Source organism: Strongylocentrotus purpuratus, unplaced genomic scaffold, assembly GCF_000002235.5.
Source record: "Strongylocentrotus purpuratus isolate Spur 01 unplaced genomic scaffold, Spur_5.0 spur5_scaffold_15, whole genome shotgun sequence".
NCBI lineage: Eukaryota > Metazoa > Echinodermata > Echinoidea > Camarodonta > Strongylocentrotidae > Strongylocentrotus > Strongylocentrotus purpuratus.
The window spans coordinates 4712973-5001330 of record NW_022145600.1 but is presented as its reverse complement, the minus strand read 5'-3'; the positions used below and the strand labels follow the sequence as shown (position 1 = coordinate 5001330).

The following is a 288358-nucleotide window of genomic DNA, read 5'->3' as shown; positions in this document are numbered from 1 at the left end:
TATCATCCTCCAGCGAAGGATCATGAAGAAAACAGAAGAAGTGCTGTCCGAAGCACAAGCTGGATTCCGACCAGGACGTTCCACTATGGATCAACTGTTCACCCTCAGACAGATAACGGAAAAGCGCCTTGAAAGAAATCAAAGTCTCCTATGCTGCTTCATCGATTACGAAAAGGCATTTGACTCAGTCTGGCAGGAAGGGCTGTGGAAAGCAATGAACTTCTTTGGATATTCATCAAAATACATACACCTACTTCAAGCACTCTACCAACAATCAAGCAGTGCAGTCAGAGTGAATGGTGAACTGACCGACTGGTTTAAAACCACAGTTGGGGTACGCCAAGGATGTGCCCTGTCCCCACAACTTTTTTAACATCTTACTCGAAGCTGTTATGCTTTACGCTATACATGACACCAAGATCGGCGTAAGAGTACAGGGACAGCTAATCAACAACCTAAGATTTGCGGATGACATAGTCCTTATAGCTGACAATGACAGAGACCTCCAAACAATAGTTGACCTAGTACATCAGAGCAGCTCAAACTTTGGACTGAAAATAAACATTACCAAAACAGAAGTACAAGCCATAAGCAAACAGCCTCAACTATTAAATATAAACGTTGGAGGAGAACAGCTAAAACAAGTAGATAAGTTCACGTACCTGGGAGGAACAATAAGCCAGACAGGATCCTGCTCGGAAGAGGTAAAGCACCGCATTGGAAAGGCAATAGGAGCATTCCAAGCACTCAAGAAAATCTGGGCATCACAAGATATACGCTGCTCAACAAAGGTAGAACTGTACAAAGTCCTGGTGTTGTCTATTCTGTTATATGGTGCAGAAACATGGACATTACAGAAGGTAGATGAAAATAGACTTCACACTTTTGAGATGGCATGCCTCAGGAGAATCATGGGTGTGACCAGATTTGACAGGCTAAGGAACACACACATACGAACACAACTGAATATGGAAGAAACTATCATCGACAGGGTTGCCACAAAAAGACTGAGATCCTTTGGACATATCAACCGAATGAATTCAAAAAGATACCCCCACATCCTTCTCAATGGAAATATACATGGCAAACGCCCAAGGGGAAGACCAGCTAAGAGATGGACAGACTGCATCAAGGCGGACTGCAAAAACAGACAAGTTGACTCCCTGACTAAAGCTACAAGGTTAACAGAAGACAGGAAGGTGTGGCAAGCCATAGTGAAACAGAAGCCATCATACATCCCAGTGATGGTGTGGACGGCTTAAGTCAAAAGTAAGTCAAGTAAGTCAAATATCAGAACTGCGTTTTCATGGTCGCAGCTACCATGGAATGGCCTATTAAAGGCGCTATTTGAAATATTTGAAATTTACCGGGAGCACCGGTAAATTTTTGATTATTCAATTTCTCGAAAGCAAAATTGTTTTAGGAGCTAAATTTTCTAGTGCTTATAATACATCCACAGTGGCATCCAAATCGTAAAAAAATTAAAGAATTACTATACATCCAATTTTCAAAATTTCCCAAAACTTTGCATTACCTTTAAAGTCAATGCAAGAATGGTCAAAGGATTAAAATAGGTACATTTAAAAGAGCCGACTCGAGGGGGGAGGAGAGAAGGTAATGTAACTAGGCCCTAAAATAATCTTACATACTTTACGTTGTATTTTTTTCAAGATTATTATTTTGTTCCACTGTAAGACTGCTATGGAACGCAGGAGCACAATAATTGGTCGTATATAACCTACGTAACTCCTTCAAAGGTAAATTGAATTTCTTAAGTTTTTCCAACATGAACAGTTTTCTATTTCATCTTTTGACTAAATCATTAACATGTAAATTCAATTTAAATCAGATTGTATAATGAATCCAAGAATTTTGACAGTTTGTACATTGCAGTAGAGTCATTAATGGAAAGAACTTCAAGAGAGGAGCAGGATTTTTCATAAAAGTAACCTGCAGAGTAAAACACTTCGAAGGATTGAGTGAAATATTGTTTGATTGTGACCGGTATTGCACATAGTTAAGTGTGGGTTGTAATTGTAAAATGTCTGTTGATTTACGACATTGTACTAAAGATAAGATAAATCATCGACATATTTTATGTAATGTATAGGAATATTTTCACATAAATCATTAACCATATTAAAAAAAGGAATTGGGCCAAGATATGTCCTTTGGGGAACACCGGCAAGACTAACATTAATATCAGACAGAGTTCCATTTTTAATGTGCTTTGTTTACAGCATTCTAAAACACTTATGAACAAATTTATTAAACACAATTTTATGTGCATATTAACATTTTTTCCATTAGAATATTGTGATCTAAGCGATCAAAAGCTTTTAAAAAAATCTTTACAAACAATAGTTGATATAGACCTGTTAGCCGGGTCAATATACGTTAAAAATACCCCGACCCCACACAAATTGCAACAAAAGTTTTTTCAACGGTTTCTAGTAGTAATCGACCTTAGGAAAAACAAATTGAAAGTATACCGAAATCGAAGATTCCGAAAGTTGTAATTTTTAAGATGGCGTCCAAATTGGCCGCCGATACCTTAACATGGCCATAAATCACTTATTGTCCATCCTATAGACATACTTTTGGTGTCTATCCCATGGTTTGGGGGTCAGAGAATCTAGTAAGATCGAGGTATGGTCGAGGAAACCCCAAAATCCAAGATGGCGTCCAAGATGGCCACTGTTACCTTAAAATAGCCATAACCCATTAAAGTGACTTATTATGTTTCCTAGAGACATGACTTTGGTGTCTATCCCATGGTTTCGGGGCGGAGAATACATTAAAATGAGTTAAAATGTTCATTGGTGGCCAGCAATAGGAAACCCCTAAAGTTCAAGAGGCCTCAAAAGGGCCATTATAATCATCATCGTCAGCGTTTAAAGTCTACTTGTCCCACTTTGGGGGGTAGGACATTTTATTTATTTAATGGCTGCTTTCCAAGCTTTCTTGTTTGTAGGATCCATATACTGATACCAGATATTTTGGCATCTTCCTCTAAGTTTTTCCTCCAAGTTTTCCCGGGTCTCCCGCGAAGTCTTCTTTCGATGAACGGAAAGTTTATAGCCCTATGGAGCCAGTGTGTTGCCTCCCTTCTTGCCACATATCCAAAACATCTAAGTCTATTTATCCTCATAACCTGTGCTTCGCTCTTCCTTTTCTTGTGAAGTGATGCCCTGCGCATCCACCTCACCAACGTCATCTCAACCTTCTCCATGATGCGCTGTACACTGGACGATTTCATTGCCCATGTTTCGCTCCCGTACGTCATGCATTTTCCCACACAAGCAGCTTACACATTCCCTTTCACTCTTAAAGGGGTCGCCCTTGAGGTGAGGAAAGGAGAGAGAGCTCATGAATTTTTTTTCCAAGCGCTTCTCCAAGCTGCTGCCTCTCCTCCTCTGACAGCCAACAAGTTTCCCAGGTAGCAGAAATTCTCCACCTTATCATACGTCGTTACATGGAGATCCAAACCTGTCACATTGTCACTGGTACATTTCTGCGAGATTGTACCTAAGCATCTCTTACTTACTGTTTGCAGGCTACCTCATATTCCACTGTATCTGCGATGGACCCAGCTCCTGCATTTGGTGCATCTGATTGAGTTTGCTCCAACACCTGTATAGCAAACTCCGCAGGGATATTCTCCTGTTTTTTCTGTCTCACCTGCATCAGCAGAAGCCACCATGACCTTGGCCTTTCCAGCATCCACTTTCAGAACCTTTCCTTCTAGGGCTGCTTGTCATGGAGAGATTCTAGCCATAAGTTCTTGCCATCAGCACTAGATCATCTGCATAGAACAGTTCCCATGGAAAGCCTTCCCAAATGTCCTTTGAGATAACATCCATTACAGTGATGAAGACGATAATACTGAGCACTGAGCCTTGGTGAACTCCTACGTTGACATCAAAGCTTTTGCTGTCACCACACAACGTGTGTCTTTGATTCTGCAAATAGTGCCATGACTGCTCGTACGAATCACTCGTCAACACCCGCCATCATCAACGCCCATCTGACAACCTCCATTGGTAATCGGTCAAAGGCCATCTGTAGGTCGACAAATGCAAAGTACAGCTGCTGCTTCTTTGCAAGAAACTTTTCTTGCATCTTACTTACGGAGGATATAGCATCGATAGTTCCCTTTAGTTCCCAAACTGCACCACATCAACTGCGACCTACTCTCTTTTCCAGAACTCTCTCATAGATCTTCATAGCATGCTTGGGAAGCTTGATGGCTCGAAAGGACCTATCTATCAACCACTCAACACCATGCTTCACCGATGCTAATATGAGTTCCGTGACCACTCTTGATGGACCAGTTGTCTTTCTCTTGCTGGAGAGTACACCGGCGTGAGCAACCTCATCTTGTGAGATGGGACATATTGGCCCCTCTGTTGCGTCACACTCGGTGATCCTATCCCATTAGTTTTCAACATTCATGAGGCGTTCCATGTAACTCTTCCACGCTTCTTTCACGGAAGTAGCCTCAATGACAATGTTTTCAGCCTCATCTCTCACACATATTGGGCCCAATGCGTCCACAGGAGCTTGTGCTATCTGCTTTACTATCTTGCTTCTTTTGATTCCCTTCTGTTTTTACCTCAAGAAACTCAATTCTCTTAGCCTCCTGGGCTTCCCAAACCATTTGCCACGAGTTTCTCTTTGCTATCTTGTATGCTTTGTGGTCTCCCCCCTGATTGATTCCAGATTTTAAACTTTACATTCTTCTCCTCAACAGCCTTTGTGACATCCTCATTCCACCACCAGGTTTCTTTGTATCTGCTTTTTTCTCGTGTCCACCCGCATACCTCTGCTGCTGCCTCAAGCCAAACCTTTTTTTTGCCAGCCAAGAAGAGAGCCGTGAGGTACCCCACAGGTAATATGTGTAATTGATGACTGGAAGTTATTTACAGAGCTGTATTGAGTTCTGTCTGACAGGTAGCTACTAAACCACTCAGGGGCCTTCCCTCTGACACCCTAGTGAGACAGTTTATAAGAAGAATTGTATGGTCAATAGTATCGAACGCCTTTGGGAAGTCTAGAAATAAACCGATTGTGTGACAAGAGTCATCAATAGCACAAACAATGTTATCAATGAGTACATAGCATGACTTGTAGAGTGTTTTTTCTAAATCCAAATTGAAGGTCACTAGGTAAACTGTGTTGTGTAGGGAAATTTATAGTTCGTGAATAGACAAGTTTTTCTAATATTTTGAAAAAAGAGGTAAGTAAAGAAATTGGCCTATAATTTCCCTGTTTACGTGAGACACCTCTTTTAAATTCAGGTATTACTTTGGCTCTTTTCATTGAAAAGGGTACGTCACCACATATAAGAGAGAGGTTAAATATATGGGTTAGTGGGATGACTATTTCGGAAATAACATGTTTAAGTAGTATATTTGATATGCCATCATATCTTGGACCTTTGCATGACTGGATTCAATCATAGACCGAAAGTCATCATGTACTTCTTTTTTCTGAAGCTTCCAGATCTGCAGCCTTGGCTTGAACTTCCTTCGTTTCTTCTTACCAGCCTTTATGTGGAGGTCTGCAGCTACTAGGTGATGCTGAGAGACACATTCCTCCCAATCAGTGGCTCTTACCAGGATGTTATAGATTTGGGTTTTGCTTCCCTCAGAGTCATATGTGATAAGGTGACTGTTTGGTTTGCTATCATCATTTCCATGGCTTCAGCAAATTCTAGAATTGTCTCCCCCTCTGTGTTCCTTCTGCCAAATCCCATCCCTCCATGCGCACCCTAGTAACCATCTGTTAACTTGCCAACATGACCATTAAGGTCACCTCCTAGGATGATTGATTCCTTATCAGGGATGTTTGCAACAATATGCATCTGATCCCAGAAGACATTATTCTCCTCCTGTGTCCTGGCTGGACGGTGCCCGTATTGTTCTGTCTTACCATAAAAGGAAATTTGTTTTATGCCGGATGCCCTTCCTGTCGCTACCATAAGTGGCATCTTCCCAGCAACTCTTCCACGCGTAGCCGTTGGTCACCGAGGCGCAGCTCATATGCCCCCTGCAACACGGAGCCAGTGGCTGACGTGTCCTAGATGCATGACCAACTGGGGCCATGCCTTGACAGGTGTTATTTTTCATCCTGCAGGGTGTCTAGGCACCCTCCCACATAGAGACTCGGCGAGGGGGCGGATTAGCCGGCAACTCGACCATGAAGCTGGCAGTACAGGCCTTACATGGTCACCTGTAGCAACAAAACAGTTGGCCTGACAAAAATGGACAATAATTATCCTATACCTGGTAGAGAGGGCGCTTTATATTGAAAACACTACCAGCCCCCAGTGGTTTTGTGGCCCTTCGGACGCCATATTGGATGTCATGTGGTTTCCTGAACCACTGCTTAACGTTCTAACTTATCCTAATAGATTCTATGACCCCGAAAACCAAAGCATAGACACCCCAATTATGTCTCTCGGATAGAATGATACTAAGTGATTTATGGTCATTTTTAGGTATCGGCGGCCACCTTGGACGCCATCTTGAGAATAACAGCTTTTTGAACCTCCGATTCGGTATACTTTCAGTATGTTATTCCTGAGGTCGAATACTTCTAGAAACCGTTGAATAACCTTTTGTTGCAATTTTGGGGGTCAAACCATATATCGACCCGACTATGTTGTTTTCTGCATGTCTATAAAGATGATGTAAAGCCAACAAGATAATGTGTAGTAGATGACACTGGTCTGTCACCGAATTGATGAGTTATTAAATATCTTTCAATAACCATTGAGCCATAAAAGATTCAGCCAACTTAGGAAAATGTGAAGTCAACGCTATAGGACGCAGATTAGTAATACCAGGTGGGTGCGATTTTGGAATAGCAGTTACTTGAGTGGATCTCCACTGTGAAGGTACAACTCCTTGTCTGAAAGATATATTAAGGATCCTAGTAACAGGTACACTCATTTCATGTGCATGTTCTTCAATAATGTCTCTATGCTTTATGTAACTGTAATTTACGTAATTCACAATATACTTCCCACAACTAATTTCTGGACTCTCACACTGAGAAGGTAAAAAGGCTGGTAATGATTTCCTGAAAAAGATCAGAAGCATTAGACACAAAAAGTCATTAATTGCATTTACTGCTTGTATAGGATACCAAGTACTTTGAACATCAATACCAGAATTTATTATCGGAATATGGTCCTGGTTACCATTTGTAAGTATCTTTATATGTATAAACCAGGCTGAAGGATTATTTAAATTTGGGTTTTTAATACGAGTATTATGATTTTTTTTTTTGCAATAGAATCAATAATTAATATAAAAGTATTGATTTCTTTATTCTTGTATGTATTTATAATTTGTTAACTGAATTCTATTAGTCTCCGGACTTTTTATTCAGTATGTATTTACTTACAATAAACCAGAATTGAATTGATTAAGTTATGATAAAACATCAATAATTCTCGGTTTCGTTTTTTCTGGGACGCACTGGATGGTAACTATCACATTAACCTTTTCACTATTAATAAAACTATCACTTATTTAAAAAATCTATATACACATTGCTTTTTGTAAATCCGTGTATATTTATGAAACAAATAACTATCAATGCAATTAACTTTATTCTAATGGTAGGATAAGAAAAAAATTCTACCAGCAAATAATTTATTTCAATTTAAAAGAATTAGAAAGGTATTAGAAAAAAACAATTTATATATTTTTTTCAGGTGAAAAACCGAAGAGATTAGTCTTCAGGAGCGAATCTGATATGTAAAAACTATTCGTTTCTATATGGTTTGAAAACACATTTTTGGCGCAGACTTTATATCCACTTGTATTAAACAGTATTTGCACCACATTAACGCTCCGGCATTCTGCTTGGTCTTTTGAGGAATTACTTGAGGATTAACAAGACCGGAATGTCAGTCTTTTGGACATTCTGACAATTTTTTTCTGAGGATTTAAGAGCAAGGTCTCGGTGGGCTGGCAATATAATTTCAGCTAGATCACAAACAGGATTTTTTGTAGTTATCTTTCTTTGATTATGTTAAATTATTTGACTTTACCATGACAAGATTTTACCAAGCAGTCAGAAGGGGGAGGTGTCAAAGAATAGTTGATAGTGTGTGTGTGTGGGGGGGGGGGGGGGGGTAAAGAGGTACATATCAGTTACAAACAGCACTCCTCGTCCTTTGAATTGTCTGTATAACTTTATTCATGTTGATGCACTATCTTGTCTTGGTCATTGGCAAGATATTATGACAAGCGGCTGGAAAGGGTGGGGGGTGGTGGGGGGGGGGGGGGACTACCAATGCCCACATTTCCTGAAACATCACATAGTACAATTGCTTTCAGCACTCCTAATCCTTTGAACTATCTGCGCTACTAAATATCCAATCACTATCGTTAATATATAGTTAATATACCGAAATACTGACCAAAATCACTCGAGGGAAAAAATATCTACATACAAGTACCCTTTTCGGCTCACAATTTAAATTTCACACACAACATAACCCAATGAAACTGATATCGACTAGTAGGTATTTTGATCATTTAATCAATACACTAATACACATACAGTTTTGTATTTATGCATACAAGTAAGACATAATAATGGGCAAAAATGTAATTTTTGTGAAAAAATCCAATCAATAAATTTGGGTTGCTTTAATTTTGTTTACTGAAGATTTAAGCCTCTCCTTGCCTATGATATTGTCCTCAGGCGCATACGCAGGGGGGGGGGGGGGGTTGGGGGTTGAACCCCCCTTTAACAAATTTAATGTGTAAGTTTTGGATGAAACCCCCCCCCCCCCCACGAAAAAAAAATTTGTGGTAATTGGTGACCCAAAAGAGCAGACCTAACCCCCCCCCCCCCCCCCCAATATCGATCGGCCAATTTTTCAAATTTTGGGACAAAAAATAAAAAATGTGCTCTTACCCCCCCCCCCCCCCCCCCCTTATTCAGCGGCCGGCTGAGTCGTTGCGATTTTTTTTTGAGACCAAAAAAAAAAAAAATGTCCTCTTATCCCTCCCCTCCCCCCCCCCCCCCCCCCACCCCCGATAATTTTAATTTAGGGCTGGCTGAGTTGTTGCGAAAATTTCGGCCCGATTGAAAAATGTTAAAACCCCCATCTTGAAAAAATCATGCGTACGCCACTGATTGTCCTTGTACATGGGCGAATTCCTGGAAAGATACCGTCAAAGGCGCCTCTCCGATTTCGATATGTGGAAATACATGTATAACGGTTTTGGATCAAATTCAATATTTCGAAAAATTCGCACAAAAATCAAGCTTTTTACTAAAAATGTAAATTAATCTCAATTCTGTTGAAATTGGAACCAAAATGTGATAATTTAATTTTCCCTTGAGATATTATTAACAAAATATTATATTTCATCAGAAGGGCAGCGTTTTTGGACGCGCCCTCCGACTTAGGGGTGTTCGCTACAAAAAAAAAATTCTTCTAAATCCTCTGAAATATTGTGTATTTTGATACAATCTTTCAAATAAACAAGATGTGCTGAATTTGTGTGGTAGTGGCAACCAATTAAAAAACTAAGCAAACATGGTATTTTACTTTGGCCCTCCGCTTTATACTGGCCCGACGGTGACTTGAAGACTACGTGACCTCACAAGCAACCCAGGATTAACAAAAAAGAAATGTAAATGTTTACTATAAAAAGTTCAAATCAACCTCTTGACCACAAATGCTACCCTGGGTGAAGAGCAAGTAAAATCCACGTTTCTGTTATTTTCAGTTTATTTTGGGATTAGAAATTTTGGGCTTTTTCAATCAACGTGCTTCTCGCTATTATTTCCCTTTTGATTTTGTCAGTTCTTTAGCTTCACAAGTCATATGTCTCCTCACTCCACCATTACACTACCCCCTCCCCCCCCCCCCCCCAAAAAAAAGGGGGGGGAGGGAGACAAATCCTTGAAAATCAAATAGAAGTAGCCCAACAAAGCAACTCAGGGTGAACGGTGCATAAAAACCCATCCATTTTACAATTGTCTGTAACGTGATACACATACAATGTTATGTATACTGAACTACCCTTGTGCATACATTTTTTTTCTAAGTTTAGTATTATTGGTTGACTGAGGGTCGCCATTGCGGCATATAGCTATATACAATTTATATATATATATATATATATATATATATATATATATATTGCGATTGATTTACAAGCGACTGGTGGCTTCTTTCATCGCGTCGGTTTTTGAAAATTTAGGAATATTAAACATAAACATATTCAACACGTCTTTCAACCACGATCGAGCATATTAATCAGCCATTTTGAATATTGATTGGTTGGATGATTGATTGTATTCGTCAAGTATTAGTACATTTGCATCAAGGAATATACAAGAGATAGGTCGAGATCGAGAGAGATGGGGGGGGGGGGGGAGAAGAAAAAGGAAAGAAGTATACATAGACAGGATAACACACGAAACTGATTATCAACTTATTGTCCGAAATGTGGTGATTTAACACGTTTTTGGAGAGTGAGCTATACGTGCCCATCCCGGCCCATTCCACGTTTCTGGGTTGACCTGTTCGCACTCACCTATAATCTGGCTACCGATCACATACGGTATTTGTCCGTCGGGCCATGTCCCCCAGCTTTCACATTCCTCTTGGTCCTACTCCCGTTGCTATGGTGACCATCCTCTTCCATGAACTTCTTCTGCTCATCAGTAAGGCGGATATCTCCCAGGATGACGTCACCTGGATTCAGATTGTCCATTGGTTTGCTATGCTGTTCTGACTCAGGTTCCGCATCGTGAGGGCGCGCCAACACCGTATCATCAACGTCTTTCTTGAATGGTGGCAGAGACTGGAAGAGCAATCAAAATATCAATTTGAATTTGAAATTATCGACATCAAATACGATAAAAAATAATCGTGAAAATATTACATCAAGTTGGTGTAGCTACGGGGGAACGGCGTGACAGACAAGGGAAGAAGGGAGAGAAAAGTAATAATATTTATAATTACATGTTACTGACAAAAGGTCTTTTTTACAAGTGTTTCAAAGCGCTGTACAATAATGAAAACAATAATGGATATTTTCAGAAAATACATGAACAATCAAATACACAGCTGAATACAAAATTACGAAAATATTCTCAAGATAACAAAGATTCTTACAATGTTTACAACTTAGGATTGAAGTTACGAAGAGATTAAAGGTGGCTTTTTTTCAACATGGGTTTAAAAGATTCAACTTCGGAGATATTGCCTGACGAGTATCTAAGGGAAGGTTGTTCCAGGAAGAGTGATTGTAAATTTAAAGTTTTAGGTTTTCTAGAGAGAAGATTTTGGAGGTATGTGAATGTGCTAAACCATATCTGATTTCAACAAGCAGTAGAGAACACGAAAGCAACTCTATTCGAAAAATTAACCTACGGTAATTTCAATAGATTTGGACATCATCTATTCAACTATCCGATCATGACAATCCGAACATATTTTCTATCGGACACACAATAAGGTATTGAAGTAATGAAGTATATATGTAAGATGCTTAGATACATCGTAGATGTATTAAGCGTTATGTAAAAGCGGAATATTCATATTATTATTACTCTTAAGTTGATTCTTTTCGACCACATCATACGTCCGACGACTCGATTCTCTCCAAGATCTTTCATTTTTTACTTCTTTCTATTACTCTGGTTGTTTAATACCATGTAAACAGTGTTTTAACTTGCCTTCCAGGAACTATAGATCTTTCAAACAACAACAGGTACGAACATATATGATTTTCATGCTTATGCAGGCTAACTAACTTGATCGTCCATTTTTATAAGCTTTCCCCTGTGTAGACTTTTGTGGGTGCTCGTTTTTTCTATTGTTAATTACTAAAGTACTCAGCTCCGCGAGATTAGACCATTTAACTGTCTGTTTCTAAGATCTCCGATTATTCTTGCCTTTATCCTTACTAGAATATCATTATATCTTATATACTCGCAGTCTCATCATGGTTGTAACAAGGGATGCATCATCGTCTACCATATTTTCATTAAACTTTGTTTTTGTCTGTATACTTTGCTTTTAATTATTATACTTCTACCTGATTATGAATGCCACTGTGTCAAAATTATTTTGAGGAAATTCTACACGCTATATGCTTTTTTAAAGGCTAAGTCCACTCCAAAAATAACTTACATTCAATAGAAGCAGAAAAACCAGACAGAGCAATCAAAAAAAGTTTGAGCAAAATCGGATAACTAATAAGAAAGTTATGAGTTTTTGAAAAAGTATGTAAAACTATGGAACAATGAAAAGCACAAGACAAATTCGCTACTCACTCATGAGTCTGCGACGTCATGTCCTCACTATCCACTTATTATTTTCTTTATATTGATATTATAATTTTTTTATTTTCCCCCTAAGAGTCTTATTTCTTCACACCAGCATCCAAGTTAGATTGATAGTAATATGATCGTGTTTGGATCCACTTATATAAAGTAATTTGTGTACAGTTAAATCATGAACAATTGAATTTTGATAAACTATTTATATACAAATCAATCATTATGAATATACAATATTCAATATTCAGAAAATAGAAGCAATTCTTCAAAGTTCATAAAAGATATTGTGAAATGTCATGCACGCAATATGATTCAAAACATATAACCTGGGCAAAGGCATGGGGAAATCAAGTTTTGGGGGATAACAAGGAAAATTAATGGGATTAAACTATATAAAGCAATTGATAAATAGTGAGGACATGACGTCACAAACTGATAACCAAATTGGCAATTTGTGTAGTGATTTTCATCGTTTCAGAGTTTTACATACTATTTCAAAAATCCATAACTTTCTTATTAGTTATCCGATTTTGCTCAAACCTTTTTTTTTCTTCGTTTGTCTGATTTTCTGCTTCTTTTAAAATTAACTTATTTTTGGAGTGGACTTGTACTTTAAAGATAATCTGAAAATGTGAGCAAAAATGGACCATTATTAATGATACAAATTGGGAAAAACTGATCTGATCGATTCCTTAACTTTCTCTACTATATCATTACAATTTAATTACATTTTAGATGAATGTTAATCGTCACAAAGCAATAAATTGGCTCTACATACCATTCCAGACATTTAAGTGTTGACATATTTTCAATAGCCCTGTTTATGTCTTTTTCATGGAAAAACGGTTGGGAGAATTTACTGTTAATCACTGTTAGAGGGTGCTGCACAGTGACACCTTCTAGGAAAACCATAGATATCTTCGTTTCAGAATTTTTTCAGGATTGTTTGCATGTCAGAGGGTTAATACAGTAGAAGGAATGTAGTAAGTAACATTTTATACAAAAATTAAGCAATTTTTTCATCAACCTTCAACAATGTTACCGAGTCACTTTTTAATAGAGTAACGGAACGAAATAAAACTAAGCTACAAAGTCTCGAATATGGCATTTACATACTCAGGCGCCCGACGAGGCTATAAAATCACATGATCTTATTAGCCAATCAGGGAGACCCTCACGAAGACAACCATGCAATAAGCCAGTTCACGGTTGCAGTCTGAGCATGAGCAGATAAAGGTCATTGCAGAACAAATTTTGAAATACATGGAGACGAAATACTGGATACGTGCTCATGAAAGTTATGTAACATTATTCATTCATGCACATTCAGTGCACTCCATTGTACACAGGTGGAAGTATTCTTTGAAAAGGGGGAACAAAGGCTATTTATAAAGCACCTCCATCGCTGTAAGAGTGATTATTACAAAATGTACAAAGTGGGACCTCTTCATGTTTTGAAGATCTGTGGATATTCGGGGTCATAGCAGTAAGGTGCTAACCGTGAACTGGTCTATTATAAAATAGGATATATAAAATGACCATTAGGTCACCCGACCTCGAGACCAGTTCAATCTACCAATCAAGAGAGAAGTTATACATTCAATTAAATATAACCAATGACCAAGAAGTTACTACTTCTTGCAATGACAAAGCACAATAGATATAGTGTTTGGACAAGGTATAGAAGAAAATTGGAGGAGCCCCGCGAGAACGTCAGATCCACGGGAAAACAGTCTATTGTCTAACGTTTTTATCGGAAATAAACACCCGTAAACCTAATGCAGGAATTCAAGTCCAACGTGTTTATCGGAAATGAACACCTGTAAATCTAATGCAGGAATTCAAGTCCAGGGGTTGTTTACCCATTCCTGGCATACTATCGGGAACATAATTAATGCTGTTCAACTTTTAGATGTATACAAATTCAAACTAACAACTGTACACATGATCAACCTAACCCAACTCCTCTATTGCTATAGCGCCCCCTTTAGGTCAATGTGTTGCCCAAATCAGCGTTCCACTACAATTTTCCCCTACTAAAATGATCTTGCACCTAGAGATCGTACAAAACAAAATTAAGATTAAATATTAGATTACCCACTGGTAATCATTTAATCAAGCAATACATATCTTTGTTGCTTTAAATCGTAATTTTGTCAATTACCTATCAAAACAGCATGTTTAGGCTGCATTGAACAATACTTTATAAGAATGTACTTTAAAAGAATAACAGTTAACATTATCTTTGTAATGTCAATTACTCATTACCCTTGCATAATTACATTATATAACAACAACAACATATCTAGTCTTTCTTACAACCAATTGACCAGGAAGACTTGCAAAATCTTGCCCACCTTAACAACATAACTCAGCCAACAGAATATAATGTCAGGATGACGTCATGCCCTTTCTCTTCTTTGGAGCTGGATATCCCTAGACCTCCAAATCAAAAGCAGGCATAAACATCATCCCTCGATTTTAACTTCTCCTAAACACGGAAGGGTGTAACCACTAAAAGGACAACACAATGACATCCCAAAGTCAACTGGTAATTGTAATAATTAATAACACAAAACAATCAATGGCATATGGTACACAATGCTATAGAAAACAACCTGTGAAGCACATTACAAACAACCTACATGTATATATCCCTTAATTCCACCCTTTCCTCAAATCTTCATGAGAACAAGTTCAACCGAACAGTCACCCCATTCAACACCTTCATCATGAAAACCAAACATTTCACTGGAAGCAACAATACACATGCCTAATATTGTATACATAAAATTGACACCTTTTCTCATAAACCTGTGTATGCATCATAATAATCTCAAAATCCCCAGTCTCAGCAACAACCAGCGGTGTCTAATTATTACATCTGATTAATTTTCAATTACATTATATAACCCAGACAAATCTATTTTGTCATAAATTATGTATTATTCAAATGTCTACGAAATGTAGACTTCAACTGTTTAATTTTATCTTTTTGTTTATATACAGTAACCAACTTGGCACAGGATGGCTTCTCAAAAAGACGTTAAATAAACTGGTAACAATAATTTTGTACATCTCAAATATATGAAAATGAATTATTTCAGGAAAAAAAATCATACAGGACAACTAATGGAACTGGATTTCCCAAGACCTCCACAGCGTACTCCGTATGATGTCACCATCTATCTTACAATATAATTAAAGCGTTTAAAACAAACCTATAAAAACACTAAACATTTGCATTCATGTAATGCATGAGTATCGTGACGAGGCATCAGCTTTACTTCCCTCCCCCGAGAGCTTCCCGATACTTCGGTACTTCGGGTGCCAGGCCAACTGACAAATCAGCCCCGGAGAATTCAGCCAGACATTGAGTAGCCCCTGTACGGGGAACCTCCTACTGGTAATACGTATCAGATCGCCCAAGTAGAAAGGATTTGCAAAATATTTCCGCGAGGGGCACTCGACTAAACAATTTTTCGTTAGTATACAGTACCAAAACGTTCTGGATATCGCGCATTCCTCATCGCGGACGTATTAGTAACAGGTAAGAGGTGTCTCGGGTCAGTTCTCTCTCCGTGGTGATCCTAATCACAGTCAACGAGAAGCACGTGCAATGTGTTCCAAGAAGGGACTCCAATTACCCGTTGCCCCTATTCGTACTGGACTATACTCCGCTGGAGCCACACAAAAAAACAAAACATGCCTTCAATGAGCGCCACGATAATCTGTTGCTAACTCCACCGGTGAGAAACAGTTCAGCAACAGCAACTCAAAATGCTTCTGTGTTCCGGGCAAATAATATCGAGTTCGAGTGGTGGGTTGGCACGACGAACCAGCGGTGATCGCTAGCAAGCCAACGGGAAACTTCCCCGTAAACGAAAGAAAGTTGACCCCATCCCATCCGTACTACCAAATGCAATGGGCCCATAATGGGTCGGTGACTACGAGTTCAGAAACAAAACGAAAACGAAAGAAGCCTCGGATATACATGTGAATTCCACTTTATTATTTTTAAACTCAGCTGAAGCTGACTGGGAACGTTTCAGATATCCATCCATTTACAATGACTAAACTTGAAATGTTCGTGTAAAGAACCTACATGTAGACCCACTTTTCGAAAAGACGGACCAATTAGGTTCAATTTTTCTAAACAGTTCTTTGCAAAGAACATATCAATATTAAACATTAAATGCTTAGGCTAAGTGAAGTCTAGCATCATAATTGCTCCAGTTACATTTCTCTTCAACTTGTATGCAATAATGTCTTTTGATTACGAACATTTTGAGCCGCTAAACTATTAATAATAATAATAATAATAAATTACATTTATAAAGCGCTTAATACAATGTTTCTAAGCGCTTAACAAAACAAGGTATAATGTTTAATAAACATCCAGCAATAATAGTACATAATTCTAATAATAACATTACAGATAATTAAAAACTTACTTAAACAAAACTGCCCTATAAATTACTATTGAACAAAAAAACTTGCCTTAAAAGACTACAGATGGGGATTGACGAAGAATAATTAGTGAACTGTTCCCTAATTTAGGGGCTGCAATAGCAAAAGTACGATCTCCGTAACGGGTATTGGTTCCATATGGAAAACTTTGGGGCGAATTCGTTCATAAAATGGATTGCTCACCGGCTCGGTCAACTCTGCACAGAGCTTCGCACCAAGTCCCGCAGTGTGCACTGGCGCGTAACACAGATCACTGGGTGCGTCCATTATGACAAAATAGGGAGAATGGGTCTTGTTCATAACATGAACATAAAACAAGGACGATTTCATTTGCATGTTTATGTCTTTTAATGAAACTCTAAGACAACACAAAAACAATAACAGGACTTTAAAACTGTTGAAGATTGAATTCATATCGATAATTCAATATCAAGGAGTTCACTAATTATATATCTAACCCCACAATCAAATGGAACATTCCTCTCTCAGGGTCTGAGGTTTACGACGAACAATTTTACAAAATCCTTTGTGTTTCTTCATGGTCACTGGCAAATTACACAGCAAATCCATGATGTATCACCATTTAATTATCATTACTACAGCATACATGTCTTCTTCTTTCTATATTTAAGGTTAAAACTCACATATTGAAAGAAATAACTACACAAAATGGACAAGTTCGAAGAACATTCCGAGAGGAGACGTGCTGTTTCAAATCACATGCAACGCAAAAGTTCGCACGCTAATGTGTACGTCTATGGAACTCATGTAGTGTGGCATTATGTCATGCTCTTGCGCAAAAAGGAGCATACATGAGAGACAGCAAATCATTGGATGCAAAAGTGCAACCTTTTCCTCTTACCTGGGGTACTCCGTCAGGGGGGCAAGCGACCGAAACAAACAAAAAAGGCGATGCTAATTTTCACTTCTGGCGAGCGAGCGAGCAAAAAAAAATCTTTAAGTAACGTTTGGTATATAAACTGGTATTGTTTCAAGTTGGGGGTGGGAACATTCACTTGTTAGCGACGTTAATTTATTTTTTTTGCAAACGAGTGTAGCGAGCAAGAAAAAAACCACTTCTTTTTGAAGAATTGCCACTTAAACTTGGTTCAATAATTGTCCCATGCAGGGCGCGGGAACAATATCGTGTTTAGGGTGATTTTATACCCATTTTAGCTAGCGAGCGAAAATACATCTTTCTCTCAATGAATTGCTATATAAAATTTGTTTCATTGTTGCAGGTAGGGGTGGGCACAATCGTGTTTAAGGCAATGTCAATCCCATTTTTGGCGGGCAGGCAACCCCCTACATTTCTCTTTTTAATGATATTGTAGCAGGTTAGTGGTGGGCACATAATTCCACGAGCAAGCGAGCGTAGTGAGCGAAAAAAAAATCACTTCTCTTTTATAGGGAAAATATGGTACATAAAACTTGGGTTCATTGTTCCATGTCAGGGACGTGATTATTAAAAGCGGTGTTATTTCTATTTTGGCGAGCGAGCCAAAAAAAATCACTTCTCTTTTATAGGGAAAATATGGTATATAAACTTGGGTTCATTGTTCCATGTCAGGGACGTGATTATTAAAAGCGGTGTTATTTCTATTTTGGCGAGCGAGCGTAGCGAGCGAGCAAAAAAAATCACTTCTCTTTTATAGGGAAAATATGGTATATAAACTTGGGTTCATTGTTCCATGTCAGGGACGTGATTATTAAAATTGGTGTTATTTCTATTTTGGCGAGCGAGCGTAGCGAGCGAGCAAAATTTTTGTAATGATAATTGGTTCATAAATTTCAGATTTTTTTGTTGCAGGGCAGGGCTTACACAATCATGTCTAAGGTGATGTTAATTCCGTTTTGGCGAGCACGAGCACACCAAAACTTCTTTGAATAACATTTGGTACATAATTTTAAACTGGTTGTTGGAGGTTGGGGCGGGCACGTTAGCGGTGTCAATTCCATTTTGGCGAGCGAGCATAGCGAGCAAGCAAAAAAAAAAAAATTCTCTTTTAATAAAAATTAATAAATAAACTTGTTTTTATTGGTGCAGGTCAGGATGGACGCAATCGCGTTTAACGCGATTCAATTCCTTTTTGGCGAGAGAGCGAAAAAAACTCTTCCATTTTTAATGATATTGTTGCAGGTCAAGGGTGGGCACAATTGTTTCCAAAGCAATGTCTATTCATTTTATTCGCGAGCGAGTGTAGCGAGCGAGAAAAATGAATTGGTCTCTTTTAGTAACATTTGGTACATATATTGTGTGTTATTGTTGCCATGGTTGCAGGTCGGGGCCCGTCGGGGCAGGCACAATTGTATTCTAGGCAATACTAATCCTTTTCTTTTTTCAGGGGGACGAGCAAGTGAAAACATTTAACACAAAATAGGCTAGCACGCAGTTCGCGCCAGCGAAGAGTTTCGAATTTGTTATATCACTTATATTTTCCTATTTTCATTTGTTTTAATTTTTTAGGGCCGAACCGGTCATGAGGGTCTTTTGCATTTTCAAAAGTAGAATTGAAGGATTTGGTAAAGGCCTACACTACATTTTCAGGAAAAAAACTGTACGTTTTCAAAATATCTGGGGTCAACTGCCCCCCCCCCCCCGGTGCGTACGGCCATGGTCTTTTTTTTTTTAATTTCCCCATTTTTATTCCTTTCCTTTTCTTTTCCCTTTTTCTTCCTTTTCTCTTCTTCTTCCTTTTTTCTTTCCTTTTTTTTCTTCCCTTTTCCTTTTTTCTTTTTCTTTCCTTTCCTTTCTTTTCTTTTCTTTCACCTTTTTCTTTTTTCCCCCTGGAGCCCGTCAGGGGGGCACTCTGCCCCCCCTGCCCCCCCCCATAGGTACGCCAGTGCTCTTATCCAATCAAAATGAATGATACATTACTGGAATCTTTGAAACCTCTGCTTCAATTTGATATGCGAGATGGTGCAATTCGCCGATCAAATCAGTTATCCAGCCAAGATAAGTATGGAGAGTTGACGGATTTTGGGCGAAAATCCGTTGACCTCCATAGAGAAAGTGTCGTGAAAGGTTTTTTTTAAACATTTTAAAGCAAAAAGTGCAACCTTTCCCCACGAATGAAATTATTTCAAATTTATATCATCTTAAAGAGAAAACATTGAACTTTAAAATTCAGGCCGAGACGGTATTAAAAGTGGGTTCAGTTAGGCTGTTGCTGTGATTTAGCGTAGGTAATGCATGAAATGGTAAGGAATTTCACGTGTTGTAGCTCACGGTGCGATGCGTGCGGAGCAGATGAACGAAAGTTTTTCATATGAGGATCAGGTGCGTTTTGGAAATTAGCACGTGTAGTTGACCGTAATGAACGTGTTCGAACAATAGGTTTGAGAAGGTCGTTTAATTAAGATGGAGCATAACCATATTCAATTTTGAATACTAACAAAAAAATCTTAAATTGAATGCGAGTTAAAATAAGTAGCCAATGAAAAAATCTAAGAATAGGAGTTGTGTGTTCATATTTTCTGGTTTTGGTAATGAGACGGGCTGCCATGTTCTGAATACGTTGGAGAAGTAGTTTATTTTGTGAATGCACATTATTTGTAATAAGATGACTAGTTAGGTTTTCATTTATATATATAACGCACTGTGAAATTTCACTGTTTGATTTAAAATGTCATTGTCTGTGTTTAGTACTCTTTTTCCCATTTATTGATGATAAATGGGTTATTCCCTTTCGAGAAGCATTCCTTTTTTCCAAGCTAAGAAAATACTGTGTACTCTTATGTCCTTCCTTCATCCATTTCACTCTAGCCCTTACGCCTTCACCTTTAGATTCAGAAATAAAAAATCTTTCTCATTCTATTTTTAATGATATATAGTTCTTTTTTGTTTCAATATCATTCTTATTTACATCAATCTGTTTTTCGAGTCTCAAATTTTTCCAATAATATTTTTTTCTGTTCTTCTGCTGAACCATTTTCTTTCTACAAAAATTCTTTATAAGCTCATGTATATTTATTTTCAACAATTCCCACAATTCAGAGGGAGAATGGCTTTTTTTTCTTGAACCATGTTTTATAATATTACTAACACTATTTAGATATTTCTCATCACTCAAAGTACTGGTATTCATTTTTCCAATAGCCTGGACCAGTCTAATTTTCTTTTATTCTAATTTTGAGGGATAATGCGTTATGGTCGGCATGTATTGCCGGTCTCAGGTTTATTACAAAACATAAACATTAAATCACTGAAGACATGACATTCATTTTTTCTTAGATTTTTTGTTCGTACTGCGCTTTTTCCCTTTTCTGACTGTAAACGCTTCCTGATCTTAGAAGATGTCTGACAAGTTCAGGTGACTCTGCTGATATATCACAGTAACTGCGAGTCATTGATGCGAGTCATGCTAGGGTAGGGGTTGGAGTCACTCATCGTTGCCGTGCAATCCGAGTGCTATCTCTCTAATAGATAGTGCCGCGAGAGCGACACGTCGCTTATGGCACTCTTACAGGTGGAGCGGTGCATGATGCCCTTTGATACCGTGCTCGGGTCGTTAGGGAGTTGAATGGTTTGAAAAAGTCTACCTTTGAGTGAGCCGAAGGAGACAAAATTTGGGAGGGGTTGGGCTGGTCTTTCAATATACATTATTATATTCAATATATGTCCCCTGTAAGGCACTCTGTGAGTCTACCGTCAACTCTTAGATGGGCTGAGGTATTATCTTTCCAGACACCTTAAGCTTCCTAGCTAGCTCGAAATTCGTTCATGAGCTTAATTAAGTAGGGTTTGTCCTTAATCAAAACTCTGTTTAAGCTTTCATTGTTAGCTGGGAGGAATGGGTTTAAGTGAAACACATTGACGCAAGACTTGCGAATATTGAGACCGTTAGTAATGAGGTTTAGCCTACTAGTACCGTCCGAAAGATACAGCCTCCAGGGGCCTCCAATTTTCTGAATACCTCGGACTTTCGTAGAGGAGATTGAATTTACTACAGCTTTATATATTTCATTACTCATTACAAAGCTATCTTTAGAAAGAGGTACTTCTCGATCTTTAATGAATACAGGCTTTCCTCCGGCTCCGGCGTGTTTATAAACTTCACGGTGATGTTCCCGCATGTCCGATCTGGCGGCGCTAGCGTATGACCCTTGTGCAACGTCCTTGCTGTCGCAATTTTAACTATCTGCTTTGAAGTTCAGTAGCCAGTAATGTAGTCTAGTGAGGAAATTTCGTTCACAAAATGATTCACAGCGTTCCAGGGTTGTAAAACTGGGAATCTCTATTCGTTTGGGGAATCGTTCATGGTCCAATAATTGAGGTTTTGAGGGATATTTTTCTCCGTTTTAAGGAATCGTGAATAACAAATAACCGAGAAAGGGCACCCTCTCTTATTTTATTGAAATATGATGATAACAACAAAAAACCTATGATTAGATCACACCATAGAGCTATATGCTATCATACTGGACCTTTGACCAAATTATTTGTTAAAATCTAATTGGATCGTCTTCCTATGGTTATACAATCACGATGTTTGAAGCACACACCTTAAGATGTTCTTGATAAAAGGCTAATACATGCACCTCTATTTTAAAACATACCTCTATGACTTTTGGCAATTGGTCCTACCTACCCCTGAATTCTAATCCGGTCATCTGTAAATGTTGATACAAACTATAATCATGTTTGAATCCTATACATCTAGTTCTTGAGAAACCGCGATATCAAAGCTAATACCTGTAATTTCCTGTGATAGTACAATATCTACTGTTATTATGTCAATGCTCTTTGTATCGCTTTGTACGTTTTGTAGTAGTAGTAGTAGTAGAAGAAGTAGTAGTAGTAGAAGTAGTAGTAGTATAAGTAGAAGAAGAAGTAATAGTAGTAGTAGTAGTAGTAGTAGTAGTAGTAGTAGTATAAGTAGTAGTAGGCAGTGGCGGATCCAGGGGGCCCGGGCCCCTTCTCCTGGCCAAAAAACAGGTAAAACACGTTAAATATTTTGTTTTAAAAAAAAGGAGACGGGTCCCCTCCCCTGGCAAAAAAAGAAGTAATAATCACTTTTTTCCTCCCTCCTCGAATTGTGCTCACTCCCTCCCCCACCACAATGTTTTACTTTAATAACGTGTATATTACATCTTCGGTGATTTATATCTCTTACCAACCTCCTTCCATCTTCCTACCTTTCGTTTTCTTCTCTTTATCGTTACTTCTTTCTTCTCTCCGTATCCTCCCTCTACCTGTTTTCCCAGTTTAAAAGAGAATATTTTTGTGTGTGTATCACAGCGTTACAGTGAAATTGAAGTTCACTCTGCTGTAGACAAAACAAACTCAGCCTGATATTTCGTAAGTTTTAATTTCAATGCATCTGTAAATCAGATCTGTGCTCCCTTATGTATTTTGGGGGATTTATAGACGTTGCAAGGTGCATGCTTAGATATATATTTATTACTTCATACCAGGTCATGGATTCATGTATAACTTGTACCTTGTACTTTTAAATGATTAACGTTAACGATGTAACTGTTAACGAACAGCAATATGTCGATTGTCAATATTACTTACCAGAAGAATTTAATTTTACACTTACGGATATTTGTACAAATTTTGGTTTATTCTACTCTAATGCAAGAAGTTTGGTTAAAATTTACGAAAAAATTTGTTCATTGTTGTCTTATATTACATTTCCATTTTCTGTAATTAGAATTACTGAAACCTAGTTGACTGATTACTCTTCGAACTTATTGTAATTCATAATTATTCATCTGTCCACATAACGGACAAACTAAAGAGGAGGTGGAGTCGCCTTTTATATTTTACAAACATTATCATATAAAGTTAGGCGAGATGTTCACCTTTTGAATAATAGTGCAGAATTACTTTGTGTCGAAATCGAAAAGAAGAAAAAATTATTATATGTGTAATTTACCGACCTCCAAACAATAATAATATAGACCTATTCCTGTCTGACATTGATACTTTATTACATAACCTTAATGATGAAAATGAAGTTATATGTTTAATGGGTGACTACAATATTGACCTAATAAAGGACAATAATAACACCAACCGATTACGTACACTCATAATAATAATAATAATCTTCTAAAGTCTACTCCAAATAATATTAAACCGAAAATTGAAATTATTTTTGCCCAATTGATCGTGAGCCCGGCAGCCACTGAGCAACGCCAGATCGACGTTGCACTTTTCCCAACAATTGATAAACCTTTTTTTTTTCTTTAACATTTTTAAAAATTTATAATATGTTTTCGACTGATACTTTGTAATTATTTGTTCTGTTCATTTATAATATTAGGTATATTTTGTACATTGTATAAACTGGCCCCATGGAAGACTAGAATCAACAATATAGTTGCAGCTGAAAAAGGGCAACCAACCGTAGTTTGTCCTTTTCCACTGTATGGTTACTTTGTATGTATTTTATCTCATTTTATTATACGGAGATAAAAAACAACATCATACCCGCTCATCATCCTAATAGACAATTTATTTATTTATATAAATATCGGATTCCTTAGGTCAGGTTTATATACTCTCTGATATTTAAGATCATCTACTACTGTTCCTAATACTTTAAAAATGGATGGATGGATGGACATATGGTATTTATTGATTCATTTCCATGTATCGCAGTTACAAGTAACTGAATTGTGCATGAATAAAACATTGATGGTGAAGACACTTATACATTTCAAGTGATATCACAGTAAAAAAAGTAACTGAATTGCACATGAGTAAATTGCTGGAAAAAAGCAAGTATACATTTCAAGATGTCACACTACATAAAAGAAGTTAACCACAAACTGACTCCCACACGGTGCTGAGTGCTCAGGGGTCATGGGCCACTAGTTGGCTTCACCGGGCAGGTAGTTCCATTATGTGAATGGGTAAATTAACTATTAAAAAATAAGGGGACACATTACATTGTACAATAGGGACACAAATTGTTTTTATTGTGCAGAACATACTCTTTTATTGACTTACTTATTGCATGAAATTATAAAACCAAAATGCATTTTGTATTCTAACAATTGGAGTACAAAGAATATTAACAGGTGAATGAAATGCATAAACACCACAAACACCTGGGGAGGAAGCATTCATAAATTTTGAAAAAAATATTTGATAAACGACTCCGATCGATGAAACTATAAAACCAAAATGTAATTTGCGTTCTGGTAATTGTAGTTCAAAGAATGATAGCAGGTGAATGAAATGCTTCAACAACAAAAACACATGGGAAGGAAGCATCCATAAAGTTGAATAATTTAGTTGATAAACGACTCCGCATGTGGACGTTTGGTTGAGCAGAAAGCAGTGGATTCTTAACAACACGAACTCATTTAACAGAATGGTCGGAACGTAAATTAAATTTGGCGCGGTTGGAAAATGCATCTTTCTACCCTGCGACTTTAATGGTACGATTCAGTAAATTAAAACAGTAAAATGGCTCTTATTTCAAAATTGCTCATTAAATAAAACCCCAAACTTTAGTGATATCAGACAAAATATGTTATTTCTTACTAATAATGAAAAAAAGATGTATAAACTTTGTGAAAGTGTAGCATTTTACGATAAAAGACACCGATTTAGCGAAGATGACGTCATTAGTGCGCTTGCATCAAGAATTCAAGGTCAAAAGGTCCATTCAGACGCTGATAAGTTATTGGTCAAGCCTTTTTGTTTCCTTTATTCTGACAAAATTATACAATTAATCAAAACAAGTTTAATACCAGAAGAAAGCTAACAATTAGTATCTTCATTAACCGCTTGCCCCAAAGTCGCTTGACCACATTGAAACGAGTGAGAGCTTGCGAGAGCGGCCAAAGTGTGATTGAAACTCGCTATTTGCTCTTCCCCAACGCAAAAAGAGACGACATTGTGCTGGATAAATGTATTTTTCCGACAAAAGTACATAAAATTTGCATATGGTCTTTTTATATTATACTTTATAAAATGTTACCCGAGTGACTTCTGGGCGCCCCAATGCTGGAAAGAAACGCACATTTTGGAAAACTTCACTTTTTCATGGAAAAATGCTTATTTGTTCTATGCACGCAGATTGAGCGGATGATACAACGCTTCCATGTGTTGTCGTAGGGTTAGTTGACTGGGAGTGGTTATCTGGGGGTGGATGTTCAGTGGGTAGGTGCCCGGATACGCTACAGCATATATTTTTTGCCGATGATAAGAATGTGTTATATTCACATTCTGATTTAAATTTGCTGATCGCAACCATGAACATTGGACTACCAAAGTTATCACAATGGTTCAAATGCAACATATTATCATTGAACTTACAGAAGACCAATTTGATTTACTTTAGAAACTCAAGAAATCATAACATTCATAATTTTGAGCTGCTTGTTGAAAATGTTCCAAAAGAAAATAAGTCATCAACTAAATTCTTTGGTGTATATACAAAAGAAAAAATGTAACTGTAATGATCATGTTAACTATATATCTGCCACTATTTCTCGGAATATTTGTATACTATTCGAGCTAAAATACTTTTTGCCAACACATGTGCTCAGTATGCTATATAATACACTGGTTTTATCCTATATTTCTTAGTGCAATATCATATTGGCTACTCATAAGTGCAATAGTTATCCTATATTAAAGGTACAATACAAAGTTTTGGTATGGGGTCATGAATTTGGTTCAAATGAACATATTGTGCACAGAGTTGGTATTCAGGGAAATTTCAGATATGAAAGGTGTTAGTGTTGGGGGTGTAAATATTAATAATTTAGTTATGCTGATGACACTGTATTTTGCGCAGAAAATGAAGCAGATTTACAACATGTATTGGATATTGTAAAAGTCAAAAGTGAAGAGTTTGGTCTAAGCATGAATGTCAAAAAACCTAAGTCACTGATTTTTAGTAGAACAGAGAATAAGCCTAGAATATGTTTGAAACTCAATGGACATATCATTGAGCAAGTCAGTAGTTACATCTACTTAGGACAAAATATCACGGATGATGCCAGATGCGAAGCAGACATAAAAAGAAGAATAGAAATTGCTCGAAATACATTTCTGGCAATGAAAGGATTATTCACAAATAGAAAGGTGAACTTTGTGCTTAGGTTGAGACTAGTAAATGGTTATGTATATTCTGTCCTATTGTATGGAGCAGAAACATGGATAATAAACAAGGCCATGGAAAATAGAATAACATCTTTTGAAATGTGGATCTACAGAAGAATGATGAAAATATCCTGGAAACGAATAAAAACACACATAGAGATATTGCACATGGCAGGGCGTAAAAAAATTGCACTAGTATAGGAGAGAAAAATAAAATACTTTGATCATGTTAAAAGGCACCGAAGCCTCTTAAAGGATGTATTGGAAGGAAGAGTGGGAGGAACTAGACCTAGAGGGAGACCCAGAATCAACTTGGAAGAGAATGTCAAGAATTGGAGTGGACTAAGACTGCAAGAGTGCACCAAAATGGCAGAATATAGAGTGAAATGGAGAGATGTTGCAATCAACCTCCAAACCGGGAGAAGATACTTAGATAGATAGAACATATTGGGAGTTGAGCGATCCAACAATATTCAGTGATCGTTGTCGCGGTTGAAATCGAGTTTAAAGTTATAAATTGTAAATAATAAACTCTTTATGTTGTAAAGCTCCCTGTCAAGGTCAAGATATGAATTAAGCTATAAAACAATATTTCTTGACTAAAATCGACCGATTAGCTATTCCCGTTTGGAAATTATATATCACAAGTACATATTCTGAGATTGTCATGGTCGCAGCTACCATTGTACGGCTGTATGCGCTATTTGAAATTTATAAAAATTAGTGCATATAAAACATCCACAGGGGCAACCAAATATATCAAAATTGTAAAGAATCACTATCCACCCAATTTTCAAAATTTTCAAAGAATCTGTATTACCGTTAATGTTACAGAAAAAACAATTCGAGTTTGTAACAATGCAGGTTATCGCTACCACACTGACCCTTTATTTGCCACATTAAAAACTCTAAAAATAAGTGATATACATACACTACATTCAGACATCTCTGTTCATGTTTCTGCTTAACTCCGGCATTCTTCCCCCATCACTAGTCATATTATTGCAACATAATGCAAAATTTTCATTCCTACCCAACCAGGCATTCCAATGACTATCTTTTTGCTTCCATTTATTGCAACGTTGATTATAACCTTCTATGACCTGGTATGAATAAACGGAGTGGTCTACTTTGGATACTGACTAAACACTGTTTTGTATACAAACATTTCAAGGCTCCGACTCGCAGGACCAGGGCCCCGTCTTACAAAGAGTTACGATTGGTCCAAATCAATCGTAAGTCCTCCAATCAATCGCAAGTTTGCAGTCTTTTATCTTTTTTGTACATTGTTGCGATTGATATCAAACGCAAAAAAATTGAGATTGATATCAACTCTTTGTAAGACGGGACCCATGTTTACAGTCTTTATAGACCAGCTCGCTGATCTCAAATTCTTATTCAAATTGTCCAGAAACCTCGCGAGTCTTCTCATTCTATAATACATCCCAAATTGGCCACCAAATATTCATGTACACCTTGTGCATCTTCTTTTTTATCTTCATATATCAAATTGAAATCCTACTACCACATACATCTGTGAATCTTAATGTGCACCCCTCTTTCTTTTCTTTCCCCCCCCCCCCCCTCTCTCTCTCTCTCTCTCTCTCTTTCTCTCTATTTCCCCTTTTACCAATATTTGTTCATCCTTATTTGGATTATTATGTATCCATTGTGGATAGTCATGCTATCAAGCTTTGTTTACTCTGTCAACCCTCCTGTTTGATGTTTTCGATTAGTTACAAACAGCCTTATTTCATTCTACACAATCATACTCTTTCGTCATGTATAAAATGTAAAGAAAAGAAGAAATAAAAGGAGAAAAGGTGAAGGAAAAGAAAAAGAAGTGTAGAAGAAGAACAAGAAGAAGAAAAAGTACAGGTAAAGTACTGGCGTACGGTGGCATTATGGCTACCTTGCGCCTGCCTTGGTATATGTCAAGTTGTGTACGGCCGCCACAGGAACAGCCTTAGGCGACCGTGCGTCATCACTTCAAAGGCCGTACGGCAGCCGCAGGTTTTCTGTCTCCACAAATTCAAAATACGCCGTGCGGCTATCCTAACATGACCGCTATCGTATGTGAACGTGGGAATGCTGCGTCGGCCCCATAATTGCTATTGGCCGTAGATATTTTAGACCCCACGGCTGCCGCGGCAAATGTGACCTAAGCATAATCGGATTCGTGAAATCAAAATATTTGATTCTCACTCACAGATATATGTTTTGGAGTCGAGACTAGTAACAAAATAATTAACACTTTTTCTAATATGTATGGTAAACAATTTTTTTTCTCGAAATAAGGCAAAGAAAATAACTCAAGATTTATACAGTTCATGTTGGAATTATTTATGGAGAAAAAGTGGAAAGGGTTACTGCTGCAAGACAGGGACAAAGTCTGAAACTTACGTTGAAATTACAAACAATAATATATGTGTAATATTGTTATCAATGTTATTGTCGCTGTTTTCTGTACGCTATATTTCATAATATACCACTTATTACTGTTTTTGTTATATTGATGTAAACGTCCTTCACAAACTTTTTTGGTTTTAATTCGGATTTGAAACAATAAACTTTTAAAAAATAAATAATAGAGTAGTTGCAGTAGTAGTAGTAGAAGTAGTAGTAGTAGCAGGGATAGGAGTAGTAGCATGAGTATTATAAAGCCCAGGGCGAATCGAGCAGTAGTAGTAGTAGTAGTAGCAGCAATAGTAGTACTATTAATATTTATACTATTAATAGTAGTAGTATGTGTAGTATGTGTAGTACTACTATTATTTTAAAAAATTGTTGTCGTAATACATTCATTCATTAATTTTCTAATTCACAGTATCAAAACATTACAGACAAAAATAGTGAGATTGCACATAAATAATAAAAACATTGAATAGCTACACACCAAGATATTTAACTGTTTTAAATTTGTGTGATGGATATTTTCATTTAAAAGGTTGCATCTATAAAGTTACAAATTGGCATACCAATGGTTTTGTCAACAGTAAGGCTAAACTTATAACGACCTAGCCAATTTTACGCTGATCAAAATCAATATTTTGTTATTATTACCGACACTTATGTGTACAAAATAGATCAGCGTTATCGGCATTTTAAAAAGACACTATTTTCATTATTACACTCGTTTTAACTAGATCATAATTAGGCCTAGAGTAAATGATAAAAAAGAGCCCTTACTGATTTTCCCTCGTCATCGACGAAATCATGGCCGTGGTCATTGTTGAGGGGAAGACGTTCGTCATCGACTGTCTTTGTGAATACGGCGACAGCTAAACAGAGCAACAGTACAAAGCTCAGGTAAACCCCTTTCATCGCCTTTTTATTGTTCCAGCGTTTCGGCAAAGCGACAGAATTCTCCAAACCAACGGAGTAACAGAAGAACAAGTCCTTGCATTAAAGCGAAGAGTAGAATTAATGATTTTGCCTGAATGAAGCAAGGAAACGAAGTGCCTCGAGACAGAAATATACCACTGCAATTTTACCACAAAAACCTATTCGCCCGTAAATAATAATTAAAGGCTGTTCCAAAGAGTGGCTTTTTATTATTATTTTTTTACTGCGACTCTAATGCAAAACCATACAACCACAAACAGAATAATGAAAACCCAAATTCCGCCTCCCCCGTACGAAGTTCTAGGAAAAATAACAATGGCAAATGTTGACTTGGTGGATTTTGAAAATCTGTCGAACGTGACATTGGACTCTTACAACCTTCACAGAATGCGTACCATGAAGTGTATACTTTTTAATAATTACAAAATACAAATTACAAAATCTTAGTATTTTGCCCCATTTTAACGATCGCTATTTCTGGATAGTCGCGATTCAATTTATTAGTGAGTACTATCGATATGAAAATTTTCTGCTAAATTTAAACACGTAGCTAAAGTATATATCAAATCTAAAAAGATTTGAGGGCCTCACAAGGTGACCAGCTTTGCTTACTTTTTGGCTCCAGGTCTGTCTAGGATATTTGTTATTGTTTGTGTATGTTTGTTTATATTTTCCTTTAAGTTTGCAACGGTAGTGGTATAGTGGTTCATCCATTTGACCCTCGATCCAAGAGTTTACGGTCCTTTGGCCAAACACCAACACACATTTGCCACTCTCCACCCAGGTGTTAATGGGTACCTGTCAAATGTATGTGTAATGCATTGCAGGGCCCTCAGGAAGAACAGCAGGGTGCTGATGACGCTTTCCTTCGTAAACAACATTATTATTATTTCTTATAATTATATACACGCATTCCATTTCAGAAATGAATAAACTGGCAGTGGAAATAATACAAAAGAAGAATGGATATAAAATGGCAAAATAATTCCATCTCGTGTTTACGAATGCTTTCAATGTTTGTTAAAGGTGTACATTTCGGTAATGTTCATTGAGCTGTAAAAACAAATGTGCCAAAAAAAAGACTATTTCTATAGCAAGATTTGACTGCAATAACAAACCTAGCAAGACAAGCAGAACCTCTGTAATTATGACGTTTAAACATATTTCAGGGGCTAATAAATGGGTAATAAGTTCTGCTCCTTTCTCATCTGACCTTGGAACAGACCCACCTTTTAAAAGTACAGACTCTATTTTTAGAAGTTTGATATAGTATAAAATTGAACGTTTCGTCCTATTTCACAGATAAGGAGAGAAAAAAGGAAGGAGAAGAGAAAAAAGAAGAAGAGAAAAGAAAGGAGAAGAGAAAAGAAAAGAGAAGAGAAAAGAAAGTAGATAAAAGAGAGAGAGAGAGAGAGAGAGAAAAAAAAAAAAGAAAAGAAAGAAAAGAGAAGAAGCCGGGTGAGAAAGAGAGAAATGGGTACTGTTTTCACACCGGCCCAAATTTGCTTAATCCCGGACTTTAAGGTAGGGTTAAAGGGGGGTCTTAGCCCCATCTATAGTCCGGGGTTAAGCTAATCCATTTTGTTTTCACACTGGCAAAATTTTGCTTAACCCCGGACTATAGCTGGGGTTAAAGGGAGGGGGGGGGGTCTTAGCCCCACCTATAGTCCGGGGTTAAGCTTATTCCACTTTCTGTTCAGACACGTATTTACCAAAGTGGGCTAGCCCCACCTATTTAGTACGGGATTAGCTGGCCCTGCAAAAAATTATGAGCAGTTCTTTAGGGGGGGGGGGTAGTTAGTAGTTACTTTTTGTGTTCTGTTTACATGTATGTGTAAATGTAATGTAACCACCTTCAAACAAATACCTGACATATTTTCACTATTTTACTATTTTTTTAGCTGTTGTCGTATAGCAGGCTCATGAAGATAAGGCTGAAAGGGAAACAGATTAACACAACTATCATCCAGTGCTACGCTCCAACTAATGACAGTGACAATGATGCTAAAGACGAGTTTTTATGACCAATTACAAGCTGAGTTGAACAACACACCAGGGCATGACATGAAGATAGTGATGGGAGACATGAATGCAAAAGTTGGGAACGACGACACAGGCTACGACAGGGCAATGGGAAGACAGGGATGTGGAGTCATGAATGAGAATGGAGAAAAACTTCTTGAATTCTGCTCTACCTATGACCTTGTTATAGGCGGGACTCTCTTCCCACATAAAGACATCCACAAGCTCACATGGAACTCTCCAAACGGACGAGATAAGAACCAAATTGACCACCTGATGATTAACGGCACATGGAGACACTCACTTTTGATGTCAGAGTGATGCGGGGAGCAGATGTCAATAGCGACCACCATCTTGTAATGGCAGTAGTCAAAGTAAAACTCAGGAAAACTGGTACTAGGAAGGCAGGACAACAACGACTCGATGTTGACAAGCTGCGAGATCCTAGAATGAAGAGCTCTTTCGTATTGCAGCTTAAGAATAGATTCCAGATATTAGCGGAACTAGAAACTGACAATCAACCAAATATGGATGCTGCCACAGATGACGTCAACACCAACTGGGAACAGGTTAAGACAGCCTACTTGAAAACTAGTGAATCGTATAGGAGTCAAAAAGAAGGAAAAGAAAGAGTGGATAACTGATGATAGTTGGCAAGCCATAGATAAACGAAGGGGAGCGAAGAAACAAGCCATGAAAGCAAAAGCAGTCAGACTGAAAGAAAGGTATAAGCTTCAGTACCGAGAGGCAAACAAGGCCGTAAAGACGAAGACAAGAGCAGACAAACGTGCCTTTGTTGAAGACCTTGCAAATCAGGCAGAGGAAGCAGCCATTAAAGGAGAACAAGGAAAGGTATATAAAATTACTAAAATAATCAGTGGCAAGTATAGAGGAACCACAGCGTGTCTGCACTATCTCGAGATTGCCAAATATCCAGCTATTTGAATTATCCCGATCGCAAACTATCCAGCTTATTTGCGTCTTCATTAGACCGAAGTAGCAAATTAGCTGGATAGTTGGTCGGGATAATATCCCAAGATATCTCGGTCTAGTTTGCGGTTTTCCGTGTTTACTCGAGGTCAGTGGTTGCGAGGTCAGCGCTGAGCGGTATAGATCGCATGTGCGAATCGGAAATCGTTGTGCATGATGGGATCGGGATAATTGACTCCGTACTTCGGTCTAATGAAGACGGTCGCAAACTATCCCGCTAGTTCGGAAATAGAAGGATATTTTGCAAACTAGACCGAGATATCTTGGGATATTATCCCGACCAACTATCCAGCTAATTTGCCACTTCGGTCTAATGAAGACGCAAATAGCTGGATAGTTTCGATCGGGATAGTTCAAAATAGCTGGATATTTGGCAATCTCGAGATAGTGCAGACACGCCTCTCTCTAAAAAAAATCCGAACAATAGAATCAACCGAAGTGCAATCAACTGTTAAAGGGCCTATCTCACTGAGCAGCGAATGCTTGCGAACGTTGCGAATTTGGATTCGCCAACTTTTCTGACGAATGTTGGCGAAAATCAGCGACATTAAGTGACGTTTAGCGACAATTAGCAACATTTTAGCGAATGTCTCCGAGAGTGTTTGCGAAAGGCAGTTGGCGACTATTAGCGACTGTAAACAAATGTTAGCGACAACTTTTGCGAAGATTAGCAACCGTTTTGCCAATCCTTTGCCACTATTTGTGAAAGTTGGAGACCTTTTGCTAACTACTGGTACTCAATGGGTAGATTTTATAAAGGAACCATATGGTAACGTGGTCGCTAGCTTTTGCGAAACACAGAGAACTGACGAAAACAAAGAGCAAAACCGTTTAACAACCGTTTGCAAAGGCTTACGACTGTTTTGCAAACGCTAACGACTGTTTTGCAAACGCCTGCAACTGTTTGCGGAAAAATAAATTCGCAAAGAAATTTTGAACATGTTCAAAATTTCTTTGCGACAAGAAAAACTGTTTACAACAAAGAAAACTGTTTGCGATCTTTCTTGCAACCTTTTACAACATTTTACAAACTCTGGCGAAACCCCAAATTCGCTACGTTCGCAAGCATTCGCCGCTCAGTGAGATAGGCCCTTTAACGAATTTATCATGAGTACTGGCATTCCAATTTGTTAAATTCATCTTCGAGTTCAATTTTTCAGGGCCGAAAATCTCTGCTTGAATGATTCATTTAGCCCAGGGCCCTGGGAACGATTTTTTTCACCGGGGGTGCTGAGATATATATACACGTATACACAGGGGCGGATCTAGATTTTTGCCAAGGGGGAAGTTTGAGGCGATTTTTGTTGCTAGTTTGAACCCCTGTAAGCAGTGGCAGATCCAGGGGGGGGGGGCAGTGGGCCCGGGTCCCCCCTGGGAAAAAACACGTGATTTTTTAGCTTTTTTGGGGGGTGCAAATTTTCAAATTTTCGAGGGCCAAAAAAAAAAAAATGTGCTAACTACCCCCCCCCCCCCCCCCCCCCCCCCTACTGAGCGACTTTTCGGCCGGCGCGATTTTAAAATTTTCGGGAGCAAAAAAAAAAAAAGTGTCATATGTGGCTGTCGGCTGTGTGGCAATTTCGTACACGAAGCATAATGATATACATTAAATATATCAGACGAAATTGTTTGCAGGGGGTGCTGCAGCACCCCCAGCACCCCCGCTTCCCAGGGCCATGAATTAGCCCACCGCACAAAACACCTGACTACGATCCTATTTTAGAACGATATGCAAAATCATTTGACCAGATCATTCAAAGATGTAAATCTGATTGGAATAGTATTATACAAATTTGGGGAGACTGTGAGCTTCTTTGGAGGAGGAAAACTTAAATGGCCCGGAATCGTGATGACGTCATTTCAGTGCGCAATTTAACGCCGATTTGGCTTTTACTCTGACGAAAAAGCCGAAAGGCACTAATTTCTTTATTGTTAGTATTCATATCAAGAGTCATAATCTTAATCAGGAAGATGATATTTGTTTAATTTACCATATGACAATTCGAAAAGAGCATCGCGGAAAGTAACACCATCCCTGGTTATTCTACACGAGTTCTGGCGACAAATGCACCGCGATGAACTTCTTATATACACTAGGCGAATTCCTGCGGATCCAGAAAAAGAAGACGGGCCCCCTCCCCTGGCAAAACAAAAAACAAAAACAAAGTATTTTGTATTTGTGGCTCAAAGGGGGGGAGGGGGGTGCTGAGACCAAAACAAATTTCCATACCCCCCCCCCCCCACCTCCGTCAAATAAAAAAAATTATAAAAAAAAGTGCTCACTAACCCAGCAATCATTAAAAATCATCGTCAATTTTCATTGTCATCGTCAACCTAACTATTGTTGTATCAGAAAAAGACAAAAGGGGTTTTACAAAATTGCCCAATTGGGCTTCGAACCCTGCAGATTTGCGTACAAACGCAGCGCTCTTTCCGATCACGCCATACCGTACATTATTTTGTTAATATAGCTACGATGCTGACTAGTCTTGACGAAATAAACCCCTATATTTATGAGGTCAAGGGAAATGACCATGTTCGCATGTGCAGGTACAGATAATAGGTAAGAAAATTAGCCCCCCGGCCCCGGGTTTATAGGGCTAGTTTTGTCGGTAATCAGTGGCCTCTCTACACACCGCCCCCCCCCCCCCCCCCCCCCCCCCCCCCACTGGAAAAGGTCTAGCGACGCCCGGGGAGATCGCGGTTGTGGACATTATTGAACATTTAATGGGTCAGATTCTTGACTACGGCATCACCGGAGCAGTGTCAGTGTGTTAAAAAAATACTTATCCAAGTTAGAGATTGCAATAACAGACAATAATTACACGCCTTTTGACTTCATACTGACGTATCGGATTAACCTAGGGCATTGATGATACAAATGGGGATGTTTTAAATAGAAATACATCACATTGTCCTTCCGCTAATTTATATTTGGAAACTTGTGTTCTGCATGCAAAGGGAGGGGGAGATAAGACACGGGAAGGAGAATGAAGAGAGAGCAAGATGAGGTAGAAACGTGTATGTATGTGACTGGTGGAAACAGTGAAAGGGGATATAATTTGAGAATGAGAGACAAATGGAGATACTTAAAAAAACAAACGTTGGATTATATGAAAGAAAGATAAATAGTGTAAAGAGAGAGATTGTAAATGAAAGAGAGAGATATCAACCCATATAATGAATATAAAACATTGACAATGTTTTATATAAATGCACAAAAAAAATTGATCTTCATGTTTGAATACATATATATAATCAGCTTCCTGATTCATTAAAAAAAATATATTTTTTTTTTTTTTATTTATTTATTTTTTTTTTTGGGGGGGGTGTATCAAAACACGCTATCCATCCTTACCCTACTCGGAATTTATCAAACATATTTGATAAGTCCCAAATTTGTTATCCTCCATAAATCAACAAGACATCATTATCCAGATTCATGGAATGCACTCCCAATAAAATCATGTAAAACCCCAAATTCATTTAAATTCAATACGTATAAAGCATTTATATCAGAGTACATTGTTTTATCTTTTCCCAGTGCTGAATTAATATTGATATAATATTGGATGGCTTTGAGTGTGAGCTATGACAGTATTGGACGAGTCGAAGACGAGGCTAATATTCTGGTATAACACGAAAACAAAGCCATAAAGTATCATTATTATTATCTATATTAGTCTGACTAGCAAAAGAACAAAATTTGACTTACCTCGGTAAATAGATTTTTTTTCTTTTTCGTGTGATATCGATAGTTGAAGTTCCCGGATGACTGAGCAATACGAAAACAATATTGGTCACTAATCCAGGTATACTGCGCTAAACATATTGAATACACTGATTTATTGCACCACTTCGAAGACTATAATAATCAATGTTATTTTCAGATTCCTATAAAACATCCATCACTATATCTTATAACTCCCGTATACATATTTACATCAGCCTATTTTCATTTTCATTTTCACCATCATCATTATCATCATCAACATCATCACCATCATCAACATCATCACAATCACCAGTTGTTTTACATTTTTTAAAGTAGCCACACGAAGAATCAAAAGTGTTTTGAATTGATGCAAAACTCATATCATTGCGAAGGGGAAGCCTTCCAGATCAAATACAACAACTCTTCTCTTCAAAATATGTTTGGGGCCCGCAGTAATCAACTCTCAAAAATGTTAGTTTTGAGATCCAGATTTTCTGCCTTCAGCGGTCCTTTGTAGAGCGTCAATATTTGTGACGTCACATACGGGACACGGCTGGCTAGCTGCATACTGCTACACGACACTGAGCTGTTCGTCCAGTGTGTGACGTCACTATTTAGAGCTCGCTTCGCTTGTGTGTTTGACTTACGTTCAGGGGCGTTCGGGGGTCTAAGGAGGGTCTTGAAAAATTGCATTTTACGCCTTTCCATGATTTCTATATGATTTCTCAGCAAATTGTTCGTGTTTTTCAAGAGAAAATCTTTCCATCCATATGTAATTTGTTCTAATTATGAGTTGTTAGTGAATTTTCTTTGTGTAGCTCCTTTAAATCATCATCCCTCTTCCCTTTCCCCCAGGCTATCACGCTATCAAGAAATCGCTTATTGTAATACCCTTCTTATTATTTTGCAAATTTCTTAATGAATAATTCTTGGTATTGTGTTATCAGTCAAATTTTGTTTTAATGTCATCATTTCTTAATACAATATATTGTATACACATTCAAGAAACATGTTATATTTTGTATAGTAAGTGTTTTATTGCTGAAATGTAATTTGATTTGGATGTTGCAGAAGAAAATCAATTCAATTCAATTCAATAGTAATATAGAGGCGGTTGATGAGAGAGAGAGAGAGAGAAGAGACACAGGGAGAGACAGAGAGAGACAGATAGACAGAGAGGGAAAGAGGGGAGAGACAGAGACAGAGACAGACATACATACAAACAGAGAGAGCGTGGTATGAGGAATACAGATGGCGGAGAGGAATCGGAGGAAAGGATACATCAAAAGAAACTGAACGGTTGAGTAGCAGGAATATCAAAGGAAAATCAGATAGTGTGCACAGAGTGGGGAAAGAGCATAACAAGATGACATGGGGAGAGAGAGACAGAGAGAGACAGAGACAGAGAGAGACAGAGAGAGAGACAGAGAGACAGAGAGAGAGAGAGAGACACACACACACACACACAGACAGAGAGAGGGGAGAGATAGATAGAGAGAGAGAGGGAGGGAGAGGGAGAGACAGAGAGACAGAGAGAGAGACAGACAGACAGACAGACAGAGACGGAAGGGGAGAGACAGAGAGAGAGAGAGAGAGAGAGAGAAATGTAAGAAAGTAAATAGATCCATCTTTCGCATTATACACCTTTCCTCAAACAACGATCCGATTGACATAAGCAAGGATAAGGCGGACCAATTTGGATGTTTCAGTTACAAATTTGCATGTCAATGAAAGGAAAGTTTAAACAAGGATTCGTTGTGTGACTTTGGTTATATAATCGAAAATAAAACATATATAGTCAGTTTTTATATCCACAGACCATCAGTCCCACATGTAGAGAGGTGAAGTGAATGGTTAAAGCTTTAAACAAAAATCAAACTTTAACTTTGGAAAGTGCGTAGTCAGACGTCTTGATCTTTTTAAGGACCCTCTCAAGGGATTGCTAGCAAAAAGAAAGAGGATATTTGTTGTAAGTATAAAACTTGTATGACTTAAATGCTATTTAATTCGTTTACAGTATTTGCTTCTCTCTTCTAATGCGTTAGTTTTATTGTTTCCGAGCAAGTTCAATGTGTATATTCGTTTGGTGTCAAATCCTCTTTAAATTCTGGTTCATGCTTCAGTGTTTCATTGTTTAACGTGATCCGATGTATAGCAATGTTTTCACGGGACCTTGTTTTAATCCGCAAGATTAGCTAAAATTATTTTAAACAGCCTGATAACTTCTTGTCTCATGATATGTAATATCTCTGTGCTCACTTGTCTATTGCATCATTTCACATGCATAAGGTGCGTAAGTGAATGAGGTATTTGTCTCATAAATTGCACATCCAAATTTAGAGATTTACAAGCCTCGAAGAATTAATAAATGCATGAAAGAAAACATGTTGATAACTAATGATGATATTGACAGTAGAATTTTATGAAAGAAAGAGCATAAGAAGCCAACTTTGTCCATTATGAATGACAAGGCTTACCATAAACAAGGGATAAGACAGAAGCCAAGATTGTGTCATCATGACAAAGTGAATATTGTAATTGATGCTTGTAAAATAGACTCTTTCTTGGGTCTGATTTGAAATTGTCACAGTTTCTATTCAAAACACAAATTCAATGCGAAGAGCTTATTGCTTTCGGACCATGCTCTTGACGCATATTTATTGCTTCAGCTCAAACTTGGTACAAGGGGATTTTGACAGTACTTTTAGAAAAGGCTGCTGCTCAGTCATTTTTAGCGGCAGAGTTATGAATAAGATATCATCAGATAGAATATCAGTTACTCTTTAAAATGAAATATAATTCATGGGTTAGCACCAGGTTGCGTCTTTTCTTAAAACCTAACCTAGCCAACCTACTGCTGCATTTTGATTGGCTCAAAGAAACCTATAAGGCATGTGCTAGTAAGGATATATTGACTGCTTTGAGAGGCATAGTGGTTTCTATAGGGTCAAGGGAAACTCACAACCTGCTATGACCCCAAGGCGCTTGCGCCGCGGGGTCATAGCAGGTTGTGAGTTTCCCCGAGACCCTATAGAAACAACTATGCCTCGAATATTAAAAGCAGTCAATATATATTTTATATACCGAAAAAAAGGAAAATGTTGACTCACCCATTTAGGTTTCCATCTCTTTGAAGTCATGAATATTAACACCAACAATAACTTGTGTACAGTATGAAATCCAACAAGCTGTGCTCCAGTAGAACAGGGAATACCAAACACGTTTACACGAACAGTAATTGAGAAAGTGACGCTGAAGTCCGAATCTGATCGTTAGCATTGATTTCTTGCTGTAATAATCGCCGTTCTTCTGCCTGCAACCCGCATAGAATTTTTGAAGGATCTTGTCCAGGTCTGCATTCGGAAGTCTGTTTACATCTCCGAGGTCCGTGTTGACATTTCGCAAGAACTCTTCAAATATTTTAATGCCGTATTTTACTGCATACTTCGTATTTTTGCTATCAGCAGAATCGATTAAGTCTTGCAGCTGAATGTCATCCATAAGTTGAAATCTTGGCATAGCTGTGTCCTCCATTTTGCCTCTTTATTGACAAAAAATTGGAAAAAAAAACCCAGTATTTTGCGATCGAGACTAGTACACAAAATGGCGATCGGTCGTCTGCGCGCGCTGCGTGGATTGGTAGATTCGTCGCCTGAATGCAGCGACCAAAATTGAATTGCACTCAAACACCGTTAACGGTATCGCGCATCGGTCATCGCACAAAAGAAACTTATACGGTAACACGTAAACCAAAATGGGGATCGCAGCAAAATGACGTCACGTTTCACAGCCATGGAAAAAGTGCTATGAAAAATGGATATAAACCGGTAGAGCCGGGGAAAATGGATATGAATTTCAATTAGCGGGCATGGTTAAGAACATGACTGCATTTTCAACCAATCAGAAGACAGGATTAGTAAAGAATCTTAAAATGAGGTATATAATCATAAATATTCATGATACACACGCACACAGAATCTGATGAGATTTCATACCAAAATTTCGAGTGCAAAGCTATGTTTACTTAAAATACAAGACATCGCGAGAAAATCGGGAGGCTTACCATAAACGAATGACGGCCCAGGTCGAAACTTGTCCATAATCATTGCGACATACTGGTTAAATTAGTCCAGAATCTGGCCGATTTTATTTTGATCTCTACAACACCGTACTAACGCAAATAGTCATTATATTCAAATATTAATATGCAGCGCTAGTATGGCTAGGTTAGGTTTAAAAAGGTCCCGGTCCTACTTAATTTGAAAGTGAAGTTCGAATTGAACGAGGCTACCATTCGTGAGTATATGCAGTGGGACGAGTCTTATAATCTCCTCCTTACTTATCGCTTTCCTCTTTCCATTTCTTTTGTGTTAATCTCCTTTCTCCCGCTCCTATTTTTGCAGTTCGATGAGGGGAAGGGGGAATACCAAACAACCCCACTGTGTAATAACGATTATCTCTATTCTAATTTCATTAATAATGTAGATGATGATGGTGATGATTGATCACGTTAATCATCATTCACGACGTCGATGACGTTGGAGACAATAAAACTGAATGTTTCATGATGTTTTTTTAAAACATACCGTTGATCAAGTTCTTGGTGTGGACTGGTTGTTGATGACGGTGATGATGATGATGATGATGATGATGATGATGAAGTAGTGGAGGAGAAGGAAGATGAATATTATGATAATGGTGATTGATGAAAATGTTAAGTAAATAAATTAAAAACAGTGTAGAGGTGTTGTGGTCTAGTGGATAAGTCACCCGACCGCAGATCACAAGGTACGGGGTTCAAGTCCCGCCGCGGCACTAATGTCCTGTGGCAAGACGTTAAACTACATTGATTTTTATACTCTCCACCCAGGTGTAAATGGGTACCTGTTATGCTTGAGCGCTAGTTACTTGGGCAGCTCGGCTATGACCAGGGTAATATGTGTAAAGCGCCATGAGCGTCAGAGCCTGGCGGATACCGGCGCCATTATAATTATCCATAATATTTTTAGCATTATAACAACATATAAGATGATAAAATGATAATGATGAATATGATGCTCAAGGTACCCCAGTTTATCTGGGTGACCGATTTCGGTGCTTACAACACTAATTAATTCATTTCGTACAGGTTCTGCAAATGCACAGTGGTAAGTGCAGATTAGTATCTTGCTATACAGGATAGCAGAGCCATGTCGTGGCTCAAACCGATGACATTCGCATCTTCAGTGTAAATCACTCTACTAAATAGCAACACCACTAAATGTTAAAATGTATTTATATTGCAGGGGGTTAACTGGGTCATAACATTTATTTAAGCTAGCTTCGAAATATGTTGCATAAATTCTATAGCTGGCTGCACGACAAAAATCGTGTCACTTTGATCAAATCTATTTAAAAATCTAATCAGTCAAATAAGCTGAGCAGTTTATGATTCTCCTAATCTTGAACTTAGTGGGCAAGATTTCATCCGTTCTTGAAGACTTTTTCAACCCAAGCGATTCTTTCACACAGTTTGAACTGCAGGTTCATGTTTACCCCCAACCATTGTTTTGTGCACCATAAATCATGACAAGTTCAATCGGATTAAATCTACTTAACATATTTTGTAAGAAGTTAAACGAAGAATACCAAGCCTCCCTAATAGAAGTGTCAATAATAAATGTAGGATGGGTTGGGGAGATGAACGAGGAATTTGTGATAAATCATTTCTAAAAACCACACAAATCGTAAATTCTAGCTTTTCAGCCCTCAAATTGTGCGATTAGCGCCCCCCACAGGCTTCATAAGTGGACGACGGATTGCGTTTTAAAGTAAATAAGTTGTTAAAATCTGGCTTTTATCCCAGCCGTATAAAAACAATCGGCTGCCATGAGATCTTAAATCATTGAGTAAATCACACAGTGGTATACACACACATACACATGCACACACACCCACACGCACCAACCCAGTCAAGATCAAGGTCAAACATGCGAAGAGAAGAAAACATCGGCAAGTAGCTTGAACCATTTCCTCTCTCTATCTCTATCTAATGCAATGAGAAACAGAATTATGTTCAAATATATACACGTATTGTTCAAATCCATAATATATCTTTAAACATTAAATAATAAATCGATCACAAAAAGTCATTAAAGTTCAAGTTCAAGTTTCAAGTTCATTTATTCAAAACCACACAAAACATGATATAATCTTTTACATGAAAAAGAGACTGGTAATAGTACATCATTAAGTGAATGGTTTTAGGACCCCTGTAGAAGCTAAGCTTGTGAGCGGGGCCCTATAGTCAACAAAATACATATATTAACGATATGGCAAGGTGAATAAAAAGAATGTAATGTTTATACAAGGGATGGAAACAAACTAAGCTACAGAATAAAGAAAACAAAAAAAATGTTCACACACACGCGCGCACGCGCACACACACACACACACACACACACACACACACAGTCCTTAGTGGTCTATAAGCATTTGAGATGAGAAATTATTAAGATACAAAGTAGAATTATGTCAGTCTTCCAAGTAGGTACGCTTTAGATAACCTTCTAAACCTAGAAAGAGTTGTACTATTTTTTATATCATCAGGCAAACTGTTCCATTCTTTGATGCAAGAGATATGGAAGGAGGTCAGAGTGATGTTTGTTCTTGCAAAAGGCTGATGAATAAGACCCCTTTGACGTGTATTATAATTATGAATTTGTGAGTTTTTACGGAATAAATCTTTTAACGTACATTCATGAGGCATAAACTGAAGTTTATACATAAACAATACGCAATTGATTGACACAAGTCCACTTAGTGGTAACATTCTTAATCGAAGGAACAATGGAGAACTTGGATGTCTATAATTAGAATTAATAAGTTGCAGTGAGAGGTAAACAGGTCAGAAAATAAGAGGAGAAAGAATACTGAACAACTCTAAAGCAACATATGATAGAAAAAAAAATGTTTGGGGAACTTATTTGATAGTTTACAGTCCAATATCTTCGGCATCCGAATATTTCTCCAGAGCTACAACAAGAAAAATTGTGACTTTTTTTTATCAGAAAGATTTTTTTTTTAAAGCACACGATAAAATGGGGTTTTCAAATACATGAACAGAGTAAGAATTATATACAGTGTAATTATAAGAAATGGCACCGCTACAAAGTTAAGTATCAGTAGAACGTAGTTATCTAACTTGAACAAGACTTAAATCACCTTTGTGAAACACATCTAAGGGCCTGACTTAAATATAAACCTCTTTAAACTTCTGGGCAAGTAACAACAAAAGTAGAGTCCCATAATCTGACCCGAATTCCCGTTTTTAAGTGCAGTGCTAATTATGCACCTCTTCAAGAAAAATAAAAGGAGTAATTCACTTTCTTCACGATCTACAAACAGTCGTAATCCCATGCGTCAAGTCTATCAAAATTCCCTATTTAAATGCATTGTTTGTTCCATCTTATTTCGTGTGAGGGAGAGATCAAATAAAGACGAAAAATAAACAGAAAAGAAAAACAGGTAAGAAAGAAAACTCAGAACTCTCGATCTTCCTGGTTTTGATAGTTGTGGGATGAAAACGATTTTCTTAAAGAGAAGTTCTGCGTTACATTTCAAAAGAATTATGTCACCCAGTTTCGCAATGTTTTCAATCATGGAGTTATCACAAAGTCAATTCCTATAACTGCTCAACGTTTAAGCCACTGTCTATTTAAATTGTGAAATACGGTTGAAAATGATATTCAGATACATGACACGAAACGTGATTTTATAAGGGGTGTCAATAGCATGGAATTCTTTAAAATGTTGATTTTGTTTTATCTTACCGCAGCACGTTTTTGTTAATGAAATGAACACAAAGTTCCTGCTTTTCCATTATAAACATTTATAATTTCTTAAATTTTCAGGATGTTTTCTACATTCTTAGAGCAATTGATAAAGAAATCAATAATTCTCAATGGCATGTCAAAATCTAGGGGTAATTCCAACGTATTGGCTTCTTTTTTGTTACATAGCTCATGAATAGACATCAAAACTATTAATTTTTTTGGCATTTTGGTTTGATCCAAGCTCAAATATGGCTATAATTTCAATGCAGTGGTCACAAATTTTAGATGTGATTGATAATGTATGGTATGAATTAATCTGGACTGCTCCTAAATGTTAGAAAGGTTTTTGTTAGAAAGGTTTTATTGAACACATTCCATCGTCGCAGTCTTACAACTGAATTGCCATTGGAATACAATTAAAAAGTACATGTATTTACAAGTTAAAAGTACAATAGTCTAAGGACTATGACATAATATATATTAAGAATATCATATTAAAACTCTATATCAAAATTGAATGAGTATGGAAAGAAAGAAGGGATGAATGATGAATGAGAAATGACACCTGCATGGGTAGTAGTTGAAGTAATTGATACTAAAATAAATGAATTTTAAAGACGTCAATGAAAAATACATTCATGTGACTCGATCGAATTGAAAAAGAGAGAAATATATAAACCAATAGATAAAATACCTTGCACCAAATAGCAAATACCAAGTAATGATCACAATTATATAATTCTCTGTATGAGTGAATATAAAAATGAAGCCAAAATATAAAATAGAATAAAGGGACAACCGTTATGTGATTTTAAGTAAGAGGATAGGTAAGTGCCCCACCCTCCAACAACAACAACAACAACAAAACACACACGGTATAAAAAGGACTTCACGATTAAAGGCTTTCGGCAGCCCCCCCCCCCCCCATAATGTCAAATCGAATAGGTTGCATTGCTCTCTGCGTAACATTCCATTGCGAATATAATCTACAATATATCACCAACCTCAGCTGCTTCAATGTTCGTAAAGGTAACTAGGCTCTCTCCGTCAGTATTTGGTTACGATTCTCATCGCAAACAGCTCTCTAAATAGCCCTTTTCAATTTCAGAAAGTGTTACTTTTTTCCTACTCCGCTTGTTTTTGTCTGCCACACACGGAGTGCCAAGACCTTAACTCTTTCATTCATAGTTGTTAGAAGATTAACATAAATTATTGAATCGAGGGATAAATCTACCGCTGTCAAATATGTGAAATGTCGCTTTTAAACAAGCAAGGGGAAAGATGACGAAGGAAAGAAGAATAAAGGAAATGTGTAGTACTGGAAATTCTAAGCACACTTTGATCCTATAGTATAGTTGCTATGTGTAAAGTTAATATTGGTGAAGGACTAAAAGATACTTTGGAGATCCGAAAATTAGCTTCAATGTCACTTCGTATTTGGAATAAATAATGTTTAAAGCCTGATACCATAGCGAATGACGTCAATTAGTAGCAATATTTTGATGCCGTCATTTTTATGAATTAAGCGCTCAACACCGCAATGGAATTTGCGCCTACGGATATAACAAAAATTGCATGTATATTCTTATTGGTATTGGAAGCGGTTAATACATATCAATTTTTAAATACTTTGATGTTGTGAAACTTTTGTGAGTTTGTCTGCAGGCATCATGTGACCTTTGACACCTCGACTTGAACTTGACAGGTCAACCAACTACCTGTAGAGAGAGAGAGAGAGGGGGGGAGAGAGAGAGACAGAGAGAGACAGAGAGAGAGACAGAGAGAGAGAGAGAGAGACAGAGAGAGAGAGAGAGGGGGAGAGAGACAGACAGAGATACAGAGAGAGACACACAGAAAGAGACACAGGGAGAGAGAGAGAGAGAGAGAGAGAGAGAGAGAGAGAGAGCGAGAGAGCGAGGGCAGGGAGAAAGCCAACTCGTCCAGTCGAGGATTCGATGTGCGGTAATTTATGGCTTGTTTGCAAGTTGATTGTTGTCCAACTAGCCGGTAGGTATCTCGCAAATGGAAAGAGATGAAAGACTGATCTCTGTCACGGGTTCATCCAATCAGAAACTGAATCAGTGTGTAGTGTAAATGTTTTTATACGAAATAAGTTGCGATGAGGAATTTGCCCACTGGATAGACCACTCTCTTGTAACTTTTCATTTTGTCTGCATGCAAGGCGTTGATTTGTAAGGGGAGGCAAAGCGGTTTAAATGATTATTTACCGCTGCCTGAGAGATGAGCAAAATATGTGTGGATGCCAAGATCATACCTTAATTTCACGCTGTGATAACGTTTTCAATATTAAATTCGATTCATTTATATATGTCATCATTCCATTAAAATCAAAAGTCACACAGATGAAATGCAAAAACAGACGAATGTAGAAATATTTAGAAATTCACAAATTTAATAGAAAGTTACAAAAATGACAGGGGCAAAGAAGAGAGAGAAACAATCAATATGCAACGGAATATGAATAGAAATTGAATTAAATCGTGCTCCAAAGTTGATCTATACAATTTTACCCCAGGGTGTCGCTGGATTGATTGTGCTTTATACTGCAAGATACGAAATCCTCTTATCTAGGTATAAAACGTACCCTCACAGACCCTTTTAATGGTGAAATATAAGACCCTAGATATCAAATTATCGAGGAGTCAACCAATTATAAGATACTGAATATTGCATTAGAGCCGCTTTAATGATAATTATTCTAGACTTTTATTGATGTTTTTGACTGAGAGGATTGTCCATTTCGATGTCATCTTCCTATTTGTCTGTCTGTGTCGCACTGGGCGACGCCAAAATGTCTGTAAATTGTCATAACACTTTTTTTGTCGGGAACAAACGAAATTTATTCCAAAATTATCCTCTTGAAATACCTTTCAAGCGGCCCATCAAGCACGCACTCTGAAAGGATGACAAACTTTTCGAAAGCTTTGCACTCTGATTTATTGCTGCGCTGTGATTGGTCAAAAGGTTTAGAATAAAACAATGACACCGCCTCCTTTTCTTGGCTAGTCTTTGATATTCTACCTTTATCGCAGACGAGTTCCGGTACTTATTACCAATAACATTTTCCCCATCACTTGAGTGCGAGAGAGAGAGAGAGAGAGAGGGGGGAGGGGGAGACATATAAGGTGAGAGAACGAGAGAGAAAACGAGGAGGGAGAGAGAGCACCCTCGATTTTTTGTGTGTGTGCAAAGTATACGGATAGCTCACGAGCTCTTAATTAAAACATGGACCTTACCACAGGTCCATGATTAAAATATCAGAAAAAGTCTGCGCTAATTCCGATGTAAGACTAGATGGGCGCAACAAAATTCATCACAAACCTCTCATGGTATTTGGTGTAATCATACACTCTTAAAATTGTTGCAGAAGTTTTTCCTTTCGCCTGTTGGGAACATTCACTTCTAGATTTTTGGAACTGGTTGAAGTGACCATTACGCTGGAGCTATACGCGGAACATTCGGAAACAGGTGCGTACCGGTACTATAGTATTCCCTATGGTTTTCTTGTACATATGAATTTCAGTTTTCTCCGATTTTTATTTACTTTTGAACTACATGTATTTCAGTAATTACAATTATCTTTGTAAATGTACCCAGCATTTTGGTAAACATATCTTTTTTTAAAAGGTTAACACTTTGGTAAGATTTATTCTTCTCGAAGATGAAATTCAAATTGACCGGATGACATATATGTATTTATTGATTGCAGGTTGTTTATTCAGTCGTGTACTGCCTGAATAATTGTGTTTTCCGTCATTAGTAGGACTAAAAATAGGCTTGCGCATTTTTTTCTTCGATTGGATAAAATTACATGTGGGAATTGTGGGGGATTGCAGCTATCAATCTTTGATTTGATTTCTGGTTTGTGTTAAAAGTACTAGCAGATTGAATAGAACGTCACGGTCACACATCAATGCCTACGAAGAAGAAATCATTTAGATATGATTTTTTTTCCTTCTCATTCTGATGTATCTTTTAGAAAAGTTCACTTTGTAGTGCATTACAAACGCACTAAGGGGTACGATCGAGACTAACAAAAGAGATATGACACCAAATTATATTAAAACCCGTAAGTGTATTGTGGGAAGATAGGATAGGGCTAAAACTAGTCGATAGAGATGAAAGAAAACACTTTAAAAGAAACGATAATAAACGGTAAAACATTGGCTTCGGTTGCACAGTACTTGGAATGAACGTTAACAATTTCTTTAAGACTACACGCATATCATGTTTCATCATGTTCATGGTTACGCTCTAACCCTCCAATGTCTAATCCATATAAATTATGCAATACAAATGTAAATTCATTTCTTTCATTTTATACTTAGCCTATGTACTGTGTTGGAAAACTGTATCAATATTAAATTACTGGGCTTGCATATGCATGTTTGAGAAATTTATATGGTATATAAAATAAAATAAATTCAACATGTTCAATCTTTTCTTTCTCTCCAGATTGATGATACCATATCATATCTGAGATCCAGTTCACCGATTACAATATCGGCTGCAGTTATTATCATGGCCGTGGCAACAAACACACATGTCCTGATCGTCGCCTTCGTTATGATGTATGTAGCATCAGCGAATACGTTGACGATGTCGGACGATACCGTCGTCAACGTCACCTTCGGCGACTTCCCGTCGCTGTACGCATTCGAGAACGCAGACAACACGGTCAACGTTACAGTCATTGCGTACAAAGGGGACAGCATGGCGACTTTGCAGTTTGATTCGACGAATCCGAGGATATTTCAAATCGTCAACCAGAGTTCGACCTACATCGAGTTATCCCCCAGCGCATATTACCCGCAGAGCTTTTCGTTTGATGTTCGAGGAATCGCGTTGGGAATTGAAGACCTCTTGGTCGTGATGACTAAGGATGGGGCGAGTGCGGTCGTGCATTCGGTGACGATGAAGGTAAACTTGCAACCGAAAGCGATCATGGTCGTGGTTAAGTACGTGATGTTATTCTGTGTCGTCGTCGGTTTCGTCAACATGGGAGGGACAATCGACCTGAAGTTAATCTGGCAAAAGTTGCGTCGGCCCTGGGGCGTCCTCATTGGTATTTTGTGTCAGTTCATGATCATGCCGGCGCTCGCCTTCGGGCTCGCGAAGCTCCTGAAGCTCGACGCGCCCTCTGCGATCGGCCTCGTCCTCGACGGATCTTGCCCCGGTGGTCACCTTAGCAACCTACTCAGCGTCATGCTCGACGTCGATTACGTGTTAAGCCTGACGATGACTTCGTGTTCGAACATCCTAGCGATGGGGATGATGCCGCTTAACCTCTTCATCTACACGCCGCCGTTCACAGAAGGCAACGCGCAGTTGGAAACGCCTTTCATAGAGATCGGCATCCAGCTTGTTCTACTCTTCATCCCACTTTCAATCGGTATGTTCTTCAAATACAAATCACCTCGGATAAACCGCATCTGCGAGAAGCTTCTCAAACCCCTCTCGGGCGTTCTTCTCGTCCTTTTACTCGCCACAAGTCTGCCGTTCCAGCTCTTCATCTTCGCTGCTCCACGTGAGACCTACATTGCTGCTTTCCTCCTCCCACTATGCGGCGGATTATTGGGCTTGTCAATCGCCAAGATGGCTTGTCTCCCTATGAGATCAATGGCCACGATCGCCTTGGAAACCGGCGTACAGAACGCAGTTCTCGCCACCACCATTATCACCTTCTTCTACCCACATCCTGAATCCGAGATCGCATCTCGCGCTCCGTACCTCATCCTCCTCATGACCATCTTCGAAGGCATTCTGCTCGTGGTCGTCTACACATTTGTCAAGACATTCATCTGGAAACCTCGCGAAGATGAGGAAGCATTCGTCGACGACAAAGGAGACGATCCCGATGTCGAAGTGAAGAAGAATGGAACAACGGTGACGGCCATGGTTAATAATGGTTACCTTAAGGAGGTCAATGAAAATGACGTTGATGGCGATGTGAAGAAATCGGAAATTCAGGGTCAGGGATGTCAGACTGACTTTGATGAAATGTGCTTTACAAATCTCGATTTTATAAATATATAGATTACACGAGGAAAGATGATTCAAGAGAGGAAATATGCAAATCATCTTGAATTTAAACTTTAAGTGCGTGGCCACAGAATATTATGCATTTCCTATACATAATATCAAAGTGATACATGTATAAAATCATTTAGTGATTGTATATGACGGATAATTGATGGAATAGGCCTATTGTATATACTACGTGTGTACTATGTTATGATAATGCCATTACTAATCTGAGTCTGTATACCAGACGAAAATTACATCATTAAAATTTTAATTTTCGATTGTGACGTTTTGAATCGAAGGAGGTAAAATGTCCTTCAAATATGCGTCTGCTGAGAACATTAGCACGATAATGGCATTAACATTGTATCAAAATGATATAAGTTAATGCCATTCAGGGTCTCAGCAACGTTTTTTCTCTCAACGTCACAAATAAGATACTTTTATTGAAGACATTCCACAGGTTTCAAAGACAAAAATTTGAAAATTGTGTTAAGAGTATCGAGGAAGTAAAGAGAATATAAACAATTTCAGTTCAAACATGTATCCTTTTTTTAATTTATTTTTATTGTATCAAACTTGCAGTGGTTCTTGCTTTATAAGTGCTATTATTGTTTTCATGATTCTATATTGTGTGTAGGTAAAGTTTTCAGGATTACATCAACTAATTCCTAAAGAGGAATCAGAGACCTGAAAAGGGCCGGTGAGCTCCGCTACTAAAGAGCACTTTGTTCTCGACGTTTCGAGCAATCATGTCTCTGACCGTCTTTTGTTTCTCTTTTAACTGTTGTACGTCTTAGGTTGAATGACTGATTCTGAGATAAACATACCACACACGTAACAATACAAAATCAAATCGGAAATCTCATCGCAGTAAAAGTTCCTTGACAGACATGTTGAAGTTAACCGATAAGGGAGAATAAAATATTTGGATTTTTCTAGTCGAATCTAAGATTATGTTATCTTACAGACAGTAACCTGTTCAAAATGATCAATAATTGTTCATGAGCTAGGACTGTTGATGATGTACGAATTAAATGTGTCATGTTTACTTTAAACCCACTACAGTCTGTTGAAGAAATAGCAATTGCAAGCTGACAACCTCAGACCCTAACTCTGATGTTTTGTATGTGACTATTAAAACAATCAACATTATGTTGGTCGAAAAGTCTAAACATTTCAGACTAATGTCAATGACTTATAGACATAAATTTTTACTTTGTGCGATGTTCCATCGTTTTTGCCAGGAGATTTTTAATTATTTTTTTTTACATTTCCGTTGTTTTTCTGGTTACATGAGATCACATGGCATCTATGTATAGGCCGAGTTTACACTTAAAATACAATCAAGGGGCAGTTAGTTTGTTTGTTTTTTCTTTATTATTCAAATTGTTTTCGTGTTTTCCCCCCTCAAAATTTCAATTTTCATAAGGGCTATAAACATGATATATAACTCCACATATCATTTTTATTTCGAAATTTAAGTGTTTAGTAAATTATCGTCTAGTGAGAGATATGAAATTGGCTAATTATATTAGACTTTAGTCACTGATTTTGAATTGTTATGTTACATTGCACAAGAAAAGTTTGAATTCCTGTGCTTTCCATGAAAAGCTGGTTAAACCCATGACGTTAAGAAGTAAAGTGCACGTGACTTGAACATCTCTCTGAACTTCAAGACATTCCATTAATTCGTCTTTTCTATACACGACCAAAATGTATCTTTTTGTTCGTCTGTGCTTGAATTGAAATCAGAAACACACCTCGATCGTTGTAACGGGACACGTCGTGAATTGATTAAAAATGTATACTCTTTCAAGCAGTGAACCCAATGGAGGATTTTAAAAAAAGTGGTTTAAAGGTAGGCACACTCGGTCGATGCTGCCTTAAAAAAAATCTGGCATATCTTAAAGTACTATATCCCATTTTCAGGTCAAAAAATGAAAAGGTTAGATTCCAATGTCATTTGAAAGACAATACTTATTTAGAACTTCCCTCAAAGCGAGAGGGTTTGAAAATGGCTTTTTATAAGAAAATAACGACCATAAGTTGTCGAATCGACATAAGTGATTGCAATCACCTAAGTAATAGTCTGATTTTCAGACCCTTGTACCGAATGGTCGTACGTTGTGTGCTGCACAAAGATACAATCAGTTCAATTTTGGCCATTACAAGTAGTGTTATTGATGTATCATTTTATGTATATTACCAAAGAAGAAAAAGATGTCAGTCAGTCACTAAATAGCGCCTCACAGGGAAATCTAGAAAGTAAACGGGTTTCCTTGCATAATTTGAAAACTAGGACACTGCTATATAACGTTTGGATTTCACGGATAGGACATACATGACATATTCAAAGTTCCTGCAAAGTTCTACAGAATTTGATGTTGGCCGCAAAAGGGACATAGTATCTTTAAGTACACTCACAAAATTAACTGCCCCCTTTTTTTGTTCATGTGCCCCTTTCAAATTTTAGACCCCAAAAGGCACCTGAAATGTGAAAACTTGTTGTTGTCTTGCTCGTCATATATTTTTTGAAGTAAACATTTACCAAAAATGCGATAACTATAATTTTGCTTGCTTGCTTTACAGAGATTTTTCAAAAATACCCCCCCCCCCCCCATTACAATCCCCCAATCCACCCTTGGTATCACGTTTGATTGTGTTGGAAATAAATGGGCGTCAATGGATGTGTGGTGTTATGTGACTGTCTGACAACACTTGATACAACTTTGGTCTTGGACCGTAAGCCTACACCCCATGCGATCAAAGAGCACCAAAGCATCGAGACATATTTCAGGATTTGCCTCTGATTTGACGAGAAATCGCTAGCGTATGTGAAGGAAGAGCGAGAGGGTATATGTAATTTGCCCCTTCTGACAGGTTTCAAACTAATCCAACACTCGCCAAAGACTTACCTTTTCTTGCTCCTTCCTAACGCAAACCAGGGCCTTCCTGAAGTGGTTTCCTTTCTGAATAATATATGGATCACGGAAACAGCATAGATGTTTTTCCCCTCCCGAGTCGTAGGTCTTGATAAGCCAATGTAAGAAATGGATTTTAAAAGGTAACATGGATGAAAGCTAAAGGGGTGGTGTTGACAATGTGTGTTCTTGTAGACTTTTAATAGGACAGTTTCGTAATGTATTCAACGAGCAACGAGCTATTACATTCACCTGTTACATATCATTGTATTGCAATAGTCAGAATGCAAATTTAATACATTATTATTGCTAGGTATAGGCACTTCACAAAGACTTCGGCCCGAATTCACAAAGGAGGTTTGTCGACAAACCTAGGTTTATGTGCGTCATATGACGCGTTTCAAAGCGTTTCAAATTTGTAAATTCGGGCCTGTATGTATTACATTTGATTACATTACGAAAATGGCCTATTCGTGAAGTTTTACGATTTTAATTAAAATCACCAAAATTTGTAGCTCTGTCTAGCAAAAGTTGCATGCTAATCTGAATCTTTCTACTGTTGTCTTGAGCCTTGAGCACGTGTCTATTTCTCACTAATTACCGGTGCTCCTGCGCCACTTTAATGGGGGAAAGAAAGAATGGGAACATAGTGAGATAAGTACTCGAATATCACGGGGTAAAATTATATTTTTGTTCGTGTTCCCCCCCCCCCCTCGCAGAAAATCTCTGAACCTTATGATATGCTTTTATTTTGTTTCGAGACTTTATACATATCATAATGTAAACTGGGCAACTTCCATTACTTGAATGATGTAGTAAACAAAACAATTTCCATTCTTGCCTTATTTTGTACATGTTTGTTTATATGTTTGTAAATAAAGTGTTCTACTGTTGCAGCCGCACATCTGACCGTGTATACATTCTCTTTCTTGATTTTGTTAACATTGTTTAGATTTGTCTAAACCAGTGGATTCCATTATCAATAATGGAAAATTATTGTCGATGTTCGTTCCCCTCTTTGTCACCTTTCCTTCAAAAAGATAGTTTGAAGTAAACATATTAATTCAACGTAGTTCGGGTGCCTTATGTAAAACCAAATCTTCATTACATTTCTTGTTTTCAGTTATTCTTATCTGAAGGATTTTTAATCATTGGTACAGTGTAATTAATTTATCATGAAGATAGTGACGATGATGAAGGGAATAACAATAATGATGATGATGATGACGGTGATAATGATGATGAAGATGATGGTGAAGATGATGATGATGGTGAAGATGATGATGATAATGATGATGATGATGATGATGATGATGAAAAAGATGATGATGATGATGAGAATAATGATGATGATGAAGAAGATGATGGTGATGAGGATAATGATGATGATAATGATGATGATAATGATGATGAGAACAATGATGATGAAGAAGATGATGATGATAATGATGATGAAGAAGATGACGATGATGATAATGATAATGATAATGATGATGATGATGATGATGATGAAGATGATGATGATGATGATGATGATGAGAACAATGATGATGAAGAAGATGATGATGATAATGATGATGAAGAAGATGATGATGATAAAGATGAAGATGATGATGATGATGATGATGAAGATGAAGATGATGATGATGATGATGATGAAGATGAAGATGATGATGATGATGATAAGGATGAGGAGAAGGAGGAGGAGGAATATAGTGATAGTGATGCGTCATCATGGATCACTGGTCTGAAGTCGAATCCCTGTACCAACGTAATTTCGAGGCATCATTCTACAGTTACTACTCTTCACCCAGGTCTAGTGAACAGATTGGGTCACTGAACCTTTCATAAACTAACAGAGCACTATTGATGATGAATAATCAATGATCCGTCCACTCAGGGAATTGCTTTGTCAATACCATCATCATCATCATCATCATCATCATCATCATCCTCTTCATCTTCTGAAGGTCAACCATATTATCTTTCTTTGTTCCCAATAACAATAGTTATGAGAGTCCATCGTCCCACTCACCGTCCAAGATGACCCACTGCTTCACCCCACTGCTTGTGATAGCGCCCTTCCTGATTGCCCTTTTCAGTGCCCCTGCCCCCACCTCAGCCGTCGACCCCTCCCCGGCATCACCAGATCAACTCGCCCTCATCAACACCACTTTTGGAACGGACGCCATCTATATCTTTGAAGGTTAGTAGATTCGTGAACTATAAATATGATAATTTGCTATAGCGCCAGTTTACTACAATAATTAGGCCTTGAAAAAAAGATATTGTATTTCCCTTTAGTTGCCAAAACATGAGTCGGTCGGAAACCTTTTCATTTTTTTCTTTTTTTAACTCCCTCTTAATTTGGACTGATATTTCTCAGTTTTGAACATTTTTTTTTCTAAAAAACGGTAAAAAAAAAAAAAAACTTTTAAAAAGCCAACCATCGATTTCAAAATGTTTGGGTCGGTCGCAAAGGGCAATACAACTTTTTTTGTTTGTTTAGGCCTTATTTTAAAATAAACTAACCCCGACAGGTCCTCAGTCACACTGTGATCTATAAGCTATTAACTCGTACTGGTAACTCCTTGGTTTTACCTTTTGATTCATGCCTTGCCAACAATTCGTCGTCAATATTATGACACGACGAATCCGTACATTGATATACTGTATATGACCAATTTGATTGGTTCGTACAACCGCCGACGAATTTTCAAAACAGAAAATTATAGTTCGTGATAAGTAAACTGAAAGCGTTCGTCCGATGTCATGGTATAGACTTGACACTGATTAATAGATCAGGGGGTGTTTCACAAAGATTCCAAGTCAAACTTAACTCTAAGTTGGACTTAAAAGTTGTGAAGAGCCATTTGTAGCCTTAAAATAAAATATATTCAAAAGCAAAAATTCGAGTATTTTGGACTTTTCATAAATTCCACAGCAAGAACATGAAATCTCCTTTATAATAGAAAATATGAATGATTTAAATCAACATTTTATGCCTTTTAAAAGAACTTGTACAAATTGTTTTCAAAGATGCTGACGGCTTTCCATAAATGTTAAGTCCAACCTAGAGATAAGTTCAACTTAGGATCTTTGTGAAACACCCCCCAACATAATAGCCTACTGTGAGCCGGAAAGGTGTTGACTTTATGATCAATGAGTTTGGTTAATGTCCTTCTGTTTTTCAACACAGATTCTGTTGGAATTCAATGTATGTTTCCTTACCCTTCACATTAAGAATTTCAGTTTAAGTCTGGAAAAAGATTAGGTTATACTAACTTATGGTCTATGGTTTTTCTACTTTATAGCTTATAAGTCTATCGAGCAAATATATTTGGTTCCTGTTTTGCATCCACAAAATCGGTGCTTTGTGATTTCAATTCCATTATATATTTCAGCGACTAAGGTGAGAATGATAATAACGTAGGCCTATATGATAGTATATTCTTTAGCTTTGCAATATTTTAAAGACACATTTTGATCAACGTGAAAGGGGAAAAAATCTCTATAACAATATGTTTAATTGCTGTTTGTAAGTGTCGGCTTGCATGGTGATGTAGATATACAGTAGGCTTGCGGGTGCACCACGGATAGTCAACCCGTTCGAAACGTCGAGCCATTCCCGCCACTCATCCTCTCCAAGCGCTATAGTTCTCCTTAGAACTATAAGCTAAGAAAGATAACCAACAGTCTTTTTCAAGACTATACCAACAGTCCTTTTCAGGACTAACAAACCCTCAAGAAAGATTACCGAGAGTCCTTTTCAGGACTGCTCAATCCTCCCTCTCTCTCACATGGTGCACCCGCAAGCCTACTGTATAAATATGTTTAATGATATCATTTTTAACAGTGAACAAATGGGCTTCTTAATTTGATTATAAATAATTTCTTCTGTTTGATATTTTCCAAATCGAAGATGAAGAAATCGAAGTCAACTTCACCGTTTTATACTACTACGGTGCGGAGACGGTAACCATCACCTTCGAGAGCGAAAGCGACTTTTACTACGAAATCGTCAACGCTTCCGACGTCGAGTTCGTCCTTACGTCGTCAGACGAGTACCCGAAGACGATGAAATTCAACCTTCGTGGAAGGCACATCTCGATCTCGGAGATGTCGATACTGATGACCGTCGACGAGTACGTCTTCAACATCGGAACTGTGACTGTCAAGGTAATTTTTAACGTCGAAATTGAGAGAGGTTTACTTCTTCGCCTTTTTATTTTTCGTTTTTTTTTTTTTGTCTCTCTTCTAATTTTCTCTTCTATTTCCTTTTCTCTTTCTCCTCCCTCCTCCAACTCCCAACCTTCTCCTTCTACTCCCCAACGCTTATTCTTCATTTTCCTTTTCTTCTCCTTCTTCTTCTTCCGCTCCTCTCCTTCTTTTTTCTCTTCTTTACTCTTCTTTCTCTTCTTATTTTACCTTCTTCTTCTTCTTTTTCTTTTATACTATCATCTTTATCAGCATTACTATTATCATGGTCATTTTTTTTCACTATTTTTCATAATTATATCGTTACTACTACTACTACTACTACTATACTACTACTATACTACTACTACTACTACTACTACTACTACTATACTACTACTACTACTACTACTACTACTACTACTACTACTACTATACTACTACTACTACTACTACTACTACAACAACTACTACTACTACTACTACTACCACCACTACTACTACTACTACTACTACTACTACTACTACTACTACTACTACTACTAATGCTGCTGCTACTACTACTACTACTACTACTACTATTACTGCTACTACTACCACTACTAGTACTACTAGTACTGCTACTATTACTACTTCTATTATCATCACCAACAACATTTATTATCATCATAGTAGGCCCACTTCTGTCATTACTGTCGCTTGGGGAGGACAGGGGGCAAGTGCCCCTCAACAATAATAGATAATTTTTCAGAAATTGTTTGACAGCACGTTAAACAATTCTGTCGAGCATATACTACTCCCTCCCTCTCTCTCTCTCTCTCTCTCTCTCTCTCTCTCTCTCTCTCTCTCTCTCTCTCTCTCTCTCCCCTCTGTCTGTCTGTCTGTCTGTCTGTCCGTCTCAATCATTAATATAATTTCCACTAGCCGTTCGGTATAATACATCGTAGTCGTCAAGTTCATGAACTGCTAATGACTTTTCTGCAATTTAAGTGGAAAGATAAAAATCTGAAAACGTCAAAAGTATAAACGACAAACATTCCTGAGAATGAAAGATGTCCAGGTACGCGGAGAGGATCATATCACAACGTCGGAACAATATCAAACTGCCATTTATTCTTCCACCATCTTCTGTTAATTGTGAGCTTACTGTCATCTTTAAACGTCTGCTCATTTCTGTCGCTTACCCCCCCCCCCCCTAATATGTAATTGTCTATCAGTCTATTTTGTTTGTTATAGCGCTTAGAGACTTCGATGGTAAGCGCTTTATAAGTAACGTTTTTATTATCATTATTATTAATGAAAGAGAAGCTGGCTATGATATCAGATCGAGGATCTCCTCTTCACTGTATCGACCAATTCTATACCCAGCATATACAAACATTTAAGCACATGACAGCATTCTTGGCCTAGCAAAGTTTGGGGAAATTGAAGGACAGTTTAAAGGGATTGGGTAACTTCGTCTCAGATTCTGAAACAAAATCCTGGATTTAGCTCATGCTGCAATGATAATTATAAACCTTTAGGTCAGCCAGGAACCCCATGACTTTACAAGCCGATCGCTTGTCTGATTATCAAGATATTTATGATTGGAAATCGAAATCAAATTTTGCGTTTTCCTATAACGGTTTTCATAGCATTACAGTCTATTGGAGACAACGAGTATGGTAAAACCGGTCACTCAAAGGTTTTTACTTTTTTGAGGCACTTCATGATAATTTTGAAGCGCGATTTTTTGTTTAGGGCTTCAATATTACACCATATCACAGACGCTGATGACACGTAGCTCATGCATCTCATATGCCTTTAATGGTATGAGAACAAGAGGATGTCCAAGATTAAGGTTTATTGATAGCTTTGTATTAGCAATAGGCGCTAAGAAGAAGGAGAAGAAGAAGAAGAAGAAGAAGGATGAGAAAAAAAAGAAGAAGAAGAAGAAGAAGAAGAAGAAGAAGAAGAAGAAGAAGAAGAAAAAGAAGAAGAAAGAAAGGTTCGAGGCATCCATCCCAAGTTTTGCTTTTTTCTGATCTTTCGGGGCCGATGCTTATCATTATTTAAAATGATATCCATACCGCTGCATCGGCACAACCCTGTCACGGTTAATTCAGATTGATGTGCGACTTATCTCTGAGGAACCAAAAGATATCGTATTTGTCCCCTCCTGGTCAGACTCTATGACATAATTGGTGACCTGTTGCATGTCTAATCTTGTATAACCTGCTTCGAGACATGAGGAGTCTATAACAAACAGTGGCATAGCTTTAGGCAGGGGCGTACGTGGTGGGGACTCAGGGGCGTAGACAACGGGGGGGATGAGGGGGATGCATCCCCCCCACCTCACAAGGTGGGGGGGATGGCATGTACAATCATCCCCCCCAGGTTTTGGGGAATGATATTTGCTTACTTAATAAGTCATAATGATGATAATAATAGTAATAATAATAATGATAACAATTATAATATTAATAATAATAATAATTATGATGATGATAATAATATTCCTATTCATTATTGTAATTGCGTTTATTGTTATTAGCCGCATTCACAAGGTGAAAGCCAATTCAGACGGTAAAACGGTACAAGTGACCTCGTAAATTCACTTGTGAAAAGGGCGAAGCGCTCATACTTTGTAGATCTTATTGAAGACTGTCGGAATGATTCCAGAAAGCTCTTCTCAGTAGCAAACCGACTTCTGAATCGTCGACAGTCATCACCACTTCCAGCCCACACGGACAGCCAGCAAATGGCCTCTACATTCACCCACTTCTTCCAGACGAAAGTCAAGACCATCTGCGACAGTTTATCACCTGACGAAACACCACACCATCCCCTTACTTCCTCTTCCTTTGAAGTAATACAACCTACTACCCCTAAGGAGATTATGTCACTCTTACGTAAACTACCCCCCAAATCATGTCAGTTAGACCCTGTTCCCACTAAATTATTAATGGACTGTTCCTCCACATTCGCTCCCATCCTTTCTTACTTGATTAACTTGAGTTTAGAGCTGGCACATGTTCCTTCCTCATTGAAAATAGCTCATGTTACTCCGTTGTTGAAGAAACCTTCTCTGGACCGAAATTCCCTCCAAAATTATCGACCAGTTTCAAACCTACCTTTTTTGTTCAAAATTCTTGAAAGGGTTGTGTTTTCTCGTCTTTCGGATTATTTTCTGGACAATGATTTGTTCGACCCTTTCCAGTCAGGTTACAGAACCCATCATAGTGTGGAAACACTGCTTGTGAATGTTTCCAACTATATCCTGCAAGGGATGGATAGGGGTAACTCAACTGCTCTCCTGCTGCTAGACTTGTCCTCCGCCTTCGACACCGTTAATCACACTATCCTTTTGAACACACTTAGTTCACTTGATGTCAAGGGTGAGGCATACAAATGGTTCGAGTCTTATCTGTCATACCACTCTCAGATCGTTTGTATTAATGGTTGCAAATCAGTTGCTTTGCCTCTCTCTTGTGGAGTACCACAGGGTTCTGTGGGCGGGCCTACTCTCTTCTCAATTTATTTAATTGGATTGCGACAAGTTTTGTTACAACATGGCATAGATTATCATATTTATGCAGACGATATTCAACTTATGATTTCCTTCAATTCAGATCAAACCGCTGCAGAACGAGCCGTTCATCGCCTTGAATCTTGCATGGCTGATGCTCATGATTGGATGCTCGCACGTTCCTTGAAATTAAATTTTGACAAATGCAAATTCCTTATTTTTGGTTCCAAAGTACAGCTTAGTAAAGTTAATATCAATTGCATTTCATTTTCTGGCCACATACTTCACTTGTCACAAACGTGTCGCAATCTCGGTGTTATGTTTGACTCACATATGACAATGTCTGACCAAGTTTCTAATATTTGCAGATCAGTAAGGTACCAATTGCGTAATATCGGTTTTATTCGTAAATATTTGTCCAAGTCTGCCACCGAAAAATTAGTACATGCTCTGATTTCCTCCCGTCTTGATTTTGGCAATGCCCTCCTAATCAATCTACCCCAGAATCTACTGTTCAAACTCCAGAAGCTTCAAAACGCTGCAGCTCGTATTGTTTCTCTGACCACCAAGCGTACCCACATTTCCCCAGTTTTGCAGTCGCTACACTGGCTCCCAGTAAAAGATCGCATTGTTTTCAAAATTTTGTTGCTAACCTTCCATTGCGTTCACGGCTCTGCTCCTCAATACCTTATCTCTCTAATCCAAAACTACACTCCTGCAAGACCTCTACGCTCATCCACTTCCAATTTTCTCGTGACCCCCAAAATTACCAAAACGTGGGGGGAAAGATCATTTGCATACTCTAGTCCTAAATTATGGAATGGCCTTCTTGAAGACATCAAAAAATGTTTATCTTCTGATTCTTTCAAAACTCATCTCAAAAAATTCCTTTTCAAGTCTTGATCGTTTTTCCTGTTCACACGCGCCTTGAGCACTCCACAGAGTGGATTTGGCGCGATATAAGTTACATTATTATTATTATTATTATTAAAAAAAAGAAAATCTTACAAGTATTTTGTGGTTATCTTGTGGCTTGGAAACCACAATATAACCACAAGATTAAACAGGCGCGGATCTACGGGGGGGGGGGGGGGGGGTTTAGGGGGTTTAAACCCCCCCCCCCCCCCCTTGGGCGGCCCAAAAAACAAATCAAAAAAAAGGGGAAAAAAAGAAGAAAAAAAAGAAAAAAAGAAAGAAAAAAGAACGCACGCTGGAGAGAAACCCTTTCAAGTGCAAATATTGTGAGAAGATATTCAACTCATCTGGTAACTTAACCAAACACATGATAACTCTGGATATAACTGTGTATTTAACTGTTACTTGATTTAAAAAGACGTTATCATGCACTGCTTTTTATGGTCTCCATTGTGTTAATAGATGCCAGGAAAACATCACTTACGGGGTTCCAATAAACACCAAAAAAAAAAATCGGCTCGCCGCTTCGCGGCTCGTGGACGATGCTCCGCATCGTCATTATTGGTCAACCCCCCCTTAGCAAAAAGCTAGATCCGCCCCTGAGTCATCCCCCCCAGGTGTACGAACCTGTCTACGCCACTGGGTGGGGTACCAGGGGCTAGTGCCCCCTAATAGAATTCGGAACTTAGATAAATGGAAGGGAGAGAAATAGAGGGAGAGAGAGAGAGAGAGGGAGAGAGAGAGAGAAAGAGAGAGAGGGGAGAGGGAGAGAGAAGGAGAGAGAGAGAGATACAGAGAGAGAGAGGGGGAGAGAGAGAGAAAGAACGGTGCATCCCCTTCAATACACTCCACTCATTCATCGATCTTGTTTTCTTGCATTTCATCGAAAGTCTGCTGCCCCCATCCTTGATATCAGTGCCCATTAATGGCCGAATCCACGCTACCCCACTGATAACAAAACGAGGATTCCAGCAATACAGCATCTTTATTTGTTCGTCGCAACAAATTCAGTCTAAATTGAGCATTCTTGATAAAATGGAGATTTGTCAAGGAAAAGTAAAAACTGACTTGTCATTTTGAAAGGTATGACATGTCACAACCGTGAGCGTTTCAAACCGAACCCACGTTTATATTATTCTTGTAAATTCACTGTCAGGATGAACAGTTAACTACCTGAACATGAAAGTAAGTTAGTTTTCAAATGTATACCTTTAGTACATCCATATTCATGGGCTGTAGCAGAAAAAATGATGTCCAGTTTTACAGGGCCATCGCGAAACCATTTCGCATAGGGTGGTGCGATATTTATTGAATTTCCAGCAACAAAAGGAGATAGAAAGGGTCCTAAACATTCACGTTTTGTGACAGTTGAAAAAAAATGTCCAATAATAAAAATAGAGGCCCTATTAGATATTCACGCTTTCTGACAAAGGCTGATTTCTTCCAATTTGACGTCATGAATTTCCAATATTATAGAGATGAAGGGCTGACGAGATGCACTTACTACATCTTGTTCTCTTGCAGGTCTTAATAAAAGGTATGCAATCCTCAGAGGTTTTCTGACCCCCCCCCCCCGCCCCCCCCCCCCCCCTACGACGGAAAAGGGGAAAAAGAAAGAAAAGGAGCAAAAGGGTTTCAAACCATTTAGGTGCCTTTCAGGTATTTTCTTTTTTAAACAGTGCACACTAATTCTTTTGTGAATGGAGTGTTTGTATGTCACATTGGTTTGAACCCCCCCACCCCCCGAATCTTCCACTAAGCTGCCTGACAAGTAAATGAACTCACATGAACTTTATTTTCATTGTCGCAGACGAGTTTGATCCCTAACCCCATCTACACCATCGTCAACTACCTCATGCTAGCCGTCATCATCGTCAGTTTCGTCACCATGGGGACCACCATCGACCTCAAACTCATCTGGGAGCGACTTCGTCGACCATGGGCGGTGCTGATCGGGATGCTCTGTCAGTTCTTCATCATGCCCGCGCTCGCCTTCGGGCTCGCAAAGGCGCTCAGTCTAGACAATGCCTCGGCCATCGGCTTGGTACTCGATGGGTCGTGCCCTGGTGAGTATTTCAGTGTTTATTTTCTTCCACGTCCCCTTTGCACGCGAGATGTCATTAACCTGATGTAGCTAGGACTACCTACAAGTTTGAAGGGATCTTGAAGGGATTTTGTGTTGAAGATGTTCATGTACATGTAGGCCTACATGTAGTGCTTGGTTTTTTAATAAAATTGTTTCTCCCTTCTTTTACTCATTTTTTAAATATTGTTTTATCTTTTCCCCCTTTTCGATGGAGTACATGCCCCCCCCCCCCCAACCGACGCTTTGGCACCGCATGCTATATGTTGGCATCCCCCCCTTTTTTTTTCTTTCCCCCATTTTGTAGTTCCTTTTGAAGTTACGGATTAGTTAATTTAATTACTCATTATGTGGTGGTGGTGGTGGTGGTTATTTTACCTGACTGCTAAGAAAGCATAAATGCTTGTAAGTAAGCAACCAGACGGCCGACGGCTTTAGGTCCTCTCCGAGGGACCTGGTAATGAGGATTAATGCCTTACCAAAGGGCACTAGCGCATCGACTTGGTTTCGAACCCGGGTCACCGGATCACGAGACCACTGCTCTACCGACTGAGCTATCGCGCCTCCCTACTTATTCATAAGTAGCATTCGAGGTGTTCACACTTGTACAAGCATTGCTTTTTAGTGGACCCCTCTGTTTCCAACAAGTATTTCTTACATTTGTTTTAAATGCTTATAATTGATTTGTAATGTTTTGTTGAAATTGAAATTGAAAATTGAATGAATCTCTGTCGGTGAAATACCACACTTGACGACAAACATATTTTAATGGGCTCTATATATAAACGGACATTGTGGTTTATAAGATTTACAGTTTTCACTCTCTAAGATGAGTCATTTATACCCCACTCACACCGACGGCAGGTCGACAAGAGACCGAACAAAAACATACATTACCACGAATTACCGAGGATTGGTCGGTTTGGGAGTGTGACCGGTTCAAAGTTTTGGGTTTCTTATAATTACCCGGTGCAGAGGTGTTGTTTCCATTCTACTTCCTCATTCTATACAAGGATTGATGTATATAAAAAGAAACAATTCTTGTAATGACTTTCACATACTTAGATTTATTGATATTACAATCTTTTCTCGTTCTTGATGACAAAAGAATTGAAACAAAGATTAGTATACAGGAGACATTATGTATATCGCTAGCGTAGCCTATATAAATGGGTTTGCCTCAGCACTTCGTATTATTTGAATGCTCGGCTATAAACCCCAATTTTATTTATTTGTTCATGATTTCTTTCAGCAGGATGGTTTCATTCAGTTCCACTGGTAGCCAGTGGACCTACTTTTTCAAGAAAGCCCTGCATATTACAATAACAGTACAAAAACTTAAATACAGTCATACAAACATTATTCATGTAAAATATCAACATAAACACATATCTTTTGAAAATAGCACTATGTGAATCATACAATATCTATTATCAATTATTTTTAAATAAACAAAGTATGTCACTAACAAAAACCACGCCTTAAACAAAAACAAAACAAAATAAATAAATAGAAATACTGAAAATAATTACAGAAGGAATAAAGTAGAGTAAACTTATTGCGCTTGTGAAAGTTAACGATATAATTTTACAAACACATTAATTGGTGTTTTTTTTAAACGCAAGTGGTTAAGGTACATAGATAAATGCGGCAAAAGGTTACAGAGTCACAGTAAATGCATGAAAAGACGGCATTGCTCTTTGAACAAATGTAATGATGTTCATGAACAGAAAGTGGGAGTTTGTTATACAACGGCGGACCAGTATAGGCAAAGCTACGTTTCCTATATCCAGTAAGTGCCTGTGAGACAAACAATATTCGTTCATTCAAACAGCTTTTTACTTATTACTATAGTATATAAACGAAAATGATACCACTGGTCACCAACTTTTCCTTTACAAAGTAAAAACAACAAGCATCATTTACAACAATAACTAATACTTTACTAGTGGGTTGTTCGTAAACTTCAGAAGAGACTTGTGTTTAATAACAAGACCTGTGTGCAGTCGGAGAGAGAGAACAATTTATATACACCCGTTTTGAAAGGGTATTAAAGATAAACTTGAGTTCTGGTAAAACAAAGAAAATGATTTCTCACAGAATCAAATGAAACTTACACTGAATGTTCAAGATGTTCAAAATAAAGGCCTGAGCAATAATATCGCGATTCTTCATAGACTTGTTGTAAAGTCTGAAAGCCAAGGAAGGTTAAAAAAAAAAAATCATCGGCGTCGCTCCGCTGTTGAAGATAACGACCTTAATTTTGAAAACAATTAATGTCATACACATGTATTATCAAAAGATGATTTGCCCACTTTTCACATGTTAAGTGTATTTCATCACAAGTATTTAAATGATGGCGAGGGGGCAATTTGCCCCTTCTGGCGAATTTCCGACTCCCTCACCACCCCCACCCCCTCCCCCATTTTTGGTCAAAGTACAACCACTTTTTATGTTCATGTAGTTAGCAAGTTTGGAAATTACCATATTTAAGTCAAGAATGGAAACACACAAAATACAGCCCATTCTTAAAAGGGCTACTTTAAGAAGAACAAAATAGGCGAGCACACCCCCCCCCCCCCCCCAACACAAATCCAATTTCCTCAACAATCAGTTTCCTAGCTGAAAGTAAACGGGGGTAAGGAAAAAGGTTTGCCGATTTCATCTTCAGAATACATGTTGTTAAATAATACTTCACAGCCGTTGAGTACAGACTGAGACATTTTGGAGAAGATGAATTCAGAGGATTCGGGTATGAAACATTAGCAGGATGCCTCTTCAATTTCTATTTGGTGAAATGTCCGCATTCGAACCTGATGCTGTCTCCCCATCAAGCATCCTCATTTGGCTATCTCTGGTCTCCATGCCAGCAAAGATGGGCCGAAGACTACGGACAGATCCACAAAGCTCCATGAGCGCTTTCCTGAAGTTCGGATTCCTCGCGGCATAGATCACCGGGTTGACGCAGGAGTTGACGAAGGCGAGGACGACAAAGGACCGGTAGAAAGGGCTATATAGATTGCTGGCCTCGACGAGCCCGACGTTGATTGCGAAGTAGAATACCTGATCGGGTGTCCATGAGATGATGAAGACGATGATGACCTCCAGGAGCATTCGTGTGATCTTCCGCCGGGCTTGGAGGATAAAATTATTGGTTTCGCTACTGGCGTTGGTGTGCGAGCTTCGGCGAAGAGCCCTGACAGTGAACACGTGGGCGACCAGCATGGTGACGACGGGGAAGAGGAACTCGAATAAGAAGACGATGATCCCCGTGAGTTTGCCGTGCCAAACCGATGTATAACCGAACACGCAGGAGCCGTCTTCGAAATAGACGACGAATATGATCACAAAGTTGAGTAGAAAGGACACGAGCCAGATACCAGCGACGATCACCAACGTCCTCTCCGGTGAGAAGATGCGTTTGAACTGGAACGGTCGAACGACCGCTACAAGCCTCTCAATCGAGATGGTGGTCAGCGTAAAGATGGACGCTGAGATGGTGACCCACATGAAGAACGAGGAGTGGATGATTCGACAGTAGAGCTGCGCGGATGTGGTATCTGGCAGCGTCTCCACCTGCCTGTGCGGTATGATGAACACCGAGGTCAGAAAATCGGCCAGAGCTAGCCCAGCGATCAGGGTATCGGTCGAGCAACGCGACCGCCTGACCCGGAAGAGAACCACCATCACTAGGAAGTTTCCGACGATGCCAGCCAGGGCCAGAAGCAGTTGGAGGACCTCCCACCATTCCCAGGCCAACGGAGCCCAAGTCCAGGATAAAGTGGCATTCGTCTCATTAGCGGTCCCCGTTTCATTCTGGGTCACGTAGAACATTGTGCCAAGAGCATGAACGTACTTACACTATCTGTAGTTCTTTAATCACTTTCACCAAAACATTATATTCTAAAAGATAGAAGTGGCATTCCTCTCCTCCATCCAGTATTCACTCCGCTCTCCGGGTAACACAAAATGTTCTCTAAACGTTTTAAGGCCCTCGAATAACCGACACTAATGAACGTTCTATAAGCGTTTCAACGTCCTCGAGACGTTTCACGAACTTCTTGAAATAGTTGTGTGTTTGATGCGTCTTGCTTTCAAATCACAATGGGAAGCGCTCTTTGGATGTAGATGAGTATAGACGGGATAAAGGTGTCATCGAATGTTGCAAATACTGACGCGCTAAGAACTAATAACTCTTGAGGCCCCTTGATCAAGTTACACCACTCATGCCTAGCTGGAGTCGAAAGTAGTTATTAAATCAGTTTTGTTAATTATGCCTGCATAGTTTATTGTCACTTAATGAAGTACTTAAGGAGTCGCATAGTTATAAATCACCTCCCTGGTTAAATGTAAAGGACTAAAGTATTGGCATTGTACTGAGATTTTAAAAAAATTGTGTTAAGTACTTGACGGTACCAGTTACATTTTAGATTTTCATTTAGAATTGGAGTTACGGTGTATGTTAGTTTAGTAGTTTAAACACGTTTCATATTTTGTCTAGTTCATATCGTGATATTTGATTTTTACTTGTATTTGAAGCAAAATTATGAACAAAATGACAACTGTAGGCCCATGTATGATATTTTTGTTTGTCGGTTGTTGTTTTAGCAAGACCTAGTTCAGCACAGGCCTTGCAAATCTCACCCGAAGAAAAGATTCTCGTTGGAAAACAGAAAAGAAGAAAAAATTGATAATTTCAAAATCCGCAGCAGATCTTCAAATCCAATACTTATAGTCTAAAAGATTACGATGCCCTCAATCCTACACATAAACATTTTGTATAATTACGTTTGACTCCTTGGTTTTACCAATTCCTTAGTAAATGCCTACTTCCATTATTTCCCATGCTCCAACGCTTTCATAATTTATCTGAAGCAATAACTTTCTTCACTCAGTTTCTTATTATTACTAATTGTGTGTCTCTTAATAACGGAATGGTGATGTAATATCACGCATAACACCATTTGTTGTCGTTATGAAATACAATAGAAGTTGGGTGAAGTTTCGTTGTATACTTATAGAGGAAGGAAATTAGTACTTTCTAATAGCTTTCAACCATGTGTATCCTGATATTAAAGGGCAAGTCCGGCCGATTTGAAAGGTGAATTGAATGAATAAAGAAAAATTAAACACACAAAAGCATTGAAACTTCCATCATAATCGAATGAAAAATAAGAAAGTAATTTCATGAAACAGTGAAATGTATCGAATGCATGGGCGTATAATTATGCACATTAGTGCGTTGATGATGTCATCCCCTCACTTTGCTCTATCCGTTTTGTGCATAGATTTACAGAAATATCACTTTTTCGCTTTGGGACTGTAAACTGGCTTGGATCCTCATGGAATATGTGCAAAACATTTAAAGGGAAACAAAATCATGCAGGTGTGTTAAAAAAAAAATTGAAATAGTATTAACACAATGAATGGGAAATACGGGGATGATATAGCATCATTTTGTTGCATACTGCCTATGTGACCTCGTCTTATAAAGTGTTGCGAAGTTGATCCGAATTAATCGCAAGTCCTCCAAACAATGGCAAGTTTGCATTCTCCTATCTCGAATGTACATAATAGTTGCGATTGGTAAGAAACATGATTATCCCTTACATTTGCTGCGACGATTGAAATTAGTACCTTTAATATTTGAACACTTCAAGTTCTTGAACAATATGCCGGACCTTCACGAGCACGTGACTTCAATATTAAAGCAACACACTTCGACGTGTAAACTAAATTCATAACATGAGTGTCAGCAGAGGCGTAGATACAAGGGGCATGCGGGGGGGGGGCAAGTGCCCCCTCCCCATTGATTGGTGAAAAAGATTAAAAAGAAGGGAATAGCGAGAAAGGGAAAGGGAGAAGGGTACGAGACAAGAAGACACTTGGACTACCTCCTGCACCCCTAACCATAGCCATGTAAATTCGCATTTAATGTTTCCATGTAAGACCGGTACGCCCCCCCCCCCAAAAAAAAAGGGCGTCGTTTGTTATCTTTCGTCGTATTTATGTGAAACGGAGGAAATCATCTCATGTCGCTATATATAGGTCAAGCTGGAGAGCACTTTAAGTGGAACGATCCTTTGCAAAGTAGAGGAGGATATACCCACTTCAACTCAACATTGACTATTGAATTTCATTTCCTCGAACATTTACTTTTTTTTAGTGTAGTACTGTATTTATAACAGCAATGACCTCTTTCGATCATTATTCAGTGGCCTAATACGTCACCCATTGTCATGTGCGAACACGACATGATACGTCACATTACCAGAAAATGATTTCTATATAAGCAATACAATGGGTAAATCGTCACTGAGATGGGTTTTTGTTTAATTCATTTATTTATTTATTTATTGAAACATATTGATACAGGATAAAAACGTGATCAGCAAAGCTGTTTTTCATCATGGTAAAACAATGTAAAACAAAAATTGCAATAGTATATTGAAAATACAATCAAAAATAGATTCACTAAAAAAAATTACCCGTAATATAATTTCGATGATAAATTATTATTTTTCCAGTCTCTACGATTGTGTTCCCGATATGGGCATTTCGAGTAAAATGGCGATCTAGCTTTAAGCCGGGGTAAGGGGTATAGTTATTTTGTAATTTCCATGTTTACCTTAAAGGGATCGTTTAACAATGTTAAATCTGAGATGCACGGCCCTACGTGCTATCAGTGTATGTGATATGATGTTATATTAAAGCCCTAAAAAAGGGTTTCAAAATGATCATAAGAAGTGCCTCAAAAAAGTAAAACACTCTGAGTGACCGGATTTACCATACTCGTTTTCTCCATTAGACTGTAGGGTTATGAAAACCGTTTGGCAAACGCAAAATTTGATTTCGATTTTCAATCATAAATATCTTGATAATCAGACAGGTGATCGGCTTGTAAAAGTCATGTGGTTCCTGACTGACCTAAATGTCTATAATGATCATTGCAGCACGAGCTAAATCAAGGATTTTGTTTAAGGATCTAAGACAAAGTTACCGGATGCCTTTAATCCAAATCCATCTCTCCGATCCTCATTCTCCAGGTGGGTACCTAAGCAACTCCCTCAGCGTCATCCTCGATGCCGACTACGTGCTCAGCCTGACGATGACGTTCTGTTCCAACATCCTTGCGATGGGGATGATGCCGCTAAACCTCTTCATCTATACGACGAGGTTGACCGACGACAACGAGTCGCTGAGCACGCCGTTCGGCGAGATCGCCATCCAGCTCGTCCTCCTCATCATACCCATCGGGATCGGGATGCTCATTCGGTTAGTGGACGATGATGACAATAATATGATTTTGATGATGTTGATGGTGGTGGGGACGGTACACAAGAGACGACGAAATTACTCATTTCTGTCAACAAAAATAGAAATAGAAAGGAGAAAATGTCGTATTTTGGCCATGAATTTTCCCACGTACATGGTGTTACTTGCCGTTACCTGTCTTTTATTCTTAATTGAATGTATTCACCTCTTTCATAAAGACATGCGAAGTCAAAAAATACAATGAAACATTTCTTACAAATATGGATAACACCATAAAAAAGAAAATACATTAAAGGAATTTACGAAGTGATTAGATCATCAAAAAGTTACATAAACTAATAGGTGAATGACCATACACAAAATGCAAAAACTAAAAACACAAAAAGGAGAAAAGGAAATAATACAATGGAAATTACACACATAAAATGGTGCGGTTCAACTGAAACAAAACATAATACGTTAGTTAACCGATTTTATTTAAGATGTGTATGATAATGGCAAATAATCAAAATTTCAAGTGGATCGTGTTTACATACATGTATTCGAGATAGCCCGAATGAGAGGTTTGATGATAAAAATACTAATACTTCACATACAATGTATATTCCTTTAGAAAGCTGTCTGATGCTTCAAAGCAGAAATAGTTGAGGGAACAGGATTATTTGCATTTAGATGTTGCAATTGTAGGACCTTCGTAAGACAGTTTAAAGGCCTCGTAATCCCAAGTAAATTATTTAAAACTATCGGATGACGAACCACACGTTCTTTCTGACCATCTCAATCCCCCTTTCACAGGTACAAGTGGCCTAAACTCCAGGATAAAGCCATGAAGTTACTCAAACCTATATCAACCATAGTCCTGGCCATCACGCTCGCCACAAGTCTGCCGTTCCAGCTCTACATCTTCGACGCTCCCTGGAACGTCTATCTGGCGGCGTTCCTGCTACCGTTGTGCGGTGCTCTGTGCGGCAGCCTAATCGCCAAGATCACCTGCATCAAACCGAATGCGGCTATCGTCACAATCTCCTTGGAAACAGGTAGAGTGTCAAGATGTAACTTTTGAAATGGAAAGAAAATGGAAAATGTGAAGGAAAAGCATTGAAGGAAACAACGGAAAAGAAGAGGGGAAAGAAAAGAGTGACGAAACAGGAGCGTTTGTGTCTTTAAAGAGCGACAGGGTGGTTGCTATACTCAAGAGGTTTGCCGATCCGAATTAGATAAGCATTCCTTATCCAGAAGGTTTCAAATGCAGAACTCAATGGCCCGAATTCAGATAGGAATTTTGTGGACAAACCTCCTTTGTGAAATATCATTCAGACCGAGGTCTGAACCCAAATCTGAAACGCGCCATAATTATGACGCACATAAACCTAGGTTTGATGACAAACCTCTTTTGTGAAATGTAATTCACACCAAGGTCTGAACCCAAGTCTGAAACGCGTCATATGACGCACATAAACCTAGGTTTGTCTACAACAAACCTCCTTTGTGAATTCAGGCCGAATGGTTCTTTTTTAATAAGGTCTGTCTGTTATTCTGAAAAACGTGTTTACTAATTACTTTCCGGTAAATGACTTCGATTCTACGTTTCCTTGGAGTAATATAGGTTACAGAATACATGTATATGGAAAATTCGAATCAGGTGGTATATAATGCTCGAAATTCTGAAGATTCATACTTATGGAATTTAGGGAATACTCGCATGATCTGAAGAAAATAAATAAGATTCGTGAATGCGATGCGTCACTCCAAATTTTCATAATCCTAAAGATTAATTTCTCAATTCCTTATGGGGCAAAAAACTATGGGGAACAAACCTTAGGTACATGATCATGCATGTTGCAACAAACGTGTGCTCTCCGGGTCTCCCTATAGCTATAATGAAAACTACCTTCCCATTATAAAATGGAATCAGTGTTTTCTGTCCGCCAAGCTACTATTAATTTGGTTGTGGTTATTCTACCTGACTGCTAAGAAAGCATACATGCTTGTAAGTAAGCAGCCAGACGGCCGACGGCTTTAGGTCCTCTCCGAGGGACCTGGTAATGAGGATTAATGCCTTTGGAATCGGAGGGGTGTCATTTTTTTCCCTATCATTTTCCAATAGGCCTATTCGTTGGGTTTCACTTTCTTTTTTCGCTCGATTCTCCAAATTGAACAATTTCACTTGCATTCATCTTTCATTATTACTCTTTTCTCAGGTGTCCAGAATGCCTTGATGGCGAACAGCATCATCGCTCTCTTCTACCCTCACCCGGAGGCGGAGCTCGCCGCTCGCGTGCCGTTCCTCATCTTCCTCATGACCCTCTTCGAAGGCATCCTTATCGCCGCCATCTACCTCCCTTACAAGCGCTTCTGCAAGAAGCCCGAAGACGGCGCGGACGATGAGGAGAAGAAGATCAAAGACGAGAAGATGAAGGAGGTGTATACTCCGGAAGAGATGAAGGAGATGAAGGAGAGGAAGGGCGACGGCGGCACGGCCGAGGGAGCGTACGCGAACCCGGCCTTCGAGAAGAATTGACACTGCGCTTCCTGTATTTGGTATAAATCTGCGCGCATTATTTCCTTCATTTCCTTTGATATTAATGGATGCGGCGATCTCCCATTTGATTTCCATAATTTCCTCTCGTCAGACATAAATCATTAAAAGGACTTGGAAACATTGTTCGGACGAGAGAAAATGGTGCTAAGGTAGTGACTTCAATGCTAGATGTACAATTAAAGACACTCTGAAAGTTTGAGTGAAAACGGACCATTATTTATGACATAAATTGGGAAAAACTTGTCTGATCGATTCCTTAATTCTTCCAACTGTTTTATTACAATTTAATTACATTTTGGGTGAATGTAAATCGTCACAAAGCGATGAATTGGCTCTATTTACCATTCCAGACATTAAAGTGTTGACAGTTTTTAAAAGCACGTCTTATGTTTTTTTTTAATGGAAAAACGGTTGGAAAAATTCCAAAATAGTTGGGAGAATTTACTGTTAATCACTGTTAGAGAGTGTTGCAAAGTGACATCTTCACAGAAAACCATAGATATCTTTGTGGTCTGAGAATTTTTTTCACGATTTTTTGCATGTTAGAGGGTTAGTACAGTAGACGGAATATATAAGTAACATTTCATACACAAATTATGCAAGTTTTTCATCAACTTTCAACAGTGTTACCGAGTCACTTTAAAAACAAGATCGCAACGGCTTTCAAGAAATCGACTCGATGTCCATTTCAATACCCTAATGTTTTGCTTTTAGATATCATGTTCGGAGTAGGTAATAGGGGAAATTTCACTAGCTGTACACTTTACAATTCGTATTCTTAAATTTCAATAAGTGACGCACAAGGCTATTGAAATTGAGTTCCATTTTTATCTAAATCTATCGATGTAGTGATCTTCCATTTGACTACCACTATTTCCTTTTGAAAATTATTATGCTTTCAGCCCGCCCCGTCCCCCACTCAGTGTTATTAATATTCAAAATTATCTTGTCCCATATGCTACGCAACTTAATACCTTATAAATCTAGGTAGGTAGAGAGGGAGAGAGAGAGGGAGGAGGCAGTGGAGAGCATTTGGTGAGGATGGGAGAAGTAAGAAATAAGTTTGAAGATATTTATATCCATGAATGCTTGAGATTCTTGTTATGTGTATATTTAGTTTGAGGTGTATAGAATGAAAGAAGAATAAAGAGAAAGTAGTTTGTGGTATTTCGATCTAAGTGTATTTAGCAGGTAAGACTTCGACAAACCCTTGCAAATCAATGTATATGTTGATTCTTTTATAAGGTCTCTGCAATCATGTGTTATACCGTGTGAGTCAAAAAAAAGTTTACACCTAGAAAATTGCTAATTATTAAAAATATCATCTATGAACAGGTAATCATTATACATCTTATGAAAGAGTGTTTTATCCCAAATCATTTGGTATCATTTTTGTGTGGTATGTGTTCACGCTTGGATGAACATGAGGCATTGTTTGCTAGAGTGCAAAAATTGACTTACGCCAAAGTGATGCCAACGTGTATATTGGGATTAGCGGAGTGAGAGAATGAATTGAATGTATCAAATGAAATGCATTGGATATGCTTTTTGCAGAAGCAAATTCACACACACACACACACGCACAAATGTACGTTGATATCTGATATTCGATATTTGATATGTGTGGCATGATTAATTTTGTTAAGGATGTTATTTGGATCTGCAAAGACCGAATTAATTCCCAAATCCCAATTGTTTTATTCAAACATCACATAAGCAACTTTGGCGCAAATCAATTTTTGCACTCTCGCAGACAATGCCTCGTGTTCATCCAAGCGTGAACACATACCACACAAAAATGATACCAAATGATTTGGTATAAAACACTATTTCATAAGATGTATAATCATTTACTGTTCATAGATGATTTCTAAAATAATCAGCAATTTTCTAGGTGTAAACTTTTTTTTAACTCACACTGTATAGTATGAATTTTATTCATGATTTTATTTTTATCATAACGCAAAAAATTATCTCAGCTGAAAATAATGACATTGATCATAAAAAGAAGAACTAAGAACAGATTCATGTAATGGTAGCAAAATTTAATGGTCAAATCATTTATCAACAGAGCCTTCAAAAATAAGTAAGTATGATGTACTAAATGTCTTCTTCATTTGGATCACACCATGTCATTGTCGAAAACTTTACAAGTGCCAAAGATTGTTAAAAACAAGCTATTCTACACAAAGCCAGGCATTTTTCTTCTTTATGAATAATTTCATAACATAATATTAAGGCTTACAATGAATATTAAATTTGAAAAAGTTGCATCATCTTTGGCTAATAATCAATATTTGTTAAGCAAGAATGGTACATGTATGTATCTTTTAATCAACCTACCACCTAGTGAGTTAATTAATTGAAGCATCAGAACCTATGAAATCTCAATGCATTGTTTAAAATCAAAGTTACATGTATCTATGCAATCTAATTTATGACTGGAAATTGAAATAAAATATTTTGATCATTGACATGAGTTATCACATGTGCTTTTATTCTTACTCTTATTAAATTCTGTCTTTCAATTTTTACAATCACTAAATGACAAAGATGAAATTGTAGGTACACAATTCCAAAATGGAATTCAAATCGTTTTTAAAAAGAAAAAAACAGTTTATGATAGTTTGTTTTATAATAATTGAAAAGTCACATACACAAAAAGCCCCAAACTTAAATAAACATTATATTCATTTCCCTAAGAACATTTTCAAACACTAAATCTAACTAAGAAGTATATATTTTTGTGTAATCATAAAAGATGAAAAGAAAACCCCAAAGGAATTTAAGCTACTTTGTTGTGCATGACAAAACCAATGGTGCATATTCTAGTACATTGTCATAAAAGACAAGCATTTTTTCAATAATTCCAGCAATGCTAATATAATTGAAATATTGAGCCATTTGAAAACAGAAATAGTAATCATTTTGTCCATGGACTTTCTCAAACTCACCCTATCTCAGGCTCACATACATGTACATTTGAATTTCCAACCTTCATTCAAAAACTGAACATAATTGTGCGTTTATGTCCTCACCATGGCCCTTCATAAAATTAGAAAATGAGCATTTGAGAAGAAGAGAAAAACATATCAAAATCTACTGCAAGGTGACTCATTACTATAGTTTGAAATTATTCAAATCCAATCTAATCCAAAAAAATATTTGATATAGTGTCTTGTCTTGCAGTTTCAAAGCACTACACATACATGTATTGCTCGACATGTCTGGGCCATTGTACATAACATCAAAATACCAGATAAATAGTGATGAACCATGTTTTCTGGCAGAAGGCAGAATAAAAGGAATATTAAAAGTATCATGAGCTGGACATCACAGACAGCTCTCTTCAGAATGATAGGAGAAGCTTGTTAGACAACTGGTTCCTTCATGGAGCTTAAAGATAAAGTTGAGTTCAGGTCACGCGATTGCATTGTGAAAGAAACATTGTGGACTCGATCAGAAAAGGTTGATAATCTAGCATATAAGTATTGGTGTATACTGCATGGTTCTGGAATCATCAAAATAATAAATTTGGCCCAGTCTTGGTAAAGTTACAAGCACTGTACACATAAATATGTATATGGGACTACACGAAAATGTGGCATAAAAATCTGTCCTGATTTTTGTGCTGTTACATGTCATATTCAGAATATTAAGGCATTTGAAGAGCCAGGCTTTTTAGGGAAGATGTTTTATCTGATGCTCTTCAACACTTGCATAAAAGCAATGATAATGCTCACAAATTATTATTAACCTCTTCCCAGAACTCAACCTTCTCTTTAAACAGGAACTATGAGTCCTCTGCAACAACAGTCTTTGACTCCACATAATCTACAGCTTTCTGCTTCACCGAGTTGATGGTGGACTCGTCTCCGTATTTCTTCTCAAAGTCAAGGAAGCGTTTGAAGAAGAATTTCACTTTCTTGGCTGACAGCTTCAGATTTATGACCCTCTCAAAGAGATGTCTGAAAAAAAAGAAAAAAAATCTTCATTCAGGTCAACAACAACAAAGTAAATATATTTAAGTTTACTTTAAAAGGTTACCTACATGTAGGGAAGTAAATTATCACAAAGAAATGATCTCTACAGAACTACTTACTTTAAAACAAAGAACCTAGTAGGATACACCCATTAGATGCAGCTTATAAGTATCAGCTTGCATGGTGATGTAGATATACAGTAGGCTTTAACACGGTTGCACCATGTGAGAGAGAGGGAGGAGGATTGGGGAGTCCTAAAAAGGACTGTCGTAATCTTTCTTTCTAGAGTGTGTGAGTAGTCCTGAAAAGGACTGTTGGAAGTCTTGAAAAAGACTGTTGGTAATCTTTCTTGAGCTTATAGTTCTAAGGAGAACTCCTGTTGGAGAGGATGGGTAGTAGGAGTGGCTCAACATTTCGAACAGGTTGACTCCTCTCTCTCTCTCACATGGTGCAAACATAAGCCTACTGTATATCATACACCCATTGTGTGAAAAATGCCAAGACCAAACTTTTCAGACCTTGCAATAGCCAATTATGGAAAATTTCAAGATATTTTGAATAGGACCACACTTTTCATGTAGATAATTTGCATATGTACTTTTACGCTGAAGTGACCACACATCTGTCATCTACCTACAAAGGCAACTGATCATCCCTTCCCAAATCATTGGGTATTTACACAAGGGGGGCGTTTCACAAAACTTGTCATCAGTGACAAATGACAGCTTTTTTTATAAGCTACTGAAATCCTTGCTTCTGATTGGTTATCAGCAGATTTGTCACTGATTTTTGTCATTTGCCATTGAAAAAAGGCTTTGTGAAACGGCCCCTGGTTGTCCTGTAATATCTTATCTCTATTCAAATTCTTCAGGCCAACTCCGCTCCAAGGTCAGAACATTGATAACAGATTTACTCAGCTGCAAATTTCATGTTATGTTAATTACAAACAAATTGTTGATTATGTAATATTTTATTGTACTTTAAGTCTTCAATTGATTCATTTGATTGTGGTTTGTTTTTTAATGTACCGGTATTGTTTGTTTGTATGATTCCTTGTTCAAATTTATTTGTGAAATATGGAAATAAATTCAAATTCAAATCAAATTCTGGGGGAGGGTAGAAACGTCGTCGTCCCCCCCCCCCCCCCCTCCCCCCCACCCCCCCCCCCCCAAAAAAAAAGGAAGAAGAAATACATCATATAATATTGTGCATTCTTGTTTATACCTGGATGTTCCTGTGTCGCCCTGTTTGATGGTCAGATCCAGATAGATGGACCAGATGTCGGTTCTTTTGGGGTAGTTACTGAGGATGTTTTCAAACATGGTCTTGCCCCTCTCAGACTCGGCATGGCGGTACTCCAGCTGGGCAAACTTCACGATCACACTAACGTCTGTTCAAACAAATATTATATTTCAATCTAAACTGTTATTTCCCCATCAAATAAAAAATAAACATACTTCTGCTTGTTTTCTTCATTACTGTAAAATAATATTGAAATGGTCACCCACAGCCATATTTCTACTGGGCAAACATAAACCTCCACTGTCTATTTGCCTTGTATGATACTCATGTACATCATTAGGATTGATTAAGCCTACACCTAAAGGTAGGAAGGTGCTAAGTTATGAACGCATTTATATATTATCATAACCCAACTTAAAAAGAAGGTTGAGTTCTGGAAAGAGGTGAAAACTAATTTGTTAGCGTCATCATGTAACGCCTAGCTGGAATGCTCCCCAGGGAGTGGAGATTGTGCACACATTGTGTGCGCGCAAGCACTGAATCCAATGACCGGGGTAATAGTATATTTGTAAAGCGCTTAGAGACATTTGTATTAAGTGCTATATAAAAATTAAACATTATTATTATTATTATTATTGTTATTATGCAAGTGTGGAAGAACATCGGATAAAAAATGTTCCCTGAAAAGCATGGCTCTTCGATTGCCTTAATATTCCAAATATCGCATGTAAGAGCATAAAAATCGGGACAGATTTTTATGCCACATGTTCGTGTAGTCCCATGTTCATATTTCTGTGTACAGTGCTTGTACACACCAAGACTTATAATGCTAGATGATCAACCTTTTCTGATCGATTCCACTCCTTTTCTTTCACAATGCAATCACATGACCAGAACTCAACTTTATCTTTAACTCAAACCGTTTGTCTAGTGTCATTCATTTAAGACTTGTGAACAAATCAGCCGACAGTGTGTCATATGGCTTGTTCAATATTGTTCTTGCATCCCTCTTTTGAATTTTTTGCAGCTTAGTTGTATGGGAAAGAAATCTGTTCGACCATATAACAGAGCAGTAATCTAATCGTGGCAACACTAGACTGTTATAAAATAACTTTAAGGATTGTTTAGGCAAAAGACCCTTTGCTCTCTTTATCATGCCAATGATAGTTATTGGCTTGCACCCAGTAGATTATTATCATGTGTTGTATCTTGTTATTGAAAACATGATCAAACACATCATCATAATCTACAGGGTGCGACCAAAAATTTCTTAACAACAATTGAAACCTCTTCAAGGACGTTTAACAATAAAAGCTGTTCTTTATTCAAAGAGTATTGTAGAGGCGATGAACAAATGAGAATAATAATTGAACGTCGTTAACATACATGCCAACATTTGAAAATCAGAAATCTGTACAAATTATGCTATTTTCAAAAAAAAGAGGAACAATCCTAACTCTCCTATTCAATACTACAGACAAATTTGTACAGGAAGAGGAACACCTGCATTAAAATGATAATTATCTTCTCCCAAAAAGAGGAATGTTCCTCTTTAATCTGAACAGTTGGCATGTATGCGTTAAGCGTGAGACCGTTCACGTCTATCTCTCTCTAAAAATAATCTGAACAATAGACATGTTAGCTTTCAATTATCTGCCCTTTCAGAGACCTCCGTGTCAAATTCATAACCAAACTAAAATGCCGTAAAGTTTGCCGGCCATAAAAAGCTATTGTGCATATTCTATGACAAAAACATTAAATGTGTACCCCAACTAAACTTCAGGAATTCAATAGCATAGAATGGGGTTTGCTTGCTATTTATGACGACGGCTATTCATAAAGGATCTCTATTCATTTTGTCACGCGTTATGGATAGCGGTCCTTTTTATGGATAACGATCTTAACCCCATTTATCTACCATGTGATTGGCATGTAACACTACATGGAATAGCACCTCGTTGCTGTAAACAACTTATTGGCTTGCAACCAGTGGATTATGATCATGAGTTCGATCTTGTTATTGAAAAAAAGTCTGACAACAGCAGGGTCTACTGGGTGCAATCAAAAGATTTCTTAACAACAATTGAAATTTTTCCAGGATGCCTAACAATAAAAGCTGTTATTTATTTAAAGAGCATTATAGAGAGTAGACGATGAAAAAATAAGAATAATGATATAACGTCATCATTAAGCGTGGGACCATTCATCTCTATCTCTCCCTGCCAAATAATCCAATCTAAAGAATCCATCGAGGGGAATGAACTATTAAACTAACTTAGCACGAGCCTTGAAAAAGATAATGACTACTGCATGTCAGAGTAGTATTAAAGAGCAGCAATGGCGAACGATTGTGGCTAAACTTCAGAAATAGTGGATCGCTTTTTCCTAAAAAATTACCATCAGATATCAAGCTACATAGAACTATGATCGACAAACATGATAATTACTACTGCCTATGAAATTGTAAATGAAAATGACAGGAGGAAAAAACTAGTGATAACAAGCACTATGTGCAAAACAAATGGGATTTCCTGACAACAATAAGGAGAAAAAGAAGAATATTTATAAGAAAGAATGTGAACGGAAACAAAGCATTGTATAGTGCTCATGTCTAGCACATTGCAACTCTTGGCGCTCCATTATTATAATCCTTGCTTTATCATGGCTGTTATTACAGCGCTCAAGCATTTGAAGAAATTAATTCCTGCCATGTACGCATTATCATCACCACCACCACCTCCTCCCCCTCCCTCTCCCCCTCCCCCTCCCCCTCCCCCTCAGCACAAAAAAATGTAACATTGTCATCAAAATTATGACCATGATCACCATCAGCATCATAAAAATCTTCTCAATAATCATTGTCTCCATTCAAACATAAATCCATCATCGTCAAAACTTACGGTCTTTCTGAATAAGGCTCTTGAAGCTCCTCTGCATGAGGCGTCTTGCTGGGTCGTGCTTTCCATGTTTCATCAGGAATGTGCCAAAACCAATCCACACGTCTGGGTCAAACTTGAACCTCTTGACCATTGTCTCATAGAGCTGCTCTGCTTGCTGAGGGTCAAAACGTATATATTTACAAATACTCAATCAGAGAAAGACAATGTATTCTGAAGGTCAAACTTGAACCTCTTGACCATTGTCTAATAGAGCTGCTCAGCTTGCTGAGGGTCAAAACATATATATACAAATACTCAATCAGAGAAAGACAATATATTCTGAAGGTCAAACTTGAACCTCTTGACCATTGTCTCATAGAGCTGCTTAGATTGCTGAGGGTCAAAACATATATATACAAATACTCAATCAGAGAAGGACAATGTATTCTGAAGGTCAAACTTAAACCTCTTGACCATTGTCTAATAGAGCTGCTCAGCTTGCTGAGGGTCAAAACATATATATATATATATACAAATAATCAGAGAAAGACAATGTATTCTGAAGGTCAAACTTGAACCTCTTGACCATTGTCTAATAGAGCTGCTCAGCTTGCTGAGGGTCAAAACATATATATATATATACAAATAATCAATCAGAGAAAGACAATGTATTCTGAAGGTCAAACTTAAACCTCTTGACCATTGTCTCATAGAGCTGCTCAGCTTGCTGAGGGTCAAAACATATATATATATATACAAATACTCAATCAGAGAAAGACAATGTATTTTGAAGGTTAAACTTAAACCTCTTGACCGTTGTCTCATAGAGCTGCTCTGCTTGCTGTGGGTCAAACATATATATATACAAATACTCAATCAGAGAAAGACAATGTATTCTGAAGGTCAAACTTGAACCTCTTGACCATCGTCTCATAGAGCTGCTTAGCTGGTTGAGGGTCAAAACATATATATACAAATACTCAATCAGAGAAAGACAATGTATTTTGAAGGTTAAACTTAAACCTCTTGACCATTGTCTCATAGAGCTGCTCTGCTTGCTGTGGGTCAAACACACATATATACAACTACTCAATCAGAGAAAGACAATGTATTCTGAAGGTCAAACTTGAACCTCTTGACCATTGTCTCATAGAGCTGCTTAGATTGCTGAGGGTCAAAACATATATATACAAATACTCAATCAGAGAAAGACAATGTATTCTGAAGGTCAAACTTGAACCTCTTGACCATTGTCTAATAGAGCTGCTCAGCTTGCTGAGGGTCAAAACATATATATATATATACAAATAATCAATCAGAGAAAGACAATGTATTCTGAAGGTCAAACTTAAACCTCTTGACCATTGTCTCATAGAGCTGCTCAGCTTGCTGAGGGTCAAAACATATATATATATATATACAAATACTCAATCAGAGAAAGACAATGTATTTTGAAGGTTAAACTTAAACCTCTTGACCGTTGTCTCATAGAGCTGCTCTGCTTGCTGTGGGTCAAACACATATATATACAACTACTCAATCAGAGAAAGACAATGTATTCTGAAGGTCAAACTTGAACCTCTTGACCATTGTCTCCAGGAGCTGCCCTGCTTGCTGAGGGTCAAAACATACATGTATATATACAAATACTCAATCAGAGAAAGACAATGTATTCTGAAGGTCAAGCTTGAACCTCTTGACCACTGTCTAATTGAGCTGCTCAGCTTGCTGAGGGTCAAAACGTATATATACAATACTCAATCAGAGAAAGACAATGTATTCTAAAGGTCTAACTTAAACCTCTTGACCGTTGTCTCATAGAGCTGCTCTGCTTGTTGAGGGTCGAAACATATATATATACAAATACTCAATCAGAGAAAGACAATGTATTCTGAAGGTCAAACTTAAACCTCTTGACCATTGTCTCATAGAGCTGGTCAGCTTGCTGAGGGTCAAAACATATATATACAAATACTCAGAGAAAGACAATGTATTCTGAAGTACAAAACAGCCACACTTGATTTTAATATTTTCCAAGGGTGATTAGACATTTTCTCAGTGAAATGTGCTCTGGGCTTTATCGTCATGGTTAGGGTTATGTAGGGAAAGGAGTAGGGTTATGTTTACAGTTAGAGATAGGTCAGGGTAAGGTAGATGGTGCTTAGTCCATGGTTTAAGTTGGGACTTAATAATAATCTTTTAATCTTTTAAAGTCCACTATAAATTTTATTAAGTTAAACCGAAAATTGAACATCTTTTTGCCCGTGAAATGATCATGAAATGAATTGATCGTGAGCTCGGCAGCCACTGAGCAGCGCTAGATGAACGTTGCTCTATCCCTTATTGTTGAACGCCAAACAAGGTAGCAGCAACTCCCGTCTTTTGGTATGATGTGGCCGGGGTTCGAACCCTTGACCTCCCAGTTGTGAGGCGGACGCTCTACTGACTGAGCCAACACACCGCTGAGAGTTTGCAAATGTGTGTAGCAAATGTGATCAAAGTATGTGATAGGCAACCTTTCTATGCCTTCTACTTTTCAAGCAATTAATGAATAAAATAGCGCTGTAACACTAACCTCAATCTTGGAGGTCCTTGTGTAAATACTGACTAGCTGTTGGAAGACTTTGATTGGCTCACACTGCTGTAGCGCCCTCTTGAAGACGGCAACAACTTCCTCTTCTGTTCCATAAAGATTCTCCAAGTTGAGATACGCCACCCACACATTCAGTTTTTCCTGCTCCTCTCTGGATCAATGAGATCAATGAGAATTTTAGAAGATGGGTTCAAGAATGTATTAAGCAATCCGATTGGTCAATTGACATCACATGGGCGTGTATTAGTTCTTCCCATCGTGCAAAACATCTCATATCAAAAATTGATAACACACGCTCTATACCTGCCGATATCGCTTGCACGTAATTCAGCCAAATTTAATTTTTGCATAATTTTCAATATCTAGACTATATTGTAAGAAAGTATTGTCGACCCATCTTATAAAATAAATAATGCACTGTTTCGCTCGTGTGTTAGCGCAGTTCCAGTGCACTCAGTTTAGTCCATGCGATATCCATAACGCACTTGTCCTGTGGGCGCGTGCATTATCACCTATGTGCACTGACTAAACTTCATGCACTGGCCTTGCGCTAACACACTCGCAACAGTGCATTATTGGTATACTGACAGTTAAGTTTGCTAAATTGCAGTTTTTCACATAAAAGGCGTATATAGAGATATCTATCATTTTTTTTATTGCAACCAAGAGTTAAGGTTGGATTTCAAATACAAAGTAAAAATACAAAGAGATACATAACAATGGTAGAAATAATTTAAACCAAGTCAAATAAACTGTAGAGCCTGATAATTAAATATATGAATAACAGTGTGCTACAATCAAATGATTACACATTATCAAATAAATTAATGTAAGCTCATAAGTACAATATTGCATAATGAAATATGATTTTGTTTAACATCATAAGTAATTAGAGTAGGTACGGCATACTCTAGTGTGGTCATTATTTCAGTAACAGGCATGTAACTGAACTTTCAAAAAATGGGCATGTTTCAAAATTCAGTGCAGTATATTTTCTTAAGTCTCTTTTTTTATAAGATTCAAATTCACCAAATAACTGTTGACTTATCCATTCTAAAATAATTTAAAACTGGAGTACTCTCAGCCTAACAAAATGTATACTAATTGAAAAATGTTATTCAGGATACACCATGTGTATAACACCAAGACAAATAATCGGGAGACTGGGATGTTTTGAATCAGCAGAATATAAACTGTGAAATATGAATACCAAAGACCTGCTGGATATGATTTGAAATTGATAGGACATGGGTCATCTTGGGCTTAGTATTATTTAAGGGGGTGTAGCATGGCAAATACTGGTTAATGCCATCTACGACTCCTTTTGGACAACTGCGCATAAACTAAAGGACTTGACTAACGGTCAGCGCGCTCTAGCCTTGGCGAAACAGACTGAAGTTCTCCTCACGCTTCGGTTTTGCGTATGTTGCACACACATGAATACTGCGGTTGCGTCGTCCGTAATTGTATTATACCCTATTGGGCTTGAGTCAGGCGATGGGAAAGACACGTAGTCTCTTCATGATACACCCCCCTTTAAAGCAGATTACAACCGCTCAAATCATCAATGTTTACATTAGGTACGAAAAAGGAAACATTGAACTGATTTTCTAGTGCTCCATAAGTGGATTGCTTTGAACCAACTACTAGATTTCCTAATCAGCTAATGTACATATAAGCCTATCAACAAGTTCAACAATAACAAGTAACTATTCAATCTTGCTATTTGATCAGAAATGAGCTTTTCCCATTCTTACCTGAAATTGATGGTTTTGAGAGCACGTTCTGCAATGGCCCGGGCCTTCTCAATGTCCACTGAATGGAGGTAGAAGGCCATGTAACGGATCCAAGCGAGGGAGCTGTTTGGGGAGCTGGCAACCAGACGATCAAAGTCCTCGGGTGTCTCTGGGGTCCTCTCGGCATCCATGAGGGCTCGCTCAGTCTAGATGGAGTGCAGAGCATTATACACGTACAGTCAAACCTGCTTTAGTGACCACCTGACTACAAAGGCCACATTTGTTGTTTCCCTTGAAAATGGTTTCTCATTGAATCATGTACTAAAGGAACCTGTCTACAAAGACCACCTGCCTACAAAGGCCACATTTGTTGTTTCCCTTGAAAATGGTTTCTCATTGAATCATGTACTAATCGAACCTGTCTTCAAAGAACACCTGTCTACAAAGGCCACTTTCTGTGTTTCCCTTGGGTGGACGCTATAGACAGGTTTGACTGTACAATTAAAGATGATGTATCACTTCTCAATCAATGATTCAGTACAGAAGTGTCTGTTTAATGTCGAAGACCCCTCCTCTATTCTATAAGATATTTTTTCTTCATTTCTTCCTTAATTACAGAGCCCCTCAGATACAAGTAGAATTTAAAGCAACTGACTAATTATCTACAAGCACATACCTTTACTCTACTCTGTCAATTATAAACAGTCAAATATGTTCGATATTGTACCTACATGTACTTGGTCTAACAATCACCAGAAATTGCTATCACCAGGATTCCATATGTAGACCAAATAAAATCTATATTGGTAAAGGACACTGCCTTGTACTTTGTATAGGACAGAAGTTTTGTGTACATATTCAGATTGTCTTAACAGTTTACTTACCTTATACAAAATATCTTCTTGGGCCTTTTCCTCCTCTTTTAAATCCTTCTTGCTCGTCTTGACTGGTGGCTACAACATAAAACGAAAAACTATTATGGCCTTTTCTTTTTTACAAAGCTTGTTTACATGATGCAATGCATAGAATGAGTCGATACCTACATGTATACTGTACTAAATAACACAACAATTTGTGCGTTTTTTGTGATACGTGGTATTATACAGATATCGACTGGTAGTGTGTGTAATATAACATTTTCTGGACTGCCGAAGGAAATTATGTTTTCCCAAGGTGTTATATTCTCAGGACATCACATGACAAGCTTTGAACCAATCACGGCTTTGTATCTGTCTGTACGAGCTATCTCATATAAGCACATTACATATCATACTTTTCATGCGTCAACTCGATTTGATCATAAAAATTCATAGAAAAACAACAAATATGAAGTTCTCTTTGGATCTATTTTTTGTACGAGGAGAAACTTACATGTACATTGTACATGTAGACAAGCTTAAAAACTGACTGACAATATGCTAAGGCACACTGTAACATATGATGGACCATAACACAGTAAAACAAAACAAAATGTTTTGCAATTTGAAACTTTCCCTTATTGTGAGGGACAATGATTTTCAATTCATTTCAATTCAATTCATATTGGTTTTATTGTAAAAAAAAGAACAAGGCAAATGTCCAGAGACTAATATTGTCACATTTCCAGTAAAATACAAGATAATATGAAATTAAATAAGGTTATAACATGTACATTAACATATGGTAGTTCAATAATAACTAAAAAGGATAAGGCGACTTGGTGCATCAAAGAAACAATGTTAAACAGTAATTATTACATGTATATTCATTTGGATAGAGTTTCAAAAAGATTCAGTGTTGTGTCAGTTTCGATTCAGTTATTTTGCCGCATTTAACTTCAAAAATCTTAATCGCTTATAATGCAATTCACAAATATTTCTAAAGTTTCTGTTTCAACTAAAGGTAATTTATACATCTTCTTCTAAGGGCACGTTTTGGGACAATAAAGAAAATTGATAAACTCCGGAATTGCCATCCCTAATTTCTACCTCGTTATCTTCTTCTTCCTCCTCATCTTCCTCGTCATCATCATCATCACTTTCATCCGCCGTCCCTGCTTTTCTTGATGTGGCTGGTTTGGTAGTGGTATCACCCCAGCTGAATCCAGAAGATATCTGGAGTCTTGGAGTGTCGCTGCTCGACTTCTTAGCTACCGTTATAATCTATTGGGCAGAACGGAAATGAGAGACAAATAAAGAAAGCTTCAATCTTCGTCTACAATACAGTAAAATCTGTATATAAAGACCACCCCAGAGAGACAAAAGAGTGGTCTACAGGTTCCTGCAAAGCAGACTTCAATGGAAAATAAACTGCTCAGGAGAAACAGTGCTGGCTGTCTATCCATATGGCTGCTAAATTAAGTTTGGTAAACTACATTTTTTTTGACAATGTACTGTAAAAGTAAAGTTCTGTCGGGCTTTAAAAAAAAGTTCTTTATTACTTAATAAAGCTGTTAATCTAGTTGGTTATTGCAGGTGGCCAGTAAAACAAGGAAATCAAAAGTGTCTGCTTGAGAGAGAAGAAACAAAACAATTCCTTTCTCCTATGAAAAATGATTTATTCTACATGTCACCTTATCCTATTTTTTCAGTTGATTTGGTATTAACAAATTAACAAAAGGATCTACCGGTACTGGGGATGAGCCAAAATATGAAAAGTTATATAAAGGTAACACTGTAGGTCTCTCACCATTGGAAATGAAAGAGATTATAATAAAAATGGAAATTAAATGGTAAAAGATCAATGCAGAGTAAAAATTTTGATTGCATGAATGTACCTGTAATTCTCATCATCTTCCATAACACTCGACAACTATCACTCCTATTTCTAAGAGTATTTGTAGCTATTGCTGCTATTACTACAAAGTAGATGTACATGTATAAGCATACACATACATTAATTACAATCAACTGCTGCCACTCCTATATCTACATGTGATAGTATTTGAAACTATCGATTTCTCCGCAACCAGCAATCTCTCAGTACCTTTAATAAATATTTCTAAATTCATCTCTTTTGTTAATAACATAATAGTAAAACACATTTGAACAAGTACATGGAAATGGCGCTTTATAAATACATTAATATACTTATCGTTTTTATTGCTACTACTACTGATTGTAAATTTACTACAATATTTACATGTACTACCATTCCAATCATCTTAAAGTGACTCGGTAACATTGCCTCAGATTCTGAAACAAAATCCTGGATTTAGCTCATGCTGCAATCATAATTATAAACCTTTAGGTCAGTCAGGAATCCCATGGCTTTTACAAGCCGATCGCTTGTCTGATTATCAAGATATTTTATGATTGGAAATCAAAAAATTTCTTTTTCCTAACAATTTTGTTTCACACTACAGTCTAATGGGGAAAATGAGTATGGTAAAACCGGTCACTCACAGATTTTAATTTTTTTGAGGCACTTCTTGATGGTGGTGGTTATGGTGGTGGTTATTTTTTTACCTGACTGCTAAGAAAGCATTAATGCTTGTAAGTACTAGGTAAGCAACCAGACGTTGACGGCTTTAGGTCCTCTCCGAGGGACCTGGTAATGAGGATTAATGCATAACGGATAACGAGACCACTGCTCTACCGACTGAGCTATCGCGCCTCCTTTTGATCATTTTGAAGCACAATTTTTTTAGGGCTTCAATATTACACCATATCACAGACAACGATAACACGCATCTCAGATTTATAGTTGTATAATGATGCATTTAAATATGACATCATCACTAACCTCAGCTTCTGTGTCACTGAGAGGATCTGCTTCTCCTAGTCCGCTATCATTCCCATCTTCTGTGGACTTTTTACCTTTCTTTGTGCCATCTCTTTTCCTCTTCACTGTACACAAAAAAGAGAGAGAAAATCTTTTTTAAACAATAGAGACTAAAAGAATATGAAATATGTGAAAAACAGAATCGCAGTGGGATGTGAAGTCAAGGCGCAAAATGTTTATTCTTTCTTTTTTTGTTTACAATACACACGTCTCAACTCTGTCAGTGACACTGAGTTTATCAAAATGTACAAGAACTAAGCTTGTCAAGAGTATTCCACTCTTATACCAAACATCAACCCCACCCAACCCCACCTAACTGTGCATGTATCACACCCTGGTAGAACAGGGGTGCAAGTTTGTACCTCCTGCTTGTCTCTGGTCCTCTGGTACAGGGTCTTCCAGTCCGGTGTCCTTGCTGGAGGATGAGAGTTCTATCTTCCCAGACTTCTTGTCAATGCTTGGTGGGGAAGAAAAACAAGAACATATTCCATAACCATGTTGACTAATCACTTCAGTTTGGTATCTCAAATAAAAAGACATCAAATACATGAGATATCTGTAATAAATCCATTTGAATTGTTGAAACTATACACACATGTGGGTGAAGAACTGTTAAATTGATGATTAGAATAAAAAATATTTCAATTGTTTTAAATTAAAACCAAGTCTACTATTAAAGTGGAATCCATTTAAGGATGAACAAAACTTGGAATTAAATCTAAGTCATTGAACCAAATATGGAGGACAATAGCTCCTCTACAACATAACTCAATATTCCAAGGTTGCTTGAATCAACTTGTACTATTTCCTTCCAAATATCACATCCACAGGAACTGAAATCATATCCAGGCACTGGTATGGTCATACATACACAATTTGGGGAAGGCAACTAATTCATTTCAAAGTATACACTGCATATGATAAACAATTGAATAGAGGTACCAGGGGGGTGTTTCACAAAACTTGTCATCAGTGGCAAATGACATTTTTTATTATAAGTTACTGAAATCCTTGCTTCTGATTGATTATCAGCAGATTTGTCATTGATTTTTGTCATTTGTCATTGAAAAAAGGCTTTGTGAAACGGGTCCCAGGAGTCATCAGCCACGTCCCCATACCCCATTCCCGACCATTGCCCCTTGCCTATATTCTTGTGGTTCCATACCTAAGCACTTTGGTAGAGAGTAGCTTGCCGACAGTAAATACTGCAGATGGATCCTTCACATAGAAAGCAGAGAGCTTCTTCAGCAGGATGCGCCCATGGAGATTTGATGAAAGACTACAGACAAATAAAATCAAATGATTTGAAATAGATCATTGAAAAAGACGTGACATGCAGCTCAGGGCTGATATCGTCTGTTTAACAAATATTTCAGATATTACATTATAATAAAAACATAAAAACACAAAAGCAATATAACAATGGTAACATCACACAGTGATACTATGTATAATTTAGAAATCTACCAAATCTGTGGTAAGTACATGAAGTTATCAAAATAGTTTAGGCAAAGTGTTCAAGGATAAATTATCTAAACATGCGTAAACAAGAAGCTCCAAATAGATCCCTCCCATATAAAATCTCAATGCATACCTGCCAACCTATCACAGCGAAAATTAGGAATCTCTCAAGGCAAAATTAGAAATACGGACTATTTTGTATACATTTCACACAGAATATCACAGAAAAAGAGAGGAACCTAGGGTTCAAAACAATAGCTTGAAGGCCAAAAATTAGGAATCATTTATTCCTGCAAAATAGGAATGGTTGGCAGCTGATAGAACAATTTTGGTGCTCCATGATCTATGAAGGAGCGCGTCTGCTAGTGATGCAACTATCTCTCCTCTACTAGCTATGGTGATTCTTGCCGAGCGCCATTAATGTCAAGGAAAAGAGAAGTTTGATAGTCACCTGACAAAGACTCCCTTCTCCGAGCAGTGCCTGACATAGCCTCTGACGACTTGACCTTTCTTGAGGTCATCTAGGGTTCGTATCTCTAGGTCGTATCCTGAGGGCGGGGTAGCTTTCTTGACCTGGGAAGGTCGCATGGAGACGGAAGCACCATGCTTACCCGTGCTGGCTTCACTTATACAGCATCTATCATGCAAATTTGAGGACGTAAATTGATAATTAAATGGTTATAACTTTAATGATTACTAATACTCATGATAAAAACAATTTTATTAATAATTTAAGAGTTATAACAATAATGTTAAAGGTGATTTTATTATCACAAATGTATATCAAACAAGCAACAACAAAAAAGATCAAATTCGGGATGAGTGAAATCTAGAAGCAAAGCAAGAATGTATTTCTCACATAGCACCTTTAGTGGTAATCTCTCTACACATGCCCTACACTGGACAATATGAAACAGTTTTGGCCTTCATCTTTAGCATCATACCTGTGATATTTATGGTGCTCAAATCTTTCCAGTGGGTTTTCTTGGTAGATATCGTCGATGTCCGTCGCAAACATGCTGCCTTGAAGACCATAGGGGAGCTGAACTTGAGCCTTGTTTTCCAGGATTTTGGTCACTTTACAGTTGACCACAGACCCTACTTCGAAGGTGGTTGCGATGCATCCTAAAATAACACACCGAGAAAAAAAAATAAGAGGATTGTCATTTCAAGCTACAACAATACTTTGATCATATATATCTTTTACCATCACACAAATTTATATACAGTTCCCAGCTGCGCAGTTGTTTTAAAGAATCTACCCGGAAATGACCAGATACTGTAAATGTCAATGGGAGGTTAAGGAAATGATGTATTCATCTTGAAAACTAAAAGAAAACTGATTGCCATTTTCAAAACATCTTTACATAAGTGGGAGAATACCCTTGCTATTTCTACCAAAAAGATAAATAGACTTTCATTTACTCTTAAAAGGCAATGGCATTTTGATAACAAGAAAGTTGATGACTCAATTTTCTTAATGATTAGAGCTTACTATGGAAACATAAAAATAAGATTTAAGCTGCTTTTTGGCTTTATCCAATAACTCTGGTTTGAACATCACTAAAGCATCCATGAATGTTTGTGAGATTAACATATGTACATTAAAAAAAAAACATCTCCAATAATTGCATGTTTAAAAAAATACAATAATACTACCAAGAAATATATTCATTGAAAAACTTATAGCACACACATTTTAACTAGTGAAAAACAGAATTCCCAAAATGAAGTCAAGAGATGCGGGCAGCCACTGCATGATGGTCCGAACATCAATAGCCACTTTGAGGCGCTATTGTATTTTCAAGACAAGACAAACAAGAAGCAAAATATCCTTTAGGCACTTTAGGTGCCAAAACAAGGGTGGGTCAGTCAGAAATCTTTCTTTTTTTACTCCCCCTTCGGGATTGTATTTCTCAGTTTTGAATGCTTTAATATATTTTTTTTCTAAAAATAGTATTTCAAAAAACTTTTTTAACAAGCTGACTGTAGATTTTCAAGATTTTTGGGTCGGTCGCAAACGGCAATACAACATTTTTTTTCTTAGGCCTTATTATGAATAGTGCATTAATGTAATTGAAATACATGTTATAATGTACATGCAGATCTTTGATAAAGAAGTAACTGAATTTTGACTTACCGCTCATAGACAGCTCGAGCATGTTGTGCTCGTTATCCTGTCTCACGACCTTTGCCCTATGAACCTGACCCGGTTTGAAGTACGACTCTGGGTTCTCCAGTGTAGAGGCATGCTTGGAGAGATTTAGGCGATGAATTTTGCCTTCCAGAGATCGACTGAGGTGAACCCATAGAATCTCCTTGTGGAACTGAAAAATTACAATTTAACATTGCAAAATAAGATAACAACAATGACTAATGGATATATTATGGGCTATTCGGATCATTGTACATGTACCGATAGATTTCACTCAAATTGATTTATAATCAAATTTCATAATGTTTATATCTTAATCATTGTCATACAAAAACATCTGCTAGTCAATGAACATCTATAATTGACAAACTAGGATATCACTTAAATTTACTTGTTATCTTTGACCTGTATATTTATCATTTCCCAGTAGAAGCTATAAAAATGTTTCTTCAGATCATGAAATAATGGGAGTAAATAGTTTTTTATTTTCATATAAAATTACCTATATGGTATTCAACAAACTAGTTCCAATATCTAATAAACTCATCTCGATATCATGTCCTCTAACCTACTTTTAATGTCTCTGGCATTGCCTTCAATGGGAAAGGAAACTATAATACTTGATTTGACCTTGAAATCCTCCTGTTTCTTGTTAATTTCACATTCCTCCTTGTTTACAAATTTGTGCCAAGAAAAATTACTCTGAAGTTGATTTCTTGTAGATTTCATAAAGATTGCAATTTCCAAAATTCCAAGCTTGTATGTTACACCCCTATGAGTGTACATTACACACCAAGAATTTCCTGTGTAATTTACAACCTGTAAATACATTCAGGCTGTATAGTTGAGTGACCTACTTCTCTCTTAAACCAGTTTAAACCAGTTCAAAGATGATGTAATAAATATCCATGAACATTTTCATCTCAATGCAAATGCAGTTATTTATTTTGGCTAATTTTCTGAAGAGATAAGTTGATTGTTTAATGAGGTTTAAGTTTGAATTACTGATCTTTTGCTTTATGTTATAAAATTCTGGAAAATATTTTGCATCTGATGTCCAAAACTCTGATTTTGTTATTCAATCAATCTTAAAACCTCAATAAAGACAAATATGAACAAAATTTAAAAAAATCCCTGTAGGTTAGCAGATTCACAAACCTGTACAAGAATGTCATAACAGTCTGAAAATCTAAAAATGTTATTGATCATGTTAAGATGTTAATACCCAATACCAGACTTTTAACATGATGACTTTCAGAATAATAATCAATCACACTTACTCTGTTGATGATGCAAGTGACTGTTTGTCCTATTTGGAAAGCATTCATTTCATTCTCACTGCTTTGGTCTTCTGAAGGTACACTGTCTGCTTCCATCACACTAGTAACAAAGCATAATACATGAGGGTATTGTATTTTATGACCAACAGATAGTGCATACCTGCCAACATTTGAAAATGAGAATTTAGAATTTTTAGCACGTTATGTCTTCGAAAATAAGAAATCTGTACGCTTAACAGGCGTTTGCACATGCAGCGGCAGTGTAACTGGCAATACGCGGTAAATCTGTGCAAAAAAGCGAATACAAATTCGCTGCTCAATCATGCAGGCCTTCAACGCACGCAATACATGAACTCTCACATCGCGGCATATGATAAAACAAGCTTAATTGGCTTAAGCAACAAACAAAAATTTGCAAATCCGGGATATCCCGCATTTTGGGGTCCTAAAAATCCAGAAAAACAGGGTATTCCGAATTATTCGGGAGGGTTGGCAGGTATGATAGTGTCTCAATTAGCTATTCCTATTACCATTAGTTTACCTGGTATTTCTGGCCTTTATTCAACTGATCAATTTAACTTAATTTAATCCTGCTTTTTTCCTTTTTCTTCTGCCTCCCCATATTTGACATTTTCCCATTGACAATGCTTGGCATCAAATTCTCACAGACACAATTCATAGTGGAGTACTTCTGTATCAATTGTGGTAGGAAAGAAGTCACTTCTCTGTAATATCAAATGTTGAGATACATGTAGCAATAGGTAGAGAGAGGGGGTAGAGGGATTGTGTGAGAGAGAGAGAGAGAGAGAGAGAGAGAGATACTCTGAAGGAAATACAGATAAGAAAGAGAAAGAGAGAAAGAGAAAGAAAGAGAGAGAGCATACCTTTTTCTGGTGCTCAGTTCTAAAAGAGACAGAGCACCATGGCCATGTGAGACGGCCAGATGCTGTCCTCTCTTGCCCCGGCGACAACCTATGACCTTTGCTTTGACCTTCTGACCTATGGTGAAGAACTCCAGAGGGTATGAACCCTATGGACGAGAAAAACAAAAAGATTGGTTGGATAAATGGTAAAAACGTTATATACTGGTTCTCAATTACACGATGGATAAGTTCACCATACATTGATGATTATTCTATCCATTGCCTACGGGAACTTGAGAATCGAGTACTGGTAGTCAATATGTTAAAGCCCCACTGCACTAGTTTAGCCAGGGGGATTAGACCTACATGTACCTGCATGATCACTGACAGGTGGTTATCTCATCAAATAAACTCTCAATTAACATAAGAAAAAAGGGAATCATGGGGGATCAATGGTCACTGATGAGGCATTGTTTGCTATATAGAAGGCGCAAGTAGCTATAAGTAGTGCAGTGGGGCTTTAAGAGATATCATAATTCCATTGGTGATTGCAATTTTAAACAAATCTCTGGCTAAATCTCGGTGCATCATTAGAAACCACTTGATTATCCAATATTACGAAGGAAAAAACATGTATCATTACAAAGATTAAGCTGTCATTTAAAAAAGGGTGTGACTTGTGTATGGTATAATTTAATGATATCACATACAAAGGACAAGAAAGAATGATCAACTTGTTCATTTTCGGTACTCACCGGTTTCATTGTATCCGATACTTCGGTTGCATGTATCCTGCCATAGCCTTGACCACCCTCAATCTCTATGTTCACTTGAGATTCCTTCACTGACTTCACACTGAAGCAAAACAAACAGGTATGAGTTAAAAATCACATGTTGTCCCCCTGAAAAACCTTCTTTCCATTCACTTACAAATTTCAAAAACAGGTACTGTCTTTTCTTTTACTTTTTTCAGTTTTGCATCTTTGCATCTACAGTCTTCATACACTGTAGGTAAAATACTAATAATGATATTCCATTTTCCTAAATGGAAGCACATATCTCATGATATGTACATAAAACGTATGCATTTCAAATGTGACAGGAAATTATTATCCTGGCTTTAAATCTGGCAGCTGTTATCAGCACAAAGTGCATTTCACTGTGATAATACCCCAGTCACTGGATTTGATTGAAGGTAAAGACCGGTAGTGGTAAAATTGCGGTGCAAGGGTTTTGGGTGCAAAATATCCATTCAATATTGTTTAAATATCGCCTTCAGAGGTTTAGATGGCAATATTTCAACCTAAATTCGCAAAAAAGCTGAAATATTTTCCCAAATGTTCAATGTTGAAGTGCATTAGCGATATCTATCCAGGTCAGATCGATATGATAATTTAACAAATATATCAATTAGAAGGCGGTTTCATCACGTATTAGTCATGATTGGTAATGAGAGCTTCTATTTCATTTTTTGAGAGGGGGTATTTCCAAAACTGGTCTATACCTTTAAGATTGATTAATGTGAGCTAACTGTAGATTGACCATGCACAGGGCAGGTATTTGAACCATAAACTTTTTGAATGAAACACAAGTGAATGAACCACTATATCTTGGTGCTTCCAGCTCACATGTACACTGTATTCACAAGTCCTCTTTTAATTTACTTTTTAAAAGACAGCATCCCTGAATTACATGTCCTGACAACGATACAAATAAATTTCGTCTTTAAATGAGTACTTACACGGCATCTACAATCTGACCGACTAACTTCTGAGAGGTATCATGGACAGCGGCCGACTTGCGTTCTTTCTCCTTCTTCTTGGAGGGCTTATCTTCCTTCACCAGAGCTGCTAAGAATCTGCCGTCGACAAAACTGCACGTGAACGAAACAGAGTGACAGTAACATACCAAAATTATAATATACGATGGTGATGACAATGATGATGATGATGATGATGACGATGACGACGACTACGATGATGATGATGATGATGATGGTTTCTTGTCTCAGACATTCAACGTTCTTGGTCAGTGTTTCAAAATCTGATTTTTTTCCATTAGTCTTTGTTGGCATTAGTATTATTCTTGAGATAATGTCATAGCTGGGAACCGGAAAGCATTGAATGTATTGCTAAACAATGTGTGTATATATAAATCTGCTGTGCAGATGGCCTCATCTGTTGACCACTTCAAGAAATTACTCAAGTCACTATATATACGTGACTGATCTCTGAGAATATGTTATAACCAGGACAGGGATTGTACAGTATATTTGCTGGTATACTGTGATATCATTTGCTTACATTATGAAACTTACCTAGAGTCACCTATTGTTACTGTATCCCCAATTTTTATAGCATCCTTCTGCACTGAGAAGTTGTTCAGGTGCTACATGTAGAAGAAAACAATAGCAATCATCATTGATGAATAGAAAGATATAACAGTAAATACAATCATTCAAGTCAAATGGAAATTAGCCAATACATATTTAAACACGTGTAAACCACTACAAAAATCACCGGTGATACTCCTATGAAATCATTTACAAATAAATCTCATCCCGGAATCAATATCATTAATTTTATCAATGCAAAAACAAAGTCAATTGAATCAATAAAATTAGATGGAAAATAACCAGGCACATCTGAATACAAAATTGTAACAGCCAAAACTGTAACACCTATCAAATCATTTCAAAACACATACCATACAAAATATAATCACACAGCCCCAAAAGGGTAGGTAGATGTAAGTAAATCATGTCTAACTGACTCACCTGTTTTGCAGACAGGTAGACAAGTTTTCCCTGGCCTGTTTGGGCTAATATGAATTCACTTTTGACCATCAGAACCTTTCCTTTGTCTTCTGCCAAAGATGCAACCGCTTTCTTGCCCTTTGAAACAAAAACAACAACATTACAAGCAAGGAATCAGTAGAATGTCTTTCCATATGGTTTGATTAAGTCTACCAATTAGTTCAATGTTGTATATTAGGTGGACAATGGAGCACTTTCAGAATGGCTTCATAAATTTTGTTTATGTGAAGCAATGAATCAGATAATAATCAAATCTTTCCGATTCTGTGCTTGATTTGAAAGTATATCATTACCAGCATACAGAAATGTATACATTTATTTCCCCTCTTACATGTAGTTCCTATGTATCTGTAAATATATTGCTGCCTTGTATTTCTGTTTATACACCCTCCCCTCTATTTGTCTGCCTGTTTATATTTTATATATTTTTATTTTTTTTATTTTTTATTTTCACTTTATCGAATCTTGTAAATATGTGATTCTCATGATTTTTGATGATTTTTGATGAAATAAAGTCTTTGTTTGAATTTTTGAATTTTTTAAAATAAATTTTAAATAATTGTTGCACACCTTTCATTTCATTTAATCGTTCCTCCCCTGAAATCTGACAAGAATCTTAAACAAACATGTAAGTTACTTTGGCAAAACAAGGTGAACTAATGGCACACAATGGCTCGTTTTTGGTCTACAATTAATTGCCACTTAACAGTATCGACCTACACATGTAAAATCGTCCAACATCTAACCATGCCTGATAAATTATCTGAAAATAAAACAATATGTAAACAGCTTTACATGTATCTTTACATGAGTAAATTGCACCTTTTCTGGCTCGTACAGGTCAAATATACAACAAAACAAAAAAGTCAGCATTCAGCCTTTGTTACCTTTTTGCCTTTAGATTTAGATTTCTTGCATCCCTCTATGGTGTCTGGCTTCAGCGACAGAGTGACAGCTTTGCTTGATAGATCAATATTCATCACACAAGCTTCAATACTATCCCCAACTTTGGGGGATTTCCCTACAGATCAAAGATGAAGGAATATAAAATATAACGTCTGTACCTGTACTAGACATTAACATATTTACAGTGTATACTAACAATTAAGACTGAAAGAGAATGACATATTGAAATCCCTAACTTTCCCTTATTCTGAAAGGTTACTTTAATATTGAGATAACTGTTTGGAGCCAGTTTAACTCTGTATATAATGATATGAGTTAGCTCCCTTCTGGCTCAAAAGAGACAAATTAAAGTTAATATCTTTGCAAGCCTGTGGGGTTGGACTGGCATTTCTCTCAGTGACAATTGGTCAAGACTTTATTTCATTAAAAATATAAGGTTATGATTAGTGTTATTTTTAGTGTTAGAGATTTGGGTAAGGATAAAGGTTAGGTATAGTGTTGGGTCCAGGATTGTAGTCAGGAATGCAGTGAGTGTAGGAAATTGACTGCAAAGCAATGTCATCAGAGCACTCCTTGTCACTAGCAGAAAGAGACTTAATCTTCAAAGTCTTCACAGGTTATTTGTTTTATTAGTGAACTGTATGTAGAAGGTCGTATTCATGGAAAGAAGAAGAGGGGAAGACCTCGTAAAGGCTTTCTAAATGATTTAATCACAGAATGTGGAGCAACAGGGTATGAAACGCTGAAATGGATGGCTCAAGACTGAGGAACGTGGAGAGACACTTGATATAAAATTTTGATTGGGTCACTGAACCTGTCGTAAACTGACAGATCACTATTGATGATGTAGAGGAACAATTAATTTACAGATTTATTCAAGGTTTATCATTACCATGTACATGATCCTGTGGAATGACTGCATCAACGGCGTGAGGGAGGGAACAGATGATTCCCTTTCCTGGAGTACTCCTGACTGTGGCATGGACCAGAGAGCCAACCTTGTGGGAGATCACATGCTTGAACTCTACAAAGAGGGAGAAAAGGAAAGAACTTTTAAAGGCGGGACTGCACTACTCGTAGCTACTTGCGCCCTCTATATAGTAAACAATGCCTAAGCGGTACCCATCGGTCCCCCATGATCCCCTTTTTCTTATGTTAATTGAGAGCTGGTTTGATGAGATAACCTCCTGTCAGTGACCTTGCATGGAGGTCTAATCCCTCCTGGCCAAACTATTGCAGACAGGCTTTAAGTTAAGTTTTTAATAGGAGTATTGAAATGCTACTACAGTAAAACCTGTCTTAGTGGCCACCTCACTATAAAGGCCACCTGTCTATAGTGGCCATTTATTTTTGTTTCCCTTGAGAAGAATATGTGTTGTAGAACCTGTTTAGTCGAGCCATCTGTCTACAGAGGCATCTCTTTCTGTTTCCCTTGGGTGGTCTTTATATACAGGTTTGACTGTATTATTAAATGCTCTTATGACGCCATCATGATTTCCCAGTGCCAATGTCATTTATCTGAATTTGCCACTCTCAACCCAGGTGTAGTACATTTTAAATCATTATCGGTACGTGGTAGACAGTAATAAATTCTTTGAATGCTTTAGGCACCTAAGGGTAGCTTGGCTACAGGGTGACTAAAGTATTTTGTAGGCATCTTGGGCATTCACCCCCTGGGCTGGATATGTGTGTGGTATAAATGTAGCTACATTTATACATTTATACATCAGGCTACTGAATCATCTAAGATTCTTGTACTGACAAGCCTTGGGCAAGTTGGCACTGTAGAACAATTCCAAGATCCCATGATACTCACAGGCGAAAGAATGGACAATGCACTTTCAAATTACTCTGCAACAACTGGATATTCCTTAAATTCTATAAAGTAAATACCGTAAAAACTTTGTAAATTACTCACCTTTCTTTTCTTTCAGAAGTAGCTCTGCCCTATCTCTGTCTCTAAAATATGCCTCTAGTCCGGCCAACCCAGTATACACCTCTGCATCGTCCTGGAAACAATCTGACGTTTTCAGGCTGACCAGGAAGCGTTTCTTCTCCACATTGACCTCTGTGACCTTTGCCCTCAATGTTTGACCCACTTCATAGAGCTTGGAAGTATCACTGACAAACTCATCGGACATCATCTGTGTATATAAATTTCGGTTTGAGACCAATGTACATAATTCATACCACAATAAATGAAAGCCTTTGGTTGAATTCAAATTCAAGATAACAATATTTATTTTTTACAAACTTTGGTACTAAAGTCATATTTGCTTTTTTGAGATACTCTGAAAACTATTAGAATCAGACAAATAAAAACAGTCCTAGGGACTGGCCATGATACTGCACAGTGAAAGAAATACATGGGGGCTCAGGGCGAATTAGCCCCCGAAATGCCCAAAAGAGCCCCAGAAAGTCATAAAAGTTTGAATAGAGTTCAATGCAAAACAAATTAAAGAGTGTTATTTTCATGCAAGCAAGGTTGAATAGTAGCCCCTAAAAAAATTTAAATAATTTTTTCCCTGATACTGCAGTTTTTAAAAGGGTAGTGGGGCACCTACATGTACATGTCCAGCATGTCCTATTAGAAGGACTTAAAGTACAGCATGTGCTGGTGTATTTATTGGTGGAGGGCTCATGGGACTGTTTAGTTGTTATTGGTCTGGTGGTTTTGTGCCTCCTAGGAGTGTGTGCTACATTCTGATGAGTAAAAGTACCATCAAAGGTTTGGTAAAAATAAAATTAAGTACATACCGCCTTTGGTGCTAAGCCCACAATATGATTCGGGAATTCCACAAAGACTCCGTAAGACATGGTGTGACGTAGGACGCCAATGAGGAACATGTTGGTCTCCAGCTCTGAGAAATCACGGACAATCTCGGTTTTGTTCCTGGCAGCATTTAAGAGCAATGGCTTGCATGTCACAATCTGAATTTTCGGGTCAAGGATGTAATTTTAAGCGATATAGGCCTACATGCTGGCAAAAAACCTTTTTAAAGTTGAGGAAATGTCTCTATGCAAATAGGGGTCACTAGAGAGACATATGAAATTCAAGCAATACAATGATTCTCTTTGTTTCTACGTGTTAACATATTAATTACAGATTCAATGTGACCTATAAAGATATGTTTTTACACCATTCATCTCATTTTGTATAAATACGACAGCAATCAATAGCAGAAGGATAAAACCATTGCTCATAGGTTCATGATTTTCTGTGCTTCGAGATAAAATCAAAGTGCTCTATGCTTTTAATTCAAGAATAATTTCTTTTCTTCTGTAATCTATGCCAAACTTACTTAAGATATATCTTCATCACTAAATGAATTTTGAGTTATTATTCCAAAATTACATAGGTAATAGATGCAAGAAACATTTAAGCACTTTCAAGGATACACAAGTCCTGGACTTGCCACTGTAGGACCAAGTCAGGGCCTGGTCTATGACATCTCCCTCACTGTAGCTAGCAAGAAGAGCATCACATATATCAGGATGGTCGGAGAGATGGGTCTTAGGAATGAATGCTGGCTTGTTGCCAGGCAACTGGATGACCTCGAGTCCATCTTGTTTGACCTTGCTGATTTTTACTTTGACAATCTAGAGTGAAGAACAAAAACAGATTTTACCAGAGGATTACCAGAGGATTAACAGAGGATAAACAATTGCGATGAAGTTTACAGTTAAATAATTATAGCACCACACAACCAGTCACCAAGGAATTTACATTGGTGCATCAAGACTGAGTACACACCAATCGTTCTTATCCATCAGAATATTTTCATCATTAATACTGTCACAATACATCATTGAAAGACATACACGCAACCATGGGCCATACTAAAAATCATCCCCATACATACATACATGTAACTGCTTGACCTCTCAATATCTTCATCTAGATCAGAGTTATCCACCTATGATTACAATCTGTCAAGGTGGTGTCCATTTGCTCAGGGCAACTCGGTTCGGACGCCTTGATGTTCTCCTGGGAGGTGTATTCAACTTCCCTGCACACATATCTAAGGTCACCCTTAGAAACACTCACACACCCACATTTACACAAGCACGCTCATCCACACTCACTCACCCAAGCACATTCACACTCACACACATTCACTCACCCACACACATCCACATGCACCCTCACTCATCTCTATGCAGTTACACCCACACTCAAACACATCCTCACACACATCCACCCACACTGGCACATCCACATGCACTCACACCCACTCAAACACATTCACACACCCACATTCACTAACTCACTCACACACACATTCACCCACACTGGCACATCCACCCACACCCACTCACTCAAGCACATGCACACTCACACACACCACATTCACTCACCCACGCACATCCACATGCACCCTCACTCCCACCCACATTCACTAACCCAAGCACACACATCCACCCACACCCACTTACTCAAGCACATTCACACACACCCACATTCATTAACCCACTCACAAACCACATTCACTAACCCACACACATCCACCCACACTGGCACATCCACATGCATACTCACACACACACATCCACACTCTCTCATCCACGTGCACTCACACCCACTCACTCACGCTACCTGACTTTTGCATTTTTTCAAAGATCTCCACATATAATTTTTCAGAAAAACTGCAACTTTACAATTCTCGTTAACATATGATTCAAAATTTATTTGGCAATATAAAAAGAAAAACATATCACAATAGAAAACTATACACGCAAGATCATACTTCCTCTTTAAAATGGGTCTATCATGCCTCGCATCGCACAATTTTGTTTTCAATTGACTTGGCTTTATAGAAACACAGAGAGACTCCTGTTATTTTAGCATGAATATTTGTGATTGTTTTTAAGACATTACAACATACAAGTACTTACAGATGTTGCATTTTTAATGCCCAAACATATGAAGTAAAAATGCAGGTTCATGAAAGCCACAGACCAACACTTAAAGATAAAGTTGAGTTAGAACTGGTCATGCAATTGCATTGTAAAAGAAACATTGTGGAATCGATCAAAAAAGGTTGATCATCTAGCATATAAGTATTGATGTATACTGCAAGGTTCTGGTTCATCAAGATTATAAGAAATTTGGCCCAGTCTTGGTAATCTAAAGTTACAAACACTGTACACAGAAAGATTTATAAACATGTAAGACTACACAAACATGGATAAGACTACACGAACATGTAGCATAAAAATCTGGTCCGATTTGTATAATGTTACATGCCATATTTAGAATATTAAGGCATTTGAAGAACCATACTTTTCAGGGAACTGTTTTTGTATGATGTTCTTCCACACTTGCATACCGGTAATACAATGATTACGCTCACAAATTATTTTCCACCTCTTCCCAGAACTTAATCTTCTCTGTATTAAAGTATTTTCCATACAACCATACAAATAAATGGGCTTCCTAGTTTCTCACACGTCCTTCTTTCATTTCTCTACTCAACTCATCTTTCTTTTATCAACTGATATTTCTGTTTAGACATGAAATATTGAATAATCTGAGAAAATCTAGGTAATGGAGTAACAAATCTCATTAATACCCTGAACATTCTGCACTTTCAAAGGACATATGATTTTTTTGATTAAAGTTTAATATGAAAAATATCTTAAAAACTGCCTTCATTAATTTCGTTTGTGCAGAACAATATCAACTGCCACATCATGGTACCACCCTTCTTCCTTTTTTCAGCAAATGCAGGTTTTTTGTACAAAATCTACCTCATTATTTCAGAGAGTATCAAACTTAAAGTTGCTCAAGTGTGGGTGTATTAGAGGGCAGCAACCGGACGGATGCACAGGAGCGTAATACACATTGGCTCAGGGTTATACAGTGATCGCCAAGTTGCCTACTTCACGAACAAATATATTACCCACGCTTGAACATCGTCAAACACTTATAATTTCTTTTGGCAATCCGATGGGCTTAAAAAAACTGACATACAAAAGAAGTCATTTGTCAAGGCTATAAATGTTTGAATAAAAAAAATAAAAAAATAAATGCAAAATGTGCACAACGTTTCACGACCCAATTTTCCGTTTCCAAATTTGCAAATAAGAACAAGCTGTAAAAAAAAATACTTTACAATCATGATATCACAAAATGAAGAAATTAATCACAACACAGTGTACTTAATTTATGTACAGCTCCATCACGACAAATGCACATTACAGTATGAAAAATAGTTCTTTACAGCCAGAGCTCAATTTGGATTCAATACCTCAAAATAGATATTTATTAGCAATAACTTTTTGCAATGCTTGCATATTCAAGAGAAGTGATTGTAACTTAAAGTCTTAAAGTCATGATTAACATTGACAGAATAAAGCAGACATCTTTTTAACAAGCTAAAAGCATATACATGCAAATATATGTGTACAAGTGAAATTAATCAAGTATAAATGAGACTAACTATACATATACTTGTTAATCTTGCTCCAAAGATATGACGTTGAGCACTGTAGCAGATTATAAAAAAATGAAATGTTTAAATGTATTTCAATGTACATACAACATTTTCAGAACTAGTATTATTGACAGTTTTGGAATAATAATGAAACCTTCCCATTTCAACACCTAAAATCAAACAAAAAATCAAATGCATCAGACAAATCCATGAATACAAATGTTTTAAAACTTCCTCCTCACACTACATTTCCCTAGACTTCCGGCCAGACTTTTTATTCATTCCCATCCATTTTCCCCAGTCTCTCTCTCTCTCTCTCCCTCTCTCTCATTTGCAATCCTTCTCTCGTCTCTCAGTTTGTCTCTCTTGTCACCCTTGCTTCATCTCTCTCTCTCTCCCTCTCTCACTTTCTCCTCTTTTACTCCGTTTCATCACCCTTGTGACTTCTCTCTCTTGCATCTCCCTTGAAACTTCTTTCTTGCTCTCTTACTCGCTCTCTCTCTCTTTCTCTTTGATGTTCCAATAGAATTTATCTGTTATCACGTAGGTATTTACAGTATGAATCAATAGCATCTAAGCATTCACTGTGGCACTTTGTTTTCTCAGCTTCCAGAACACCATACACGTCATATGTCGATCTAATGACATAACTGAGAATGTCCGGATCGATGGGCTGGGGTCCATCTGATTTTACCGTCTCATCAGAGCTACTGCTGCTATTAATTAACGTATCATCACCCACCATCTTCCTCAGGACACTTTTGGCAAAATCCCCTCTTGATCTGGCCCTAGTATGAATGTCAATGATGTCTTCATCAGATAAACTCTCCCAGTGTATTTCCTCCTCTATGTTTTCTATCTCACCGTCCTTATTAGTCTCATCATTCCCTGTTGCACTCTGCACCCGCTTTTTTTCAACGTGTCTGCTCTTAAACCTACCATCTTTTGGAACACTCTCGTTCATACTTACATCCATTGTTCCTTTCCTTGACTTACTCCCACATTTTTTCCAAAACAGGTATCTACAGTGTGCATTAATGCATGTGATGCATTCTTTAATGCACTTTTTCTTATCAGATTCTTCAATACCATACACATTAAACGTAGTCTCAAACGTGTAACTCATAACATCCGGGTCTATTCTTTTGACGTTTGGTCTTCCAGAGTTTGAACGTGCTATCCCAGAGCAGTTTCTATTGACCAGTATCTCATCACCAACAATCTTCCTCACGATACTTTTGGCAAAATCTGCTCTTGAACTGGCCGTAGTATGAATGTCAAGTATGGATTCATCTGATAAACTCTCCCAGTGTATTTCCTCATCTACGTTTTCTATTTCACTGTCTTTATCAGTGTCATTCCCTGTTGCACTCTGTACCCGCTCTTTCTCAACGTCATGTCTGCTCTCGAACCTTCCGTCTTTGGGAACACTCTCGTTCATACTTGCATCCGTTGTTCCTTTCCTTGACTTACTCCCACATTTTTTCCAAAACAGGTATCTACAGCGTGCATCAATGCATGTGGTGCATTTTTTAACGCACTTTTTCTTATCACATTCTTTAATATCATAAGCTTTAAACGTAGACTCACAGATGTAACTCAATATATCTGGGTCTATTCTTTTGACGTTTGGTCTTCCAGAGCCTGGACGTGGTAACCCAGAGCAGTTACTATTGACCAGTATCTCATCACTAACTATCTTTCGCAAGCAAGCTATAACAAAATTAGTCATTGTTTTCGCACATGACCTAATGCCAATTACTTCTTTGTCAGATAAACGCTGCCATGGTGGCATCTCTGTTCCCTGAGCCTTTCTTTCACTCATTCCATCCCTGTTTGACGGCTTCTTGGTTTGCGAGTTGAACAGTTGCCTACAATGCGAATCAATTGATTGGACACATTCCCGGCGGCATTTTTCCTTTGCATGTTCTTCAACACCATACACATCGTATGTTGTCTCCAGGGCATACTGTAGTATGTCAGGGTCTATCGCTTGCTCATATGGTCTACCTCCTTTCCCCGAGCAGGTGCTTTTAACCAGAATGTCATCACCAACTAGCTTCCTCAGTACACTCCTTGCAAAATTACCCTTCGAAATAGCCCTTTTATACAGGTGACAAATCACTCCCATAGACAATTTCTCCCACGCCATCCTCTTTTTTGAACAAGCTTTCTCTACATCTGTCGTCACCCTCTCTGAAGATGTTGCCTTTACTGAAATCTTCTCTTGACCCAAATCTTCCTTGTCTCGTTCTGACACACTGATTCTGGCATCACTTCTGCTATCCTCCTCTCCCATCTTATCTAATTGTACAGAATCTTCATCTATCCTTCTTGCACCTCTCTCTTCAATCCCAAAACCATCATCTCCACTGTCACTGTCATCACCAAGAATGTCCACAAACCGTTCAGCTTGATCATCATCACTTTCCTCCAAGTATTCATTACCTGTATAATTCTCATCCTCTCCCATGTTGACATGTGTTCTATAATCATTTTTAAGAATTACTCTTCCTGCATCCATCTTTCCTCCATCTCTTTCCTTTGGCTGTTCTTCCCGAGCATTGTCCTCTCTTACTCTCTCTCTATCTCTATTCTTCTGCTGTTTGTAACGAGCAGTGTCCTCTCTTACTCTCTCCCCATCTCGATTCTTCTGCTGTTTGTGACGAGCAGTGTCCTCTCTTACTCTCTCCCCATCTCTATTCTTCTGCTGTTTGTAACGAGCAGTGTCCTCTCTCACTCTCTCCCCATCTCTATTCTTCCACTGTTCTTCCCGAGCATTGTCTTCTCTTACTCTCTCCCTATCTCTATTCGTCTTCCCTGTGAGTTCTTGCAGCATTGATTTGATGTTTCTGATTTCAACCTTCACAACCTTCATATCTACCATCATGCAAGCAAATGCTTTCAGACTCTCTGCAATTTCCTGGAAGTAATCTATCTGTGATTGAATATTCCTATCAATCTCTTCTATTTTTTTCCTCTTCTCTTCTTCCTTCTTTGCCTCTCTCCTTGTCTCCTCCTCTACCTCTCTCCTTCTCTCCTCCTCTTTCTCTCTCGTTGCATTCTCCTGTTGATCTAGCAGATCCGGTTCATGCCATTCCTCTGGTTCCTCTATCTGTCTATCTTGTTCTGTTCCATTTCTGCTAAGCTTCTCAAAGTGACTGACCTCTGTTGAGGAATTCTGTGAACACATAAATGAAACAAACAAAACAAAACAAATCATGAAATTGAGTGTGATGAAACAACATTCACTTATCCACATGTGACGATCATTACTTTTGAAAGTTCACGTCTTTTCCATCCTAAAGACAATTCAGTTATATACTGTAGTAAAAACAATTATTAAAATGTTTTTAAATTCATTCTACATTTTTTTCCCCAAAAACAAGGCTTTTTTAAAAAGGAGCAATTTTCGCCATTATCACCCAAGTCGACATCTGCATTTCGGACTTCAAAGTTTACACACAGTGATACCAAAAATACACTTGAAGGGAAAAGAGAACCTAGAATTATCAATTGTAATATAGGGTTGTAAGGATGAGCAGTTATAAAAGACTCCTTTGTATAGCATTCATATCACCACACATAGTGGATGATAGAAACAAGTAGGCAATAAATCTTCATAAGGCAATAAATAATCTTACATTGCTTGCTGAAAGAGGTATTGCTTACTTTGACAAGAAGGAGAGTGGAAATATTCATTCTTTAACCCATATAAGAAAAACCAATCCACATACACAGAACCACCGTGACTTGGGTCAAAACTCAAGAATGACAAGGCCAACCAAATGATGAGCTCTTTTCCCTCAATAGAGGGACTTTATTCACTCCTCTTAAACTGGGTAACATCATTGTTAGTCTAAATGAGCGTTAACAAGATGTCATAGAGTCCCGAAGTGTGATGTCATACTGACCAAGTTGTCAAGGTTGCTCGTTCCAAACATTTTTGTGCTAAACAATGGTGTAGTGATCACACTAGCGCCAAATGCTGAATTTACCGTTTCAGCCCATTGCTTGAATGATTTTGTGGTGAACCTCATGTGCAGGCTCTGTTGTTCAGAACCAGTAACCTGGACGATGAGGGAGTATGACACTAGCACTTCAATACAATAGTGCAAAGTTTATATGACACAATAGAAAGATAAAAAATCAAGGGCCAGACTGAGACTAAAATTTAGCAATGCAATTAGCCTGAAAGTACCTACTCTAATAATAAATACCTAATTTATTATACTGATTGCCTTTCACATAACGAGTATTGCAGTTTTTCTCTGTCATGTTCAATGGCCCTTTAACCACAAATCAATGTGCCCTCGAGCCTGAACCTCCCCTTCCCCTGATCTCCCAGAAGGCAGTGTACCCCTAAACACAAATGTATGCTGTTGTCAGGCAAAGTACAAATACTTTTACGTTTTCAATTAAATTAAATCAATGTTTTATTTTATAAACAATTATTTAGAATGGATTCTGCCTTTACCCGGTACATATTTGAAGAAGGATGATTCACGTGATGGCTCGTCTTTTTAGCTCAAAGTCTTTCCAATGGCGAATGTGACTATAGCGATATGATGAACAGCCTGAAAGAAAATATGAAACGATAAGACCAATTCCACCAAAGTATCATTCATAATCCTAACAAAAATAATGAACATTACCTATTAGGAAAAGATGGAAAAAACAAACCAGGATTTGCTCTCTTATATATATATATATATATATGTCATACATTACGTTATCCTTTGCAATTTGTAAAATTATGCCTAAAGAGTAAACAAGTGATGAAATATATTTTTTTGTAATTTTCAAGTACATGTACAAAGATCCGTTTGTAAATTTTTTAAAGAAGACATTTTTGGCACATGCAAGTTGTGACACTGAATGTTTTACTGTTTATTTCACGGTAAAGTTATAGTAGTCTACTGCAGACAACTTTATGTCAAATTAATATTTAATATTCAAACACGGAATTATGCAACTATTTCATATATAAATTTGAATATAAATAATATAAACAGCTACTCAAGTCAGGAAAAATACAGTTTATGCATGTATGTACACCAACTTGTCAGCTTAGATCCTACTAGTATCATACAAGTGCTAAATACGGGTGTCTGCCTTTGCTTGATGTAAAAACTTGCAAATATACCTTAAACAAGACAAAGCACTCACCTGAATGTTTTACCATTGGTAGCGATATCTCCTTGTGAACTTGTATGATCACATCTGCGGCATTGCTGCGATGTCTGTATTGTGGACAAATATTCTTTATGCTATATGTTTACCGGTAGTATTTTTTATAACGTACTCGGTAATCAAAATCATCATTTTAAATTTTCGCTATATGGGTAAAAATACACTGCCATACATGTAGTTGACAAATGAAGATAAAGTAGAACAAAGTAAGATGTATAGCCAGGGGTGATGGGGCAGTTGCCCCCCCCCCCACCCCCCCCCCCCCCAAGAAAAAAAAAAAAAAAAAAAAGACAGAGGGAAAGAGGAAAAAGTGAAAGAATAGACAATAAAAAGGTAACTATCTCAAATCAGTGCTAAGCGCCACTTATCTTTTTCTTAATATTTGATTACTGTAAATCTCTGTGTATAAGACACTTTTTTCCCGCCAAAAATAAAATTGAAAGTCGCACCCCCGACTTTCAATTTTATTTTTGGCGGGAAAAAAGTGTCTTATACACAGGTACACAACAAACAATAATTAAGTGTCGATTTATGCCCCTCCACCTGACCTGTGCCTGACAATGTCTCCCAGCTCAGTCATACAAGGTGTGTTGACTCACCACTCGCACCAATACAGTCACAGTAAGATACTGTAAAACTGTACTAGATTATATAATCTGTAATCCAGGTTACAAAGTTGCAATAGTAATGTACTGTCACTATTTGTCACCTGGTTTATTGTGATGGCACAGCATCAAACTGTAGGATCGAACTACAACAACACCTGTATGGCCAGATATCTGTTTGGAAAATTTGCCTTATATCTTTAGTTTTTAGTTTTTGAACATGGATCTGGCTTACTGCCATACATGTCATATGTGATGTTCAAGATACACCTCAGAATGTCTGGATCAATTGGTTGGGCAAAGGATTTTTAAATTATTTTTGTTTTGCCCCGGAAATAGGGGTGCGTCTTATACACAGAGATTTACGGTAAACATTACACTGCTTCCTCTAAATGCATTGCCTCCCAAAGAAGCACTGCCCCTGCCCCCCCCCCCCCCCACCCTCTCTCTCTCTCTCTCTTTCTCTCTATCTCTCTCTTCCTTCCACTCTCTCCCTCATTCCCACCTTCTCTCTCCTTCCAAATATTCCTAAACACTCTCCATAATCTCCCCCCTTAATTTACTCTGAATTTTGGGGGTTCCATGCCAGTATACTACATGTGTAATACCCGGTTCCAACATTACCCCTGTATAGAAACATTTACAAAATGTTAAATGTTCCTTACAGTGAAAGAAATAACCAACAAGTTGTAAGTTTAAGAAATGCACTTTTTCATTTTATTTTACAACAAACAGCAGTAGAAAACTGTCCCTACTCGTTTGTAACTTTGTACTTCTAATAGTTTTATTATACAATGATTCAACAAAAATATACATTGAAACTAACTGCTCTCTAGCTCTAGAAATATGAAGTATGAATGTGACATATTACAATTGTATATTTATAACTGCCCAACACAATTTCACTTATTCTTTTAAAAATCCTTTAGAAAAAAAAAGCTTCACCAAAATGGGGAATACTACAGTGGACTCTACCCAATTACACTGTTGACTATGAAGTTGCAATAATTCTTCATACCTCTTTTTCGTGAATTGATTGTGACAATATATGGTTTATTCTTGGTAGGAACTGCAAAAGCAATACTCCATTTAAATATCTTGTAAAAAAATAACTTTCTTGCTACAATTGTTACATTTCATTATCAACAAAATAATGACAAACACACAAAAAAAATCATCATTCAAATATGAGTTATTACAAAATGGGAGTATGTAGAGAATATTAAATTTAATAACAAATGTGATAAAGCAAATTACATGCAGACATTTTTTTAAATAGAACATAATGTAACAAGCTCTGATAAATCTTGAGTAGTACTCGCAAATATGTGCACCAATTTCACATGACAGTATTAATTTTAAAAACTAAAACAAAATAAAATTTTATAGAATCTACACTACCACACAAAGACTTCTTTGCCTGCAGGCTATGCTTTTTGCCATGTGTCAGTGTACGGCAAGAAATTCAATAAATATTTACAAAATTGAGGTTACAAAGTTGCAACAGTAATGTACTCTCACTATTTTTCACCTGGGTTATAGTGATGGCACAGCATCGAACTGTAGGATCGAACTACAACAACACTACCTGTATGGCCGGATTTGTCATCTTAAATTTTTGAAATGACATTGTTACTAATATTTGTGACAATTTCACAAGAACAAATCGGCGCCTTCAACTGCACCTCGCAGTAAAATAAAGGGGAGGTTTTTTTATTAATAATGAATTGGCTCCTAAAGCTGCATCAATTTATTATATTGTCTTTCAGCTTTCCTCTAACTATCAGATAAATGAAAATAAACTAATGAGAATAAAAATTGCAAAACGCAAAGAAATAACTCAATTGTAAAAAATCCATGCTCCATTGCCAATTTGGACACTTCCATGCTTATTTTCAATTTACTTGTTCTATCTGCTCATGAATTATGTGCAATTCCTTCTTGATCAAAAGATAATGGAATGTAGCCATTAAAAAAAACATTTTAACTGCTATGGGTTAAAGCATGATTTCTCTACTTTTGTTACTGTGTACATAATGTAAATAGGTCCAGTCTTGACAAAAGACTGAAATGATTGAAGAAAAAAAATGATGCCCCTCAAAATTTGATGGAAACTTACACAGGCTAAAGTAACAGAATTATCAATGCCAATGAACGATACAAGAATCCTCCATGTACAACTGTAATTTTTACCATAAAGTATTAAGCTAGAGGAGTATTAAAATTCAAAGAAATAATGTAACATTGTCACACCAATATATGTATAATCTTGCTTTCTATAACATTTTGTTTTCATTTTTTTCTTTCTGCCATTTTTGACAGTTAAAACGTGCCTTTTTATCATACAAGAAGATCCAAAAATTAAACTGAAAAATGTTATAATCTAAAAATGTGATAATTGTCTACAGAATCAGATTGACAGTGTACAGGTTCATGTACTTTTAAAACAAGACAAAAAATAAGAAAGATTGCTTCCCTCCTGTTAAAAAAATCGCTCCCTCGTGACATAGCAAAAATCCTCTTTTCTAATTTAGCACATGAGCGGATGTAAAAAAGGTCTTCACGGTAGTTATTACTAAATGTAAGTACCGGTACTGAAATTTGTTATTCCTTCCCTATAGACTCTAGTCTTTATTGATTGAACCAATCGTCATAATCTTCTCTCCATCATCGTTCTCCCCTGCCTTCACTTTCATCATCACCATTTCCATTTTATTCATCTAAACTCATCAGACATTTTCAAAATCAAAATCAGAACCTTCTGCTTCTTCTTCATCTTCTTTGTCTTCTTCCTCCTCCTCTTCTTCATCTTCCTCTTCTTCATCTTCCATAGATGTCCTCCACCCACCCATCATCAGCATTATTCTGTCTTTTTCCAGGCATAGCTCTCGTTTTACGATGCAGTTGCCGGCAATAGTTATCAATGTAAGTGGTGCATTGGCTTTTGCATATATTCCTCTCCACTTCAGCCACATGATATGTACGATATGTTGTGTCCAGAACATATCTAAGAATGTTAGGGTCGATTGCTTGGACATTGGATCTCATTGCTCCGCTCTTCCCAGCACAGTTGCTATTCATCAGAATGTCATTGCTTATGAACTTGCTCAAGAGCCGCCTAGCGAAACAGGACCAGTTACTAGATTTATCATGCAAGATCCAGATCTCCTTTTGAGACAATGGATTTTCAGGACCTGCGATTCCCCTCTTTTTCTTTTCAACAGTACTCTCATTCTCATCCGTTTCTCCCTGTTTTCTTTCAATTTTAGGCTCTGACATGTCAGACAGTAATCTGCAGTACGCATCAACATGCTTCACACATTCTCGGAAACAATTTTCCTTGTCAGATTCTTCAACACCATACATGTCATATGTGGTGTTCAAGATATACCTCAAAATGTCTGGATCAATTGGTTGGGCATGGGATCTCTTACCCAATGCTGTCGAGCTCCAACTCCAGGTACTTTTTTTCAAAATGCCATCATCCAGCATATTTGTAAGAACAAATTCGGCAAACTGCCCCCTTGTTTTGGCCTTAGCCCGTATTTTGATGATAGAGTCTTCAGATAAAGGCTCCCAGTACTGCCTCTTTGTACCATGAACTCCTACTTCATCTCCTGTCTTATCTTCATTTATCAAACCACTGTCGGTCTCCATCAGTTTCTCCTCTACTTTTACTACTACATAATCTCTTTCGTCATTATTTTCACCCCTTGGAGGATCATTTGCCATCCTACCTTCACTTTCATTTGGATTATACCCAACACACTTATCTCCAGAATCATCATCACTCTCTAATGTCCTTTCTCCCCCTACGTTCGCTACTTCTACTCTTTCTACATCACTTCCATCACTCATTGGATCGTGTTCCATAATGTCATTAACTTCACCAGGACTGTACCAACCATGCTCATCATCACTGTCTGTCTCCACTATAACACTATCTAGTGAGTCCCTGCTTCTCTCCGGTGTACATCTATCATGACGGGTTTCATGGATATCCTTCCCTTCATTTATACCTTCTCCATCCGCTCCATTTCCTGACTTCACCTTAATGGATTTTCTAAAGAGGTCTCTGCAATATGCATCGATGCTAATAAAACATTCCTGGATGCACTTTTCCTTCTCAAGTTCATTAATGGCAAACACATCAATTGTCTTCTCTAGTGCGTAATTCAAGATGCCTTGATCGATCCGTTGGACTGGGGGTCTACTGCATATGTAGTCCTCCCAAGATCTCACTCCAGAACAGCTACTATTTATCAGAATGTCATCACTCACAAGCTTCGTCATGAGACATTTGGCAAAGTATTCACTTGTTCTTGCTCGTGTGGCTATGCTGCTGATCTCATAATCAGACAACCTTTCCCAGGGTAATCTAGCCCCTCCACCCTTCTCCACCCTTTTTCTTCGCTGTTCGAACTGATTCCTGCATTGTGCATTTATAAGCCTGATGCATTCCTCATCGCATCCCTTCTTATTAGATTCATCAATACCAAAGGTATCATAAGTCAGCTCTAAAACATCATGAAGAATGATAGGGTTAATCGGAAGGACAGGTCTTTTTCCAGTAGCTTGAGGAAATCTCACAAAGCAACTGCTAACTGCTAGTACATCATTGCCAACTAGCTTTGTCAAGATAGTTCTTGCAAATGTTCCCCATGACCAACCCGCAGCGTCACTCCACTCATCAGCAATTTCTTTTTCTGACAGCTTTTCCCATGGTAGTTTCTCCTCTGCCGCTCCACCCTTCCGAACATCACTCTCTACCCTTGTCCCATCTTCATCCTTTTTGAAGCTGGTGTCTCCATCTCTGAAGTTCTTGCCTTTCTCCGGTGACTCATTTTTATCTGCTTCATTTTTGGATCGCCTCGTCCTCACCTTGGCATGCAGGCGTCTACAGTAGGCATCCATGCATTCAACACACTCACGGTGACAATCCTTCTTCATCAATACATCCACATCAAATATACCATACGTCGTCTCCAAAACATACTTCACAATGTCTGGGTCAATCGGTGTGATCTTCTTTCTTGAGCAATCACAACGATATCTGCCATAGCAGTTGCTGTGAACCAGAATATCATTGCTGACAAGCTTCTTCAAGATATTTCTCGCAAACTTGGCAGTTGATTTTAAGAAAATCTTTCTGTGAATGATGGTAATCTCTGCTTCAGACAACCTACTCTTTACACTTCTTCCTTTACTATTAGCCACCTTTCCAACTCCTGAATCATTATTCCTTGGTGACCCAGTTCTTTCCAATTCTAACCCTGTTCCCTCATTCCCCTCTGTCCTATCTGTCGTGCTTTTAGACTCCTTTGCCATTTGCCTCGACAGCACGCCCCTACAATGAGAATCTTCCCTATCTGCCCCCATCTGCCCTCCATCCCTTACATTATCATCATCATCGTTTGCTTTCTCTCTCCTCTCTATCACCATCTTATTTTTCCGTGTCAGTTCTTGCAACATGCCTTTCATGGTTTTCATTTCCAGTCTCATTAGCTTCACATGTACCATTATACTTGAAAATGCCTTAAGGCTCTCTACCATTATACTTGAAAATGCCTTAAGGCTCTCTGCAATATCCTGGAAGAATTCATTAGATGGTGAGGTATCCTTCTTGAGCACTAATGTCTTCTCCAGCTTCTCAGCTCGTTCTCTTTCTTTCTTTAACTCCATCTGCATCTCCTCCAGTTCCTTTTGGTAAGCTCTGTCCGCTTCCTCATGGTAACCGTCTTCCAGTTTCTCCTCGCTTTCATCCTCCAATGCACTTTCTGATGATCCCTCACTTGCTATCGAATCCATCATCCTTGATGTGCTGGGTTCCGATTCCTACAATATGAAAAAGTAAAGAAAGAGAAAATAAAGAATAGGCAACATTTGATCTATAAGATATTTTTATTACAAAATTTGAGATGGGATATACACTTTAATTATCAAGAGAGAAGAGTGTCTCTTAGTCACTTTAGTCTCTTTCCTCCTCATTTTTAAAGAAAAGAGAAGAGCCTATCAGAAGTATACTTCTTTGTCACAATAATCTCACAAAATTCTAAGAGAGAGAGAGCAGTTATCAATTTCCTTGAAAACAAAGTTTTGCATTAGTGATCACTTAAAAATAAATGATTAAGACAGTTTCAGAAATGTTTGGTGACTACAAGTACAAGCATAATTTAGAAAGATCCATACAATTCCATTCATAACATGCAAGACTTTCTAGCTGCAACTATGCACCTCTCAAAATCTAAATCAAACATCCACAAACAGTGAACGGCACAGCTTTTGTTCAGCCAATGATAAAAAAGAATAACAACATAAACCAACCATACTCCTTCTTTTCCTCATTCTGAAGTGCTTTATTCAGTTGTAAGTCAGATCAAATGACATTGCTCTCTACAAATTCTGTTTATGAATAGTTTTGAGAATGAAATATTGCAGAAGATCAAAAAGACATGAAACGAAAGACAGGGTCAAATATCTTCATCTCAGAAAAAAAAATGTGAATTGTTTTGAACTCATTTAAGTTTTTCAAATTAACAGTCAATATAAATTAGAAATGCTATGTATTACACAATGACAAAAGTAATCATTATGGTGTAAATTTTCATTCACACAGTTTTAGAGAAATTGATAATTGATGTCCATCCTACAAACAGCATTAAACTGGTAATGAATCAATTCCACATCCTCTTTAAAAAAGATTTAGTCTTTACCAGGTGGTAAGTATGTGAATCTCGAGTTGAATGTGTCTGCTGTGCAAGCTGCCTTCCCAGTTGAAGGCAAAGCCTTTAAATGATGTATGGACAGTTGAGTTGGATGTTTGAAGATGTACAAGGAACCTGAAAAGAAAAGATGAAAGATGAATAAGCACTTCTGTCAATATTTTACTTTTAAAAAAATACAAAAATATATGTACCTGACTACCTGTACAGGGTAAGTGTATCAGTTGATTAAAAAAAGAGCTACAATTCAGTAGGGAAAATATTTTTGGATTTTTAGTTTGGTAGAAGAAAAAAAGTGATACTGGGCAGGCAAGGCACAAATTAGCATCTTGTTCATTTAAAATAGAGCTATTTGGCACTTTCATATTCATGTGCTGGCATGCCTGATATTGCCTGGTAACCACCCATCACAGCTTTTGTGAATTTGAAGACAACAAATCACAATTTAGTCCATCTTTCAACCAAATAATTTTACAGGGGGGGGGGGGAGGGGGGAGGGGTGTTTCACAAAAATCGTAAGTTGAACTTATCTCTAAGTTGGACTTAACAATTATGGAAAACGGTTAGCATCTATGAAAATATTTTGTAAAAGTGATTTTAAAAGGCATAAAATGTTGAATTAAATCATTCATATTTTCTATTATCAAGGAGATTTCATGTTCTTGATGTGGAGTTTATGAAAAGTCTAAAATACTTTTGATTTTTTGCTGTTTAAAATATTTTTTATTTTAAGGCTACAAATGGCTCTCCATAATTTTTAAGTCCAACTTAGAGTTAAGTTTGATCTTTGTGAAACAGCCCCCGATGATACATGATTATTTCATGCTTGACAGCTTCATGTATCTCTGATTTTTGCAAGCTTTAACTTCCTTATGACCATTTCAAAACTAAGCTCAAGATCAAACCAATAAGACGTATGTGAAAATGAAACATTAAGAAACCTGTTATAGGTAATACAAACTTTTGGTATGGGGTCTTGAATTTGGTTCAAATGAACATATCGGAAGCATATACGATCCTACAATATTCAGTAATCGTTGTCCCGGTTGAAATTGAGTCTAAAGTTATGAAATTGTAAATAATTAACTCTTTGTTGAATAGCTCCCTCTCAAGGTCACGATATTAATTAAACTATAAAACAATGTTTCTAGACTAAAATCGATCGATTAGCTATTCCCGTTTGGAAATTATGTATCACAACTACGTATTCTGAAATTTTCATGGTCACAGCTACCATTGTGCAGCCGTAGGCGCTATTTGAAATTTATCCAGATTTACCGGGAGCACCTGTAAATTTTCATTTTCAATTTTTCTTGAAAGCAGAAGTGTTTTAGGGACCAAATTTTCTAGTGCTTATAATACATCCACAGGGTCATCCAAATATATCAAAATTGTAAAGAATCACTATCCACCCAATTTTCAAAATTTCCCAAAACTTTGTATTACCTTTAAAAGCTACATTAAAAATACAGTCATAACTGTCTTAGTCGCTGCCTCTCTATAAAGGCCACCTGTCTATAGTGGCCATGTAATTGGTTTCACTTAAGTGTGTCTCAGAACTATTGTGTCGAAAGGTCACCCATCTACAGTGGGACACTTTCTGTTTACCCAAGATTGCTCAATGGAAACAAAACAAGTGGTTTCTATTCACAGGTTCCTTTAGTAAATGCTTGAAGGTAAAGACCAGTATTGGAAACGCCCCAATTTCAAAAAATGAAATGGAAGCTCTTATTACCAATCATGTGAAAGAATATGTTTTGAATATTACATGATAAAAATGTTGATGGGAAACCGCCTACTAATTGATATATTTGGTAAATTAGTGTATCTCTTGCCTATTGAGAGATACAAATGCACGTGTCGCGCACGTGTGTGTAGTCCCATATACATCTTTCTGTGTACAGTGCTTCTAACTTTATGAAGACTTGGACAAATTTCTTATCATTTTGATGATTCCAGAACCTTGCAGGACATCTATGCTAGATGATCAACCATTTCTGATCTATTTCACGTTTCTTTCAAAATCGCATGACCATAACTGTCTTTAGCTTTAAGAAACCATTTTCAAAGTAAATGAAAAATTTGCTCTTTATAGACAGGTGGTGTTTCTATACATGTGGTCACTACAGCAGGTTTTACTGTTGTTAAAAGACTGTATTAAACACTCACCTTAGTTGCCTTATCCTCAGAGATGTTTTCGTTGTTGCAGGATAGGTGTTTACATGAAGCCCAGCTCTGCAGATGGGAAATCTGGAATTCTTCTAAAAGTTTTATCAGTCCACTGTTCATCTTCAAAGTTAGTTCATAATTTGAGGCTTACCAACAAATGATTTCTAGCATTTCTCTTGTATTTAGTTCATACATGTATGACATTAGGAATAACTTCAATTATGTTTCACTTTCAAACATACCGGTAAGTCATTTCAAGTTCAAGTTCACAACGATTCTTTCAAAGCTGATCTTTGACTGTCTTGCGCCAAATTGGCTTGGTTCCATTAATCCCCACTTGATTATAAGCATATAAGGAGATGCAGAAGACCAGCGCTTGATAGCGATATGTGGACAGAGTATTCTTTAAGGAAAACAGTGCAATACATGTAGGTCTATTCAATCTGCTCCATGGTCCCATTCTTACTCTCTCTTTTTTCTATGATTGTGGCCTTTGAGGAAAAAAGAGTATGGGTAAAACTGTGATACATGTAGTTGAAAAATGAAGATAAAAAAGAACAAAGTAAGATGTGTAGCCAAGGGTGATGGGGCAGTTGCCTCCCCCCCCCCCCCCCCCCTCAGAAAAAAACGAGGGAAAGAGAAAAAAGTGAGAGAATAGCAAGAAAAAGTCAACAATCTAAAATGAGTGGTAAGTGCCACTTATCAATTTCTTAAAATTTGATTACACATTTTAATAGTCGGCTTCCTCTCAATGCATTGCCTCCCTAAGAAGCACTGTCCCACCCCCTCCCTTCTCTCTCTCTCTCTTGATCCCTCTCTCATTCCCACCCTATCTCTCCTTCTAAATATCCCTAAACCCTCTCTATCTCCCTCCCCCCCCCCCTCCCCTATAGCAAGGCATTAATACCGCAAATTTCTGTGAATAAGACGCACTTTTGTCCCGCCGTCATTTTTTTTTAAAGTGTCGATTTATGCCCCATTCACCTGCACTGTGCTTGGCAATGTCTCCCAGCTCAGTCATACAAGGTGTGTTGACTCACCACTCACACCGATACAGTCACAGTAAGATACTGTAGGAAGTTATTTGAAGTGGCATAGTAAAACTATACTAGATTAAATAATCTGTCATCCAGGTTACAAAGTTGCAACAGTAATGTACTGTCACTATTTGTCACCTGGGTTATAGTGATGGCTCAGCCTCAAACTGTAGGATCAAACTACAACACTACCTAAATTTCTTCTTTTTTTTTAACCTTTTTTGCCCCCCAAAATAGGGGTGCGTCTTATACACAGAGATTTACGGTAAGTGTTCAAAATTCCCATATATCTTTAAAAAATATCAACACAGGTTCTTTCTGTCACTACTTTTATGAGAAGTGGTAAATCATAACAAATACATAAGCAAGGCATAGTTGAATATCTTGAATTTTTATATACAAAAGAGGACCAAGTAATTTGCTCTGAAATTTGGGGGTTCCACTCCGGTATACTACATGTATATTCCCGGTTCACATATTACCTCTGTAAAGAAAAATTTACAAAATGTTAAATGTTCCTTAAAGTTAAAGAAATAACCAACAAATTGTAAGTTTAAGAAATGCACTTTTTATTGAATATCCAATATAATTACAACAAACAGCAGTAGAAAACTTGCCCTACTTGCAATGACACAGACATGTTTGTACTTCTGCTAATACGTTTATTAAACAGTGATTCAACAAATATACATTGGAACTTGCTGCTCTCTAGCTCTGAAAATATGAAGTAGGAATGTGATATAAATTTACAAATGTATTCCCAACACAATCTCACTTTTTCTTGTAAAAATCCTTGAAAATAAAACTATACTCAGTGGACTCTACCCAACTACACTGTTGACTATAAAGTTGCAATAATTCTTCATATCTGTTTTCACGAAGTGATTGTGACAATATAGTTTATTCTTCAAAAGGTACATACATGATTATGTAGTTCATATCTTCTCAGAACTTTATCAATTAATCTCTTTAGATTAATCATAAAGTTCTGAGACGATATGAACTGCATCTATCAAGAATAAACCACATTGTAGCAATCACTTCATGAAAAAAGTTCATGAAAAGAGTTAATGAAAGAATGTTCCAACTTTATGGGCAAACCTGTGGGTACTTGATATACAAGTAAGGCACATTTCCACAAAATAACTTGAGCTTCTGTTATCTCAAGCTTACAAGTTTGAACAAGTAAATTGTTGTGATACTACTGGAAATGCGCGAAGCAATACTCCAGAAAGTATCTTGTAAAAATAAATTTCTTGCCACAATTGTCCTTGTTACAATTCATTATCAACAAAATAATGACACACTAAAAGAACACAAAATTCATCATTCAAATATGAGTTATTACAAAATGAATGTAGAGAATATTGAATTTAATAACAAATGTGATAAAGCAAATTACATGCTGATATTTTTTCTAATAGAACATAAAGGAAAAAAAATGCAAGCCTACTGTATAAACTCTTATCTCTTGAGTAGTACTTGCAAATATGTGCACCAATTTCACATGCCAGTATTAATTTTAAAAACTAAAACAAAATAATATCAACATTTATAAAAAATCTACACGTCCTACACAAAGACTTATTTGCCTGCAGACTATGCTTTTTTGAGAAGTGCCAGTGTACGGCAAGAATTTCAATAAATATTTACAACATGCTGTACATGTATGACATGTATAGGTCTACATAGCTACGAAGGAACATTAACCAGAGAAATATTATGCTTTGCAATCTGATCCACATTCATACTCTGCCTTGTTTAAGTTTAGAATGTTCTAAAAGGTTTATAGTTGGCTTCTGAAGCTGCATTAAGGTTTCCCAATGACAAACTATCAGACAAATGAAATTGTATATTAAATAAACTAATGAGAATGAAAATTGCAAAATGCAAAAAAATAATTCAATTGTTTCATAAAATGCTGCATTGCCTATTTGGTGACTTCCATGCCTAATTTTTAATTCACCCATCTTATTCATAAATGACACAATGCACTGCATGAGAAATGAAGTCATCTTTTTCAGTGATTTAGTTCTCTCTACTCATGAATTATGGGTAAATCCTTCCTGATCAAAAGATAATGGAATGTAGCCATGAAAAACATTTTAACTGCTTTGGGTAAAAGCATGATTTCTCATACTTTTGTTACTGTGTACATTATGTAAATATGTCCAGTCGAGACAAAAGACTGAAATAATTGAAGAAAAAAATGATGCCCCTCAAAATTTGATGGAAAATTACACAGGCTAAATAAACAGAATTATCAATCCCAATTTTTGATACAACAAGAATCCTCCATATATACAAGAACCCTGCATGTACAAGTACAAATGTAATTTTAACCATAAAGTACAACAACAAAAAAACATTAAGCTAGAGTAATTGCAAAGAAATAATGTAACATTGTCACACAATGTAGGAGCTTGCTTTCTATAACATTATGTTATCACTTTTTCTTTCTGGCATTTTTTAGAGTTACAAAGTGCCTTTTTATCATACAAGATAAACAAATTAACCTTTAAAATGTTATAATCTGAAAATGCAATTTATTGTCCACAGAATCAGATAGGCAGTGTACAGGTTCATGTACATCAAAGCTGTACACTGTGAATACAAGAATCATTAAAGCAAATATCTTTACCCCAGACACTGATGAAATTGAAGAAACAAGAAAAGAAATAACAAAAGATTGGTTCCCTCCTGTTAAAAAAATCGCTCCCTCATGACATAGCAAAAATCCTTGTTTCTGATTTAGCACATGAGCGGATGTAAATAATGTCAACACAGTAGTTATTACTAACTACTGAAATTGTTATTCGTTCTCTATAGACTCGTGTCTTTATTGATCGAACCAATCATCTTAATCTTCTCTCCCTCATCGTACTCCCTTTCCTTTACTTTCACCATTTCCATTCTATTCATCTAAATTCATCAGACATTTTCAAAATCAAAATCAGAATCAGAATCAGAATCAGAATCAGAATCTGAATCAGAATCTGAATCAGAATCTTCTTCTTCCTCCTCTTCTTCCTCCTCCTCCCCTTCTTCATCTTCACTAAGACTGTACTCCAACAACCCATCATCAGCATCACTATCATTCAATACAGACTCCTTCTTATTCTGTATTTTTTCATCCACAGCTCTCGCGTCTCCTACTTTCTCTAGCTTCTTTCTTGTTTGACGATGCAGTTCCCGACAATATTTATTAATGTAAAAGGTGCATTCATTTTTGCATATCACCCTGGCTGCTTCAGGCACATGATATATACAATATGTTGTGTCCAGAACATATTTTAGTATGCTACGATCGATTGCTTGGACGTTAGATCTCTTAGATGCTTGTAGTGTCTTCCCAGTGCAGTTGCTATTCATCAGAACGTCATTGCTTATGCACTTGTTCAAGAGCCGCCTAGCGAAACAGGCCCGGTTACTAGATTTATCATGCAAGATCCAGAGCTCCTTTGTAGACAATGGATTACCAGGACCTACTTTAGGCTCTGCCATATAGGACAGTAATCTGATGTACGAATCAACATGACTCGCACATTCTCGTTCACAAATTTCCTTGTCAGATTCTTCAACACCATACATGTCATATGTGGTGTTCAAGATATACCTCAGAATGTCTGGATCAATTGGTTGGGCATGGGATCTCTTACCCAATGCTGCTCCCACACTCCAGATACTTTTTCTCAGAATGGCATTATCCAGGATATTTGTAAGGACAATTTTGGCAAAGTTCCCCCTTGATTTGGACTTAGCCCGTATTTTGATGATGATGTCTTCAGATAAAGGCACCCAGGACTGTCTCTTTGTACCATGAACTCCTACTTCATCTCCTGTCTTATCTTCATTAATCAAACCACTTCCTTCCTTCTTTCCTACCCCGGCATCTTTCCTTACACTGCACTTCGAAATGCCAGGACCAACTGCCTTACTACTTTGAGCTTCTCTGTCCTCACCCATCCCATCCTTGCCTCTGTCCACACTAACATCACGGTTCAAGTCAAACCGTCTGCTCATGTCAATGTCATCCTGTGATATATTATCCAATTGTTTTCCTTTCATTGCATTCACTACCTCCTGGTCTCTTCTGTCATCACTTCCCTTCATCCTCACTTCATTTTCACCTTTATCTTCCCTTGGGCAGTACCCAGAACCACTGTCAGTCTCCATCGGTTTCTCCTCCTTTACTTTAACTACTACATCATCTCTTTGGTCAATTTTTTCACACCTCGCAGTTTCATTTGCCATCCTACCTTCACTTTCATTTGGACTATACCCAACACACTTATCTCCAGAATCATCATCACTCTCTAATGTCTTTTCTCTCCCTACGTTCGCTACTTCATGGACTCCTTCTTCATCACTTCCATCACTCATTAGATTGTGTTCCATCATGTCATTAGCTTCACCAGGACTGAAGTCACTGTACCAACCAAGCTCATCATCGTACTCTTTATCACTCCATGACATTTCACTTCTCTCAGCCTCTTTGTCTGTAACAGTCCCTTCCTTGTCTGTCTCCACTTTACAACTATTTAGCAAGTCCACGCTTCTCTCCGGTGTACATCTATCATGACAGGTTTCATGGATATCCTTCCCTTCATTTATACCTTCTCCATCCGCTCCATTTCCTGACTTCCCCTTCATGGATTTTCTGAAGAGGTCTCTGCAATACGCATTGATGCTAATGATACATTCCTGGTTGCACTTTTGCTTCTCGAATTCATTGATGGCAAACACATCAAATGTCATCTCTAGTGCGTAATTAAGGGTACCTGGATCGATCCGTTGGACTGGGGGTCTACTGCATATGTAGTCCTCCCAAGATCTCTCTCCAGAACAGCTGCTATTTATGAGAATGTCATCACTCACAAGCTTCGTCATGAGGCATTTGGCAAAGTATTCACTTGTTCTTGCTCGTGTGGCTATGCTGCTGATCTCATAGTCGGACAACTTTTCCCAGGGTAATCTAGCCCCTTCAACAACTCCCTGTCCATCCCCTAAAACACTATCTTCTCGATTCCTTACTACACTGTCTTCCCTTTTTCCTACACTTTCCTCCCCATCTGCAACAATCACTTCTCCATTCACTGCATCACTTCCAACACTGCTGCTCCCATCTTCAGTGTGTCTGGAATCAAAATCTCTTTCTGTCCGGTCTTCATCATTCCTCAGCAACTTGGGCCTTTCTGCTTGCTTCTCTGCACCTACAATTTCCCATTCTCTTTGGTTTGTAGATGGGATGGACAGAGATCTTTCTCCACTGCTGTTCTTGTCTTCATCATGTGTAGCATCTGCTACTTCATCTGTTGGGTCTGCTATGGTATCCAGCAACTCGGGCTCTTCTGCTTCATTCCCCTTCTCTATCCTTTCTTCTTCTCTTTTTTTTTTATTTTGTAAGAACAGATTCATGCAATATAAATCTATACAGCTGATGCATTTCTCATAGCAAACCTTCTTATTAGATTCATCGATACCAAAGGCATCATATGTCAGCTCTAGAATCCTGTGAAGAAGGGCAGAGTTAATCGGAAGTCTATCTCTTGTTGCACCTTGAAAGCACCTGCTACGTGCTAGCACATCATTGTCAACTAGCTTTGTCAAGATGGTTCTTGCAAATGTTCCCCACGACCTTATTGCAGCGTCCCTCCACTCATCTGTAATTTCTTTTTCTGACAGCTTTTCCCATGGTAGTTTCTCCTCTGCCCCTCCTCCCTTCCGAACATCACTCTCTACCCTTGTCCCATCTTCATCCTGTTTGATGCTGGTGTCTCCATCTCTCAAGTTCTTGCCTTTCCTCGGTGACTCATTTCTATCTGCTTCCTTACTGGCATCCATCCCTTCCTCATCTCTTTCGTTTTTGGATCGACTCGTCCTCACCTTGGCATGCAGGCGCTTACAGTAGGCATTCATGCATTCAACGCACTCCCGGTCACAATCCTTCTTCATTGATACATCCACATCAAATTTATCATACGTCGTCTCCAAAACATACCTCAGGATGTCTGGGTCAATCTTCCGTCTTGGGTAATCACTGCGATATCTGTTATAGCAGTTGCTGTGCATCAGAATATCATCGCTAACAAGCTTCTTCAAGAGATTTCTCGCAAACTTGGCAGTTGAATTCAAGAAAACCTTTCTGCGAATGATGGTAATCTCTGCTTTAGACAACCAACTCTTTACACTTCTTCCTTTACCATTAGCCACCTTTCCAACTCCTGAATCATTATTCCTTGGTGACCCAGTTCTTTCCGATTCTAACCCTGTTCCCTCATTCCCCTCTTTTCTACCTGTAGTGCTTTTAGACTCCTTTATTATTTTCCTTGAAAGCACGCCCCTACAATAAGAATCAATGCATTCAATGCATTCACGATGGCATGCTTTTTTGTCAGATTCCTCAACGCCATACTGGTCATAGGTTTTTTCCAAGGTGTACTTCAGAATGCCTGGATGGATAGGTTTAACGTTGGGTCTCCTGGAATTGATCACAACTCTGCCATAACAGTTGCTGTTGATCAGTACATCATCACTAATAAGCTCCCTTATTACATAACTGGAAAAAGTAGCCCTATTTCTAGAACAATCACGCAATTCAGAGATCATTTCTTCTGATAATGGCTTCCATTCCTGTTCTAACCCTGTTCCCACATACGGCTTCATCCTATCTGTCCTACTTTTAGACTCCCCAGCCATGTGCCTTTTAAACACACCTCTACAATGAGAATCAATGCAGTCAATGCATTCACGATGGCATGCTTTTTTGTCAGATTCCTCAACGCCATACTGGTCATAGGTTTTTTCCAGGACGTACATCAGAATGTCCGGATTGATAGGTTCAACGTTGGGTCTCCTGGAATTGCTCCGAACTTTGCCATAGCAGTTGCTGTTTATCAGTACATCATCACTAATAAGTTTCCTTATTAAACACGTGGAAAAAACAGCCCTATTTCTAGCCCTTCCATGCAATTCAGAGATCATTTGTTCTGATAATGGCTCCCATTTTTTCTCTGTCACATCTTTCCTCAAACTCTCTTTACTCTTGACTATCCTCTTCCTCACCTCTCTGCCTGGATCCTGCTCTACACTTCTTCTTTCAAATTTTGATATAATGCCTCTACCTGGTCTTCTTACTTCAACATTCTGCATGGTATCCAGCTTTTGGAACTCATCCATTTCCGCATATCCCTTGGCACCACCCTCACGGTTGTTATCCACAGAGCAATCCACGCTTTCTCTCTCATTCCTACCCTCAATGTCTCTATCCCCTAAGTCATTCTCATCGAGCACTCTTCTCTTTTGCTCCTCCGACTCCTCCATATCTGCCATCTGCCCTCCATCCCTTGCACTACCATCATCTTTTACTTTCACTCTCCTCCTCTCCATCACCATTTTCTTCTTCTTCCCTGTCAGTTCTTGCAACATGCCTTTCATGGTTTTCATTTCTAGTCTCATTAGCTTCACATCTACCATTATACTCGAAAATGCCTTAAGGCTTTCCGCAATCTCCTGGAAGAATTCATTAGATGGTGAGGTATCCTTCTCGAGCACTAATGTCTTCTCCCGTTTCTCGGCTCGTTCTCTTTCTTTCTCTAACTCCATCTGCATCTCCTCCAGTTCGTCTTGGTCCGCATCTTCATGGTAACCGTCTTCTAGTTTCTCCTCGCTTTCATCCTCAAATTCACTTTCTGATGATCCCTCACTCGCAATCGAATCCATCATCCTCGATGTGCTGGGTTCCGATTCCTACAATATGAAAAAGTAAAGAAATAGAAAATAAAGAATAGGATATTTTGATTACAAAATTTGAGATGAGATATACACTTTAACTATCCACAAAGCAGATTGTTTCTTTGTCACTTTAGACTCTTTCCTCCTCATTCTTAAAGAAGAAAGAAGAGCCTATCAGAAGTGTACTTCTTTGTCACAATAATCTCACAAAATTCTAAGAGAGAGCAGTTATCAATTTCCTTGTTAAACAGATGTTGCAGTGAGCTTTTAACAATTTTGAAAAGATATTACATACAAAGTTTTGCATTAGTGATCACTTATAAATAAATGATTAAGACAGTTTCAGAAATGCTTGGTGACTCCAAGTACAAGCATAATTCAGAAAGATCCATACAATTCCATTCATAACATGCAAGACTTTCTAGCTGCAACTATGCACCTCTCAAGATCTAAATCAAACATTCACAAACAGTGAACGGCACAGCTTTTGCTCAGCCAATGATAAAAAAGAATAACAACATGAACTAACAATACTCCTTTCCCTCATTCTGAAGTACTTTATTCAGTCTTAAGTCAGATCAAATGACATTGCTCTCTACAAATTCTGTTTATGAATTGTTTTGAAGATGAAATATTGCAGAAGATCAAAAAGACATTAAATGAAAGACAGTGTCAAACATCTTCCTCTTAAAAAAAAAGTGTTTTAAACTAATTTAAGTTTGTCAAATTAACAGTCAAATTAGAAGTGTAATGGATTCGCAATGAAAAGAACATTACAAGGCAAAATAATGTCTTATGAACATCTTTCCTGTTTGGGGGAGGGGACAAAGAGTGGTAGAAAGGTGTTTATTACTCCCAATTACAATGATCATTTTAGTGACCTACTGTAAAAACTGAAATTTTGCCCTCTGAAACTTACGCAAATTGTTAATGGCAGCAATTCCGCAGGAAGAAACTTCACTGAAGCAGTTTAGATACCCTAGGAGATAAAGGGTCTTTAATCAGAATATTTGGTGGAGAAAGTTTGAATAGCTTGTCCAGGGTTGGCCAAAGAAGTGACAAATACAATACGAACATCATGAATGAGATCAATAACACTAAATGAATCTCCCCCATTATATATACTGGTAATGACTGCAGCAAATCCAACTGAAATCCTTGCTGCACAATTAGTACACAAGTTTGTAACAGAAATGAAGCTACCGGTAATCTACTAATGGTCAATTTGGGCCACAATTGCTAAAGTGACAGAAGTAATCAACATGGTGTAAATTTTCATTCACACAGTTTTAGAGAAATTGATAATTGATGTCCATCCTACAAACAGCATTAAACTGGTAATGAATCAATTCCACATTCTCTTAAAAAGATTTAATCTTTACCAGGTGGAAATTATGTGAATCTCGAGTTGAAAGTGTCTGCTGTGCAAGCTGCCTTGCCTGTTGAAGGCAAAGCCTTTCAATGATGTATCAACAGTTGAGTTGGATGTTTGAATATGTACAAAGTCTGAAAGGAAAAGGTGAGAGATGAATAAGCACTTCTGTCAATATTTTACTTTTTAAAAAAATACAACAATACATGTACCTGCACAGAGAAAGTGTGACAGTTGATTAAAATGTGAGCTACGATTTGGTAGGGAAATTATTTCTGGATTTTTAGTTTGGTAGAAAAAAATTGAAATGTGATACTGGGCAGACAACGCACAAATTAGCATCGTGTTCATTTAAAATAGAGTTATTTGGCACTTTTACATATTCAAGTGTTTGCATGCTAAATATTAGTAATATTAGGTTAGCCTAGTAACCTGTAGCCTATCACAGATTTTGTGAATTAGAAGACAACAAATCACAATTTAGTCCATCTTTCAAGAAACCAATTTGTTACAAAGGGGGGGGGGGGGGGGAGGGAGGTGTTTCACAAAGATCGTAATCTTAAGTTAAACTTATCTCCAAGTTGGACTTAACAATTATAGAAAGCAGTTAGCATCTATGAAAATATTTTGTAAAAGTTATTTTAAAAGGCACAAAATGTTGAATTAAATCATTCATATTTTCTATTATCAAGGAGATTTCATGTTATAAAAGGCCTAAAATACTTAAACTACAACGCTAATCTTCCTGAGGGTCCTACTCAGAGCGAAAATTTCTGTACAGCATCCAAAGCTACAGCGGTATTCAGCTGTATTAGTGTCGGGAGTCGAGCTATTACGGGGCTCACAGCTCATTTAAATCCCCCGTAGTTGGCACTTGCATCGCCGTGTAAAAAGTCCCTACTTTCTCTGTTTACCTAAGATTCCTCAATGCAGACAAGACAAGTGGTCTCTACTTACAGGTTCCTTTAGTAAATGCTAAAATAAGAAACAATTTTCAAAGTAAATGACAAATTTAATCTTTATAGACAGTTGGTGTTTCTATACATGTAGTCACTACAGCAGGTTTTACTGTTGTTAAAAAGACTGTATTAAATGCTCACCTTAGTTACCTTAGCCTCAGAGATGATTTTGTTGTTGCAGCATAGAAGGTGTTTACGTGAAGCCCATCTGGAATTCTACAGTTTCTTCTAGAAGTTTTTATCAATCCACTGTACATCTTCCAAATGAGGTCATGATTTGGGGCTTACCAACAAACGCAGAATGACGAGCCATTCGGCGTAAGGAATTAGCTATGGCCTTCCCTTCAAGCAATCATCAATGATTTCTAGCATTTCTCTTGTATTTATGACATAAGGGATAACTTCAATTATGTTTCAAACATAAGTCAGTTCAAGTTCAAGTTCACAATGATTTTTTCAAAGCTGATCTTTGATTGCATTGCCCCAAATCAGCTTGGTTCCATTAATCCTAACTTGATCCCAACTTCACAAGCTCATAATTTCATGTTGACTTTAGTTAATTCTTATCATTATTAGCATATTAGTAGATGCATAAGACCAGTGTTTGATAGCAATGTTTGGTCTCTGGCTGACTACCTGTTATAATCCTTCCTGCGGCCAAAACAGACTATTCTTGAAGGAAAACAGTGTAACAGGTCTATTCAATCTCTTCCATGCTCCCATTCTTACTCTCTCTCTCTCTCTTTTCTATGATTGTGGCCTTTGAGGAAAAAAGATCTACATGTATTCAATCTCCACACTCTCTTTTTCACTCATAAAATATTCTCTGACTAAATTCTGCACTCTGGTCACTTGGTGCTCCTCCTGACCTTCACCAATATCGTACTTTACATTACTAAACTCCATTTTCTGTCAGATGTCTAAATTGGACCAGGAGCCAACTACTTCACTTTCACGAGTTTCTGACGAGCAACAGCTCTAGAAAATGTGGGGGGATACTTCAAGCTTATTAGCCTCAATCCTTCTCAATGAATCTTCCTTTCTTTCTTTCTCTCTCTCTCTCAGTCTACCATATTTTTGCATCTCTATTTTATGTCTGTGTCTCTCTCACTTAACATTCTACATTTCTGTCCCTATCTCTTACACTTCTATCCATTCTATATTTCTGTCCTTATCTCTTACACTGCTATCCATTCTATATTTCTGTCCTTATCTCTTACACTGCTATCCATTCTTAATCTCTTTTCCACAAAGCTCTCTTCTCACAACAGAAATCCAAGGTATTAATAAATGGACAATGCACATTGTCTACCTCCCTTTGTCTGTCTGTCCGTATGTTTCCGTCTGTTTCCCCCTCCTTCCCACTCCCTCCCTCTTCTTTACAACTTTGCAGACCTCCAAATTCAGTGAAAATATAGAGTCATTGTCCAACTTAAAATCTTTCTGTTACAAGACCTAAATCAGATTGCAATCACAATGAAAACACAAAATGGTTCATAGCACACTTTGAAAAATCCCTCTCTAGTTAGGCCATTAAAAAAAAAACATGTTTAGCGTCCTGCCTTTTTGAAAAATAGGAAGGAGGCCCTTTTTTTTTCTTTTTCAAAATGGCCGTTCGGTAAATTTTCCCAGACGTCCAGCCAACAGGCTATTTTTCAAGAATTCAGAAAAACATAATTTTAGCAATAAGTTTTTCATGTGTTTTCATTAAAAAAAAAGAAAAAACAGGCAGCTTCAAAAAAGGGAAGCAGACGGGGACGCTAAACATGATATTTTTTTCAAATGGCCTTACATTGCAAGAGTAAATTCATGTTCATATGATGTGTAGTATGGATATAGACTAGAGCCAGATGATATTGACACAATCAGTTGTTTGTAATGATTGAAGTACACAACCAACCAACACGGCAACCTCCAATCTCTTTAACACAAGACGCTCCTTCTCCTCGAAATGCTGAACTTTCTCTCACACATTATTATTAAAAAAAATCACTTTAAAAGATGACATGAATAACAGGTGCACTCAGTTAAAGCCCCACTGTCCTACTTGTAGCTACTTGCTCCCTCTATATAGAAAAATTCCTCAATCGGTGCCTGTTGGTCCCCCATGATCCTCTATTTCTTATGTTATTTGAGAGCTGAGTTGATGACATAGCCACCTGTCAGTGACCTCGCTGTGTGGTCTAATCCCTCCTAGCCACACTAGTGTTGATAAGCTTTAAGACAAAATACTGTACAATGTGGTTGTAAAATCACACTTGTGATGTACACCACTGCCTAAAGGTTTTGGCATCGTGATGGCCCTATGCCCAAAATGCTTTAGCCAAACGTTTCGAGCCGCGCCCGCTTCCCTATACCGTAATCGATGTTCAAGCCACGCCTGAAAGCCACCCGCTTGCTGCCTGGGGGCAGTTTGGTCCTCACTTGATGGGCGTGCTGAAGGCGTGTGTTCTTGAGACTCTCGCGTACGCAATTTAATTAATACTCATGGTGACATCATGCATGTTTCATCCAGAATTTATATGGTAAATATGTAATATAATATGGGCATGTTGAAGAAAAAAATTCAGTGTCTATCCAGGCTACAGACTTTTATTCTCTTTTCAAGACAATTTTCTTTTACTTTCCTTGAAGTTTGGTGCATTGATTGTGTAACTTAATAGATAAGATAGGATTACAAAGTTGGGAAAGCTTTAGGTTAAGTGAAAACTTGTCAATTTATTTGATCTTCTTCTTCAAGTCTATTTCACACCCCATCTATCCCCCTCCTTGAATTGGTACTGGTACTTGAATAAACTTTGTTTCTTATAAGAACAGGCTATATCAGAATTAAGCCTTTGTCAAAACCCAACAAACAAAAGAAAGAATAAATAACTAGATGGAACTTCGACTGCGCGCAGTCGAAAATGATGCCTCCGTCATTGAGCAATTTTACAAACCAAAACAGAAGAAATTTTTCGAATTCAAGTTCAATTGTAATCCATTAACAGATTCTCAGAATATTGTGATTACAAGCTATTTTTGCATAAGTACATAATGAGCCCATGACCTTTGACCTTATGAACCAAGAATCTACTCAGTTCATTGGCTCTGCAAGAAACATACATGACCTAAGTTGGCAGGAATCCATCAATCGGTTCTTGAGATAACGCGATCACGAGCTGTTTTTGCATACATAATGTGCCCTGTGGCCTTTGACCTTTGACCTTGTGACCCCTACATCTAATCAGTTCATCGGCTCTGCAAGTAACATACATGACCTAAGTTTGGCAGCAATCCATCAATCGGTTCTTCAGATAACACGATCACGAGCTTGTTTTGCATACATAATGAGCCCTGTGACCTTTGACCTTTGACCTTGTGACCCCAAAATCTAATCAGTTCATCGGCTCTACAAGATACATACATGACCAAAGTTTGGCAGGAATCCATCAACCAGTTCTTCAGATAACGCAATCACGAGCTCATTTTGCATACATAATGAGCCCTGTGACCTTTGACCTTTGACCTCGTAACCCCAAAATCTAATCAGTTCATCGGCTCTACAAGATACATACATGACCAAAGTTTGGCAGGAATCCATCAACCAGTTCGTCAGATAATGCGATCACGAGAACGGGACGTACGTACGTACGGACGGACGGACAACCCGAAAACATAATGCCTCTGGCTACTTCGTAACGGAGGCATAATAAAAACAACGTTTGACTCCTTTTCTTCAATATGAACGCAAGTTTTAATTCGGGAATGACCACACTTCATTTCATTTTAAAATATCTGATTTAAGTCATGGACAAAAGGCATATCCGAGCAAAATCAGATGCATCCCAAACACCCAAAATTGTACATGCATATACATATATATAGTGTTTTATACAACACCTACGTGGATCCTTGTCATTTGATTGGAGGATTGTTGGTCACATGATAATCAATAGATGTTATATTGCACGGTCGTGCATTTTTCGTTATATGCGCCGTGCATTTTTGGTTATATGCAGACTGCGTACCTCTCAGCCGTGCGCGCGCGTATCCCTGTGTGTATCTGACGCGAAGACAATCTGAATGTAATCGAGAAGGCTTGACTCCAACTTTAATTTATCTTTAATATAAGGAGTAAAGCATAATTTGTTGATTAACGTTCTATTAGATCTTCTTCGATGTTGTATAAAACAAAATGAATGTTTTTCATTCGTTTAATAGTGCGAATATTTTCATTCGTTGAAAGATTAACGTTAATTCTATTCAACTCGGCTGACGCCTCGTTGAATAGAATGTTAATCTTTCAACTCATGAAAATATTCGCACTATTGAACTCATAACCATTCATTATTTGTATATTAAAAAAAACACTATTTCTTTCAATTTACACCCATCCTCTCACACATCGTCTTGCTCCTTAGATTTCAGTCTCATTCGGCTTTTCTCTTCATTAATTTCAACAAGAAGGCTTCTGGTAGCAATCCTGAGATTTTTTGTTCATATGATACATTTATTTATTCAAAATCACTTGAGCCATTACTCATGAACACAACAGAAACAGGCAAAGAACACTGTAGACCTTACTTTAATAATTGTCGAAAATATTCACAAAGTTCCTCATCTTTGATATGTTTACTTCATATACAATCATCACATTTTTCATTTATTCATTTCTTTTGTGCCGATCCTTTGACATGACAATAACGAACATTATCGTATTCAATATGATACAAATAATTTTTACTCATATTTATTCAAAATTGTAGTATGTGTATTATTGTTTTACATCCAGTTTTTGTTTCAATCGATCAATGATATGAAACATTGTACTTTCATTTTATGTGTAGTCCTGTGTTATACATTCAGTGGCGTACTTGTAGCTTTGTGTGGCACAGGGTTGGGAGGGGCATGTATCCCACTATTGAATGCCGCAAATATAACCAAACTTTCAAAAAGAAGAAGAAAGAACAGGAAAAAGACAGAGAGCAATATGGAGAGAAACGAAGGGAGGCAACATGAAGAGAAATTTGTATATTACCATCTCCAATACACTCCAATCACTCTCTATATTGGTTTCGTGCATTGTCATATCACTGATAATTCTCATTACACGCTGCATCCCATGACAGCCCAGCAATACCTGAACCCGCCAAACTCTGGCAAGAAGTACGCTTTCTACCCTTATACAATAAAAAGTGGTATATATATTTACAATTGTATTCAACATTAATAGTAGCTTTCTATTCCTTATTTAATTACAGTAATGTGTAATATAATCCTAATTCTCGCGAGAAATTAAGGAGAAAAATATAATGAGATAGGAGAGAAAAAATTAGGATACATGATTTACAGTTTTTCCCCCGTTTCACTATTTTCCAAAAGTTTCTTGTGTCAAGGTCGATCACTTTGACGGCTTGTGCCCAAACGGACTTGTTCCGCATGACTGATGAGGCCTGTCGCAGGGTCATTGGTCAGAGGGGTGAGAAGGGGAGGGACTGGGAGTGGGGCCGGTAGAATTGCAGGGGGAGGAGCGGCAAGAGGGGCTGGGGAAGTTGCGGCGTTATTCCTGCTTTTTTTCCTGTTCTTCTTTTTCCGAAAGTTTCTTGTATCAAGGTCGATCGCTTTGACGGCTTGTGCCCAAACGGACTCTCGGTCCTCTGCCTTGGTGCCCATCACGTGGAGAAAGGTGGCCTTTACCTTCTCGACCCTAATGGGGTCCAGGCAGGGGTACCCGTGCAGCCCATTCACATTGTACGGAAGTCTCTCCTCTTTGGTAAAGTATAAATTTACAATCTTGCGGGCACGCGCATTTAATGATGGTGTGGACATTAGGTCCAATAATGTTGCTGGTGCAATATCATCAATGACCGATTGTTCTCCATGACTGATGAGGCCTGTCGCAGGTTCAATGGTGGGAGGAGTGGGAGGGAGAGGGGCTGGGAGAGGGGCTGGGAGAGGGGCTTGGAAAGGGGCTTTAACAGGGGCTGGGAGAGGGGCTGAGGGAGGGGCTGGGAGGGGGGCTGAGGGAGGGGCTGGGAGGGGGGCCGAGGGAGGGTCCGGAAGAGGGGTTGGGGCAAGGGTCGCGAGAGGGGCAGGGAGAGGTGTTGGGGGAGGGGCCGGTAGAGGTGCAGGGGGAGGAGCGGCGAGAGGGGCTGGGGAAGTTGCGGCGTTCTTCCTGCTTTTTTCCTGTTTCTTCTGTTTCCGAAAGTTTCTCGTCTCAAGGTCAATCGCTATGACGGCTTGTGCCCAAACGGACTCTCGGTCCTCCGGCTTGGTGCCCATCACGTGGAGAAAGGTGGCCTTTACCTTCTGGACCCTAATGGGGTCCAGGCAGGGGTACCCATGCGACCCTTTCACATTGTACGGAAGTCTCTCCTCTTTGGTAAAGTATAAATTTACAATCTTGCGGGCACGGGCATTTAATGATGGTGTGGATATTAGGTCCAATAATGTTGCTGGTGCAATATCATCCATGTCCAATTGTTCTGCATGATTGATGAGGCCTGTCGCAGGGTCAATGGTGGGAGGAGTGGGATGGAGAGGGGCTGGGAGAGGGGCTGGGAGAGGGGCTGGGAGAGGGGCTGGGAGAGGTGCTGGGAGAGGTTCAGGGGGAGGAGCAGCGAGAGGGGCTGGGGAAGTTGCGGCGTTCTTCCTGCTTTTTTGCTTATTCTTCTTTTTCCTAAAGTTTCTCGTATCAAGGTCGATCGCTATGACAGCTTGTGCCCAAACGGACTCTCGGTCCTCCGCCTTGGTGCCCATCACGTGGAGAAAAGTGGCCTTTACCTTCTCGACCCTGATGGGGTCCAGGCAGGGGTACCCGTGCGACCCTTTCACATTGTATGCAAGTCTCTCCTCTTTGGTAAAGTATAAATTTGCAATCTTGCGGGCACAGGCATTTAATGATGGTGTGGATATTAGGTCCAATAATGTTGCTGGTGCAATATCATCAATGACCGATTGTTCTCCATGACTCATAAGGCCTGTCGCAGGTTCAATGGTGGGAGGAGTGGTGGTGAGAGAGGCTTGGAGAAGGGCTGTGAGATGGGCTGTGAGAGGGGCTTGGAGAGGGGCTGTGAGAGGAGTTGTGAGAGAGGCTGGGAGAGGGGCTGGGAGAGGGGCTGGGAGAGGGGCTGAGAGAGGGGCTGAGAGAGGGGCTGGTAGAGGTGCAGGGGGAGGGGTCGGTAGAGGTGCAGGGGGAGGGGCCAGTAGAGGTGCAGGGGGAGGGGCCAGTAGAGGTGCAGGGGGAGGGGCTGAGAGAGGGGCCGGTAGAGGTGCAGGGGGAGGGGTCGGTAGAGGTGCAGGGGAAGGGGCCGGTAGAGGTGCAGGGGGAGGGGTGGCGAGAGGGGCTGGAGGAGTAGCGACATTATTCCTGCTTTTCATGATGTTTATTTCCATTACCAGGTATTCTACCTTTTCTTCTAATGCCATGACTCTCCTCTTTAATACAGTGACCTCACTTTCCCTCTCTGCCGAGGGCGTACCAAGGCTCTGCAACTGCTCAATTAACTTTTCCCTGGCTTGATTAAGCAATTGTCCGTGTTCCTGGGGATTTAAAGCCGGTGGTGTGTGCTGCTGCTCTCCTTCCTCATGTGCCTTTGCCCCATCGATGATGTTGAAAGCCTTGAAGAAATGATAGCGAAATACGAGATTAAATAGGAAATAAAATCTTCATCTCAATGGGGAAAGGAATACAGAGCTAGAGAGAGAGAGAGAGAGAGTCTTTATAATTCAACAGATGGTTTCGAGGGATGCACTGATCACTAGATTCTAAAGATATTCCCTTTATTTGCAAAAAACAAAATGGTATACATCAACAATTCACCTGTAACTCTATTTGAAGAATTTATAAAGTAGTGCTGTAGCCGAACCGCCGAACCGAACCGAATGCAAAGGCCTGGTTCTGATGTTCGGCAGAAAAATGTAAAAGTTTTGCAAGCTAATAAACTTGTCATTTTGTACCTAATTTTCATGTCATGATTACTCATTTTATATTTACTTTTTTCCCATTTTCCGCCTTTGTGATTTGTGCCTATCCAGTGGTGGGCGCGACTTCACTGGCGCCATTTAAATCCCAAATCCTGACCACGCTACGTCGCGATCGCAAGCCATAAACAAGAATACATGTCAAACCATGTTCAGCTCAAGCCCAGCTCATGTCCAGCTCAAGCCCATTCAACAAAAAAATAATATTTTAATTGTAACAATATCGGACAAATTTTGCAATATAAATAATGAAATAAATATATATTATAGTATATGGTATTTATTTATTAAGGAAAAATAGGGATTTTATATTTTTCCTATTGAAAATAAAAACTTATAAAAAACAGTTATTGACGAGCCTGATTTAGTATTCAAGATGGCAGCTTTCATGACTCCAACATTAGACAACAACCGTCTCGGAAAATCTTTAAAAAATATCATTTATTGACCAATTGAAAACATGATTCTTTTAAAATTGAAAATAAAACATGATTCAAGACGGAAATACGAATGTAAGCAGTACTTTTCTTCACAAATAATTACGTTTAGAGCAGTTTTTTAATGTGAAATTCGTGCTGGTCGGAAGCAGTGTGCAGAAGACCTCCGTGCTGGTCGGGCCCGGCCGGCTGTCCGGCCCGCCCAGTGCCGATCGCCGTGGCTATAGCGCTGCTTGCTATTATATTACCGAACCCCGAACCGAACCAAGTTCGGGTGAAAAATTGCCGAACTCTTCCGAACCGAACCGAACACGAACATAGCATCTGACTTACAGCACTATTATAAAGTTCTCATACTGATAAGAGGAAGTGGAAGTGGAAGTGGAAGAAGTGGAAGTGGAAGAAGTAGAAGGAGTCGCCATTGTAGTAGGTAGTATAGTGGTAGTATAGTAGTACCAGTAATGATTGACCTCTTCATCAAACACATCTTCCCTTTCTTCTCCCTCTTCTTCTCTTCCTTCTCTCCCTCATTTCTCTTCCTTCTCTCCCTCCTTCCTCTCCCTCTTCCTCTTCCTCTCCCTCTTCTTCTCCCTCTTCTTCTTTATCAATAGCTGCATCTCCTATGCTAGTATACAGTGCCAACATATCCAATTTGACAATGATCGTACATGATTACCTTCCTCCACCAAAGGTGGAATTTTCAATAAAGTGTTATCTATTTCAACCTAGGAAGATATTCTTGAATTATATAAAGCGAGGATTCGCATTTTCTTTATTTAATAATTGATTGAATGTGGTTAATCCTAAAGGATTGAGTATATGCCATACACTTCATACACATTTTTCACTGAATTTGGAGGTCTGCAAAGTTGTAAAGAAGAGGGAGGGAGGGAGGGGAAGAAAGATAGCGACAGACTGAGAACAAATCGGATATGTACATTGTGATACCTTGGAGTATGATAAGCTTATGATGGGGGATTGAGAATCCGAACACTAATCAAACATAAAGGCTTCTCTTTTGCCTTCAAATTTAACTGAAAATTTTCATTAAAAGCACTACAGGTAATCGTCATGAATATTTATCCTATATAATATTTTCCAACATTAGTCTATGAAGATTTATGAAATATTGCTTGTAATCTTCTCCAAATTGATGTTTTAAATAAACTGTCCAAAGACACAACGTCTGGGTATACATGTAAGTTTAAGCTGTCACAATCGACAGTGGTTTAAACACAAAACATCTATTGAATAGTACGCCAGTGGGGTGTTTCACCATTTACTGGCATTGGTCTCTCAAGGGACGTACAAATCATGGTCATAAATCTACAGAATACACATTTTTTGATAATTTATTATTGAAGGAAAACATATGATCTAAATATCATAATGGTGAGAGCAAACAGTGGCATGAACGGCCTGCCATATTTAAGTCCAACTTAAAGTCGATCTTAGTCTTTGTGAAACACTCCCGAGGTCTGCTATTGAATGTATGTCTGCTACCAAACGTAAAAATTTGTAATCTATATTTCAAATATAACTCTTTAAGTATTTTTTAAAAAGTGCAAGTAAACTTCTTAAAATTATTGTTTGAAAGTAAGTGTTGATGACCGACCTGTGGCTTTGACTGTGAGAGTAAGTCAGGGAAAAAATTAATATTTATTTTTCGGGGGCTACTTTTCAAGCTTGCCTGGATGAAAATAACATTCTAAAATTTGTTTTGCATTGAACTCTATGCAAATTTACAGGGGCACTTTCTGATTTTGGGGGGCTCTTTTAGGCATTTTGGGGGGCTCTTTTAGGCATTTCGGGGGCTAGTTCGCCCCGAGCCCTCGTGTATTTTCTTCACTGGAGTAAGTTAGACATGACTCTAGAATCTGGCCAACTTGGACTAGGGGTGAACTCACTAGACCTTGCTGCAAATGCAAGGCCGAGTTAGTCCGGTAGGGTTGAATCGATCATGAAATACCAATGAGTCTGTGTTTGTGCTCATTACTTGTTGATATAACCCTTTAAAGCCTTTCTGACCAAAATTGTTATTGGAATTGTAAGAATTGATTACTATGGAGATAATCTAGAACTTTACTTGAGGTTAAATGATATAAAAGTGACATTTCAGACATTCTACTTACAGCTCGCTTTCACCCTGGCCGTAAATTAGCAGACTACATCCACAAGTGCAGCAGCCAAGCAAAGCCCGACGTTCCTGGATTACGAGCCTTAGTAAAAGATCCTTTGACCTGAAGGCAGAGTGGCGTCTTGCAGGTGCTCCTTGATATCCCTGTCTGACCTGCATTTCTGTATTTTCTGCGTCACAGTCAATCTGTGACTTCGGTTTCTCCTCCATGCTCTCATCTTATCTTTCTCTCTCATGAGTATTTTATGAATCAATCCTGCACTCTGTTCACTCGTGCTCATCTTGAACTTCATCCAATATCGTAATTTAGGTTTTAAAGCCTGTCTGCACTAGTTTGGCAGGGGGATAAGACCTCACTGTAAGGTCACTGACAGGTGTTTATCTCATCAAATAAGCTCTCAATTAACATAAATAAAAGGGGATCATGGGGGACCAACAGGCACCGATTATGCGTTGTTTGCTATAAGTAGTACAGCGGGGCTTTAATAAACTCCATTTTCAGTCATATCTCAAAATTAGTTCCTGACAAGCAACAGAGAATATTTCTGATAATCACAGGAAATGGAGAGGGAACAATTCTTCAAACTTCTTAGCTCGATCCTTCTGAATTAATCTCTCTTTCTCTTTTTCAATCTACCATATTTTTGTATCTCTATTTTTTGTCTGTGTTTCTCTCACTAAACATCCTACATTCCTGTCTTTATCTCTAACTCTTCTATCCATTCTTAAATCTTTCTTCCACAAAGCGCATCCATAACAGAACTCCAAGGTATAATGACTCAAAATGTACATATCCAATTTGTTCTCAGTCTGTTTGTATGTCGCTATCTTTCTTTCTTTCCCTCCCTCTTCTTTACAACTTTGCAGACCTCCAAATTCAGCGAAAATATGAAGTCACTGATACTCAGTCCCTTTTCAAATCGTTCTCTTACAAGACCTACATCTGTATGCAATCACAATGAAAACAAAAACTGGTCCATTGCACACTTTAGAAAAATCCCTCTACGTTGCAAGAGTATATTCATGTTCATATGATGTGTAGTATGGATATAGAACCAGATGATATTCAGACAAAAAGTTGTCTGCTTCAGATTATAATGAAGTACACAACCAACACCGCATCCTCAAATCTGTTTACAACAAGACACTCCTTCTCCTTCACCTCAAATGCTTAACTTTCTCTAGCACATTACCAGCAAAATACATGTAAAAGATGACACTGAAAAAAAGAAGCACTATAATATGACACAATACTATACAATCTGATGGTAAAAGCACACTTGTGTCGTGTCTCATCACCATCATCATCATCGCCATCATCCCCATCATCATCATCATCACCATCATCATCTTCACCGTCGTCATCATCACCATCACCATCACCATCACCATCACCATCACCATCACCATCACCATCACCATCACCATCACCATCACCATCATCGCCATTATCATCACCATCACCATCACCATCACCATCACCATCACCATCACTATCACCATCACCATCACCATCACCATCGTCATCATCATCATTGTCATCATCAATTATCATCCCTCAGCAAACATAAAAAGAAATCTTACCTCCTGACGTTGGCTTCCTCCCCTACAAAATGCACTCTTAGCAGCACATAGAACCTGCTACAAACCACATGATCGACCACTCAAGCATTCCAAAAGTTCAGAACATTACACACCACATCACTTGTACAATAGATAATACACATTTCAAAGGTAACATGTCAGCATACATTGGAATCAGCAGCAAATGCAACACAGCCTTTGGTGCTTCAAACTATTTGCCAACCTAACTTCTAGGCAACCAGAATGTGCCAAAACATGGACCCGCAGACAGATGACCCTCGTAAATTGAGAAAAGATTCTATATTTCTACAGTAGTTTAAATTGAGAAGAAAAGCCAGCCCCCTCCCCACCCCCCCCCCCCCCCTTTTTTTTTCCTTCACCATATACTTAAATTGCTTATTTTGTTAGTTTTGTACTTTATTTGTTAAAAAGTTAGTTGGGATTGAAGTTTTGCTACAGGGAAATCCAAACAACTCCAACCCAGTAGGCAAAGCTTTTCTTTTTGAGAGTTGGGATATGAGCATTGGTAGTGGAGGAAATGCATTTGGAATGTCTGGTTGCCTAGTCAGCCAGGCAGTTTTGAAGCACCTTACAGCATATGATCCACACATATAATCAGACAGAATAGGGGGTCTCAGGCCTGTACTCTTGAAAGCTGTTTAAGTGTGATGATTCATCACCCAAAAAAATGAATGCATTATCTAAACAATTGCAAAATTTATAATCAAATGAATTTTGTGTAATCATTAATTTTTTTTAGAAACATATTCACAGTGAATTATTTCAAAGTTAGGGAATGACACTTGACTTTCCATGAATAAATTTCAGCCAAGTTTAAAGATATATGTTGATTGTGTTATGCAGAAGAATCTGTGTATCCTGCCATGTTTTGGAGCCACCAACTTGATACAAAATAGTGCTTGCTCTTCATGAAAAGCTAAAGCAGATGTACTTGAAACAGAAATGGGTGTATGGGACTACACACACATGAGGCATGACTATCAAGTCACACACATTCAACCATTTGCGTGGGCCATTTCTCTTCAACTTAAGCCGCTTTCAAGAGTACGGGCCCAAGATAATACATCAACAACGAATCACAGCAAAGAATCTTGATAGGGCACAGTCTTACCTTTCCGGCCTCAAAGGATTCCCGTTCTTTCCGGCCGTCTTTCCTGAGGGAGAGCGCCAGCTTCTTGCTTTCGGGACTGTGCGTTCTGAGGACGCGACACTTCAGAACTTGGCCAACGTAGAAGTTGTCTGTGGGAGACGAGCTTTCGTCCATTCCCAGCTCGGCCCTCGGGATGATGCCTGCAGGGACGGCAAGAAGAAACATTCAACTTAAAGTGACTCGGTAACATTGTCTCACATTCCAAACCAAAATCCTTGATTTAGCTCATGCTGCAATCGTTATTATAAAACTGCAGGTCAGTCAGGAGTCCCATGACATTTACAAGCCAATCGCCTGTCTGATTATCAAGATATTTATGATTGGAAATCAAAATTTAAATAACGGTTTTCATAACACTTCAGACTATTGGGGAAAATGAGTAGGGTAAAACCACTCAAAGATTTTTACTTTTTGAGGTACTTCAGGATCATTTTGAAACGCAATTTTGTTTAGGGCTTCAATATTACACCATATCACAGACACTGACAACACGCAGGGCCTTGTATCTCAGATTTAACATTCTTAAACGATGCCTTTATATATGAAACAAATACAGGTAAAACAAATGCTATTGAAAATTCTGACCTTTGACATCATTGTAGAACGAGACGATGCAGCCAAAGTCCTTGACGGCCACGACACAGCCATGGATCCACATGCCCAGCTTGGGTTGGGCGTAAGAGGCCAGGAATGGTAGGCTTGATTTGACCATGGTCTTCTTGTGGGTCAGAAGGACGCGCCTCTTGGCAGGTTCCACAAGGAGGACCTAAAGGTAGGGAACAAAAAACGAGGAAAGAGAATGGAAGAGAGATTAAAGGCATCGTTTAACAATGTTGAATCTGAGATGCATGGCCCTACGTGTAATCATTGTCTGTGATATGGCATAATATTAAAGCCCTAAAAAAAAATGCGCTTCAAAATGATCATGAAGTGCCTCAAAACATTTAAAATCTATGAGTGACCAGTTTTACCATACTCATTTTCCCCAATACATTGTAGTGTTAGGAGAACTAAATATGAAATGTTGATTTCCAATCTTAAATATCTTGATAATCAGACAGGCATTCGGCTTGTAAAAGTCATGGGGTTCCTGACTGACCTAAAGGTTTATAATTATCATTGCAGTATGAGCTAAATCCAGAATTTTGTTTCAGAATCTGAGAAAATGTTACTGAGTCACTTTAAAATCTAGATCAGTTTTTATCTAGAATTCAACCAGTCTGTCCAACGGTCAGAAAACAAATATCAATATTCTATACCATTTTTGCAAAATGGAGAAATTGGCCCAAACATATCCAAAGGCACTAATCATCACACAAACTCTAATTGTCTCTCTTTCCCCTCAAGTGTAACATTGCTGAATGGTTGCCCAGTAAAAAGAGATTCCTCATAATGCTTTTTACTCATATAACACAACAGGAGCTCAAGTTACATGATGAATACCAAAGACACATTATACACTGCAGATATACAATTCTCATGCAGTGATATATTTGAAACAAATACATCTTCTGATTGCACACGAAGAGACAAAGAAATTTGAGGGGATCCTGGAAATTGTAATTTGTACTCACCCTCAGTTCGATTTCTGATCCGATAGTGAATCGTTCTTGTGGCTTTTGTACAGGAATGTCAGCAAGGTGGGTTCTTGGAACAAAACCATGGATCCGATCTTGGATCTTGACAGCTACTCCTCTCGACATCACAGACTCGATCACTCCCTGTATATGAATGATAGTGACAAATAAGTTGGAAACGTTTCCAAGGTAACTAACATATTTTCTGTATTGTGTCATTTGCTTTTTTAGATTTCCATACTTATTACATTTACAAATTTCTCATTAGCTTCAATCTGAAGTTTGAAAACATCAAATTTCCTTTACTGCCTTGTAATCTACTTATCTGCCTAATTCCATTCTTAATTTCATTGTTACACCAAGGTGTAAAGCATAAATTGAATTCCTGAGTAGCATAAAAGCCATTGGCTTCTTTCAAGTTAAAGCACGCATTTTGAATCAATTTTCATGTAAATTGTAAACAATGAAAAAGATTTAAATTGCTGTAAGGCTTAAATGTTCTGCAAAGAATCATCGAACAAAGATCAACTTGCAGGATCTACTCCTTAGCATTTCAAGCTTTTAAAATACTAAATAGCAGCCATCTTCTTCACACCGCTTGCAATGCTTAGTTTCATCTTCGTGATAGGCTGCATAGCCCTTGAAGATTACTACAAGAACAATAAAGGCACTCAACCCAGGTGAGGTAAATGGGTACCTGGCAGGAATTAATTCCTTGAAATGCTGGAGCGCTGTAATGCCAGCTAGGCTAAAGCCAGGGTAATAATTAATGCGCCTCGGAATAGAATTTCTAGATAGACAACGTTATAGAAGTGTCTATGATTATTATTATTAGTAGTAAATTACCTTGACCAGCATGCCTGGCTTAACATCGTTGATCCCGAGGAAGGGCTTGTCCAAGATGGACTTCCTCATGGAGACGATGGCCAGCCGGTCAAAGAGGTTGAAGCTCAGGATGCGGCATCTGACCTTCTCCCCAACGCTGGCTGGACTGTACCTCTTCTGCTTGTCATCACTGCCATGGGAATGCTGTATAGGTTATGTAATAGTATAGTGGTGGTTATTTTACATGACTGCTGAGAAAGCATAAATGCTTGTTTGTAAGCAACCAGAGGACTGACGGATTTAGGTCCTCTCAGAAAGACCTGGTGATGAGGATAAATGCCTTACCAAAGAGCACTATCGCATCTCCTTGGTTTCGAACCCGGGTTGCAGGATTACAAGACCACTGCTCTACCAACTGAGCTATCCCGACTACTCTTGGTACACAACATGTATGTCTGTCAGTGATGTTTAATAAGCAACAAAATGCATTAGCTCTAGGTGGCAATCTAGCATCTAAAAATATTGATTATTTGGAACAGAGTATAAATGCAGAATCCACTTTCATGTAAAAATCTTAGCTTTTGTTGAGCATATATCTGACAGTAAATTTTGTGTTCATGACAACCTCTAGACGATAAACCCCTCTAATTTGTTCTTTTCAATCATGGCTTGTCATTTGGTTAGGGCAAGGTTGTCAAAAGATACTCAAAATTTACAAATTTTATATTATTTTGCAAGGGTTCAGCATGACCAAGTGTGGGGGAGGGCACAGGGAGCGACCCCATTTTGCGTGGATGTGTAGTGTTTTCAAATGGGTGACAAGAAAAGTGGAAATATAAAAAATCAGGTCTGATCCCTAAATAAAAGAAGCCTTTTCATCCTTTCATACTCACATATACAATGCCTCTCGTCTTTGGATTCAGCTGCACAATTAGATTCTCCTTCTCCTGAACTCTGACCACCAATGCAGCTTCAATGATGTCACCAGGTGAAAGGTCACGGATCACATCAGTGGCAGGGTCAAAGGTCGTTTTGTGATGAGCTGGGTTCAGGCTGAGCCCGATGGACTTGGTGGTGGGGCAGTTATACAGAACAACAGCCACCAGCTATGGAATGGGGGCAGACCGTGTAGGAAAATCAGATTCTTGGCCAGTAATATTCATAACGTAATTCACAGTCAGCATAAGACTTTGGACATCAGAAAGAAAATTACCGTACTGTGAATTACTTGTATACATACAAACATAAAGCCTTCTATTTAGCCCATGGATTTAACACAAAGTATTCATCAAATAGCACTAACCATCATTAATATATTTTTTGATATATTGTCCAACACATGCCTTAGAAGATTTATGAAATATTGCTTGTAAACTTCTACAAATTATTGGTTTAAATCAAAGGGTTCGGATACACACGTCTGGGTATACTTCTCTCACAAAAGGGTACCTGATGACACACACTTTCAAAATGTGAAAGTGTTTTGATCTTCCCACACGTTTGCTTGTGGGGTGCAAGGCAAGTGCCCAACACATAAGTAATTCTACAACAGCTGTATACTGGTCCATTTCTTTGTTATTGAAATATGAGGATAGGATCGTGTACATTGGAAGATCCTTATATTCACGTTAAAGCCCGTCTGCACTAGTTTGGCCAGGAGGGATTAGACCACCCAGTGTGGTCACTGATAGGTGGTTAACTCACCATATCAGATCTCAATTAACATAAGAAAATTATGCATTGTTTGCTATATAGAGGGCGCAAGTAGCTATAAGTAGTGCAGTGGGGCTTTAAAACAAGAGCTTCCATAGAAGAAGGCTTTTCATGACTGTACTAATGGGGGGAATTCAATAATAATGAAGTTAGTGTCCTTCAGAAGAGTTTAAACATACCTTTTGACCAATATCATACTTGGTGAGTTCATCTACAGTATCCTTGAGGTGGATGGGGTCTACACAGCCCTTGTACAGACCAAAGATGTCCATGATCAGGGAGTTTGAAAGTACCTAGAAATTCAGAGAAAAAATGTGACAGAGAAAAAGAATTACATGTAGTTAATGCAAATGAGGCTAGTATAGATTGCATGACATTGCATAGTGTGCTTTGACAGGCAGCTTTAATGCTCTGTGCAACTCCTATTTTACTTGACTACTGGTACTCACCTGAGGGGGGGGTGCACCTAAGTTATCCTTTGGTATCATTATTCCTTGCAAGCAGCTAAAAAGTAAAATTTAAGGTATTTTTCGATAATAATTTCAGGTTATAATTACCTTTGTAACCATAGCATCTAGTCTTGTGCCCGGTATCAGAGATGAAAACGTGGTATGTGTCGCCTTGGTAGCTTTACAGGATTTTAACCTCTCCGGGTCAAAGGTCAGGATGATGGAGCGTCCATTGGCCTTGACTGCCTTGACAAGACATGTCACAAGCTTCCCCGTCTTCATGGTCTCACCCTTCCTGCCTTTGGCGCCCTTGGTGGCCTCCTCCTTGGCCAGGAAAGCGTTGGTGCCTCTGATGCCGAGGTCGATCGTGTAGCCGTGATCTTCCACACTGGACACGCAGCCATGAAGGGTCTGAAAGAGGGTCAGAGATAAATGTCAGTTCAATTCTTGGTTTATCAAACTAGAAAAATGGGCAGTCCAGGGGGGGTGTTTCACAAATATTTGAAGTCAAATTTAACTCTAAGTTGGACTTCAATATTATGGAGAGCCATTTGTAGCCTTATAATGAAATATATTAAAAAGCAAAGATTCAAGTTTTTTAGCCTTTTCATAAATTCCACATCAAGAACATGAAATCTTCTTGATAATTGAAAATATGAATTATTCTAATCAACCTTTTATGCGTTTTAAAATAATGTTTACAAAATATTTTCAAGGATGCTAATGGCTGTCCATAATTGCTAAGTCCAACTTAGGATCTATGTGAACACCCCCCAGGACTATTTGTACAATGTAACAAAGGAGATAAAATTTGAAAGACAAACATAGTTGGATATGACGAAACGATGGAATGAACATCCTAGACGCACAGCTGATTATTCATGACCTTTTGCGTATTTATGTGATCATCAAATGCTTGAACTTTGAAAGATATTTATAGTTGGATATGACGAAATGATGGACGAACCATCCTTGATTTTGCTTACCATGCCTGCTTTGATGAAAGAGATACCAAGTTCTGAGTTGACTTCTTTGTAATCGAGAGAGGCCTGGATGCGCCGGTGGCCATCCTTGGATGCCCCTAGAGACTTGACCTTACAAGGGACTAGGTTCCCGACCTGATACACGTCTTGGATGTTTGGAAGATCCTGGGTGGGGAAGGAATCATTCAGAGAGTTGCAAAGAATTATTTTAAAGATGAAGTTGAGTACTGGTCATGCGATTGCATTGTGAAAGAAACGGTGAGGAATCTAGTATATAAGAATTTGTGTGTATTGCAAGGTTCTGGAATCATCAAAATGATGAGAAATTTGGCCAAGTCTTGGTAAAGTTACAAACACTGTACACAGAAAGATGTATATGGGACTACACGAACATGTGGCATAAAAATCCTACCCCCGAGTTTTACGATGTTACATGACATATTTAGAATATGAAGGCATTTGAAGAGCCATGCTTTTCAGGGAACATGTCTTATCTGATGTTCTTCCACACTTGCATTTAATAAGAATGATAACGCTCACAAATTATTTGTTCACCTTTTCCCAGAACTCAACCTTCTCTTTAACAAGACTGATAAGTATGCTAGTCTCATTGAATTCTTTTATTTTAGAATAAAAACATGTAAGTAAAACTTGATCTTACAAGGGACTAGGTTTCAAACCTGATACAACTTGATACACATCTTGGATATTTGGAAGATCTTGGTTTGGAGAGGAGATTTTTAGCACAACTGATAATAATAATAATAATAATAATATTTAATTTTTATATAGCGCTTAATACAAATGTCTCTTAGCGCTTTACAAATATACTATTACCCCGGTCATTGGATTCAGTGATTACCCTCACACACTGATAAAAACTAACTATATAGCATCATGCATCAAGAATGACTCAATCTCTCTAAGAAATTTTTGCACACTCAAAATAGAATGGAATTTTCTCAAAAGTCACAAGAGATCCATCCTGCAAGAACGATATGTTATACATTTGCTTGTAAAACACTGGTGATTTTGAGTTCACCTGAGATTTGCTTCTGCATTAAAACAACAAAAGATTTCACAAGTTGAAGTTCCAATTCATGTTGGAACTTAAATAAATCTTGCACAAAGGTGTGTCATATATCATAGGAAGGGATATTTTTAGTGTATTGTTGATTGCAAAAAAAAGTTGTGGAGATACAGAGAGAGATGGACAAAGACAATGCAAAATAAATTGGATTAAAAAGGAATAGAAAGCGAGAGAACGAGAACAAGAGGGAGACAGTGAAAGAATCAGGAAGACAGAAAATAAGAAGTGACGATTGAAAAAAAAGTTGTAAAACAGAAGATGAGAGAGAAAAAGAGACTAAAAGACAAAGATAGAGAGAGAGAACAAACTTGAGACAAGGTGGGAAATAAAAGAAGGGAGCAAAAAAAATATTTTAAAAAATACACTGTATCTGCAAAATGTACACGTTTAAATAAGTGAATGGGGAGAGAGGTCTTCATACCTGATCTTCAGCACCGTTAGATTCATTCAGCTCCTGAAGCTGTTGTGTGAAGAAAGATGAAACGTCTGTGATCTGAACAAATGCTGTCTGACCGTTTGGAAGACTCAGAACAATTTCATACTCGTGGATCTCCTGTACGACCGCTAGCACTAGCATGCCTTCACTCAGGGTCTGCAAAAGAAAAATAACGACATATATACAGACGTGAAAGATTTTAAATGGACGTGTATGCTGCAATCCTCAGCAAAGGTAGAGTGTGATATATTGTAAACTGCAAAGTTATGCGACAAATCTTGAATGATTTGTAAACAATGGTCATTTTCACAGCAAGAAAATGTGATTTCAGTATTGTCAGTCGTGATTCTACTGATTCACGGCATGAAACTTTTACAAATCTGAACCACTTGCGACATTCACAGACATTTCTTGAACCAAACATAAGGTTTGACGGTATACCAATGACTTGCCTAGTGAGGCCATTGGGGTTTTATGTAGAGGTCATTATTATAAATCCACATAAAAAAATTCAAATACAGTCAAACCTGCTTTAGTGACCACCTGTCTACTAAGACCACATTTTTTGTTTCCCTTGAAAATGGTTTCTCATTGAAACATGTACTAAGAAACCCGTCTACAAAGACCATGTTTTGTGTTTCCCTTGGGCGGTTGCTATAGACAGGTTTGACTGTATCACAAATAATCAATATCTCATGTGGACAAACTGACCTTGGATGTGAGTGTCTTAGGAATGAAACCCTCTGTTTCTGTTGCTCCTTCAAACTCTTCTTCAAGGTCTGGTTCTTCCGTCTCTTCACCTTCACTCTTCTTTGTCTTCTTCTTCTTCTTTCCCTTGCTGGGAGTCGCTTGCTCTGAATCCTGTGGATAGAGAATTTACAACAATAATAACCATTTAGTCAATCCAACTTCTAACAAAATTAATGAGAAAGTTGAGTTCTTGTGAAGATGGACAATAATTTGTGACCTTTCTAATTCGTTGCATGTCAGTTTGAAAGGTTATCAAAGTAGAAATATCCCATTAAAATGATGACTGTTTGAATTCCCTCTTATTCAAAATATGCAAACAACATTTGGACCAAATGTTTATGCTGTGTATTATGGTCCTGTATACAGTACCTAAACTTGTATGATGCATTTGAGTCAGTTTCCCTTGAGTTTGATGACAAAACCTCACGATGTACATCTATTCTTGTACATAGTCAACCATTACCATCTGCTTTTAGTTTCTTTTACAATGAAACCGGCTTTTAGCGATCATCTGTATAAAAGGACCAGCTGTCTCTGTCTCTATAAAGACCACATTTTCTGTTTCCCTTGAGTAGTGTTCCATTAGAGCATGTTCTAAAGGTATACAGACCATTTGCTCGTAAAGATTCCTAGTACCATGTCTTTCTTGAGCCGTCATTTTATACAGGCATCAATGTATAATCTCATGACTAATACTCAACCAAGTCTTTAAGCTTTGAAATATTCACTGACCTTAAACAGGACATCTTCAAGGCTACGTTTCACACCCAATTGTACAAAGCACTTCTTTTTTTCATCCGTTGATCTTGTAGCACGTCTAATTACAGCTCCTCTTGGAAAATCTTCCTCCATCCTGCTTTCTTTTGTTATCTCACGAAAATGCAATTAATCTATCATCCTACAAAATAAAATGTAAAGGCAAATGAAAAGAAAAAAGATTAAGAGACTTGGCAAACACTGCATATAGACCTACATGTACAGTACCTTTTCAGAGCAGTAAAAAGATGCTTCTTCCTCTCCTTTCTCCAGTCCTTGCTCTTTTTGTTCTATTTCCTTTTCCTATTTTCTCTTCTCTCCCTTCCTTTCTCCTCTTCTTTTTTTTCTTTAAATGTTTCACTTTCTTGATCTTCTTCTTCTTCATCTCCTATATTTCCTTCTTCTTGTCCGTCTCTTAGTCTCGGCAGAGCTCTGCCTTCGATTCACAAATTACACAATCAAATAGACAAAAGACAGCACAGTGTCGACCTCGTTCGAAATTCAAATTTAAACATGTCCTTTGAATTTTTAATGGTAACAAAGTAGAATCAGTAAAATACAGAAAACTATTAATTATTCTTGTATTTGAATTGTTTTCACTACATTCCTCATCTCACTCAAAGAGTCAAAATATCAGGACAGGAGGGGCGCAGGTCGAAGAATAAGGATCGTCTTCATAAACGCGGACCGATGCGTTCTCAAAAATAAGGATCGTCTGCATTTTCGCAGATGTTTCATATTTTTGATCGCCGCATTGGCGATGCAAAAAAACAGATTCCATTTAGATTTTCTAGATGCATTTTACATTGACTTTGTAGAGAGACCTTCACATTATGAGCAATAAATCCTTGGGAAGACGGACAACCCATAAAAATAGACGGTGAACTAGGGTTATTTTCCCCTGGGGAATTCATTTTTGGCATCGCCAGCGGGCGGTTCGATAACCCGAAACCTGCAGAGCGCCGATGAAAAAAACGTCCGCCAAAATGCAGACGTCGACGATCCTTTTTTTTTACGACGCATTTTGTCTGCGTTTATATGAGGATATCCTTGTTTATGAAGACAATCCTCATTCTCGGACCAGCGCCCCTACTGAATATGGTTCTCTTCTATTTTGTTAATCATCTTCAAATTCAATATCATCATCATCATCATGATTATCATCATAAATTTAGGGTGTCTGAACGATTTTTCAATTTTCAATTTGGGATCGTTTTTCACCATTTTTGTTTGATATTTGAATTAAAAATGCAATCAGAATAATACATTTCAAATTTCAAGTCTCGCCGATGTTTCTATCAAAAGATACAGCCCCTTCAAAATGCTGAAATATTCATAGCATTTTGCTCAGAATCGACGAAAAAGACGTACACGCAGAGTTATGTTGTTTTGCTAAATTTAGCCAAACAGCTGTATCGCGCGATATGCAAGCGTATGCATATCGTACGCAAGTTGCTCAGCCAATGCGCGACTTGCAAGCTTGAGCCACGCTGTCTCCGCGATATGTGCCATTGACTAGTATGGGTGGCCGTTCCCGCTATAGAACCCGGAAGTGAATACACGTTGTAGTCAATGGCAATATCGCGGAGACAATCTCCGCGATATTGCCATTGACTACAACGTGTATTCACTTCCGGGTTCTATGGCGAGAATCGGCCACCCATACTTTCATTCACTATAAGCGCACATGTTACGATGTAACCATGGTTTGGACTGAGCGGAGCTCACGCCTCCCTCATTAGCCGATTCCAAAAATGTGGGAAGGGTATTTTCAAACTGTTATAACAAATGATCCCTTGGGGCTAGCGAAAAAAAAAGCATCTGGATATTATCGTTACGTCTAGCCCTGCTTAAGCCGCGGGGCGGCAGCTCAGGAAAGTGGCAAATTTTGGAGCTAGGATGCAAACAACATTTCAATCGCTGTTTTGACCAAGATATTTTTAGAATTCTGGGGGTGGCCCCCGATGGGGAATATGGAGAAAAACCTGCTCTTTCATATGACACCTCATTTATTGAGTTTCACCTTCAGGATCATTTGTTATAAAGGTTTGAATTTCAAATTTTTCATAAAATCATTGACCAATTTTGGATGGTCGCGCAATGCACGTAGACCACATAGGGAAGCGTACAATCTCTATGGGAAGGGTTTTAGCACACAACATTGGGTGCGCGATCAGACACCCTAATAAATTGTCAATCATTCCAAGTCAACTCATCTAATTCACTGGTCAATTATCATCACTCTCACAGACACAGTTCAAACTCTTAGTCTTACTCTTGAGCTTTAGCTCAGCTCAGTCAGCCATGGCATGATATTTATTATTAATTATGCCAATACACACATTCTGTAATCTGTATGCAGCTGCAGCAACAACCTGTCTAAATCAGTCTCACTCTCAGACACAATCACATGCAGTCACTCACACTCAGTCACAGCATAGACGTAATAGAATGGACTATCGACGAAGCAGTTTCTTTGATCCTATGAGTTCCACCGGCAAGGTTTAAATTTCGCGCCGATGCAAAAACCCAGCGGTGGTCCCACCGCAACCCGACAGCTGGATGCGATCACTTGCGCAATCTTTCATAATCGCAACAGCAAGCTCGCGATTTGGGGTTGTTCGCTGCTCCTTCAAATCGTTGAGAACCTAGTGTTAAATAGTATGAGCGCTCTCCGCCATGCGGTCGTAGCGAACATGTTTTCGTCTTTGTGCCTGACGATATTATTGTTATTGTTTTCAGCGTTGTATCTATACTAACAATTATTATTTATTTCGATGTGTGTATTGTTCCATAATACATATTTTTCTCGTACTCATGAGTCATGTGTTGTTTATAAAGTAATTAGAAGGGCAGGATTATCATTAGATGACATAAATAAGGAAGAACTTTATGATTATGATGGGCAGTCCATAATTATATCGACATAGCAGACGACGGAAATGTTGAATATTTTGCAATGGTCAATTCCCAAATTTACGGACACAGATATTTATCCTAATTCCTAGATTCTCAAAAAAAAAAACGTACACATAATTTATAGTAGGCCTACATCAAGATAAAATAAGATAAAATCTGAGGGAAGAAAAAAAAAAGCAGTCACTCTCGGATTAACAAGTCCAAAATATAACTTGAAAAAAACATGCACCCGCCGATCTCTATCAATGGGACTACGTGTGCAATTTGGATTAGACAAAGGCACGGCAATTTAGTGGTCATGATGCGAAGAAGTCACGCATTACCACAGATTTTCTGAGCACTCACGAAAACAACCCCATTCTTCCAATGCCTATAAAAAAAACGCACGCAAACGCAACAAATAACGAATGATTGTATTCGACCAGCGAAGGATTTGTGATCACCACAACGTCGTTGGTTTCACAGAGAAATTAACGGAAACAGGAGAAAAAAACACTTTTTAAACTGTATTTTGTAAGCTCTTGTGGTAACTTTCCTTGCTGATATGATGAGTTTGCTACACACCAACACAAATTCGTAAAAAATCGAAGAAATCACCGATTTCAACGGCTTTTTTTACAGATTGGCGAGCATGAACAGGACGTAAACCTCATGTTTACATCCGGGGCATTATTGACGTAGTATTTAGCTGCGCATGGGCAGAAGGCTCTCCTGTCACGATTCATTCATGAAATGAGAAGCGCAAATCGTGGGAAGCATTGGTCAGTGCGAAGCGACTTGGCCGATAGAGGTCGGCAAAATCCCGGTGGATCTCATAGGACCAAAGGACCCTTATCGGAGCTTATCAAAACATGCCCGCAGCGTTGCGGTCAGACTTAAAACATAGAAGAAAGTAAGACATAAGAACAGGTGGTAGCTATCATTACTTTTACTACTCTTGCCGTCAAAAGTCCATTTCTATTACGTCTATGGTCACAGTCACTCAGTCTCACTCTTGCGGAGTTCACCACATTTGTTATCATAAATTCATATTTATATTTACGTCTGTATTTACAGCTCAGCAGAATTTCAGATCCATACATGGATTTCGATGCTCATCTCAGCTCAAAAATGATGTAATTATCGTAAAGAATGACTTGGCCTGGCACAGCTTTCTAGAATTGAACCAGTCTACAGTGTACACATGTAAAATTGCACGTTTTTTATTCATACAGTACACGTACATGCACAAACCTCATGGACGGACGCCGCTATTGCAATTTGTACACAAACTCGGTTGATTATTTTCACGCGACGAAGCCGAAGCCCCGAAAATGACCAAGTCGGCCAATACTAAAACCTCCTTATATTAAAGTCGCCCTAGATTTACTTGAGTCGTTATTATGTTCCACTTGAATTATTAAATTATTTATTAGATTCTTCTCAACATCAAAAAATATCAATAAGCAATACAATGCATATTTCAAGAACTGAATCTAATTCCCCCATCTACGACTCCAAGAAGGTATCGAGTCAGGAAAAAAAATACGCCTAAGTAATTCAATATATTCCACTTCCACGTATTTCAGAGGCATACTTTGATCTTTGTCTCTCCTCTTCTTCTTCTTCTTCATCTTATGTTCCTCTTTTTTTTTTATAATTCTTCTCCTCCTTCTTGTTTTTTTCTTTATTCTCCCTCTCTTTCATTTCTAACTGCTAGAAGTGTCGTTGTCTATATAACCGCCGGCTTATATAAGATTTCCGACCGACCGACCCATGTTTTGGCACCTAAAGGGCAATAATACAACATTATGATTTTTTTTTTTTAGGCCTATAGTAACGAGTTTTAGATTCTGACACCCTTCATTTGCCACTCGATCTCCAATAAAAGAGTAGGGCCTACTAGCAAGGAGATATTACAAGTATCTCCCTGAAACTTGAAAATCGTGCCGGCCGATATTTCGCTCATTGGGGGGGGGGGGGGTGTAAGAAGCTATTTGGGGGGTGCCCCGGAAAATTAGAAAATCGCGCCGGTCGATATTTTGCTCAACCCCCCCCCCCCCTCCCTCTTGAGCAAGAATAAAATAGGTATATTTTGGGGGTCTTTTTTAAAACTTATTTTTTTAGCAGGGGGCAACGCCCGCTCGCCCCCCCCCCCCCTTGGATCCGCGCCTGCTAGTACCTGCATAATATGTTACTCTGTCGCTGATGGAAAATGTATTCCTTGGAAGCTTTGAAACAAGAAAAGGAACAATTCCCTTTATTCATGTTAAATCTATAATGAACTATTTCTGACCAGATCTCATCCAGCGAAATGTTTTTGTTTCAATGACTTTATCTTTACGTCCGAAATCTGGATCATATTTTCAATATTAATATTCGCAATCCAATGAATTTGTTTGCTCCTTCTTTTACGAATTTGAAAGAGAGCAAAATATATACAAAGTATTATTGAATCTATCAACTTTTTACATATCCAATAATTGCAATGCTTTGGTAAATGTATTTTTTATATTTTATTATACGATCAGTCTCAGCAATACTCTCAGTTATACGTCACCACGGGCGTATCCTGGATTGTTTAAGGGGAGGTGTATTTTTGCCCAATTCGTGAGAAAATGTTTAGCGGCAAATCAGCCAGCCGGTGAATAGTCGGAGGGGGGGGGGTAAGGAACACAATCCCCCCCCCCCCATTCCTGAGAAAATATTTAGCGGCGTAGCCGGTCAATAAGCAGGGGGGGGGGGGGTAAGCACTATTTTTTTTTTGGGGGGGGGGGGCTAAACGGGGTGGGTGGGGAGGGAGTAAACACCCCTTGTTTGCAAGGGGGGGGGTCGTTTGAACACAAAGAACACCCCTTGAGGGCCCATGGTTATACTTAGCAGAGCCAGCTACGCCCTACTATAGCAATTCTGCTAAACCCCAATAGTGCTTTTTAAAGGAATATTTAAGGCCTATAATCCTAATACATGAACTCTGAAATTTACCCTATCAAGGAGTGGTTGAGGGTGAATCGAGGGGTCCACTCGCTATTCATAAAATAGAGATATTCGTATAAGGACCATTATTCATAACAGGACCGCTATTCGTGAGGACCTCTATTCAAAATTTGAGAAGAGGGTCGCTATTCTCCCTCTTCTCGTATTATGAATAGCGACACTCATTTCGTATTTTGAATAGCGGTCCTTAGTATAAGTAGTGACTTTCAATGTGAATTAAATGTATAGCGATTAGCGACCCTCATGTTTCATTATGAATAGCGATCCTTATATGAATAACGGTTCTTACAGTGCATTTATGAATAGTGACCCCCGGGCAACTACCCCGGACAACTACGCCCGGACAACTACGCCCCAGACAACTAAACAACCATCCTAGGGGTAGTTGTCTGTGGGTAGTTGTCCTAGGGGTAGATGACTGGAGGTGGTTATCCGGGGGCTGGATGTCCAGGGGGTCGGTGTCTGGAAACGCCCTCGCTCTCTCTCTCTCCCGGTCTCTTTCATCCCCCGTTTCTTTGTTTCCTTTTTCTCTTCTTTTTTCCGTTTTTTTTTTCTTTCCTCTCCTTCCTCTTTTTCTTTTTCTTTTCTTTTTTTCTTTTTTTTATCTTTCTTTCTTCCCTTTTCTTTCTTTTCTTTCCTTTCTTTTTCTTTTCTTTTTTCTTTTCTTTCCCTTTCCCTCTCATTTCCCCCTCCCCCTTTTCTCACTTTCCCCGACAGCAGCGCAATTTTACCGACAATATCCTGACAGGTGGCGGGGGGGGGGGGGTGTCGCATCCTCACACCGCCCTTTAGCGACGCCCCTGGTTGTTATCCCATTATTCTTTTAAAAGAAATGCGATTCCTCGTGCTCTCGCACCTCTTTTCTAATTCTCTTTCCTTTTTTTGCTTTCTCCTTAATTTAACTCACAAAAGTTCTCTCTTCCCCCCCCTTTTTTCCTTCGCTTTTTTGTTCTTCTTGCGCTTTTTTATTGGGGGGGGGGGGAGGGCTACTTGTCTGACAAGAGGTATCCCATATTATGCAGACTGCAAAATTTTATATTTTCATTATTCTCCTTTTCCCTCTTTTCTCTCCTCCGTCTTTCCCTCTTTCTTCCTTCTCCGCCTTTTTTCTCCTCTCTCTTCCCCTTTCTTCCTTTCTCCCTCCTTTTTCTCCTCTCCCCTTTTCTGTCCTCCCTCTTTTCTTCTTCTTTCTCTCTTCCATTTTCTCTCCCCCTCCTTTTTTTCCTATTCTCCCTTTTATTTCTTTCCCCCTGCCTCTCCCCCCTTTTTTACGTGCCCCCTGTCCCCCCTCCCACTGAATCCGCCACCGGGGGGGGGGGGGGATAGGACGAACATGAATTAAAAAATATATCAAACCTAAAAAATGACGGAAGAAGAAGGGGAAGAAGAGAGAAGAGAAGAACAAGAGTAAAAGAAGAGTATAGAAGAATAGAAGAAGAAGAGTAGAGGTAGAAGAAGACGAAGAAGAAGAAGAAGATGAAGAAGCTAGAAGAAGTAGAAAAAGAAGAAGATGAAGAAGAAGAAGAAGAAGAAGAAGAAGAAGAAGAAGAAGCTAGAAGAAGTAGAAAAAGAAGAAGATGAAGAAGAAGAAGAAGAAGAAAAAGAAGAAGAAGAAGAAGCTAGAAGAAGTAGAAAAAGAAGAAGATGAAGAAGAAGAAGAAGAAGAAGAAGAAGAAGAAGAAGAAGAAGAAGAAGAAGCTAGAAGCTAGAAGAAGAAGAAAAAAAAGAAGAAGAAGAAGAAGAAGCTATAGAAAAGAAGAAGAAGAAGAAGAAGCTAGAAGAAGAAAAAGAAGAAGAAGAAGAAAAAGAAGAAGAAGAAGAAGAAGAAGAAGAAGAAGAAGAAGAAGAAGAAGAAGAAGAAGAAGAAGAAGAAGAAGAAGAAGAAGAAGAAGAAGAAGAAAAGAAGAATGAGGAGTAGGAGGAGGAGAAGAACAGAACAACAACTTTTGGCCTTGTATCACTCTGATCTTTTCGAAAACTTACACAGTCAGTGGTATCACTATGCCGAGATCTCTACACTTCGAGATCGATTTGTTATCAATGAGAGTTACTTGCGGCCGATTGCTGATTGGCAATCCGTGTATACTTTAACAAGTATCAAGAATGTATAATATGCTACTACTTTAATACAGCCCATAACAAAATGAAATAATTTAAATTTTTAACAAAAAAAATATATTAATACACAAATATAGTCTTAAAATAAAGATAATAAATAATTTTGGAAAGAATCACTACTTTTTAAACAGTATATGAGTTGCCAATTTCATCTGATCTCTGTACGTGATACCGGTGCATTCAGAGAAAAATCCTTGTAAGTATGAAAGCTATTTTTTCATGTTTTATTCGGTATTCATCAAATTTATGACATTACATATATGGTCTATATTTTTAACTCTAAATTTCAGGATACTCCACTACCATACTACTTGAATTTCGGTGGTACGAGATAGTTGAATGCAAGAATGATCGTGAAGGTATGAGAAGTGCAGTGGGAATGCTGTGTAGGCTACTGTGTGAGATGTGAGTGAGAATGATTGGAGTGGGTTGAGCTGGGCCGGGGAGCCCTGCAGAAATATTTAGTCATAATTCTTATGTCTAGTCTATACCTAGATCTAGCCTAGGCTACTCGCTTTTGATAAAACATATATTTTACTTATGATTGCATAATAGACAATTTCTGTTCCTTAATTAGGAAAATAAGTCTTTGGGATATATTATTTAATGAGACTTTACTTGTCATGTCATTGTTGAGTGACCGTCGCTCGTACGTGTGTAGAAATCCATTGCACAGTTATCTAAGCTGTGCTTGCGCATGAGCTCACGTAGCAAACGCATGTAATGCACTAAGCGAGGGAACTGTGTGCTATGAAATCTTGATTTCGGAGAGTTAGGTTTTTTATTTTAAACTAACGTCATCTACGTACGTGTTTAGAGGTATTGCTGCAGGGACATGAAGACTACATGAGCGCTGTTCACGGAAAACTGCAATGCGTGTCACAAAAGGGCTTGTGATGCTCGAGTCATGTCCAGTTCACTAGTGCTCATTGAATAATTTATTCCGCTAAAGTCTGCATTTGCCCTTAATTAGGTCTAGACTTTTGACGTTGCATATTTATCAAAGCGGCGTTTTCAACCATTTTAATCATGGCGCTTTAACAAAAAATCACCCTTCTAATGACTTCAACACCATGCACCAGTTTATCTGGGACTTGAATCTTTTGGTGTGCCTTAGGAAAATACCACAAATAAAAAAATTAAGCTTCGGAAATGTGGGTTAGTTTGAACTCACCATGTTTTGATTGCCTTGATTGGTCGTTTTGGTCGACTATAGGATCATTTAAATCTGATATCGCATTGCTAATTGAATGACTTTACAAAGTAGTGATTCAATGTAGTGTAAATGGGTCAAAGAGTGCTGCTGAATGCCGGCTGTGCTGGTTTTGAGATATTTTTTTTCGTAGCAGCGTGTATTCTAATAGCTTTTCCGAAGGAGGTTGCTGTACCTAAAGTAGACTAATGCTATAAACATTTAAAAACTTTGAATTTTTGTTAGATATTCATGAACTTTGACCTTTCCTTTATTTTTTATTTTTTTATAGAATCATGGGTGGAGGATACGTAGACGAGTCCCAGTTTGCCCACTACACAGGGTTCAGGAGGTGGTTCAATGCCGACACCACGTTTGGCAAGAGGAATGTAAGTAGTCTTGAATTTCAGTCAAGAACTAAGGAACGACAGTGCCTTGTAAACTGTATCAGATGGAATCGTTGGGTTGGGAGGGAAAAAACCAGCAATACTTAGATTGAGCTGTTGCATTTGCTATTTTTATTTTCTAATAAATTTAATGATGTTTTGAGAACATCGACTAAACAAATAACCATGTCAACAATGGCATTCTGGTTATTATACCAGAAAGAAGCAAAGGTCTGTGGTGAAGTGGAAGTATTTTTCTATTTTTGATGAAAGAAATGTACCTGTAAATAGGAATATATCTTTATTTGCTCACCCCAAGACAACATTCTCTACAAAAAAAATGACCAGTGAGTTATATGGCACACTAACAGTTATTTAATGGTTGATTACCCCAAACAAACCATCAATTATATGATTAGTTAGCATGAAAGTTGAAACTTTTTTCAATATCTTCTCTTGTATTGTATACATAATGAATTTGTACCTCTATGAAAGACTTGGTCATTGAAATATTGAAAAAATTAGTACCAACCAATAAAAGGTTGAGTTGCCATTTTCTACAGTGATCTTCAAAACTCAAGAAAATAAAAGATAGAAATCAACTGTGATATTCTTCATATTTGTTGTCAAATCTTTATTGACTATCTTATCTGATTTTTTGTAACGTATGCAAATTGAATTAATGTTAATGTGGTCTAGCTGGTTGAAAATGTCCCTCCCCATTTGTAAATGTTTTTACTCTGCTTTCTCCATCAGCTTTGAAATGCGTTTTACAATGGTTACACTTAGGACTCACAATTCAAGTTTGAACAACTGTATATTTCAAGTAAACATTAATTTTACAGAAATTAATTAGCTCATTTGTCTGTGTTTTCCCTATTTGGTCTTTCTCTAGTGTGTAGTTGGAACATATGCCGCAACCTTCGTCCTAGTATGGTACATCAGGAGAAAGATGAACAAGAACAAGGCTATAGCAGCAGCTGCAGCGGGCGACATCAGCAAATAAATGTGCCATGGATAACGGTGCATGTATCATAGAAAGAACTGAACATCGCCCTCGTATTAAAATAAAAAATATAGATGAAAAACATATTTTTCATCGAGTGAACTTTGACCTTCTCCTTTGCTGTTACACCATGATGCCCTCTCAACCGTCACTCAACTGAAAGATGTATTCACATAGAAACACTTCCTTGGTGTCTCCACTCTCCTCGGACTGCAAACAGTGTCATCAGCCATGCAATCTCTGTTTGAGGCTGCCTCCCCCTTCACCTGCCACATGTATTACAAGTTGCTGCTGTGGAACTTTTGGAAACATGACCAAGCCATGATGAGTCTACCTCCAGCAGATTCAATAATATTGAACAAATGTTACCGGTAACAATGTATTGAATACATTATGTTGGAACCAGTGAATTTATCTGGTATTAGGAAAATAAAAGGGCAGTCATAGGAATAAGTGAAAAATAATTAGTCAAGCATTTGAAAAGTGAAAGGGCATGGTTATCAGACTGGTTCCTGTATTGTCTTTTCAAAGAAGAAAGAAAATGTCAATAACATCATCCTATATGTTATGAATGAAATGCAAATGTCATGGCGTTTTAGGACTGGGAGAGGTTTGTTCTGACTTAAATGGTAATAAAATCAACTTGTTACATGTACACGTACCTAACCACTTGGCCAGCCTGAACTTCACATTTATAGGAATTTAGAAATTATAATTAATTTCTTATTTTGTATCTTGAGGGTCTCTTTAAAAATGTGTATTGGAGTTTGTTGAAAATTGAAAGAATGCTATTTGAATACTAGAAACCTTAATGGCTTATTCTTAGATGTTTATTTTGTTGTTGTCAGACTTTTGTTATTTACAGAGATAGAGAGAGAGAGAGAGAGGGAGAGAGGGGGGGGGGGGGGGGGGAGGAGGAGAAAATTGGACAGAGACACAGGGGGGGGGGGGGGGAGGGAGAGGTTAGAGGTAGGGAGATGCAAGTGTGGGAGAGAAGGAGGAGCAGAAGGTATTTAAAGAGATTTCATGTAAAAAGAGATAATGTGAGAAGGGAGGAGAGATATATGGATATATAGAGGAGAGAGAGATATGTATAAAGATGGTACAAATAGAGAGAGAGAGTGATAGTACATGTATGTTAGCACAGAAAAGAAGCTGAGAGAGACAGGGAGCGAGTTACAGACATAAGCAGAGACAGAATGGCAGAGATTTTCTTATTAATGTAGCATGCCTGGCCACAAAACCAACACTAGGCCTAACAAAAAAAATGTTGTATTGCCCTTTGCGACCGACCCAATAAATCTTGAAATCTATGGTTGGCTTTTTAATTTTTTTTTTTTTTTTTTTTTTTACCGCTATTTAGAATAAAAAAAAACTGAGAAATATCAGCCCAAAGAGAGAGTAAAAAAAAGAGAAAGATTTCCGACTGACTGACCCATGTTTTGGCACCTATAGGGCAATACAACATCTTTTTTTTTAGGCCCTATACATCCTCTTTATGTAAAGACTTGGTAAGTTGAAATGAAATGCAAATAGAATATTTATTGTCCATTTGAATATTAATTTTTTACTGGTACACAAATTAATTTATGCCATAACATGTACCTACATCCTACTAAAGTGGAATGAAAATTGGGTGCCTATCCCTCAATGTATCATCAAAAGAAATGGAAAAACTCCCTCTCTTGTTTTGTTTTTTAAAGTGAAGTTCTTCAAGAGTCATTAATGGTATCTCTTTTTCAGATTCAGAAACGTCACATAACCATTTCTCTGCATCTCTTTGTTCTTGTTCCTGGCAATATTACTTTCACATGTTGCCAAACATCACTCACCCCCCCCCCCCCCCTTCTCTCTCTCTCTCTCTCTCTCTCTCTCTCTCTCCCTATGCGGTATATCATTCTGATGAAAATATTTCATACACCACAGTCTACAATTTCACCATCTCTATACTAATAATACAATATTAACTTTTGATGTGTGTTCAGCTAGCTATTTTTTATTTATATTATGTGAAGTGCAAGTACAATGGAACCTCATATCAAACTCCTTGAGACCAATGAAATGACCTTGGTATCATTACATCTTTAATGTATCAGGGCTTAAAATAGAATACAAAGGATGGTGGCTGGCAAAAGCAATCTGTTAAAATGAGAGTTTGTTTGTAATAACAATTCTATATATACAGAGGTTCCCTAGTATAACATTCAAAAGGAGGCAAAAATGACTCAATTAATAAAGAAGAAACATATACCCATTTTCTTTTGTACATTAATTTCATTCCATTCAATTCTGAATCAGAATACTTGTACGTAGCATTTACATCTATATTCAATTTTGGGAATGGAAATATTTACGTAAATAAATCTAAACACACTTTGCAATATAATTTTTCATAATTTTATTAACACAAGAGGTATATACCAAAATGTTTCACATTACACTGCATATAAAAGATGAATTAAGCTGGAAATTCTTTAAAACACATATACATGTAAATAAAGCTTAAGGATTGCAACATTTAACAGGCAAAACTAATTATACATGGCGTTTTAGTCTGCTTATAAAAGAAAGGTAATTTCCTTGCTATCATTCTTTGGGTCTCTAGTAATTGAAATGTAGATAAACATGAATGCAGTAATTGCATATTGTATTTTCTTGTGGCAAATAGATCATATATGGTTTCGCTCGTTTGTCCTCGTCTGTTTATGTAAATGCCCAATTAAAGCCAACTGCCCACTCCATGATTCGACTACGATCCCGTTTTGGAAGACTAGCAATGTAATATTAACATCGTTTAATATGAACACATACCTGTTAAAATTCCACAGCAAAAATGTGGAATTTCCAAATCCAAAACGAGGAATAAAGTTTATTTTACAAGCTTTTAAACAGATATTATCTTGAAAACGAGAGGAATATAAGGTGCAAACTATAAGTTCTCAGGCAGAAATGTATGAATCATTCCTTTAAAATAGAAATGTTTGGCGGCTACATGCATGAGAACATTATCTTAATGATCAAAATACTGAATAATCATATGATTCATAACAATTTGAATTTGTGGTCTGCAAGTTTCTGTGAAAGAAAAGCAAAGTTAGCTCTGAATCATAGTCAGCTCAGACTTGTTATTGTCTCTGATTTGGCCTTCATTCTGACTAAAAGGCAGATACGATAAACTCCAATTGTTTACATTCATATAATTATTCAGAACCTCAGTCAGGATGATCATTTTGCTAAAATTTCCTTCTACAATAAAAATTAAAAAAATCAATTTGTTTGAAAATTGGATCGCAGTCGGATCATTAGGGCGCAGTGGGCTTAAGAAATTATACCATGAAGAGAGAAATGGGTCATTCCATGTCAAATCACCCAAAAAATCTGAAAATCTTAACCCGACCATTTTTGATTTTGATGAAACTTAGTATACTTGTTGAGTGTGATCTCACAGCACCAAATCCAAAATTTTAGGTCAATCGGGTGAGGGGTTTGGGAGATACGGCCCACCAAATTTTGAGATTTTTTCAAAAATGGGGGTGGCGGGCCTACCTTTGAACCCTTGTATCTCGGGACCTAATGGGTCATTCTTCACAAAATTTGTATTGTTTTAAAGGGTATTCAATAAGGATTCCAAATCTGCCGCCATTTTGAAGATTCGTACATGTTGGGGTACTTTGACCTCTTGACCTCAGATTTGACCTTGAAATTGACCTTGTGGATCACGTAACTTTTACAACATTTTTCATGAAATGTAATCTCTGACATGTTCACTAAAACATATTAAAGTTTCAGAGATATAATATTTTTTGTTTTGGAGTAATAAGGATTGAAAGTATCCATGCTCACAGATATTCACAATAAACCCTATTATACTGTATACAATACATGCAATATGCACAGTACAACATACATCTTCCACATGTTTTTTTGTTTTAGGCATATCCATCCTAAATGTCAGCAGTACTTGAATAGAAATAAAATGACAAGTTCATATAGGCCTAAAGGGTTAACAGGATGTACATGTATGGCTTTAGACCTCTGAGTCGGTTCTAGGATAATTACCCCCTGGAAAATTCACCCCCTGAAAACTACCCTCTAAGGACAATTACCCCAGAGGTCAATTACCCCCCCCCCCCTATTCGTTAAAGTGGAAGTCCAAACTGATAATAAGGTGGTTATAATCAAAGCAGATTTATTTTTTGGGGTATATTATTCTTGAGGGGTAATTTTCCCGGGGGGGGGGGGGGGGGGGGGGGGGGGTAATTGTCCTAGGGGGAAATTGTCCGGGTGTTGATTGTCCTCGGGGGGGGGGGGGGGGGGGGGGACAGATTGTCCTAGGAGGTAATTTTCTGAGGGGTAATAGTCCTCTGGGTGTGATAGGGGGAAATAGTCCTTGGGGGGTAATTGTCCTCAGGGGGGGGGGGGGGAATTTCCTGAGGGTTAATTTTCCAGGGGGGGGGGGTAATTATCCTAGAACCGACTCAGAGGCCTAAAGCCATACATCCTGTTAACCCTTTAGGCCTATATGAACTTGTCATTTTATTTCTATTCAAGTACTACTGACATTTAGGATGGATATGCCTAAAACAAAAAAGCATGTGGAAGATGTATGTTGTACTGTGCATATTGCATGTATTGTATACATTATAATAGGGTTTATTGTGAATATCTGTGAGCATGAATACTTTCAATCCTTATTGCTCCTAAACAAAAAATATTATATCTCTGAAACTTTTACATGTTTTAGTGTACATGTCAGAGATTACATTTCATGAAAAATGTTGTCAAAATTACGTGATCCACAAGGTCAATTTCAAGGTCAAATCTGAGGTCAAGAGGTCAAAGTACCCCAACATGTACGAATCTTCAAAATGGCGGCAGAATTGGAATCCTTATTGAATACCCTTTAAAACAATACAAATTTTGTGAAGATTGACCCATTAGGTCCCGAGATACAAGGGTTCAAAGGTAGGCCCGCCACCCCCATTTTTGAAAAAATCTCAAAATTTGGTGGGCCGTATCTCCCAAACCCCTCACCTGATTGACCTAAAATTTTGGATTTGGTGCTGTGAGATCACACTCAACAAGTACACTAAGTTTCATCAAAATCAAAAATGGTCGGGTTAAAACCATTGGGTGATTTGACATGGAATGACCCAAATATACAATGTGTACCGTATTCAGTAACTGATTTAATAAAAAATTGGAATAAACCTACCATGGCTTTAGAATATATTTCAAAAACATATTTTTAAACTTTAAAAGAAAAACATATTCTCATTATGCAGTGGATCATGTGGGGGAGGTGGCATTCACCTGCAATGCCATATGCTGGATATACTATGTCTCATCTAAACAAATATATCAATATACCTGCCAAGTGCTGACATTCCCAAGATATATTATTAAAAGTAAATGTTTGTACAAAACACCTCCATCTCTTTTTCCTCCACCAGGAGTGTTGAGCTGTATACATAATTTTCAGATTCAGATTGAATGATATAGATGAATTCTTTCATCATAGCAACCAAGAAAATGGATAATTATGATATTTTTTAATAATAATTATTAAAAAGAAATAACACCTGATGGATGAGATGCTCACAAGATATACAGCAAAGAGTACTAGATGTTATGCATTTGATTGATAACCAATGAAAAAAAAAGAAACTTTATCCTTCATCAGATTTTCCTAAAACCATCACAGATCCGTTTCTCTCTCTCTCTCTTTTTTTTGTTGCCAGCTTTTCAAAAAAAATCGCGGTCCTACTACCCCTTGGTAAGGAGAATGTCTCCTTATCTTCATCAAAGTTGATGACCTTGATGAAATTGACCGAAGACAGCTTGGGTTCTGGAGGCTTCTCATACAGTCTAAGGATGGATTAAAGGGGGTGTAGCATGACAAGACTATGTGTCTTCCCCCTGGACGACGCGACCGATGTATTCATGTGCTTGCAACATATACGCGAAACCGAAGCATGAGGAGAACTTTGGTCTGTTTTGTGAATGCCAGCATGCGCTGATCGTTAATCAAGTCCATTTGTTTACGTGCAGTTGTCCAAAATAAGTCGTAGACGGCGTTAACCAGTATTTGCCATGCTACACCCCCTTAAATGCTTCATCTTTGAATCTTCTTGTCAATCAGCTCTTAATAGAATTGCTGTCCCAGTAACTTTCCCATAGAAAATACAAAGAAACATTCAGGAGCATATCTCTACTCCTCTTTATCAAATTTGATGAAGTCTTTATCCGTCTCTGTCCACTACAGCTGTTGATGAAGTCGCCTAGAGATGGCTCATGTTCTGGATGTCTCTTGAAGTCTAAAGACAATGGATCGTTGATCAGCTCTTACTGAAACCACTGTTCCTACTTTCCCTTAGAAAGAAGGAAGGAGTTATCAGGTGCATGTCTCCTCCTCTTCATCAAATTTAATGAGGTCTTTGTCCAGTCTGCAGCTGTCGATGAAGTCTCCTAGAGATGGCTCATGTTCTTGATGCCTCTTGTAGTCTAAAGACAATGGGTTGTTGATCAGCTCTTACTGGAAACCTCTGTTCCTACCTACTTTCCCTTAGAAAGAAGGAAGGAGCTATCAGGTGAATGTCTCCTCCTCTTCATCAAATTTGATGAGGTCTTTGTCCAGTCTGCAGCTGTTGATGAAGTCACCTAGAGATGGCTTGGGTTCTGGATGTTTCTCGTACAGTCTCAATATGGATGTCTGACATCCTTCCCTCCACTTCTCTATCAGATTTTGAAGTGCTTCCAGGTCATTCTGTTCAAATGATAAAAACAATCAAATCAATCAAAATAAAAAAAAGTGTAAAAGGGTATACCGAATTTTGAAATAAACAAATCTTGATGCAACACATTGCAACCGACATATTTATAAATTGTGGATTCAGAAAGAAGCAGGAAAATATCCCTCAGGAATATGTTTCTTTCATAGAATATCCACAAATTCACAAATCAAGCTACGTGAGTGTATTTATTTCTGACCCTTATTACCCTGACACTTTGCAGCTATAATTTCCTTTGTGTTAAAGTAAATAGATAAAATAAAATAACTTTGTACAGTAGCAGCAGGATGTTGGCAAGTAGAAAGTACAAACCATGTTCCATATACTGTTATATATTATAGTGGTTCCAAGTACAAACAAAATAAGTCATGGTAACTTTTGGTCCATCAACAGGGTTAGATGTCTATAAATAAATACCATATTTTTAAAAAGCCCTAGTTGAAACAATGCTATCATAAAATTTATGTTAAAGCCTATATGTGCACTAGTTTGGCCAGGAGGGATTAGACTTCCCTGCGTGGTCACTGACAGGTGGTTATCTTATCAAGACAGCTCTCAATTAACATAAGAAAAGGGGGACCATGGGGGGCCAACAGGTACCGGTACCTCTTTAATAGGCATTGTTTGCTATATAGAGGCAGCTAGTAGTGCAGTTTTGGGAAATTGTGAAAATCTGGTGGATAGTGATTCTTGACAATTTTGATATATTTGGATGTATTATAAGCAATAGAAAATTTAACCCCTAAAACAACTCTGCTTTCGAGAAAAATTGAATATAAAAATTTACTGGAGCTCCCTGTAAATTTTGATAAATTTCAAATAGCGCCTATGGCCGTACGATGGTAGCTGCGACCATGAAAATCTCAGAATATGTAGTTGTGATATATAATTTTCAAACAGGAATAGCTAATCGGTCGATTTTAGCCAAGAAACATTGTTTTATAGCTTAATTAATATCTTTACCTTGAGAGGGAGCTATACAAAACAAAAAGTTTATTATTTATAATTTCATAACTTAAGACTCGATTTCAACCTCGACAACGATCACTGAATATTGTAGGATGCATATTCTTCCAATAAGTTCATTTGAACCAAATTCATGACCTGATACCAAAACTTTCTATTACCTTTAAGGAAACTAGTCCTACAAACAAGATACAAAATAGTTAATTAGATTGGGGGATAACCTAGAGCAAATTTCAAATCACCTTTGACCTGTACATCTTGACCAATTTCAGCTTTCTACACGTCTCCTCTTTCTCTGCAACCTGTCTCGTCAACTCTTTCCTATTTAGATCCGCTTCTATGATCTTTTCCTCAACAGATACCTTGCTGTCGCTCTCCTCACACATGTTCTTTGAGTTCACAGATGTTCTGCAAATTGGCAGCTCTTGGTTCAGTGGAACGATCTTGTACAAATCAAACAGAATGAAGTATACTCAAAATAGTATACGGTAGTCTACAACATTAAAACTAAATTACATATTGGGTGAAGTCATTGCAAATTGATGTTTTTTTTTCACTGCAGCAAAATACATTCTTGGGAAAGAAGGCATCAAGAATAAAAGAAAAGAGAGGGTATGTAAGAGAGAGAGAGAGAGAGAGAGAGAGAGAGAGAGAGAGAGGAGGAGGAGGAGAATTAAAAAGTATACCGGTATTCATCATGATCATTTATATTATATTAAATGTACATGTACACTAAAACAGGGCCCTGAGACTAAATCAGAAAACGAGGTTGAACAAAATTCAGACAAACATGAAGTATGTGTTTACAATTCACATGTATTTAGTTAAGTACTTCTGATTGTCAAATATATTTTGTTCCTGTGAAATTACTGTGAAGCAAGATTGTAAACATAAATATAAACTATTATTACCCGTATCAGACATCTGAGCTGGTCATTTACAAAACCGTATTGCCCTAGTTTTCACTAGCAGTGGGAACTGAGGGGTATATTCTTTGTATTTTCCTTGGTCTCCCTGCGCGTATTGACTTTGCGTGTAGAGACGAGTGAAAATATACCTTGGTATTTTCCACGGTCTCGCATTTTCATTGCGCATCTATTAATATTATGCGTACGAGAACCTGCGCACTTTGCGCGCACTGTATTGTGACGTAATAATCAAACCAAATACACACTGTTTGTAGTGTATCAAAAATTTTGTCAAGCACTGGATGCAAAGTGTTGGTTTGACAAAGTTTGTTCAGTTCTTGAGATTGTCATGGTGGATGTCTGTATTTGCTCTAGATGTCTGATTTGGATAACAATAAAAATATTGACTGGCTTTACTTTCGGGGGATATCAGAAATATTGACCGCGCTAAGACCATATTGCCCTCGTCTTTCGACTCGGGGCAATATGATCTGAGCTTGGTCAATATTTCTGATATACCCCTCAAGGCCAGTCAATATTATATAATTATTATATGGACACAATAAAGAAATGAAATGAAATGAAAGGAAATGATCAACACAAGCAGCTATGGAAAGTTAATTATCCAGGTCAGGCCCAGCTCATGCAGTCTTCTGTATGCAAATAAAGTTTAATGCATTATGCATGTCATGTGACTGTGGTAAGTACTGTACGTTGCAAGGGTTTTTGCAGTTCTGTGTTTTTTTGCATCCTAATTCATAATTTTACAATATACCCATACCATACATGTACATGTACATGTGTCCGGACATGTTGGTCATCTGGACTCATACCAAAACTGCGTCTTTAGAACAATTTCTTTCATAAAATATTGCATGACCCAAACTCAAGTTTATCTATCTAAGTGTCCAGAAACCAAACCCAACTTCAAACTGACATTTTTTCAACCCTCCCCAACAGAGGTGGTGCCATTATAGAGTCAGACGTAGCGTAGCATCAAGGGGAACATCCATTGATCATATTATTCATACTAGACTGTATCTTTTGGTCTATACAATTCATAATGTCCATGTTCTGCATAACTGCATATGCATATGAGGTGAAAGGAGCAATATTATACATGAAATGATTAAGTCATGAGAGCAAGACCAACGCTCGATTGCCCCACACTGCATCGCCTAGTTTTAATCATCACAATTTTTATTGCGATAAACTTTAAAATCCTAATCATAAACCTTTCACAGACACCGCATGAATTTGGCTCCTACCAGTTAACCGATTTAGAACATCTTAGGCCATGTAAAATTGATTACATGTTGATCGTCCGGATTTTTTGAAAAAGAGGAGGAGGGTGTACCATGTTATTTGATATTTGATATTTCAAAATGGCCGCTCAAAATGGCCGCTCGGTACATTTTCCCCGACAGTCGAGGCTATTTTTTTTCAAGATGGCCGCCGACAATTTTTTTTTTTTTTTAAATCAGAAATAGAGCCATTTTAGCAGTGTTTTTCATGTTTTTTTTCTTTCAAAAAAAAAAAATCAAAAAAAAAAAAAAAAAAAAAAAAAAACAAAAAAAAAACAAATAACAAAAAATAGGAGGCGGCCCCCAAAAAGGAAGCGGGCGGGGACGATCAACATGAAATCAATTTTACATGGCCTTAATTCAATTAAGATGAATTACTTATTGCTTACATTCTCTTGAATCTTTCAAATGATGCCTTACTTGACTTACACGTATCGGCGTCCAGCTTAAAGTTAAAGCAAGTCTCTCCGATCCAGCTTTTCCAGCCGATCCAGCTTTTCCAGCCGATCCAGCGGGCGCAAACAGCTAGTGCAGTGCACAGCCAGGATTCTGACTGTCTGAGCTGCAGTGTTGCGTTCCTCAACCCTGATATCGACGATGGTTGTTCCGCTGACTATAAGTCTGGCTGGGCTCCACTGCCCAAAAGATTGACAACTCTCAGTTTTATCAAACAATTCCCCGGACAAGACGATTATTTCTGTACTAAACGAGTCGTGAGAGTAGATCCCGGTCCAGTTCCCAATACAAAATTACCGCGCGCTGTATTTTTCGCCGGTGGATCGCGTATCAAAAATTAGAAAGGGGTGATTCCCGCGAGATGACGTCATGTATACAATCATTCACGGAGCTATGACGTCGGCCTATTAAAATACTGAACTCATATTTATGAAAATGGCCGTGTATGCGAAGTGTGGCAATCAACGCTGCTACCAAGAACGAAAACAGCTGCGAAAGGAGCTTGAACGGGGCAGGAAAAACCTCATATCATATATCGGTGAGTAGATCAAACATTACTGATCATTATCGGACCATTCGATTAAATATTGTCGTGAGGAACACGTAACGTTTCGGGGTAATTTACCGGCGAATTTGGCAGGTCCATTGTGCAGGTCCTCACGCTTGTAAAGCAGGCAAATGTTATTTTTGCCCGCTGAGAATGCCCCGTCCTTTCAGACCCGCATCACGTTTCACCCGATACAGTTAAATCCCCGCTCAGGCATTGTTTCCCAGAATGAAAGCCACCATTTTGTTTTCTTTGTGTCGTTTTCACTGGGATTGGATATTGGTTTGTGCTGAATTGATCTCTCAGTTTAGAAGCTGTATTGAGATTGGATAAGCTCATACAGCCTTTCGAAGGATTTCTTTAGTTAATTGATTTGTTATGCTTATTATTGACTTGCAGACAAAACAGTTTGGTTTTGTCTACATCCGACTCTCTCTGGTCAAATATTAATTATGCACATGAGTTTAATTGCATTTTGGGTTAGACTAGTTAAACTAGGTCTATAGTTATATAAAGTTAGACCACTAGCTATGTGTAAATTATGCTGATTTGTTCACAACGTGCTTGTTTTGGCCCTTTAAAGTTTTGGGAAATTTTCCAGACATTTATAATGAATTTAATAGCCTAATAATAGTCTACAGATCATTGCTGTAGGCCTACTGTAGTCTGTAGTACTAGTAGAGTTTGAAAGTGCATTAACGCATGTGGTGTGAACTGTGATGTAGATAAATAAAACAAAAGGAAAACAACATTCTTAACTTTTCATTGTTGAATTCCTATAACTTTATAACTAGGAGAGGAATAGGGACCTGGATATTTTTAATTTTTTTTTTTATCTGGAACTGAAACTTAGTTTTAATTCCTTGAATTCTTTCACAGTTTTGTTAATAGAATTTTCATTGCTGAAATGGCCATTAAAAGAGGAATGGATCAGGATAAATTGTATTACTTTTATTTGGAAATGAGAGTTGGTTTTAATCACTTTCATCAATTAGATTTGTACATGTAAATTGTATGTAAATACTTGTCACGAACTTACAAATATGCAATATTTTATATTTTGAACTATTATTATTGTAATATTTCTTGTTGATTGATGATTTTAACTTACACGAAGATGGATGTTTGTTGACTCTAAATATATGTCTGGTGGTGGGAAATGGATGGATTTCGTATTTTGAGTGTGTGTACGTACGTGTGTTGGTTACATGATACATAAGTGTAACAATTTTGGCCAAATTTTACAATATAAATAATGAAATAAATATATATTATAGTATTGTAATTTATTTATTCTGGAAAATTACAAGAATTTTTTTTATTTAACCTCTTAAAAATAAACATTTATAACAACATTAATGAAAGAGCCTGAATTGTAAATCCAATATGGCAGCTTCCATGAATCTTAACTTTACACAACAACATCGGACAAATATTGACTAAATAATCAATTAATGACAAATTGAAATCAAGATTCATGTACACTTGCAAATAAAACGCGATTAAGGACAGGAATATGAATGTAAATACAACTTTTCATTACGTTTTTTTTATACAAATTGCACCTGTCTTCTTTTGCTGGTTGTGATATCATAAAATATCCTAAAGTCTCTACCTCCATGGTACATGTACATGTATAATGCATTTTGATTTTTGAAATAATTAATGCTCGGTAATTTCACTAAAAATTAATGAAGGCATATCATCCCTATTCCTTTACCACTTTACACTGTAAGTAATATAGAGTCTATAAATAAATATATAATATTTAAATTTAAAGTTTGAAGCCAAGTATATATGTCACATTTGTTTACATTATGTATATTTTAATGGAAGTGTGTAACTTACACTTATGCAGTGTATGTATGCTTGTCATGCAATTGTTAAATGTATTTTACTGAGAATGTCCTGCTTTAATAAGTCTGCTTAGGATCTTTCAGAATGTTTCTTTTCGATACAGGATATTTTCTGTACTGGAGACATTTTTGATTGAGTTTTGTATTTTTATCATCATCATTATTATTATTATGATAATTATTATTATTGCTATCATAATCTTCACCAGTAATAATATTGTTGTTGTTATTGTTCTTATCATGAGACTATACAACAAACAACAACAATATACATGTATATTTATATACTGATACATGAATTAATGGTACACTAATTTTCTCTTATTCTATGTAAGATGTAAGGTTTCTATTAGATTTTCATGTATTGCTCACCATGTTCATCCTAATGATTTCATTGGAATGTTGGTTGCAAATATTAATTGAAAAGTATTGTTATTATTATTAGATTATGAGATTAAAGATAAATTCCAGTTCTGGTAAAAAAAAAGAAAATCAATTCTCACAGAATCAAACGAAACTTACACTGAATGTTCAAGATTACAAATAAATGACATGTGCCAAACAATTTTGGAAGAAAATGTATACTAGCTGAGTAATGAGCATAGAAAGACAAGGAAATCAAGGTAGTACTAGCCCCGACACCATGTGTGTTGTCCCATATAAAGCTTTTTGTGTACAGTGCTTGTTACTTTACCAAGACTCGGCCAAATTTATTATGATTTTGATGACTCCAGAACCTTGCAGTGCACGCCAATACTTAAATGCTACATGTACATGATCAACTGTTTCTGATCCATTCCACACCTTTTCTTTCACAATGCAATCGCATTACCAGAACTCACCTTAATCTTTAACTGTCAGTGTATTTTTTGGTAGTGGAGCTGAATTGGTATGATCGGATTTAATCTAAATTTTACACATTTTGGGGTCTAGAATTACCTTCATAGCAATTTTAGGTCCTAATAAATAGGGCACTAGAAATGTCATAAATGAGAAGAAGAGCAATAACCATCCACTTTGAAGGCATTTCCAGTATTAATTTTTAACAAGAACTCAACTATCCCTTTAACTGTGGCAGACAATTGTATGTTCCATTTGCCAATGAAAGCTGGTAAAGGGTTTAAACCCAAACAATTCTTCTGTTTTCTTTAAATAATCGTAAAAGCAATAATTAGAGATACAATGTACACACTGTATACACTGACACATTGGTAATGGTGAGTTAGGGGGGGGGGGGGGGGGGGGAGGTCATTAGTTTAACAATATTTTTGCTTCCAATTGTAAAAAGAAAATTGTATCTTTGCTCCTCAATGGGAGTGCAAGAAAAGGTTAGTATCAACTATCAAACACTGCCTTATATACTGTACATGTACACTGTATGAAAACAAGATTTGTATGTAAACCTAAATTTGTTTTCTGCTGAGAGCGAGTCTGCGAGAAAGAATGGTGATTCTAATGTTTTTCCATATGTGTTAAAAAGAATATGAGTTAAAGATGAGGTTGAATTGTGATATGCAAAAATACATGAACACTGAAAAAAAATGTCTGGTAACAATTGGAAAAGGTTGTGTGGTGACGTATATATGGTTCAAGGTTTTGGAATCACTCATATATTGAATAAGAAATTGACTCAATGTTGATGAAAGTCATGTACAATGCACATAGAAATGGGTATATAAAATGCACAAGTGTTTGGCCCAAACTCTTTATCTATTTCTTGCCATATTTGATTATGAGGGCATTGTAACTTAGTACCGTTAAGAATATTTATTTTCAGGAATTCAGGAGACATTTCTCTTAATACGGTGTTCTTCCACACTGACGCAAAAAGAATGAGAAATCTCACAAATTATTTTTCACGTTTACCAGAACTCGTCTGTCTCTTAATCATCTTTTTTGGCGCTCAGCAGACATGTCAGTCAATGTTCAACACCATTAGAGTGATGCCTCTGTGACCTTGAGTTCACTATCTCATTAACCATCACGATGAGTGGGCTGATGAGATGGACCCCCTCGAATGAATGCCGGCCGGCCGGCCAGCCCCCGGTCCAAATAAATGAATGCTCCCCCTACGTTATGACCGTGACTGTTGTTATGCATGGTTCAAATTCCTTTCTAGCCAAATTCGATGGTACAGCTTACCTCCATTTCCACACATGGCTCTGCCTAGCCCTAAGAAGTGCAACCAGTAACAAGCTTAATACCAAAGGCCTGGCCTCTGTCTCGGCCCACCCATTGAAATAGTGAAGGTGAATGTGTGCTTCAATGCAAATAATGTTGACTCATTATTCAGAAGCATATATGTGAATACGTTGAACATTTTTGGTTTCTGTGTGCATACCGGTACATGAATGAAACAGCAGATTTTAGGACGGGAAGGCGGGGTCTATGTAGGAGATTGCTGCGTGTAAAGGTTAAGGTTATTATGTTGGGATATTAATGAAAAATGTAACATGTAAATAGAAATGAAAAAATGAAAAATACATGTACACCGCAACAGAGAGCAATTTAGCACTGGAAAGTTTCAAAGCAGCATTGATGGCATAGGCCTGCATAATTGCTGCAAGGAAATCAACAAATCTGAGATGTTAAATTCAGACCAGTACTAAGAAAGTTACGAATGTTAGAAATATGGGATCACTACAGCTATGCATATCTCATATCGGCAAATTTGTCATTAGATTGTTACAGGCCTGGATTGTTAATTTGTTATAAAGTGACAACTCTCCTGTTTGTCATGTAAAGAAATATCACTAATTTCTGGTTTTTTCCTCAAGTTCCTTCTCCCTTGGGGCACTACTCAATTTATGTTATTGAGTGTATATTTATACTGTAGGTCCTCTGAGAAAGAAAAGACCATCCTGAGTCATACATATTGAAGGAAAAAAAGAAAGAAATTTATTGTTATTTTGAGTGTTGGAACAATTGGGAAAGTAGTCCGGCACAACATCACTGTGAAATTACTGATTCAGCCAATTTGAAGTTCCAATACGTGATTAGAAATTAAAAAAACTTATTACTTTCTTAAGTCAGATTTCATTCAGACTTTAGTTAGTCTGATTCTCTTATCTTTCTGCTTTTGTTTAGAGTTATTTGCTATAAAAGTTGGATTTCCCTTTAAATTTGTATCCCATTCTCAGTGCTTTTACAAGGAACAAAGTTATTTCCTGGAAAGGAGAAGGGTTAGAGAAAGGGAAGAAAAACAAAATTGACAAGCTGTTATTATTCAATCTTGAATGAAGGAGCACTGGCGTGAGAACATGCATGTAGGCTGCTTTGGATTTGAAACCAAGTCTGTAAGCGATTGCCATACATGGTAACTATACAATACAATACAATAAGATAAAGTCATTTCTATAGCGCTCTTTAATACAAACCAACTGTTGTTTCACAGCGCTTTATATTACATAAAAGGTATCAAAGAATATGTTGTTGTCTTGTTGATCATGGTCAAAGAGGAGAGTTTTGAGACAGTTTCGGAAGACATCCAGCAAAGATGATTTTTATAAACGAATAAAATATGAAAGTTCATTCCAGAGTGGAGGAGCACATGCCTGGAAAGCATTGTCATGACTAACATGACATTGTTCCTCCCTTGCCAAGTCACATGGAAAAGATGTAAAGCTGTTGTTTCCTGAATACCGGTATTCATAATTTAGTAGCATTCATGTGAAATGAAAAATAACATACATGTAAACTGAACAATTAAAAGAAAAGTGGCAGAGCATGACAGGGCTAGTTAATATCACCCTTCAGCAGATAGGTATTATTTAACCTCCTGCTTCTCTCTACCCAGGTGTATATATGGATGCCTCTTGAATGTCTGCATTATGATTGTTTGAACATACTTGCACCTGTCGATGGAAAATTGTACTTGGCCAGAATGATGTTCAGGGAGTGGAGAGTACTATGCATTATATCTGGGGTATATATTTAAAATCATTTAATAATCTTAAATCTTCATTTTCGTAAGGTGATTGCTAATTTCTGATTAATAGCGATGTAAGAAATGGAATGTGATCTAATGTAGTATAATGTACTGTATGAATGAGGATGTTTCTGATAATGCTATCTTATAACTAGAGTTATGATTCATTCATTAAAAAAAAAAAAAAATTAACAGTGCTGGTTTTCTGAGGGGAAATTATTTACCCAAATACTGTAAGCAATGAACATGCAATGATTGCATTTGCATTGTCGAGTCCTCAGGCATATATACCGCAAGAGGAATAATTGTGGATTAATCCTGAATCTCTATGCTTCCTGTGCCTAGATCCTCCACTCCCAAAGCTGATTTCATATTCACCTCCCCCAAGTGGGCTTGTTGTTTGAACAACGTTAGATGATGGCTCTTTACACGAAAACCTTGCTTCCTCCTCAAAATCTGCCATGGAGACACAATGGCTTAATTTAGACGTTTTCCGCGGAGATGTCAGCTCGTGGGCTTGTAAGACAAACACCAAACCTCCGCCAGAAGGGCACGGGGAGAGAGAAACAAAATGGCAGAGGAGGGAAAATCAATCAAAGAATGTAAAGCTATGTGTTGTGGTTGCCAAGTACCCCCCATGTTTCCAGAATTTCCCGTCTAAATTACGACAGGGAAGTGACGGTGCTAATTTTAAAAGGCTCTCGTGCGTCTTTTGTGCCGTTTCTTCCCCTCTCCAGTTTCCAACCCTGTGTGTCTGTCAGCGAATGTACATGTTCATTTCCTCAAGCACTTAAAAGGGTTTTCTAAACTTTGCATGTATTGGTTGTCTGCTTAATGATTCATACCGTTTCTGTTTGAGTGGCGTTGTATTTTAGCCGGACAGTGTGCGTCCATGATGGTGGCTGTGGTTAACAGGGTATTATTTGCTCAGCTAGAATTTGCATGCTAATTGCGGCAGAAAGCTGTAACCTCCATAGCATGAGCTATTAACAGACGTCCATTTCCCCCCTTCTCTTGAAAAAAGGGTAATGTTGTGTCATTGTCCCCAGGGTTACAAGTGCATTATGGATGCGTTCAGACAACGTTTTGGAAGGTCAAATCAAATGAATATATTAAAAAAGAAAGAACATGTGGAGATACAATGTAACCCTCAATAAAGTAGTAACTGTCACAGCATGAGCTAAACACACGTCCATTTCCCATTCACTTGAACAACAGGTAATGTTTTGTCATATCATCTCTAGGGTTACAAGTTCATTTCATGTATGAAGGCGTTCAGATCAAAATCTGGTCAAACGTTTTGAATGGTCATGTGGAGAATAGTGCTCAAAATATGTACACCCAGGTATTGGTTTTTTTTTTTCATCCCCAGAACAACATTAAAATGTGTTAGCTGAGGGGGCGCAGGGTTTGTGCGGAGCCCTGCATTGTGTATTCCCCAGGTTACAAGGTCGATTGAAATTATATGTGTACGTGTACGTGTACGTGTACGTGTACGTCTGAACAAGACCCTTTGTTTTCTTCCCTCTTCTACAACAATGGCCTAGACCTGGCCTTGATGACTTTCCCCCTTTTTCCTAGTGCCACATTGAACCATAGAGGGGACTCATGTTTTGTCCATATTCATGTACTCTGAACATACAAATTTGCTCCACTGAGTCATTGTCTTTATAATGCAGAAGCCACCCCTCCCCACTCCCCATCCCTCACCCTCACCCCTCCCTCACTCAAAAAAACATTCACTTGTTACACAAGATATCTAGATTTTAAGAGTAGTACACTTTGAAAACCAATTCCAATAGATAAAGACAAAAACAATGATCAAATATTATAATTGGTCCTTTCTAATGCCAGAATTTACAACCTTTTCTGTCAAAATACACATAAGCAAACTATTGGTTGTTGTTGTTGTTGTTGCAAATATACCAGTAATATTATTAACAAAATATGTTGTTTTTGTGAATTAAAGGTAGTACGTGTATAAACAGGATTTTTGAAATACCACAGTTTCCAGTCAATCTGTCTTCATTTTAAAATTAAAAACATGTCATATGAATTGTTTCCATGTTATTACATCGCTCTTCAGCTATTATCCCCAAATACCCAAATGCATGCTTTATTGATTCAGTTTACAAATGAGTATTTCATTGTTCAATGGCGATAATGTAAATCAAAACTTTATATATTCTTATACCTTGTGAACATTCACAGTTCGAAAAGTTTAATAAATGATATAATTTACATGTAGTAAAGTTTAGACATTTGTATGTCATGATCCAGGAAGCTGTGAAGAAAAATATTTTAATTCAATGCTGTTTCTTTTTTTCTCTCTCCCATGCAGGCCTTGAGTGTGTAATTGAAAGCGTTTTCGGGTCTGAATTTGTGCAAAAAGTATCTCCTTTCAAAGGTGGGTGAAAGTGAAAGTCAAACAAATATACCAGGAACATACATGTTTGGAGCAACAAAGGCAATAACTCCGTTCAAAGTATACGAGTCAATGCCCCTCTACCTCCAAACAGAAGATATACTTGTGTATCCTCTTTTCAAAGTCATTTAAGGGTTTAAATTTATGGATTGAAGAATTACATCATGGTTTCCATTACTCTTTCTGATCTAAAATCGAAACAAGGAAACTGAATTTTTAAGCTTAAAATAAATGAGGTGGGGTTATGCACAATTCTGGCATGGTTAAAGGGGAAGTCAATCCGGATAATCTGCTTATATGAATGAATAAAAGTTGTACAATAAAAAAGAAATAGGTCAATGAAAATCTGATAAGTTTGAGAATACAGTTTGCAAATCTGGATGTTAACATCTCTATACTGGATCACCGAATGTGCAATTTCAATTGGTCTTAGTCTCTGTAGTGTATACAGATAGCCTCAAGATTATTCTGATGAAATTGACCCATACATGTAGGATATATGAAAAAACATGGAGCTCATTCTTTGTTTTTAAATCTGGATGAAAAAGTAGGATTACATTTTACTTGACCTTGTTCCAAAATTTTGAAACTGCAATTTGGAACTCTGGATAAACATTAATTGTTATTTCATTTTTTCTCCTCAGCTGCGCAAGATGACACACACAGTCATGAACCTTGCGACTGGCAGGGCGAGAAAGAGAACTGTGCCATGTGCGCAGCCAGGCAAGAAATAGTACAGGTAAAACAAACAAATTTTCAAATTTCTGTTGAAAATAGCGATGACGATGTTGATGACAATGGTGATGGTGATAATAATAATAGTAATGATAATAATTATTATGAAAATACTAGTGATTACAACAATTGGTTTTATTAAGCATATTTTTCAAAGGGTACGAGGCGCTGTCCCTTAGTCAAAGGACAGATCAAAAAGAGTTGTAAAGGTATTTTTTTAGATTTTTTTGAAGAAGTCAAGTCAACTATTGTGTCTTATAATTGTAGGGAACAATTTACATGTTCTAATTCCTCTGTCACACCATTGAGACTGACACCAGTCTTTACTAAAAATTAGGTTATATTTATGAGTTGGTGTGAAGTCCATTTAGCATTGTGACTAATACCTGAGGCAGATGCTGCATGCAAATGCTGAGCCCTACTTGGAGGATACTTGGTATAATATATGGTATAATGGTGTAAACGTGGATGAACTGCTCTGTTCAAAGATATCAAGGCGGACAAATTAAAATGGCTGAATTGTGGATATCTTCTGATGAGAGCCAGAAGGATGTTTGACTCTACACTGTATGTACATGCAAGACGTTAGAATTGGTAGTGGCCGGTGCATTTCTGTAGACAACATGGCCGATCTACATGAGTGTTAAAATATTGAAACTGAAACGTGAATACATGTACATGTATTTTGCTATACATGGGGCCCATTGAAAACAGTTTTAAGAGGGCAAAAGGCATATGATCTATGTGTGCAGGATAATAGGGGGCTGAATGCAATACACACATGTAGATTAAGTGTAGAATTACATGTAGAAATGTGTAATTGTCATTTACAAATTTAGACTTTCACAATATTGTGCAAAATCATGGATCTTGATCTTTTAGTTTCACATGTATGGGATTGCTTTCTCAAGTGTACATAAGACAGAGTAGAATTGTATGTATACAGTGTAACTTGCAAATGACTGAAAATACCTTTAACTCTCAGGTATAAAAAAAATGTATTGGAAAGTAAAAAAATCCACAAATAAAGTTGTTCAGCTTTGATTCTTGTCTGTCTGAAGTGCTCTCAAGGTTTCAAATTCTGCATCAGTGCATGATGAAAGATGCGTGCAAATCACAGGAGAAAAACCACAAAAGGGAAGAAAAAAAGAACTATATCCTGCTATTCAGGTTGCTGAACGCTCATCAATTGTACTTGTGGGTTTTGTGTTCAAATTCGAAAGTACCTCATCCCACTATCTCCATCTCCGTTTCTCTTCTCTGTTCTTTAAGTCTTTCCCTTCTTTCTTCCTCTCCCTCTCCCCTTCTCTCTCTCTCTCTTTCTATCTCATCTCTCTCTCTCTCTCTTATCTTACCCTCACTCCCTGCGTCTCTCGTACCCCTCTCTCTCTGTCTCTCTTACCCTCTCTCCCTCTCTCCCTCTCTCCGTGTATGTCTCTCTTACTCTCTCTCCCTCTCTCTTACCCTCTCTCTCTCTCTCTCTCTCTCTCTCTCTCTCTTTGCCTTTTCTACTCAATAATCCCCAGCCCCCAGTTTCTTTCAATCTATCCTCCCCCACACATCTTTCAAATTTCTCTTTATCTCATTGTTTACATCTGATTTTGTTTTTTTGATGTATTTCCAGTTTCTCCTTTCTCTCTCTTTCTCTCTGCGGTCTCTTTTGTGATACATATCTCGTTTTATTGCTTCTCTCCCCATACATTTAATGTATGGAGTTGTACTTTAAATCCTGTATCCCCTTTACCTCGCTCACGTCCTTTCTAATTTGATTGTGTTCTTAGTTATAATGTACCTCCTTTATTTTTTCTTCTTTATATACAGAATTGTCTTTTGAATATCTTTTGCCTTTTAAATTTTGAATTCTCTCTATTTCACAAAAGTATCTTGGTTTTGCATATTTTGTCAGTTTTAATTTAAATATAGAAATTTTTTTCCTTCCCTGAAATGTGGTTTTTAAAGATATTCCCCTGCAATCACATGTTCATATTGGAAGGTTGTTCATAGATGGTTACCTTGCAAATGGAAGCCTCCGTGGCATTTCCAGTGATGAAATAATGTTTCAGTGATGATATGATTTACAATGTACATGTATCATATGATATTGATCCATCATATGATGTTAGCGCAATATTCATTAAATATACATGAAAAATCTAATTTTTTTTAATAGCTTTTGTCTAACGTGACCATGTGCATGAACATATATGCCTCTGTATCAAACTATATGTATGGATTAGTGCCTTTATATGTCCATGCATACATGTACAAAGTATTTTTAGGGCTAAATTGATCATATATTGTTCTTCAAATTTGCAACAATATTTTTCTTTTATTTCTACATTGTTAACAAAATGTAATGCCTCTGAAAGCAGTATAGATGGGCGAGAATGTTCTTGAAAAGTTGGAAGAAATGACAAATTTTTATTGAGAAACAATTATTTTGAATCACTAAAGGTGTTGCCAATTTAAGTATTTTTACGCTTTTTCCTTATAAAACTTCCTGGCATCAGACGCATTATCATATCATGAAACAAAAATGGATGCAAGGTGTCTAGAAAATGTTTGCCCTTTCTACTCATTTATCTTGTGTTCTTTTTAGGACTCTTAATCAATAGTTTGAGTCAAACCCCAAAATGTGGACTGATTGTCACCATTGCAGGGAAAAAATTAATTAAAAAATTTCGGGGGCTACTTTTCAAGCTTGCTTGCATGAAAATAACACTTCTTTAATTTGTTTTGCATTGAACTCTATGCAAATTTAGGGGGCTCTTTTGGGCATTTCGGGGGCTAATCCTTCCCGAGCCCCTGTGTATTTTTTTCCCTGGTCACCAAACAGTTAATGTAGCGGAGAACAAGTGGGCACCATATAGCTTATAATTGGGTGCTGGTAAGGACTGGTTAAATCTGCACAAAAAAAATCCAATGACCATATTTTGTTTTTATCTCCAGTCCGATCCTCCAGTATCGTGTTACACCCAAGTTGGTTTAATGAACAAAGAACCTGATATTATGTGAAACACTATAAATGCAGAGGAAATTAGCATTGAAAATTCAGACAAATCATCTCTTATCTTTACAAAGCACTCTTGGATGGTTTTATTGATTTGTAGGTTTTCATTGTAACCTCTACCATTTATAAGCCTTTTAATTGGCTGAATTTCTAGTTTTTGTCTGTTTTCTTTATTATGTACCTGACTATTTTTTACTTATTTTAGATCAGCGTCACTAATGACCAGTTTTACTAATTTTGCATTTCTCTACTGTAAAATAAAGTTAGTTTTATCATTTTTAAAAGTTGATATTGAAAAATAGGTTGATCAGTTGTAGCAGGTTATTATAGTAACTAGCAGGACCCGCGGAAATCCGCGGGATCCTAGAGGGGGGCGGGGGGTGTAAATAGATATATAGAGACTGTCTAAATTAAAACCACCAAGAACTTTATTTGCCATTCAGGCCATTAAGAAATATTCATGTTAAGCGTCCCCGCCCGCTTCCTTTTTGGGGGCCGCCTATTTTTTTTGTTGAAATTTTTTGAAAAGTTTTTTTTTTTTTTTTTTTTTTTTGAAAGAAAAAAAAACTGCGTCCCCGCCTGCTTCCTTTTTGGGGGCCGCCTCCTATTTTTTTTTTTTTTTTTTTTATTTATTTTTTTTTTTTTGAAAGAAAAAAAACATGAAAAGCACTGCTAAAATGTATTTCTGATTTTAAAAAAGAAAAAAAAAAATTGTCGGCCGCCATCTTGAAAAATAGCCTGAATGTCAGGAAAAATGTACGGAGCGGCCATTTTGAAAGAAAATAAAAAGAAAAAAAAAGGGCCTCCTCCTTCCCATTTTTCAAAAAAACAGGAAGCTAAACATGTTTTTTTTTTAATTTGGCCTTATATAAAAATTAAAAAAACGATCCAACTGTACCGGTAGTTATTCTTTAAGCCACTGGAACTGCGTAGAGTTCCGTAGTGTGGCGTACCGACTACGCAGAAATTAGGCTGCGTATTAATGGGGAAATAGTCCCTGCGTAGGTTATGCGTAGGCTGGCGAAAAAAATTAAACAGGTTGAATTGTTTTCGTTCATCTTGCGTACCCCTTTCCGTCCCTCAGCATATAGTAACGTAGGCCAGCGTAGTTGTTACGCAACACTACGCAACTCTACGTATTGACCCCACGCCAATTAGTGACCCGCAAGTGTCACAAATAAAGTATTAAAAATATGCTCACCTGACCCTAATTAAACGCCTAAAACCCCGAGATTTCGGGGGTTTATGGCCCCTTGAAACCCGTGGACCCCACACCTATATTATATATACACTCAACTCGCTGCGATCTAATCTCCCCCCCCCCCCAACTTTGAAGAACGTAACCCCCGAGCTTTTGGGGTTTATGGCCCCTTGAAACCCGTGGACCCCACGCCTATATTATATATACACTCAACTCAGGACCCGCGGAAATCCGCGGGATTCTAGAGGGGGTGCGCAGGCAAAAAATTAAGTTTTTCATTTCGGGGGCTCCATTTCAAATTTTAGGGAAATTTTCGGGGGCTCTTTTTTCTGGGGCTACTTTTTCATTAATTCATATAAGGATAGGCCTACACTTTGTTGAGATTTGTTTAGTAGGCTATTAGGTTTCAGGCTTCCTACTTCATAATTGCCTATTTTAAAAAAAAAACATTTTTCTAGTTCAATAACTAAGTTTTCATGCATTGATTTGATGCAAGAACTGTAACATAATAGACCCTAGATTGTGATTATTTCTGACCATGAATTTCGATAATCATTTTTCAAAGTAAAATTTTAACAGGAAAATCAAACAGTCTTTTAAAAACGTAGACATTAGAGTCTAGTAATACTTTTACTAATTCTAAGCTCAGGTTTCGTAAATCTATTCACGAAACTATATTGAAATCGCGGCAATAATGATGCAAACCAACAGATAACAATTTCAAAGTGTCAAATCTCTTCGACTCGAGCTCAGCTCAGCTTAACTCACACACACTCCAGCGTAACAAAAAGCTCGAACACCGACGCCGCAGGCTTCGGACGCCTGCAGTGCGCGGTGCCAGTGTTACACTGCACTGTGAGTACTGTATGTGTGAGGACTGAAGGCAGCTTGCGACATGAACTGTCAGTCCAATGGTTTTCTTGTGAAAACTTTCCTTTAGAAAATGATAATCAAAAATGTAGTATACATTAACCGTCATAATCACAAAATAAGCTTTGATTTCATACCTCCATTCACGAAAACTATATAAAAATCGCGGCAATCATGATGGAAATAGGTCTCTAAGTTTGGACGTCGACGGGAAGCCCCGTGTATAATTGTGCAGCTACGACATGCAAAGCACATCCTAGCTACTACAAAGCACATCCTATAGCAAGACGCTCTACTCTCGGTAATCCCGCCCTTTGCATAGAGCATTTAATACGCAACTTAATGTGAGTGGATGGTCATCGGTAGTGTGTCTACGGATGTCATGTTGCATATCCATGAGGTATCTCTGTCGTCACGCATATCCTGCATTATGCATGTCGCGTCTGTTTTCGCCCTGGACGTCGACACGGAGGAGGACCTCGGGCGGAGTATAGCCAATTCCACAGAGTAGACTCTCCCGCGGACGATGGCACCGGGCACGGGTACCCCGAGGGGAGGGTTCAGGAGGAGATAGCCGCACCAACTTGGGTCGGCGATCTCATTAAAAAACAATAGAATACAAAGGCTCGCCGAGACGTCGCGCCCCCCGCGGAGCCTTAGCGTATTATTATTATAGATGTAATGTGGTAAGGTAACCACCCTCAAAGCACCCCCCCCTCTCTTCTTCCTGCTTTATTCCTTAGCAAAACAAACTCTTTTCTCTCATTATCTCTATGTATCCTACTCAGAGAAATCTTGAATGGAATAATGTCTCATGGACTTTTTGTTCTTCAATTTGCAAGGATGATATGTTATGGATGTTGCTTTATTTTGTCAAATTCTAGAATTGCGCCAAGTCATACATGTAGGCTAAGAATTGATTGTGTGTGAACTGTGGCACATTGTATATCCATGTACTAACTATGCTGTACCTGTAGAGACTCCTGCAGGACTCCCTTTAAATGACAAGGCAGAGCCTGGCCTCCTGCAAATGAGCCCCTTGAAAAGATCCTCAAATTTCCCCAACCTCAAACCCCAAATTAAAGAAGGCCACTGTTAATTTTCTCTCGCGCTCTCTCTCATACACAAAACAGCATTTCAGGTATGAAGTACTGGTGAGTTCCTGTAGTGTACATAACAGGGAGCTGCATCATTTAATGATAATGTTAAAATGAGCTCCTTAAAAAGGATCCCCAAATTTCTCAAACCTCAAACCCCAAATTAAAGAGGACCACTCGAAGAAAAAAAATCTCTCTCTCTCATACACAAAACAGCATTTCAGGTATACATGTACAGTACTGTGAGTTCCTGTAGTGCACAGGGAGCTGAATCATTTAATGATAATGTTGAAATGAGCCCCTTAAAAGGATCCCCAAATTTCTCAAACCTCAAACCCCAAGTTAAAGAGGGCAACTCCAATTTGTTTCTCTCTCTGTCATACATATAACAGCATTACAGGTGTGAAGTACTGGTGAGTTCGTGTAGTTTACATAACAGGGAGCTGCATCATTTAATGATAATGTTAAAATGAGCCCCTTAAAAGGATCCCCAAATTTCTCAAACCTTAAACCCCAAGTTAAAGAGGGCAACTCCAATTTGTTTCTCTCTCTGTCATACATATAACAGCATTACATGTGTGAAGTACTGGTGAGTTCCTGTAGTGTACATAACAGGGAGCTGCATCATTTAATGTAATGTTAAAATGAGCCCCTTAAAGGCCCACTGCACTACGTGTAGCTACTTGCGTCCTCTATATAACAAACAATGCCTAATCGGTGACCATTGGTTCCCCCATGATCCTCTTTTTCTTATGTTAACTGAGAGCTGAGTTGATGAGATAACCACCTGTTCAGTGACCTTGTAGGGGGGTCTAATCCCTCCTGGCAGATAAGCTTTAAAAGGATCCCCAAATTTCCCCAACCTCAAACCCAAAATTAAAGAGGGCCATTCTAAGTTTTCTCTCTCTCATACACAAAACAGCATTTCAGGCTTACAGTACCTGTGAGTTCATCTACCGTACAGTGAGCTGTATATTCATTTAAATATAATCGTAAGTTCTGGATATGAAGAGAAATAATTACAGAACCAAACAAAACTATATTACACTGACTGTTAGAGATGATGTCTTGTAAAAGATTTTGATAGAAAATGAATCATAGCCGACTAATTTGATAAAGGAAGATAGAGTAAGCTTGCTGCTCCGACTGAATACATAATATGCAATTTCCTGTATTTAAATGTGCTTTTTGCTTTTCAATTCATTTTCAAGCAGGTTTGTTAAAACTTTGATTTATTTGTGTTTTGCTGGTCCCCAAAACCTGTCTACATCATGAGCAACAATTCAGAATGGCTTTATAAAAGGTTCTCTCAAAGAGGATTTCTATATTTGACACCAAATGATCTGCACAAAATTGGACCAACTGATTTACTTTAATAAACGTATTTCCTATCCATACCATGTATAGTTGCTTACTATCATTTATGCTTTCTTAGCAGCCAGGTAAAATAAACACCACTAGTACTACTACTACTACATGTCAAATATTGCATAGGAAAACTTTGCAAACCTCATTTGTGTCTGTTGTTCATATCCATTAGCAGACCAAGATACCATATGAAGCATTTTTTTCATGAAGGTTTTATTTTGTGTTTTTTGCTGTGAATATGATAACATGAAAAATGAGCTAGCAAATAAGCAATGATTATGGGAACACGTACATGTACAAGTAAGCCTTCTCCATTTATTGTTGTCACAACAACAGTTTGCAGAACTCCTTGTCATTTGAACGATAAACGGTAAAACCATGTTAAGTAATCAAAGCCTTACAAGCAACTAGGTATTAAACTAGGTCATATACGCGGCTACCGCCCATCCAATGATGATCTCTAAAATATCAGCTGAAGTACGCTTACCAACTAAATTATTCATAATTTGTAAATATGATGGTTTTTGTGTTTTTCAACTCAAGAATGAAAGGTTGCCTGGTTTTAATAAGGCCTTTGTTGAATACTTGTAAGTGTAAATGTAAGCTTTGATATATCACTGTTAATTTCATCACATTCACAAGAACCACGAGTTAGGAATAATCAATTGAAAAATACAAATCTTGGTAATGATACATGAATAATTAAGCTGTTTACTGTACATATCGTCGCTGTTTTCACGAAGTGACGGTAGTGAAAAAAAAATGCATTCACTTTGCGTTACGATTTTCCTCACTACCGTCACTTCGTGAAAAACAAGGACGATATGTAGTGCTCTGTAAATCTGTATGTGAACATCTATATGGAATAGCATACAGAGAAAGTCTCCTTCGAAATGAACTGTGTTACAGAGTAGGGCCTCATCACAATCAAGCAAGACATGAGATGTGTATTAACTTGCCAGAGCTTGGCCAGGGCTTGGCCAGGCAGGGCTGGGTGGGCCCCTTGCAAATGAGCGAGACCCTTGAAAGGACCCCCAAATCTCCCCAACCTTAAATTTCAAATTAAAGAGGTCCTCCCTACTCTCTAGCATGTTGCAGCGCTGTAGGCTTATTAGGATAAATTTATCAAACTACATTGTACCTCCTGCTCAAGTAAATGCTTGTAACTTGTACACTAAGAACTTATTTGTCATGTGTAATGAGGTGCTGCAATGTGAAGAACTTGAATCATGTTATGATGCGCTATACATGTATTCTTAACAACTAAATTATTCATACCCCTTGTGTGAAGAAAAAAAATGTTGTGTGTATTTTTCAGTAACTCAAGAGTGAAACTGAAAGGTGGACTGGTTGAATTAGGGCCTTTGTTGAATATTTTTAGATGTACGTTTTGATATATGTTTAACATTCTCAAGAAACATCAATCAGGAGAAATCAGTTTTCACATACTTAACAAATTAAAAAATTTGCTCAGAGTATGAATAATTAGTTCTTTTTTAACTGTATGTTGCAGGCCTGATATGTTGTGCTTTTTAATGATTATTACCGTAAATCTCTGTGTATAAGACGCACCTCTATTTTTTATTTTTTTTATTTTTTGCCGACTCTGTCGGCAGCAAGCCAGGTCTGTGTTAAAAACCCATGTGTAAGATCATTAATGTGGTAGATTAAAAAACAGTAGAGGACCTAGGATAGAACATTGTGGTATGCCGTGTGTATAGAAGAAAAATTGGAGGAATTATTATAAACTACAGATTGAGATCTATCAGAAAGATTACTTTAAAACCAAGATGACAGACAAATTTGAGAGTTGTTCTAGTTTCTGAGTGGTGAGTCAACACACCGATTACTGAGCTGGGAGAAATTTGCCAGGCATAGCGCCAGGTGGCAGGGCATAAATCGAAACTTAAACTTTTTTTATACCTGACTTATACACAGAGATTTACGCTACTTCAAGGTTTTATTCTTCGTTTATCCAAGCAACTACTGCTATTTTGACAAAAGTAGAGTGAGTTGTATATTGGCACAATTTACACTTACCTGTATCTGTGTGTAGTCTTGTCATGAAAGAGCAGGAGATAGAGATCACACCACAAAGGTTTGATCTCTCGTGTTATAACTCATCAAAGACCAAATCGATGAAGTGGGCAAATTAGGGAAAATCCCTTCCTTTCTCACTGGTTACATTGGCCATTCACTTGATAATGATATTAATTTGTTGTTTCCGTAACACATTGGAATACTGTGTCTGTATACACTAACAATATCTGTGCGGACATAGACTGGTTTCTAACTATTCTTTCATTCAACCTGTTTATGGACTGTAAATATTCATTCTGTATTTAAACTGTGGCTTTCTGTGGGTATGTCATGTGGATTCATTCCAACAATATTCAAGATATGCAAACATTTACAAAGTGCAACCTCTGTAGAGGACTTGGGAATGGGCAAAATTAAATATCAGTTTACAAATTTTGATAATAAACCAACGACAAAGGAAATGGTGATACTGTATATACAGTGTAATATTCAGCATGTTTCTACAAGAGACCCAGAAAATGTCATTTTTGTCTACCCTGAATCGACCAGGAAAGTAAACGCCAATGGAATTAAACAAGTTTGTTGTTTCTACAGAATGCAGAACATGTAACAGACTGCCTGTCAAACCAAAGATCTTGGGTTCGAATCCCACCCAGGCAGATGACTGAAGCCTGCGTTGTGTGTTAACGTACCCCTCCCCTTGTTTCATAGACGCAGGCGATGTTAAATGAAAAACACTCTGTCCCTCGGATTGGACGTTAAATGGAGGCACCGCACGTACATGTAATGATGCGTTGTGTCCAGTGACTTATGCTTACACTATTTAACAGAAACTTTTTTATCAAACTGAGAATGTGAGAGTACCCGGACAAATCCACCTCTTTATAACCAGTTATGGTGTTTCGTCCTTGTTTTCACGAAGTGACGGTAGTGAGGAAAATCGTAACGCAAAGTGAATGCAATTTTTTTTCACTACCGTCACTTCGTGAAAACAGCGACGGTTTTTCTACAGGAGTGTGTACATGAAAAGCTCCTGAAATGCCCGGAACTTAATGGTATTGGAACTCCTGATTGTTGTAGCTTATCTGCAGTAGATGTAGATGTATTATCAGACCATTATCAGAAACTTGAGTTGGAAAACGATCTTAAAGACAGTTGACAAAAGAAACTGTTATTTCTGTTATCATACATACCATATCATAAATACTTGTGAGTATGAACAACACTTTGAAGAATGTAACTTAATAAACTTGATCTTGAAGTAGAAATGATCAAGGAAAGTAAAATAGGGCATGCCATATAAACTAGTAATCCATAAAATGTAATTCAAATATGCTGCTTGTGTATGATTAAACTGTCTGTTTGGAGCCAGAAGGATGTAAACTTTAAGACACAGTGTTAATGCCCTTCTGGCTTTAAAAAGACAATTTTGTATGTTGTTCCTCTTTTTGTTTAGGGACCTTCTGACTTCTTAAGAAATAAGAAACATTCAGAGGAAAAAAAGAAAATAATTGGATGGTCTGGTTCAAGAAAACCAGCAACACACTGCTTACATCACTCCTGATTGACTATCTCATTTAATGTCATCTCATGTCTACAAGTCTGTGAGTTAAAAGAAAAGCACTAGAAGTGCAAGGCTTCCTTTTTCCTTCATTGAGTCTATTGAGCTCCGATGGCCCAACAAAGTTGTAGACAATAAGAGTTGCCATGTTTTTCTGCTTTGTAATCACATTGCTGGAGATGTGAAGGTTGTGGGTTCAATCCCCGGCATGGCTTACCGGTATCTTTCTAAGGAAGGCATTTCATCAATATTTCTCCTCTCTGTTCAATGGTCAATGTATCCAATTAGCTTCGGAGCAAATTTTGTCTGTAGCGTACTTGTATGCGTCAAAGAACAGCAATACAATCCTCATGTCAATCACACTTGCCATGGCATTGTCATAAATATCACTCCCCCCTCAAAAAAAATCCTCCTCAAAACATGCATTTCTCATATTGCCTTCTAGGGGGAAACGATATAGAGCTTCATAGGTGGTGGATTGATGATACATATGGCAGGGGTAGGACTGCTGATTAAATTATGCTCAATTAGATTGGAGAAATATGTCAGATTGGGTTTGTCTTTTCTTCTGTATCCATTAAGCCTTGAGAAGGCAAGTTTCTCATTAGAATTAAGGATCATGCGTCGATATTTCCCGTGGCGTGCGATGCCGGGCATTAGCACTACAGTGTCTTCGTTGCGGAGCTGTTTTTTATGCTTTTATGCATGACGTTGATCTTTCTAAGGCTTTGATAGACTTTCATGGTTACTGTTTGCGCATGTCATTATTATAAATCTCTCTTTGCAGCATATCACAAGGATTACTGTACAAGGATAACACTATATATGACAGTGTTTTCCTTTTTTAATGAGAGAAAGTCATCATGAACTCCCTTTTTCAATTATAATTTTTTTTTTTTTTAAATCTCATGTCATGATATACATGTACATGTATGTTTCCGTTTACTTTTTATTGGTGTGTTTGCTTGTTTTTTTCATGCAGGCATTACATGTATATTCATACATGTAAAGCAGTGTAAAAATAGTGTTTTCATTTTTCCTCCTCAAAAGCTTTCTTTATGTATTTAGCTTACTGTAGAAAATAGGAAATTTCCGACCGACACATACTGTTGTTGTTTTTTTAATTTTTACACCAAGCTCTTTTTCAGTTTTCTAGAGCTTAATTGCTCAGTACTCATGCATTTTTCTTGCTCACATGTCTTTTAAAATCAATTGCCGATCTGATTAATCAATTGTGTACATGAATTTCCTTACACACACTTTGTTTGCAGTAGGAGGGATTACAGGTTGAATACCATGATCGGATATGTATTCTATAACCTTTTGTCAGGATTACTTTTTCTTCCCAAGCTGAATATGAAGTTGGGTGGGGGAGGGGGACTTTCTTTGCTCATGCAGGGCCTTTGCTTTGAAATGCCCTCTCTACCTCTCTAGACGATCTGTAATACCAGATCAGTTGAAGTTTGATACCAGTATAATTTTTTTCTCATATAAGTTCAACTCAGTTTACCGAGCCTGCACTTGTGAAAAATATGTCCATGCAAGCACCATTACTCATAAATCATAATCGTATAATATTATTTAGAACACCATAAAACTTTAAGTCACTCGAATATCAATAATCAAAAGTACAATGACTTAACAATCCTTAAAGATACTATGTCCTATCTGTGAAATTTAAACGTTAGCAGTGTCCTAATGTTCAAATTATGCAGGAAAACCTGTTTACTTTCTAGAGTGACTGACTGGCTTTTTTTCTTCTTTGGTAATAACATACATAACATGAGCTGTAAAGGGTACATGAGCATTTGTCTACATCAATAACCCACTTCTTGTAATGGCCAAAATTAAACTGGAAGGAATTCGTTGCGCAGCATAAAACGTACCACCATTCGGTACAATGGTCTGAAAATCAGACTATTACTTACTGGCTCTGTAGCTCTTAAGTCGATTTGACAACTAATAGTCGTTATTTTTCCACTTTAAGACATTTTCAAGCCCCCCTTTTTTTAGGGAAGTTCTAAATTAGTACTTACTTTCAAATGCTGTTGGAATTTAAGCTTTTCATTTTTGGGCCTGCAAATGGGACATAGTACCTTTAATGCTCTACAAAGACCTTTACTACCATCTTTTCTACTCCTTCCAGGAATCGATAGCACGTCACGAGGCCTACATTGATACTCTTGAGGAGACGAAGGACAGTTCAAGACATGTCACATCTAAAGAAAGAGTTCTCAGAGCACAGCAATGGCTTGCAGACTCGGGTAAAGATATAATGTTTCAAATTGAAGATTTATAAGATCCTCTCATTCTTGTGCAGTTTCTTGTAATTATTTTCTTTGCTTTGTATTATAAGCAAAAGTATTTCTTGCTCGGTTGCTTTGCTCTCTTGCATTTCATCTAATGGTACGTATATATTTTAAGAGCATTGCTCCTCAAAGGTGCTCACTTTCCCCTTGATGTAAGACCCAGTTGTTCAACACATGCCGTTACGCCTATTGCCTTACATTAATTTTCTACAGTATCTGTATTCCTAATTTCAACCATGGAGCAAACACTAATCCTAACGCATTACCTAACTCTGTATTTAATGAAATAAAGCCTAGAGCAAATGTATGCTTCAAATGGAAGGTGGGGCCCTTGCAATGTTTAATTTGTTGTAAAACTACTTCTTGCTTGGTTGCATTGCTACATAGCAGTTGTTATTAACAGCAAGATTTATGAAATAAGGGCCCAGGTTTATGAACAATCACTGTCTTTAAGGTGAACTAAACATCCATTTAATGTTGATCTAAATAGAATCAGAAGAGTTAACTTTAATCTTAGGTCACATGTCTAAAAGTCCTGGGTGAACTTTTCACCTTTTTCTTCAGGGAGTATTTCATAACTCCCTGTTTTCTTCCGCTATTTAACGGCGTTCCAGGCATTGTTATGAATATGATTCAGATTGCTATAAATCAAGCTGTCACAAACCAGAAGGTTCCCCCCCCTCTCTCTCTCTCTCTCTCTCTCTACATATATTATATATATAACAAGGCTTGACAATGTTAGGTGCCTGGGACACATTGGCGCCCGAAATCTAACTCTGGACTCCCCAATTTGAAGTTTTTAGATAGGGCTCATGCATACAGTCTGTAAAAAGTTCATTCCAGACCCCCTAACTAAAAATGTTAGTGTGGAGCCCTGTATATATCATTGACATAACTTTAATATACCTTTAAATATGCACACAAACTGAAACTGGAAGTGCGGCATGATGGTTATGTCACATGCTAGATCATGAGCATTAATATTAACAATGGGGTAGGTGAGAAAAACAAGTTCAGCAAACTAATCATTTAAAGTTAATGTTGAGCTCTGGTTTGAGAATCTTATGTCTGTTGAGAAAACATGGCTGTAATTGATTCTGGAGGTATTTGTGATATCTCATGCCTTGGGCCTTTACAGTCAGCACTCTTGATTATAATGCGTGCAGATTAGACAATGCACACAATCTGTACCATGCAGGGAATTAGAGGTGCGCAGTCTAATTTACTCTGTTTTACCATTCAATTTGTTTAAATATTGTGCATGCTCGTTCAAGGATACTTGCTAACAAATACCCTATTTGATATGTATGCCTGGAAATACTTTAAAAAAAAAAAAAAATTTGCATAATTCATATGTTTGTCTCTGGGTGTTTCTCAAGGGGGCATCCATGTATTTGTGTATTGTTGATAGCAAATGATAAAACAGAGTCTCATTTCTCTTCATACAAAATATGTTTGCTGGATACTTTCCAAAATGTTTTTCCAAGCATTATATTAACAGTGAATTTTTGAGATTCTCAGCACCTTCCACTTCCTCCTCAAATGCCAAAAGTTCATGTACCTTTAGATAGCGAAACTCCAAGCACACATTTTACCTTTACAATACTGCCAAAGTGCCAATGATACAATTGTATTATAGTTTTGTTTGTAATTAGCGTTACTACATCTAACATTTCAAATTGGTTTGTTTATTCTACCCAAGCATTGTGTATCATATCGTCCCTGTTTTCACGAAGTGACGGTAGTGAAAAAAATTGCATTCACTCTGCGTTACGATTTTCCTCACAACCGTCACTTCGTGAAAATAGGGACGATATGTTCAAAGGTACAACTCGATTAGCTTTCATGCTATTTTCTGGGTCCTTTTACCCTTTTATGTTATTATATAACTATAAAACTATTTATTGTTAATATGTGTTTATGATTGGATAATAAAGTTCATGTTCAAGTTCATGTTCAAGTTCAATATAGTAAATGATGGGCTTTTTGTAAAAGGTGGAATAAAGGGCAAGGTCCATAATTAGCATATTTCCCACTATCTCTCATTCTGAAATTTGTCCTTGATTAAAGTGAATTGGATATACAAAATTAAAGATTATATTTTTTCCTGTGATGTCCTTTTTCGGGTAAATCAAAACTATATTGTACATGTACATGTAACCATATTACCCTCATCTTCAACTCAGGCAATATGAATATGCTTGAGCAATATCCTCACACCCCCTCATGGCCAGTCAATATTAATTTATGATTCCATAATCTATAAATCTTAAAAATTGCATTAAAAATGCAAGGTATAAACTTCTGTCTTTTGTGACCAATAAATGACCAAGAAGTGAATATTGCGAAAAATACATTAATTCACTTTATTAATTAATATTTATTTATGATATTCAGTATAATCCCAGCTCTCTCACATGTAGGGCTATCAACACAAGGTACTCTAGAATTTCCAATATAATCTGTAAAGAATTTCATAAAAAGCCAAGCCTTGCCTTGAATAAAGAGATGCTTGGAGAATGTTCAGAAAGAGAAGTGGAAAAAAGAGATTCACAATTTCAAAATTGAAAATGAACAATGCGCTCTTGAGAGTCAAAACTGTGTTGAAAGTTATAAAGAATATGTACAGTAGTAATGCCATGAGGACGGTTTAAAATACTCTGTTATTTCAATATGCAATTCCCATTACCAATTGGCCATATTTCTTTAATTTCAGTCAATCCAGTGGATGTTTGTAAATCAAGCAATTAATTCAGCTGCAAAGATCTACAAAAAAGGGAAAACTCATGACACAGGATATCCCTTTTCCAAATATGACACCTTAGATTTTTATTTTTGATAAAAAAGCTTTCTTTTACAGAATTATTTTTAGATTGTACTTTACAGGATTATTTAGTACTTTCTCATTCTCCTGACAACTGTTTTTCAAAACAACTATAAAAAGGGATCGCAGTATGAAACAAAAGAGGAGAATTTCTCAAAATGTGTGGCAAAAAAATGACATTTCATTCCTCTTTTTATTTAAATAACAATGGCATCAACAATGGCATCACATCCTCTACCATTTTTGGAAATGCTTGTATTTTTTTTTCTGTATTGCAATAAAACTTCAAATGTCTACATGTATGCCAATACATTGAGACTAAATGCAAATTTATGCTGATAACTCTCTGTAATGACTGTACTCTTAAAAAAAATCTAGCTCCTTTGATAGCAGTATGCACAATGTGTGACATAAGAAAGTAGCATTGTGAAAGTTAATTCCTCAGATGAGCTTTTTCACCGAAGCTTTTATCCCCCTTTTCTCCACTCCATCTCTATTCTCGCTGCAGAGCGCTACTCTCCCTCCCCACCTAAAAGAGCGACTCTTTGCCCCCATCACCATAGCAACCATACTGCAGACAATATGCACTTGCTTGCAAGACCCTCTTGATGCAATTTTTTTTCTCCTTTCCTCTCATTTTTTTAATTTCTTTTCTTTTTGTGTACAATGTCCCATGGTGCTTTTGTGTAGGTTGACAGCTGGCAACTATGCATTTTAATAGCTTGAAGGCGAGCCCGGCGTGGAGTGTGTGCCGCCGTGTCCAAAACCACGGTAAAGGCAGGCAGGCGCACAATGAACCCCACCGACTTTGACGGTCAAAATTTTACAGTTTCAGCAGTAGTAGTGTAACAGGATAATTATATGTGTGTACTCAATTTTTTGTCACCAGTTAGGTGAAGTGTGTGTAATGTTGTACAAATTGCAGTATGGCAATATATACATGTACGTGTCTTGTGAATGCACTGGTGAAAATACATTGTGTACATTGGCAATCTTTGCTTGCACATGCAGTGACATGCATAATTTAACAGGGTGATTTAGTCTGTCTGTATACGTTTCATGTTTTGATAGATCATACATGTATATACGGAGGGATATCTATCAACGACTTTTGATGTGGCTAAAAGATCAGGTGTACACCTTTTTACATGTAACTGTAGCGTTTATTGTTAATCGTTAATAAAAGTAAAAATTTGATTGACAGTTTTAAATGGCATGGTCAAAAATAAAATCAAAATGTTGTGACAAGAAAACAAAGACAGAATATGTATATTATTCTTTCCACAAAAAGAAATATCACTACAAGTTCTACACAGCTTAGACCAAAGTTAGTTTGTCAATTCAACATGTCCTTTCTGTAATGAAAATTGAAAGACACCATTAAAGTTTGTTTTCTTCCATCATCTCTAGAATATATGTAGGTCTATATCGATCACGATTTACCAAGATATACCGGTAACTTGCAAATATGTTTAGTGCCCTTTAAAATCTGTAATGCCTTTAAAATGTTAAATGTTTACTTTTAAAAGTTTGCATTGGACAGATTGTTCTCTAATTGTTGCGTTGACAGGCATTTTTCTGTTAAAGTATTTGATTATCTGGTGTAGAATCATACACGTAACTTGTTTTGTTTCTCATGAGACATAAAGCAGGATATACATGTTTAAATACAAGTTGCTGCTTTTAAAAATCTCTAAAATATTGGATATGTACATATCTATTGACAAATTCATGGATAAATTTGCCTAAATGGCATACAAATCTCCCTCTTGGCAAAATTATGTACAATTATTATTTAACATCATTTAAGCAATTCTAGATCTATCACATTATTGCCCATTTCTTTGGCCTCCAAGCTATGGGGAATATATACATGTATATAGGCAGATAAATAGACAGATATGAATGTATAAAAAGAAACCAATATTGGAAAACATTGATCTTCTGGAAAACAGTATTGAAATTACAAATACACGTACACAGGAACAGCAAGTTTCAATCGGTTCTCTGATCAGATAGCTAGGGACACAGATGAAATTATTGATTGGTAGATCAATAGGTGGATTTATGGTTAAAGATATAGATTAATAGATACATAAGACAGATGCATTGACAGATGAATAGCTCATAGACAGACAGACAGACAGACAAATAGATATATGTATAGATAGACAGATAGATAGATAGATAAATAGATAGATAAATTTGAACATAGAGTGAACTGTTTTGTTATAAGTTTTTGAGTTGATTTTACATCATGACACAAGAAATTTGAGGTCCATTAACAAAACTGAAATCTTCCATTTTTCAAAAGTTACATTTCCTTCATCACATGGCATAATTGGCAAAAAGGCAATGACTCTATTATTACAAATTGAGAAGAAGGGTTATGTCAGTTGTTTTTAGTATTTTATATTTGACTTAACAATTTGATACTTCCTTTATGGTATTTAATTTGTCTGTTTGCCAAGAAATCTGGTCCAAACTGGACTTAAATGTTCAAGAGTGAGTTGGGAGGGGGATGGACATCACATCAAGAAAAGATAAAGTTACAAGTGCATTGTTGGGATAATGATTCAGGTTCGATGAGAATTAGGAGGAAGAAATATCAAATGTCTTAAATGTTTTTGTTGTCATTCTACCGCACATATTTCCTTGTTAGCTTCCAGCCCAACCACAGCACGTTAATCTATGCAATTGAAATTTGATGCGTTGGTAGAAATTGAAAAATTGAATTCTAGATTTCCGGGGTATAGAATGGAAATATTCTTCACATAGCTTTTGTTTAACAATTGCATTGAGAATAAGGGAAAATGTCTGAACTTGATTGAAAAATTATTATGTAATCATGCGAACCGTGTCAATCTTCAAATTATACTTGAAATATTGAATGAATACCACAATGTAACAAGTATTTTTTTGAAAATTTAGTCAGCATATGCTGAAATTCATTGAGATTTCTAAATTATTATTGTTGTTTTTTCTCTGAAGAAAAGTATCAGTTATTATAAGAGGCTGAAATTCATTCAATTTCGTAGTGAGATTTCTATTTAAAAAAAAAAAAAATCTCTTATTATTATTTGAAGAAGACATATACTCAAAAATAAGTGTGACTTAATCCCTCTCACAGCTTCTCTCTAGATATTTCTTCAGATGGAAAATTACACACTACAAAATATATTACAGGGGAGACAAATGTGTTAGCGGTAGGGACGTGTGCAAAATAAAAAGATAAAAATAGTCGGTGAGCTATTTATGTTTTCATTTCAGTTTCACAAAATTACCGCTGAAATCAAGTAAGAAAAAAGAAAAAACAAATCTCAATTCAATGTCTGCTGCAATTTGTTCTCAAGGATACAATATATAAGTGGATAGGGGAAAGTGTCATGAGATTTTTCTCTTGTATGTTTTAAAATGTTTTATATTGAGAGTCGATTTGAGTTTTCCAATTTATTTTTGCATTATCTCTTCAGTACTCTCGTCTGTAGTGCAGCCATTGAAGAAGATACACGTAGTTCAGCCCGTGAAGCTAAGCGAGAGCTGTTTAGAAAGGCAGTCAAAAGTCTTTCAAATTATATTTCTCCAAATTCATTTGAAAATGATTGACATTTTCCTTCCTTATGATCACATTACCTCCACTGTACCCTTTTCCATTGTGCAGCCAGCTAAGATGAAAGCATAACCTTGATCTACAGAAGAATTGTCTGGAAAAGCAATTAAAAGCATGTAGATTATCTGTAAATTATTTTTCCCCCTTAATTTTTCTGTTGCCTCCACAGTACCCATATCCGCATTGCAGCAAGCTTAGACGACAGGTCATATAACTAAAACTCTTCCAAATTAATTCTATGACTTCATTTTCAAATGCTTTGCATGTTTCCCTAATTATTTCCCATTACCTCCACATACCCTTATCTGTAGTGCAAGCCAATGAAGAAGGCAGATTGGCCTGTAGACTTCAACAGGATTGGTCTGGGAAAGCATCTTTCAGAAAAGTCTTTCAAATGATTACATCTTAAATCCTCACTGCACTACATATAGCTACTTGTGCCCTCTATATAGCAACCAATGCCTAATCGGTGACAGTTGGTCCCCCATGGTCCCTTTTTTCTTATGTTAATTTAGAGCTGATTTGATGAGATAACTTCCTGTCGGTGACCATGCAGAGAGGTCTGTTCCCTCTTGGCTAAACTAGTGCAGATAGGCTTTAAATTTTCCCTTTTTTTCCCTTATTACCTCTACAGTACTTTTATCTGCAGTGCAAGCCAATGAAGAAGATAGATTGACCCGTAGACTTAAGCAAGATTGGTCTGGGAAGACATCTTTCAGAATAGTCTTTCAAATGATTAAATCTTACATGTAGGTTAAATTGTCATTGTTTTTAATTTTCCCTTTTTAATTTTCCCATCACCTCTACAGTACCTTTATCTGCAGTGCAGCCAGGAAAGAAGACAGATCAACCCCTGGACCTGAGCAGGAATGGCTTGGAAGATGACTTTGAGACGCCAGAGGAAGCCAGGGATGAGGACGGGGAAGATAAAGACGATGAAGGATCGATGCTCAAAGTGCCTGCCATCATGGTCCAAAGGTATCTACCCTTATTTCACCTCATTTTGTGTATGTTTGTGTGTGTGTGTGTGGGGGGGGGGGGGGTTGGCAACCAACAATTTTTGTTTTTTAGTTTGTGGTGCTGGCATGTTTAAGGGGAAGATTAAGAAGATACAGAAGATAAGAATTCACACCTGACCTAAGGATTGGTGAAAAAAGTGACTGCCATCTTTGCCTAAGTAAAAGTTTTCATTACAACACTTTGTGTTGTTTGTTTGTTTTGTTGGTGGGGGGGGGGGGGGGGCGGGATACAGTACATTGTAGTTTTTATACATTTTCTGGAATCCATCTTTTAGTTTAAAGGAAAAATCAGGCCTCTGTATAGGAAAGATAAGACAACACTTCTCTTGCTGAGAGTCAGAAGTGCATTGGCTCAAAAGATTTGAATTTTTTTCTCTCCATAATTTATGCTTTTCTGGCTGTAGACAAGTGGCTATAGTCCTACACGCATCATCAAGGCTGCATTTTTACCCTAGAGTTGTATTGATACATCAGTATCTTCTATGAGTAAAACAAATGTTGAAGTAATGACCTCACATTAATCTCTGTAAAAGGGACCAAGATACAACAAAAATTAAGACAATTAAACATATAGTTCATTGAGATTTGATTAGTTGATACTCAGCTTGCCATCTTCAGAGTATGCGACATATTTTTTCCATTCCCATATTTACCTGGTTATCCTTCCATGCGAAAAATATATTTTGTTGCTATTTTCTCTTTATTTTTGAGGTATTTCCCAGAAAACTAAACTACTTTGCGAAAAATATATTTTTTGTTGCTTTTTTTTCTTTATTTTTTTTCTTTATTTTTAGGGGATTTCCAAGAAAACTAGACTATTTTTCTATTTATTTATGGAAACATTGGCAAATAGACAAAAACATATTTTTAGGCTAAGGATTTGGAACAAACGATAGATAAAAATACTGTACAGAGTTGAAAAATTCAAAACAACATATTTTCTTTCTTGCTGTTATAACTACTTACTGTTTGTGTCTGCGTATTAATGTCTTTTACAAGGAAATCATGAGAATCCAATTTAATGATAGATTCCTCAAAAAGAAGATGAAACGGACCCTGAAATTTGAAGCTTGCACTGATCTCATGAAGGAAATGAAACAAACATTGTATAGGTGAATCTTTTCAAGCTTATAATAACAAAATCATGGGAATTTTACAGAGGCTTACTCGCAGCTAGCACCTACTGTTCTTTGAAGGATATCGTTTTTGTTGCATGCAATGAAGCCAATGCCTCAAGGAACTCATTAGAAAAATTGAGACAGGAATCTTAGAAATGCCTTTTGGACATGTGGTCATAAGTGGTTTTCTGACATTTTTCTCTCTTCTTTTGTCTCTCTCTCTCTCTCTCTCTCTCTCTCTCTCTCTCATCTATGTATTTCATCCTGAACTAGTGAGAGATGATGATAGGGGATTGAAATAAAAACCTTTTTCTAATCTCAAACTGATCGTTAGAATCCAGAGGCGCTCTCCTGTTGATGCAGAAACAATTTTCTTTGTCTAATCTATTTACGAATTTCAAGGAGGCTAGTTAGAGGCTTGCAAACAGCAGAAGATTGATTCACTTGAATACTGATATATGATGTTTGTATTATGACATGCTAGCGTGCATGTCAATGTGCTCATTTACTAGTGGTTTATGTAGAATTTTCAAAGTTTTACCAGTTTTTTTGTGCACAAATTGAGGTTTATTTGCAAATTCCTATGGACCACATATTGCTATGTTTTGTACGCCTCCCTGTACATTGGTTATAAAATTGATGTAAATTTGGTGTAACTTACAGAAATATCAGGTCGTCTGTTGCAGGGAAACATGTCTATCACGGTTAGGTCAAACCATAGAGTATTGAATGAGATAGTTGTGACAAGTAGTTCCCTCCCACATTTAATCTCCATGAATCAAACCTTGAGTGTGTATGCGTGCGCATGTCACAACTATCTCTCTCAATACTCTATGGGTCATACATTTATAAGCATTGAGGCAACGAACATTGAAAGGGGGCTTCTACATGTATGTGAATGTGTATGTACACATAATAACAGAGATGCCAACCGTTACGGTTTCGCCGTATTTGTTACGGCGTTACGGTAAACAATCAAAAGGTTACGGGGAAACGATAAATAAAAGTACATTATAGCAAATGCCGCCTTATCACATAGCCTCCGTACACAGGGCTGCATGTTGCATGCATTTACTCATAAGTTCATTGAATTTGACTACACTGGATAGGCACTTGCGCGCACATGGTCCTTCGGCCGCCATCTTGTTTAATTCCGAAACAGCAGGGCCTCCGTTATTACTGTTTTGATACTAGTATGCTACATGCTAGTAGCGAAGACTTCGGTGATTCAGCGAGCGCATTGCAAGTGCGGTATACGGTGTGTTGTTGTTCATGAATCCCGGGCCTAGCGGCCTGGGCTGGTGTGTCTGTGGTACTGGTGATCGTGAGTGTACGTGTGTAGGATACGAGTTCTGCCATTTGACTGTGGATTCGAATTTGCCATTCGACGCTTGAACGAGGTGTTTACTTCCTGAATATTATCATGGATTCACTCAAAAGAGCGAGTACCCAAGGAGGAGATCCTTTGACTGGAAACAGATTTTTATGCACATCTTTATTTTGGTAAATGGTAGGCTCGAAATGCAGTAAGACTGATTGGGTGTTTGTGTATGTTTTGCGCGAAAATTATACTGCGGTGTCTTGCGTTCCGGAAAGACCCCCATTTGTTACGGACAAATATAAATGTTACTGACAGCCATCCTATAGGGTTGGCATCTCTGTAATAATAATAATAGTAATAATAATACTAAGTCCTTTTATAGCGCATTTCATGTCTGTTGCCATTTCAATGCGCTTTACAATGTAGATATATAACAAGATCATGAAAGGAAGATGAAACATATACCGTAATTAATGGTGAATAAACCGCACCTTTTTTGCCGGCGAAAAAAATTCAAAGTCGGGGGTGTGGTTTATACACGGTACACCAACAACAAAAAAAAACAAAAAAATTTTAAGTTTCGATTTATGCCCCTCCACCTGGCGCTATGCCTGGCAATGTCTCCTAGCTCAGTAATCGGTGTGTTGACTCATCACTCGGAAACTAAAACAACACTCAAATTTGTCTGTCATCTTGGTTTGAAAGTAATCTATCTGATAGATCTCAATATGTAGTTTATAATCATAATTCCTCCAATTTTCTTCTATTACACGGCGTTCCACAAGGTTCTATCCTAAGTCCTGTACTGTTTTTTAAATTTACATTAATGATCTTTTACATTCAGCTGTACCTCGCAGTTAAATGAAAGGCCTTCTCGTGTGGGTTTTTTGACACAGACCTGGCTTGCTGCTGACAGACTTGGCAATTTTTAATTTTTTTTTTTTTTTTTTAGGGCGAAAAAGAGGGGTGCGATTAATACACGAGGGCGGTTTATACACTGTTAATTACGGTATAAAAAACAATGAAATGCTTACAAGGATAAAAATTACAATACATGAATATATTCCTTTTTGGGGGGAGGGGGGGGGGGGGGCTCACTCCGCAATGTACATGTACATGAAGCCAAAGCACTACAGGATCTGTAAACTTTAATCTTTTGTGAAAAGAAAACACAATGGATACCCACTAATTGATGAAATGTATGATTTTATGATCTTTGATATGGCCAGACACTTCTTTGGAAAAATTGGACAAAATCCAATGATTGTGCATTGTTCTGCTTTAATCAGACATTTACTGTGCACATGTACATGTATGTCTGCATGATGTCTGATAGCAATATCGCAATATCGCCATACTTGGGTAATTATGATAATAATAATAATAATGCCTGCATTTGTAGTGCTTAATTCTACTTTTCTAAGCATTTGAGTCGTTTCTGTAATATTGATATTCGTCTGAATAACAAAAAATTACTTAGAGTAATGGAATGCAAATATCTTGGGATTTTGCTTGATTGCAATTTCTCATGGAACCCACAAATAGACCATGTAAAGAAAAAGGTTTTAAAGACGTATTTTGTTCTAAAGCGAATGAGACAATTCACAGATGAAAAGATAGCATTAATACTATACAAAACCTTAATTCAGCCTCATTTCGCTTATTGCAGCACGATTTGGATGAACGGTAGAGAAACTCGGTTAAAACAACTTCAAACTCTACAAAATAGGTGTTTGAGATCTGTACTTGGAGTGAATAGTAGATATCACACTGAAATTCTTTATAAAACCCTTGAAATTGACATGCTAAAAGAATACTGGGTCAAACAGGCTTTAGTTACTATATTTAAGTTGTTATTGATCCAATTTAATACTAATGTAAGCTATAAGTTCCGTTACGCAAACTCACAAATCCCCCTTCCAAGACCTCACACAAATTTTATTCAACATAGTCCGTTATATCTTGCATCAAAACTTTTTAATACCCTACCCAACGATATCAGAATTATAAATGTTTTTAAATCTTACAACATTGAGATTAGTAAAATTCAAGATATTTGCTCACTTCTTCCATCTCGTAGATAATTTTTTTTTTTTTTTTTTCCCCCCTCACTTTATCACTATGATTCTATTTTGTACTTAAATTTCTGTAAATATGTTCACTTATTATAACTTGCATATTTGTTTGTAAATTGTATTTTCATTGTTTTATTTTCTGTTATATGTAATCACGGCCCTGCTGAAAAACAGCTTTTGCTGAATGCGGGCGCAATTGTATTATGTTTTTAACCGTGAATAAATAAAATATACCATACCATACCATACCATTTAACATTGTAATTATTATTACCATTGACTAGTGGACAGTTCTATGGTAACAATGTGACACAATTCTATGGCAACAAGGTGAAACAAATCTTTTTCAACAATCAAACTTAGTTACTGGGAAGATGAAATCACCTTAAAAAAATTCCTCATGCTTTAAATGTATGAATTATGATTAATGAGCAAAAATTAAAAAACTAATCGTATATATGTACACATATTCAAATACAAAAAAATAGCTTGGACTGTATGCATGTACATGTACACATGTCATTATATGAATCATCTTTATTTTGGAAGAATATGAAAGAAAGTGCATCTAAAATAACCAGGTCCTCAGCCAGAAGAAAAGAAAGATTTCCTAATGGACTGGCAAGAGGCAGGGTCACAAATATAATAATAAATGTATTAACAAATACTGGAACAGAAGACAAACAGACAAAGACAAAATTTAAAAAATGAGAATAATAAGAATGAGAATAATAAGAACAATATGTAACAATAGGAAAAAATAGCATTACCGGTCTGTCAATATTACACTGGAATTTATGTATCTTTAATTAATTAGTATACTGGTGTTTAGGTCTTTGTGAAAGTGATTTGATGCTATCGTTAAAAAAATAGATACATCAATGTTTGCATGGCTTTGTGAAGAGCTAGGGAACGGGTACTACATACATATACTCCTATAGTCATACATGTATACGCAGTTCAATAATCAAACATACACACATGTTGCTTTGCTATGAGACAACACAAAGGTAACTTGTACGTATAAATGTGTGCGGGTTCATTATGAGTACCCTAATCCTACCCTTTATATTTTATATGCATTTAGGGACAAAGCCACGAATATATACCGCAGTCAAAAAGTGCTGGTAGCTCAGAGGTGGAATTCATCTGTGGAGAAAAGTAATCCCCATTTACAGGCTTGGCAATTGTACTTTTTCTCCTTTACGACCTGCTTATGTAAATTTACCAATTTTGGAAGTCGTAATAAATGGGAAAATAAAAGGAGAGTAGCAATTATGGATACATTGTACATTGTTTGCTGTAGGTGGAGTTTTAAAGTGTATGAATCGCCAACAAATAATTTTGTTCTGTATATGTTTGTTCTTCAATGTTGTAATTCTGCATGTTTAGTCAAAACATTTATCTTAAATATGACTTCTGTAAAAAGATTTTGCCAGTTCAAATACACTCTCGATCAATATAAAAGCTACTTGTGAGTACGTGTAGACTACTCAACATACCTGTAGATAAATAGGGTCCGCACAGATACCAAGTCTGACTTGGGTTCCGAGTGCGCAGTTTTATCTTGTTGTTTATTTCCTTCATCCATTACTAGCCCATAGAATGATGTGAGGTTAAAGATAAACTTGAGTACTGGTAATGCGATTGCATTGTGAAAGAAAAAGTGTGGAATGGATCAGAAAAGTTGATCATATAGCATGTAAGTAATGGTGTGTAATGCAAGATTCTGGAGTCATCAAAATCATCATAAATTTGGCAGAGTCTTGGTAAAGTAACAATCACTTACACAGATAGATGTATATGGGACAACACACATGGTGTCGGGGCTAGTACTACCCTGATTTCCTTATCTTTCTATGCTCATTACTCAGCCAGTATACATTTTCTTCCAAAATTGTTTGGCACATGACATTTATTTGTAATCTTGAACATTCAGTGTAAGTTTCGTTAGATTCTGTGAGAATGCATTTTTCTTTTTTTACCAGAACTCAAGTTTATCTTTAATATTTTTTAGGTTAATTAATTTTATACATTCTAGCTCTACACTAATCATATTTGTAGGTGATTGGTGCACTCTAAGTTGTTTCCATATCATCATTATGCAGATCCATCCATTAAAAGTTCAAAGTTAGGGTATGGAAAAATGTTGCCTGGATCTGTGTATGTATGACTATGAGCACATCTACTTGCATGTTCGGTGTTTTGATGATCAATTAAAAAAAAGAAAAAAAATCATCCATGTATATTTCAATTCTACTTTCCACCAGATCATTTAATTTTAGATTTTGAATCTTCATAAACATATCTACTACAAAGCATTGGATTTTACATTTCAACATGATATCATATTTCTGGAAGATATTACTGTTAGTGATTTTGATTCTTTAATTGTTTTTGTTATTATTTTGTTTGTTTCCCTTTGCCGAATTAGAGGGGATATTGCCTTGAGAATTGCTCTATATCCAATGAGATCTTACCCTTCGGAGGTTGCATTGTACTTTATGAGGCTCCATCATTGTCAGAAGCATTTAGCCAGTCTTTAGATCTGCATTTAGTGGACTCATTCCCTGCACCGGGCTAATATGGCAGCTCCTTTTATTTCTTTTGTGTGACCCCAAAATATTTGAGGGGAATCATTTGGAATCTAATGGCAATTTTGTGTTCCTGTTTTCTCCTCCCATAATGCGGATGTCTGCGGTGATATCATTATATCATTTAGCCTGTCGGGTTTCATGAGGGGCTAATTGGAAAGATATTGAGAAAGTATCTTTGGGTAGTTGTTGGTGTACTTTGTAGATTACTCATCGATTGATTCTGTGGAGCAGCTTAAAAGGGTGATCTCAAATGTAGCTGTCTTCTTCGATATATCGTCAAATCATATTAGGAAAAAGTTGTGGCATATCTCTTTGATATTTTCTAATCATGCATGCACTATTTCTCAAACTAAATATGTCGCATTTAATATGCGATATTTCCCTCTCACGTTTCCCTCCGCGATATTGTGAAGGGGGAAAGTGAACGCACTAAAATCGAGGAAGAGAGAGAGGGAGAGAGAGAGACAGAGAGAGAGAGGGGGTGGGGGAGACGGAAAGACAGAAAGACAATAAGGAGGAAAGGAGCGCAAAAGATGTTGTCATTTTAAGCCGAGGAAAAGTATTTTCAAGTTCATTCACTGTTTTTCTTTGTGGTTGGCTCGCACATGTCTTGATTTTGTAGGCCATCCTTCCTCATAGTTTCATCTCGAAAGTATTAGGCGCATCAGCGTTAAAAGAAGAGGAGGGGGTTTATTTCCAACGTAAGTATCTCCATCGACTTTGGACATTCAGTGACTGAGCATTTGAGGAAGGACATATTTGTTGTGATATTTTTTGTTAAACACATATGTGTGGGAGCTGTCTGCCTATAAAATTGCCACATTTTAATTTGCCTGCTGCATCGTTCCAATGTGATTTTAGTCTTTAATCTGTGGCGACAGGAATGGAACGATTTGAAAGTTGTGTATCTTAGAGGGCTTGTGGACCAAGAGGTAAGCTTTGGAGTGTGAGGTCTAGTCATGTTGCAGGCTTTGAAGCTGAAAGTGGAAGAGAGAGAAAGGGGGGGGGGGGGTACAAAACCAAAATGGAAATGTGGATTGGCTAACAAAGATCCAAGTTATTAGATAATGTACAGGACCTACTAAAAGTGTTGAAGGAGGAATGGGGGAAGCAAAAAGCTCCCCTCAAGCCTCCATGTCTATGGTGCGTTTAATGTTTTAAAGATCTGTGTAAGAGGGTTTCCCTGTCTGGGAAAAAATCCTTTCTGGTTCCCGGAGAGGGTATGGTTACAAATTAGACCCGAGTAGAAATATTAACCACCACTTGAACATGCGTGCTTGAACCAGGATCTAGAAATCTCCAAGTTAAAAGTGGTTTCGTCTGGTCTCATTATGGACCACTATTTTGTGTGTTATAGGCCATTTTCGTAATGTAACTAAATTTAAAGCTTACGTCTTTGTGAAGTACCTTGTTACATATTATTTCATTCACCTGTTAAGAATTGGTTATAATAATTCAGAATGCAAACTTCATATATTATGTGTTGTTAGGTAGGGCAAGCCATAATGTTTGTCCTACATAGCAATACATACTAGTGTTTTTTTGTAACTCAAGAATGAAAGGGTACCTTTTAAATGTAAGCTGTTATCATACACTTCTCAAGAAGTGTACAAAAACATTTTTCACAAACTTGAAAAATTAAAAAGCTTGGTAAGGGTATGAAACTAGGAATAATTTAGTTGTTACCTGAACCTTTAATGCTGATTTAAGTATTTTTTTTTGCTTTGGACAGGCCATATGATGTGAATTCATTTATGTGAACAGTTTGCTAAAATTTTCAACTGATTTAATCAGGTACATACCATCTTGAAGTATCAAAGCTAACTTTGTCACAATTTTAGATTAAGTATGGAACAATCAATATCAAGACAAGAGAGGGAATGAAAGTGGATTTTTTTTTATTTTTTTTATTTTTTTTAAATGGGGGTCATTTTCAAATTTAGAGGGTTATTTGCTATGATTAGTATTACTCCTATGAGTGTTTTGCGGTGCCGATGGGCAAATTACTGCTGCTACAGTACATGCTTTACTTTGTAATATATACTTGTGTACGGTATCATTTTGGCTTTTGTTCGCCACATGGTTTCCAAGATCATTAATGTAATATCATACAATAATCTAGATAAAAAAAGAGTATAGGAAAGATGAACAGATGAATGATTTGTGATTTAAAAATGGACCCCCTCCCTAAAAAAACAAAAAACAAACAAATGGTTGAAAATCTGTGTAGTACACACGTTACTCTGTATTTATTTATTTTGTAAGGTACAATGTATCCTCCAAAATGAAACATGTAGTTACATGGATATCATTTGCCATTATTGGAGACAGAACAAGTCCTTTACAGGTTGCAGGTTTTTGAAGTACCGGTAAGAAGATGAATAAGAATTTAATGCCCATATACATGTAGGCCAATATAGTGTACATAGAGTTTTGGTAAGTCCCCCCCCCCCCCCCCCCCAAATAAAACACTCACATCGCTTAGAATGTTGTTATTTTGTTTGCTGAGTGCAAAAAGGACACTACCTTAATGGAAAGTTGTTGTCGTTTGGTGTAATTGGCGTTTCATTCATTTCAAAACTATCTTTGCCGTTTACTTCTTTAGAAAATAGAAGTACCTGTAATTTCCCATTCTTAAATTTACAATTTTATATAACCAAGCTTAATTTAGTTTTTCTTTCATTATATTTTCATCTAATGAAAGAAAGAAAAAATAATTGAAGAAGTATCTTCTCAGATCCACTGGTCCACAGCAGGATGAATGTTACATTGTGCAATCTTAAGGCTGTTTAGCTTTAAGTGTTAAATTTCTTGTTTGTAAATAAGCCTATTGATATAGGCAAACATCGGAAGAAACATATAATTTGTGTGTAACTTATCTTTAAAGATGCAGTTAACGAAGAGCCTTCAGTCATATTTCAACCATGTCAATCCCATATTAGCTTGTTTGATCTTTTGAAAGTTGGAATTTAAATGATATGACTAATTTTCTTCTGTTCCTTTGTGTCATTGCAGATCCAAAACAAAGAGTACCCGTTCCTGTCGCATCAACGGTTCAAGTACTTACACGCAGGAAGACCTCAAGCTCGCTCTGAAAGAGGTCAAGCTTGGTAAGATCGGCACCCGTCGTGCATCCGTTCTCTACGGTATCCCAAGGTCCACCATCCGAAACCATCTGAATCGCAGCAAGGCCAACAAGGCAAACGAGGAGACGGAGGAGGTGGCCCGCCCCACGGCTGTCGAGGAAGTGGAGATGAAGATCCCGAAGCGGCTGCCCTACATCACTGATCCAGTCAACAAACGTGTGAAGGTGGAGAGGAACCTGATTCCTGAACCCAACCTAGCATTTCCTTTTACAGCCTTGTTCCAGCAGTACCAGCAGCAGGGGATCAACTACGAGGACTGCTCCACGGACGAAGTCGTCGGCAAGCTCAGGAATTTCCTGCAGGGCAGGTCGGCCGGGGGAAGCGGCAAGCTGCCCAAGTTAGCAGGGTTTGACCACGGGCTTGACCAGGCCCTCGTGAGGGAGCTTGTGATGACCTGCACGAAGGTTGGGTCTTTGGGAACCGAAGAGGATATGCAACGGAGAGAAAGCTACGTCAGAGACCTCGGGCAAGACAAGCTACCCAACCAGGTGTTCCAGCACCTTATAGGACATCTTCTAGAGACGGAGAAGGTGCATTTGTTGAGCGGGAAGAAGGATGTCCGGCAGCATATAGGTCTATCATCGGTCATTCGCCAGCCTTCTTCACCCGAGCAGGACCAAGACGTGAAGGTGCCTTGCTTTAAACCCGTAGTGTGTGATATTGGTGGAGCCCAAGACATGGACAAGATGATGCAGTACTGTGACAGCAGCAGCTCTAGCCACAGCAGTCCCACAAAGTCCTACTCGCCCTCCAGTAACAATAACAACAACCAAGCCAGCCACTGTGCCTCCTATGATTCCATGGTGCCTGCATCAAGTAAGCGACCCAAGCGAGGGCGCTATAGATGCTATGACCGTGACAGTCTCGTCCAAGCGGTAAATGCTGTCCAGCGCGGTGAGATGAGCGTCACCAGAGCTGGGAATGTCTTTGGCGTTCCTCATTCAACGCTGGAGTACAAGGTCAAGGAGAGGCATCTGAAGAGGATGGCAAAGAAAGGGCAGCAGGCGCATCAACAGCAGCTGCTGCAGCACCAGAAGCAGTCGGCAGAGAAGGGAGAGAGCAGTCAAACACCCATTCTAGGAGTACCACCGGGTATTCATCTGCATGATGGCCACAGCATGCCTTCAGCACTCGCCTCTGCCCGACCCTATGAGAGCTTTGCAGAGAAGCTGAGAGCCATGAGTGAGAAGCAAGCCCTGCAGAATAGCTACTCCTACCTCAGGCAGCAACTGGAATCCCAGCCGGCCCTTCTGGCGAGCCATGGCATCCCTGCAGGAGCCCTTTCCCTGTCTGAAGCCGATCGCTACCGCCTTGAGGAAGCCCAGACGACACTCGCTGCACACACTCAGCTAGCGCTCACGGAGCAGTGGGCCCAGTGGTTACACAAGCCTGTTTTCTCCTCGCCTTTCTTCAACATCTACACTCCTCCACCCGCTGCCCTGGGAATCGACCCCACAGGGATGTTCTACCGCATGGAGGACCCTAAGCAGGGTGGAAGCAGCAACAGCAGCAAAAAGCCCAGCGTTAGTGACGCCATCAACCGCCTTGTGGAAGCCCATCTCTACAGCTCCCTCTACAACCCTCCCTTCGGTCCTGGTGTGTCTGACCACGGTGTCCACTCCTCCATGACCGGAGAGTCCAGCTCCAGCCAAGAAGCTGACCAATTGGATGACCAACGCTCCAAGCGCAGAGCTACCCCAGAGGACGGAGAGGACAGCCCTCAACCCAAAAAAGCCTTGAAAGCCTAGAGGCAAGTTGATGAATCATCAATCTTGTCCATCAAATATATCATCATACACCTTTCTGCTAACTAACTAGTACAGATTGTAGTCTAGTTTTCTATACAAATGGATAACGCTCATCCATGCTTTGGATGTACCATGTTGGTGGTCGAAAATTAAATATATTGGTATTTATTTATTTATGACTTTCGTGTGTTTCAGACAGTATGGGTTATCTTTCATGGAAAGTGCAAATCCTATCTTTATTTATTTAGATACAGGCAAGTGTGCAGTCCAGGTATATCAATATTATTTCTCTTTCTTCGGAAAATGTGAGATGAGTATATATTTTTGGTGTTGAAATAGATCATGTACTTGTGCAATTTGTGTGTGTATATGATGCACTTCTTTGTATCATTCGATGAATTATGTTATTTAGTTGTGACCACTGTTGTTCGGTATTGGAGAACACTCTACTACTGTATGGAAATCAGTTGTGTAGTTTGTGTAGTATGTGCACCTATCACTTTTACTTGTTCATATGCTTTGATTCTCACATTGTTGTGCTCTTTTGTGAAGACACAAAATTATTAAGGTTATACTTTCAATTTTCAAACAAATGCTGTTAAATCTAAAATGGTGCAAGTCAGGTAAACTACTCTCATATTAAACATTCAACTCGACAAAAAAGCAATCGTTCTATTTGTTTTACAGAGGTGTAGTTTGCATATTTGTATTTAATCATATTTCCATATGACATTTAGTTATAAGGAAGTAAGCAGTAAGTACTTCAAGTTTTTCCAGTTCAATATTTGCGATATTCTCAAAGCCTCCCCAGCATATCCTCGTTGAATTTGAAGGAGATACCAAATCACTCTAAGCACATGCAGTACACATATCTCAGACTATTGAGATACGCATGAGCCTCTTCAGTGATTTAAGTCTACTTCGTTAAGTCCACTGGAGTACCCTCCAATCCCAAATCTTATTATAAAGTGAAGCCTTGTAAGCATTTAAAGTACTTTTGGGAACATTGTGCAATATACCCTTATTTATGTAATGCATACTTGGACGAAATATTATGTAACTTGCCCTTGATTCGCGATTGAAATTACTCTATAGTAAGCTTGCCCTTATTTATATATTTTATTTATTAATGCTTCATATACTTGTCAATTTTGTTTGGAATTTGTTCTCATTAATGAAAATAATATTTCAGTTATTTTTGTGTTGTTTTTCTGTTGATGCCCATAATCAAAGGAGTTGATTATTATGGCACTTAAGTGTGCATTATTTAGAGTTGATTTGCACTCGGCGCATCACGGGTTAAAAGTACTTTGTGCAATTATGTTTCATTGTGTTATAACAGCTCATAAGTCTTGTCTTTCTGCCCCATGATATTGTGTTATCATACTCAGTGCCATGTGCAATTTGTATTTAATCTAATAGTATCGTTACCATAACCAGTCATATTTATTTGCCCTTTTTATGATACACTCTATAGTCTGCATCTTTTATGTTCAATATTGGTTTAGAACTGTTCCTAAGTATTCGATCATGTTTCATGGAAATGCAAATCTTATTCACTTCAATGTGTGAAGTTGAAATACTTGTTAAAATAATAATATCATTTATATTTACATACATTGTATTTGTTCACAGGGGTATATCCGCGTGTAACTTTCACTTTTTCCACGCATGGATGGCAAAACCCACCCATGAGGTAACTGCACTTTTTTCAGCCACTGCATTCACAGGCTCTTTGAGTTGGTTGAAGTCATGGCAATCTTTTGATTTGCAGTGCCTTGGTCGGGGGGGGGGGGGGGCAGTTAAGGAGGTGTTCAAGCATTTGAAGTGCCTCCACACACCCACATTGGATGGTTTTATCGGAGTTGTACCCTAATTCGGGATCAAGACTTTGCATCATCCTGTTCAACAACATTTTTAACGTCCTGCAGTATGTATTTTCAGACTTATAAAGAGTTCTTTTGTTTTTCATTCCTGAAACAAGAACAGATACATGCATCATAGAGTTGGTTCCCAGAGGCCTGTACTCTGCTGATATTTAAGCTGACTCTTAGTTTCAGCTCGGACTAAAGTCTAATTAAGCAAAGGAAGTATGAGGTATAAGTTGTCCTTTGTTCAATGTGATTTAGTTGCTGTGTCAGCCGTGAAGTTCCATTTATATCCCAAGAAACAAACCAATTACCATCATGTTTCTTCACCCAGCCCTCGCTGATCCCTCCCCTCCCCCCTCCCCCCCTCCCCAACAACCCAGCACCCGTCTAATGCTCCGATAAGTTACTTTGAGCTGGTGTTAATTTTTCTTCTGCACAAACTCTTTGTATGGGTTCATTGCTGATGAACTAGCTCAGACGACACTTAAGAGAGCTTTACCTCAAACTTATTTGGCTTCATCTATAGCCTGACACTTCAAACTTGTACATCTTCACGTAGTGAGGACGTGACTTTTGAATGAAAATTGGGCTTCTAAAGATGGCAATTATATTTTTTATACAAAAATAGCTTTAGGTTTCTTCCCCCCCCCCCCCTGTACAATTGTTTTTCACAAAATAACACAAGGAAGTGGAGATCATGATATCTTGAGCTATTTTGCAGATGTGTTTGTATTAGAATTGTCATTATTAGTAGACAAAAGTATTATTGTATTGTAGGTCACTATTTCCTTGTTGTTGTGAAACTCTTTAAAGTGTTTTTGACTATTGTTTATCACGTGCAATGGTATTTCGAACTAGTGCAATCCGTGTGCTCACAATTGCAATTGTATTGCTACTTATTCACATGGACTATTTATACTCATATTTGCTACTTTTTATGATATCTCAATCCTGTGTTTGATTATGAAACGAGATCAGTTTGTTGAGATTGCATCAAAGTTCAAATAGAATTAATGCATTTTTTATGAAGCTTTGTAACTTGAAACTAATGGAGTTCTAATTAGAAGCTCTCCTGATGTTCACCCAGAATTTGTTATGTTGTTTTTGTCTCCTGTTTTTTTTCTTTTTTCCTCTCTGCACACTTTTTAGGGATTCTTCAGTAGAGCAAGTTTGCCACTAATGATTTTAAAATGGATCATGGAGAGTTTATCTCTAGAGATTCTTGAGATGAAATACGTGTTTATTTTCTTAGACTTAACAGCAGATGTACTCATAGTCTACTCTATTAAAGGAAGTAGACATAGTTTATTGAAAGTCATAAGGGAATTGATTTAACTCTATTTAAAAAGACAATAGTTATTGCCTTTCTGACTTTCAATGGGCAATAGGGTCATTCACACACAAGAAAAGAGTGGGATTTCAACTGCGATTCAAATCTCTTTTTAAAATCTTTTTTAAAAGTTCACATATAGGATGTATAAAATCAACTACCGGTATCTTTAATATCTCAACTCACACAAATTAACTGTTGGTATTCACCAAATAAAAGCGCTTATGATGCTGTTTTGGTTGAGTATTTGAAAATGTATTTGCGTTTCAAAAATCGTTTTTCAAATCGCGCTGCTTGGTCTGTGTGTGAATGAACCTATGACAATGCTATTGTGAAGTGGACAGCAGGAATGTGACTGATGAAATGTACCATGAATAGAATGTGCCTCATTATTGTATAGAAATATTGATTAGAGAATGAAATCACTATCTTGAAGGATCGACGGGTGTCGATTCACATGACTTGAAAACTTGTGTTTTTATCGGATGATATATGTAAACGTGTGATATTTTTCTCAGTTATAATGCAAATGAATGAAGCATTCCTGTTTTTTCAACCAGAGAAAATCGTTGTTTTATATTGTTCACAATTTGTTTTTCTCAGCGAGAGGAATGGTGAAATAGAGACGGTTTGAAATGATGTACTTTTAGTGGTATGTTTCGGGTAAAAATATTTGTGATGTTGATCTCTCATTTGTAATGTCTAATTTTGATATTTGGTGTTTGGATAAATGTAGTGTAAATGACTTATAATCAGTGCACCTGCAATGGAGTAAATTAATTACATCAAATTTTTTGTACATTTACCAATGATTTGTAAAGCTGCAGAGTTTTCACACAGAACGTGAATATGCAAATTGGCTACAAGTGATATTTAATGGCATTCTTAAGATGAAGCCAACTAGTTAGTTTCATACAAATTAATGGTCATTTCACTAAGTTTACAATCATCAGACTGACTTGTATTCTAGTATGGCTATCTCCTCCAAACAGAGCAAGCTGCATTTTTTGCTTGTTTTCTGGGTACCTGATTGTAAACATAAAAAAGGTGGATATTTCAATATTTCACAAGTATTTTGCAATGTAGATAATTGCACAGTGCCTGCACATCAATGTGTTACAAGCATCTTCACATTATGATTTGTAATTCAATGTCACGAATGCTTTAATCAAGAAAAATTGACGCTGTAGATAAATGGGAAAGCCCCAGAAATTAACTTTGAGAAAGGTTTGATAAAGAAAAAAAAATGCAAATTTACATGTTGCACTCGTTACTTGTTGCACATAATTTAATGAAAAAGAAAATATGGCAAGTACTCCTTACATTTTTGACAAAAGGAAATTAATGAGTAAGACAGCGAGGTAAATTGCCCCCACCCCCAACAGAAAAATATAACAAGGGTTGGTTATGGAGAGAGGTTGCACCTGTGTACTTATAACGATGGTGTGTAATTTGTTTGTTTTAGTCTATCGTATTACATTGCACAAATATTACTTCTGCCACTATTAAGACAAATGATGTACCACAATTCAAATTAATGTTTGTAGAATAACAGAACATGAAGGATGCCTTATTTAAGATACAGGTATGAGATATGAGATATCTTTTATTTTCCATTTTTAACCCAGTCAAAATAATTATTTAAACCATAATTAATTGCTGCAGAAATTATTCCACTGCGGTTTATTTTAATAGTAGGGCCCTATATACAATATTTAAAAAAGTTAATTTGAAATGAAAGTTATGGATTTTTTACCCTTCAACGTGCAAACTAGTGTGTGCTGTTCCTGTCTCCTATGCATTTGCATCAAGAGTATCACATTTAAACAATTTAAGTGCTGATATTGATGTTTTTGATGCCTGTGCATATTATGGCCACATATTCAGATCAAAATAATGAATAGGATTTGCATAATATACAAATTACATGTAACATCAGTTGGAAGAAACCATGCAACAACACATTTTTCATACATTTGCCTCGTAAGTATAGGATTGAATTTCAAAATATTGCTCTGACTATCAGTAAACTTTAATGCGTACACGTTTGAGATCGGTATCATGAACAGAATTTGCAAAATATGCAAATAATAGAAATAAAACTTTACTTTATTGCCTTCAAAATCATGTCCCCTCTCCATATAAGTGTAATGTTCTTTGATGATGAAGTAGAGAGAGATAAGCATTTTTTATCATCATTGATATTTTTGTATAATGTTCAGTTTAATTAATGCACATTGATTATTAAACACTTTGGATATTTGTCGATTCTTTTTATAAGCTGATGGTGACCACACCAGAGAGCTTATATTATAAGGAGAATTCATTCCATGATACTTCTGTAGTACATGCACACTGGGTTGGATGGTATGAAGAAGGCTCATCAAAATTAACCGCTCTTGTTTTTAACATGTCATATTTTACTCCATTTTTTTCATGTGTGATTTTATTGCAGAGTAAGTTCGGCTATAATTTTTAAAATCTTCATGTTTAAGAAACACCACCCTTAGTAGCTGAGAGTACAGTAATCATGCTTTTCACCTGAAAAAAGGCCTTCTGCTTTTTTAAATGAACACTTGAAAATAAGGATTTTAAGAATTATAAAAATTGTCTAATTATGTCTTTGAATTTATGATAATTTGACTTCCATGAAACCTGAAGCTGGAAAAATGTGTTGAATGCTCAAAAGTCTAGGAAAACCCTTAAAGTCTTACACTTTTGATGAATTTGACATTTAAACTACATGTAAGGGTCAATGCATCAACGTTTACTACTCATTTGTTGTGTGCTTAGTGAAGGTGAAAGTCCTCTCCTTGAATTTAAGCTCTCTGGTTCACAGTATATATCTGATTCTTTTGAATATCACTTGACTTAATTATGAAATAGTGTAATTGTGACCTTAAAAGTGTTCAATAGGTCAACATTTAATGTCACATTTCCTTATGATAAATTGACCTCTGTAGTCACATGATTGGATATCATATAAACTTATCAATGAAATTATGAAACAATTATGTTGACCTCAAACTTTGTCAAACTTTGGAATGAAAAGGCTGAATGCTCATCCCATCCTTCCTTCCCTTCCCTTACTGAGTGAGTCTTGTCAAGGCCATAACACATCTTATGACCCAACTATGACTGGATCTGAAATAGTATTGTGACAGGATTACAAATCTCTATACGATAGGCTTACGAGTGAGACTGCAGCCTCCATCAGTTTTTGAAAGTTCTGGCAATCATCACATCATATTCAGGCAGCAAGATGAGGTGTCTAAACATCTTATTTAAAATGATTTTTTTTTTTTAATTAAAAAAAAAAATCTTACTCACAAAATTTAGAAATGGGAAAGTCCCAGAGGATGATTATTTTGGGCACTTTTGTAGATAACCAATTAATTTGTGCTAACTCAGTCTACCCTCCTGTCAATGAATATTCACCATTACCGGTATTAATTTGCTCCAATCATTGTTTTTGTCACATAAGAAGTAAACTTTGATCCTTCTTATCCAATAGTTTCCTGAAGAGCATGATTACACTATTTCAAGCATTATACATGTGATTTTTTTTTTATAAAGAATTTGTGTGGGGAGAGGTAACATGTATTTCCCAATTAATTGAAATTCATGCAGCGATGTATCAACAAGTATTGACACTCTGATATATAGTGGTGTGCATTAAATTTCCAGTTGTTGGTTCGTATATTGTTTGCACTATATGTATTTAAAAAATGTTTGTGCATTGCCTTTCTCACAAAATTTGTATTTAATATAATGTAAGCTTAATACTTGAGCAGCCCCAATCCCATCTGTGATATGATTAAAAAAATTAGGGTTTATAATTGTGTTCAATTAGAGAAAAGGTCATAGTCATGTAAAATACAAATCCTAGAAATTGAAATTGAATGGTACTATGAATTTAAATTAATATTTGATATCCATTTTCTTGTAAAGTACAACTTTATTTAAGAGAGAGAGAGAGAGGTGCAATTTGTTTCAATAGATGAATTTCAGCATCAATTTCTTGTATGAAATATTAGTAAGGACCGTTTCAGAAAACATCATTTTTAAATACTTGATGCGCTAATTTGACTTGAATATGAGATACTTTTCTAATAATGAAATCATGATGTAAGAATCTGTCTAGCATACAAGGAGTATTCAATTTATTCAGTAGAATATATTATTCTGAAATTCAATTCTAGGAAACTTCCTTGCCAAATATGTGCCATCTAATCATGCTTTTGAAAACGACTATTTTCAACTCTTTTTTCATCTCTTTTTCAATCTGATGCATCTCGAACGGAAGCATATTTTTTTTCTACTAACCATTTTTAATCGTAGATGCCGACTGTTAGGTCTAAACAATGCAAAGAATTATTGCTATAAAAGTAGATTTTTAGTTGATAGGGTTCTTCTTTTAGTATCTCTCAAAAATGTGGATGTATGAATGTTCAGGAAGATCTCACTTTTGAACACAGACACTTGTAAAACACCATTCCATTGTTTCTGCCTTTTTTTGTTCATTGTATGTCCATGATGATGATGATGATGATGATGGTGATGGTGGTGGTGGTGGTGGTGGTGGTGGTGGTGGTGGTGGTGGTGGTGGTGATGTTGATGATGATGATGATGATGATGATGATGATGATGATGATGATGATGATGATGGTGATGATGATGATGGTGGTGATGATGATGAAGATGATGATGATGATGGTAACGATGATGGTGGTGGTGATAATGATGGTGATGGTGGCGATGATGATGATGATGATGATGATGATGATGATGATGATGATGATGGTGGTGATGATGATGATGATAAAGATGATGATGATGATGGTAATGATGATGGTGGTGGTGATAATGATGGTGATGGTGGCGATAATGATGGTGATGATGATGATGATATTATAACATTACTTTGTGAGGAGAGCGGGAGGGAGATAGACAGGGGGAGGAACAGAGAGAGAGTAGAGGAAAATGAAAGAGCGATGAGGGCAGAGAGATTCTTCAGCACCCCTAGGAGTTCCATGTATAAATGACCCAAAAGCTTGTGATGTGCTGGCCTAACATAGCAACAAACAATGTCTGGAAGACTGACCCCATGTAACAATGCCATCAGCTGTGAAAGACAGTACTTGCAGTGAAGGAAGTTGTGAAAAAAATCATCTAAATCGAAGAAAAAAAATCAATTCTTGGGCCTGTGTTTAATTCATAAATGTGGTCATAGATTTCCATGCATGTACTATCAGTTAATCTTGATGACATGTGTATGCTTGATTTACTGTATGCTGTATGTAGGCAGGGAATTCATCAAAAAAGTGCCAATAACAAAATACTGATACTGATACTGTTGAAAGCCAGAAAGGTGTCCGCTACATGACTTGTATGATTTCATCCATTTGGAGCTAGAAGGGCATTAAAGCTGTGAAATGATACTTTTGGCCAAGTATTTTATCCCAAGTTCATTTACTAACTTGCAGACTCAAGCTAGTTATTTCTAAAGGGAAGTAGTTGCTAACATACCAGCAGTTAATACCAATTATAACAAATGTTATATAAAGATTTTTTGGGGGTTAAATATCAAAGCATACAAATACTGATTGTTTCAAAACAAAACAAGACAACTATGTATTGCACACACACACACACACACAAAGAAGAGACAGAAATAAGGAACAGCACAAATCCATACAGTTACTGCTATTCTATTTACATTTTATTTCATACAAGGCATGGAAATACAATAGCCATCTACATGTAGCATTTTCAAATTTTCTAAAATAACCCACATAGGAATAACATAAAATTGGGCTACAATTCCTCACAATAGATTTCTTGTAATCAGTTATAAACATTATTTTTACCTTTTAAAAGAATATTTAAAAAGCTTGAATATCTCTACAATACAAAGCAATTCCTAAAATTCAAATATTTTTTTGTTGTTAAATACATGTACATGCTTTGACACTAATAAATACTAACACATAAACCTCTTATTATCTCTCTCTCATAAGCCTTTTATCAGCATAAAAACATTTAAGAAAGAAACTGCAAGAATGTAAAATATGTAGCATACATTTGTCACCACCAATTTCATGATTTTCTTGTAGCTAGTTGATTAAACTCTACTCAAAATCAATGAATTCATTCCCAAGGGCAAACACGGGCATACAAAAAATGTAGGTCATGTGATGTTGTACCCAACACCTTCCCCTCCCCTGACATCTGTACAATCAAGTATAAAAGAAAAGACCTAAATATAATATTCATGGAGTATGCCACATTACAAAGTGATTCAGACATTTCTGAGGGTGGGGTCTAAAGGATTTTTTCTTTGGGCTCACAGTATAAAAGATATTATATTAAACTAATAATAAATTGTATCCACCATGAATAAAGAAAAATAACTTCTTGTACAAACGTTACAGCATGTATCATGAAACAGCACTACATGAGATTAAGCATACATTATTCAAATACTAACTGCAGAGAGACAAATTCAAAAATTCAGTGAAAAAACCCCTGTACGTTGGCAAGCAAATAAAAACAGAAAAGAAGGCTTGTGAAATTCATTGGCTTCAAATTCATGTAGATATGTAAGCTAGATGAGCTAAAAATGAAAATACGCTTAAAAAAAAAAAAATCTGTTTAAAAAAATGATTTCTACGATTTATATCATTTGAGATTACATTTATATAATTTCATTCGTTCATACTTAAATCAATTTCCTGTTTTTGTTTTCTGCATGAGATACATTGTATATTTCAACTTTTGTATGGATTCCAGAAGCATCATCGGTGACAATTTTGAAGAACAGATTTAATTTATGATTGCAAAAAGGTTTTTGCACTCTTTCAAGTTGCAGTTCTGGTTCACATTCAAAGGCTGGTAAACAACACATTACAAAATGTATGATACAAATGAAATACAGACAATATTCTGAATTATATACACCATATGTACAAATATATAAAAATATGAAGGATATATTACAGTTAAACTACCATTTCTCTCAAATTTTGTTAATTTTTTTGAATGTTAGATGGACATTTGCAAACTCAATCACAATAGATGGAAGGTTATTTTCATTTATGTTTTTCCTTTTAAAGGGTATTTCCCAAAGTTTGCTTGGCTAAGGTCGAGGTCGATGTGACTTATAAATTTCAAATTGGCATGGCTTCCCCAAAATTACAAGATAAAGTAATAGGTCGCCAGAAGAGGGAAATTTTCATTCATAGAATAGAATTTATGGAGTGCAAATACGAGGGCAATTCCAAGTAATTTTGTCCCCTACGCTACACACCACGCCTAAGATTTCAGTACATATTTTGGTACATATAATGTCTGTATCAAGCAGATAGCGTACTAGAGCTTAAATCAGACTGAACATCAAATAAAATGATGTGTTGATGTAAATTAATGGTCACAACTCCATAATGCAATTCAATAATAAAGGGAAATTAGCCTGATCACAACTAGCTTTAGCTAATTCACAATGAAGAGGTAAATAAATATCTCACCAATGCACTTGGAATTCAAGCTTTTATTTATTTCGTTTTATTTCATCAGGGTAGCCCCATCAGTAGTTAAAATATTGTTATACTTAAGCAAACAAGAGCTTGTTCATGAAAAAGCCCGCTATTTGGCAATAAAGCGGCCTTACCAAGATGCTCTAGGACTATTACTGGTACAAGCTTTATAGATTAGATGTGGCTCAAGCTAATTCTTTGAGGGAATGGACGTTGTTCTTCTCAGGCTAATGGATTCAGGGAACTTTGTTCTTGCCTTTTTAACAAGATACACTAATCTGTCTAATATATTGATCTCCAGCTGACTCGATTTGATGGAGAAATGTCTCTTCTGGGCCCCGTTTCATAAAACTTGATATCAAAGACAAGCTACAATAACTAAGAAAACTACTGAAATAATTGCATTTGATTGGTAAAGAGCACATTTGTTTAAATCCCCACTGCACTGCTTATAGCTACTTGCACCCTGTATATAGCAAACAATGCCTAATCGATGCATTGGTCCCCCATGATCCCCTTTTTCTTATGTTAATTGAAAGCTGATTTGATGAGATGACCACCTGCCAGTGACATTGCAGGGTGGTCTAATCCCCCCCCCCCCCCCCCCTGGCTAAACGAGTACAGACATGCTTTAATATAGCAATGGTTAAAAATTATTATTGATAAAAACTTTCATGAAGTAGGGCACTGGAGTCCCAACAGTTGGTATAACAGCCAATTGTGTTGTGAACCAGCTAGGACCCTGGGTTGATAGTGGACGTTCTTCTCTAGAATGATGTAAGGCTTCGAGGATTGGTTTAATCTTGGGTGATGAGGAGATCTTCCAAGCCCTCTGCCTGAACGGTTAGACTAAGGCTCTGTGGGTAAGAATAAGGAAAGGAGGGGGCGAGGTGATATTGCTGTTCTTTGTTATTTTCTTCATCAATATTGCAACCACTATTGCACAAAGTTTTAACGCCCCATTGCACTACTTATACATACTCTATATAGCAAACAATGCCTAATCGGTGCCTGTTGGTCCCCCATGATCCTCTTTTTCTTATGTTTATTGAGAGCTGATTTGATGAGATAACCACCTGTCAGTGACCTTGCGGGGAGGTCTAATCCCCCTGGCCAAACTAGTGCAGACAAGCTTTAAAGAGTACACTTTGCTTTATTTTCATCACCAGCACGAGCACCACCATTGATTTCTATCATTATCAATGTCATAAATGTCATTATCATTCGAATTATCCTCATCCGAATCACCATCATAGTCATCATCATCACCATTGTCGTTGTGGTCATCATCATCATCATTATCTTCACCTTACTCTCCCTCCTCACCATTATAATAGAAACTAACTTTTTACTATCATTATCACCATTACGACTATCATAATCATCACACCTTTTCTTACAGGTGTGTATGTAGTGGCGTTATTGGTCCTCTTATAATTACGTTGATGTAGATTGTAAAGCATACTCTTTTAATGTAAAGCGCATAGATAATTAAGTATTAATTATTATTCGCTAAATAAATTGAAAGGTATATTATATCATTATCATCAGCATCATCACCACAACATGTTCAAGATGGTTACTAAAACCATTTTCTCCTTACACACACTAAATAAATTAAAAGTTATTTATCATATCATTATCATCAGCATCATCACCACAACATGTTCAAGATGGTTACTAAAACCATTTTCTCCTTACACACAGAAACCCCGCCTCCCAACACCCTATATACATCTGTATCATGAACTTCCTCTTTACCTTCTCGTTACAGAGATGAAGCAGACAGACGAAGGCGATGGGGATGCTCAGGTTCTTGGACATTGTTTTGCTCATCTTATCTGGGAGGGTGGTGTACATGTCGCAGAAGGACTGAGTGCCGGCGACGCCATCTGCATCGGCCTCGTTGCTCACGTTCTCCTGTAAAACAAAGCATAAAGTGCAGGGGTGATAGTGAGCACTATAAAAAAAAAGATAAACAAATTCTTCTGCCTGAAACTACATGTACCCCCCCCCCCCCCCTTGAGTAAAAATATTTAAAAAAAGGTTCAGGGAAAAAAATTGCATCTAACAACATCCCCCCCCCCCCCTTTTGAGTAAGAAAATTGGGGGAAATAGAAAAAAATAAGGGAACATAGGGAAAGTAGGGGGAAAGTTAGGAAAATACAGGTAAAATCGGGAAGAAATCAAAAATAAAAATCGGGGGAAAAAAGAAGAAAACAAATCTTTGAAAAAAAATTGGGAAAAAAAATTGGGATTTTTTTTTTAAAAATTGGGTAATCATCAGGCCTGAAAGAGATGGCCTCTTTATCTTAGTACAGTCAACTTGCTTTTAATAGCAAACACCTCTATAGAATGACCTCCTGTTTATAGAGACCACATTTGTTGTTTCCCTTGTAAATAGTCTTTCATAGAATAAAAGGAACCGGTACATAAAGATCACCTGCCTGTAAAGACCACTTTTATTGTCTCCTTCGAGTGGTCATTATAAAATTACACAGGTTTCAATGTAATGCAGAACCAAGGCCCTGCTTCAGCAAAGTATTTACCAATAACAAATAATGGCTATTTATAGTATAAACTCCTTAAAGAAAATCAATAAAAGGATTTTTTTTTAAAGTGAAGTTTTAAAGCTTTAGAGACCACTCAAAAAATAAATTGGCAACTGTGCAACTGACTCTGCAAGAACCTCTCCCACTTGCTTACTAGAAATTTCATAAATTTCAAAAGAATTCATTCTACTGTAATCTTTTCAGAAAAAATATTCAATGAACGATGTTCTTGGAAAAATGTTTCACATAACCCACTTTGAAAAAGATCTCTTCATCAATATCCAAAAAGAAAATAGAAATTTGTGAAATTTGTCTTACCAATACAATTAGGAGAGACGTTTGCAAGGCAAATCACAGAATAACCAGTTTGCATTTGATTACAACTTTGAGAATTCATAACTTTCTTATCCTTTGCTATTTATTCTGTTTTTCTCTCTGCTTCCTGCTTCTATAAAAACAAAATTAAAGTTGCTCAAGTGTAGGTATATAGAGGGCAGCACACGGACGTACGCACAGGAGCATAATACCTGTTGGCTCAGTGTTATGTAGTGATCGCCAAGTTGCCTACTTCACAAACAACTATATACCCACGCATGAACATCTTTAATATCAGGGTGAACTTTCCCTTTAAGTCTAAAGACATTGCCTACCTTATCGGCCTCAGGCTTAGTCAGGAAGCCCCACATGTGGTTCTTGAGCCTCTTAACATCCATCTTCTTGGCTGTGCGGGCGTACTGGATGTTGATCTTGCTCACCTGATGAAGCAACGTGATTGGTGTTAAAAAAATGAACTTAAGGGAAACCTCATAAGATGGTAGGTTGATGCTTCTACCTACGTGCAGTTCATTAAGACTACTCTAAGGTTACTAAGGTAGTAATATGTACTGCTTCATTCTTGGAAATATGTGTTGGAATATCAGTGCAAAAGATAATTGGAAGAGTTTCATGACAATTGTTTGCAATTTCTTCGGAAGTTAAATACTCCTCTCATACATCCCTCTCATGGTACAAAGAGATTTCCTATTATTCATATTGAACATTAAGTTAAAGATTTTTTTTAATCACATAATTTATTCAATATAACAAGAGAAAAAAGGGAACATTCAAGCTAAAGCTACTATTTGAATACACATGGCATTACAAGGTAGACAAATAATACACATAGTTATACCAGAAATCCAGAAATACTCCCTACTATAAAACATATACCATTTTCTCTCAATTCTTTCAGGGATGTTAGTTTTTGTTTAATAATTCTAAGCCAAATTATGATAAATTTACAATTCAAACAATTTCTTGTTAAAATGTATTTAAAGAGAAGTTGAGTTTGGTAAATTGAAAAATAATCTGTGAACTGTCCCATTCTTTTCATGTCAGCTTGGAATGACACCAGAAAAGGATTAGCTCCTGAAATAGATTGCCCTTCAAATGCCATCATATTTAGAACTTGACAAGAAATAGCTGAAGTGTTTGGACCAAACAGTCTAGCCACATGATGTGGTCCCACATAATCATCTATGTGCATCCCTGCCAACATTTGAAAATAAGAATTAGGAATTTTAAGCACGGTAAGCCTTTGAAAATAAGAAATCGCACTTGCAGCGGCAGTGTAACTGGCAATACGCGGTAAATCTGTACTAAAAATTGAATACAAATTCGCTGCTCGATCATGCAGCCATTCAACGCACGCAATACGTTAACTCTCAAATCGCGGCACATGATCAAACAAGCCTAATTTGGCTTAAGCACAACAACAATGTGTTTTTCAAAAGTGTTGTGCTAACCGAGCCCTGAAGACACATACCTTGTGAGGCTGAGCAACCAGCCTGTCTCCCTGCAGCATCGTGGCATCAAAGATGCTGTTGTTGAGGAAGCCACTGTGGCTACCGGCTGAGGTCTGACTCATGGAGTCGAGGTCATAGGTCATACTGCCAGGGGCATGGCTGCTGTCATCATCGTCATCATCTCCACCCTTCAAAAGGAGAAAGCAAAACATAAAATAACATAACAAAAATGTATACCGTAAATCTCTGTGTATAAGACACACTTTTTGCCTCCCCCCCCCCCCCCCCACCTGCTCTGCAGTCCATTCCATGCGCTTACCAAATTTCTATCTTCAAGCCTGAACCAAACACTATAATTACCCCTAGCCCTAACCTGAAAGATTCAAATGCAACCCAAACTCAAGATCTATGACTAAAATAGCATGAAAAAGCAAATGTCAGCAGAGCAATGTTGGTCACCCAGTTCGGCTACTGATCGCAATGACAGGAAAAGGATTAACAAGTTAGGAAAGTCCATCTTGACATCAAGGTGGGTTCAATTTTCAGCATTAACTGAGAGAAATCAGTCACTTTTTATCACATAAATAGCAGTTCCATGGATTTGTTCAAGAATATTCTTTCCACAGCTTTAAAAATGATCAGGAAAAGAAAATATAAACAGATTTTGCTTCTCATGGTCATTTAAACGTTGCAATAAAGATCTAGTCTTTAGAACATCATTCTTTCCCAACTCACCCCTGCAGCAGGACAGAAGTTAGCGCAGTCATTCTCATTGTTATAGTCATAGCCATCTATGCCATCATCCAGAGATTCATTGTTGGTGTTGGCAGCCTGTCGTTTCATCTGAACAACAAACAAACAAAAAACGAATAGAAAAACCCATCAATAAATCAATGGAAATGTGACATTATTTTGATGTCCTAATTAGACTATGAGGCTTGTAGTTATGATTCAAAGGCCTTGGATTATATGCAACTCCAAAATCTTAAATACCTTGACTTCCATCCAACCACAATCCAGTATTAAGGATTTTATTTGAGTTTTCAAATTGTGTTCAATGCCAGAGGTTCTGGCAAGATAACTTTCCTCTCATACTTTCTGAAGATGGATCGGGAGACGTGTTTGGACTCTCCTTCCTACTTTGGGTTAATCTTCAACTAAAACCTGCTCTTTGCGGTCATTGCACAAGCTCATTACAGGCTAACTGACAATCCTTCTGCTTCAGAGTTTCAAAGGTAAAACAATAAGGACAAAGACAATTCCACAATAAAAGCAAAGAACAAACAGACAAACAAAAGCCAAACCAAAACAAAAACAATGAAAAAAAGGAAAAGGCATGAAGCAAACAACTGATTCTCACCATAAACTTTGGCCTGAGGAACATCTTTAGGAGACTTGCAGGCTTTTAATCATTGTCTTTGTCAAGCTGTGTAAGCTCGCTCTAGTCTTAATGATGGACTAGTCGAGTGCAGTTTCAATCTCAGTCCCACATGTTCAAAATTGTGTCATTACTGATGGTTAACCCCAAAAAATAAAGAGATAAAGAAATATTTCTTACCATGAAGTTAGGCCTGAGGAACATCTTTAGGAGACTAGTAGGCTTGTAATCATCATCTTGATCGGGCAGTGTAAGCTCACTCTTGTTATATTTGTTAAGAGTGGACTGGGAGAGTGTGGTAGCAGCCTGGAACAATAGAGAATCACAAATCAAAACTGAAATTAAATAAAATGGCCCAATATTTGTGATTTTCTTTTTTCAAATATACAAATAAAAACCTTCAAAATATATAGAAATAAGAACTTACAAATCAATTTGATAACACTCTGGCATCCAGTTTAACAAGGATTGGCAACATCTTTGATCTAGAAGTGTCTCTCCAAGACTGCTCTTTGCTCATTTAAATGTAGAGGTCATCATCTCACGATTAGGTTATTAACAGAATTCAACAAAACTAACACTAGAATGTTCAAGACAACAAATACATAACATCTGCAACATGATTTTGATAGAAGACGTAAGCCAATGCTTAATTCAAAATAATTCTGATTTTATGAATTATCATCCCCCCTGCTTTAACCTGGGAGGGAAAAAAAAGAAGAACCTACCTTGCTTTCACCAAAGAACTTGTCGAAGTCAACCTCATCGTCGTAGTTTAACCTGAAAAGTGGTTTCTTTGACGCAGCTTTCTTGGTGCCTTCCTCTGCTGTCGCGGAATCTGAAATAAAGCGACATTTTAAGACATTAATGTATGTATGGAGACTGCAAATTAAACAAGTAAAACAACACTGAGAAAAATACTTGTTTAAACAAATTAGACATGTTCTTAGTTTTTTAAGGAACACAGCTGAAAAAGAAATAATTAAAAAGAAAATAAAATCAACTAAATAAGTAATAAACATTAAAGCTTGCAACTCTTTAACAATTTTTCAAGTACTGTGACTGAAAGCTAATACTTTCAAGTAAAGGTTTTCACTGTTGACAGGGACACAAGCAGTTTAACATGAGTTGATGTTTTCGCGACATATCAACACAGGCACATGCAATGCCTCATTTTCATGAATTGTTGAAATGTTGTTGAAAAAAAACCTACATGTACAACAAATACAATGCAAGAAATCTGAAGAAAAAAAATGGCTTATTTCGAGAAGAATTTGGAACAGCAGAACAAATTTCATTTTGTCTTGTATCAAGTCAGAAATGCTAACCTTTTAAGTGGATCTATCACCTGGGTTGTCAGACATACACAAATTGTGTTCTTATGTTAAGGACTTTTATTTGTAATGAATTTTTCTTTAGTTTCTACATATGGTATAGTATTTAATTTTATTTTCAACTATTAGTCATATACATTATTTGTTTCAATGTATAAGTATGTTTACATGTTTGTGTAAAAATATGCACTATATAACATTATGTTTTATAAAATGGGTTCAAGAATGTAGCCAATGAGAAGCGTCAAAATGGATCACGTGTGCGTGCATTAATTCTAATACGCATCTTGGTGATATCAGCCGTGCAAAAAGTGTGCAACAGAAAAGTATAACACACGGCTGCGTGTAAATCAATGGATGTTTACCGTGCGTTGCACAGTTTGTTTACGAGGTCACTGCTAAAGGTCACTGCTCTCGCGTGATCGTCTGTAGCTAGCTAGCTGTGTGTGCGCACAAATACGCACCCCTGCCCACTGCATAAAATTTTGTGCGATGACAATGACCGAGCAACGAGTGACCCTGTTGCAGGATGGCAGCCTCTAAGAAGCCAAACTTTCAGCTGCTTTCTGAAGAGATTTGATAGTAGACCCATTTTATAAAAAAAATAATACACAGGTTTTTCGTTCGGGATGTTACGGCGATACAGCGCAATCAGGTATTCACAATGGCACAAAATTCACTCGGCCAAGCCTCATGAATTTTATTGCACCATAGTGAATAGCCTCATGCACTGCATCGACCATAACACACTCACACCCGTGTATTATTTGTTTAGCAACGCATGATTGTTATTTTAAATAAATACCATTTTGAATTTAATCAAATTGAATTACCTTTTGATTTAGGCTTGAGTTTCCAGTGCTGTGGTCCTGCCCACGTGTTGAGGACATCCATGTTGAAGTAGGAATACTCAGAGGGTTCGAGGGAGAGCTGTAGACAGAGCTTGCCTCCTGTGTTTACAGACACCGAGCTGTGCACAAGAACATGAAAGGAATGATCACGAATGCATTCTATATGCACCAGAAAGTAGGTTAGTTCACAAGCTGTTTGAACATTTAATAGCGACAGGTTTGAATTTTCATTGTAAATGTTTGAAAATTAGCAAGAACCCCATTTGCCATTTTTTGCCAGTGCCATGAAACCAAAGTTAAATTTAAAAATTAATAAAAAAATATAAAAAATAACAATTTAAAAACAAAAAAACAAATATATACATTTCTGGTACCCCTTAGAATCCTCCAATCACCCCACCAAGCAGTCACAATCCCTGAGTTACGAACCACAGCTATAAAGAAGGAAGGCACTCATATAACGAGCTTGTACAAACATATATGAAACAAATTAAACCTATACTATCACTATAAAACAAGGTAAAGACAAGTACAAATTATGAAAGGACACAAGAGAACACAATACCTCTAGCTACAGTGTACTTAAATGGAGACATATAATTATAAATATTTGAGCAACTCTAATACACTTTCATCATAATTTTAGGGTTTTGGTCAGTGTAGGAAATTTATTAATGTCGCCGGAGCATGTTGTAAAAACCCCACTTCCACATACCTCGATGCAGACCGACCAATCATGATGGTGGCGTCTGAATTATCGGAGGTGAACATAGAGGGTTGGTCCATGCCCGGTAGCGCCTCCCCTCCATCATCATCATCACTGAACCCCCCTCCTTCAAAGTGGTCTCCTCCCATACCCATGTGATCGGCAGGCTCCTCCTCCAAGGGTTCGGGGATGGCGTGGACATCAAAGGCCTGCTGACCGTCGGCGGCAGCCATCTTGCTGATCATGGAGGTGACGCCCTCCTGCGATAGACAGAAAGAGAGATGTAAGAGTTAGTTACATACAGTGTTAAATAAAGGGACTTGTAGTGACAAAGTCAGAACATTAGCGAGATGTACAGGAAAGGGATAGTAACAATTTGGACAGAGAGAGACAGAGAGAGACACAGAGAGAGAGAGTAGAGAGAGAGGTGGAGAGAGAGAGAGAGAGAGAGAGAAAGAGAGACAGAGGGGGGTTAAGAGTGAGTTGTAGTGACAGTCAGGAATAGAGAGAGATGTAAAGAAAAGGGATGGTAACAATTAGGACAAAGAGAGAGAGAGAGAGAGAGAGAGAGAGAGAGAGAAAAAGAGAGAGAGAGAGAGAAAAAGAGAGAGAGAGAGAGAGGGATGGACAGACAGGCAGAGAAGAGGATGATATTGACTAGCAGGCTGCAAGTTTATTTCTTACAAATTAGATTTTCACTTTAAAAGGTTCTAATACAAAATTTGAAAGGGTTAACAATGTTATGCAAATTTTCTCACAATGCCTTTAAATCTCGGAATCAAACAGTCAAATATGTGTATTTAATGACCCCCCCCCCCCCCCCCCTCATTCTCACATTGCCTTGAATCTTAGAATCGAACACTTAAATCTGTGTATTTAACAATCCCCTCCCCCCTCACTCCCAGGCTTCTCCTTGTATGGTGGGGGGGGGGGGGGGGGGGGGGGGGGGGGGGGAAGAAAAAAGAAGTAAAAAAGACATTGACAATAACAAACACAAACAACCGACCAGAAAGGAGCCATTTTCTCACCTCTCTTTCAGCACTCCAGTTTGCGAACTCAAAGTCAGCAAACTCAGGACAAATCTGAAGGCTCTCTAAACTCACTCCATTGTAGATCTCTATGGCACACAAACAACAAGGAAAGAAAAGGAGATTATAGTAAGTTATCTCTCTATATCTTCCTCACTTGTTCATGGTATCTATCTATGTTCATGATTCTATATCTAGTGCATAGAAGCTGGTTGAATCTCAAGTACGTTTCTTGAAATGATGAAAGGATTATGACAGTCCTCATGATCACAATTGTACCGTGTATATTTTTGTTTTAATATCACTTTATTAACATTCATAATTATCAACAAATGAATTAATAGTACATATAAATTGACTAGATACAACCAACAACAACATATGTAAAAGTAGAAAGAGAAAAAGTACAGGCCATTTTTTAAAATTATTAACAACGAAGGGCTTATACTTCATACTATTCATGATGGATTATTGTCCCTTTTCTGAGATCAGGATATATACTAAGTAGTTTCTTTAAGCTATAAATTTTTTATTTTTAAAAGTTACCTGTAATTTCATTCATATCGACCATGGTCTGTGTGCCTTTCTCTGATTTCGCTGGTTCCTCTTCATTATTGATGATGGTGTTGGAGTCTAGGAGCAGCTCACAGCCATCATCCCTACAGTGAAGGTGGTTAAGGAGAAGACCAAAGGATCCGCCCTCATCGAAGGCTGCTGAAGTTCGCTGGAAAAGTGGGTCAGGCTAGAATATAGAAGGAACAGAGAACAGTGTGGATAGCTGATAAGCACATGTTTTATCCATAGTTTTACATTGATCCTAAAAGGGCACATGGTGAAATCTGCCAACCTGTTTTTTTTATTTTAATATTGATGGTAAACATTAAAATACAGTCAAACCTGTCTATAGAGTTCACCCAGGGGACACAGGAAAACTGGTCACTGCAGACAGGTGGCCTCTTTAGACAGGTGCTACAAGACGTGTTCCGAAAGTGGTGACTACTATAGACAGGTGGCCTTTATAGAGAGGTGGCCGCTAAGACAGGTTTGACTGTAGTTAAAACTTAATGAGAAACATAAAAAAAGTTTAATGCAACCATAAGTGTACATTGAAAGTTACATATACTCTAATTGGTTTTAGTATGAATGATAAACATAACAATATCAACTATACCACATGTATTTACATTGACATACATGATACATACACTAATACTGTAGTTCTATATCTATCAATGATAAATATCAAAAAGTTAATGTAACCATGATATTATATCTTTAATGAGAAACACCCTGACAACATTTGAATGTCAATGATAAACATTAAAATAGTTAAACTTAACAATAAGAATACCTCAAATCCAAGGTCCAGTTTGGTCAAGTTAATGTTCTTCAAGTTTGCCTCCACTGTGTTAGAATGACGTGCCTGAAAAAAAAAAAAGTTGGTTGGTTAGGTTGGTTTTGTCGTTTTACCTTACTGCTAAGAAAGCATGTCTGCTTGTTAGTAAGCACCTAGGGGACTGACAGATCTAAGTCCTCTATGAGGGACTTAGTAATGAGGATTAATGCCTCACCAAAGGGCATGAGCGCATCGACTTGGTTCTGAACCCAGGACCTCCCGTATGAGACCACTGCTGTACCACTGAGCCATCTTCATTCACATGGCTTCTTCACATACATAGCAAATTCCATGAAATTGTGGCAGATAGCAAACTGATAATTAAGAAAATGCTTTACATAAAGGGTACAGAATCATTATCTCCGTGTCAATGTAATCAACTATTTTTCATTATGCATCCACAACAACCCCTCTCTGGGTAATACCAATATCATCTTATAAAGGTATACTTGACAAAGTAATTAAATCATATATTCACTCTACTTAAACGAAGTAAGAAACAATTCCTACATGGTTGAAGAAAAGTAACCAATATTTACACTTAAAAGACTTTACCAAAAATTGATTTGTCCTGCAGGATTTAAGTTTCTTGAGAATGTAACATATTAAAGCTCACATCTAAAACTATTCAATAAGACCCTAATTCAATCAGTCCACCTTTCATTATTGAGTTAGAAAAAGGGGGGTTTCCAAAAAAAATAAAAAATCAAAAAAAATCAAAAATAAATAAATAATTTTTTTTTTTAAATCAACAAAAAAAAAAAAAAAAAAATCAAATTTACAAGGGGTATGAATAATTCAGTTGTTAACTGTATAATTATACACTGTAATTTCTACACAGAGTTAGCACATTCTGGGTCACACCAAGTGGTATATTTGACTCATTACTACTTACCCTCTTCTTCTTCTTTCCTTCATTGGCCCCTGGTCCTTCACCTCCTTCTGCGTCTCCTTCAGAATCTAAGAAGATTTGAAAGAAAGCAAAGGCGTTAAAAATTGGACATGTCAGTACCAAGATCACAAATGAACATTACCATACCAGCATCTAAAAAAAATGCAAGTTCTGGGCCCGTCTTATAAAGAGTTGTGAATGATCCGAATCAATCGTAAGCCCTCCCAGTATCTTTTTTGTTTGTTTTAATAGCTCTAGCTCCTCCTCTTTATTGCTCAGCTATTGTACAAATTCCAATCAACTATTTTTTCAAAATTCCATGTTTCTTATATTCTTTGTTCATTACTTGAAGAGCAATTGCATAAGTTCAACCGACATTATGTGGCAGGATTTTCCTTACGTTTGCTCTGTCTGTCATGTCCGAGTCCTCCCAGCATCTTGTATGTCTCAGCATGGATTGCATCCACTCTGCCTGCATAGATCTTAGCACTGGCATCAAGGGTGCAACTTGCAACCTGATGTTACAAGGCAGATGTAAAACATGATTATATTAATGCAAGGCCAAGTAAAATCACGGTCAAATAACATTCTTCAGTTTTGAAAGTGTTTTGTTTATTTTGTTTACCGGTACTCTTTTACTGGTATTCATGTGTTTGTTTTTTCTATTTAATTTATTTACATACTGACTGTTGCATTTTTTTCCTTTTCTTCTCTCAAACTTGTAATTTTCTCTTAAATTTGTAAGCTTATAGTATTTCAACACGATTATGTACAGTGTATATGCATTTTATCTGTTTGACTTGTATTTTTAATGGAATAAATGAAATGAGAAAATGAAATATGTGTTATGCCTCCTTTACTACTAAAATCAAATTCATATCTTGTAAAATAATTAACAGTAATATAAGTACCCTTTTGAATATTGTAAAAATCCTTAGAGTGATTAACCCTAAGATATAATTCTATAATTGTTTGTTTGTTTTGTTTTATTTCCACTTTTTCATATCAATACAAAGAAACATACAAATAAATATAATGAATAACATGTAAGTTTGACAAAATTTGTTTCTAGTTAAAATAAAAGTTTCATACAAAAGGAAAAAGCAGGAGACCACATGTCGTAAGCGTAAATGCTTGAACATGACCGTGGCCTCTGCCGAGTTAACAAAATAAAAGAACAACCCATGCAACTGCATTGTATTCAATGTTAAATAAGATATAATTGAAGTGATTAAAAGTCAGCATGGCTGAATTAATTTTGAGTTGCATAATTCAGTTGTTAGGAACTAATACTGACCTGGAAATTCGTCATCTCTCCTGTCTTTGATTTGAGAAGCTCTGCCATGTAGTCAATCAGGTGAAGACCAAAAGCATTCTTGGAATTGATTTTCTGTTAAGATCAACAACAAAATCATATCATACAAACTGAAAGAAAATATTTTTATTAAAACCATCAAAGACTATGAATTTGTACAAGCTCACGCATTGGAGATACTCATCTCTTGCTGACAATATAAATGCAACTATGCTTAGGTTCTTTCATAAATCTTTCTTAATATTTGCTGCATTTTTTTCTTTTACAATCATATTTGACTGATAAACCTGTGCATGTAGTATGGTAATTCCAACTTCACCCTTTTTAATGATTTTCACTTTCTACATACCACTCAATTAATGTGAACACAAATATTCCATTTGATGTTAAAGGGTAATCCAACATCTTTTAATAAGTTCATTTGAATAATAGCAGGAAAATCAAAGAAACTGTTAAACAAAATGGCAAAAGTTTAAGAATAGATAGAACCAGTTATAAAAAGTTATGAATGTTTGAAATCTGAGATCACTACACCTATGCGGATAACAAATTGGCAACTTTGTCAGTGGATTGCAACGTAGTGATTGATAACTCTCCTGTTTGTACAAACATATCACTAATTTTGGTCTTTCTCCCGAGTGTCTTCTCCCTTTGGGCACTACTCAAATATAATATGGAGAGTATATTTTTACAGGTCCTCTAAAAAGAAAAGACCATCCTGAGTCATACAAATTAGAAAAAAATGAAATTTTAATCATTTTGTGTGCTGGAACAAATGGGAAAGTTGTCCGGCACTACATAACATAACAGAGACATTGCAGACTTAGCGAATTTTTTTTCTTTCTTCAATATTTAAAAAAAATCATATATTTCTTATTTTTGTCAGATTTCGTTCAAACTTCATTGGTTGCAATGAAGGTTGGATTTCCCTTGAACACACAATATGCTTTTATATTATGAACCTAGATCAGAACTTACGTTTTCTGCTGAGAGTTTGATACAGTTTGAATAATGATCCGTCAGTTGACCCGTTGATAATCCACTGAGGGGCAGGGATCTTCTCCTGTGTCAAAACAATCAAATAATGAACATTTACAGTCTCTTCATTTGCAATAGAGGATCGTTATTTATATAGATGATTGTGACTCACAACTCAAACATTTCCCACTGCAACTAGAATGCATACCGTACATGTATAACTTCCACACAGCAATCCATGACTTAGTGAACTAATAAGCATGGCTCTATAATTAAGGGAGTCAGAGGTCAAAGTTCATAATGAACCCCCTCCTCTTAAATAAAAAAAAAATTTAAAAATAGCTAGAAAAAACAGAAATCGAGCCTTTAGGACAATTTTGTTTACGATGTTCTTAAGATAACCAGCTTGAACACAAAGTTAGCATTGATTGTTGAGGAATACTGGTAGCTCCACTTCACCTGTCAATGTTTAGTTTTTCACACACACTTCTTTTACAGCAGTATTTCAATCCATTACCTTGACTGCTTAAGGTAAAATGCTGAAGTTTTTTTTGTTTTGTCTCCATTTTATCACTTAGATTTCATGCTGCATCTCTGACGGGTATACATATAATATGAATGAGGTACACTGTAAAGTGTAAATATGTTAGTGCACAAACACAGCATACAGTGTCAGAGACAGTACAATGCTTGTCTTGTAGTCTTCAAACAGAAAAAAAAGACAATTTCTTAAGATATAAATATAGTTTGTGAATGCTGATTTGAAGTTAAATATGATCACATGCAGAACACACATCGCTTAAAGAAAATAAATTATTCATAGACTTACTTTATTTCATTAGGGCTAATTGTCCAGGAGTAGAAAAATGGAAAGATTTATGATGCTGATTAGGCTGCAAAATTAAAACATAACTTATTGTCCCCATTCTAAAATCATAGAATGGAAGTAAGACCAAAATTATCCTCAATCAAGATTTAGAATCAAATCTTGCTATCAAACTTAGGCATTTATCTTATAATATAATGGTTCGAGGTATCTCAAATGTTGTACTTTTATATCAACCTTACTTATCTTAAGGTATATTAGTGATTAAAGTTATCAAACGTTGACAAGATTTCAGTTCATTATTGCAAATCAAAAGAAACATAAACCACAAGTTAAAGTAAGGTTTGTCCCAAGTCCTGAGACAGCTGAAAAGGGATAGGTGAAATCCAGGATGCACACTACACACTTTTTTCAATTATTTAAAGCCAGTCTGCACTAGTTTGGCTAGGGGGGATTAGATAAGACCTCCCTGCAAGGTCCCTGACAGGTGGTTATCTCACCAAATCAGCTCTCAATCAACATACAAAAAAAGGGATCATGGGGGACTAACAGCCACCGATTAGGCATTGTTTGCTATATAGAGGGCGCAAGTAACTATAAGTAGTGCAGTTGGGCTTTAAGAATACTTGCCTATCTGAGGGAGATGAGACTGGGCTCTGAAGATGACGCTGCATCTCCATAACACGCGAGTGCCTCCTCTGCCTCTTCTCCGCCGCATCGTCATTCTCTGCAAAGTTGGAGAGGATGGACGACTGGCTGGTTAGGGGGTTGGGTTTCCGCCGGGTGGTGGGGGAGATGTAGCGTGATGAGAGCCCGGCTGTGGATGCCATCCGGCTCACCGGAGTGTGAACCTCTCCTTGAGGTGTGCTCGACATTTCTGTAGAGGTGTGAGAAGTTATACATTGTTCATTGAAATTCTTAGTCAAATAGAGTCTAGAATATAGGGACTAGATCTATCATTTAGGTCTAGATCTATCTTTGAGACTGCAAAGTTTTGCTTTATCATTAAATTACAATTTCTTTATATTATAATTTACACTGTGGTAGAACTATCGTACGCAAAAATGCGAACCATCTTTTTTTAGGACACGTCTGTCCGCGTTTAGACCCTAGATCTACATGTACAAAGAAAATCCTTGTTTATTAATATCACTTCATGCGAACGATCCTCATTCTCGGACCAGCGCCCCTAGTATCCTATAGTATATACCGGTACTGATGAATATGATTTAACTTTTAAAGTTTCATTTTAATTTTTAACTTCTTTCCCTGTCAATCCTTATTCCTGCCCTGGCCTGGGCCTGGTCTAGACCGAATTTTCCGTCTCTTTCGTTCGTTAGCCTCTTATTGGGGTAGGGTCGGCTCTCTCTTTAGAGACGGAAGCCGTTTATACACATGTCCTTGCTAACGCCACGGCCAGTCCTGGTCGTAGCGTTTTGCCCCCAAAATCCCCCAAAATGTCATTTTACCTCGAGCATGTTATATTGTAAATTAGGCCTAGGCTATAATAAATCAGTTCCACTTACCAACTTGACTGAAATAATCAGTTTAATAGTCCCTTTTTAGGAAATTATGGGTCAAAATCGGAATCCATGTTGAAAAAGATTTTCAAAATGGATTTCGATTTTGACCCATAATTTCCTAAAAAGGGACTATTAAACTGATTATTTCAGTCCAGTTGGTAAGTGGAACTGATTTATTATAGCCTAGATCTAGGTCTAATTTACAATATAACATGCTCGAGGTAAAATGACATTTTGGGGGATTTTGGGGGCAAAACGCTACGACCAGGACTGGCCGTGGCGTTAGCAAGGACATGTGTATAAACGGCTTCCGTCTCTAAAGAGAGAGCCGACCCTACCCCAATAAGAGGCTAACGAACGAAAGAGACGGAAAATTCGGTCTAGGCCTGGTCATGTCCGAGCGCGAGCGTCCGGTTATAATTTGACCCATAAATCATAATTAATTATCAATAAAAAATACAGGGAATTAAACAAAATAATTTAGAAGTAAACTGTAGACTTCTGCAACTTTTTTTTTAATAAATGCGTCGATGTGGCGTTGGCCATTGCACTTGCCCTCCGTCAAATGACGTTACAAAAAAATACGGAATTTTGCAGTTTGTGGGACCACGGTCGCCAGACCTTGAAATATATGGTTAGATAAACGTGCCTACGACGATTCCTTTGACACTTTAGGTTAAACTACATATTCATAACGAATAAAATAAATCTTATGAGTTTAGGCAAAACACTTACCTGAGTTACCTCAATTCAAAAGTCGAAATAAGTGAACAAATTGTTTCCCTTGTTTACAAACACATTTGCGAATTGAAAATGGCGCTGTCAATATTTGAGTGGGTGCGCATGCGCAGCCGATATAGCGGTCGCCTAAATGGAATCTAAATGTTATGGACTTTTTCTGAGTATTTATCATAGAGATATATAGCTCATGGGTTTCAGATTAATAATTAAAGCTAATTTAGAGTGGTGGGGGGGGGGGGGAGGTATGTGTTTATTTATAGATGTTCTTGCGGTTAAATACATATATTATTGGGGCTGATGACGTATTCTTCGACCCGAGATTTAATTGAGGGCCCCAAATAATACGTTACTTATAAATTAGCGCTTCAGTGACCACCTTCTTCTTAGTTGATCCCTCCACTGTTTTGGAGATTCCTAAAGTCCACCGAAGTCTCTAAGCGCTATAACATACAAAATAGACTGATAAACAAATACATATTAAACAAAACAAAAAAGTGCAAATAAACCTCCAAATTACAATATACACATCAAAGTGAACAGAGTTACGTGTAATTAATCATCGAAAGCAATCTTGAAAGAGATAGGGCCTATATCTGTTTGGGTTTACTGCTCTCACATCTGTGTATGTAATGAAATAGGTCGGGTGTTGAGGGAGGTCACCTCTTGAATTTTTTTAATGCCCCCTAGCTTATAAGTTCATGGTCATAATCCTGCCTAAAACTATTTACACTGAGAAAATATCCGGGAAAATATATATAATTTGTTTCAAGTGATCTGAAAGTGAAATGCAAATTTCTCGATTTGCAAAATGATCATAATATCGTACACAGACCTTTTGGGGCAATATATCTTCTTATGGGAATATAGGATTTCAAACACTCGATCATCACTACAGAAGTCTACACAGACCCTTCCTCACCTACAGGGGCCACCATGCAAGGCATCCTCGATCCCCCGGCCCCCATGTAGGCCTACCCCTATCATTATGTTAAGAAAAACGGCGCACTCCCTCAAGGTGTAGTCAAAAGGAGAAAAAAAAAATCACTGCTGACACGATCTCGAAGACTTTCAAGAAATCATGCCTATAAAATCACGATGGTCGTATACGTCAAATAATATAATTTTTCTTTAGGGGGAAAGGGCACAGGCACGTAGCCACGGGGCGGGGGGGGGGGGACACGTGCCCCCTAAAATTTCCAAGATCGGTTGAACTTTTTTAGACCCCTTTTTGACCTCGATCGATTACATGTGATGTACACTGTTGGTCATAATGGTGGAATAATTTTTTTTACCCCGATTTATTGAATGATTTTGACAATGATTTATTCCTAATAGATCTAGATAATATAGGTTTTCCCGCCCAACTTCGTAAACTTAGCATCCGAATTAACGTTACGTTCATTCAAGTTCGTGCGAAATTGAATGACTATGCAGATCAACATTCAAAAAGCTAATTGCGTCATTCAATTTGATTTAGGGGCATGCGATTTCATACTTTCGTCACGTAAACGTGCAAAATGAGCATTCAATTTAGAAAAGCGTGCAAAGAGCATTCAAATTCGCACCGGACAGACGGTGGTATGTATTTGAGCATTCAGTTTCGTGAATAGGCATACATATGTGACATTTGTGCATTGCTTTTCATTTAATGTTAATTTGTCACTTTGTATACTTCTGTTTGAATAATTTATGCAAGGATTACTTGTAGGAATGATATGCGTATTCGTTAGCAGGTATCTCTCATTACACAGGTAACTGTCCCCAAGAGGAGGTGCGCGATTTTTTTACTTCTCTTCTTAGCACAATCAATATAACTACAAAGATCCTGCATTATGGCAGCTCGTGTGCAGTACATGAAAATCTCTAACGTCGACAGACGTCGTTTGGTCGAAGCATTCGAAGGAAACGGCCAAGATTATTTAGAACTGGCAGATAATTTAGGGATTAAGCGCTCTACAGCGCGATCCATAGTAGCCACCTATTTGGACAGCGGTAGAATTGAGAAGCTACCAAGAGGCGAGGCACGAAATGCCAAAATAGATGATGAAATGAAGAACTATCTTCAAGACATCATCGATACCAATCCGCTGCTCACGCTTCGGCAAATGAAGGGGGGGGGGGGGGTAGTGAGCACATTTTGTTTTGTTTTTGATCCTCAAAAAAAAAATCAAATTGCACCCCCCCCCCCCTTTTGAGCGCCAGAGGGGGGTGGGGGCCCAACCAACCCCCCCAAAAAGGTAAAAATCACGTGATTTTACATGATTTTTTTCTCAAGGGGGGGGGGGGGGGCCCCCCGGCCCCCCCCCCCCCCCCCCCCCCTGGATCCGCCACTGCTGTAACGTATCGTTCGCCGTTTCCGCAGCAGTTGGTCTCGTGCACCATGAAATGGCTTTCGAGACTGTCACCCGAGCAAGTTTCGAGCGGTTCCTTGCCGCAACAGTTGCAGAGTGCAATGAAATGTTCCCTGATGATGCCCCTGTCGTCTTAATCTATGACAACGCCAGGCCTCACGTGAGAGCTGAGCTTCCAGAGGATGTCAACCCTCGGATCGAAACGAAGCGCCTCCCTCCTTACTCGCCATTTTTTAACATGACTGAAATGGCTCACTCATCATTCAAGAGTGCTGTGAAGAGAACATTGGCGCTGCCGGCATGGCAACAGCGGGTTGGAGACAGGGTAGCTGCTGGACGAGCAGGAGTCAACCTGCAACAGTGGCGTTGCGACGCCCTGAGAGAGGTTGCCGTGCAGTGCATCGACACCATAACACCGGCCAAATGCACTCAGTGGTACAACCATTCGCAGACGTACATGCCTAGGTGCCTGGCATGCCAAGAAATCGATGGCTGAACAGCTTTTAATAATGGAAACAAAATACAATGATGAATAAATAAAAATATGTAAAATGAAAAGAAAGAAAAACATCTACTCAATCAATATTAATCATAGCAAACCATTTAAAAAATAACCTCATCTATAATGAAATGTATGAAGATATGTATAAAGAGAAGTATCAACAAAAATAACGAATGTTGAAAGAAAGAGAAAATATAAAACGCAAAATAAATATATCAGAAAAATAAGAAGATTGTATTATGTGAGATCGCGTCAGAAAAGAATAAATGAATAACATGACAAAAAGAAGAAAAAAAAACATCGAGCCCCATATTATGAGGTCTTGTTTTAATTTGAATGACCCAATTGCGAAAGAGGTTGCTCATAGACGAAAATGAAACCGTAATTCGACAAAGATTTCTCCTCCCACGCAACATTGGAGAAATTGAATGACGCTTACGCATTTCCAAATTGACTGAACTTAACTCTAATTTGAATGTTCATGTTTGGAAAATGCGGTGTCTCGAAACGAAATTGAATGCAGAAAGTTTAAAAATGAAACAGCGGAGCAACGAGTGGAGAAAATTTGCTCGAACATGAATGCACATGAATGAAATGGATTGCCGCTTTGACGAAATTGGCCGGGAAAACCTATAGTATACATTCTCAGATTTTATTGAATGACAATTGGGGAGTGTTTGTTTTACGTGACTGCTAAAGCATGTGTGTGCTACTATGCTAATCAACTAGGGAACCTACGTCCTTAAGTCATAACTGACAGTAATGGGGATTAATACCTCATAAACGGGCACTAATATAGCACATCGACACGGTTTCGATCCTGGGGGCTCACAGTAACGAGGCCATTGCTGAGCCAAAGAATCATGACTGTACACAGCGGTTGCTAGGGTACGTCGACGCCCCCACAAAAACAAAAAAAACAAAGAAAATGCAATAATTTTTCAATAATTCATTGCATTGTCCCCCAGTCCCCAACAGGAAAAATTCCTATGTAGGGCCATGCATTATGGTTCAAGGCAAGCCCACATAGAAGATTTTTTTATGTTGGGGGTCGGGGCAAAATGCAATGAATTATTGAAAATTTATTGCATTTTCTTTGTTTTTTGTTTTTGTGGGGGCGTCGACGTACCCTAGCAACCGCTGCGTACAGTCATGATTCTTTGTCTCAGGAATGGCCTCGTTACTGTGAGCCCCCATGATCAAAACCGTGTCGATTTGGTATATTAGTGCCCTTTTATGAGATATTAAATCCCCATTACTGCAGTTATGACTTAAGGACGTAGGTCCCCTAATTGATTAGCATTGAAGCACACACATGCTTTAGCAGTCACACAAAACAAAACACTACCCAATTGTCATTCAATAAAATCTGAGAATGTATACTATTATCTAGATCTATTAGGAATAAATCATTGTCAAAATCATTCAATTAATTAGGGTAAAGATAATTATTCCACCATTATGACCAACAGTGTATGTGCCCCCCCCCCCCAACATCGAACTCTGGCTACGTGCCTGGAAGGGCATTGGGGTCATTGCGATTGAATTTCGAAGTGCAGGACTTAAAGTCGACCAAAACTCTCACCGAAACATATGCCATATCTGATAATTATGCACCACAACTTATTTTATCATATCTTGAATCTATAAAATGTACGTGCTTTTATAAAGTGCTAAACTTATTGCATCTGTCAAATTATTTTTCCTTTTAAAGGGAAAAATCCCTAGGCCTACTTGGCATCATGATGATCCATAATGCCCTAATGTGTAAGATCCCTCCCCTTCTTTATTTTCTGTCTTTCATTATCCCTCTTTTTAAAGTTTATCCTTGTCTCTTTTCCTCTTTTCTTCCCACGATCAGGACCGATCGACGTCGTTGACTTCGCTCCCTTTATAAACCATGTTTAAAGGTAAAGACCAGTTATGGTCATGCGATTGCATTGTGAAAAAAACGTTGTGGAATCGATCAGAAAAGGTTGATCATCTAGCATCTAGCATCTGCAAGGTTCTGGAATCATCAAAATGATAAAAAATTTGGTCCGTTCTTCATAAAGTTCCGTCAGGGGGGGCAAGCGACCGAAACAAACAAAAAAGGCGATGCTAATTTTCACTTCTGGCGAGCGAGCGAGCAAAAAAAAATCTTTAAGTAACGTTTGGTATATAAACTGGTATTGTTGCAAGTTGGGGTGGGAACATTCACTTGTTAGCGACGTTAATTTCATTTTTTTGCAAACGAGCGTAGCGAGCAAGAAAAAAATCACTCCTTTTTTAATAATTGCCACTTAAACTTGGTTCAATATTATTGTCCCATGCAGGGCGCGGGAACAATATTGTGTTTAGGGTGATTTCATACCCATTTTAGCTAGCGAGCCTAAATACATCTTGCTCTCAATGAATTGCTATATAAAATTTGTTTCATTGTTGCAGGTCGGGGGCGGGCACAATCTTGTTTTAAGGCAATGTCAATCCCATTTTGGCGGGCAGGCAACCCCCTACATTTCTCTTTTTAATGATATTGTAGCAGGTTAGTGGTGGGCACATAATTCCACGAGCTCGCAAGCGAAAAAAATCACTTCTCGTTTATAGGGAAAATATGGAAAATAAAACTTAGGTTCATTGTTCCATGTCAGGGACGTGATTATTAAAAGCGGTGTTATTTCTATTTTGGCGAGCAAGCGTAGCGAGCGAGCAAAAAAATCACTTCTCTTTTGTACAGAAAATATGGTACATAAACTTGGGTTCATTGTTCCATGTCAGGGACGTGATTATTAAAAGCGGTGTTATTTTTATTTTGGCGAGCGAGCGTAGCGAGCGAGCAAAAAAATAACTTCTCTTTTATAGGGAAAATATGGTACATAAACTTGGGTTCATTGTTCCATGTCAGGGACGTGATTATTAAAAGCGGTGTTATTTCTATTTTGGCGAGCGAGCGTAGCGAGCGAGCAAAATAATCACTTCTCTTTTATAGGGAAAATATGGTACATAAACTTGGGTTCATTGTTCCATGTCACGGACGTGATTATTAAAAGCGGTGTTATTTCTATTTTGGCGAGCGAGCGTAGCGAGCGAGCAAAATTTTTGTAATGATAATTGGTTCATAAATTTCAGATTTTTGTTGTTGCAGGGCAGGGCTTACACAATCATGTCTAAGGTGCACGAGCACACCAAAACTTCTTTGAATAACGTTTGGTACATAATCATTAACTGGTTGTTGCAGGTTGGGGCGGGCACGTTAGCGGTGTCAATTCCATTTTGGCGAGCGAGCATAGCGAGCAAGCAAAAAAAAAAAATCTCTTTTAATAGAAATTAATAAATAAACTAGTTTTTATTGGAGCAGGTCAGAATGGACGCAATTGTGTTTAACGCGATTCAATTCCTTTTTGGCGAGAGGGCGTAAAAACTCTTCCATTTTTAATGATATTGTTGCAGGTCAAGGGTGGGCACAATTGTTTCCAAAGCAATATCTATTCATTTTATTCGCGAGCAAGTGTAGCGAGCGAGAAAAATGAATTACTCTCTTTTAGTAACATTTGGTACATACACTGTGTGTTATTGTTGCCATGGTTGCAGGTCGGGGCCCGTCGGGGCAGGCACCATTGTATTCTAGGCAATGCTAATCCTTTTCTTTTTTCAGGGGGACGAGCAAGTGAAAACATTTAATACAAAATAGGCTAGCAAGCAGTTCGCGCCAGCGAAGAGTTTCGAATTTGTTATATCACTTATATTTTCCTATTTTCATTTGTCTAAATTTTTCAGGGCCGTATAAGGAATATTTTTCTGGTGGGGGAGGGGGAAAGATGCGTTAAAAGTTTTCGGAGAATCTCAAAAGCTAAAGGAGTGAAGGGAGTTCGAGCGACCGAACTGGTCATGAGGGTACTTTTGCATTTTCAAAAGTAGAATTGAAGGATTTGGTATAGGCCTACACTACATTTTCAGGAAAAAAACTGTACGTTTTCAAAATATCTGGGGTCAACTGCCCCCCCCCCCCTGGTGCGTACGGCCATGGTCTTTTTTTTTTAATTTCCCCATTTTTTTCCTTTCCTTTTCTTTTCCCTTTTTCTTCCTTTTCTCTTCTTCTTTCTTTTTTCTTTCCTTTTCCTTTTTTTCCTTTTTTCTCTTTCTTTCCTTTTTTTCTTCCCTTTTCTTTTTTTCTTTTTCTTTCCTTTCCTTTTTTTCTTTTCTTTCCCCTTTTTCTTTTTTTCTTTTTTTTAGGTTTCTCCAGTGTCTCACAGACCATGAGAGAAACAAATTTACCAAATATATGAATTAGTATTAATTAATATGAATTAATTTTTTTATCATCATGTATTAGTCAAAACATATTCTTTCACATGATTGGTAATGAGAGCTTCCATTTCATTTTTGAAATTGGGGCGTTTCCAATACTGGTCTTTACCTTTAAAGATATTTCGCCACACAAACAACGTTTTATACGGAAAGCATTTATGACCTGGCTTCGAGAAGAAAAAAATAGTTATCAACCAATAACGTCTGGGCAGGCGGGAGTGGGGCCAGCCTGGGGCCAGCCGTCCCCTGTGTTTACGTTACCTTATGTTAAAAACTCACCTTTCTGGTTAATGGCTTCCGGTTCAAATAAAACAAAGTCAACTTATATTAACGACTTTCACAAACGCATGAACTTTAGAAATGATTTCACAGAATCTGTATAAAATCATTTTAATTTGATGGATCAATATCATTATATATTCTAAAATTGGAACGGATTGCGTCCTGAACCGTCTTCACTTTAATAGGCCTATCAGTTTTTTCTTTCTTTCAAGACTTATATATATATATATAGTTACAGATGCGGAGCGCAATCGGTTCGGGGAGAGAGAGAGAGAGAGAGAGAGAGAGAGAGAGAGAGGGGGGGGGGGTACAATCATAGAAATCCCGATCTCTGGTGATGGTTAACCGGACAATCGGCGTGACCCCCACATCAACAACAACCCCTTCACATAATTATGCGTAGGAAGCTTTTTTGAAGTGAGGAGGGGGGGGGGGGGGGGGACTGGGCTGAAACACTCATCCTGAAAATCTGAATGTGCGCAAAGCGCCAATCACGAGCATTTTAAGACATTTTTCATTAATTAAAAAATGCAAAATGTAATTGTGGACATGAGGGATTATATTTTGTTCCATGAGGAAATATATTTTGTTCTTCGAGATTTAACAATCACCTCCACCCGTGGACCAGGGGCGGCGGAGCGTCTTTCGAAGTGGGGGGCGGGGGGTCACTGCAAAAAGGGCACTTTCGGGAAAAAAGGGGCACTTACAAAGGGAAACCTATAAGAGAAAAAATACAATTTTAAGACATTGGTATATAGGCCTAGCTTATACCCCTACATTGTGATTAGAATATCAGGGATGATTTCATTGTTCTCTAATCATACTTTGCAGTTGGTGTGATGGTCTGAATATTTATTTGTGAGCGAGTGAAGCGAGCAAGCAAATATTTTAAGATTTATGAGTCGCAGTGCGTACATCTTATAAAGATAAGAAGAAAGAAAAAAATCCTAATCATGAAAGACTGAAAAGATTTTTAATAAGAAACAAAATTATATTAACTTAAAATGCGAGCGAGCTTTGGGTGAAATTGAAGAGAAAAAATTTCTCTTAGTCACTTTAAATTGGGAATAGTCCTACATTTTATGGTGAAAAGACAAGGGGGCATACATTTCCAAAGGGAAAAGGACACTATTTAAAAAATGCACAAAAAGGGTTTTCAGCCATTCAAGTAGGGGGGGGGGGAGGCGGAATGATATTATCCCTCCCCCACATTTTTGACCGGGGGAGGGGGGGGGGGGTGTTCCTACGTCAGTGCCCCACATGCACACACACAAACACAACTCTCGCGGGGATCGCCGAAGATGTTCCTCTTCTCTATTTTGTTCTGATTTTATTTTTTATTTCGAAGATACCTTCTTCTTCCTCCAAGTTTCTCTCAATATCGGGGTGCTAATTTTATCCTGTTTAGTCTGCCACATGTTCGGCTGTCCTTTAAATTTTCGTGATAAATTCTTGCGTGGTCAGGCAAAATGCAACACGATGACGTAAGTCGGTTTTTTAACTCTTTAAAGAGGATAATTTACATGTATTATGTATTTAACGCCTTTGTATGAACGGTAAAAGAGGTTGGTTTATTACCAGACTGGTGATTGATAGTCCCACGCATTTAGTATTTTGTGTGTTTAATTAGTTATGTGTGTGTGTGTGTGTGCATCATGCATGTGTGTTGTTGATTCTTGTCAAATTGTTGTGAATGGTTGGATATGTTTGGGATTTCACTTGTATTGTGAAGCCACTTGAAAAGAATGAGATTAGACCCTAGACTATTTAGAGTAGACTGTGTCATTAGGGTGTCTGAACGATTTTTCAATTATCAATTTGGGATTGTTTTTCACCATTTTTGTTGGATATTTGTAGGGTGTCTGATCGCGCACCTGATGTTTTGTGCTAAAATACTTCCCATAGGATTACACGCATCCCTATGCAGTCTACGTGCATTGCGCGACCATGAAAATTGGTCAATGATTTTATGAAAAAAATTGAAATTAAAACCTGTAGGGCTTGTGATCCTGAAGGTGAAACTCAATAAATGAGGTGTCATATGAAAGAGCAGGTTTTTCTCCATATTCCCCAAAGGGGCGCACCCCCGAAGTTCTAAAAATAACTTGGTCAAAACAGCGATTTAAATGTTGTTTGCATCCTAGCTCCAAAATTTGCCACTTTCCTGAGCTGCGCCCCCCGGGCTTATGTCCGGCGAGATGTAAGGAACATATGTATGCACTTATTTTTTCGCTAGCCCCAAGAGATCACTCGCCCTAACAGTTTGAAAATACCCTTCCCACATTTTTGGAATCAGCTAATTTGGGAGGCGTGAGCTCCGCTCAGTCCAAACCATGGTTACATCGCGTAACATCTGCGCGTATAGTGAATAAAAGTATGGATAGCCGTTTGGACCATAAAACCTCCGAGTTACTATGGAAACAATGTTTAAATCACTGTTTTAAGCAAAATATTTTTAGAATTTTTGGGGTGAGCCCCTTTGGGGAATGTGGAGAAAAACCTGCTCTTTCATATGACACCTCACTTATTGAGTATTACCTTCAGGGTCACGAGATATATTGGTTTGAATCTCATTTTTGAACCGGGCATGGTGGCTCAGTGGTTAGAGCGCCCGCCTCATGAACGGGAGGTCGTGGGTTCGATCCCCGGCCGAGTCATACCAAAGACTTATAACAATGGGACCTTCTGCCTTCTAGCTGGGTGCTCAGCATATTAGATTGGAGAAGGGTAGTAATAACATATTATGTTAGCAGGGCCTGCTGAAAGAGCAGTTTCATAACTGAAGTGGCTACCCTTGGTAAATAAACCATTATTATCATTATTATTATTATTATTTTGGTAATAAAATCATTGACCAAGTTTGCATGAGCGTGCAATGCACATGGACTACATAGTGATGTGTGCAATCTCTATGGGGAGGACTTTAGCACACCAAACCGAGTGCGCGATCAGACACCCTAATGGCATATGTTCTAGACGCGAACTCAACATCAGACAATCAGACAAATACAAATTACAACTCGGGCCGGGCTAAAATTCTTAGATTGCAAATTGAGTCCCCTTTCTTTAATTTAAAAAAAAAAAATCAAAATATAAAGTTTTTTTAGATTTTGTAAATTTTGTAAATTACCAAAGTGGTAATACATGTAAGTGAGGAGCACAATCATGGTTTTATTTGTTATGCTCTCCTCCATTCGATATCAATTATCGAGTATCAATTTCAAAAGAGATTGAGTCCGACTTTGACTCTTGACAGTTTGAGAGAGAGAGAGAGAGAGAGAGAGAGAGAGCCTGAGAGGGATAAAGATATATCAAATAAATTGGGAGAGATAGAGAGAGATCGCAACTTAAGATTTGTTTGGTTCTATCAAGTTTATATTTTTTGTGACTTTTTCTTCTCTTTGGCTTTAATTGTAGGTCATCTGGAGCATCATCAACACGACCTTCTGTTCTTTCAAGGTGAACACCAAGGTCCACACACAACAGTTCTGCAGGAATGAGTACAACCTGACCGGACAATGCAATCGTGCCTCCTGCCCTCTCGCCAACAGCCAGTATGCCACGGTCAGAGAAGAGAATGGTAGGTCATGTTTGACAGGTCAAGCGGGACAAGTTGGCTGCTACTTGCCCGATTGGCACTTAAGAATACCCCACCACATAAATTGACCAAACGTTTGTAGGGTACCAAACGCTTCACCAATGAAGCTATAAAATCTCAAGACTTAAGCTTTTTAAGTAACACTAAACCTAATCCTAATCCTAACCCTAACTCTAACCCTAGGCCTTCGACGTCTAAGTACATTAACCCTATTGGTGGGGTATTCTTCAGTTAAGCCCCCGATTGTCATAGTCCACTTACTCATGTATGAGGTTATCTTTAGGATAGCGTCGTACGCTAATGGGATTCACTGGAGTGACCTCCTATAATACTCATATAGTGCGAGAGTTTGAAACAGCCTAGGAATTCCAATCGAGAGGATACAGAAATCAAAGGAATTATATTGAAATAAGATATTTGTTCATTTTACACTGTGAAATGAAAGTTTGTTTTTGAATATTGCTGATTGTTGTGGAATAGTCACCTCTTCAAGTTTATTTGGAGATCGACTGCACGGCCAAAATCCAGATGATTTTGTGAGTAGCCCAAGGCAACCAAATTAAAATATATAATTTCCCCTGCAAGTTTCTTGATACACACTTATACTTGAATATGTTCATCCTCTTCTTTTTCTATTCAAAGGATACTGTTGTCTGGTTATCCTATAAACAGTACCTTGGCAGGAATAAATTCCTTGAAATGCTAGAGCGCTGTAATGGCAGCTAGGCTAAAGAGGTGTAATAATTTAACTTGTGCTCCTCAGAATAGAATTGTCTAGATAGATGGCGCTATATAAATGCCCTTTATTATTATTATTATTTACTCTTTTTAGATAAACCAGCTAGAAAATTGATCAACATTCTGATATTTTGTTCTTTTTAGGTGTCTGCTACCTGTATATGAAGACCATTGAGAGGGCGGCCTTTCCAGACAGGTTGTGGGAGAAGGTTCGTCTGTCCAAGAACTATGAGAAAGCCCTCGTCCAGATCAACAGGAATCTCAAGTTCTGGCCGGGCTTCATCAAGCACAAGTGCAAGCAACGCTTCACCAAGATTACCCAGTACCTGATTCGCATGCGCAAGTTGGTGCTTAGGAGACAGTGAGTGATTATTATTTATTTATAATAATAATAATAATATTCCGCTTTTATATAGCGCCCATACATCGGTACAATGATGTGCCTAAGCGTTTTACATATTTCATCATTACCCCTGTCATCGGATTCAGGCTTAAGTCGCACACATTGTATGCACATTTCCACTCCCTGGGGAGCATGTTGTTCTTCGTTCTTTTTCTTCTTTATCACTCGTTGTTGGGTTTTTTGTTCCTTCTTTCCTCTGTCCTCATTGTTATTTTCCCTTTCCTTATCCTTAACTCTTTCAAATTCTTTCAAATCAGTAACATTTTCCATCAAGTTTGAAGTAATTTGGCAAAAGTCAATATTGTCTTACTTAAAGGTACTATGTCCCATTTGCAGGCCCAAAAAATGAAAAAGTTAAATTCCAACTGCTTTTGAAAGATAATACTTATTTAGAACTTCCATACAAAAGGTGGGGCATGAAAATGTCTTCAAGTGGGAAAATAATGACTAATAGTTGTCAAATCGACTTTAGGGCTATAGAGCCCAAAAGTAATATTTTTAATTTTCAGACAATTGCACCGAATGGTCATACGTTTTATGCTGCGCAAAGATTCAATCAGTTTAATCTTGGCCATCACAAGAAGTGGGTTATTGATGTAGACAAATGCTCATGTACCCTTAACAACTCTTTTCATGTACATGTATGTTATTACCAAAGAAGAAAAAAGCCAGTCAGTCACTCAATAGTGTCTGACAGTGAAGCCTAGCAAGTAAACGGGTTTTCTTGCATAATTTGAATATGAGGACACTGCTAACGTTTAAATTTCACAGATAGGACATACATGACATATTCATAATTCCTGCAAAGTTCTACAGAATTTGAGGTTGGCTGCAAAAGGGACATAGTACCTGTAAAGCTACGGTCACAAAGGTTCGTACGAATCTACTTTTTTTCCCATGGTCTGAAAATTGTTCGTACGGCGTTCATAGCAGTTCGTAATGCCATTTGTGACCGAGGCTTAAACAGTTGATCTTCTTGTAAAACTTGGACAGATAAGGTATGTTCATGTATATCATTAACTTGAAAGAATTGAATGGAGTTGGAAAGAAAAGGCATGAATAAAAGATCAGGAATATTTTTAATCCAATAAGTGTGAAGTGAGTGGAACATACCATACAACATCATAATCCAGATGTAAAAAGTGGAACCCCCCCCCCATATGACATCATTCTTACTGTTTTTTTATCGGCATATTAATTTGTTGTGTTTTCTTACCTGCAGAAAAAAGATAGTGCCCCTTGCTAGGAAAGTTGAGAGGAGGGAATCAAGGAGAGAGGAGAAGGCCCTGATTGCTGCTCAACTGGACAATGCTATCGAGAAGGAACTACTTGATCGATTGAAGTCCGGAACGGTAAAAACAATTTGATTGTTTCTGGCAATTTAATCAAATAGTTGTGTCTTGGGGATGATTTGTTAAAAGGGGTAGCAGGAATGCTAAATGTCACGTGGAGAATATATGAATTTCAAGTCAATTTGTCTTTTTCTGCATTATTCAGTCCTATTTAAAAGGCCTTTTGTATCAATTGTAATCATATTTCATAATAGTGATACTTTTTTGTATCCATTTTGTTTTTATCTGTTAAGAATTTGTACTTTACAGCGTAATGGCAGTGAAACAGATTGACGTTAAATACTACCATTGAATTATAATAATAATAATAATATTCAGCTTTTATATAGCGCTTAATACATCTCAGACAGCTCTAAGCCATAAGGATATACTATTGCCCCGGTCATTTGATTCAGTGCTTGCCCGCATACAATGTGTGCACAATCTCCACTCCCTGGGGAGCATTCCAGCTAGGCGTTACTTGATGCTCAAAAACTGTTTGATCAACAATGTTTTCATTTGTGCATTTCTATTTATACACTTGCAGTATGGAGACATTTACAACTTCCCATCTCATGCTTTTGATCGAGCACTTGATGGCGAGGAAGAAGAGGAGGAAGAGACAGAAGCAGCCGCAGAGAGAGAAGCCGCTGCCGCTGAAGAGGTAAAGCTGCCCTTTTTGTGTCTGCAAGGGTCATAGTTCAAAGGGTTATTTGTTGTTCGAGTGTGATTAAAATCATGAAATATTGTCAATTTAGTATTAATGTGTTAATATGTCTGTAGTATTGCAGATGTTCTCTTGTGAATTTTTTAATTAAATGTTTGCCCATACAGGGTAAATTCTTTCATTATTCTTTCAGAGGTCACAAATTTGGTCTGTCTCATAAGCAAGCATCCATACTAAAATTATATTTCTTTTGACAAAGCTTGTGGCTGAGGAATAATTCTCGTGATTTCTCTAAATGAGGGAAGGGCAATCTCTTATAAGAGATTACAGTGTAAGAATTTTTTAGAAATTGAAGTATTCAGCAATATGCCTGATCATCTGTAAAAGTTCAAAGTACTATTATTCCAGAATAGACAAGTTTACTAACATATTCAAGTTTGTGGATATTTCTTTCCTGGGGACATAGTGACGAGCTATTCAATTAACCAGTTATTAATGAATGAACTACAATATTTGGAAGTCATTCTGCATACATTACTTGTTGCTATGTCAGGAAAGACACAGGCAAGCTTTCAGGTTGTCAAGAACAAACTTTGTTTAAAAGTATGCATAAAATTTGAATATGTTAGTAAACCGATCTCTTCCATCCCTGCTGTAGTGAGTATCAGGGTTTTTAGTCAATTTATTTGAATATATAGTAATTTCTTTTCTGATGTTTTGTTATCTTTTTTTCAGGAGGAGGAATTAGAAACTGAATACGTTGCTGATGAAGACTTCATTGAGAGCGACCTCAGTGATTTTGAGGTATGATCCACTGATCTTGATCCTATTATTATGATGTCGTTATTGGTTGAAATGGTGCATCTTTTTCATTGATGTAAATCAGATAACAAGTAAAAAAAATTCATGTAGATCATGGGATTTAGATTACCGGTAAAGCAGCAGCTGACATGCTTTTGTAAACAGAGATGATGAACTATATTCAGAGCCAAAACTATTGTGCGCAAAATTACAGTTGTGAAAAGGGTTGTTGCATCTTGAAACCCAGACATTTAAAGGTGTACAGTTCTACCATGTATACATACACCCACCCACTCCACCCAACCCCCCTCCCCCTGATATTTAATTATTTTAAAAATATTTTTCAGATCTTTTAAAAAAGTCAAGATATCATTAACACTATCACTGAGGTAATCAAAGAAAGTTTGGTTGCCATTAAAAATATTAAAAAATTGTGTGTGGGGGCAGTGGTTTACGGCATAATCATTGAAGTTAGATATCTTGAAAACAGTATTTACACCATGTCCTTATATCTGCCATTGCCTTTTCATTACCTATTACCCTCTCATGCATTGCAGTTCATGATGGTGTAAAATATATCCCCCCCCCCGAAAAAAGAAAAAAAATTAATACAAAATTATCAATCATTTTACATTTCTACTATTTTCGTAGGACATGGATAAACTAAGGCCCCAGGGATATAACTCATCATCTTCAGACGACGATGAAGATGAAAGTGATGATGAACTAGAGAAGGAAAAGGCCTCTTCATCAAAGAAGAAAGTCACGTCAAGGAGGAAACACGCCAGGGTCGAAATAGAGTATGAAGAGGAGTTGGATCAACCATCGACATCGAAAAAGAAGCTCAAAAGTCGATGAAGACTGATATTGATTTTTTTTTGTTGTTGGATTTTTTTTTAGACTCTCAATATTAAGAAGGATTAAACACCAGAACAACTATCATGTAAAAAGAAACTAAAGTGTCGATCTTAAAGATAAAGGCACAAACATTTTTGTCGTTGGACTCATTGGACTCTCAATATTTACCTTTTTGAAACAATTTTATTTCAGTACAATACTCTTTTTCTAAAGTCCAGGGCATTGTATTCTAGTGGGAAAAGAAGCATAAAAAGCCAGTATGTAGAGATTGGAAAAGTGTATTTGTGGATGCTACTTTTCCAAGAGCTATGTCGAGTATTTCATTCAGTTGTTCAGAGTCAGAGTAACCCACTGCGATTCTTTTTATGACATAAAGCATAATGCACTTCACATTTCTGTGAGTTCGTGTAGTACCTATTTTGCACACAGCTTCCTTTTTGAGCATTCCAGCTACCTAGTCGCCATAGTTTTTATAGGCCCCCACATGTAATCCAATCATATTAACTTTAGTATCCTACTGGGTACCTATTGAGAACCTGGGGTGAGGAGGAATAATACAGATAGAAAGCCTCAAGGATATAAGAGCCGTGATGACCTTTTTATTTTGAATTTTTTTTTTATATAGGGATTCTTCCTAAACAGAAATCCCTTTTTATTCCTGTTTTTTTTTTAAATTATATTTTTGTCATACCTTGCATAATTTTACTTTGTCATGGTTTAGGCCATTTTCTGTACACACAAAATCATGTATTTGCTATTGAATTTTGTTCCCCACTATTGTAGATTCAATATTATTAGTTGCCACATTTGATTTAATCAACATTACATTTTCTTCTTAAAAATCATCTAAAAAAGAGTTACATTAAAGAATAAAAGTATTATTCCAAGTTCATGGTGTCTGGTGTCCATTATTCAAGTCAACTAAGTTAAGAGAGGAAGTATTCTTATCAGCTCTAGTAAATCGACAATGTCAAGAAAACATGCTGTTGCAATAGACCAGTTCAGAGATAGCAATTTTACAATTGATCTTGTGATCGCGTTATCTCCAGAACCGATTGATGGATTCCTGCCAAACTCCAATTGTATGTATCTTGCAGAGCCAATGAACTGAGTAGATTTTGGGGTCATGAGGTCAAAGGTCATGGGGCTCATTGTGTATGCAAAAATTAACTTGTGAACTCATTCTCATTAGAACTGACGGATGGGTTACTATCAAACTCAGGACATGTATGTATCTTGCAGAGCCAATGAACCGATTAGATTTTAGGGTCATGAAGTCAAAGGGTCATACATGTTAATGAAAATAGCTTGTAATCATGATATTCTGAGAACCTGATCATGGATTACAATCAAACTTGAATTTGAAAAATTGACTGCGTGCAGTCTAAGTTCCATCTAGTCTACAATACCTTTTGTTTGGCTTCTTGAAAAAGATACTTCCAAGTGTGTATCATGGAATGTACCGTCAGTGCATAAATGAATAACGATTATTAACTTTCATGAACACGAATCTAGCACTTGTCTTGATGTGTTTTAAGGTGTTGTACAAATGACCTTCTGCTATCTGCATGTGCACGAAAGTATCTGAGATGTGGTTTATAAATTGGAGAATAATTCCAAGAGGGGCGAGCACTATACACTAATCTGCATGCATTATAAAATCACACCAGAATCAGACTACATATGAGATCTATCTATCCTGGTTTTCTACTTCTATCTCCCTCTCCCTCTCTCTTGCACATTTCAATTTCTTTTTCATCTCAGAGAGCCCACATATTTCTTTTAAACTCCTTGTTTAAGTGTAGATCTTGGGTTTGGTAAAAAGTTCATCTTTTTTTTTTCTTTTCTTGTAGCATCAGGAATGTGAAAGGCAAAATTCAAAGTGACTTCCTTGCCTTGAAAGCCAAAAGGACCAATGAGTCATAATAATTTGCCTACCCTTTGTCCTTATTAAATGTCTAGAAATAGAACTTTCTCTTCCTTTACAATCTCACAGGAAAAATAATGAAAACATAATAAGATACATGTATAACACACAATTTAGTTTCCTTTTTGAATTTTATTCATAATCAAAACTATATATTGGTACTCTGAATATATGACTTTCAGGTATTTTACTGCTATGTAAATAACATTTTTTTAGACCCCACACAAACTACATCCATACAATTTCTCAATGTTTGTCGCAAGTGAGGGAAAGTCTGACTCAAGATTAAATGTAGAATCCATAATAGAAAATTAATTATCATTAATGAATAAATGGAAATTCAAAGATCTATACAAAAAGGTTGCGTCTTTCAGACATAAAATTTACTCAACATTCCAAACACTTATACAACAGAATTTTCTACTTTTTAATAAGAGGTAGCAAGAATAATGAAGTATGGAAAAATACAAATATGTATATGTAAGGCACCGATTAAAAGTGCCACACACTACAAAAACAAATCATCTTCCACTATTTTTGAAATACTTTGTAAGAGTTCGATATGATAACTATTAAAAGGCCATGTGACTATAAATTTGACTTCCACTACCACTTTACCTCTCTGCACGCTCACTTATATATTTGCACAAAATAACAGGCACAATTAATGGAAAAATATGATTTGGCACAGGAAGATTATTTGTGTGACATATGAAGAGTTGAAGAATCCCTATAGATTTAAAAAATGATGATACTTTTCAAATCTCTAAATGGGACAATTGAGGAGTTTGTATTCCATTAATTGTATGTGAATATGTAAATACATTTCCAATACACTTATCACCTGAAAAATATTATTTATGACAATGAAACCTAGACTATTGCACCTATTTAACATAAAGAAAATTGAAAATTAAAAAATAATGAAGGATAAATGTAAAGTATTGTCGAAACAATCCATATGAGTTCACTTTTCAAGTATACATAATAACCAGCACTAGTTTCTATAGATAAATAAAATGCATTGAAAAGAGATTCTCTACTGATATATAAAGGGTTTTATCACATCTAAATCTGAATTTCATGAATTAGTGAATTGCCATTATTCACACACTAATCAATAGATCAATCCTAGTCAAAGAAATCAAAACAAAAGAAATTAACAAATGAAAATTAGTGTCAAATATAAATCTGCATCAAAATGACAATTCGTGGAGGCAGAACTCATTCACAGCAATAGTTTTGGTATATGGATTTTAGTTTGCATGTATTCAATTTGTATTAGAAATGTAGAGTGGAGTCTTACAAGTGATAAAATAGGAATGGTAAAATTTTAAGTTCATACTATCATCTTTCATGCATCATTATGACATACATGTAGATAATTATCATACAGAAAACAAGGAAAAGGAGGAGGGGGAGGGGAACAAAGCATTCCTGTTCACAACATTGCTTCTCCATGATTACAGATTGATTTCAAATGTTTAATTTGTTCTAGTTTTTGCTATATGGATAATATCTCTCCTACTGTAAACGTATATGTATGGGTAGATACATTACATATACAAACAGTTGAATTCATGCGACAGATTTGAGCTGCAGGATTGAAAAGCATTGGTTATTATTTCTTCTTTAAAACAGATATCTCTGTAAACAAAATTCTGTTAGAGATCCACCCAACTTAGGAATTCATATCAAAATACACAATTTCTATATACATGTAGCAACAATATAACAAAATACATACTATATGAATATTTAGAAGTTTTCTGACTTCCAGCTGAGTTACATGTACATAATTTATGACAACCCTGTTGTAGAATGGCATGATCAAAGACCATAAAAGTCATCACTAACTATATAATAGTATATATTTGGGCAAATAATTTGTTATCAATAATCATTAATAATTTCATGAAGGCATTGATGTTCTTGTTAGGCCATGTTTAGTTACCTTCATTTAATCATATATGATGTATTTATAATCCTGTAACACATAATAATATCAACAGCAATCAATTTCTCACTCCTTTCATCCCAGCATTCAATAATTAATTTGTAATTCTATTGTATTCTTCTCACTGCTAATCTTGACCTTTCTATAAAAGGTCGGTCCCCGGACGTAAACATTCATATCTGATTGATACATGTCTATAAAAACCCAATTACACACATACTATATTCACCAGACAAATACTAGCATTATCCTCATTATAACATTACATACCGGTATACATTACCAATATATATAAATATTAGTACAAGAAGGATTGAAAGACATTTATTATTTCACAGCAGTCTCTACTCTATCCCGATGCTTTATAGCATGAAATACAAGCTAATTTCATAACTTTGTTTTCTTGCATAAAGCTTATTCAGCCACTACAGATGTTGAGATAAATTGTTGGTTTCATTGCCATACCAAATGTGACCCAATTCCTTTACTCTAATACATGTAAACATATTTATATTACTTTAGAACGTGCAGTTTCTGCAATGATATACATTTATAAATATATACTCTCTAACATGTGACTGATGGCTTTATTGCATATTCCAAAATTCACCTTTAATAGTTTCAACAGCTTTACTTTCAGTATCTAAAATATAACAATTTAAATGTAAGCTTAAGTACATGAATAAGTTTATTATTTTCTCATTTAAATATCCCTCCTTACCTCAGCCATTGCCTACTGCATTAAGTCTAGACTAGGGGTATGAGAGAACTCAGTAGTTAATGTGGAAGTCCACCCTGTTAATGAGCTTGTATTATTGAAAGCAGAAAAACAAGAGAGAAAAAAATAGTGAAATTTTTAGTAATATCCGAATCGAAATAGGAAAGGTATGAACTTTTAATGTGTTAACTTTGCACATACAATGTACCAGTAGTTTGAAACTATAATGATCTACATTGTAAATGCAAGACCTTTTTTGTCACAATATTTAATGACCCCCAAAACAAGACCTGTTACTGCTTCTACACATGTAACAATATATTGTAGGAATATTCTATGAAACCTTTCAGGCCATTTCACTTTTTTGTGGTTGAGCTACAAGACCGTCTGCAACATTGAAGAGGTTAATGGGGCTACTTCCATCAGTGAAAAGCGTCATCTCCAGCCCAAGACTGCTCAGCAGTTCAGCCTGAATGCGAAAAAATATTGAAAAAAGAATGTAATATTAGCATGATCATATTCTAAAAGATACAGGTAGAAAGAAAAACTCTTTGTAGAGTAGACATAGATAGACAACGATGAGATGAGGAAATGGCAGATAAATAAGAAAACATCAACAAAATTAACAAATTATTTTGTGATGAATAGATGAAATACATGGAAACAGCAATAATGAAGGGCAAATATATGTCAAAACATGATAAGTGTAGTTACCAGATTTGTAATTTTAAAAAGTGTCTCAACAAAGTTACATGTTCATGTAGACCAGTAAAAAAAAAAATTGGGTACAATTCACAAAAACAGAATGAAAAGTGTAGATTTCAAATATCATAATAGAAATTATTTTTCTAAAATCAGGAAACTTGGATTTTTTGGGGGGGAGCTAAATTTTACATGGCAGTTCCACTAAATAGACCGGTTCACTAACATTCACATTTTATGCACACTTTTTTGAACAAAGGTTCTTGTTGACAACCTGAAAGCTTGTCTGACATAGCAACAAGTAATGTATGCAGACTATTTTTCAAGTATTGTAGTTCATTCATTTATAATGGGGTCAATGGAATAACACATCACTAGGTCCCCAGGAAAGAAACATCCATAAATTTGAATATGTTATGTCTGGAGTTCAAAAACTGTATTCTTTGATCCCAAAATTGTATTCTACTGACAAAAGTTGTATTCTTAAAATAAACACGAACTGTTACGCAGATCAATGCCTCTTACAGTTCCTACATACAGGAAGAATTTTTTTTAAATGGATCATTGGTTGAATATGCATGACTTTGTCACGACTGGTATGTTCGATGAACCAATGAACATCCCCAAATTGCCAATGTGAGATGCTTGTAGTATACTTTAAAGGTCAGGATGGGCATTTTGCCATTGAAAATGGCACACACACACAAAATAAAAATAAAAATCGTATTTTATTGAGGAAAATCGTACTGTAGTATTTGCTTCTAAAAATCGTACGAAATACAACTAAATCGTACTTGTTGGCAGGTCTGATATTGGCATTTCGCTTCCTTACCTGAAATTTGGGTCCAGCATTAGCCATCTCCATGATGGCGTCCGCTCCAAGGGCTTCCACCATTTCAGAAAACTTTTCAACCTTTATGATGTACCGGTAACAAGGAGATAAAGAAATGGAAAAGAGAAATTATGTTTAGGAGGTCAAACAACTTGATGATAAAATGATAAATACAGTGTATATACACATTTGCTCTATTTTTAAAATATTTAAAAAATATTTTTATTACATATCCGTGCTTTGAGGGTGCTAATAATTTATTCACAGATAATCCTGGCCTTGATACCTTCAAGGCACTATTTGAAGGGCAGCACGATCAGAACCATTGGCTCATGTCTGTGTCAAATGACACTGCTAGAGCTCCAGTGTTATTACCTCAGCTTTAGTATGGCTACCTTTACCGCATTCATGCATTCAAGGAATTCTAGGGAACAACTTACTACACCTAGATTGAGGATGGCAAATGTAAATCGATGTATTGCCAAAGGATATTATTGCCATGCTTGGGACCCACTAACCTGTGGATTACTGTCACAGAGGTTGTACATTGTCGATACATGTGTACCTCTGTTGTCTTTTACAATACAAGCATAGCACATGAAATAAAACTCCACCACATGCAAAGGTTGGGAACCTGGGGCAGAGTAATTAAGAAGAGCCAACTGACCTCAATATCTGCTAGCTGTTTAGTCTTGTCTATCTCTAGCTCATTCTGCTCTCTCACATAGTTGAGTTCAGACTCCTGGGCCATCTGAGTGTTGTTCAGATCGGTGCCACATAGGATGTCCTCAGCCTCTGCCTTGAGACGAGCTGCCTCGATGGCGCTGTGACCCTCGATCAGGAGCCTCTCTGCTTGGGCCTGGGAAACAAGATTACATTGACAATGATTTAAAGTCATCGTTTGACAATGTTAAATCTGAGATGCATGGCACTATGTGTTATCAGTGTCTGTGATCTGGTGTAATATTAAGGCCCTAAACAAATTGTGCTTCAAAATGATCATGAAGTGCCTTAAAAAATTAAAAATCTTTGAGTGACAAGTTTTACCATACTCATTTTCCCCAATAGACTGTAGTGTTATAAAAACGAAATGTGAAATTTCGTTTTCAAATCATAAATATCTTGATAATCAGACAGGCGATCAAATTGTAAAAGACATGGGATTCCTGACTGACGTAAAGGTTTATAATATGATTGCAGCAAGAGCTAAATCCAGGTGTATTTGGTCCGGATGTTCAAATATTTGTTTTCAGTATTTCCTGGAAGAGTATACTTTTGTCTATGTAATTTCAAATTTTGAAAGCACAAAACAATTTAAAAGTGGTATTTTTCCTTCTCTTTTTTAATTAAGTTAGGGACATTCAATTGTGATGAGTAATAAAGAATTTGAAAGCTGAGCTTCTCCTCTTTCGGAATCACCCCGTAACTATAAAAAGTGTTTTCTGGTGACTATTTGGTGCTTTTGTAGGGTCACAAATTGTGGCCTAGCTTACCTGTGCCTCAGCTGTAGCTTGCCCGCAGGACTCCACGGCGCTTGCACTGGCTCTCAGCTCATGGAGTATGGTACGGGCCTTCTCATTCTCCTGCTCATTAGCAAGCTTCTGTCTCTCTAGGAGTCCCTTGGCTTCCTGTTCCTTGCAGGCTGCATTCTGGCCAGCTGTTCTCTGAACGGATCTACAAGTATATACAAAGACAGAACAATACGCTATTCACAAGGGTTTCAACAAGTTGATTGGTTAACTTCTTTCGCTCTCGGAGTCCTATTCCATGCTGGCTATTTCCTGGCCAGCAGTTCTCTGACTAGATCTATATGACAATAAAGAATATGTAATGAACAAGGGTTCCTACAGGGTTTTTGGTTAGCAAATGTCTCTCTAGAATTTCATTAACCATCTTTTACTTGTGGGTTGTATCAAGGTCAGCTGTTCTCTTAACATATCTACTCATACATCAGAACAAAGAATATAAATTAATGGGGTGTACTTTTATATACAATTCAAGTGCTTTTGTGGCAAATTAAATGCAGAGTCCTCCCTCTTTAAATTATAAAAGGGGCCACATTGCCAAAAGGCTATTCTGAAATCAATACAGGTAATGATCTCGGCGATGAAAAAATTGGACAGTTTCTCACACTTTGTCAGAATTTTCTAAAATTTTATTTACCATATCTGTTTCTCTGTTTTGTTTGTTCCTCTGTAATTAACATGAAGGAATAAGTCTCCTTTAAGTTTGCAGAAAATTATGTCCTACGTAGGTACTGCTCATGGTACAAAAGCAGGTAGTTGTTGACTTACAAAATTGCAAACATGACTAATATTCAACACACAAGAGATTACATTCTCATCATTTACTGTGCTCATTCTGAAGGACATTTATCTGTGATTGCATAAAACCCTTCCTAATCCCATCATAAGGCTTGGATATGCAAATGAACGACTCACTGAGTTGCTATTTCGATGGCCATCTGAACAGACTTGAGTAGACTGCTTCTCATTGTGGAATCCACTGGTTCTATGGCTTGGATGTCAACATTGGTGATTACCTAAAGAGCAAAGGATACAAGAAGAAGAAGAAGAGATGTAGTTAACAACTAAATTATTCATATACAGTAGGCTTACAGTTGCACCTTTTGAGAGGGGGAGGGGGGGGGGGGAGGATTGGGAAGTCCTGAAAAGGACTGTCATGCAGTAATCTTTCTTACTTGAGTGTGTGTGTAGTCCTGAATAAGGACTGTTGGTAATCTTTCTTGAGCTTATAGTTCTAAAGAGAACTATAGTGCAAGTTGGAGAGGATGGGTGGTAGGAGGGGGCTCAACGTTTCGAACAAGTTGACTCTCCGTCGTCAGGAGTAAATTATTCATGCCCTTACTAATATTAGTAATTTTTTAAGTACGTGAGAAATTGGTTTGTCCTGTTTAATGTTTCTTGAGAATGTGACTTATTAAAGCGTACATCTAAAAGTATTCAGCAAAGGTCCTGATTCAGCCAGTCCACTTTTCATTTTTAAGTTTTAAGAAAAACAAACCCCCCCCAAAAAAAAAAAAAAAAAAATTTAAAAAAAAAAAAAAAATTACGAGGGATATGAATAATTCAGTTGTTAATTGTAAATTTACTATACAGTAACAAATTAAAGGTATTGTTACATGAAATACAGATTTCTCAACACCTTTGTCTACATATTGTAAAGAATTTTTTGCATGCACAGTGATTATGTGCACCAAGGGGAGAAACTTCTCCCGGGAAGCCTAACCTTCAACAAAACCTCTACATATTAACATGTGACGGGAAACATTTCTGATGTCTAGATGATGCAATTATAGTACTTGAGAGAAATTTAACTCTAAAATCTTTAAAAAATAAAAAATAAAAAAAACCTCTGGAAAGCTAAACATAGCTCTGAAAGCAACAAAAAAAGAATACTGTAGATTGGAAATATAGAATGGGTGGGTAGGCATTGAAATGCAGATTTCTAGGAAATAATCACTCTTTATTTACAAATTTGAATATAAGCTCTGTTGACCAAGAATGTGCACTTAATTCTACAATGTAAGCTGGGGGTGTTTCACTAATCCTAAGTTGAACTTATCTCTAAGTTGGACTTAATAATTATGGAAAGCTGTTAGCATCTTTGAAAATATTTTGTAAAAGTTATTTTAAAAGGCATAAAATGTTAATTTAAATCATTCATATTTTCTATTATCAAGGAGACTTCATATTCTTCATGTGGAATTTAAGAAAAGTCTAAATACTTGAATTTTTGCCCTTTGAATGTATATTATTTTAAGGCTACAAATGGCTCTCCATAATGTTTAAGTCCAACTTAGAGTTAAGTTCGACTTAGGATCTTTGTGAAACACTCCTCTAGATGTGAATGCAGGGCTTGACATACCAGCTTGTTAGCCTCAAAGACCAGTCTCTCTTTGACACTCCCATCAGGGTTGTACCCGAACACACCAGCCTTCAGCAGATGCATGGAATGACGATGAAACTCATCAAACTTGACCCTTGACACCACAGCCCGGATGCGACTTCCTGTGAAGGAACAAACATACATACATGTATACATGTATACACCGTTGGTTACCAGGGCAAAAAGTGATGCAGAATCATTACAAAACAGATGATAAAAAAAATGCTTTCTCTCTTTAAAAAGCTCAAAATTGAAGCACTCTTGGGGGAGGAATTTACTTTAGGTCCTTTCTCACCTAGCAGTATTTCAGACTTAGATACTTATATAATATTGGATGGCTTTGAGTGTTTTATACAAGAACATATTGCTCAAGCTATGACAATATTGAATGAGTCCAATATTGTCAGAATACACTGATTTATTGTACCACTTGGAAGCCTTATATAGATAATAATGAAGGATACCTTGAATATTCAGACCTTCTCTTGCCAATACTTCTAGAAGTGGAATCACATTTCTGCAACATCTTGCAATAATGAGAACAATTATTGAGACTCACCAACTTCTCTACAGGCAAATCCAATGAAGTCAGGTACAGAGAAGATTGCACTATCCCCGTTTCCTCGTTCAAACTACAAATGAAAAAAGAGACATAAATATGTCACTGGAGTATGCCTTTTATAGCACATTTTATAATAGATTATACAGATTATACATGATCAGCAGTTTTGATGCAACATATCTTACACAACATCAGTGCCAATGTATTTCTGGTTTCCTATTCTGAAACCTTAGGTCTAATAGTGATAGTCTGCCCAATATAATCACCAATAAACAGCAATATTTTTTAAGAATGGGCACATTTAAGTTATATACTTGAAATACAAATCAACAAGGACATTGCAAATACAACATAAAACGTGTATAAGTTGTTTATAAAGAAAGGGAAATAATACACACCTCAAAATGATTGTTGAAAGCGATCTTTATCTTTAGACGTGCATGGTCAGCGGTTTCCACCTACAAAAGAGATTTAAAGGATCAATATTTTATTCCATTACATGTTTTTATTCATATGCATTTAAAAAATCGACCCTACCGCAAATATACGATGTTCGATGGTAAATGATGACCTTCCTTCCACACTGCCCAGGTCAGCACATGTGCAGATAGGATACTGGGGAAGATGGTACAGAGGTTGTACAGCAGTGTCAACTAATTTCTTATTTTACCTGATTATTGTTCAGATTTCATGAACTTTCCTGATGATTTGTGTGCCTATGTAGGCACCATTGCATTGTACAGGAATCGGAAGTCGCGGAGGGGGGGGGGTACTCAGATTTTTCTTGAAGTATAGCCCTCTTTCACAATTGCAAACACCAAAAAAATTTGGAAATTTTGAAAAAACGTTTACCCATGTTTAGGGATATTTTTTTATTTAAATGGGACTCGTGTTTAGGGCTTTCTTGTGAAAAAGTGACCCGGCGTTAGAGTGGCACACCCTCGTATGTCTTATTAATACTCACCTCCAGAATGTCTGTGATGTAATCTGGTCCCAGCATGAGGCAGATGGTTTTGAGAGCATTCTCCACTTTGGGTTTACCAGCTGTACAAAAAACAGAGACAGATTATGCAGAAATATTAACATTGACTTACTTTATTAGAAGTCTCTAAGCGCTCTACAATAATGAGGCATAATTACCCTGGCTTTAGCAGAGCAGCTGTCACGAGCTCTGCGTTTCCTACCAGGTCCCCATTTACTTCACCTTGCTGAAGGAAATTAACATACTGGAGTGGGTTACGAACTCACGACCTTATGATTACTGAAAGACGAGAGTCAGAACCACTACACCATGACGCTTCCTATAAGCCTGGGATATGCACACTTGTAATTGCCAAATTTCGTAATGGACCAAATGTAATGCATACGTCTTTGCAAAGTGCCTCATTGCAAATTTATTTCATTCACCTGCAATTAATAATTGTATTTCAATAATCAAATTGCAAAATACATATATTACGTTAGATAGGGAAAATATGTCCTTCCTGGCAAAGACTAATGTATGCAAATTACATTCTGACTATTGAAATGCATAAATTCGTAACAGTTAAATGACATAATTCCCAGATGATAATCCATATGAGGTGCTTCACAAATGCATATATATGCATAAATTTGATTACACTACGAAAGTGGCCTATTGCTATCACTGCATGTTGTAAGAGTATAGGAACATTATACATGCAGAAGCAAAGAGAAATCAGCATTATACATTCAAACTTGAAGAGTTAAATATATTGAGGGAACACATGTACACAAGTAAACACTGCATATGTGAACCAAGAAGAGTATTTTCCCCTTTTCTTAAAACTTTTTTTTCCCTTCCATCATAGACAATCCACTGACTGCATAAATAAAAACAATACATGTATGGAACGACTGCATATAAGTTGATCATTTTATCTATGACATTGAGGTTTTTTTACATACCACTAAGACTGAGAACATTGAAGTCTTCATGAGGTCCAAGAATAGCCATATCTGGGCCAAACACGACACGAGCTGCCTTCCTCTGGTACTCATATACCTGTCATAGAAAGTTAACATGCTTAAGACTGTATAAAAAGTCAATATAAACCAATCCATCACTGCCCTTTCTTCCTCATCTTCTTCTCTCCCCTCCCCTCCCCTCCCCTCCCCTCCCTCCCTCCCCCCTCCCCTCCCCTCCCCTCCCCTCCCCTCCCCTCCCCCCTCCCTCCCCTCCCCTCCCCTCCCCTCCCCTCCCCTCCCCTCCCCTCCCCTCCCCTCCCCTCCCCCTCCCCCTCCCCCCTCCCCTCCCCCTCCCTCCCCTCCCCTCCCCTCCCCTCCCCTCCCCTCCCCTCCCCTCCCCTCCCCTCCCTCCCTCCCCTCCCCTCCCCTCCCCTCCCCTCCCCTCCCCTCCCCCCCTCCCCTCCCCTCCCCTCCCCTCCCCTCCCCTCCCCTCCCCTCCCCTCCCCTCCCCTCCCCTCCCCTCCCCTCCCCTCCCCTCCCCTCCCCTCCCCTCCCCTCCCCTCCCCTCCCCGCCCCTCCCCTCCCCTCCCCTCCCCTCCCCTTGTATTTCTATCTCTGGGTATTTGATTTACTGGTTCTGTGAATAGATAAATTCCATTCACTTCAATTCAGTTTCTTCTTATCTCATCCTTTCTTTTTCTCTACTCGATTTCGTTCTTTTTTTCTTCTCCATGTACAATCTCTTTTTCTTTTACCCCTCCCCCCCCCCATCTTTCCCTTCTTGTTCTGCTCCAGTCACCTCCTTTTCTGCTCCTTCTACACCTCCTCTTCTCCCAATTTGTCTCTCATAGTATTCCTTCTCTATGTGCATTTCATTCCTTTATATCTGTACTCTATGTTCACTCAGCTTTCCATTGATATAAAGTTGCCTTTTCATTGGATAGGGTCTTTCATTCTTTGTTTGCTTGAGTGTCAGTCTAATTTTTGTCTCTTCCCTTGTGACCGACTGGGGTGTGACAGGAGTTTCTACTCACCTGCACGGCAGTATTATGCGGACATCTGTACCTCACAGCTCTTGTCTTATCCCTGGGCTGTGATGGTCATAAACAAGAAGATAGAAACAGTTAAAAAAAGAGAACATAATACAAATTATTAAAAACAAAAATATATTTAAGTACAGAATAGAAGTCGATGAATCTACCCCCAAATAAAATTAACCGTTCACTTCATAGCAGCCATGCTAAAGCTTGGGTACTAACCGTTGAGCGCCAGTAGAGTTAAGTGTGACAAATGTAAGCACTATACAAGAACCCACTACTATTATTATCGCTTATCTTCCACACAAAAAATAATCATTGAACATGCAGCTCAGAGCTGATTGAAGTTGTTTAATTTACAGAGTAAACAATTCATGGCATAAAAATTAATATATGAATCAAATCATAATGTATGATGCCCCTAGCTTAATACATTACCTTGTTACCCAAGTACTCAGCATGGAACCTTCCATTTCTAGTACACCACTCTAAACACTACGACAATATACCTTGTTTCTAATATTACCTTGTCACCCATGTATTCGGCATCAATGGATTGTTCAAAGTAAGCCAGTTTCCTGATGTCACCTTCGCCAACACCTCCACCTTTCCTAAAGCACACGCACAAAAATTATTAAACTACACTGTAAAAGTCTTCTACTTCATTCACTGAACATCTCTGTAATGGTCACATTTGTATTGCACTACATTGTGTATTCTTTCATCAATATTCTTCTTCAAACACATTTATTCTGAAAATCCCTGCAGAAGTTAGTGTTGAATGACAATCTTTCACTACGATACAATTGAAGCGAATTTTTGCCATCAAATTTTTGGGCTCCCACCACTTTAAAAAGGCTTTAACACCCTTTTGGCACTCACAGGCAAGCATAATCCATGTATCTCAATGTTTCAAAACTCTGTATCAGTTGATGATCAAAGCCCAACTTGAATGAGATACATGTAAATGTATTGGTCAACATTTCATGAATGAATTATGACAAGGGCAAGAGTCAGATATGGTCTACAAATCAGTGATATTCAATTTCAATGTCTATCCAGTTTACAAGAAATTAGAATCAGGACATTGTATCATTACATTTGCGTTACATTACTGGCACTTCCGTTTTGAGAATAAGAATACAGTGAATAACATAAACCTCATATACCATAAAACAGTGACAGGAAGAACTTACTTGAGAATAGACACTACCAGTGGGTCTAGTTCCTTCTCCCATAGCTTCTCATGTTCATTGAGGAGATATGACTTGGGACCCATGATGACCTTGACCTTTACAATGAGACATAAGGGAATTCAAAGCAAATATTAATTATATTTTTAATGCATGAAGTCACATTCTTTTTTGGGGGGTTATATGTCAATGTATATATTAAACCTTATTTTATGTTTTCTTGTATTTTACTCTAAATATGACAATAATAGTCTCTCCAGACTTTTGCCATGTTCATTTTTTAAACAATAAAAGCCAGAATTGAATTTGAATTTGAATTGAAATAATGCTATATTAACCCTACGTTAACTGGGGGGGGGGGGTCAATTTGACCCCCCCCTGTAGAAATTTCGCGACTACTACGAAACCGCGGCAGATATGAAATTTTCCTTTCATGACTTTTTACTTTCGAGTCTTACGCATATTTTAAAACGAATTTTTTGAAAATCGGACCTACGGTTACAAGGTCACGTGACCTTTTGTCTTTGCATGTCAGCCCGAAAATCGCTCATTTTCGTGATTTGTGTACAAAACATATGTAAAAGTCATTTTTCCTAAAAATAGATAAAACATTGGTTATTCAGTCTTGTTTAAAGTTTAGATGTTTGTTTTGGGGTCAAAATAGTTGAATTGTAGTTATAAATGAAATAAAACAACAAAAACAATAAAATACATAAGTTAAAAAAACAATGAAATACATAAGAAATTATAAAAACAAGAGATAACATAAGGAATAACCTGGCTCTTCCAATTTTTTGTGTTGTATTATTATTCCAAATGGTCTAATAAATATTTGTAGTGAAAAAGAATACGTAAACATGAATAATCTATGATTTATGGGTATAAATGTGAATTTGATGACCTTATTTGCATAAATTACCATAAATATGCAAATGAGTGAATTTTTCAAAAATTTGAAATTACCAAAGTATTCTATACACTTCACTTGACATGCATGCAAATTTTCGCGGCGATCGGCGGTGAAACGGCCGAGATCTTAGGGGGGGGGTCAAATTGACCCCCCCCCCAGTAAAAACATTGTCTGAAATAGCCCAGTTAAAATAGGGTTAAAGCCTGAAGAGCATAACACTCGTCCTACAAAATTTCACAGCAGTTTTGAAGCATCATACATGTATCTGAACGAGGCCTAAAGGTTGAACATTGTACAACACATTAATTCCATTGTCAATTTTGCATAGCTGCAATGTGGGAGGAAATAACTTGGATGACATATAAAGGGTACAATTTAATTTCATTATTGTGAAGCACCTACCTCTCCAGTTTGTAGATTTCTGATGTAAATCCCTTCATTCTCACCAAGCGGTATAGCTTTCCTGTAGAACAGAGAAAGAGAGAGAGAGAGAGAGAGAGAGAGAGAGAAGAAGAAAAAAATGAGAGGGGATAATAATGGTATCAAGGAAATAGCACGAGTAGTGATAAAGTAGAGATAAAGAGAGATAAAGTAGTACAGTGGAGAGAGAAAATGAGAAGGAGTGAGGATAGAAGAAATACTGACATAGGCCAAGCTCTCCTGACAGAAACTCTTGGTCGCAACTTGGGGTGACAGAGCATTCTAATTCTCTGGACCTAAGCTCTGGAATAACCTTTCACACTCTATAAGGAGCAGCGAGTCTATGTCAAGGTTCATGTCAGCCCTCAAGACTTTTGTGTTCCCAGCTACGGTATCAACTCAAGAATACTACTAATGCCAACAAAGACTAAGAGAAAATAATCTGGATTTGAAACATTGACAAAGGTCGTTGAAATTGTGAGACATTGTAGAGCAAGCACCATGAGCGTCCATCAGAGGTGGACAAAAGAAGCCATCATCATCTAAATCAATAGAAACAAAAGGAAGGAACACTATACAAGAGAGGGAAGGTGGATAGAAGAGGGGGAGGAGAGATATCGAGAGGGAAAGCTGGAGAGAGGAAGAGCAAGAGCAAGAGGACGAGGAAGAGGAAGAGGGAGAGGAAGAGGAAGAGGGAGAGGGAGAGGAAGAGCAGGAGGAGGAGGAGGAGAGGAAGAGCAGGAGGAGGAGGAGGAGGAGAAGGAGGAGGTTGAGGAGGAGGAGAAAGAGAAAGAGAAAGAGAAAGAGAAAGAGAAAGAGAAAGAGAAAGAGAAAGAGAAAGAGAGAGAGAAAGAGAAAGAGAAAGAGAAAGAGAAAGAGAAAGAAAAAGAGAAAGAGAGAGAGAAAGAGAAAGAGAGAGTCAAAGACAGAAAGATATATGCATCATCACAAAGACATTTGTATGGGTTGTACATGAGGTATCTTCTTTGAATTCAAACAATTGGATATGCTATGAATGGGATTTCAAAGAATAATACCTGATGACCTGATGGTTTCCTTGAGACATTTCTTTGACTTGAGTAGGGGGAATGTAGCTCTTAGGTCCTCTGATCATCCATCGGTCTCCAGGTCTGCGGACCTTGCCTCCTATCGAACATTCAAGAAAAAAATTGACAGTTCATACATGTATATCTTCCAGGGGGGTGTTTCACAAAGATCCAAAGTCAAACTTAATTCTAAGTTGGACTTAATATTATGGAGAGCCATTTGTAGCCTTAAAATAAAATATATTCAAAAGCAAAAATTCAAGTATTTTAGACTTTTCATAAATTCCATATCAAGAACATGAAATATCCCTGATAATAGAAAATATGAATGGTTTGAATCAACATTTTATGTCCCGTTTCACAAAGCCTTTTTTCAATGACAAATTACAAAAATCAGTGACAAATCTGCTGATAACCAATCAGAAGCAAGGATTTCAGTAGCTTATAACCAAAACTGTCATTTGTCACTGATGGCAAGTTTTGTGAAACGCCCCCTGGTACAAACCTGTGACTGAATCATCAGTGAAGTGCTCCAAAGCCTCCAATACCAAGGCCTCGTCCTCTCCTAGAACATACTGGCTCTTGATACCATCATCAATGATTTCACCTGCAAAAAAAGGGATTCCATCAAATCAACTTCATCTTAATTTTTGACAGTCATAAACCTTAATTTACACATGATGCATGCACGAAGGTTACACATGAGTTGAAATTGCACTATAAAAATTATTTTCATGACTAGCTTACTCTATACATCTGCTCAGATTCATATTTACTTTGAAGTCAAAGCTAAAATACCAAATACCAAACTCACATAACAAAACAGTCAGCCTGAAAAGGAGGCAAGCTGAAAAAAAGGAAAAATAGTGTGTGGAAAAACTAGTCAACTGTGACTTATTGCCAAACAAAATCAAATCTAGAAAGAAAGAAAGCAGGAGGGGATGAGAATCTTGGATATTTTGCTACTAAGCTTTATAGTAATTACAACATTTTTTTGAGAAGTATTCTGAAAATTCTCATATCTCTCGAGATGCCAATTGATTTAGGAAACCAATGTGACAAACCTGGATGGAGGAAGAAGCTTGTGATTCCCTTGAGTAGTTCCAGCTTGCCATACTGAGGTCTGCCATTGTTGTCCACTGGGTTCTTGACCACACAGTATTGACCTTTCTGCAGGACTGTCTTTGTCACATGACTAACAACTTCCTGCAGGTCAGAAAAAGGTTAGAGGTACCATATAAAGAGCAGTAGAGCGACTGCCGCCTGGATTATCAATCATTCACCAGGGACCCATTTCACAAAGCCTTTTTTCAATGAAAAATGACAAAAATCAGTGACAAATCTGTTGATAACCAATCAGAAGCAAGGAATTCACTAGCTTGTAACAAAAACTGTCATTTGTCACCGATGACAAGTTTTGTGAAATGGGGCCCTGGACAAATACTTCCCTGCAAAAACTACCCTCTTGGATAATGAATTCTGGACAAGTAGCCCCACGACAACTGCTCCAATAGATCAAGTATCCCCAAGGAAAACTACAACCTTCAAAAAGGTTACCTTGATCACCCTAAGGCAACTGCTGAGGAGATTTACATTTAATAGGGGGTCGTTGCCTGGGTGCAATTGCAGTCAGGGAATAGTTGCCCTAGAGGGTAGTTTTATTGAGGGTTTTCATCCTAGATACAAAGAAGGGTGTCAAAATGTTACAAGGATTATGAGAGTAGAGTGAAAAGGTCCTACCACATATGTTTTTCATGGTTACGCATGTATACTGGTCCTTGTATAATATGACCTGCCACCTCTGGTGATCTTTGATCCCAAAAGTTGTATTTTACTGACAAAATTTGTATTCTAAAAAAAAACATGGATCAGTGCCTATTACAGTTCCTACATACAGGAAGATTATTTTATTTATGGATCATTGGTTGAATATGCATGATTTCGTCACGACTGGTTTGTCTGATGAACCAATAAATGCCCCAAATTGCCGATGTGAAATGCTTGTAGGATACTTTACTGGACAGAATGGGCATTTTGCCATTAATTTTGTTGTTGTTGTTTTGTTGGAAAATTGTATTTTATTGAGGAAAATCGTGATGTGAAAGGGTCCTACCTCTCCTATCTCGGGTACATAGGAGTCTGTGTCTTGAACAGTGACCAGCCACTCATCTCCAGCAGCTCGCTTCCTACCTAGGGCGTCTGTGCAGCTGTGAAGGGCCTTCAGGTGGAGACCCACAGTGGAGATCAGCCTGACTGGCTGGATCACACCAACTAACTACGATAACACAAACCAGATGATAATATTTTATTTTATTTTATTTTTTTCCGAACGATAACTGAATAACAAAGAACTTGTAAACGTAAGGTATATAAAAACTGAGTATTATTATTATTATTATAATATAGGTATGCAAACAATAATAACTTCATTTCAAATAATAAAGAACTTCATATTTCTATTATGAATTTAAAGTATTATTCTTACTACAGTAAAACCTGTCTATAAAGACCACTTAAGGGAGACAAGTAAAGTGGTCATTATAGGTTTTTGGTCTTTATGTACAGGTTCCTTTAGTACAAAGAGAAACTGTTTTCAAATGTACCAAAAAATGTGGTCTCTGTAGACAGACAGGGGGTCTTTCTATACAGGTGGTCACTAAAGCAGGTTTGACTGTATATGTAGAAAAGTGCAGGAGACTGCTATCATAAACGATTGATTAAAGATGAGAATTAGAATAGAAGGATAAAAAAGTGCATTTAACATCATTGAACAATGATGGAAACATAGCCCTCCTTTAGCTGGTTTCATATGGGAATATAAAAGAAGATCATAATTTCACTATTCTGAACAGATTTTTACTGTTCTCATTTTAGTTCCTATTCTATATCAAAACAGTTGGACTTGTTTCAGCTAGACTGTTTCTCAATAGTTCTATGCATTCCAAATTTGATTATTGTTAATGCCATTCAGTGCCCTGTTACTTAAAACTTGTTGTCAATAACAAATGCTAAACTTCTATGACAAATTTTCCCTCAGCTAATCAAATACCACGAATTCAGTAGCATCTAACAGTCATTGTAACTTGTTATTAATAATAATAAGTTTTATTTTTAACGCCAGAATAAGTTTTATTTTTAATGCCATTCCTATCTGCATGTGATCAAAGGCCAATCATTCAGTAGAATAAGTGGTGTTTTCGTATTTCTATCTCTGAGTTAATGACCACTATTGTCGTAAAGTATCAGTTGTTGCTAAAATAAAAGGAAGAGCAATATTTGCAATAACTACAACAACAGTACACTCCCGTTTGACTGTTCAGTATTTCTGTCTTTATACACAAATGATAATATTATGTGTAAACAGGCACGCATTTCTTCTCTATTAGTTAAAGCCCATCAGCACTAGTTTGGCCAGGAGAGATTAGATCTCCCTGCATGATCACTGATAGGGGGTTATCTCATCGAATCAGCTCTCAATTAACATAAGAAAAAGGGGACCATGGGAGACCAATGGTCACAGATTAGGCACTGTTTGCTATATAGAGGGTGCAAGTAGCTATAATTAGTGTAGTGGAGCTTTACAAGTCTCAACAGAGCATAGTACAAACTTAAGGTGATTTTTATCTCACCTGTTCATAAGCTCCTGGAAGATATGCTCCTTCTTCTCTGACCAACCATTCCTCTTGCACTTCTCGTTTTCTGAAGAATAAACAAAATAAAAGTTCCTTTAAAAATCAAAACAAAATTATCAAAAAGACATGCATTTATTGGACAGAAACACATATTCTGATTTAAAATTCATATATTCATTTGTGAATTATGGTTCTAAACTTTTTACCATGTTTAAGAAGTAACGTGGTTCATTCAATCATTCTTAAACATAGTTTTACTCCATCCATCCATCTTTCCTTCACCCATACACCCATTCATTTATTTTTTTGTCCATTGACTTATTTCTTTATTCATTCACTTATTTGATCATGCTTTCTTTCTGTCTCTTAATGTTTCTAATTCAACAACTCATCCACTCTTTCATTCATTAATTTAGGTGGTCATCCATCCATCCATCCATCCATCTATTAAGCCATCCATCCGTCCATCCGTCCGTCCATCCATCCATCCATCCACCCTGTCCAACAAGTACAGTCACATCACACCAGTTCTCAAATTACTCCATTGGTTGCCCGAAGAAGAACGTGTTGTTTTCAAGATTCTTTTGTTATTATTTCACTGTATACATAGCTCTGCTCCGCAGTACAACATTGGCTCGATCAAGCTTTACATTCCCTCTAGACAGCTACGTTCTCAAAACTCTGGCTTACTTGTTTCTCCTAGGGTTAAAACCAAGTGGGGGAGCGAACCTTCGCTCATGCTGGGCCTTCAATATGGAATACTCTCCCTCAATAGATTAAACATAGCAGTTCTGGTCAGAAGTGTTAAAAATAATCTTAAGAATTATCTGTTTAATTTAGCTTATAATTGATTATCATTGCATTTCATGTCTGTACCTTTCCTATTGTATATTTATCATGTATTTCTTCTTTTGCACAAGTTGCGCCTTGAGCATTTGATTGTCAAGTGGATTTGGCGCCTTACAAATCTTATGTATTATCATTACTATTATTACTACTTACACCCCTCTGCTGTCAATGAGTTCCCTCTTTGCTGAAAGGTGTAAGGCTTCTCCACCAGTCAGAATGACAGCATCAATGATCTTAACAATTTCCTGAAAATCAAAGAGAAGAACAATTACGGTCAAACCTGTCTATAACGGCCACGCAAGGGAAACAGAAAAAGTGGCCACTGTATACAGTTGGCCTTCTACAGACAGCTTCTACATCACAAATGATGCAAATGTCAGATAATGACTTTACCATAAGGGGAAAAGACAGAGCATAACAAAGAGCATCTTAGTCATAAACTGAAGGCTAATCCTGGTGATTGACAACACCTGTTATTGGGTAAATGCCTGATTGGTGTCAAATTCTGCATGAGAGCCCACTTCTATCTTTCATTAAAGGCTGTCTGTACTAGCGTGGACAGGAGGGATTAGACCACCCAGCAAGGTCACTGACAGGTGGCTATCTCATCAACTAAGCTCTTAATTAACATAAGAAAAAGAGGATCATGTGGAACCAACAGGTACCGATTAGGGAAGTTTTCTATATAGAGAGAGCAAGTAGCTACAAGTAGTACAGTGGGGCTTTAAATATTATGATTTGTAATCTTACTGCCTCAGGAGTTGGCTTGTATGTGAGAGGGCCAGGATACTGCCATTCATCACCAGCGACTCGTTTCAACCCTTCTGAGCTCGTATGGTCGATGGTAGCACGCAGGCGGATCGCTTGGTTTGCTTTCACTACGGGCAGTGGCTTGATGGCTGGCGAAAAAAATTACAAGAACAGTTCATGATTACAAACAGAGGCTTGATGATTATTTTGAGGTTAGGATTTATTTATGATAGATTTGAAATGAAAGTCTACACAAAGTTTATCCCTGTTTTACCTAAATTTGCCTCAATACAGAGCATAATCAAAGTTTAGTCACAAATCCTATACATTATGTGTGTCATAAACATGCAATGAGAAAGAGATGTTGAAATGTCACTTAAATAATTATGGTACACACAAAATGTAGAGGTATTTGATGTAATGTTACTAAACATGACAGGGTTATATAATGGTATGCTGTTTCTTCCGAAGTAAACTCAAATGCAATGATTAAACCACAGGAATCTTTGTTGCTATTATAGATCTGCTTTACCAATACCTCTATCAGTTATAGTACTGTTCAACCCATGTCCATTTGATTATACTATTTGAATAGTTTTGTATTGCTAAAATGTAAGGAATGAACAGACAACCATACCTGTGCCACCATCTTGGCCAAATTTATTTAATCAGTGTAAAGCAAAATAAAAGAGGTAAGCAGAGCTTTAATAAAAGAAACTTCATGCAGAAAAAACATGTGCAAGTGAATTATTAAAGTACAACAATCAATCTGCAAGAATAATATCTTGAGCCTATCTAGCATACATGTACTTGTATTTATTCATATGTATTTGCATATAATATTGGTTATCAAATCTCTTTCATTTGTTACATAAAAGAAATTTCTTTTTTTTTCTTTTGTATCTCTATCTTTTTATCTTTTTAAATTTATTTCAATTAAAAAATATTAACAACAAAATATCATTAAACTATTTTTTAAAATAAAATCTTGTTTACCGTACTGCTCTTCTATGAATGTACTTAATCTTCTTCATTTTAGGCAGCTACAATAAAGGATTTGTTTAAAATTAATTGTCCATGTGTTAACATGAGTTTTACAATTCTTTTAAGCTCTCACCCATGCAAAATTGGGCCTTAGCACCTAAACCTGCATGGTTAAACAGGAAAGGGGAGAAAATAAGAGTAGTGGGTACATTCAAAGGGTTAGCCTTGAGTTAGGATATTAAGTGCACAAAAATGAAACATGAAATGCAGGAAATACACAGAGGCAGGGGTTAGTCAATCGAGATGCGAGTGTTCCAAAACATGTGATACATTTTTTATGTAATATATAAAACAACATGCAATAATACATGCAGTGAAACAGAACAGGGCGAGATATATTCTTAAACAAAACCATCTTTTATTCATCCATTAGTGATGTTGTATAAGAATTGATGTAGATATATTAAGAACATTATAATTGGCGTGACTATCACAGCTGAAATGTGTAGCAAAATTTTTGCTTGTTCAATACTAGGATAATCAGTTCCTTTCTTCATTTAGACCTTCAATTTTTTCTGAAACATTTATTGTCCTTCCCAGCACTGTTCTTCTCATTAAAAAATATTTCAAGTACATAATTATATGTAATACATAAATATTATTTCTTCTTTGTTTATTATTATGTTATATTTATACTATGTTACCATGTCAAATTGTTTATGACTTTTATTTTTGAAGCATCACTCACAGGCCTTTTTAGGCTGGCCGTCTGATGACGGGTGTGATTTTTTAATAAAGAAATAAACTAAACTAAACTAAACTATATGTCAATTTGATACATAATATATAAGCCACTAATTGTGTCTATTGTATTTGGCTTCCATAGTCCAGATGACAAATATGTTTAGCTAAAAATCAGTGAACTTTGTTAGGTGTCAAATAGAGTTCATGCTCGCAGACTACTTGCAACAGGTAAGTCCATCAAACAAAATGCACTTCATCATATAGGATATAAACAAGGTTACAAAATGTATTACTCATACATGAAGCCCCACAAAATGCACATGCAGTATTAGAAAATTAAATGCAGTTAGTTTCCAAAAGAAGACTCAACTTGTATGGATATTGATACAAGCGTGCAAGAACTTCCCCGACAGGAATACTAGACACGGCACCATGGCATGTACAACGTGAACGAGATGAGGGGTTGTACACCACATACTGCTACAATGCTATTTTCATCTGACAGTGTTGATATGCCCTTTTTACCTTTACGAATACCAACAGTTAGCAGAGACTCAGCTCCCATCAACACCTCACCAGGGTAGAGAGGGAAGGGCTCCTAAAGATGACATAAAATGAATAAAACATGATATCGATCAGCTTCAAATTGTTTACTAAACTTTACTAGTACTACACACTGTTAAATTTAACAGTTCATGAATTCTTTAAGTATTTTGTTGTTATAAAAAGACCATAAAAACATACATTACATGCTTAATATTTAACTGATTTAAAAAAGAAAATATCGTTTTTTGTTTTGGTTGTTGTTGAACCTTTTCTTATCCTCCCCCCCCCCCCCCTCACCTTTATCCTTTTCCTCACTCTCCCTCCCTCCGTCTCTCCCTCTTTCCCTCCCTCTCTACGTCCCCTATTCATCTCCTTCTCCCCTCTCTCTTCCTCTCCCTCTCTCCTCCCTCTTTCCCTCTCTCTATATTTTCCCTCTTCCCTTCTTCCCCTCCTCCTCCTCTTCCTCCCTCTCTACTTCCCCTTCCCCCTCCCTCCCTCCTTGCTTTCTCTCTCTTCTGATACATACCTGATGAAACCTGACATCTCTGTGTCCATGGTTCAGTTCACAAGGTTCTCCAGCTTTGTCATTCCTACATTTAGGAAGTCAACAAGAAAAGTACAGACAAGGAGAATGGTCAACTTGTTATTTACATAGATAGGACATTGTAAGAGTTATACAGATCAGTGTTGAGTCTTACTCAACGACACAATAATTCAGAGAGACATAAATCTAGGAACAGAAAGCACTGGCACAAATCAAATATACATAGTTCCTATCTCATTGCAAAGGTGATGGTATATATAAGACTTTAAATGATTTTTATTTTCTTATCATAGAACAATGAATAGAGCTTTTAATTACAAACATGTACCCCTACTATGAGGAACAGATGAGTTGATATCCAATTTGGCTCAAGTGTATAAACCCTTTGAGTACTTAATTCTCTTTTACCATAGGCTTTATACAGGGATCACCTGGTTCCAGTATGCAACAGGTTAAAGAATAAAACACATGTATGATGTACCTTCTCATTGCCATATCAAAACGATTCAATGTTGTTGGCATTAAAATTGACCTTGTGGTGGATTGGTGACATTGAATCACTTCCTGTCTTCCTATTACAGATTACAGACCACAAGTTTGAGTGCAGCATCACTGATCTGCATCTAGGTTACTATAATGGCCTAATTTTTGTGGTCACAACTTTTAAAAATTCATAGCTTTGCTATTGTTTTTCTGATGTCGTTCAAACTTCACAAATCTGCTTTTCTAATTTGTCTGCTCTATTTCACAGCAATTTTATATTCAGGGGATACATGAACCTGTCTAGAAATAATGTTAAATTCATTCTATTGAAAACATGTACAAGTAGCTTTTTGGTGCAGTAAAATTCCAAGATCTGTAAAAAGTTGGATGCTTGATAATGGTGGGGGTTTAAACAAAAGATTTGTTGGTTAAGTTATTACGACATGTACTTTACTTTCTCTAAAAGTGATTCTTGTGGAGAACACTGGAAACTGCATTTTTCACACATTTCCACGTATTTTCCACATTTACTATTTTCTCACAACTGTGCCAGGAGTGTCAATTTTGACAGACATGGCGCATTACAAATGTTTACTCTTATAGGTTTTGACGAAATAAATGTAAACTAATTAAAGGTACCGTAATCTTTAACCCAACTTGAATTGCCAAGTGTCACACAATACATTGTGTACTTTAATAAATCTCTTTTTTAAAGAATGTACTTGACACTTGTTCAAACATATTTACAAAGGATAATGGGATGACCTGTGATACAATACATTACACTTCAAACCCGGTATATTAGCCTATAATTATAGTCAGTTATAAACTTTAGATATAGTTCTTCATGAGATGCTAGAAGTGCGCATGTACATGTACCTCTACAAAGTAAATATTTGGATGCCCTTCAGTTGATCAAACATTGCATACACAGCGAGCAAGAATTTATACACAGAGGATCTAAAACAATATAATGGCAATATACATATAAGCATCAGCCTATGAAGCTATAAGTAAAGCCTCTCTAACATGTTGGGAGCCTCAAAATTTGATGCCAAAATTTCACTTAAATCGTATAATGATGTGAAAAAGGATGTCATTTAACACACACTTTTTCAAGGATTTTCAAACAAAATGAGTTGAATTTGATAAAAGAATACAAACTGAGGTTTTGTGTTTACAACAGAAATCCTAAATATGGTGTTCTTTCATTAATATTCCTGTGCAAAAGTTGGTGTGGAGCCCTCTGTCAAGGGTTTCAGATTAGTTGAAAGCTGAAAGACACTTACTTGATAGGGTCTTTGATAATGCAGTAGTGACCGGGTGGTATGATGATGCAGGGTAAAGGTCCACCAACATTCCTTTGATGGGTCATGAGCATG

The 288358-nt window shown here is 37.4% G+C and overlaps 10 protein-coding genes and 1 long non-coding RNA gene across 14 annotated transcripts; 5 read left to right on the top strand and 6 right to left on the bottom strand.

Annotated features, from left to right (window-relative positions):
• Positions 1-38764: 38764 nt before the first annotated feature.
• LOC593111 (ileal sodium/bile acid cotransporter) lies at positions 38765-74446 on the top strand. The gene is made up of 7 exons (XM_030985423.1): positions 38765-38907; positions 55731-55927; positions 57644-57900; positions 64152-64407; positions 71471-71699; positions 72495-72736; positions 73901-74446. The coding sequence occupies exons 2-7, from the start codon at positions 55765-55767 to the stop codon at positions 74218-74220; spliced, it is 1467 nt and encodes a 488-aa protein (XP_030841283.1). The 5' UTR covers positions 38765-38907; positions 55731-55764; the 3' UTR covers positions 74221-74446.
• LOC105438270 (ileal sodium/bile acid cotransporter-like) lies at positions 49238-51813 on the top strand. Its single transcript, XM_030985422.1, has one exon. It carries the CDS (start codon positions 49295-49297, stop codon positions 50807-50809), a length of 1515 nt encoding a protein of 504 aa, XP_030841282.1. The 5' UTR covers positions 49238-49294; the 3' UTR covers positions 50810-51813.
• On the bottom strand, positions 67009-68514 carry LOC105438271 (mu-type opioid receptor). Its single transcript, XM_011665877.2, has one exon. The coding sequence runs from the start codon at positions 68256-68258 to the stop codon at positions 67203-67205; it is 1056 nt and encodes a 351-aa protein (XP_011664179.1). The 5' UTR covers positions 68259-68514; the 3' UTR covers positions 67009-67202.
• A 3550-nt stretch (positions 74447-77996) lies between the features above and the next one.
• On the bottom strand, positions 77997-110297 carry LOC584784 (protein RRP5 homolog). Its single transcript, XM_030986421.1, has 26 exons — positions 110268-110297; positions 108116-109534; positions 103316-103516; positions 102674-102847; positions 101835-102060; positions 100809-100940; positions 99898-100031; positions 98972-99088; positions 98513-98583; positions 97937-98068; positions 96951-97050; positions 96217-96362; positions 95333-95432; positions 94038-94224; positions 92842-93022; positions 92349-92534; positions 91602-91715; positions 90799-90893; positions 90398-90501; positions 88642-88815; positions 87559-87627; positions 86696-86880; positions 84921-85089; positions 82367-82520; positions 79449-79614; positions 77997-78209 (listed from the first exon to the last, which is right to left on the bottom strand). The coding sequence occupies exons 1-26, from the start codon at positions 110295-110297 to the stop codon at positions 78035-78037; spliced, it is 4941 nt and encodes a 1646-aa protein (XP_030842281.1). The 3' UTR covers positions 77997-78034.
• A 2548-nt stretch (positions 110298-112845) lies between these two features.
• On the bottom strand, positions 112846-158205 carry LOC115923994. Of its 3 annotated transcripts, XM_030985420.1 has the most exons (14): positions 157979-158205; positions 153994-154159; positions 153223-153372; positions 152497-152667; positions 150989-151150; positions 150111-150413; positions 149733-149846; positions 148734-148946; positions 147862-148044; positions 147013-147159; positions 146024-146204; positions 145400-145578; positions 128101-129828; positions 112846-117176 (listed from the first exon to the last, which is right to left on the bottom strand). In XM_030985420.1, the coding sequence occupies exons 2-14, from the start codon at positions 154111-154113 to the stop codon at positions 114972-114974; spliced, it is 5856 nt and encodes a 1951-aa protein (XP_030841280.1). In that variant the 5' UTR covers positions 154114-154159; positions 157979-158205; the 3' UTR covers positions 112846-114971. The 3 variants fall into 3 exon arrangements, with proteins under 3 accessions (XP_030841280.1, XP_030841281.1, XP_030841279.1); XM_030985421.1 differs by lacking the exon at positions 128101-129828 and having other exon boundaries at positions 112846-117986; XM_030985419.1 differs by lacking the exon at positions 112846-117176 and having other exon boundaries at positions 122455-129828; positions 157979-158201.
• Positions 158206-162163: 3958 nt separating this feature from the next.
• Positions 162164-165426, top strand: LOC100893636. Its single transcript, XR_143702.3, has 3 exons — positions 162164-162226; positions 163515-163611; positions 164504-165426. It is a non-coding gene; the product is annotated as an uncharacterized LOC100893636 (long non-coding RNA).
• Positions 165427-170628: 5202 nt separating this feature from the next.
• LOC581392 (swi5-dependent recombination DNA repair protein 1 homolog) lies at positions 170629-172757 on the bottom strand. The gene is made up of 2 exons (XM_781396.4): positions 172614-172757; positions 170629-171380 (listed from the first exon to the last, which is right to left on the bottom strand). Exons 1-2 carry the CDS (start codon positions 172755-172757, stop codon positions 171201-171203), a joined length of 324 nt encoding a protein of 107 aa, XP_786489.2. The 3' UTR covers positions 170629-171200.
• A 2446-nt stretch (positions 172758-175203) lies between these two features.
• Positions 175204-225140, top strand: LOC100893839. The gene is made up of 6 exons (XM_030985418.1): positions 175204-175577; positions 183712-183777; positions 184440-184534; positions 197824-197941; positions 205230-205398; positions 215566-225140. The coding sequence occupies exons 1-6, from the start codon at positions 175469-175471 to the stop codon at positions 217442-217444; spliced, it is 2436 nt and encodes an 811-aa protein (XP_030841278.1). The 5' UTR covers positions 175204-175468; the 3' UTR covers positions 217445-225140.
• A 3783-nt stretch (positions 225141-228923) lies between these two features.
• On the bottom strand, positions 228924-245604 carry LOC580357 (condensin complex subunit 2). 2 transcript variants are annotated; one of them, XM_030985417.1, is made up of 18 exons: positions 245488-245587; positions 243851-244097; positions 242395-242479; positions 241399-241491; positions 240502-240616; positions 240105-240169; positions 239165-239236; positions 238360-238555; positions 237814-237902; positions 236795-237045; positions 236062-236198; positions 234623-234732; positions 234075-234200; positions 233252-233359; positions 232537-232704; positions 231383-231487; positions 229942-230100; positions 228924-229037 (listed from the first exon to the last, which is right to left on the bottom strand). In XM_030985417.1, the coding sequence occupies exons 2-18, from the start codon at positions 244093-244095 to the stop codon at positions 228978-228980; spliced, it is 2184 nt and encodes a 727-aa protein (XP_030841277.1). In that variant the 5' UTR covers positions 244096-244097; positions 245488-245587; the 3' UTR covers positions 228924-228977. The 2 variants fall into 2 exon arrangements, with proteins under 2 accessions (XP_030841277.1, XP_030841276.1); XM_030985416.1 differs by having other exon boundaries at positions 228925-229037; positions 245479-245604.
• Positions 245605-254295: 8691 nt separating this feature from the next.
• LOC586606 (protein MAK16 homolog A) lies at positions 254296-261339 on the top strand. The gene is made up of 7 exons (XM_030985415.1): positions 254296-254390; positions 256324-256486; positions 257387-257603; positions 258868-258997; positions 259524-259640; positions 260379-260447; positions 261096-261339. The coding sequence occupies exons 1-7, from the start codon at positions 254376-254378 to the stop codon at positions 261300-261302; spliced, it is 918 nt and encodes a 305-aa protein (XP_030841275.1). The 5' UTR covers positions 254296-254375; the 3' UTR covers positions 261303-261339.
• Positions 261340-266250: 4911 nt separating this feature from the next.
• LOC586584 (major vault protein) lies at positions 266251-286557 on the bottom strand. Its single transcript, XM_030986419.1, has 24 exons — positions 286476-286557; positions 285929-286001; positions 284793-284822; positions 283676-283824; positions 283079-283170; positions 282074-282143; positions 280558-280719; positions 279509-279650; positions 278950-279051; positions 278436-278544; positions 277381-277441; positions 276072-276166; positions 275402-275486; positions 274873-274929; positions 273839-273935; positions 272874-272953; positions 272308-272367; positions 271907-271979; positions 271327-271469; positions 269880-269980; positions 268932-269112; positions 268106-268297; positions 267439-267519; positions 266251-266373 (listed from the first exon to the last, which is right to left on the bottom strand). Exons 2-24 carry the CDS (start codon positions 285966-285968, stop codon positions 266251-266253), a joined length of 2325 nt encoding a protein of 774 aa, XP_030842279.1. The 5' UTR covers positions 285969-286001; positions 286476-286557.
• Positions 286558-288358: the final 1801 nt, after the last annotated feature.

Coding starts and splice junctions, on each gene's coding strand:
- LOC105438270 (XM_030985422.1), top strand. CDS start 49,295: ATGGCCGTGGCAACAAACACACATGTCCTGATCGTCGCCTTCGTTATG.
- LOC593111 (XM_030985423.1), top strand. CDS start 55,765: ATGACCCACTGCTTCACCCCACTGCTTGTGATAGCGCCCTTCCTGATT. Junction 64,408..71,470: donor ACTCGATGGGTCGTGCCCTG/GTGAGTATTTCA, acceptor CTCATTCTCCAG/GTGGGTACCTAAGCAACTCC. Junction 72,737..73,900: donor CACAATCTCCTTGGAAACAG/GTAGAGTGTCAA, acceptor CTCTTTTCTCAG/GTGTCCAGAATGCCTTGATG.
- LOC105438271 (XM_011665877.2), bottom strand. CDS start 68,258: ATGTTCTACGTGACCCAGAATGAAACGGGGACCGCTAATGAGACGAAT.
- LOC584784 (XM_030986421.1), bottom strand. CDS start 110,297: ATGTTTGGAACGAGCAACCTTGACAACTTG. Junction 87,628..88,641: donor AGGAAGAAGAAGATAACGAG/GTAGAAATTAGG, acceptor TTTATGTTGTAG/CCACCAGTCAAGACGAGCAA. Junction 78,210..79,448: donor GGCGACACAGGAACATCCAG/GTATAAACAAGA, acceptor CTTTTTTTTCAG/ACATCTCTTTGAGAGGGTCA.
- LOC115923994 (XM_030985419.1), bottom strand. CDS start 154,113: ATGGAGGAAGATTTTCCAAGAGGAGCTGTAATTAGACGTGCTACAAGA. Junction 147,160..147,861: donor AGCCAGGCATGCTGGTCAAG/GTAATTTACTAC, acceptor ATTCATATACAG/GGAGTGATCGAGTCTGTGAT. Junction 145,579..146,023: donor GTTCTACAATGATGTCAAAG/GTCAGAATTTTC, acceptor CCGTCCCTGCAG/GCATCATCCCGAGGGCCGAG.
- LOC581392 (XM_781396.4), bottom strand. CDS start 172,757: ATGTGTGAGGAGAGCGACAGCAAGGTATCTGTTGAGGAAAAGATCATA. Junction 171,381..172,613: donor TCAAGATGTACAGGTCAAAG/GTGATTTGAAAT, acceptor TCATTTGAACAG/AATGACCTGGAAGCACTTCA.
- LOC100893839 (XM_030985418.1), top strand. CDS start 175,469: ATGAAAATGGCCGTGTATGCGAAGTGTGGCAATCAACGCTGCTACCAA. Junction 197,942..205,229: donor GCAATGGCTTGCAGACTCGG/GTAAAGATATAA, acceptor TCACCTCTACAG/TACCTTTATCTGCAGTGCAG. Junction 205,399..215,565: donor CCTGCCATCATGGTCCAAAG/GTATCTACCCTT, acceptor GTGTCATTGCAG/ATCCAAAACAAAGAGTACCC.
- LOC580357 (XM_030985416.1), bottom strand. CDS start 244,095: ATGTCGAGCACACCTCAAGGAGAGGTTCACACTCCGGTGAGCCGGATG. Junction 234,733..236,061: donor ACTCAAGCCTAAATCAAAAG/GTAATTCAATTT, acceptor GCTTTATTTCAG/ATTCCGCGACAGCAGAGGAA. Junction 233,360..234,074: donor TCCTCAGGCCTAACTTCATG/GTAAGAAATATT, acceptor TTTGTTGTTCAG/ATGAAACGACAGGCTGCCAA.
- LOC586606 (XM_030985415.1), top strand. Junction 256,487..257,386: donor CACGGTCAGAGAAGAGAATG/GTAGGTCATGTT, acceptor TGTTCTTTTTAG/GTGTCTGCTACCTGTATATG. Junction 258,998..259,523: donor ATCGATTGAAGTCCGGAACG/GTAAAAACAATT, acceptor ATACACTTGCAG/TATGGAGACATTTACAACTT.
- LOC586584 (XM_030986419.1), bottom strand. CDS start 285,968: ATGGGAGCTGAGTCTCTGCTAACTGTTGGTATTCGTAAAG. Junction 284,823..285,928: donor AACTGTTGGTATTCGTAAAG/GTAAAAAGGGCA, acceptor TTAACCATGCAG/GTTTAGGTGCTAAGGCCCAA. Junction 269,981..271,326: donor TCTTTGAGGCTAACAAGCTG/GTATGTCAAGCC, acceptor TTTGCTCTTTAG/GTAATCACCAATGTTGACAT.